The 288358-nt window shown below is 40.8% G+C and overlaps 2 long non-coding RNA genes across 9 annotated transcripts; one reads left to right on the forward strand and one right to left on the reverse strand.

The window, feature by feature from the left end:
- Positions 1-54879: 54879 nt before the first annotated feature.
- Positions 54880-198564, forward strand: LOC121669920. Of its 8 annotated transcripts, XR_006017942.1 has the most exons (8): positions 54880-54995; positions 181878-181999; positions 183011-183071; positions 184455-184539; positions 187122-188095; positions 189502-193149; positions 194164-194379; positions 195744-198564. It is a non-coding gene; the product is annotated as an uncharacterized LOC121669920 (long non-coding RNA). The 8 variants fall into 8 exon arrangements; XR_006017939.1 differs by adding an exon at positions 188721-189352 and having other exon boundaries at positions 181878-184539; XR_006017941.1 differs by having other exon boundaries at positions 181878-184539; positions 189502-189666; positions 192992-193149.
- Positions 198565-252718: 54154 nt separating this feature from the next.
- LOC121669980 lies at positions 252719-274008 on the reverse strand. The gene is made up of 3 exons (XR_006017977.1): positions 271215-274008; positions 270370-270538; positions 252719-255862 (listed from the first exon to the last, which is right to left on the reverse strand). It is a non-coding gene; the product is annotated as an uncharacterized LOC121669980 (long non-coding RNA).
- Between the last annotated feature and the right edge of the window lie 14350 nt (positions 274009-288358).

The raw sequence follows: 288358 nt of genomic DNA on the forward strand, positions 1-288358 counted from the left end.
AGGGAACTTCTACCTCCTCTGCCTGCAGATATCTGACACTCATCAATATTGCCATTGTCTTGCTTTCATGGGAATCAGATATTAATTTTACAAAGCCTAAATGCAAGCTAAAAATGAGAGATAAACACATTTTAAGCTGTCGCATTTAGCCTTGTCATGCTCACAGCACTGCTGGAACCTCTCCAGGTGGGTGACTTGCTTCAGCATTTACACGAGGATGACGAGGGACAGAATGTGTTAAGCAGAAAGCAAAAGTACAGGGAATGTTGCCCATCCATAAGGAGCTGTTAGTGGTATGGCTTTTGGGAGAGATTCTTGTCTGTGACTACCCAGCCTCCAAACTGTGATGGTAAACAACAGAATCCGAGAGCAAGGCAGGTGACATTTCCTGATTCTGGAGATAGCAGTTCCCTGTAAAAGTCAGTTTTATTTAGGAATAGCTGATCTCAGTAGCTCCCTGAGAAAAGAATTTTCTTTATTTTCATAATTTTGGCATTTTTCTGAAGGAGACCTATATGTAGCATGATGATGAGGAGTTCCCCTTCCCTCCATCCCTCATTCCCCACCTGCCTGCTGTGCAGGCAGGAGCCCTCCTCTCTGGCAGCTGGGGCCAAGGTGGTTGTTTGCAACAGAGACTCAACCATTTGTGAGATCTGGCTGTTCCCAAACAAGCCAGGCTCCTGCAAGCCTTACCAGCTGTGACTAATAGTGAAGGGAAGGGAGGAAAAAAGAAAGCTGCTTGGGCCTGCAGGCTTCAGACAGGCAGGCTCTGGGGGAAACAAGAGAAAGCCATTAACTAACCACAGTATTATCTTGATTCTCTCAGAGAAACGAGCTAGGGACGGCTAATGAACTAGCCTTAACGTTTCAAACTGAATGCACCTCTGGGAGCTCTGCTAGAACAAACAGTGTGACAGATCAATGCCTGATGCCTATATCAAGAGAAAAGGTTATTTGCCTCTCTGAGGAATTACAGGATTAGTATATCGCTATGATACACTTTGTATCCTTTTCAAAATATGGGTTTATATGCTGTACTTATTTTCATTTCCTAAGTTGTAAACTCCATTAGTTTGAGCAATAAAAATAAATCCATTCTTCTCTTCACTTCTCTCATTCCCAGGATCCTTTATGTCTGAGCCTACACATGCACTGTTTCACTGTTGTCTGCACCTTGCCCAAGGAGATACTCACCTTTAGGAAGTTTTTAAAAAAGATCAGTTTAGAGCAGTGTCACTTGGTTGGGATCCCATGAAAAGTCTTGGTAGGAGACAAATTCTTAATAAAGAATTTATCCCCACTTTGTGTGGGAAATGTTTTGCTTAATTTCTTTTGCTGTCTCTGGTGTTTTCTATGTCCTTGCACAGTTCCATGTATCCAGTCTTTAGCTGCCCATCTCTAAAATGGGACAATAAGTCTTCCTTGTTGTTACTTCTTGTCTGTTTTTGCTGTTTAGGTTGAAAACTCCTGCACAGGATGTTCTTCCTATTTGTGCTGTATGTGACACATTGGCCATAGATCCCTGGTGAAAGTTTCTGAAATTTTGTTAATACAACAGTAACCTCAAAGCTTAACCCATTTTGTACAAGAGATGAAAAGAAATGACAGGGAGGAAGGTGGGACCTGGAAGACCATATAAATTTTACAAATAAAATTTTATAAATCTTAACTGTACCATATAAAATGATTAGAATTGGTAGAATTTTGGGGCTAGGAAGAGGTCAGGCCAGATTATTCTTCATCCTTGTGCCATGTCCTTTGATGCTTAGGGTGATACCAAGCCAAAGGGGTAAATAGTCCAAGTGCAGCAGTGTTACTGCCTCAACAGGAGACAGAGTTATTTTTAACTGTTGTGTATGATTTCACTGTATCCTTTGATATTGGCATTTTTCTTTAAAGCCAAAGCCCTTGAAAACTATTTTGATCAATTACCTCATTCAGGAAGCTGCTGTACATATTTAACCATAGATACAAGCTTTGGTCAAGCTATCAAAGTAATTTTCATTTTTACAAATTATTACTTTAATGGGAATTAGATGAGGAGTGAATTATTGTTTCTTAAAAAAAGTAGATCTCCAGGTGATTTGTCAAGAGATAATTGTCTGAGTATCAGCATTTAAGGACAGCTGCATTTCCTTTTAGGAAGGAAACATGTTAAATGCTGAAATTAAGATAATATTGTAACTTAGAAAATGGAATAAAATTAGCTTTATCTCCCCCAGTAGTACCTAGGAATTGAGTCAGAAAGTGATACAAGTATCCCAACTTAATTGCTTTGCGTCAAATTCTGATATCTGTATTCTTATTCAGTAGCCCTTACTTCATCCCTGCTTTTACTGATGTCAGTGGAATACACATGAAATAAAGATTCAGTGTGAGTAAAGCTGTCAGAATTTGGCCTTTTGAAGCTGATATGAGCTTTCCTAGTGACGCCATTGGAGATGAGAAATTGTTCTTTGATCATCTGGAAACCACAGTTGAGCTTAGTAGGCTTCATACCAAGCATAGCACACTATTGCTCGGTTCAGGACAGGTCCTGCAGAATTCCTCATAATTCTTCATCATTTCTCCTGGATCTTCCACTCTGTCACAAACCCCAGTGTTAAATTAATAGGGCTTTTGTAAGCTAGTGTTTACTTTTAGAGTTCATTTTCTAATGCAGATTTCCTACAATAAGTTGAAAAAAAAATCATTAATACAAAAGAAGAAAAAAGAAAATTACCAATTTCTGAACATCTCTTTTATTTATGTATTTTAAGTCATGCTGATCCTTCTATAGCCATTATGAATCAAGGGGATGAAAACATTATTAGGGATGTCACAAGGTCCAAATTTCTTCTACATGTAAGAGAAGGAGGGTTGATTATTTCAGGGGATATGAAATATAATACTTTGTTTTCAGTCTCTTTCTGTATGCAGTCAGGCAAAGCTCTCATTCACAACTGAGCTGGGAATTGGCTATAAATTGCTATAAAATGTTGATGTCCTGGAAAGGGGGATGGATGAAGTAATTCTTGTTTGTCAAAGTGTTTTGAAAGCCTTGTGAAGCACAAGTATTTTAGTGCAAGACACTAACAGAGCTTATTTTGTTATTCACATCAGAAGTGGTCTGAATCATGTTGATTTTACTCAGGTAAACTATCCTAAGGAAGCAATTCATGGTTATCCTTCTCTTGTCTTACTGACACAGTTTAGAACCAGAAACAAATTTCTCAACAGTCCCCCCATGCTTTTCACTGACAGGTGGCCATGGCTTCTCCAGACTCAGGGGCTCATTGTAACTTACTGGTAAAGTTACCATGGTAGTGCCTGGCTGAAGATATGATCAGGGCACGGTTTGCAAGGAGAGAGATCAAAGACTTTGTTGCTTCCCACAAACTTTGCCATAGTAACTTAAGTAGAGGAAACTAAAATGGCTCCTTTTGTCGCTATACACACACTGCCTTCTTAAAGATTATCCTTTTTTTTTCAATTCCAAGTAACAAGAAGTATTTGATAGCAAACTGTTTTGGGAACCACACTGGGCTATTGCATCAGCCCAGCTCCTCCACTGAGGAATCATAGAATAGAATCATAGAAGGTTAGGTTGGAAAAGACCTTTAAGATCATTGAGTCCAGCACTGCCACCTTCACCACTAAACCATGTCCCCAGGTGCCACATCTACATGTTTGATTAGTGCCTCTGTTGTCACATTCTGGAGCTTTCTGGTGAAACACAAAGGAGCATGTGAAATCTCCCTCAGTACAGTGGTCAGGGTGAGTTTTCCAAATGGACTAACTGAATAAAAATTTGGTGCAAATTTCTATTAAAGTTAAAACTGACTTAGGTGCTTACATGGACTCTTAGTTTCATTTTACTTCTTTATTTTTTTGTCTGATGGCCCTGCATGCAGCCAGGAAGCTAATTTTTCAACAAAAAAACCCACTCTCTCTTTCTAGATATGTTTGAACGCATCTGCTAATGCAATTTTCAATAAATCTACAATTTTGCCAAGTAAAACGTTGGCAATTTATAAAATAAGAAAACATTTTCATTAAACTTTGCCTTATTCCAAACATATAAAGCATCCATTTTAACATACAGCAAAGATTTTGTAGTGCTTCTGGGTATTAAAAGGTGTGTTTATACAATCTTTTCCTGTCTCTTGGACAAAGTCAGTTCAAAAGTCCTTGTTTATACATTTTTCAATGGTCTCATCTTTCTTTGGTGTGGGTGACGCAACTGGGGAAAGGTTACCCAGTGAGACCATTTGCTGTATGGATGAACTTGTAGACGATGGCATATCAGGGAGCTTCTAAAGGAAATATTATATGGTCCATCAAGGCAATCTCAAATTTCCTGATTGCATATATTTAAATAGGATAAGCTCCAGTTACCTAAGCACTTGTTTTGGCTGTAATGGAAAACAGGAGACTAATGTGTGCCATAATGCCTATCTTGTCCCAGCCCATCAAGGTATATGAAAATAAATCTAAATATCTATTAGAAGAATGGGAATAGTGGATGAAGAATTGAAGCTATGTGGCCATAGACAGAAAAAAAAAATTAACTGGATCTGGTTTAAGATTATACCTGTCCACTGAATACAGTCATCAGTGTCTGGTTTTGTATTTCTCCTTCCTCATGATACCCCAGATAAGAAGTGGTAACTAAGTCTTAATGGTTTTAAAACTTTCTGTCTGTAACCATAAAGTGACCATTTACAAATTGGAATGCATTGTTGAGTGGGGATCCAGTTCCTTTCTCTGCCCATGCAGGTAGATCTCTGAGTTAAGACAGCAGCAGACTGTTGAAAAGGTAGATTTTGTGTGTGTGTGTGGTTTGTTCTTTTTTTTGGTTTTTTTAGCAGTATCCACGTTAGGAGTTTTATCAGAAGACAGCTGCTTAGAACAGCTGTCTGCTTATGTGCCCATCTTAGGAGAGAATGATTAATGAATTCACTTGGGCAGTGAGAAACTCAGTTCACTGATCCATAGTTTCAGCACAGGTATTGATGTGAAACTAATGAGAAATTTGATGCTCAAATTTGAATGTTTATTCCAATTACCAAACAACAGATCTAAATTAAAAAATAGCTTGAAACCTTAACCTTTTATTAGTAACATTGAAAGCTGAACTGTGGCTCTGTATCCCGTGGTGCAATCTGAAGACTTGATGCACTACCACCTACATTGTTTTGGGGAAGGGAGGGAGAATGGCTCCTCCTGATTGACTCTGCTCCCACTACCTGATAATTGGAATCTCTTTCCTTCCACTCCTCCCACTCCTGTTTAATGTGTATATTTTTCCCAGGAATGAAAACATGTGCTCAGAACTGAGCTGTAGGCATCCCCTACAGCTCTATTAAAATACTGCATTCAGTAAGTTCTCTGAGCTATGTGTTTTGTCTGATTATGGTGTGGTACATGGGAGTCCCAGCTCTGACCTAAAATGCTTTTAGTCTCTGTAAGCAAAGGATAGAGGGAAAAGGTAGATACAACCTTTAGTTCATTAGTAAGTCAAGGTATGGGGAAATTAAATGACTTGTTGAAGATTATATACAAAGTTTGTGGCAAAACTGGCAATTGACCATTGATTGCTGCTCTTTCAACCCTGTAAAGAATTGCTGTTCCCCTTCCAAAATGACTTTTTACAGTGTTTCTATCAGAAGGGACTAACAAGAACTCTTGAAAGTTACTAGAAGCACTCAAGTTGTTCTGTCAGCTAAAAGCTGGCGGATTTGCAAAGGATAAATACTCTGATTTTCGTACAAATCAGTGGCAGTTTGCAACTCTGCATCTTGCACAATCAAGTCACTTATAAACAAAGTTCAAAGGAGAAAATTTAGCATTTTAATCCAGGAGCGTTTCATGAAAGTACTTGTGGCTGGGCAAGAATTTTTTTTTTAAAGAATTTATTAACTGCACATTCAAGACTGAGCTTGGACGATCTCAGTACCCTTTGCATTAGATGCCTGCTGTGCTGACTTTTTCCTCTTTCATGTAGGTATTCAGAAATGTGATGGCAATTCAGTTTTAATAGAAATAAGCCAAGGTGCTGAAAATGTGCAGCAAACATTGCTAATTCTGCAAAACTGGTCTATCAAATGTGTATAAAGGAAATGGAAGATGCTACACTGATTACTGTTCAAGGCAATCTGTGAACAATTCAAATACTTTTCCAGCACTTGGGTTCTCATGAATTTGGTAGCAAAGCAGGGCTGAGGCAGATGCTGCTTAATACACGTGGTGGGCTCAGCCTGTAACTATCCAGACAGTGTCAAGTCACCTTTGTACACAGCCGCAACCACCAAGGAATGGTGGCATCTGTGGCAGCTGCTGTCGTCACTTCCTGAGGCATTCCCAAAGCTGCCTCTGGCTCTGGGAGTCATGGCATATGTCTTGTGGCACTTGGCCACGTGAAAATTGCAACCTGTAGGTCAGGAAAATTATGTCTTATTGCAGATTTTGGGTCAAGCCATGTGTAAAGATAAAGCAGTTGTTTGCAGGGCAAACACACAATAAAAGTTCCATGAGTTTTTGAGAAAGCCATGTGGATTTGGCTGAAATTAAAATTAAAAGTGAATTTGTAAGCATTATTTATAGGTTTGTATGACTATGAAGGAGCTGTAACACTTTTCAGTTTCAGCCATCATGGAACAGTGTTCCATTGGCTGGATTATTCTCCCTTTCCTATGGAATTTTAGGAAGACACTTTGTGCAATTGCTAATGTGTTAACAGCTTACCTTGTCAGCATGCTAACTTTTGGTGATACACACTCATTTGGGATTGGGATCAGCAAAAATCCTTGCTTCCTTAGTAACTCCTGGCCCTGGCAGTCACTGGTTGTGAACAAATGCACAGAGGATCGTGGACAGCAGACATTGAGGGGTCCTGTGCTGGGACAGACATGGTCACCAGGTCTGCCTTCATGCATATTGGTAACCCATGCATTTCAAAAAGAAATTTTCATGGTTTTCTCAAGTTAGTGAAGAAAGTTCAAGCATTTTTGTACATTTGTTTTATTGGATGTGGGGCTGGACCTACACTGGCAGTACCCAGCCACTGAATCTGCAGCTGTGTGTTCACAGGGTACGATTCTGTTCCTTTTCTCCCAAGGTCCCCATTCATTTCATTATACAATAGCCACTGGGAGGATTAGAGCACAATTTCCATCTTGTTCCATTACTTATTTGTATTTCAACATCAGCTGGAGACCTTTGTCAATAGCTAGACCTTGTTGTACTTGGTGCTATGTATATCCAAAGCAGAAGGCATTTCTTTCCCCACAGACAGATATTACAGTTTAGAAACCTTGAGGTTTAGAGAGATCTGCTCTATGACATACATAGTGACAAACTTCATTATTGTTTTAAGTCTAGCTAATGCCCAGAAAAATGCTGCTGGATCAGTCCAAAAAAGAGCTTTAATTCCCCTGCTGGGTTTCTCCCCGTTGTGTCATTTATTTGTAAAAAGAAAGTGCTTCAATTTTTAATTTTTTTTTTTCCTCCTTTGAAACTGAAGGTTTGGAGCTTCTTGGAATTAAAAAAAAATTTCTTTAAGCCTTTGTAAAGCAAAGAAAACTTTGAAAAGAAATGACCCAGTCCCCTCTTTGGTTCACACCTATCTGGTCAAAGGGTTCAGCTCTCCGTGGAGGCTCCCAGACCTAACAGCAGTCATGCGGAACCTGTTTGCTGCCTTTCAGGCTCGGCACTTTCCAGGGTGCCCCATCTCAACATGCCTGACATTTCTGGCCTGGCAGCCAAGAGGAATAAAACCTTTGGGGAGTACCTAAAATTAGATGACTCTTTTTGGTCAGATCAAGGTTGTTCACTTCAGTAACTCTGCTGCAACTCTGCCCCTCCTCTCATTTAGTGGCCGTGGAAAAGCCTATTCTTCCCTTTGCCTCTTTTTCCTTTAGGGCCTTTAAATACATTCATTGCATGCCAAGACTAGGAAAATAAGTTTCATTTTATGAAGAAATTAATAAGAAAGTAATCAACCCCTTGGCAGTGTTCTTTTATAAGGCATTGTTTGTACATACATTCCTGTATAGATGGCAGAGAGAGTAGAGCATCCTCTTGGTTCATGTAAAGCAGTCTCTTGATCTACCACCTTTTTAACACAAAATAAGTTAAGGTCAGAAGAATCTTCTGGTCCTTTTCCTACAGCTTTCACAAACCTCTCCGAGTTTGATTTTGTAGGGGAGTATAGGAGATGGCAGAACATGCTTTTCCCCATGAGTCTTCCATTTCAGTAGCACTTACATCTCCCAGTCTAACACCTACCAATTTATCTGCATGCTTTGGTCAAGGGCATTTTCAGACTGATCTCTTAACTGGAGGAAAGGCCCTGCTCTGCAGCTTTGGTTCTGTAGGGTGTTCAAGTGTGAGCCTATCTAATTGACTCCAGAAGGACTGATAGCTGAAAACAAGGCATGTGCTGAAATAAGCTGTTCAGGTGGTTTGGGTGACAAGAAACACGAGATGTGTGAGTGGCTGTGCTGACCACTTCTGGGCACTAGGACACATTTCTTAACCTGAGCATTTTCCTCTGTCCACAGCCACCATCTCTTTGTTGTTCCTTTGCCATCTGGCTTCATTTTTCACCTTTTCTTCTTTCCCCCATCTCTTGATTAATTCATCCTTTCTGTTTTTATCCTTTGTGGGTTCTCCAGACTGGAACAGAACCCAGTAATATTTACAAATTAACTCAATTTTTCAAGCCATGATTTTGTTTTCTTTGTCTTTTTTTGGTTGTTTTGTTTTTGTTTTGTTTTTAAAGAGGAGGAATTATCTTGCCCAAGCCTAGTTTTAAGCATTTGAATAAAATTTAGGATTAAATCAAAATGAACTGAAAAATAGAATGATAAACAAAATTAAAATACTCATCAATGCCTCTCTTTAGCTGGATCTTCTGCAGCTTTCTACCTTGATGCTATTCAGTGTTGTAAGCCAGCAATGTGAACTCTTGTAAAGATCATGGCCCAAACTGCACTTTCATTTCAAACTAGTGTTTAAACTCACCGAGAGAAGGTCCCTGGATGTGGGTTGCATTCTTGTATGAGGCAGCATCGCCTGGCTCTTCCTGAATTGAAAAGCAGGGGTGAGTTGGGAATCTGCTGCAAATGAATCCCTCAAAATGCTGCAGGTGCCAGCCAGAGCTGCCTCCACCTGATGTCACTTTATGTCCCTGCCAGGCTTCAGGGCACTGACTCTTGCTCTGGGAGTCCCAGCTGATTGCAACCCAATTACCATTTTGGGATATCAGTTTGCAATTCTTGGTCTGACAGAGTGACTCACATTTGGATGAGGAGCTTTTGCTGTGCCCTGTTAATCCTTTAACAGTCTTTAGGTTGCGTTGCATTCTGAGGTGAGTGACATCTCCACTTATGGGACAAGTGAGTTGTTCTCACCTGCATTCTGCCCCAGTATCCCAAAGTCTTTTTTGCCAGATACTGAGCTGATGCTGCTCCCTGGATTGAAGAACTAAAGAAAGTGAGTGTTTTCCCCTTGGGGAAGGTCTGAAGAGCTGATCCACCATTACTGAAGTAGTGTCTGCTTGCCCTGATGATGCTTGATTGTCATTCCCAGTCTTGTTCTTCAAGACATGGAGTTCTGACTAGTAGGGACTCCATTCCTCTATCTAGGTGAAGTTATCTTGATGATACCATCCCTACTCCTGCAGGAAAAAAAGGGGTGCCAGGACTTCTTCAGCTGTTACTGTTATTAACCCATTCACTGAATAAACCATTTCCAGCTTACACATAGGTTAATAAATTAGACATGACAATAGTGTTGCCGTGCTTTACAGATATTTTCAGATTGGAAGAAATTGCGGGGTTATTTTGAGGATGACAAAATTTTTGTTAACACACACATACCCTCCTCCCCCGTTGATAAAGAAATGGTCCAAAAATAAAATTAAAAAAAAGGAAAATTTCACATTGCATACAAAGGAAGACAAAATGAAGCTAAGAGCAATTAGGCTAGACAGATGAATAAGCTGCCTAGTGAGGTAGCTGAGTCACCATCATTAGAGGTGTTCAAAAAACAGGCCAGATAAAATCCTTGAGGGGGTCAGAGTGTATGGGAAAATCCTGCTCGATAGAGGAGGCTGACCCGGCTGACCCAGGAGGTCTCCTGCTTCTTCTGCGTCTCTTTATTTAAAAACAGAGTTGAATTCAGAGACTAACAGAGGAAAACAAAACCCAAACCAGGTGCCTGTGTCTGGTAAACAGTTTTCTTTTGTTCTCAGTGCTGAGCTGTGAAGAAAAAAAAAGGAAAAAAAAAGAAAAAGAGAAAAAAACAAACCCTAAAATAAAAAATGTATGTGCACTCTTTGCAGAACTGATGTGATAAAAGATCTATGTCTGCTTAGCAGAAAGATGGAGCATCTTTCAGCAGACCTGACAGAGCGTGGAGGGGAAATTCTTTCAGTGTGAAGAGCTGGGGAGCACAGGTGAGGTTATGCACCTGTGCAGCACAGAGAGAAAACAAGCAATTGCTCTCCCAGGGGCCTTCTGGGAGTGGGCATGTGCAGCCCACAGCAATCCTGTTGGAAATTCAGTGCCTTCACGATTTGTGAAAATTTGACCCAGTGACTGTGGTTCTCAGCTGTGCATAAAAACACAGAGATGGAAGCCTGGGCTCCCAGGGGCGAGGTCTGGCATCTACACGCAGGGAAATCCTCAGGCTCTTGTTGTTCCTGAGGTCAAGCTGATGATCAGCACTGGCCATGAAAAGATTTGGGCTTAAGGCAATAAAAGTTCAAGGAATTCCCAGAAGTCTTCAGCACTAACACAGAAATACCCCATAAGTCAGAGCAAGCCAACAGCATCTCACAGAAGGTAGTTCAGTTCATCTTTGCTGATGGACTTCTCCAGGTGGGCCTGAGAGAGGACAGAAGTCAACTGCTGAGGATTCCATGGGACAGGTTTCTTTTCGCCCCTACACTTAGGCTTTGTAACACTTCCTAGAGCTGCCCTGAACCACACCCATCGTGTCTGTAGTTTTAACTGCCTCAAGTTTGTGGTCTCATTCATCAGGGCTTAAAATCTTTTCCTTCTCTCCCTGCTTGTGTCTGCTGCTTTCTAGTGCCAATGAGGATTGATGCCACCAGAAAGGGGATGTAACTGCAGCCCAAGAGCTTTGAAGTGCAGGCTGCAATTACTAACATGAGTTTTACCTCTGCATTTTACCTCTCTGTAGGACAGCATTGTTGCTGTTAAGAGTAGAAGTGCTTTCTCTGGAGTGCCCAGTTGTTACAGAATGACAAGATTTCACTGATAGGCAAGAAAATAAATGAGGAGAGTGTTCTTCTGTCTTCCCACAGCATTACAGTGAAAGGCAAGAAACAGAGGAAAAACTATTTTGTTAAATGCAGAACTTCAGCTTTATTTTCTACTAGGCTCCAGCTAAGGTGAAGCCTCCTTATATATTCTGAATGTGGAATAAATAATAAAATACCCTGCATTCCTCAGAAACCTTGTCATACTTGAGTGAAAAGAATGGGAAAAGTAACGGAGTCTTCAGATGTTACGTTCTTGCTGCTGGACAGCACTACTTTCCCACTGGAAATGCAGTGGGCAGTGATGTTGCTCAGGTATTATCTGCAAAACAGGAGCTGTGAGCACAGCAGAGCTCTGCTGTTTTGGAACAGTTTGCTGTCAGAGCCGTGGACTGGAGTCGGTGTTTATCACTAAGTTACTTCTCAGGAACTGGGCCAGATCAATACTGTATTCTTTCAGCCCTCTCTAAACCCAGCAGGGAAGGCAATCACAGTGGTGCAGAACTCTGCACATTCTGGAACAGATCAATACCCTGACAGTGCTAAGCTTTGTTCCCTCACCAGCTTTAAGATGTTCTACATGATTGCTTAACGGTTTGTTTTCTCTTCTCCCTATATGACAACACTGCTCCCTTCCTGATCTTTCCTAATAACATCACTGTAATTGCCTTGACATGAAATAGCAGCACAAACACAGATGCTTTGCTTTGAGATGTTTTATCTCTTTATGAATGTCTGCATTGGTTGAGGGTGTTGATTTCACTTTAATATGAAGTCAGAGGGGTTTTTTTGGTATGTCTTCTCTTATTTACATTGTTTTACTAAACCTGATTTTACTAAGCTGATTTTGGCTGTGGGGATTGCGTACAGGGGTTGCATTGCACAGTGTGGTAGATATAATAAGATGTACTGAGGAAAAAATATTATGTTAAACTTTCTTTTGCTGAAGTCTGTTTTAGTCTAACTCCATTCAACCATGTTATCTTGTTCGTCTCAGAAATACTGTGGTGCTGTTACCTGTCAACTAATGCTAGGTAGAATAAAACAGCTTCCATCTTGTCTAGGCTGGATCTAGAAACCCTGCCCCTCATTTCTCTCTCCTGATTTCATCTGAAGATGCAGAATTTGCAATTTTTCTTCAAAACCACATCTGCTTTTCTCTTTTTGAGAAATGACTGCATGTTATATAGTGTTAGCTAATGTTAAAATCAGTATTACCCATTGCAAATGACCAGGTTTTTCTTCTAGAGCTGGGAAGTGGCTTTAGTTATAGAAAATTCCCATTCTTGAAAGTGTTCAAGGCCTGGTTAGATGGGGTTTGGAGCAACCTGGTCTAATGGAAGGTGTCCCTGCCCATGGTACAGGTGGTTGAAACTGGATGATCTCTAAGGTCCTTTCCAGCTCAAACCATTCTCTGATTCTATAATATAACATTAAGAAACTTTCCCTGCTTCAGCAGGGAAAAGGAAGAGTTGTCCTGAAGTTTGTTCCATGTTGCACATGCCTCGAAGGCTCTTTAGTGGTGCTCTGCTACCAAAGATGGAGCTGTTCCATATGCTGAAAATATCAGAGAAAGGGTGATTCAGAGAATTCCTTGCTGTTGAATTTGGACAGCTGTCGGTCCAGTGGGAATTATTTATCAAGGATCTGTGTCTTCAGAGCTGCTCCGCTGAAGCACAGGGAATTATCCCTAGATGTCAGTGGAAGTGGAAGAGGGATTTTGAACCACGAGACAGTCTGTTTCTCAAGCCAGAGCAAGCTCAGAGAACTGTGCTTTGGAGAGTCTCAGACAAGATGATCACACTGGTCCCTCCTCTACTTATTATCTGTAAATTTGTAGTTCTTGTTCTACAGACATACAAAGGGAGTTCTCCCTGAGACTTTGAACTGAATTACCACTTCATCACATGAAAACCTTCTGTCCTTAAGACCAGGCCCGCGGGAATGTTGCTGTTTTGCTTTGATAGTTGACTTCCGCTCCATTTCCCAGGTAAAGCATTAATCCCTCACAGCCCTCTCCTCATTTTGAAAGTCTTTAGCCACAGTTCTCTGTTAAGCTTTGAAAAGCGTGTTGTAAGGAGTACAAATGAGAGATATGCTGCCTTCAAAACAGCCGCTGCCCACTTCTGCATATGTGTAAAGTAGGATAAGATATGCAATTTGTAGGTACTGTGATTACTGGCTTAAGGAGAAGATACAGCATTTCTCAACATTTTAGAGACATTAATACAATTCAGCCAGGCCATTTTCTGTAATGTGTGGTTTGCTGTATCTGATGTATAATTTTTTCATCTCAGACATAAAGGTAAATCCTTTTCATTTACATAAGCGGGCTCTATAAACCAGATTACCCGAATTAATCATAGATATTTAAGCATATTACATTGCTCTGTACCACAAGCTAGCATTCCTAGAAGGTGGATCAGAGATAAGGGTCCCATAAATTACTGACCAAATCCTTTAGTCCATCAGGCTTTATTTCCACTAAAATCAGTTTTGCTTGAGTAAGACCTTCTGGATTTGGCCCTGATATGCTTTTATATTTATAGACCCTTCAGATACAAAGAAAGCTCCATGAAGCAGTTGTATAATTTTTTTCTAGTCTTAAATTTACTGTTGCAAATAGAAGTAGAAAAATAAGCTGGGTTTTAGTAATGGTGTTTTTAATAATAAACAGACATATCTCTGTCCTGCTTGGCTTTTATTAGCCTATTAGTTTTTATTTAACGTTTCCATTATGCTATTTCCAGTAGATAGATTAAATCATGAAATGTGAAAAGCTGGCTATTTTACCCTCGGTAAAATAAAGATCTGTGTACAGTTATTCTTGAATATTTTGCCTCTCAGCTTCCTAGAAGGCTCAAAGTTTCATCTGTCACTTGCAGACCAGTTGGGCTACTGGCAGCCAGCATGCTGTTACATATAAAAGTATAGGGAATATTCCCCACACACGGTTCTTTTACCCTAATCAGACACTGCAGATGCATCTTGTCAAGAGAACGCACCTCATGCTCAGAAATCAAAGGAAAGTGACTTCAAGGAGGACAGAGCAGCACAGCGGCGGCTGACCCCACACCAGACCCCACAGGCAGGTCTGTCAGCAGCGCCGAGGAGCAGGGCAGGGAAGATGAGCTGACACCCCGTGACACTGCTGCAGAGATTCCTCCTGGAGCTGGGCATCTGGGTCCTTCAGCTGCCAAGGTCAGCAGGGCAGCAGCTCCCAGGCCGGGGCGGTGGGAGCACCACACACCCCCAGCCTCACCCAGCCGGGGCTGAGGGGCTCACAGGGACCGTGCTGAGGGCTGGGGACACACACGAGGGAGACACATTCAGAGCAGGAGAGCAGTGCAGTGTTTTCCTCACCAACTTCCCGTAAATAACATTTTCCCCCTTTCTCCTTATTATTTGTTTGCTTTCTAACTTAGTCTCATCCAGTTAAAAATGTTTCCAGCAGAGAATATTTCTCTCCTTCTAGTGCACAGACATATGGACATATTTAAAAAAAAAAAAAGTTGTTTTCATTTCAAGCTCCCTTTTAAAAAGGATTTGTCACTACCTGACACAGTCCTTACCCTGGGAGACTGCTAATGATTTCAGCGGGGCTTTTTATGAGAACTACTGGCTTTTATCATATATTGCAATAGCAGTGGGGTACAGCAGCATCTTTATTTCAACAAATCAGAAGTCTGCAGTTCAGAAGAAGTTAATAGAACAGCAGCATTAAGTATGTTTAAAAGGTAGAAGAATATGGAAAAGAAGTCATTTTTCATAATGTATTTTTTATATTCTGACTTCCTTTCCTTTGTCAGAAAAGCTTCGAAAGCCTAACTCAGTCCATCCTCTGGTCTCTTTTGAAGCCCTGCAACCCTTACTTCCCCTTTGGGCTAGATTCAGGTTTTGTCAAACTGTGCCTGTTTAACCAGAGTCCTCTACAGAGAAGGGAAACCCCTTTTTTTTTTTTTTTTTTTTTTTTTTTTTTTTTTTTTTTTTTTTTTTTGTTGTTGAGGTGATTGACAGCTTGCAAGGACAAATAAATCTCACTTCTGCTTTTTCTTCATATCTTATTAAACATGCTGCCCTCCACAGCTTGCTTAAGAGTGAGATAGGACTGGGGAAAGAGGTCTTTTGCTGCCCTATTTTGATTTTGCAGTCCAAGATTCACCCATTTATCTGTTCTCTTCCATGTTGTCCACATCTTCCTTTGTCTTCATTGCCTAATAGGAGTTGTGATTCTTAGGTGGCTCTGTCCAGTGCTGTGGGATGCAGTGCAAGGACAATGTGCCCAGAGGAGTGTCACAAAACCACATTTCATCTTCTTTATCTCTTAATTATTCTCGTCCATTTCATTTCTTAATTATACTCTGCCCAGTGATGAACCAGGACTGGCAGGTTGTTTGTAGCTGGCCAAACTTTCTTCTTGTTTCCTTTTTAATGGGGTCCACTTCAGTGCTGTGGTTGACCAGGAAATTGAGAGGAACACCGACCTTCTACCACACAAGCACACAACAATTCCTATAAACTCTGATCATTCTGGAGAAGGCTGTGCTGGAAACCAGGATGGGGATGGGACAATTAGTTCAGCTTGTTTGCATTTGTCACCATTTCTGGTGGCTGTCCTGGACCAAACAGGGAACAGGCTGGATGCCCCACTTCAGGATGATGGTAACCACAGATTTTAGGACCCTGTGTCTCTGTGTTGCAGCATGTCCAACAAAAATTAGGACACGAATGTGCCAACCACTGGGATTTCTGTGCTTTTGTAGTCCATATGCCCTTTTCAGACTCCTCTAACAGTAGATGCCCTTCAAAATTTAAGATTTTTTTGTTGTTCTGTCTACAGGGTCTGCTCACTTTTGTCTTTGACATTAGAAGGTAATAATGAACATTGAGAATAATAGTGAAGAGACACATGTTAATCTGCCAGAGAAGCTCAGCAGTTTCTGTGTTGATCTGGCAACAGAATTGTTTTGTACCAAAGGTGTCCACAAATGCTGAGGCATTTACTTTTGTCATCATTTAAACTTGGGATCTTGGGCTTTGATTCTAATCCAGTTTTCCGGAGAGGCTCAGAAATGTGCCTGACCATTGTCATGCTGAGCAAGGCGTCCCGAAACAGAGGGACCTGAACAAGCGCGCTCTGTTTCGGGAAGGTCTTGGAAGTCAGGATGTCTTAATTAGTGTCTCTTTTCTCATGGCTGTTTCAGCTCTTTAAGGGTAAAAAACACAAGGCATGGGAAATGAGTTTCAGGAAATAAATATGGAAATTGAGAGGGAGGAGGGAGTGCTTATGTCTGTCCTGCACAGGTAAATGGAGTAAAAAGCAAAACCCAAAAATGAAGGTCTTGTTTTCTCTTGTAACAGCAAAGCCCAAAACTGCTATTCTCTGCCTCTCCAGCTGACAGAAGGGAGGCTGGAATAGTTCAGATGCTGATAAATTAGTTTGGATAGCACAATGTTGTAGTTCGTGTCAGTTAGAGACTTTGAACCTAAAAAAAATGTGATCAAACATTGCCTCCCTCTGCTCTGTCACCCCATTATTCTCAGTCCCACCACTGAGAGACACAGGCACTTTTTCTGACTGTTATTTTAAATTCTTTTCTCCCTGTCCAGTGTTATATTCTAGCATCACTGCAGACTTTAGGATAGTTCTGATGGACTAAGCTAACTTGCAGTGTATAGGTAGGAAACAGCAGAACCACTCTCAGTGATGAGAATAATTTTTATGAAAAGCACCAATATAAAGAAAATAGTAGAGAGGAAATTGGCAGAATGTGGCCTTGACCGTGTATGTTTCTCCTAATATCCATTGGCAAAAGTAGAACACTGACCTGTAGGTTGTTTCTAATGAAAAGAGACAGAAGGACAGAGTAGCACAGCCTTAAATTTTGTTGCGATGTGCAGACTTCCCACCAACAGGAAAGTTCAGTAATTCATAGTTCACAAAGGTTTCTGACCTTCTGTATTTTGAATTTTATCATCTGTGTTCTTAATTTATTAGTAGTATCAAGAAATTTTTGGTGGGTCAGATTTTCTATTAATTTAATCAGTACCAGGATTTTACTGTAAGGGATCCAGAGTGCTGTCTAAAACCAGGATGGTTACCTGATGAGTGATCTTCTGCTGGGACTCTGCAGTCAGGTGGGAACATAAAGCTACCTTGACAGTAGCAATGGTCACTGCAAAATGAAATCTGTAGCAGTAGCTAAACTGCAGCCATTAGATGCTATCACTGGGATTTGAAATTAAATTAAGCAGCTGGAATGCCTCCTATCCTGCTAACATCATCAACCATATCAAAGATAATCACTGCTTTTATTACTGCGAGCACAGGATGCGGCTGGAAGTAAAACTGCCGATTATCAGATCTCAGTTTAGCCAATTTTGACTTCCAGTTCAGAGATTTGAGTTGTCAAAAGGGACATTTAAAAAGAGATCAGTGCCTTTGAAGTAATAACACACAGGAGCCTGGGGGGCAGAGTCACAAAACTTCTGTACACTGGCTGGACTAAAACCACAGAAAATGCTTCCTGTTTTATAGGGGTGCAGAGAGAATATTAAAACTGCAAAAGCTGTTCAGACTAGGATGTAGACAGTCTGATGGTGTCAAGAAAAAGCCTTATTATCGCCTCTGCTTTAGTGCTGTGGTAATGTTTGTTCCAGGAACACGAGGATTCGGGGAAAGGAGAAGTTCTGATTACTAATTATCTTCATATTCACATTGCTGGACTTTACATTTAGGGCTCTTCTGTGATCTAAGATGTGTGGTTGTGAATTACCACAAGCTTTGAAATAAAAAGACCCAAAACACAACCCTGCTGCTTTTGCGGTTGAGACACTCTGTGAAATATGCACTTCAATACCTGGAGCTGGAGTAGCAGTGGGGGAAAGTCACTTAGCCCCCAGTTCAGTGAGGCTCTGTAGTACAACATCCACAGGACTTGGAGCATTTCCAGCCTTAGGACTTACAGGGCACAAAAGTCATCACATTTTTACACCAAGGAATAGTCCTGGAAGTGGAGATCTCATGGAGAAAGACTGAAGAAAACTGAACAGAGCAAGGCATAAAGTCTAACACTTCTTATGTATAGTATTGCTACTCCACTGACTCTCATCGTTGGAGCAGAAGGATTCCACAACTTCCAACAGCTTCTTCAGGTTTGAGGGGTACATCAGATTTAGGAGAAAGATAACCCAAAGTGCAACAAAATGTTTAGTATTTATTATAAACTTGGTTTAACATCAGAAAAGTTTATGTTCCCTTGGTGTTAATTTGTAGTTGCAAGGGTTTGCTTGGATCTCAATGAGAATTTCTCTTTCAGAAGGAAAAAGTGATGTACCTCTAGAAAAACTGGTCAGGTTCAACCCTTTAAGGGAACAGTTGGTAGAGACTGCAAGAGAAAACAGTCTAGTCCCTTGATCTGTAGCTGACTGTCAGTTCTTACCAGGAAAAGCCTCTTAGCTTTATCAATTTTTAATCCCACAAAAGGAATTTTTGTTTGACAGAAAACCCAATTGGTTCTTTGTTTTCAGTTCATGGGCACTCTGGGGTTGGCCCAGTGTAGGATGTGGTGTGAAACCTCTCAAGGTTTCCTCGCTGTGTCTGGCTGGTCAGTGAGAGACCCACTGGGCAGGAAGGCTCAGACTGTAACAAAGCCAGGAGAGACCTTGGAAAAGAAAGGTTAGTCCATCAGTGGCCTTCTCAGTAGCTTAGAAGGTCAGCTCTTCTCTAAACTGTGTCAGCATCCTTGGAGAGCTGGTTAAAGAAAATAGTATCATGTGCCTTTTACAGACAGAAGAGAACAGATCCAGTGCCCTCTGCAGCTAATTCAAAGTTTCCAGTTGATATGAGCTGACACTGCCTCACGTCACTCCTGTACTGAAGCTGTGCATGTATTCTGTGCTAAAACCCACATGGAAGGAATGATTGAGTTGTCTTAAAGTGCAATGCCCTTAAATGCAAAGCCCAACTGAGCAGGCTTTGTGTTTGGTAACTTAAAGGGGTCAGAGAGAACAGAGCCCTTGCCCACTTACAGCTAATAGTTTTTCATTTTTAGTAATGACCTCAAATGTTGCTGTTTTCACCACCCCAAATAGCTTTACACTTCTCAGCAGCCAGTCTCAGGGTCCATGCCATGAGTGCTGTGAGGAATAAATGCAAAAGAGCTGTAAGCAAGAAGAAAAATTTCTTTTCCCAGGTGCCCCATAAAAGTTTTTCCCAGTGTTCACCCCATTCAAAGTGGGTATTTTGTCTGCCTGAGGGCACCAGGGTTGTATCCCAGGCAACACTGGTCTGATATTTTTCCACTATCTCTTTTTGTGGGCAGCTGAATCCCAGTAGAGATGCTCTGGCTACATCACAGTCACCCACTTGCATGGTGGCAATCTAAAGAAAGAAGCCAAATTTCCAGTTTAATTGTCTAATTTGTTTTTTAATAATTGAGACAGATTGCTTTTTGCCTTTGAGAATGGGTCCTTGTGTGCAGTCAGGTGAGCTGTTTGCTATCAGTGTCTGCTCTAGTATCAGATAAGTAGAAAACCCCCTCAACCTGACAATTCACTTGAGAATAATCTGATCTGGTTTGCTTTGCTGTTTCCTCTTGAAGTGGACAATGGCTTTTCCCCTGTTAAAAAGTTGACACAATGAGACAAGTGTGTGATTATTGTATCCCTTTATGTCATTTGAGTAACTTGAGATAGCCTGGTGTAATGTGAGTAATCTGTGTTCACCACCCCTTGAATCTATCTGGAGGTGATTGGCATATCTGTGCATTTTAACTTGTCTGGAAGGCTCTTATCTCCTTGCTGCACAGCATCAGTTGCAAATTTTAAACCTTTCCGTTCAACTTTATGTTTAAGTATGTTACTCTTCCCCTTTCCTCTTAGGGTCTTAGCAGGGAGCTGGTTTTGCTTTGTTTGGTTGCTGGGTTTGTTTGAAGTAAACCCAGTGACTCCTTTAAAACAAATGAATCAGGGGAAGCCAGGTAATGCAGCTGACAGACAGGTGATCCTGATAACACTGTCTGGTGCCTGATAGACTGCCCTTGAACATCTGAGCCATTCAGACCATTTTAGGCAGTTAACACTGGTTCTCCACTACTGAGCAAATCATTACTTTCCATCCTGACCCATTAAAGTTAAGACCTCCCTGTGCCTTTCAGGTACAGCCTGTGGTTACAGGGTGATGCTGAGCAGAGCCACCCCCTGAGAAGTGCTGCAGGCGCTGTCCCCCAGTGCCTCCAAGCGTGCATGGGAGCAGAACTGCAGTGCCAGCCCCAGGCAGTTGCCAAAGCAACCTATTTTTTTTTTCTTCATTATTTTTATTTTTAACCTGTGCTTCCCTTTGAAAAGACACAGATTAAAAATGAATCTTGAGAATCACCTTTCCTTTAGTGGTGTTGCACTGTAAATGTCACTTCCTTTATTTTGAGTGAAGGTGACAGAGAAGTGTGGTCTTAAGGAACAAATGTCATGCTCCAGGGGAAGAAGAGAGGCAGTGAGATATGTTCTAAAGGAAGGTAAGATGCCACTTTGATACTAAATTTGTCCCATTTATGTAAGCTCAGTTTGAAACTTCACCAGCTGCCTTGGTTTCCCCTGACAGATGCAGAATCCTGTTCAGGAATGTGCAGTGATTTTGAGGGCTTAAATCTTACAGAGATCCCCAGCTAAATCACAGAATCATAGAAAGGTCTGGATTGGAAGGAACCTTAAAGATCATCTTGTTCCAATGCCTCTGCCATGGGCAGGGGTATCTTCCACTACCTGACCTTGAACACTTCCAAGGATGGGGCATTTTCTGACTCTCCTCAGTGACAGAAGTATCTGCTATCTCATCTAGGTGGCTGCTCTGGCCCTTTTCTCACTGTTCTGCTATTTAATGGAAGTTTTCTCCCTTTGTGGAGCAGTGCAGGCAGATTCTTTGTCCTTTTGCTCTCTCAGCTGAGTGAGCACCGGACCATCCAGGTGGTGCCCACCGGGACTGCCTTCCAGTCTCCTGCTCCTCTGCCTCATGACCCTTGAAGGATGTGCGTTACACCTGGGATTGGTGGGGCATTTAGGGTCAGCTCCCCTAAAACAAGTGCCTTCCACATGTCTCCAGTAGGCATCTCTCTCTTAAAAATGTTTTATATGTAAGAAACTATGGTGGGTGAGTGACTGCAGCTCTTGCTACTGTCAGGCAATGTGGCTGCGTAACAATTTCATGTCATACTGCTCAGGTTAGGATGAGAAGTTAATAAACCCTCCCCTATAGAGGAGGAAAGCACTCCTCCTCTATATATTTGAACTCCTGAGGCTTGCTCTGACTCTCTGTTCTCTTTGCATTATACACAATGGGATCATAAGCTTGGCAAATTAGAAATAAACTGAGAATACTGTGATTAAAAATGTACAATACATAATATAACCTTGCACAACAAAATTAGTACTTTGCTAATTTAGTCCCAAAGCATATTGATTAAATGCATTTTACCACTTCAGTGTACACTGGAAAATCCAATTAATATAAAAAAAAAGAAAATGAAAACATTCAAGTCACTGAACTCTGGATCATAAATGTTAATCCATCCTGCAGTATCTTTTGAATAGAACACACACTAATTTTCTCTCATTGTTACAGAACAGATTTCACATAAAATAATGCTGTAATTGTTTGGGGAAAAAAAGTATTTGCCATTTTGTGTTTCCATTTGCTCCTCCTTGATTGAATTCATTAAGAAAGGATTTTTTTTTTCTATCCATAACAGCTTTCAGGAAAGTCTCCTTAGTTGAGAACTTTTAGTACAAAAAATGCATATTCAGTGTACTAGAAAAAGAAGCTTTGCCCAATATTCAGCCATAGGTATAGAATTTGACCAAATTTGACTTTGGACTGTGTCCATGCTAGAGGTGATGGTGAAAGGAATGAGTCTTTCATAGCAGCTAGTTGTCAAGAGCTCAGCTTTTCTTAGGTGAATGGGAAGAACACACTTCTGGCCAAAGGCTTTGTGCCAACGTTACCTACAGACAGTGGAAATAATGGCATTTTTTGTTCGGTACCTAAATTGGGGCAATTTATGGGGCAATGTCAATAATCCACTGGTCTATACATGCTGCTAGAGCCAGCATAGAAATTCCTATGTCCTCAGACACCTGATTTATTTCCCACTGGAATTTATAAGGCTTTAGTTCGGGATATTTGCTACAGATGAAACAATTTTACAGCAAAGTCATGCATTTTCACCAAGGCTTGGTGCAAAAAGGGAAACTGCAGCTTGGTCTCAGGAATCTCTAGCGAGGGAGGAAGCTGATGGTGCTGTTGCATCCAAGATGTAACTTTTCCAGCAAAGTGATGCAGCCAAGGGAATGCAGCAGCTGAGTGAAACGAGGAATTTAACATTTCCAGCACTCTTGAACTCTTGCAATTAGTGACAGGTTTTAGCTGTGTGTTGGTATCATAGTTAGAGGAACACTTCCACAGACAGCACTTTATCCCTTTAGCAGTACAGAATTCATGAGATACCCATTAGAATACGTTGCTGTCCAAGGGAATCTGGGTGAGGAGGCCTCCCTTCTGGAGCCAGGTCTGCAGGGAAATGCCTGCAGATGTCTTCATTAGTCTTCGTGTCCCCAAAGGCTGTGCTGTGTTGGGTATTGGCCGTTTCACGGAGAATCCGTGGAAGAGCCCGTGTGCTCTTCACCCTGCTGCTTGTGGGTGGTCTCAGAAGGTATTTTCCTGACTGTCCCCGCCCCCCCTTTTTTTTGTGGGAAGAAGAGTAACTGAAATATTGTAAAAATGAAATGTTTCTCTCAAATGGGCATTAATTCTGGTGCTTTTATACTTTTCATCCTCAGACAGGTTAGCCCAGTGAAAGTCTTGTGAATATTATCCCATCATAACTTGTTTTTATGAAAGTATGTTCAGATAAATACTACTATATATGATAATACTACTATATAGATATTTCACTAGGTTGATATTTATGTTTTTAATTGGACGAGCTTTACTTCCATTGCAATAGTATTTTGTGCACCAAAAACCCCTTTTGATTTCCAGTGCTTTAAAACATAGTAAGAGTGTGAGGAACCAGGCATTTCAGACTATCCCTTTTCAGTTTTAAGCATTTTATATGCATTTTAGAATAAGACCTTTCACCCTATCACTATACACAGTTAAATGTAAAGAAACAGCCTTAATATCACAATCATTTATTCTATGGAGCGTGATCATGATAGTTTATGTTTTCTGGTTTGGGGTGTAATTGTGGCTAGGAAATACATTCTTTCCCAAAATTATTTAATTCCCTGTTCAAATCAAGTGAGCTAAGGACAGACTTCTCAGACTGTCCATTTCTTTCCAAGGCTTTATAGGTAAGACCTGGTTTTGCTGTCTTGTGCATTACAAGGAACAGCCCAGAAATTTTGATACATCTGAGGAGATAGGAACTGGAATGATGGTGCAGAAAGAAGAGAAGAATAATCTAATTCTGCTTGTTCTGGGTGGGGGAGTTGTGATGATCCTATAAACCTTAACTTTTGTATTTCTTGATTTTTTGGACAAATTGAAGAACACTTTGTTGGATAGCAAGGGTTCAGTTAATTTTTTCCCTTTCAGTTTAGTCTTGCTCTGAACTTTTAGCAAAGTCCTATGGAGCAGTGCTGCAAAGTCAGGTAAATAAACTGATATTCTCTCAGCCTCATCAATGAGTTGGAAACAGGTTGTATTATGGTCTCATGTATTGCACTTATGAATTAGAAGGATAAATCCTCAGCAGGTAAAAATTTGCCTCATTCAATGCACCCTTACACAGAGATATTTAATAAAGATCAGACTTATGGAATTTCTGGTCCCATCTGTTATAAGTGTATAATTTTTTAATACTTTGCTTTTTAAGAAAAAATAACCTCATAATATTTTTTTCTTAAGAGAAATGTGTATGTCAAATATGTGATATTAATTCCCTAGAAGATATTAATAAACACACTAACACTTTGGAAGTTAAATAGATAGCGATAAAAAAAATTGAGATGATAATTAAGCCATTCTTTATTTATAGGCTTGATTAGCTGTCATACAAAAAACTGTTGGTGAGGCCAAATCAGGTTATTCCAGCTTTCTTTCTTCCATCAGCATGTGCCCAAAGAGAGTTATTAGCTCATTTTGGTTTTTCATTGGCAGTCCCAATGCGGTTCAGGAAGTGTCTGCCAGCAAATGTCCTTAATATACGTGATTGGAAGGGGTAAAAGAACCACCAAAACCATGAATTTGCCGTATCCTGCTGAACTGAAAATGTCTTCATGTGCCACTACTGAGATTATATTTTTTTGAATTGGCTGTGATGTTTGAATGTTACCTTCTTCTCCTTTGCTACCAGCACTCACATATATCACCTACACAGGCACAAAATTCATGTTCATATATTAATTTTTGTCTTTTTAATTTTTTTTTCCTATGGTGTTTGGAGTTATTTTAATACTTCAGGCTGAAAAAAATACGATAAAATCCTTTTTTCTCTGAAATTTTAGGCATAGTGTATTGGATATTTTATATTTTGAAGTGCTTGTCTTTTGGAATATGTATGTGTACATGCTTGGCGTGCATCTGCTAGGATGTTTCAACATTATGTTTGCAAAACTAATCTATCAGAACTAAAAGGCAAAGGGGTGATAGAGATTTCAATATTCTTTTTTTTTTTTTTTAAAGAAGGAAAGAAAAAAATCTGCCAATTCTTTTTCCTTGCATGAAATTCCCTGCATGACAAAATAATGGCAATTAATGATACGCCTTTTTTAGTAATGACTTGCTTGTGGAGAGTTATTGTACTTTGTTAAATACCTGTTGTTTTGCAGCCCAGAGTTGTCCGTATTTCGCAGAAGCATGACAGGATTATTAACTGTACCGTTGTATTATGGGGTTTAACGAACAAATGTTTTTCAAGTCTAATTTATTCTTAACGAGAGTAGTGTTAATTCATTTTGAGTTTTGCCTGGGAGGTGAGACCTCCAAAATTGTCCCAAAGGTGATAGCATTTTTATTTTAGTGCAATGACTTTTTAGCACATTGCATCATTGCATATATTTATTCATCACCCTTAAACCATCCCTGAAAAGCAAGATTAGGCACAGGGATCAATCCAGCCCACCTCTGAGGAGCTCTGCTAGTGTTTAACCACAACCCTGCACATCATCTCAGGACAAGAAGTGGAGAAAACAACAAATATTTGAAACCATGTTAGAGATTAAGGACGGCAGAACTTAATTGCGTGATTAAATATTAGTCGGCTTTCCTATGGCAACAAAAAGTGGCATGGGATTTTTTTTAATTCCTAGAAATACTTAGTACTTGTTTCTTAGCTTATCAACAGCATGTTGTGGCTGTGTCAGGCAGAAACATTAGCTTGTGAATTAGCCCTGAGGCACTGTCCTATATACTGCTATGGAAGCGCCTGGTGTGGGATCCACTGACTCAGAGGAAGAGTGCCTCCTGCTGATTCTGTCTTCAATCCAAACACTGACCTTGCTCCCCTGATGGGATTTGACAGGTTTACAACCCACGGGTGTGGCTGTCATAGCATCATTTTCCCCCCCTTTTAGCTTCTTCTCTAATAAACTTGTTAAACGTTTTGCATTAATAGAGAAACTTATGCAATGGGTGTCTCGCTGTCTTTGACAACTCATTCAATGTCAACCATCAACAATTTTCCTTTAATGGACACGTAACATCCCTGGTGTGATGATTTTTTTTTTTTTTTAAACTTTTGGTGTCAGATTGATAAGCCTGTGAAATAGAATAGCTACACATAATGCCGCTTTATCCTCACAATTGACAGTGAGGCAGTGAAGCAGAACCTCAAGAAAAGCGACCCAGTTCTGCATGTGTAACCACACAAGAACCCAGACTGGTCCCCAGTCCCAACTAACGTCACAGCTTCATGACATCTGAGCAAATAATGGGCAGAGTGTGAGTTTGTGAAAGTAATTATATAAAGCTGATGGCAGGGGACAAAAAGAAGTGGGGTGGGGGGAGAAAGCGAGCGGTTTCAGCGCTTTGACAATGTCCACAGCTGTGATGTCATAGGCACAAAGATGATAATAAAATTTGGGCAATGTGGTGTCAACTACACCTTGCTCCTTTTGTCTTTTCCCTCGTATAATTTTGTATCCATGTGTGAATCGGCTCATTAGTGGAGGAGAGTGAAAATTGAGGTCAGGGTATTTAAACCTGACCTGTGCAAAGGCCATGCAATGCCTAAGCCCACCGGGGGTTTCACTTCAGAGCCCTGGACCACCCTTGAAGGTGACACCAATTCAAGCCTCATTTTATAAAGGCCTTATTAATTATTGTCTTTATAAGAAGGAGAAGCCATATAAAGAAATGTGTCATTCTTAGAGTAGGAGTAGGCAGAAAAAAAAAAAGAGAGAGAGAGAAAGAGAGAAAGAAACAGAAGATCAAAAGAGAGCTTTTTTTTCCCTTTTGCTTTTCATGCCTCAGAACCTCAAAGGAGGTCGGGGAACAATCAGGCTTAGGGGTCTCGTGTGCTTTCTGGCAATTAGACTCAGCTGATGGGCTGAAAGGGATTGAATGGCAGGGTTCAAGGCCCTTCTCCAGAGCTTCAGACAACAGGCTTTTCCAAAGCAGCAGAGCAGCAGACACCACTGAAATAATTTCAAATGGAGACTTACAGCCAGGGATTCATTAATTCACCGGCCTAAACAATTACTGGAACATATAATGTCTCTATATACACTTTGATAAAGACTGTCATCCTAGACCTTCATTTTCCCCATTTTTATTAGAGATTTTTAATGTCGGGTTTGAAAAGAACCTTTTATTTCTTCAATTATCAAATTAAACCTTTTATTTTTTTTTTCACGGGCCGGGGGGAGGGAATATAAATTCCAGAATTTTTGTTTTATGGCTACAATTGATTTGAATTACAAGAGGAGACTGAGAAAGTTTTGTGAAGCATCCTTAAACACTCAGTCATAAATAGGATGGGAGCCTCAGTAGCAAGAGATCCCATCCTCCTCCTTCCTCTCTTTAAAGAGGGTGGTCTGGGACAAATAGATTTAAATGAGCTTGATGTGAGAGAATTAGCTAATAAGGGACATGCAGCAGAGCACTCTATACAGGCTACATTTGCTGCTGGAATGGTGTGAACTGAGAAAACTGAATTAATGCACTTTTAGTACAGTTGAAATGTTTTTAAAATAAGAGAACAACATATTAGTGTAATTTTTTTTCCTAGTGTAAGATGAGATGCACTCAGAGGTGAAAGGTTGTAGTGCAGACCTGTGGTTCACTTATAAAATGTACGTGAGTATGCCTATGAAGATTAGAGGTAGGTAGGGATAGGTCCCTCTAGTGCACTTTTGGAAGGGACCAGGTGTGCTTGGTAGAGGAAACATGGACCTAGTAAAAACCTGCCCTGTGCTGAGGCAGATATAAAGACTAATCAGGCACAGTCAGAAGTGGGGTTTGAATGGAAAATTGGATTTGTGACTAAATTAAGTTTTTTGTGTCTCTGTTCCTCAGACACTTGTTTCGTGGGGTTGTTTGGTTATTTGTTCTTATTGGGGGAGAAACTGCAAAACTCAGCATGTTTTAACAGCAAAGTATTTAAACTGAAAATATTTTGATTGGAAAGTACCATTGTCATGGCACTTAGAAGTGCTGGTTCACATACCCTGCTCAGACAGCCATCACCTCCCCTGCCCTGCAGTGCAGTGTGGGACACACCACCTGACCAGCTAGCTCAGGTCAGAGAGCAACAGGAGGCTTTTTATTTATGATTTTGAAAGAATTCACTGACTTGTTCACCATGCTGAACATTGTGTTAGAAGAATCCAGCATCCTCTAACCACCAAGGTTTGCTTGATATTGATGGGGTCCTTGCCTCCTTCCTGTGCCAAAGCCCTGCTGATGTTTGCAAGTCCCAACCGTAACGTGAATATTCCCATGCAGAAAAACAGTGTGAGAGGGAAGCCTGCCTCCTATGCGATTCCAGTTGTGTCGTGGTTTAACCTCAGTCAGCAGCTCAGCCCCATGAAGCCACTTGCTCACTTCCCCTCAGTGAGATGGGGGAGAGAATTAGAAAGGTAAAAGGGAGAAATCTTGTTGGGTCGGGTTGAGATAAAGACAATTTAACAGGTGGAGCAAAAAATACATGTGCAGAGAAAGCAAAACAAGGAATTAATTGCACACTTCCCATGGGTGGTCAGCTATCTCCGGGAAAGCAGGGCTCCATCACACAGTAACAGTGACTTGGGAAGACAAACTCCATAATTCCAAACATCCCACTTCCTCCTTCTTCCCCAGCTCAGTATTCTGAGCATGACACACAAGTGCGAGGCACCGAGATCCTCAGCATAGGCTTGTAGTAACTATAACTTAATTCATCTTGGTCCTATTCTGGAATTTAAGAGACAAGCTAAAGCAGATAGAGCCAAATGATGCACTTGGGAATTGGTGTAATTCCTGAAACCGTGATACCAGTAGAGGGTATCCATCAACCAAGATGATGATGATGATGATGATGGGGATCACATGGATATTTACTACACACCTAATACACCTGGGAATGCTGGCTTAAGTGGGCTATTTTGGATTCCTTGGAAGGGGAGAAGGAGGGATACAGAAAGGTGGGGTGGGTTAAAGTGAGACACTGTGAGTTATTGTGAGTAAGAGCCCTTTCCATTACAACAAATGAGCACTGTAATGAGATTCATTGAGGGAAGTTGCAGCTCTATTGTACTCCAGGCTTACTTAATAGATGAAGCTGACAAGACTAGAGATTAGAGTTGTCTGTTCTGTATGTCTGTATAGTATCCAGACCAAAGAATTTCTTTCCACTGCACACCTTTGTGTGTGACTTTTGGTTTTGGTTGTCTGGTTGTCAGATGAAAATCATTCTTTTTGATATTTTGGAACTGGAGTCTTGGGTATTTATTGAGCATATTTTTTGTTTCTCATGGGTATAACAATACTGTGCAGTGCTAGCTGGCATTAAATACACTTTGAGACTGTTCATTTGTAATTTGTAAAACTCTTCCACCCAGGCCAGACTATAATGATAAAGTTTCTTATGTCCTTTTGTCACTTACCTGTTGAACTTATTTTTGTGACCTCTACTTACCTTCATTGTACAGCTTTTCCCTCTGATGGATATTGTTTGAAACTCTACCATAGTCACTGTGTCCATCTTTTCTGAGGTATTAATGCTGTATGTTTGCTGCAAGGCTAGAGGCCCCCGTATAATTGCATTTTTGTACTTCCCTATTCTCCCCTGTGGTTGAATTTTTTGCATATTTCAGCCTTCTGGATTTAAATTGCATTTTTAATACAAAATTATACCAGTTCTGCCTCAAAACATGGGGAAGATCCTGAAGAAGGAGGTGCAAAATCCTGTTTAGTTACCCCTGCTTAACCACGTCAGTCCAGTGGCCGTGGGTACCACAAATGTTATCAGTAGACACCTGTCAGGACCATTCTGCTCAGTGTTTGTTTCACAGTATGGGACATGAGTGAAATTATCTCCCCTGAAGATAACCCTATGGTTTTTGAGACTATTCTTTCAATTCTACCCACCAGCCACCTTCAGCTGTAATCTGTCTCTTCCCCACCATCCTGCCCCGTTCCCAAAGCAAGCCTCTTTGTCCTTGCCCACTGCCCATTTACACCATTCTCAATCAATCTTCATTGAATGCAGCGGTACATCATTAACTTGTCTTCCGGCAAGGCACTTAACCCCCTCCACCCTGGAGCAGATTCATTACCTTGCCATCTTCCCGTGGGCGCTGCCATCCGCACTTGACTCGGGCTATTACTTAGGCACACGATTCATCATCCACATGGGTGGTTCTCTACTCCCGGCCAAATTGGCGTGACAGTATCTGGGGCATTTTACAAGGAGATATCCTGAGGAAAAGGCCCTGCTCGGGAAGTTTGTCTGCAGATAAAACTCATGCTGACCCTGCTCCTCTCCCTTGTCACCCAGCAGACACAGGAGTCATGATGCAGCCCTTTCTTCTTCGTGGTCATGGTTGCTTTTGGCGTGCTCTGAACCAGGGCGGGGCTTTATATAGGGGACATGATGCAGAATTCATCCAAATTTTGTTATTTCTCAAATTTCCATGTTTTCTACTATCTATTTTGTGTATTATTAATCCAGATAAATTTGTAAGACTTATGCCTGTAACGTACAGCATTTTTGTACTTGGATGGTATCAGACCTGAAATCCAGAAAACCCATCCTTCACTCTCATGAGTGGATAAATATTAGAACTATTCTTTTTTGGGTTCATCACTCTAGGGGCCTTATATTACTCATACTTTGCTCTTTTTATTTTTGATTTCTTCACGCTAGTTTGAAAGGAAATTGAGCAGCTGAGGCAGTTCTTTTATTGCTGAATAGCCCCTCAATAATTCTGAGTTTATAACCCACTGTACAATCGCTGGTCTGACTTTGGTAATCACACGTCACATTATGATTACCAAGAAATAACTGAAGAGTGATTATGCAAATTCTGGAGTTCTAATTGGCTAATAATGACTTTAAGACAGAGTACAATGATTCATATGTTGTGTTTTTGAGGGGAAAAATCCGAAGTAATTATGTAAATCAGTTGCCTGTAACAACTAGTCAGATGCAAAGCTTTGTTTGGATACGGAGAGCGCTCGGTAATGCATCAAAACTGGAGCATCCCTGTGATGCACAGAGGCAGTTCCACTTCAAATGTGCTGTATTGTGGATAGGGACTGATTTCATTCCTTCTAGCCAACTATTATTTCTTGCACTATCCTCGAGGAAGCTAAAACAACCCTCCAAGCTCACATATATGTTTAAGGTGATTGTTTAGCCCAGGAGATAAATGGGAAAGGAAAAACGCCATTTTCTAAAGGATTGTAAAGCAATAATATAGTTCTTCTTCTCTTTTTTTTTCCTGCTTAAGATTCTGCGTCGCAGCCAAATTTATTCACTATTAAAGATACTCTTTATTAGTAACCTTAGAATAAAAGCTTCTCTTTAGCTTTTCTCCTGCCATCCTGTTATAGGAGCTCTAGGCTCTCTCTGTAAATTTTACTTGTTATTCTTATTCATGCTGATTTTAAAAAATAATTCTCATGTGGATGTAGATTTTTTCTGAGATTCAGTGAAGAAATCCTACCCTGTCTTCCTCGCATTGAAGACCAATCATTGGCAGTTTGCTACAACTTCTGTACAAAGTATTAGGAATTGTAAATAACTTTCACAAACCATTATTCTACTTAAGCATATTTTGGGTGGTATCATGGTGAATACAAAAATTTCACGTCAGGTTTCTCTTGGGAAACATGTTTGGAGTAGGGAGCTGGAGAGAAGATAGTGATTTCATGATAGCCATGAAGAGATGGTTTAACCTTAAAGAGATTTCAGCCAAGGCTCTGGCTGAGAGCACTGCTGCCCAGTCTTCATGTGACTCACTGCTTGGATGCCCAATATATATACATATTTAATGGGAAACCTAGCTTTAATATAGGTGTATTCTCTATACTAGGTCTTGAAAGGATTTTGTTTCTACTGACTTTATTGGTCCACTGTGGGCTTGATTCAGGGTGATGTGTTGGCTTTGTTATATGTCAGTCCTCTGTCTTTCTAGAATGGGGGAAGTTCAGACCCACAGACAAGATACATAAAAGAAGAGTGAGGCAAAAAAGTCATCATGCATTCAGAATGTCTTCTGTGCAGTCACAGACTTTGCTTTTATATTTTGCTTTAATATTTCTCCTAGCTCACAGTTTGAGCCTCTTCGTAGAAGGGGAAAGACTTTACAGCTTCTGTCTATACCTTCCAACAGAGTTTCCACTTGCTATAACAAATCAGACACACAGATGTGACTCCTTAGAGGAGCAGATTAGCTTGTATATAGGAATCTGGTACCCTTTTAATGCTGCTGATAGAGGGTAATGAATGTGAGAAGGGAAGAGAGAAGGGGAACATGTTCCCCATGAAGGGCAGCTGGGGAAAAAAGTGATCTTTAAATGCCTGAAAAAAATGTTAAGAGAGAAGACAAGGGGAAAAAAAAATAGGTAGGTGAGGAAAGGTGGAAACCCAGAACATTGCAAAGCCCCTGCAGGCCAGTGAAGAAGTTTCTAGTGATTTAGTGCAGTTTTGGTCTGACACACAGTGAGCAGTTGAGCAATACCCTGAAGCTGAAGCATTTGTCTGCACAACATGCAGACCTGGCAATGCCAAAACATTTTGCAGGTAGATCTCTGCTTTGCTGGATTGATTGTGTAGGTGGGGCTCTTGGATGTCAAAATGAATTATATTTCAGTATAAAATTTCATCACTTTTTTATGTTGAAAAAAAAATCCAACTAATCCCATGTGATGGTTGTAAGAGGAATTGAGAATTTATCTACATTTTTGAGCTTCTCCATACAAAAATAATTCAGCATTTGGAAATTAAACATCCATGAAAATTTAATAGCTTTCATTTTTTACTGGAATGACACGTGTCATTTCACAGTTTAGTGGTAATGGAGAAGAGCAGGGATCTAGGAGTTTGTTGTGCAGACAGTGTACAGGCAATTTTATGCCTGTTGTATCATGAGGGGGGCAGGACAGGATGTGCATATCCCATTTTCTTCCTGTAAGGACACCTGATGCCATGAAGTCTGTCGATTCTGTGAGATTATAGCCCTGTTCTTTGTGCCTTGGCCTCAAAAAGACAGCTTTGCCCCCTTTCCTGCCTGTTTGAGACTTCTAAGGGAACATACTTTCTTTCAACAATTTGGGCCCTGACTCCTGCTGTACTCTGGCTTGGCATTTGTAGGTAAAGGTGGATGTGGATGTTCCAGTTGGGATTGGCAGGGCATTCTGTTTCCCTGGTGTTTGCTTTGCATAGGTGTGAATAAATGTACAAAATTTCAGATGTAAGTGATGTGCCTGGGGACTGTACTTCCCTCCCACAGGTGAAGATATTCAAAAATATAGAAGCCATCAGTCTTCTGGGTATTTTAAAGCAGGAAGAGGATGAAATGTCAGGACCCTGAAGCAATGCAAACAGGGCTGCCAGCATATCTCTAGACCACTCCAGTCTGTAATCAAATTGTGCTCTTTTGATTGATCCACTCAGCCATGCCCAAGCAACTGTCTGCTGAATCAAATTCAATGCTGTGTGTAGCTCAGTCATGTGAAAATAGTGCCCTAAAAGTGATAAAGTTTAAAAATATAATGTATGTCTTAAAAGCTGAGAAAACAAAGAGGAGTTTAAAAAATAGCTTTTTGAGAAAATTGATGGTGGTATTTATTTCTTTCATTACTTGTTAACCAGAATTTTGTCTGACATAAGACTACACTTGAGCTGCAAAATGCTAGTTTTTCAAAGCAACAGCAAAAGTATTTAAATAAAGAAGTAGTTTTGGGGCATTGGCCATTAATTTCAGATATAAACAAAGGAAAAAGATGGAGATGGAAATGAGAGAAGTAGAAGAGCTGCCTATTTCATTGTTGCAAAAAGGATGAAGAGAAGATGACAGGGCTTGTGTGGAACTTCTATGCATTAGTATTTTTACACTGGCATGTTCCCCAAATTGGCCAGATCCCCTTCCCACGCCCTGCTTCCCAAATCTCACCCCATTCAGGCTGTGCTGCTGTGTGCCCGTTTATTGTGTTTAACAGCGGTTACGTTTCAGTAATGCTTTATTTATGTGTCTGGCTTGGAAAAGTCTTTGGCTGAAAGTCACAATTTCAATGACATTTTTTTTTTTTTCAGCCTGCTACTTAAAATATGATCAAGCATATGGGTGAGCTACACAAAATTTTTTTCAGTGAACATTTGAAATCAGAGCAAAACCTGATTGTTCCATCTTATTAGCCACGTCTTGTTTGATGTAGCATGTTTTTCTAACCCGGTATCACTTCCATCTGAAGCTGCACCACAGAGAACACAAAGGTTTCAGTATTGAAGTTGAAGGAGCACTGAAGGGCATCTTACAAATGCTACTTTGTCACCTAGCAGGAGTTCTTGGAAATTTTTCAATGTTTTTCTTTTCTTTTGTGAACGGACATAAAGTGCCTCTTTCAAACCCAGCTAGGGTTTCATTCCTGCTTCTGTGATTCTCTGAGGTGCATTAGTTGAGGCTGGCAAACTTTTAGACTCCAGGGAATGCAAAGCAAGATAATCAGTGCAAACTCAGTCCTTGCGGCAACTCTGTTTGGGTGGCTGAGTTTCCCGACGGGCTGGGGTGGGGGAGGAAAACTCTTGCCCTAAAGATGTGGAGGAGCGACAAAATTAAAACAAGAAGAAATCCCTCATTTTTAAAAATCGGAATAATGACAGAAAAGGATCCAGGGCCATTCAGAGACTGGTAGGAGCTGAGAAAGACACTTATGCAGGTTTGCCTCCCAGATTTTTGCTTCACTCTAAACTTTTATTTATGTGCCTTTTCCTGTGCCACTTTTACCAATGTTTCTCGACAACACATTAACTTCCCTCCCGGTACAATAATCGACTCCAATCTGCTATTATCACGGAAATAGAAGAGGTAAAGTGCCTGTAATAGGATCCAAATCAAATCACTTTCACTTCAGCCGGCTTTTGCTGTGAAGCCGAAGATTCCCCAGGGAGATTCAATACAGAGAAACACCTGCAGACACAGGCTGAGGCCCGGAGATGATATAGAACACGACAGGCCGAGCTCTGCACTAGCATTTCCTTCGTTACAAGCCGGTCACATTGGCAGTAATAACCAGAGGCAGGACCTGATAAAGTTGTGACTCATTGGCAAAGCCAGGATCTGACTTTCAGCTGATTTGACCCATCCTGAAGCAACACATCACTTGACAATTTACTGTAGAAACAGCTATAGTTTTTTTTTTTTCCTGCCCCCCTGAAGCACTTGCCTTAGTCTTGAATGGTTTTGCATGAATCCCTGGTTGTGTTTAAGCGCAGTCCAGCCTGAAGAGAAAAAATATATCATCCTCTCCCAGCGGCTAGGAAAGGCCAGACTAAATTGAATTTAATAAGTTTCATGTTTAGGGGGAAAATAAACCTAGAATCTTTCCTGTGGCATAGGGAACGACTTCAACAAGGGTTGAAGATGGAAATACACATTGCAGCCATGTACTGTAGGTTAGAGTCTTGATGCCATGTTCCCTGTGAATATTAGTTTATTAATTCAAGTGCTTTCCCCCCACATTTATGTTTTTATGTAAGTACTTTTTAGAGATGCTAAGAGACTCTATGCCTGTTACATGTTATTATTTAATTTTGTGTTTCTATCAGGGAAACACTAATATGATCTTAGCAGGATGAAAGCAAATATAAATCCTCTCCATAACTGTCACCTAAGGTTTGACAGGTTTGGCCCTATCAAAGAAATAACAATAGTGGTAAAAACAGCAAGAAAAACAAAGAAAAGCAATTATTCCTGAATTTTAAAACCTGTGGGGAAATTTTAAGGGAATGGAGTTCAGCTGCCATTTTCACTTTGAAATATCTGCGAGTGACCCAAGTTGCTGCTGCAAATATTATTTGTAGCTGACAGTATACGAAGTTCCTCATGTAGTGTCTTTGGTGAGCACACACTGAGCCAATACCTGCATAAAACACAGTCTTAGCTCCCACCCCAATATAATTGGTAGTTCAAGGACAAGAAAATTTTATAAAATTAGATTTAAAGAGATAGGAATAAAACTCAAAAGCAATAACCAAGGGGAAAAAAAATTGTGGTAATTGTCAATATTTTTGCAACTGGCTTCTTCTGGAGAACGTTATTTGGTCTTTGATCGTGTCCTCTTCTCTGTGGTGTTTGAGCACCTTTGTATTAGGAAAAGAGGGTGAGAGACGTCATGTAGAGTTTGCTCTTAGACTTCTTTTTCCTCATGAAGAGAATTGATTTTTTGCTAAAAGTACGGTTGATAAGGTTTAGTTAAAGTATTTGCTGTAAGGCCAGGATTTTTCATGGAGTGGCAAATGAAAATAACCATCTTACTCCTCTCCCACAGGCTTTTATTATAATATGAAAACTATTACTTTCGTTGTTTTAGGAAAACCTTTTGAAAGAAAGGAGCTCTGTTTGGAAATGTGTTTTGACTCCATATTACAGCCACATTAATGTAATGTATAAAACCCCCATGTGTTAAACACTAACATGGGATCAAAACTCCTGCTGTGAGAGATATGGAAGTCAGATTATCTTGTCAGCTCAAATGCACATTCTTAATTGCTAAATATGAGCCAGAATCCCATGTCCAAACATTTGCTCACTGGAAACCAAACCTTAATTTTACAGTTCAATTGCTGCTGCAACTCTAAGGGAGTTTGGGAAGCTCTAATGGAAAGGAGCAAAGTATTTAAATTATGGAGCATCAGAATTTGAGGGGATAGTTTGCAAATTCAAAACTGAAAATATGGTGCTGATGTACAGTGAGAACATGGCAAACAGCATTGTCCAGCCTCTCTAATTAGATTTGGGAGCAGGTAGGACATTTAAAAGCAAAATAAAAGAAAGACTGAGAGGGCTACCTAAGTATCTCTTTGTGGATGGAGTATTAACTACTGCACGATTTCTATTCTGAATAATTGTTTTTTTAGTTCTCTGTGCAAATCAAAGGCTTATATGCAGGGGAGCAGAGGCAAGGAGAAGAAGGGGAGGAAGGGAGGAATTAGGTCACTCTGTCAAAACATCTTTAGCTTTCCCTCATGAAGAAAAAGTTATATTCATTACAAAAATGATATTTTTTTAAAATATGAATCTGTATGAATTGTATGATCTGAAATGAAACATTTTGTGTAATTTTCAGGACTTCTTTCTATAGTAAAAAAGAGGAAATAATTCAACTTTAGTCTGAAAGCATCTGCCTAATTCAGTAGGATTTTGTGAGTGTTTTGGTCAATCCAAACGTGCTTTATTTGGTATTAAAAAAAATATTCTGACTTCATCAGCTTCTTATAGTCACTTTTTTGAGAGAGGACCTTTGGCTTGCAACTCTTTAGTATCAGTTGAAGTCTAATATTTTACAGATCTGAGAGCAGGGAGCAGGGACCGAGCCATGCAGCTGAGTGCTCCCAGGAATGCTCCGGGAGCTGCGCTCTGTCCGTGGAAGCACTCTGGCACAGCCCTGTGCTCAAACACATCTTTCCCTCCCTCCCTCCCTCCCAAGTCTCGCTTTGCTGACCAAGAAAAAAACAATGGCTGGGAAAACAAGAGGAGATATTTTTAGTAGCCGCCGTCTGTTTTTTAAAAAGCAGCCAGAGCAATGATAGTATTACTTTTGGTCTTTTTTTAGGGGCTTAGAGGCTAAAGCCTGGAGGATTTGAAGGTGTGATCTCTGACATTGCCTTCAAGAAATGCAGAAGCTTCTTTCTTGTGTTTCCAGGTGTAGCTGTGTCCCAGGTGTTAGTTCATCAGCTTCATTTATAGGAAGCTTCAGGGTTGAGTGTGAGGAGAATGAAAATGCCTCTTGCAGCTTGACAAAAAGTTCCTCTGCCTTTTTCTCAGACCTTTCATTCAATATGACACTGAGCAATTTGCTTAAACATTGAGGGGAGAAAATGATTTTTCTACACTTATATGCCCAGGCAGTAGATTTCACAAAATGCTAATTCACCTGATACTGAGTAAGAAAACTGTGTTTCCTTTTGCTGTACCTCTCATCTTAAGTAAGATTTTTGAATTTCTTGTTGGAACTTTTTTTTGGACAAACAGCCAACTTTTCCTTACAGTGCATTACCCAACACAGCATTTATATTATTAGAAAATTAAACCAGTGACTGAGAGATTTTGACTAATTAGGTTTCTTGGATAATAAGAGCTTTTTAATAAGGTACATATCACTTACAATATTGCTAATGAAATGTGAAAGCGATTCAGTACTCTGTAAGATAATGGCTAACTTGTTTTAATTGTTAACATTTTTTCTTGCCTGCAATGACACAGTCATTATTTCGCAGTCACCGCTTATCGTGAAATCCAAGAGGATTAATGGTTTCACTTATACTGGCGAAAATGTTTAAGCTGTCCCGATTATCAGTGCAGTTGGAAAGAATAATGGTTATTTGTCATTGCGTTTAGCCCTAGAATGAATTGTCCTCCAGCCAAGAGAATCATTAACCCTTTGAGTGACAGTAATAGAGTTTTACAATTAAAAATAAGGAAGCAAAGATTTATGGCTGGATTTTTTTTTTTTTTTTTTGGTAGGTAGTTTATAAGCTTATGAGTCTCACTAAAACTAAATATACTTCTCCTGAAAAATAAACCACACAATAGATCTTATTCTCTGGAATAGCACTTCTAGCTGGAATTAGATTGCACTGAAACATTCTTTTGGTGAAGGAACAAATCTCCCAACTAGCTGAAAAAAGTAAAAAGATTGAACATACATTCTGGAGGGAAAAAAAGAAGATTCACATTGCTTTTTTCTTACTAGATTGCTATATATGTTTAAGCATTGCATTTAAAGGAGAATTTTGTCTGTAAATCCCCGTAATTCTAAACCATTTACTACATATAAGCAACTTAAAAACCACAAGATGTCTTCACAAAGTAATTAATATTGTAAATTTGGTTCATCTGGGAAGAGTTTTAAATTGCATTGTGAGTGAATGAGTATTCTTAAAATTCTTTACGTGGCACTGCACTAGCTGCCAAAACTATAAAAGGCATCATAAAACAAACAATTGAGTGTTTAAAGTTTTGGGTATAAAAAGGTAATATAAAAAAGAAAAGAGAATGAAATAAAACCATTACTTGGGAAGTTATTTTAAATCAGGGGGAAATACATCCCCAGCGTGACTGTTGGTGAGCTGGTTTGGAACACTGTGGTTCCTTCCTTGTGGGTTTATATTGACTTGGGGTAATGGCATGGCTGTGTGCGGTTTGGTTCAACCCTGCAGCAGCATTTTGGAGCTGCTTCTGTGCTGGAGCGATGCTGTTTTCCAGCAGCAAGAATCCAGCTCATGGCATGGATCTAGGATAAGGAATGCCTGTGAAATATTCCTCCTTGGCCCAATGCTGGAAGGAGTGAAAGCCTTTTTTTCTTCATGATCTAGTGGGAATGGAAGGGCAATTGGTATTTAAGCTGGAAATGTTCAGCTCCTTACAAGATTAGGTCCTGCTGGAGTTTGTTCACGTAAGAAATGCATTAAAGTGAGTCTCACACAATAAAAAGACGTTTAAAAATGCACAGAGCATTTCTGCCCCTCAGCAGCTCATTCGTGTCCAAGTGTTTGAGAACGCAACTGCCAGGGACAGGGAAATTTACTTGTGGAAGACACAGGTTTATTACTTTACCTTCCTTCCAAGAGAGATAAAACACTAAGAGAATAAATACTGGTATCAATGTGTAGCTCAGAGCCTGATCCTCAGCCTGTGGAAGGTGATGGGAAGGGTTCTGCCCAGGCTCACATCAGTTGGTGGTGCCAGACCCAGCACCTGGATGAGACAGAAAATGTCATTTATTTTTCTGGGATGGAATCTTCTCACAGGTTTTTATGGACTGCTTTTCTAAGGAGGAAAGGACAGCTACTCCCTTCAGCTGTAATAATAAATATAAATGGACTGGAGTATGAAAAGAAAACTTGCTCATCACTAGACAGACCACATTAATGAAGTCTGGGGAAGAGCACCTCCACATAATTAGCCAAAACATGAATGGAAATTATATCATCCCACATTTATTTTTTTAAAAAATATGTTACTTCAGGTGCTTCTTCAGTCTGTGTCACGAAGATCAGTGCATATGAGCTCAGAGCCTGATCATTATCGTTATTATGTGTGATCTGTGCACAAAAAAAACATCTTCCATGAGATGGTAAACAACAGTTTCTGCCAAAGCCCCCTGAGGTCCACTGGAACTGCACACCCCAGCAGTTTTAGATGGGAGAGGTCAGAAGAAACAGCTGCCACCAGACAAAAAGACATGGCAAACACACGCAAAAAAAAAGATAAAAACGCAAAAAACTCCCCCCATCATCTACTGTCCAAAGAAACACGTGCACACGAATCCACGCATACATGAATGCCCACTGCTCCATATTGCAACACTTACAGATGCAGGAATGTAGAGCTGTAGAAGTGGATGGTGGAATTTATCTCTGGTTTGGAATTTATGATTGACACTTTTGAGAAGCCACTATTAACCATGGCTTTAATGAAAACTGGCTTTGTTCCCTTTGGTTTTCTTTTGCAGCAGTGCCTGGGTGTATGGTATATGAAACTCCCTCCCCCAGCCCAAAAATGGTGATAATGGTGGCTATTTTGGGGAAGACAATTACTGATGAAAAGAACTGAATGGATTCTCCCTCCTGACTGGATGGGGCTTCAAATGCTTTTCAGAAAGCATGAAGAAAAAAATCCTGCTGCACCTCTGTGGCTGGTCTGCTGCGTTTGTTGTCCTTTGGCTCCAGCTGGAACTAGCTTGGAATGTCAACTCCATCTCTGCCTTTTGCATTTTAATTACAAATGAAGCAGCCTACGAAAAAATACAGTGTACAAATTGTGAATGGACCATTTCTTAAATGCTAGCTGGAGCTCAGAGGCTTAAGATGCAAGAGGAAGGAGCTGACATCCAGCAGTGAAATTGTTGGAGGAAAAAAAATCAGACGCTCAAAATTGGGAAGACTTCTTAATTAATTTTAAAATAATCTCCCCATTGGATCTGCAGGAATACAGTTACAAAGAGACAGACATGGTAATATTTTGTTCCTAGTTAAGGGAAGCTGGCATCTCTGATCCTTCAGTCCATGGGAACAAATGCTTGACAGGAAAAACTTACTGAGTTCTTGGGCCTGATTCTTGGTTCCTGAGCACTGATTATTTCTCTGCTAATAACACAAGGGGGAGAAACTGTTGTTAATATTCAAACCTCTGAGATTTATTAGCTTTTTGTGCAATGCACATTTGTAAGTGTAAATGATGCAGAAAATTCATGTACATGATAATCAATTAAGAGCAGTATTTTACACGAAAACCAAGACTCCACACACTGCGTAAATGACATGCTTTACTCTAAATTGACCTAATACATTTCCAGGAATGTGTCAATTAAAATTTTAGCCTTTTGGAAGAGGGGGAGAAAGACTATGAAATCAAAGCTATTAAATACTGGGAATAAAATCAGAATATTGGTTTCCAGCTGGCAAAGTAAGAGAAGCTAAAATTTTAAAGAAATAAAGAAGCCAACCAAAAAAAATTTAGAAAAGGAAACAAACCCTCCCCAAACCCACAGAATTAGGTATTACTTGCTGCTGCCCCACTCTCAAACATTTCACTCTCTGTTTTCTGATATTTTGATTTGTTGGATTGTTGTTGGTTATTCTAACAAAGGGAGATTATAGGAGGCAAAACAGTACTGCTATCCCTTCAGAATATATAATGTATATATAATAGGTAGCCTCTGATTTAGACCCACCTCCCTACCATCCAAATACTCTCACTGTGGAATAAGGCTGCAGTGCACAAGCAGAAGAGCAGGAGACTGTCCAAAAGGCATGGTGCTGCCCCAAAAATTGTTGCTGAATGCTCAAGGGAAGGGTAGTTTTGTTCCCATCCCTAAATCAGTTCAAGCCTACGCTGTTGGGTGATTTGAGGATGTTCCAGGCCATGGAGTTGTATCATCACTGCTTCCCAGATTCTAGCTGGAGCAGGACACTTTGTGGCTCTCTGAGACTCTTGCTGGTTTGGATTGGAAGAAACCTTAAAGATTATCTCATTCCAACCCCCAAAGGAAGGGGGAATGTCATCTTACGAGAAATGACAGATTGGGGTGTGATGTAGAGGTGATCTCCTATGGACTCCGTTATGGTCTAGCTGGCAATACCAAGAATATCTTTTAATATCAGATCTTTGTTGGTCATATTTCAGCCCTGACCAGGTCCTGGCCATGCTGTGGTGCTGTTCCTGCAGGATTTGGTCACACAGTCTCAGTGTCTGAAAACGCAGGGCTTTGCTTTAATACTTGATGTTGCTGTAATCAGTGGTTGAGCACAATTCTGTGGTGTCTGGCTCCATGGATAGCTGCATTTTATCACTGGGAATAATGATTTCCTTTGCATATACCTGCTTTTTTTCTTTTTTTTTTTTAAATTGGGCAGTGTAATTTACTACAATTTTTTCACTGAACTGAATTGCTGAAAAATAATTGCCCTTAAAAACATGTAAAACAAAGGGAAGCAAGCCGTCTCTCTTAGTTTTTCACTTAAAGGCACACAAAGGAATGGGGACATTGCTTTGCCTGTGTGTCTGACCATCAGTCAGAAAACTCTAAGTAACCCTAATGGAAGCTGAGGATTGGACATGTTTATTGAGGGCGTAGAATTATGCCCCTTAGAACGGATGCTTGCTTGGGATCACTGCAGTATGAATCACTGGGACCGTGGCCAAAGGTGGGAAAGAACACGGCTGACATTCGCAACCCTCCCAGCTATCAGTAAGTACAGCCAAAATAATTACCCCAAGGCATCTGGATAACCCAGCCTAATTAGCGGTGCCTGAAAACGAGTGGGTTGCATGTTTATACCTGAAGAAATCAAATTACCCTCATACATTTCACCAGGGGCTCTTCCAATTCATTGCTCTGTTGATGAAAGAGGCAGCTATTTACCATAAAGTCACAACCCCGCAGCCTGTGGCTATTCGCCATGTTGAAGAGTGTTACTGCCCTGCAGGGAAATTATTCCTTTTACTGGAGCTGAAGGCAATATTCTTTGCACCGATGAGCTCTAATACTTTTATGGTAGGTGGCATGGACTGTGGAATATACACAAACATAGTAATATGCACTTAATTAGATTACTTGTTAATATCGTTCATTCATTTAATTTGGTCAAAACTGCTGTAGCCAAATGTTCACCCTGAGCTGCAGATCTCCGTTCCCAGATCTGAGAGCAAGATTTAGAGAGAGTTTTAACATCCTTGTGGATAATAATATCCATAGTTAAAATGTTTGAGGCTAACCCATTTGGAAGGGAATGTAAAGCCCCACATTTTAGCCGACTAAAGAGTAAAATCAAATCTTCAACGTTGTAAAGTTACCCCAAACCATCATAATTTCTTGCACGTCCTTTTGAAATGTCTCAAACCAATGATTTGAAGAGATCACACCAGCATCTTTAGCAACTATGAACCAGATCAAGTCTGGCAAATTCTTAGTTCATTAGTATAGGCCAGCTTCCCTCTGTTGCAATCAAATGTGAAAAATCAGAGCAGCACTCTTGCACAATCCAAATATCAATGTTAGAAAGTTGCCATTTAGAAACAATGACAAAAAAAGACCCAGATCTAAATTGTACATGAAACATAGGAAAAGAAGGTTTAGGTAGAACATTCATACATTTAAGAATGGCTTTATTTATTCCTTAATGGTTATTATGAGACCATTGTGTGGGTAACAAATGTAGTGATTGCCACAGTTAAAGTACTTTGAGTTGATTTTGAGTCAAATTTAAGGAAGACACAGTGATATATTAATCTACTTTTGTCAATATTATAGAGTTTTCTCAGAACAAACGTGGCAGGTCTTGCCACCCCATTCATGGAACTCAATCCCGAGGGATATATGCCTGGCAAACTGGCTTGTAGAGAAGGATCGTTCCTTGGGCACTCTGCACTAGAGTTTAGAGTCAGAAATTCCCAGGGTCAGAGAAAGTTCTGAAGGGAGAGACACAAAACCTCATCCCTTGTTCTGAATTGACTTTAAATGCAGATTTGTTCTGCTTATTTTTGATGAGTGAGTGTAGTATAAAGGAGATGAGGCTCATAAAATGGTGCCTGGGTGTATTAAACAAGCTCTTCACCTCCAGACGGCAAGGTTGGGATTGGAGTTTAGTGGCCTCAGGCTAGTCACCAGTGGGCAGTTGCCCACACTGCTAAGCATAACACAATTTAGCAGAAATCAGAACAATTGACAGTTTCTTCTCAAGAGATGCTGCAGACTCATTACTGGAATTGAAGGGGTGTTGGAGGTCAGAGCTGAAGTGCATTGGCAGATCTGTGTGGAGGAAGTTTGTGGCGCTCTGTGTGGTAGGACAGATGGTGCTGTTGCTGTCTAACTTTCATGAGCACTAAAATTCACCAAATATCCCTCCTGCCCCAAAACAAACAAACACGCGCACTCACAGACATGTACAAGTAGTCCCACACAGTTGAGAGCAGTCAATGTCCCTGGCATCCTTACCAACTTTCCTACTCATTTAACACCAGCACAGATTAGAGGACACGGGAACGCAACACTCCGGGCTATTTGCTGAATGTAGCTCATAATGATTGACACTCCTGCCTGCGTCCCCACTTTGAACTGCGTGTTGTATATTATTATTTTTTGTTATTGTCCTTTAAAATGCTCTGAGATATAACATATGGCAAGTGCCAATGCACCACGGTGCAATGTAATTTAGTCAAATATCAGAAGCGTAGACAGTGCAAATGGAAAGCAGGAGAAATATCTGATCCAAGTGCCTACTGGTGTAATTGACTCAGCCGAGCCAGCCTGTGTCATTAGTCCTATAAAGAGTTGCATTTACAACAATAAAACTGAAAAGCATGGAAATTAAAAGCTGTTAGAATTTCCTCTTGTGTGTATTTATCTGCACGAGTGCTGTATACTCCCTGCACAATTTTGTAATCTGTTTGGTAAAGTGGCATTACAGTAACCTGTGTCAGCCCTGCACTGTATATCAAACAATATCACACTCCAAAGGAGGATTAATCAAAGTAACGGATGCGCTGGTTTAGTGCTCCATGTCTGCTGTCAATTACACACGCAGTAAGCTCACAAATTTAAGCTGCTGAACAAAATCAAGGGTCTCTTTTGCTTCCTACCCTTGCTTGCTAAAACACCCCCAGCCAACCGACCTGTAAATTTTGCCAAGGATTTCTGGGCAGGTGAAGCGACTCCAGAGCCAGGCGATGTGACAGGGACTGTTTGTGTTTGGCTGTGTTGGAGCTGAGTGGCAAAGGCAGTTGACGGACAAGTGTACCCCAACAAGATTTCACTTATTAAAGAAGCCTTGTCAAACAAGCTGAAAGCCCTGCATATAAGTGACCTTTCTGTTCACCTCCCATTACAATGAAGATTTGAGCATTCCTTGCGAGCCTTCCAGTGTCGACATTAAAGAATCAGAGTGTCTTCCCATCTCTGCTGATGTGCCACTAGACCACTTAACAGAAAATTGAGAGAGTATATTACAGGGTGAAAGAGCAGAGTTCAGAGGTCACTATCATTCTCATTAAGAGATGTTTCTATGCAGTGCCCATAGGTGGATAAATCAATACTTTCTGTCTGCAAATGATCACGCTTGGTAAAGAGTGCTTTAATTGGACTGTTACTGTTTATGGAGAGTGAGTATTTATGGGGTTTCATGACAATAAACAGCAGAGTGGATGATGGCTTCCATGTTCCTTTGTGGGATGTGATGTGACAAGTGGGACGACAGAAGATTTTGACATTTCAGACCTCCCTTGAGTGAGGGGAGCGCAAACTCGTAGCAATTGGCCAGGAGCTCCCAAGGTCCCAAGTTGTTTGATGCACAGATTGTTTGAACAGAGAGGCCTTTATTTCAGATATCTTTCTAAATGTTACACATTCAAGAATCTAAACATTAAGGGTCTGATACACAACCCTTTTTTTCTCTCTTTTCTTTCTCCCCCACTTTTAGTGGCACTGGGTGGGTCTGTTTAATGCACAGCATTTTCACCATCAGAACAGAGGCTGAGAGAGACAAAGGCTACAGGGAAAAGGGGAGACTGAGATCTCTGGATCTCAGAGAAACAATCAAACAAAAATAGGAGAGCTGAAAACCAAAAGCTTTCCTGGCTGTGGAGGACAGGAACACTAAAAAGCAAAATCAGTCTTCAAAAAAAATACTGAAATGCTACCCAGCATTGTTATCTGGTGCAACTCAAAGGAAAGAGTGTGGCCATACACATGCAAAACTGGGAGCACATGGCAGGCTGGGATCTTCAGCCACCCTCATTCCTTCAGACAGAAGAGTGTTAAACTAATCTTCAATAAATATCCCCAATGCGTATGTAGTATACACATCCTGACAAGTTATTTATTTTGAACATGCTTTAGTTGAGATTCCTGTGCCTGATGCTCCCACTGCACTGTATCTCTGCTTTCCCAGTTTGAAATGTGTACATTTTGCAACTTTTTTGAAGGAAGTCCAAGCATTTGAGGTAAGCTGTATGTGGAGAAAATACGAGAAGGTTTCAGAGAATCTAGACATGAATTAAACCAGCTGTCAGGAATTTCACTGAGACAGGCAATAGGGATTGCAATGCATTAAAATCAGCACAGTGTCTTTCCAAATTCCCCCATACTTTGAAAAGTATTCTGATGAAAGTGTGTTGTCCCCAGTATTGGCTCCAGTCTGGCAAGGTATGAAAGGGAATTGGACCCTGAGGATGTGACCACACACTGATCTGGGCTGGGCAGCTTGGGGAGCTGAGGATCTGCAGTTTAAGATGCACACGTTGAAATGCATCGTTTCTGATTATGGGTTTGCTGTTTATTTGGTATGGTGAACTTTTTATCAAGGTGACATTTGGCCTTTTGGCTTCTAGTTGATGTAACAAACAGCTGTTAGAGGAAATTCCATTTAAACACAGGAAAATGTTTCCTGTGAGTCTGGTCAACACTAGAACATGTGCTGAAAGAAGCTGTGGGGCCTCCAGCATTGGAGAGAATCAAAACTCATCTGGACACAACCTTCAGCAACCTGTTGGACTTGAGCTGGACAGGGAAGCACCAAAGGTGCCTTTCCCCAGCTTCAGGTATTTTGGCATTCTGTGATTCCATTATATTACACAGTTTTGCAGGTGAATGGGTAAAGGAGCATAGCAAAGGAAATTCAAAGACTTCTGTGGTCCTTGTTGTCACTGAAATACTGGCATTTAATGGAATTTTCATTGCAAGGAGCATCTGTGTTATATATTATATTTTATATATTATATATTATTATTATATATGTATTGTATGTGTTTTGCTGGTGGGAAACTCTGACACAGAGATTACCCTTCAGAGCCATAGAAGCACCTCGGTGACCAACTCTTCTGGTTTCAGGAGTTAAGCACTGCTATGTTTTCATGGGTTTGTGTTCTGATAATTTACTGTTACATGGGGTATTTTGACCAGGGCTCTGTGAACTGCACCATCTTCTCTCGTGTCACTGATAAGCAGCCTAAACAGGGTTCTAACTTCTTAGAATTTCTCTTTTTGTCTTTTAATTTCTTTTCATTGTATTTTAAATCCATGTTCTGCACTGTGGTCTCTTCAAAAGCCCAAGACTTCTGCAGTGTAGAAGCTGCAGTAGAAGTTGTCTACTAAACACAGATGGTTTTCTTTAGCAAACAGAAATGCTGGATTTTCCAAGTCCAAAGACTGACAATTCTGCACTTTCAACAGAAGCGAATTACAGACTTTTGCTTAAAAAAAGTCCATTATGAATTTAATTATATTTTCACGGGTTGTTTATATAGGATTGCAAATTGCATATAAATGAAGGCAAAGTCTTTCTGAAAGCATGTGGTGTTAGGAGAAAAATAACAACAACAACAAAAACCCCAGGCTCCAGTTTTGATGGGAAAATACTACTTCTGGTTATTGTTTCATCAGTAATCCATAATACCTCCAAGGGAACTGCTACAGTCTGTCATCTCATGGACAGCTTAAAAAAAATGGCATGCTATAGAACTGGTAGGCCCTGAGGGAACTTTTGAATAGCTGATACCCTATTTGTGCAATAGATATTTTCCTTGATAACTGGAAATTAAGCTTGCCTGGAAGAAATGTAAATATCGTCTCTAATTTGCGCTCTGAATTACCATTAAAAATTATGTGTGCACATAATCATATCAAACATTTCAGAGCTTAGAAACCATGATAACACTTGGCACTCTCAGCATCTTCAAAGCACTTTACAAATATTACCAGTACATCCTTTTTCCACCCCATATTGTTATCCCCACTTTACAGATGAGGCAAGGGGGTCAGCAAGGTTCCTTAGTGCCTTGGGATCAGGCTGACTATAAGTTACACTGTTGGGAAAGGGACTCAAGAATTTTCAAGAATTAATCACTCAAGTCTGTGATTAAGCCACTCTAGGTAGACTGCTGGTGGTGCTAATTTACTTACAAGTTGGCAAAAATAATATATGCAGTGACTGAAGTGCACATGATACCATTACATAGCTGTTGTGCCTCCTAACCTAGTTAAGATATAGCTGCAGGACAAAGATTTTGTTTACATCAAAAGAATGACTGGAAATAAATGGACTTTTCCTACATAGGTGCCAGTAAGGAGCTTTAATTAGAACCAGACTGATACATGATTTAAATGTAAACAGGCTAAATCAAAGCAAAGTCATTCGGATTAGACCCTGTTCCTAATATGTAGAATTATTGCAGTTGCAATTGGAGGGGAAAAAAATTTGTAAAGGTATTTGTAAATCTTAAAAAATTTGTAGAGACTCAGCCTAAATTGACCTTGACCATAGTTAATGCCATGCAAAAAGCAGTGCAAGCTGCTAATCCTTTACTGCCTTGGGTTTTGGTTCCCACTGGGTGAATTCCCAGGTGTCGCATTAAATATTTGATCACAAATTTGCAGTCTGGAGGGGATTTTATGATAGGTGATCTTCCTGCATTTTGGGTCCAGTTCTGGCCTATGGAAGCCAATAAGAGTTTTTCTGATCTTGTGGTGACAAAGCAGATTTGGCAGAGTTTCCAGCTACAGTTCCCTGTTGCCTGATCTCAGCATGCAGGTCAGCACTACAAGCTCTTGTAAGTCTTCCATGAAATTCATTCTCAAGAGAAGTCCCTTCCCACGTGTCTATGGGTCAGGAAAGCTGAAAAAGTAGTTTTTGCACTATGTCCCATTTTCTTGAACTCTCCAGTAGAGCCTCTCCCTCCTGGTCTGCTGCTGAACTGGTTTTACTGGTGTTAATGACATGTCTCTTACTCAAACACAAACCTTAACCAGGGCACAAGTTGAACCTGTCTTCAAACCAGACAGAAGGATCTCAGGGAACCTCCAAGAGGTAGTGAAGTAGCCCTATCTTCCCTCATTTGTTGGATCCAGATGTGACCAGCTGACACTGCTCTGCTGCTGGGAGAACAGCGAGATGTAGGATTCCTCAAGGGTCCTGCCTTCCTTTGTGTCCTAAAGATGTCTGTGGCTGAGCTGTGACTCCATAAACTCCATTAAGGTTGTTTTTGCATTGCTATGGAAGGGTCCCAGTGCTTCCTGCAGGTTGTCACTGCTGTTTTATGGCCGTTCCCAGCCTTTGATGGAAATCCCCCCTCCTGCCACCTCTCAGCACCACGGGGTTGTTCGGGCTGCGTTACAGGACTGTGTTCCGAGCAAAGTTTGCACAGATCGTGGTCAAACATATGGTACAGATTCTGTGCAGGTTCTAAATCTTGGAATCATAAACTGGTAGAAGGGAGCCATAATTCCCTCCTCTTCCTAAATCATAAGATAAAAGGCAGCTTTGGCTTGGCGGACGTGTCTGAATGTTTTAGGAATGACATTCCTGACAGGGGGTGTTTGGCATCTTCGCAGATAGAATTATCAGCATTAAGAGACCCTAACACCAGCATAAAATGTGAGAAGTAATAAAGCCATCCTAAAAGATCTCATGTGAGGAACTTAATGCACAAGTCTAACACTCAGCTGTGAGCTGCTCAGATGCAGTTGGTGGGGATTGATGGACTCTCAGGATTCATCCTGGCTTATCCCTCTTCCTGAGGAGATGATAGCCATAATGTCACTTCCGCAGTTCAAAATATATTGTAATTACTGTTGCAAATCCCAGATGTCCCCTCCAGATAACCCGACTTCCAAAGATTTGGCAGAAAAGCTACAGCTGCAGAGAAGTGACACTCATGGTAACTTCCAAAGTTTTAGTGACACTACAAAAAAAAATTAATTTATTTCTTCTTTGCGCCTTTCATATTCCATAATTTTGAGCCTTCTATCAAATATTTTTCCAAGATTGTCAGAGACATAATAGCATGGCTTTAGAATTCCATGTTTTCATGGCAAAATTTGCAGTGATTACGAAAGGGCACGGATTTTCTCTCTGTTAAATGGAAAAACAATGTTGATAATTATGTAAAGTGTAGAAACATTCTATTTACAGTAGACAAATAGTACAGTGATTGAATTTGAAAGGAAAAAAAATACCAGCCAAGGATACGAGCCTGGATTTGGTAGTTGCAAAATTAGTAGATTCACTAATCACAAAATAATTCAGTAGCGCTGAACAAAAAAGGCATTTTTATCACCATCTCCTCTCAGCTCGCAGGCGGCATTGTCTGTCCCACCGTTTCATGTCAGAGAAGAAGGAATTTTACCAAATGTTTGATTTATTAGAAAGTGAATGATTCTTTGCAGCCATGTGGGGCTAGCCCATGTTTCAATAAGACAAATTGCATTGTAGCATTCCACTGGCAGCCAATGATAACTCATGATCCAGACAGAGTCGGTTATACCAGAATGGATGAAAAGCAGGAGCAAAAGGACACATAGTAGAAGAAAAGAAAATGCTTCAAGAGCTGTTATTTAAAAAAAACCAACAAAACAACAACAAAACCGAAACAATGTTTTAGCTACTATTTAAAAATCTTTCAATTAAGATTCTGCACAGCGTTGCAAGCAGAGTATGGCAGAATAAAGAGGATCATGTTATCTCTTTCCCAGTAGTAAATTATCATATTTATACTCAAAAACATGCCACTGTCAACTTCAGTCATTTGTGTAATTGGAAAAAGGTAAATGATGTAGTAAATGAAACCCTACAGTCAGGTTTTGTTCCAAAAAAAAAAAAAAAAAGAAAAGAAATAAAGAAGCAGTGGCAAATGGTGCAGGTTTAAAATGAATTAATGTCAACTGTGAAAAGCAATGTCTAAGACAAACAAAATCTAACTGTTCTTGACCTTTAGTTAATATTGATAGTTTATCACTGGAGAAGTCATTGATTTATTTTTTCAGTTCATATCTGATTATCACTTCAAAATAGGACTGAATATTTTAAAACAGCCCAGTCACCCGCCTTTCAGTTCCCACTATTCTGGATTCCATCTAAATGTTTCTTTATTTCCAAATGCTGCTTTTTAAATAGGCGACCCTCGGCAGCAACCCCCAAGGTGATGGGTTGTTTCCTGCTTGCAGAGATGCGTGTCATGAAGTGCTGCCTCTGCCCGTCGGCTTTGTTCTTGGGGATCCGCGGAGCAGGAAGGGTATTGAAATATACAGGAATCTTGTTCCCAGGGAGCTGACAGGCAGACCTGAGGGACAGTGTGAAGTGCATACCTGGTATGTCTAATTTTAGGCCTGCCAGCCCTGACAGTGGTCCTGGAAAAAAAAATCTATACTAATTTCTCGGTGACATACAGAGCTGTAAACTGCAGCATTTTTCATTCCGCTACCAAAATGTTCTTGTGCATTTTTTTCCCCAGTATTATTTAAAGGTACTGTCAAACCTTCAGCATTTAACAAGTATTTTTAAAGCATGTTTTTCAGTGTAAACCTGCCATGCATTCAAGGTATTGTTGCACGAAAAAGCATAAACTAAAGTTTCATATCAGAAAAAAAATCAACATTAGACATAAAAGCAACTTCATTTTATTGCTTAACACTAATATGGTTCCCCATGGGAGAAGCACTGCAGTTTGATGGGTTCTGGGGGCCCTGTGTGGGCTGGTGTAAGTCAGGACTCCCCAGTGAATTTTGATGAGGCTCTGCAATTTTACATCAGCTCAGGATTTTCGACCTTCGCAGGTTCAGCGTGTACACTGTGTTGAAATAAAGGTGCAGTCATTTTAAATATAATTGAGTAGGCTCATAAGAGGTTCCACTTAGAAGGTAAATTATGGTAACAAGTCAAGAGTGTACTCTGTGTAGTTTTCATTTCAAGTGTATGGTCTTCTGTATTCACTTAACTAGACACACAAATCTAAGCAGGCAGATGAGATAGAGGCAATCAAAAGGAAAAGCTTTATTTGGAGCTTATGGGAGTATTGAAATTTTATTTTGTAGTGTTTCCCCATGAGGCAATTTCAGAAAAAGACTGAAGTGATGGATCACAAACAACTTAATATCTGAATTGCTGGCTGTTGATCAACAGAATTTTGGATTCCTCCCTGTATAATTCTGAAAATCTTTTCCCCAATCTGAATACTTAGCAAAAGTGCTGGGGAAGGAATCACTCTGAAGATTTTGTAGTATGCTGTCTGTCTCAGTCAGGAGGAACTGAATGGTGTTTGTGCCTTTCTTGCCTGTGGATGAACAAATAATGCCATACAATCCTTTGGGTCTTGTTCTTTCCAGACAGCAGTTTTTGCTTCAGGGAATGATGAAGGTCTAGAAAAACATTCTCTTAATATGAGAGAAGTGGCAAAGGAAACATTGCAGGGCATCAGTGTAATGGCTTGTGTTAACAACGTGGAATCGTTTAATGCGTGTGTTGTGTTACACTTTTATAGCTTTCAAGTGCTGCTACACAGTTTTGAGTCCACAACAGCTCCTTTTTTAGTACTCACCTTTGTGTCAATTAATGTTTTCACACACTTCAGGTGACTTTGAGGCCAGTTGTGTCAATATGTGCATATAAAGGTAACTTTGATCACTTCACCATGAGTTACCTGCAAGTACAAGCATTTGAAGGAGATACTCCCTTAAACAAAATCAGTAGCCCCAACCTCCTCTAGACATGTCCTTACTAGACCTTTTACACCACCCAGTATTTTTATTTACTTTAGCCCATATAAAGTAGCTCCCTCTCACAATGAATAAAAGCTATAAACAATTTTATTTTTTCTTAAATTTTCTTCTGCAGATTGGCTAATGTCCTGATTGTTTTTTATCTTTTTAAAAATTCTTCTTAATTTTTTTGCTAGCTTCAGAAACTGAAAACACATAGCCATTGAATATGGCATATCTGACTGATTTATCCCATAAAATTCTAGCACCAGTGATATGGAAATGAACTGAACTGATAATGCTGTGTAGTGACACAAGCAACAATTAGCTTGTGTTTAGAACCACTGAATTTTTAGGGTTGGAAAAGACCTCTGAGATCATAAATTCCAACCACTGACCCAGCTTCGCCATGTCCACCACTAAACCATGTCCCCAAGTGCCACATCCTGTTGTCCCAATATATACTAATTAATTTCTGGCACTTGCTACAGAGATTCAACAGTGGGTGGAGGAAATGAGGGGGGATTTCGACTGAAGGAACAAACTTCTAAAGGAACAGTGTAATCAGTAGATTCCTATACTCCCGAAAGAAGTCCAAGGAGCATCGTCCTGCTTCAGTTGCAGCTGAGTGCCTGCTAAGGTGATGTATCATCTTACTTTTGATCAAGGAAGTAACTAGAAATAAGGCAGGCAGCAGCTGAAAGTTGGGTCAGGAAGCACTAGACTTCCATGTGTGGTATCTATATATTTATGCACATATGTTGCCTCTCCCTTCCTTAGTCACCTGTTGATAGCACCTTTCTTCTACCACCTAGAGAGAAGATGTGTCAAGGACACATCAGAGTCGATGCTGCAGGCCTGCTCTGCTGTATGTGATGATGCTTTCCAGTTGGCCCTGGGTGGTTTTTTTTCTTTTTACTCTGGAACATCTGAGCTAATTTCTGGCTCCATGAGGCTGGAAGATGTTTTGCAAGGGGCACTGGAGGGGTTATTTTGCTCTGCCAATAAGGGTGTCATTTGGTTTGCAGGGATTTGCGAACAAAAACCAAACCAAATCATGACTCTTCACTTAAATTTGTAACTGGTCACATTTCCAAAGCTGGGGATTTTACAGCATTCAAAAATCTCCAGTACAAAAGACAAGTGGAAAGGTTTGTGTAGCTTGAAGTCAGAGCTATTCAAATGCAGAAAATCTCTGTGAAAACATGTACATTAGTTTACAGCTGTACAAACCGGTCCTTGCTTTGAATGCTCCATAGACTGCAATTTCTCTATTTTTTAGCTTTGAGCTCTGTTGAATTGGAAGCTTCTATCAAAGAAGACGAGTTGGGTGCAATTTCTTTGAAAATATTTCACATTGCTCTGTGTCAGATTCTAATTGTGCTTCACTAAATAAAGAGGAGACTGATCAGCATCCAGAACTTACCAGAGAAATTAGGAGGTAGACAGCTAAAGTGTGGGTTTACTCACTGAAAAGACTGGATATTCTTGATTACAGCCTGTATTCCAGGTTTTTGTGCTAGCCGAAGGGGTTATCACCGATTTCATCTATAGCTGCTGGACACTGCCCCGTAGCAGAGCCGACCATGCCTGGAAAGGCTGGGAATACCCCCACCATCAATTCAGCAGGCATTAAATCATCAGTGGAATTACTTCAGAGAAAAAACTGGTGAAAGTGGGATCAGAATGAGCAGCTATTACCTATATAAATAAATAAACCTGTACCCCTTGCAGAAATGTAACAAAGCTAAAAAAAATCCCTTCCCTCTACAGCTCCCGCACATTTCTCGGTGTGTGTGTACCTGAGTCATTCACAGAGATCCTTATGGGAGTCCTTTGCTGCACTAAATTCTACTTTCTTGGAAAATGTAGAACAAATACTCAGGCTGTGATCTCATTCCTACCAGTGCCGGAGACAGGAGTCCCAGGGGCTTCACTGCAAATTAGATCCCCTGGAAAGAGACAGAGAGCCAGAACAGATCCGACCTCTCTGCCGTTCCTGGGAGCGAACTCGTATTCTTCCGTGCCCTCCCTGCCTTGCCTCTGACAACTTCTCCAGTAAGATCTTCCCTCCCGCGTGTGCTGTCTCTTCCCTTTCCCTCCCACCCCCCAAAGAAGCTCAGGACAGGTATTGAACAGGCTGCCAGGCTGCTCCTTAGAGCCTCTTCGAGCTGCCCGGCAGTGGCTATTCCCATTCCCTGGGTCCTGTAGGTTGTTTTCCAAAGAAGTATGTTTTGGTTTAATTCTCTTTTTCTCAGCCTCTTAACTCCATCCTGTTGCTCTTTTGATCAGTTATACATCAGCTGTAACATAAGTCTGTGATTTCGTTTTGGTGCCGCTTACTTCATCCGAAAAGGAACTCAGTCTTCAAAGAAAACTTTTATTTCATTGTCTGCCACATATGCAAGTATTCCCTAAGGACTGGGGTTATTTATTATTTCGCTCCCCCTCTTTGCTTTCCCCTGTTCCTCTCCAAAAGACTAACAGACACTAATCTCCTTTCATCAGGTTCCCTTTTCCTAATTTTTTTTCTTTTTGCACAAAATGCTTGCCACTACCTTTAACACCTTATTGTGTCTGGAGTGATAATTACTTTCAGTTGCCGCAGCTGCTGCATGGGGAGGCGTGCGGGCCCTGTAAATTGGGAATGGGCCACCTGGGTGGGATTGCAGGAAAACACCGAGTTCTGCAACATCAGAGAACATGACTATAGCAGGGACAGTTTTGTTTTTCCAATGTTTTTCTATTTTTTTTTTCACCAAACTCATCTTTAAGACGTATTTCTAGTGAGTCACCTCCACGACAATTTGTGCTTCCTTTGTTAGAGGAAAGGACCAGCTGATGCACGTGACAGAAAATAAGAAAAATATGAGTTGGTACCTGACACACTTAGTTAAATCTCACATTTGGAAACAACACACACGGACATATCTGGATAGGGGGACACATGGGTCTGTCAACAGTTTTTAAGATCCTCTGAGGCATTATTAATTCTTATTTTAATGTATACAGTATTTCTCTGAACTCACAGTCTTGATTCAATCTTTTACTTCTCTCTTGTTTTAAGTGTAGGATTGAGAAGGAAATTTGGGCTTACCATGAAAGTGAACATGAAGGCTGGGTTATAACCTTTCAAAAATAAGAGGATTTCCCAACGCATATTTCCCCTTTCCTCCATTAGTTATTATATAAGTAGTAAGCAGATATTATTAACAGTATTATTAGTGTACTTTTGTATGTAGCTTGCCTGTTTCAGTCCCTCACAGTGTATTGAGATGCTTTATACTCTTACTAACCATAAGGAAATTGGCACACACTGTTCACTACATAAAATTAGGTTTTTATGAGACTAGTTTATACATGTTTTCTTAGATTTCCTAAAGTAAGCGCTACTAAATTATTTAATATACAATCTGAGATGCTTTTAATAAAAGGTTTGCCATAATCAGCCCTGCTCTGGACATGCTGGATTGAACCCCTGTTTTTTCTTCTGTCTGCTCTCCCATTCTGTGCTGGAGGCTGGCAGATGTTTCCCATGCCTACCTAAGGTTAGGAATAAGGTCCAGTTTTGGGGTCTGTAGTGCAGGAGGGGCAGTGGTCTTTTGCAACTTTCAGACAGGTGAACAAAAAGCATGACTAATCTGTGAGTCTCTCTTCAGTTCCCAAGCTTAGTTAGGTTAGAGTTAGGGTTGGGGTCAGAAGTGCTTAGTGTCACACGCTGGGGGATGTCCCAGTTTCTGGGAGGGAAACCTGGTGGTGTTGTCTGCTTTCAGCTGGAGTGAGGCCGTGCAGTAGAAAAAACAGGGAGACAGCAGCCAGTGTGGGACTTAGCAAATTCCTGGAGATAAAACAAGAGCAATGTATCAGGAGCTTTGAAGGAATTTTGATTTGCAGGCAGCGCTGGGTTCCCAGGCCTAGGTTCCCAGGGGCTGGGGCTGGGTTAAGGTTATGGTTAGGATTAGGAAGTGTTAAGGCTTTTAACTTTGACAAACTGGGATATTTTGCTACTTCCAGAAAAATAAATTGAGGGAAAGTATCAGTATCTTCAAATTTCTTATTCATTATTTGTGGGCATTGTGGGTACCTGGGCATATTTTGACTAAGAGTTACTATCCCAGCTGGGTTAAGTAAACATGGAATGGTGCTGTCAGAATAATGGGGTACCCACGTTCCAGAGGATAAACTGAACCAGTGTCTTCAAATCGTTCCTTATTTATGGGCCATTTGCATCAGGAGCTGAAAATTGAGTTGCTTTGGTATCATGGCATGCTAAACTCCTCAGGGGTATTGGGATAAGGCTGTAGGAAATTATACTAATTCCAGAGCTGTGACTGCTCCAAGATCATGAATGGAGGCAATTCCTATTTCATGTCAGGAATTTTAAAAAATATTAATAGGGTTTCTTCTCAGTGTAGTCAGAGAGCCTGTCTCTTCCAACATTGGCACCTCCATGAGCTGTAGGGTGACTGCTGGCTTTTTCTACCTCTATTGGAGTAAAAAACCTGCCTTTTCTAGGTGATAACTTTACACAGAGTGCCATCTTTACTGATTTGGCCCCTTGTGAAGGGTTCTCTAGCTGATATATTCTTACAGTGTTTCAAGATTTCGTCACTACATTTACACAAATCCCAAGTTCAAATGTCATTTTCAGGGTAGCGATGACATAGACCTTTTCTTTCTTTTGGGAGTAAAAGCATCCACCTTTTTACTTGTAGCAAGTTGCTCTATTATAATTCCCAAAGAGGCATTGCAATTCTGAGTTGTAGTCAAAATCTTTGCTGGAGTTGAACAAGAATCCCAGGCATTTGACCAAAGCAGTATTTCAAGAATATATTGTATTTATTTGAAAGACGATAATGCAATGCGGTCATCATTTGCTTCACTACAGGTATAAATCCTCTAAAACCATTGCAGATGTGGCAGGGATATTGCAACCCATTAACCTAACAAAATGTAACTGTTTTTCTCTTGCAAGGCTTCTCTGACTCAGTCTTTTTCTTTTTTTGCTGCGAGCGTGGTTGTATCTGTTGGCTCTGTGTGTACATTGTGGCGTTGAGTTCCGCTGTCTAGACCACCTCCCTGTGAATTAATACTGAAATGGAGTGGCTTAAATCCCCATACCTTCCCTCGTTGTCCCTCTGTGTGCACGTTAAACTCAGCCAGCTGAGATCTTACTCAGAGTCTGGCACTTTCGTGCTGCCACCCGCTTGAATGGGTATTTTTCAAGTGTTTGTGTATAACTCAGTGTGAGTATGAATGGTAGGGTCTGGCCCTAAAAAAGAAAAAAAAAAATTAAAAATCACTATTTATTATGGCATTTTAGTATGTATTTAAGATTCCTCCTTGTTGCCGGGTTTGTGTCCAAAATGGAATTACTAGTCTGCATCTTTGCTGATTGTGAATATGTCCACGAGGCTGAATTTCAGATGTACCCATTTATGAATCTGGCGTATATGCTGAATGCAGCATTTTGTGCAGGTCACGTGTTGTATACAAAACATCTGATAAAATGCTGCTCACAGTCTTACAGATCTTAGAAATCCTTTCCATATGTCTAATCTTAAATCTTTTCCATATGTCTCCATCTATACATGAGCACCAATTAGTCAATTAATCTGCCACCTTTATTTAATTAGATAATAAAGAAGAACTTTTTGAAGTTAAATCTTATTTCATTTTTCCAGGAATCAAAAATGACAACTAGTAGCAGCAACAAATTACAAGATAAATTTCCTAATCCACTCAGTGAATACATTAATATTACAGTATTTGCTGAGTTAAAACAAGTCCAACATTCAGTATTCCCCTTTGCAAACAAAATACATTTGCATGAATCCAAATAATTTTTTTTTTTTTTTGTATAAAAAATGGCTCTGTGTAGCAGTCCTGGAACAATTGCAAGACATTTTGACTCTTCAGTGTCCTTAGAAATTAACCCTGTGTTAATGAAAGTTCATAAGCAAGAATCCCTGTGCAATGGAAATCCTCCCATGCCCCCCTTAGGGCACCTCTCCAGCCGCTGAGCCGTGCTCCGCACGCAGGGCAGCCAGAGCAGGGGCCAAGGTGCTGCCTCAGTGTGTCCATCTCCATTGAACCTGTCTCATTAGCATGCCTCTGGGCTCCCCGAAGACATTCCATTTCATCTGAAAGCAAAATATAACAGAAACTGCATGTTTCTGGGTTTGCTGCTGGCAGCTGTTACCTTTCCGAGGGGGGGAAAAAAAAAATTAAAAATTCCTCTGCCAGGTCCAGACCTAGAATAAATGAAAATAGCTACACTGAAGCCCACAGAGCACTATCACTTTGCACCTAGGGAAGCTTTGTCCCATGTATTTCTTACTTCAACTGCAAATAAACTCAATATAGAGGCATTAGTATTTTTAAAAGGTGAAAGAGATGTTATTTGCCTTTTCCTTGTAGCAGTACAAGAAAATTACTTTTTTTTTTTTTCTTTTTTCCGCAAGAAAATAGTTTTCTAATAATAACCCAGTATTAAGTGTCAGGTAGCTGCTTCATGATTTTCTGTGCTTTATTGCAGTCAGCTATTGGGAATGGGGTCAGATTTCCAACTCGCTGCAGAAGAGCTGCTTTTATTGGGTTGAGCATTGTTGTTTTCTGTCCGTGAATTATCAGTTGCTTTGAAGACTGATCACTTCCTTATCTGGGGATACTTGAGGATCACACAACTTTCTTTTTTGGTACCTGAAGCCTTGTTAGCACAGAGCTTATTGCATATAACTCCCTTTGTTTGTAAGCGCAGAGATGACAGAATTTGGAAAGCGACTTTTTTCTCTGGATTTTTTCTCTGAATTTAGAGTGAACCAAACATAAAAAATATTAGATGCTCTTATGCTTTAACCTTGTGTCATAAAAGAAATTACAACATAATCTATTTTATTTATATTAAAAAAACCCTAAAAATTTCCAAATTAACTGTCCTTGGATAGGTTTTATTATAGGGACCTGAATAAGGAGAAAATCCCCCTAACTCTCAAACAACTAATATGGAAAGAAAGCTATTCCTCTGGCAAGTTTTTCAAAGTGAAAAGGAGAATTTAATTGGTTCATATCCAAATGTTTAGATCATGCTTTGATGCAGTAGTGGAAGTAGTTTATCTGAATCCCTCTATTTAGACAGATGAAATCATAACAGAATATGTATTTTATAAGTGAGAGAAAAGAAGGAACAGAAAGGGAAAAATGCAACCAATATTCCCAACTAGAATATGGACTTAGGTCTTATCACAGTGGATGTTCATGCATGTACTTTATTAAAGTTACTAACTTGAGGAGGGCTCCTTGTGATCGTAAAATAAAGCACTGAGGTTTTCTAGGATGTGGGCCTTAGAGATTTCAAAGTTGAGCAAAAGAGATTAGGATTCTATTTTTTTTATCCTGCTCGTAGTTTTTCATATTTATGTATTAAGCTGCTTGTATTAAGCTCTTTGCTAAGTAGTATTTCTGATCTATGCTGCAATTTGTCATGACATTTCTCTAGGCAGCTATTATAAAGATGTCTGCTTCCTTTTTTTCTTAAACAAGAAAGTAGACTGCAAATAAGTCACTTGATTTTTAAATTACTATCAATTAAGAAAATGGAGTGTCATGGTCCAGAAAATTGATAGCTGAATTCTGATCTTGGATCTGGAAAATACTGAGCCATAAAATATTCATACACAGACACACAGGGAAAAAAAAAAGCTGATGTTATGTTCATCAGACCAACGTATGTTGTTTGTGAGTGTCACTGGAGTTGCAGTTTTTAGGATATGGGGAAAAAGATAATTCGGGTGAAACAGGCAAGCAAGTGCATGATCTGATGATCACCTAAACAGGTTTTAATTTAGAAACTGTTGATACTGAAGCTGTTTTCCAAGTCTATTCGGTACAAGTCAGTGAAACTCACACTGACTTCGGCAGATCTCGTGTTTTTCTGCCAGTCGTTTCTAGCAGCTTGTCTGTTCTGCGTCCAGCCCGGGGAGAAACAGCACCTGCCTGCCTGGGTCCTTCGCTGCCTGTCTTGTCACGAAATCGGAGTGCTTTTCCAGAGAGCGATGCCTTTATCTTCGCTGCCCCCCAGCAAGGTGGTGAATTATCCCGGTTCTGCAGCAGGGAGCGGGGCCGGTGGCAGCGGGGCCGTGTCGTGGCCGGGCGCTGGCACAGCCGGGCACCGCGGGCAGGCGGCTCGGTCCCTCGGCTCCGCGTGTGCCGCCCCTCGCCCTCCTTTCATGGGTGCTTTTGCGAATCCCGCATACTTGACACCTACCTTTCAAGGTGTCTGCGTATGATCTGACCCGGAGCTGAACTCCTTTTGCAGCACCCTCTGGAAATGAGCATTTTCCGAACTCTCTCCCGCCAGCCAACTCTGCAAACCCGCTCGTGCCCCCAAAAGCAGCAGCCCCCAAGCAGAGGGACAGCTTGCTGGTCCCTGTTTGCAGCGCTGGGAGTGGAGAGAGGAAGAGGAGTATTTAATTCACAGGTAATTGTGAATTGTAAAAAAATCGTGCAAATCGTCAGAAGGTGACAAACATTTCTGCGGTTTAATTAAAAGTCTAATTGTACCTTTCAGATTCTTGCAAAAGGGAAAATGAAACAGTGAAATCCTGTCATAATAATGTCTGTTAGGAGTTTGATCAAGTCTACTGAATTTTTAGAACTTCGCTGTGAATTTCAACAGCCTTTGGGTCAGGACCCATCACCCTTATTTTTTTCTACCTGAGCTCTTTTATCTTTGCCTTTATTTTTATTTTGCCTTTAATTTTTTTTTTTTTTCATTTGATGTCTTGCCTTTGAATATGTTTTCTCTCTGGAACGTGTGTATATCTTCATGATTTCTTTAATGACTCAGCTTTCAAGAGTAAGATAGAAAGGTGGTCATTTCCATAAACACATTTCATTTACAATTAAACTAAAAGGAGATTTATCAGTTCATACCCCAATTTCAGCTGTAGTTTGAACATTTTCCTGTATAAGAATATGTTTCCTGTGAAGGCTGCAACCCCCCCTTTCAGTTATTTTAACTTGATGTGATGTCCAGAGAGTGAATTCTCAGAAAGAAAAAAAATTAAAAAGAGGGGGGGAGGAGTATAGGTTTTGTAAAATACACTTTTTCACCTTTAGGTGTCATAAAATTTTTTTTAAAGATTTGAACTGCGTTGTTTCACTAAGGAAAAGTCCAGTAGCTGAATTTATAATTAAGAGCTGCTGCTGTACATTGCATTTAGCAATATGCTGGGCAGACAGCAAGATTTACCCAGCCCTGCTGGATCTGGGATTGAGCCTTGGGAACGAAGCCGGTCAGGACTGGAATGACACAAAACTCTGGAGTCTGAAACATGCTATCATTTACAAACTTTCCTTGTTTTATCTCCTGTCTCAGTAGCTAGTCCACAGTTTCCTTTCTTCACAAATGAATTGTACCACAGTCCTGCACTAAAAGTGAGGTGGGGGATCTTTACTCCCTGAAATATTAATGGAGCAGAATTTTTTTCTTTGAGACAGACTGGATTTTTCAGTGGGTTTCTTTTTTCCCCCTCCATCTAACAAAGATCCCTTCTTGTCAGTCAGCTTTGTAAAAGCAGAGGAAGCACCGGACACATTGGAAACCAAGATATGAGAGAACCCAACAAAAACCCTTCTTTAAAAAAAATACTTTTGAACTTCAGAGAGGACGCAGTGCTTGCTTTGCTGTGAACACAGGGTTGGAGAGTTTTTCCTTTTTAACAGACATGTGTAGCACATTTGTTTCAGTTTTATATCCGCTGTCATAATATGATGGTTTTATTCGGGTTTTAAACATGCTTCGGCTGGAAACCCTACATCTTTAAATTAGGCAGCCCTGGTGCCTTTGCGATTTCCCTAGCTGCACTCTCTCACCTTACCCAGGTGCATGTTAAATCAGTATTAATGACAATATCATCCTTCTGCAGTCATCTCCTGCCTGCAATTTGGTTTTAATTACCCACCACGTTGTCTTTCCCCCTCACTGACAGCCATTAAATAGGGAATGACACCAGAGCTGTGCTGGTGTCGAATAGACACTTCACCAGGGTGGCTAGTTCCTTTTTTTTTTTTTCCTCCCTCTCCTCTTCTCTTTTCTTTCCTGCCTCTTTTTTTTTTTTTTTTTTTTTTAATAATTAAAAAATTCCTTCCATAAAGCAGGCTGCAGTGCCTCCTCGTGGTAGTCATCAGGAAAAAAAAAAGGGATTATTTTGCTCTGGCTTGTTTTGATGGCTGAGCGATGCTTGCTTTGGCTCAGCTAGAGCTCTTGGGGAGAGGGAAAAACCAGCATGATCCTTAAGAGAGAGAGAAAAAACAGCACTTAAAGATTAAGGCCTGATTGGGACACATTGAAGTGTCTCCTCGGTGGAATCTAACAGCAACTTTGATGTAGTATTTAAGGCTTGCCTGACAGTCTGGAAGAGCTGCTCGGAGGCAGAAGCCCGGTCAGTCCCGGGTGTCAGGGAATTCGGGGAATAAAGTGCTGCAGGCAAAGCTGCTGGCAGAGGTGACCCTGCCTGCATCCCTGCCTGCATCCCTGCCTGCATCCCTGCCTGCTCCCCGTGCTCCTGTGCTCCCGTGTGCTCAGGGATTTGACAACTCTTTCATTCTCTGGTTCTCTATCACTGTGTAGAATTGTGCATAAACACGAGCAATAGGAATTTTTTATGCCAGACACGGCCTTTTAAAATGAGTTTTAAAAGCTTCTAAATTCCTTTCACTTTGGCCAGTGGTTTGAAACAGCCTTGCCCTGCACCCCCTTCCCCAGCATTGATATTTACCCCCATGGAAGGATTTCTCTGTGTGAACTAAGTTCTTGCTGGAGAGATTTAATTCTAGACCCATTGCACTAAATTTTGTGGTACTAATCTTGATTTATAATGTGATAATTGGTGGTAGAGCCTGGTCCAAGATTTTCTCTGTCAGCCTGACCCTGTCCTGGTCTCTGTGCGAGGTGAATTCTCAGCAAGGTCAGTTGGAAGGGCACTGAGAAAGAGAACTGGGCAGTGATTAGTGAACTTGCATTAGGGAAAATACCTGTCTATTAGAAAACATGAAAAAAAGTTGAAACGTTTTTGAGGAGTGAACAGAACTTTTTCAATTGGGAAATTTCTTATTCCTGTTTTTCCCATCAGGGTGTTAGATTAAAAAAAAAAAAACAACTTTGTTGGAAGGAAAAATAAAAAAAAAATCTGGTAAAGATGGTTTGTGAAAGACAATCACTGCCCATCCACGTTTTGTTTCAGACATGACCATATTTGATCTTATTAAATGTCAGTTACATTGATTTGATTTGAGGGGCCTGGATTGTGAATCACTAAATACTTGCCCTGTAAATTTGTTGGCCCTTTCAAGAAAATTTCTGACTGAAACTTGAGGCTTATAACAGGGAGTCTACCAGGAGGGTTTATTCTCTGATACAGCTTCCACATATTGGTTTACAGCTGTACCAAGTCCCCTTAGAATGATTTTTTTTTTTCCTTCCCTTTCCTAATATGAAACTTGATGCTTGGAAAATCTGATAAGTGAGTTTCATTTCCCTGGAAATTTATTGCTTCTATTTCCAAGTGCAAGGAAATAAAACAAGTAAAAACAATAAGCAGTCTGTAAGGAGGGTATTAATGAGGGGTCACTCTTTTCTCATGTAGGCTCAAGCTCAGGAGAAAAGGAGAAAGGAGTTGCTTTGGGGGCAATCTAAATGGCTGGCGCAGTATATTTTGCTTTATTTATCAGCTCTGTTCTATTTCCCTCTTTACAACGTGCTCTCCAATTCCAAGCAAGATATTTATGACAAGAAATACAAAGTCTTTTCTTCGGGTAGTGGAAACTCCTTTGACTTCAGGGACGGGCTGATTTTTAGTTGACAAAAGACTATTTATGCTGCTCTGAGCATCTCCGAAATCAGAAGAGTCCATTTGTACATGTAAAAATATGCCATAGAATTCCAGCATCCCATCCTTATTCCAGTGGAGAACTACATTATGCTCATCTAATTCCCCATTCTTTCATTTGGAAATTATGGTGTTCTTCCCTTCTTCCTGGTAATTGCTGTACAATGCTAAGGAGCTGCCAAGTTCCACTGCAGGACTCATTATATTTAGTACCGGTGGAAAAAAATTGCCATCTATAGAGCATTTTGTATGGGAAAAGAACTGGGCTTCACAACATGGCAGATGTGCATCCCTGTAGATCCTGCTGCTGAATCAACTCCTAAGTGAGGCAGACTGGTCCATTTTGGATGCAGGGAGGACAGTTTGGAGGATAAACATGACAATAAGATACTTTAATGGAGGGAAAATTTAGTGCTAACAATGTCACTTTGATTTTTAGATTTCTTTTGCACCAATTCCCTGTACTTTCCCTAGTTTGGTTAGGAAAGTTGTATTCGTTCAAGCTGTCTTAATTTTTTTGTATTGTGCAGCAGTGACTTAGTTGTGTGTTGTAAATGTGATGCCTTTTTATAGACTCTATAGCAGGTTTATTTTTAAATTTATTTTCTCTAGGGAAGGGCACACAGTTTACTCAAAATTTACCATATGCTTTGCATCTCCAGTAAAACAGTTGTACAAAATACCATATTTTTAAATCTGGTGAGTTGTGAAGAATCAGAGAGAGCCTGGATGAAGAACACTAGTTAGAACGATAGATACTCAGAAACTCCTTCCCTTCCCAGAGTAAACTGCCATGGAGTAGCTCAAGAGGGGCTATTGAAAACATTATTGTGCTTTTCAGGTTATAGGCCTTGAACCTGCAAACACTTGTGCATGTAAATAACTTCATATAGGTAAAGCAAATGCTTTGAACTCAAAAGGGCTACTTGCATGTAGGAAGTTTTTTATGTATGTAAGTGCCTGCAAGATTAAAACTGTAGTTGGTGTTTGATTAACGTTTAATCCTCCATGGCTGTGCTGCCTTACGGACAATCCAGAGGGAGTTTCAGAGGAGGCAACTCAGGAGCTGAACATGCAGATGAGCTTTAGTTCCATTACTTAGGCTGGGTTTAGATTTTCAGTTTCAAGATTATATAAATATGTTTGGGTTTTTTTGTTCTTTTGTTTTGTTTTAAAGTTTAGAAATAAAAGCCAAAGCTACCTCCTCCTAAACTGGAAGTCTGAGTTTGTGATACATGTTCCTGTTTTGGCTTCTTTTCCTTTAAATAAAAAAGGCTTGAATTTAATTCACAACATTTTACACTTTTTATTCTGCCATTTTCATCTTCAATATCTGAAGAAAAGTGAAAGAAAGGTAGAAATACAATAGTGTCTTTTAGAAAGTAATATTGCCTTTTACAAAATTATCCTGATCCTTACTCTTCTCATTCAGCATTTTACCCAAATCAGCATCGATTTGCAGAGGCTTTTGATGAACTTAACATGGCTGTTTTTCTAAAAGGCCATAGAACACAGTCCACACCCCACAGAAGCTACTAAGAGTTTTTCATTACATCTGTTGGAAGCTGATTTAAAGTTAGAGAACGCCTAACTACAGGAAATACATGATTTCTTCATATGAAATTATTTGTTTGCTTGTAACTTTAGGACCACACAATCTACAGTTGCTGTAAGATTTTTCTGCAAATTATTAGTCAACTCTTGAACACAGTTTGTGACAGTGCTGGCAAACAATGGACTTAAAGAATGTTTTGAGGAAGTGTCTGTGTTTATATGGGAAGTTGTAAATGGGCATGGGTGAGACATTATGAAGAATGAAGATGTGGAAATGCATCCTGCAGGAATGGTGAAGCACACGGAGAATGGATGCAATTGGGCTGCTACACCCAGGGATCAGTCACTGTCCTTTTTGTCTGGAGAAGTCAGAGTTTCTGCTGGATTTTGGGAAAAAGCTTCTTTTTAGCGACTGGGGAAAGGCTGCCTGGACCTTTGTAGTTCATCCATGTAACATCATACAGGGGGAAAGACATTCCTGCTGATTTTTTTGGTTTATTTGATTCCAAACCACTTTTCCTCTTCTCTCTTTATACGCACACCTGTCTATTGACATCCTTAAAGCAGTCTTTGTTATTTAGTACATCTTTGACACTTCTGCTTTGTGCATAAAATAGAAACAGTGTTGTGTTAGCCTGCTGGTCTGAGAGCCTTATCCTGGGCTATGGCTCTGTTTTTCTCAGCTCTGTGTCTGCAGACTTGGAGGACAGACAAGTAACCAGGGGTGAAATCCACCTCTGTGCTGGGTAAACATTTAAACTTTATGATCCTTGTCCTAGCCCTGTACATAAGGGTGAATTTCATCCGCCGTAAATGTAAAGTCTTCCTGTGTTATTACAGTTGCCTTTCCCCGTTTTCCATTATCTTTGAACCCCCTCTCCATCATTAAGCTTTCTTTTAGGATCCAGGAAAATGTCATTCTCTTCTCCTCTTTCTCTGACTGGCCTCTGGTTATATTAGAAAATAAAATTAATCTCAAGGGGAAAATAGCACTTAAAATTATTACTACTGTTTAGCTTACTAAAGTGATTTGCTCTCCGTGACCTGTCTCAGGCTGATCCTTGTACAAATCAAATCAGCACACAAAACAGCACTGGGAAACGGTTTCCAGACTCAGAATTTCACAGCTCCTGAACCTTTCGAATGTCACAAGCAAACCAGAAATGAACATATTGGTTTATCTGTCTCTGTAGATCCCAGACAGTGCTTTTTTTTTTTAAAAGGCACGTATTTTCCCGTGCTCCATATGAAGTGTATGACTAAGCCAGCTGTAATGCTTCTGGGTGAGTCTATACTTAAATGTTTTGCTGAGCGGGGGCTGGAGAAAGTTTCCATCCAGTTCCAAGTCTGTCCCTGGGTTGTGGGGTATTAATGTCACTCTGACCTCCAACAGTTTCTCAGTAAGCTGTCTAAAACATGAACTCTTACCAAGCGCCTGCTCTTCATTTTAATTTGATGGGTTTATCAGTGGGCTGGAGGAGACAGCTTGTGGATAGACCAGACTTCGATGATATTTCCCTGAGGCTCAGCTGGTCCCCGCCAGGAGCGCTGGGATGGCACAGCCCATGGCCCCCAGGAGAGCTGCATGGTCTCACAGCACAGCCAGAGGCACCGGCTCAGCGTGGCTGCAGCAGCAACACGTTCATTAGTTCTGCCTCTCAGCTGCAAACGAGTGGAGGTGTTGGAGCTCTCTGCATACGTGGCTGTGCTTTTTCACTCTCAGAAGTAGCTCAAACCATTCTAACTTGGGTGTCTCTCTGGCACACTCTGTTTCACAGTGCAGGTGCGTTCTCAACGCCCCAACTCCACAAGGAGTAGAAGGCCAATCCTGTGAAACACAGATAACATCACTCACATCATTAGGCTCTGAGCCCATTTCCTTTCTGACCTTGCTGAGGTGCCGGATGCCACAAGGATGACTCGTCATCCCCTTTTCCCTTGAAGTCCTTCCTGTCCAATTCAGCAGATAGATACCAACATCTGTGAAATTTAAGGAATGACATTGCAACATCCATGACAACAATTTGTTCGTCTTGTGGTGACCTCTTGTGGAGTCATTTAGAAATCAGGCTTGATCTGTCATGTATGGTACATTCCAGGGAGAGGAAGACAGGAGTCATAATCCAAAATGTTCTCGGGCTTGAAGGGACAGTCAGGTCAATCTGAAGGACACACAGTCTCCCGCGGGCTCTCTGCATCTGGGTTCGATGGCAGGGTCATTTACTTGTCTCTTTGTACTCACTTTCTATCTTTGTGAATAAAACCCAACTTGTCCTTGACTCTCAAGCATAGGCTTAGCTTTAAAGAATTGGCGTTAAAAGCCAAAGTGTGTTATAGGAGTAGATCTGCACCTTATGAGAAAGATCCTAGCTTTTGTGTCACCCCATTTTTTAAATTGTCGTTCTGCACATATGGTAGACATCAGAGTGATTGCGGAGCCTGCAAGGTGCAACTAGGTGTGAATTGTTTAAAACAGGACTGCCACCACGTTCATATCCAACTCCATATTTGGAAAATCTAGAAGTAATTGTTCTTCACCCCCTGCCCATGTCTAATGCATAAAATCAAAATCTTTCATGCCATTCACATTATTTTTTGTGCCGATCCTGCTCAAAGCCAACCTTTATTTTTCATTAATTCTTGCAAGGCTTGAAGCTGTTCCCAAAGAAACCAATTGCCAAACTGATTGTGGAAGCCAGATCAAATCTGTAGTGTAATTTCCCCCCTGCTTTTTTGTTGTCCTTGCTCCAAGTCATTCCTGTCTCATGCAAACTACTATAACTATGGCAAGCGTTTACTTGTGGGAAAAATTATCTCAACTTCCTCTCTGTGCATATAATATCTAACAATGTACTGTACTGAATAGCATATTGAGAAATGTCATTGATTATTCAGAGTTTAACATGATGAGCCATTCCGTTGTTCTCTTCATTGAGACCAATTTATTCTTACGCTCAGATAAAATTACAATACTCTAAATAATAAAATAAATAAACCCCATGACCTGCTATGAGAAAGATCCCCTTTGCAGTGATAGTTTTAAAAACACCTGCATGGGTCAAGGTTTTTTCCTTTTTTCTCCACACGTTTGTTTTGTTTTTCACTTTTTGGCTTTATTATTTGGTCACTAAGCAAAAGGTTTGCTGGGTGCCTTTTTTTTAAGCTTGAGGGAGAATATGAATGTCATAAATATTTCATTTTCCTAGCACATCTTGCATTGTTCCTCACTTTCAGACCTTGCCAGCAGTCAACACAGTAGTAAATTTCAGCACCTGTGGACCTTTTTCAGTAATTTATGATTTCCATTAGATTTCCATTAGAGATGGACTAAAACAGTTTAGAAAAGTGCTAGCACCTTCAGCCATACGGATCTTGCCTGTCTCTGAGGAGGAGGGTTGGATTTTGCTGTCTGTGCCCATGGCTGCTGCCAAAGGTTTGGCGCTGCAGTTGGAGCTATTGGGTCTCAATGCCAGCCAAAATGCCTCCTTGGAGAGGAGGTACCATAGCTGAGAAAGGAAGGGCAGGTTGAAAATAGAAAGCCAGACTTCTCAGTAAAAATGGTGCTGTTTCTCCCTTTCTGCCCCTGCAAGCTTGAGCGCAAGTTTAGCCCACAGTGACTGGCTTTACTGGGTCACTACAAGTGTCTCTAATTCAACAGCCACACATTTTTGTTGGCAGCACTCCATCCTGAGCTTTGTGGGGTGCCTTTCCCCTCCTTCCAGCTCTCCTCCTCACACACCTGTGGTCTGGTACAGGGCTTTGACGGTAGTAATTTGTTTCGCTAGGAAATATATTGGAGAGAGGCCTTAAGGTAAGAACTTTGGGGTTAGTTTGATTAAGAAATTGTCTTGATATTCCCTCCATCTCGAATGCGAATGCAGCATGTGTTTGTTCCAGGACTAGTTGTAAACCTGGAAAATCTCCCACATGATTGCCACAAAGCGAGATATGGTGGCAAATAAATCACATCGAATAATTTAGTCATGAATTGTCCATTGGCATTGTATCATAGCTTGAATACATTTCCCATAATAGCTCACGATAGTCCCATTGACATCCACTTGACTTTTATGAAGTTTTGCAGATTTCACTCTAATATGAATGGCTCTGACTGGTGTAGGATTGCAGCAGCTGATTCAAGGATTGAATATTAGACCGGATATTAGATGAATTATTGTACCCATGGCATTTTCTGGAAGCTGTCCTCTGGGTAGGATTGGAATTTTGGTTGTTCCGTCAGTTCGGTATTTGTTAATTATTTTAACCAGCTGCGCTACATCGAGCCACCATCCCTATGTAAAACTTTCCCTTCGTTGCCATCCTCTGACCACCTTTCAGCACTGTCATTCCAGCAGTAGGGCACTCCGGGGGGCACGGCTCGTGCTGGGATAACGTCACACTCCGAGTGCTCTTCACAATGGATTTCAGCAAGCTGAGGAGTGACATTATCTCAGCAGGACACCTGCCCTTCACCTTCCCTGAGGTAGGGACCCACCTCGGAAAGGTCAACACTTGCAGTTTAAAATATTATTTTAACCATTGCTATTCAGAATTCAAAGGAAGAAGGGAGTGAATGTCAGATAGCCATGAAATTAATGAAGCCCATTACTCACCACAAATGACAACTGGCCCCAGACATACACTGAATATTGTTTTACTTGGGTTTTAAGCATGTTAAAAAAAAAAAGAACATTCTGCAGGATATTTTAACGTGAATCCCAAGTGCCAGCAGAGTAGCCATTTGCATTCTAAAAAAGTTATGTGTTTAAAAAATGCATTGGTGAATTAATACACTGAGGACTTTGACTACTTTTATCTCTTTGCTATCACTCTTCTGCTTCTTTGTGTACAGCTTATCTCGGAATAGCAATAAATCTTCTTAAAAGACAGTGGAATGATGTCCTGGCTGGAGCCGAGCACCCTGCTTGAACCAGGGGATTTGTCTCATCAGTGTAGCATGTCTTCCCTGCAGTGGACCATCCACTTCATACTTTTGGGGTAGAGGTTTTTAAAAAACTACCATATTCTCGAATCTTATTTACCTTCTAACCTGAAATATAAAACTGAGAAAGCACTTTTGTGAAGTTAGAAATGGCCAAATAACTCACACAATTCCTTTCTGTTCCTTTTTTCGTTTGTATGAAGAACGTAACTCCAGGAGCTCAGTTCATAAAACAAATGTTGTTTGTGGAAAACGGAACACATCCTCCACATATGTTTGATAGTATTACATTTGCACCTTTTTTTTTTATCATTTATGCCACTAAAGCACAGCAGCAGAGATGGCAAAGGTAAAGAAAAAAATCTGATTTATCGCTGTTTTCTTTGATTTTACTGCTGATGCAGTTCCAAAGAAATTAGTGGAGTCCCACCAGCACAAGTCAGCCAGCGCTGAGCCACGCTGAGGCATTTTGCTTTGAGAATCTGGCTGAGCTCTTCTGGGAAATGTTTTTCAATATCGGCTCAGCATGACGAGGGCATCAACTGGCTTGTGGATAGAGTTTATCTTCAGGGGTTAGACACACCTTTGATTTGCTGAATGATGCCTCCTGTATTGTTTGATGGAGCAGCAAATGGAAGGCAATAATTCTGGCAGACGGTTTTAAGGAGTGGCTGGGGGAGCAGATGAGCCTCAACATTTACAGATCCCGTTTCGACCTCTCTGCTCTGTCGTTCTGCCCATCACGGTATTTTCTGGAGGTTTTGAGATGCTGAAGGGTGACACAAGGGTTTTTGTTTCAGTATTATCATAACATTTCTAGATTTGGCCATAGAACTGAATCTGATTTTGCGATTTCTGGCTCAGTTTCTAAGCCAACTTGGCTATGTTTATATAAGTGCCCTCTCTTAAAATTCCCAAAGGAATCAAAACTGCAGAGTTCATGGAAGTCTTCCATTAGTCATCACGATAAAAGGTTATTAATCATAAATGCCTTTATGTTCAGAATTAAATTTTTACTAATTTTGTTCTGAAAGCATATACTGTGTTTAGGCCTGCTGAATAGAAATGAAATTAGAGTAACAACTATTGAAAAGGCATTTTAACAATAGTTGTCAAAAGAGCATTGTCTTAGAAATGGATTAAAAGAAGCAGCCCTGTTTTCTTCTAAAGAAGAACTATTTTCACTGAGCTTCTTTTATTGATAAATTTCCAGAGACCTTGCGTTGTGGATTATTTTCTAGCAATCGATGTTCATACTTCATGTATTGTCTTTCCTACCATGTTTTGAAACATTATAAAACATGTCAGCAGAAATCCATAAAAATTCAGTTGATAGTTGAAAGCATAGAATTAGTCAAAGAGGGGTTTTTTTGGGGGACAAAAGACCCTTGGGGAGGGGGATGTGTGTATTTCTATGAGTATGTAAGGTAAGCCACGTTCTCAGCTCCACTCCGGTGTGCCAGTGCAGCCTTGGACTGATACCCAAACACCCAATTTGGCCTGGAAAGGAGGTGGGCCACGTTGCATCACTGCAGAGTCTTACTTCAGGCAACTTTCCTTCCTCTGTTTTCCATGAAGCTGTTTAATTCATAAGCTTTGATGTTTAAACTGATCCTGACCTTCTGTGAGTACTTCAAAAAGGGAAAATTAGCTGCTTGGAAAAATAGAACGACTTAAATCTAGCAATTTGGGACACACATGTTAAGGTCCCACTGAACTTGTGTTGACTTCTTCAACTCTTTTTGGTATTATTTCCTGATTGACTTATAACTAGAGAAAGGTGTTAATTTTCAAAACTTCAGGAATCTCTGTTTATTGATCTGTCTTTGAAACGTTGTCCCTGGTACAAGAAGAATCCATCAAGACACAGGGAGCTGCTCTAAACACAGGGTATAAAAGACTTTGATTAACTTTATTTTGGCTTTTACTTACCTCTAATGAGTAAAATGATTAATTGAATAACACTCCCTGGCTTCACTATAGTTGATGGTCCATAACAACTCCCCTGGTTCTCATAGTTTATAATTTAGCTGTCAAAATATTCTCTAGGTTAGATCTTGGGAAGAAAGGTCTTGACTTTGCTTTTTTTTTTTTTTTTTTTTTTTTAAACAAAGCGAATCTACTTCAACTATTTGTAAGTTATTGAAGTCAGTTGAAAACATCCCACTTTAAAATATGTGCCTGGTCAGTGTTAGGTAGTTATTATTTTGGGAGGATAAAAATTTAATACATCATTTCAAAGTATTTAAAATGTGCAACTGATCTTTGCTGTGATTTATTGTAGACTGGGATGTACATACATGGTCAGAGTTTTTCAGATGGGGGGAATGTCTCTACTGTGTATTAAGGGTACTTTTTGAAATAGCTGAATTGATCAATTTTTTTTGACGATTGACACCTGGCTTGGTATTTTCGAACTTTTTTAAAGTATTTTGTAAAAGCCCTGTCTTTTTTAATTACTTTTGCTCTTCAAGATCTAGTTCTTTAAGATACATTTGGGCCCTGTGGGCATGGAGACAAGTTTCCTTCAAGGCAGGCTTCAGTTTTAATGCTGCTGGACTCAGCTTTGGATCCTAGGAGGATTTTATCCTTATATCCCAAAGTTTTGAGTTTTCCTGGAGTGAACACATCTTTCCCGTGTGTCCTAACTGTTTTATCCCACCAGTTTTGAGGGCTTTTTTGGTGATTAAATTCAGGTATCTGTTCCTAGGCAATCCTGTTTCCAGGTGGGTCTTTCCTATTCAGAGCCCATTGCTGCCCTTTGCTTGATTGCAGTTACTGATGGGCAGATCCAGGTGTTGGAGCACTGGCTGTGACTCACAGGTCCTTCAACAAGAGAGACCTTCTCTCACCTTTTAAAGCTTCCTGGAGGTTCAGGGTAACACCTGAGCCTACAGCAAGGGCAGCTCAGGAAAAGGTCCAGCCTCAGCTGCTTGCCCTCAGCAGATGGTTGTGTGGGGTTGGATGTGTTTCACTGCTCACAAAATCAGACCCGTGCAAAGATGCAAATCTCTCTCTTCTTCTCTTTCAGCAATTTTTGATGCTCCTTATTGCTGTTAAAATTAAAGCTAATTTTGCCCACATCCTTATTGTTCGACTTGATGTGGTTATTTTATTTTTGTAATTAAAAAGATTTGATTAGTTGTGCTATGAGTGTTTCCATCCATTACTATACCCCTCTTCCATTATGTTTTGGGGTTTTTTTTAGTTAATACTAAGTTCTCTTTCTTTATCTTTTACACCAGCTTTCAAGGAAAAAAGTCCCAAAGTTTCCTACATTTTTAACTCTGCATCTAATATCTCAATTCTATTTTGACATATTAAGTGTGTGTGTATGTTCAAGATTTCTTACTTTGTTCTTATTTCTGGTGGAATTTTGCCATAAATTCTGTGCGTCAAAGGGAATTTGCAGTTAAATTTGAAGTCTCCACTGCTTTTATTAAGCCAAATCCTGGAAGGTGCTAACTCCTCTCAAAATCTGTATTTTACTGATAACAGAAGGTGCTTATTTTAGTGTAGAACACTGTATCTTCCTGCCTTTTTATTCACTCAGTTTACTAAGATAGTAGTCAAAGACTATCCCAACAGTAAAACTGAATAGAGGAAAACATCCTCATAATTGCAGAAAAATCTCCCAAATTTCCTACCCCAAACCCTCAAATAAAATCCTACATTGTAGATAAAAATTTCTACACACTGGGCCAAATTCTTACCCAGCTAAAATTAACATCTATGCCACTAGGGTTTATTAAAATAGTGAGAAGTTTTACACAGATACAGCACACTGCAGAAATCCTGTTTAGCACTGTAATAAAACATAAAACTGTCTGTACTCCTCTGTGTCAAACCCTCCCTATTTGTGCAACACCACTTCTTTAAAAATAAAAAAAAAAGGAGTGATCTGGCTCTAGTCTCTGTAAAGCTATTATATGAGAAGATAATATAAAATTATTTTATGAGAAGATAATCTAAAACTGCTTTACAAGAAAATAATCTAAATGTCTGTCCAGAGATTTTCAGTAAAATCAGATCACTGATAGCAAGACCCCACAGTGAGACACAAAGCCTTTTTTTGACTCATGTTGGCAAATATGTGGTACAAACCTGGACATGTGAAAGTTTTATAACAAAACTGAAAGAAAAAGTGTTGTCTTGAGTTGCAATGAGCATCGCTTAAAACATCATCTGAACTACCAGTGAGTTTTAGCTGTAGACAAATTGCTTTCTGAGCATGGCTTTCAAAGAACCCTCAGGTTTGAAGTGAACTGATGAGATCAGGCTGTAATGTGAATTCAGACACATGTTCCTTAGGCTTATTCACAGGGATGGTCCATTTCACTCCTCACCAGCAGCATTTCCAAAGCAGTTTATGGTTCCTCCTGAGAACTGGTCTTTTTAAGTGTGCAAAATTATGTCCATTGAAGGAATTCTGGGATCTAAAGTGATGCAAACCGGGGAGCATGGGTTTTCCAAAATTAATTTCTTTAATGAATATGAATACATAAATGTGTCTTAAGCTATAACATTTTCAGCTCTCAATTTACAATATTTAAATATTCAAGAACTGCCAAGTGGGCTTTCTCATCTGTTTATTTGAAGCAGTCCACACAGAGTTGGTGTGATCAGTACTACTGTTGAGATGAAACATGAAGTCTACAAGTAACATCTCGTGCCAAAGTGAACTTTACGGTTAATAAATTCAGCAGTTCAGAGGTTATTTAGTCAGTAATTAAATGTAAGAGTCAATATTTAAGTCCAAGAAGAAATCTTGAGAATCTTGATCTTGTTAAACTCCTATCTCAATTACATGATCAAAGCCAGCAGAAGTATTTTTCTTTGTAAGTATCACTTTCAAAGTCACTGACTCTTCTTCCACAGGGAGTTTGATTGTTTACTTCAGCTGAAGAAAGTTTAGATCAACACTGAGCTATTTTGAAAAATCCTCCCTGATACTTTCTCTGACTAGAGACATCTGAACCTTCTGAGGTTAACAAATCTTGTTTTGGAGTCACCATCATGTTTTGTAATTCCTCTTCTCACTGTTCTCAACTGAAGTTGTTGCAAATGGGAGAGAAAAAAAATTCAAAGCAATGTAATCTTCCTTTCTTTCTTTTAACAACTAGAGTAAGCAGCAGATTATTGGCATTGCAATCAGATTTGTACAGTGATATTTATTGTCTCTCTAAGTGTTATCAATGGTATAATTTTTGTTCTTTGATTTTCAGTTTGGTTATGATAGGGAGAGATGGCGCAGGAGAGGGGCTTCCTTGAGCTTTTGTTTTGGTCGGATGGGGTTTTTCATAACCATAGGTCTGTTTTACCCATGATGGCACCTGATACTTTGAGAAAACTTCGAAGAAAACTTACTCTCTTGTTAAGAGGGACCTTGTGGCTGAATAAAAATCATCCTTCTGCCTGATTGTAGTGAATGAATTGAACAACTGACTGGATTGAATTTGAAAGCATTGACTCAGACAATTTTTTCTTATTCTGAATGGAATGTTCTTGTTATATATACAAAGTTTATAAGGACTTCCAGCAGTCTAAGTAGTGGACAGAAATGTAGAAACTTCAGCAAGTTTAGGAAAAATATGTGGGCTAGTATCACTGAGGTACCTGGTTGATATTCATTTCTTTGGAAAAAAATCTTGGTATTAGAAACACTGAGGAGAGTAAAATTTGGGCTGGATCTTTGGCTGGGATAAACCAGTATACTGCTTTTAATTCCAAATACTTGAAATTGTCAGCGCTGAGCATATTGTGAAATGACATCTGTCATATGGAATCTGAAAAAACACCACCTAAACATACAAACTGTTTCATTCTCATCTGATGTAGTAGACAAATCTGAAATGCTTGGAACAACCAAGAAATTAGATCAATAATGTGCCTTCAGTATGGCTTATCTCTGTTCATTTTAAAGTAAAGCCCAATTCACATCCTTCCCTGTGGTACATACAAATGCTGACTATTGAACTCTTCTTTTTCCCCAGTGATTTTCCTATAACTTCACTCAGCCAAACTCCTACTTGGGTTTTTTCCTCTTACTTCTTCTTTTTTTCTTCAAGGCAGTTACATAATAACATGCACCTGTCTCCTATCTGATTAATCAGACTCCTAGTAAAACAGTTGTACAAATGGTGCAAATACTAAAAATCGGCCTACTTGCATGTGTTTACCTTGGAATAAGTTCACGTTGATGTTTCCATAAGGGTTCACATTCTCTTTTTTCTTTTTTTTTAAAGGAATCCTTGTCATGAAAATAGATATTTGTACTTAGTTTATGTTTTTATGAGTGATAAATAACTGCATGCCCTACCTAGATATGCCAAGCATTTTATAAAGAGGTTTTCTAAGTGACAGATATCTGTTTTATGGCAACTGGTGTCCTTGAAAATTAAGGATATTTTTTTCAAGTTTCATAATGTATTTAGAGGAGCTGTAATCCACTGTGTATTATGCAAATTGTCAGCATCCTCTTATCTTCTCCCCCTTTTGTAGCACCCTTCACGGGTGCTTCTTGGCTGTGCGTGGGTGAAGGATAATTCGAGTGCCCTCTAGCACTTCAGTGCCTGGTGTTGCACAATCAGGGAATCTGGTGTCACATTAAGGCAATTCTTATAATATAATCAAAGTTCTGATGTTGTACTGTCCTTTAGATGAAACAAACTAATGAAATGTATTGACCCTCCTTGCGCGCTTCTGAAGCGAAATGACGAAGCGGTATTGAAACTACATGAAATACATTGACATTGATTGTGAAGTCTGCGTTCCCAGAGTCACTTTGGTGGCTGATTAAAGTGTCACATTGACAATATAGCCCCTTTTGAACAGGAAATTAATACCAGCCTGGTGGCAAGGAATGTTCTTCCAGGCTGTAGCTTGCACTATCACCAGTCCTCAGAAATGAATCAGAGGCTCAGCTATTCCAGCATGGCACACTGTTTTCCCTGATTATAACAAATAGATTGAAATTGCAACCACCATGAGGAAAAAAAAAAAAAAAAAGAGAGCTTGTGACATTTTATGTTTATTCTCATGATTCAATATGCATATTACTGATAGGAATTTCAACAAAGACTTAACATGAACTATGTGCTTTCAGTCAGTTAAAGCTCCATTGAAAGTAAGAGTCACATTAGCTATGTCTTTCTAATCCATCTATCATCTGTTTGAATACATAAAAGCCTTTGTTTTACTATGTGGCTGATGTATGCACAAGTTGGAGGAATTTCTATAGATTGGGATATACAAGCACAGAAAAAATGTGTGTTTGACAGGCAGTGAGGGAGAAAATTACGTATTCAATGCATGGTGTGATGCTAAAAAGGAAGGAATGAGGCAGGTGGAGCAGCGGTGGAAGCTTAAAGACAGGATCATCTCTGAGATCTCAGGGCCTGTTTCTCCATCCCGGGAGCATCCTTTATAAACAGCCTAATGTAGGAGAAATTGGAAGAATGGAAAGGAGCTGTGACATGGGAAACAAATATTTATTCATTTCTAAGTGACAATCTAAAAGGGAAAATTATACAGATGTAGAATTACAGATGGCAGTTCTGTCCTGGAAAGATGAAATCCTAGGCCTGTCACCATCTCACAGCACAGTTCATCCCTTTTTACATTAAAGGAAGATGCATTTTTGAGCACTGTGTTATCCAGCCATCATTTTCTTTCTTGAAATGAACTTTGCACTGGAGTTCTAGTGATCAGAGCTGCGCTGGTTTAGACCAGCTGAGACTGTGACTCCACAGGCTCTGTCCTCTTAAACCTATTCCCAGTCCTCAGCTGTGCCTCTCTTGCAGCTCCACAATCCTCCACAGCACTTTACCTTATAAAACTCTCACTCTGAGTGCCCTGGGTCACAGTCCCCTCTTCTGGGTCTTAGACTGGATACTTCTCCTGTGTTCTTACTCCTGCCACTGGGCAGAGTTTCGCAGGGGAGTATGGAACAGGAAGGAACAGCTCTCTTGTAAGAAGTTAAGTGTGATGCTGGAGAACAGACTGGCCAAAGAAAACTGATCATGGCTGGAGGAGTTAGAAGAGAAAAGGAGGTAATAAAAATTCTTGCCTGGCAGTCCAGCATGGAAGGTTTTTTGGCTCATTAACTTGTGAAATGGTTTGGGGATTTTCTAGAAGGTATCACAGGAGTGCAAAGCAACAATATGGCCATTAATAATAGTTTTATTACCAGTTAGCTGTATAGATAATTCCTGCATATTTCCACATTCAGAGAGTTCAGCATTCTCTCTCTGTGCACAGCTGCTCTGAGCTAGGGCTGGCCAGAGAGCACCCCAGGAGAAGATTTCTGTCAGAAAATGCTCAGCTAGGCAAAAAGATAGTGGTTTATGGGCATGCTCTGGCCACAGAAACTAATCAGGTCTCTGCTGAAGCCAGCCACACAACAAGGAGCCAAATCCTGGTGCCCCAATAACCCGTGTGCCAGGCTCTCAAAGCCTGTGTCCATGGTACCGACAGCCTTGGGCTCCCCAGGTCCTGGGTCCAAACTCCCCCAGAATCCTGGAGTTCTGTGCCAGCAGCCCAGATGTGGGTTCTCCAGATGCAAGAGCATCCAGCTGTTTCTCAGCCTCCCTCAAGGGTGGCTCAGCTGGGAGCCTGGCAGTGCTGCCCTTCCTCCCTTGGCCCCACAGGACCTTGCTGAACAGGATCCCACAGGGGTTTTGATCCCTGCTTGAGAGCTTTGGGTCACCTGAGGGCTGATACCTGAAGGGCCCATAATCCCTCAGCCATGCCCAGATCCACCCCAGGATGCTGCAGCATCCCCTGAAGCAGAGTGATCCATCCAGCCTGTGTTCAGTCTGGCTGATTTGCTGGAGGGATGGAGAGGGTGGGAAGCCCCTTTCTAACTCCCCTCTTCTGGAGTCTGTGGCTCCTTGTTCAGGAACATTGTTGTTACTTTCAGTGCTGCTCCTGCTGTTGATCTTGGCCTTTGCTTCTGTGATTTCTGTTCCCTGCTGCACTACTTAGGTGAACAATAAGTTCCATTTCCAGCAGTGGTCGGCCTCCTCTCTTACCCCTTGCCTGCAGGAATTTCTTTTGTTTGGTTTGATATTTTTAGTCACGCTGTGTTGTAATAATAAGAACAAGACCATGGGCACGCGAGATTCCAGCCTTCTTTCAGTTGCCATGGCTTGCCTTTGCGCGTTGTTATTGCTGTGGATGAGCTGCTGCTGCTGCTGCTGCAGCCCCGCTCCTTGATTTCTACTTCTTTAATATTGTTCCCTGCCTTACTACAAAGTTAACAGCAGTGCTTGTTCTCTCTCTCTGACGTCTTGAATCCACCCACGAACACATTATTTTCTGTAATGGCCAAAACTGGTGTGGGAGTGGGGGAAAAAGAAATGAAATGAGAATAAATAAGGATAGAATCCTGTGTGCTTTGGGGCTGTTCCCTGCACTGCAGAAAGTGCTTGTGCACCCCGCTGGACATGCAGATCAGGATGTGACCCTGAGCTCCATGTTTACACTGCACCCAGAACGTAGTGTGCTGAGAATGAGGACACTGAGGGGTCAGACAGAGCTGACGTCTTTGGTCTATGAGAAATCATGTCCTGTTGTTGTTTTTAAAAGCTGCAGAAGCTGTGGTGCTGGGACCAGATCATGGATATGCTTAGGAGAATCATGTGCGTGTGGAGACAAAGTCTGAGGGAAAAATAAACTGACATCATCCCACCCTGCTTGTCCACTGAAGTGCTGAAAGGGCACAGACTTGGCAGAGATGCCAAGGGTTCAGACAGGCTTTGCCACCAGCTTTGATGAAGTTCTGGTATCTGATGGGAGTTTCAAGCAGCTCTGAACCCTCAGTGCTTTTTGTAGCCACTCATTTTATGCCATTGATAAACTGATTTATTAACTTTTATAACATATCCTCTCATTTCTACTTCTTTCCTTTTTCTCTGCACTTTTCCATCCTTGCATCTGTCTGATAGAAAGGTTGAGTAACAAAAATCTGAACACTCAGCATCTAAGAAAGTTCCCCAAAGTACTCCCTTTCAGAATTTTCCTCTCTATGATTCTAAGAAAAATTAAAAGACCACCAGGTTCCTGGTACAAAGTAGTAAAGCTACAATATACATTGTTTTCCTAAATTTGGAGTTGAAAACAGTTCATTTTATCACATGAGTAGTTTATCCTGTTAAAAAATATTTTCTGAACTAATGAAGCACTTTGAATACTTCAGTAAAAGGAAACTGGTAAACAAAATTTGTGAGCTACTGCTGTGATCCCTTTCCTAGGACTTACTGTGTGCAATCTATATTGTGTCCTTCTGTCCTTCTCTACCAGCTGGTCTTTCATACGTTATTTTAAAAACAGGGAATTGGATATTCTCTTCTTTAAGAAACAAGCAAACCAATCCATATGTATATACGTATATAAAATATCTATATATCTATCTCTTTGTGGACATATATATATTTCTATCTAAAATAAAGAACTGATTTTTCCAGCTGTGGTTAGTTATTCAGCTTAGAGTACAAAGTGCTTCCCTCCATATGTAGGTGCAGACCGCTGCAAGTCTTTTGGCTCTGTTTTTATGATGGTTAGCACAAAAGGGTACCTATTTCATCTATGTAATTCTTCACCTTTTGCACTAAGGGAGCTTCCTTGGAAAAGACTCTAACATTTTCCTGATTGCTCTTGTAAGCAATCCAAAAATCAAGGAATCTTATGTAGTTTTCTTTAATGCAGTCTGGATGATGAATTTACATCTATATATCAGAAACACTGTCTTCTGCCCTACATTACTAATGTCAGAAAATTGCCACTATATAATTCATCAAAGTATTTTTATAGACTGCCCCTTTATTATCTCTTCTCTTGCAAACGGTATAATTTGCCTTCATTCTATGTCAATGAGAGGAACTTTAATCTTGTGTACTGCTGGATAAGGTGCTGTACACATTAAAAGAATGGCAAGGCAAAAAGGGAATGGGCCTGGATAAAAATATAGATTAGGAGCTATTTATTAACAACTGCAAACATGGCAACAAAAGACTTTTTAAAAGCAGCTTGAAAATTTTGCTTAAAATGGTCACATAATGGAAGTATTTTTGCACTGTATGTGTTTTAGTCAAAATTATTTTCTTAGAGTTTCTTTTACACTGAAGAGTGTATGCTGATTTCTAAGTTACACTTCTTTAGAAATGTGTGGAGCCGTAAAGTGGATTTAACTGTGAGAAAGGCTCAATATCTCATAGTCATATTGTACCTTTCACCCTAGAATATCCTAAAGTACTTTTCACACGTAAAAACCTGATATGTAATTGCACCTGCTTCAGATATGAAATGCAGCAGTTGTTTAATGGTGCACAGAAACACTAGACAAGGGTATGAGGCCAGAAATTGAAGAATGCAATATCCAGCTGAAAATCCAGGTGGGATTTAGGATGGGAGGATGTAATTGCTTCAATTAGAATTTTGTGAGAATAATATATTTAATAGGTGCAATTCCTGGCCCTATTGGAGTCAATGAGAACATTGCTGCTGATTACAAATGAGGTTGGAACTCCTCTCATATCTCTACCTTTATGAAAAGTTTAATGAAATACTGTAGGCAGAATTGTTTGCGGGATTTTGATTTTCTCATCTCCACCAGAAGAATTGGCTTGATCCTCAGCCCAGCATTATAGCTATGAAATCTTGTTAAGCGCCTGTTTTACACCCGTAAAAGGGAGAGGCGAATTGGATCCAGCATCTCCTGTGGCCTTTCCCACCAGTATGGGATATTGGTTCATTCCAGCTCAGATAGAAATGTCAGCTGCAGAATCAGCCTGACGCACACAGCTGTTCCGTGGAGGTTTCCAGTATAAAAGTAATTTCCCATACAAGTACCCTGGCCGATAGCTCCTGTGCTGTGCTGATCCTGTCAGCTCTCACGTGGTCAGCTTTTATGACTGTAGGCCATGTTTTAAAATATCAAATGTTTCTGTTCAGTCACTGTAGAATGTTAATAGGTAATGGGGAGGAGAGGACTGTGATGGCATAGATGCACAGGAAATATAAGCTGTGAAGATTAATATACTTTTGTGGTGAATAAGGAAAATATTTTATTCTATCCATTTATCTCCCCTTTCCCCTTCACTCCTTCCTGTTTTCCCCTCAGTTCTTTCAGGATCCAAAAGGTTTGATGCTGATCTTAATGAAAATCTTCCATTGATTTAGTTTAGGTACTGAGCTATGTAATGCAAATACCAACCTGTGAGCCATTTGCTTCCCTTTAAGCATTCATCCTAAAGTGCAAAAAAAAAAAAAAAAAAAAAAAGAACAAAGAACAGGTCTAAAAGAATATACCCAGGTCTTTCACTTCACATATCTACAGGCTCTCACTGCCTCACAGCTGGACTTTGGAGTAGCCTTACCCTATTGTAGCTGTGTGGCTTCTGAACCTGAACTCCCATCCAGCCCAGAGGGAGTCTGTGGGTATTTGTGCTGAAGACATGTCCCAAGGAGGACCTCAGCACAGCTGGGAAGGTGCAATGGATGCTTCAGCCTCCTTGAATGAGTAGCTATGGATCCCCTTGCTCTGGGGGATTTGTTTGCCCCACATCAAGTGGGAGTAGTGGCCCAGTGTCACCTCCAGACCTTGCTCTGCAGGAATATCAGTGAGTGGAGCAGTGTATGTGAAGTATATTTTTTGTACGTGCTGTCCTGGGAATGAGATTTCCGTGCAGGAAATGGACTGAAAATTTCCAGTTAGAGAAAGCCCAAATTCTTTGCATTAAGTACTGCCCCTGCGTTGCTGCAGGGGAGTGTGATGGCAACAGAGAAGTTGCTGTGACTGTCCAGGCGTGTGGGCAAGTGCCCCAAACAGTGCCCTAAAACTGCTCCAGCAGTATCCCAACCCAGTTCTCTGGGAAGGGCTCATACCCTCATGCTACATGAGCAGAGCCTGGAGGCTGTCAGCACTTCCACTCAGAGAAGAAACCAAAGCAAGCAGGAGCCAGTGGTGATGGAGAAGAGCTCAGGGCTCTCCCCAGTTCCAACTGGATGCCATGTGCTCAGGTCCTACCCCTCCAAAGCCCTGCCACCCTGCCAGGGAAAAGGCATTTCCTTTCTTTCCCTCAAAGATAAACACCAAATTTTAAAAAGTGATTTACTTGAAAGCCACTACCAATTTTTTCTCATTTCATGCCCCAGCTTGCTTCTAGGTTGTTGCTGTGATTTTTTTATTCTTTTTTTTTTTTAACTCATAACACATGGACTCTTTCAAAAACACCAAGTATTCAAGATAAAACTGCTTTCAGCCTACGGCATAAAATGTAGGGCTACATGAAAGTAAAAAGGATGAGAGCTTTTCAATCAATTTGATGAAAAATTTAAGTTAATTAAAAGAATGCTCAATTTTTCCCTAGAAGGCGACACTGATCTTTATTATTAATGCATACCAGTGTTTCATAACTGTGCATAATAATGGCCTGTAACATCAGGCACAGCTTCATCCCCAGCTTAATTTGTTACAAAATCTTTTTTGGTATTCTTAAAGCATGCCCTTTGCCACTGTATCTCTGATGCTCTTGGGCTAATTCCCAACTCCTAAAGGACGTCTTATTTTATGCTCACACCTGAGAATTAATTTATCAGATTGTTTTTTCAGTTTAAAGCTTTTTAAAAAATAATAAAAAAAATTAAAAGGCATATAGAGACCCTTCACTGCTTGGCTTTCATATAATTTTTTTAGTATTCAGATTCAATTAGTGGAAATAGAAGTAGAGGAATAATATTCATACAGGCTGGAGATGTGGAGTAGGAGAAAAGGAACAGAAATTAGTCTTTGAGTGATAGACACGAGGTTTCACTTTCTTCCATGTACATTAGTGGACAAAGTGCCTTTCCAAGATGGGGGGCATGTATTGAATCAGGATCTTGGAAAAACCACAGCTAAGTGTGCCTCCATTGCTGTTGTTTTCCACAGTTAGTGCAGTTAATTGGTAACTCAGGTTGGTAAAGATTTATATTTTAGAGTTGCCAGCTAAGGTCCAGTTCCTGCTCTCTACTTATGCCTCTGCTTACAAGGAGTAAGAGTCCTCCTACCTTTCCTGAATTCCACCCCTTTTTCCATCAAACCTCAGGAGCATCCCTGAAGGATCCAACTACAGAACCACCAGGCAGCTTTTCAGATTTGTTGAGGTAGATGGTTTTGCAGAGTGTAGCTTGGATTTTCCAAGACCTGAATAGCCCCTGTGTTTAGGAGGTTTAAGGGGATGAAACTTCCCAGTTGGAGACCTTGTTTAATTCCCTACAGTAGGAGGAATGAAATTATGGCAAACCAAACATCTGGGGTGATGCAGGCATGACATGGAAGCATCCGTTTGTACTGGGGGGAATGAGAGGAATAAGATGAGTGCTTCTGCTTCAGTACAGAAGCACTTAAAGGCCCCAGAGTCTGGTGCTCTCTGTGCTGTCCCAGGAATAGGTGCAGGGATGGACCCGGCTCCAACCTGAGCACTTCACAGGAGAGGCACAAAAGGGATGCCATCACTACTAAACAGGGATACAAAGGGAAATCCTCAGGATGAAGTAAAAGGATGAATTTTTGAAACTTTGTGTTTTAAAGAACCAATCTGAATGCTGATTTCTTTCTTTTTTTCCTGTATATTCCTTTTACTTCTGATACATAAACTATAATAAATATAGAGGAAGGTAAACAGAATATTTCTTTTGCTTTTTAATAAATATGTAGCCGACATGCAGGTCCTCAATGAGGAAGAGAACCAAAGGAGAGTGGGAATAAAAGTAAATTCTAGGTTGCATAGCATTTATCAAGGAGATGGAAAAAAGCTGGGAGTTGAAAGCAAGATTTAATGACAAGAGATGGTGATAAAAAAGTTCATAACAGCTGAGTTTTATGGTAAGACTTGTAATCAAGAGTCCCTTGGCCACCTGGTTGTCACTGGCTACATATGAACATAGCCAGGGCCTGAACAAACCTTTGTTTTCTCTTTCAGCAGAACCCAGGAGCTCTGGTATAGCCATGGCTGAGTGGGGATCAGTAGGACAGATTTACATGCAGAGCTGTTTGAAATTCTCATTTGCCTCATCTGAAACTTGGGTTGGAAACTTACCACTTTACCAAAAAAAAAAAGAGCTCTGTGTTCCTGGGGGAACTTCCTGGTTCAGCCAGGGGCTCCAGTTTAACAGCCTCCTCCATCCCTAGGGAGGGTTGTTCCAACCCCAAATGGGTAGTTTTACTGGGATAGACTTCCTCAATCTGTTCTGCCAGACCCTTCTACTTTGCATAAATAATTGAGCATTCATGAGAGCAGGGTCTTGAGCCTGGGTTTCCCACAGCTGAGGTGAGTGCCCTGACCACCACACTATTGATTTTCCTATCCCGACCGATCAATCTTTCATTGATCTCATTGGTGCTAATTGGCAAAGGGGGTGCCCACAGGATGTCTGGTGGGAGCAGGAGACACATGTAACCCCTATGAAAATAACACCATGTATTATCCAGTGGCAGTGACAAACACTGCTCTGTGAGACCTGTGTCTGGCATAGCTTCAGGTATCCCACCTCGCACAAGACCAAACAACCTCCCTCTAATGATTCCAGTGGAAATGGTGTTGCCATTCAACATCATATGCAATAATTGTGTATCCTCAGTAAAAATAACATTTCTGCCTAATCATGAAAAGCACAGTTGAGCTACAGTCTGAACTGACTCAATTTGTGTAACAAGATTCCACTGTGTTTGCCCAAATTGGCATAGTTCCTCTCCAAGAGACTGAAAAATGACGGCAAATCCAGCATGAAGCCTGTTGTTATAGGAAATGTAGGGAGTAGCACAAGTTTATTGTCAGCCTTCAAGTGTGCCTTTAGGTGGTCACCACATCCTGAGACGCTGCTGATAGAACAAGATGACATGTTTCTGAAGGCCTGCCAAGAGATTCAAACAGAAAATATTGAAGACTCTTGCTCTGCTTTTCTTAGCAGTTTACTGTTTCCCTTCAGAATGAATATGAAATTATGCTGCTGTGAAGAAACCCACAGTGTAATGAAGGACGCTGGGAAAGATTAGCCAAGGCAGATAATGTCTTGTAGAGACTATCTCTTTGGCACCTTTGATATCAATTATACCATGACATCTCAAAAGGAAGTCACCTGTCTTAGCTGAGGAAAGATATCCAAGAAAATCTAACAAGTTGGTTTTTTTTTTAGTTCATTGTGCAATGAGCATACACAATGATATAGTAATCGTTTCCCCTGGTATAGCAGGAAAAAAAAATTAAGTAAAATTAGTTCTCAACATGAAACCATTATGAGCTGTAATTTATTTCAGAAAGTGGAAAGTGTTAGGGAGAAAAGGAAAAAAAAAAACCCAAACCCATTGCTGATAATTTGTTATGTTCTGGACCCAGTAAATGACCTTATACATATGGACTTAAGTATACTCAGCGGGTACAATATATCTAAAATGACATAGAGGGTTGAGCCTAATTGATATCATTAGAGCCCTGGTCCTTTTACACTTGGCCTTTGTGATGTTGGTGTTACCAAGAAAGCTGCTTTTGATTTATTTTGCTTTTCTTCTTCATCCTTTTGCTCTCTCTCATTCTCTCTCTCATTTCCCCCCCTCCTTCTCTCAAGTTCTGCTCAAAGGCCAGACCCAGGGAGGTTAGGAACTCACGATCCCATCCAAGGGCTGCAGTGCTACAGATTGCAAATTCCCTTCTGAAGTGATAACTTCTAACAAGAGGCACTTGGTATGTTTGACCAGTGTGCTTCTTAGGGGGAAAAAAAAAAAAAAAAGGAAAAAGTGCAATTGTATGGATAAAATACCAGCAACATTTATTCTAGGTGACTCTCGTAGGGGTTAACATGTGCTTTATCTTTAACGGGGATATTCTCTGGCAGTTTGTGGCAGAAAGAAGTGTACTCAGCATAATGTAGATTGGTGTGGCTTACAAATTTTTAAATTGTTTTCATTTTTAACCAGTGAATTATATCAAAACCAAGGTCATATGATCTTTCCCTTAAAAATTCTACAGTGAATATGTTGCAATCAACTCAATATTTCATTAGTGTTTTACAGATGAACTCTGAAAGTTGTCACTGACTTTGTACAACATCTTCTTTATACACAAATATAAACTAGGTCTGTGCATCCAACATTTTCCAGGAATGTTTATGTGCAATAAACAATAGCACAGTATAGGTGGGAAGAGTGGTATGTGGTCTTGTACCTAGAAATCTGGGAAGTCTCAGAATTTTGCAAGTTAGAAGATATTCTTCATTAACTGATTCTTGTGTTTCAATAGCCTTCTACTCTGTTTATTTTTCAGAAAATCTGTTTCAATATGTTCCAGAAAAATATGCCTGTTTAGCTGTAGCATAGTTGGTTTTTTCCCATACTGATCAAATACAGGTTTGGCTGAGACTCATTTAAAACGGTTTATCAGATATTCATTGAAAAGGAATGAGATTTAATGAAGTTTTAGTAAACAAGAGAAAAAAGAAACCAACACATTGAAATTGGTTAAAAGAAACTTCCCTACTTAGAAGTCACTTTTACCTGCATTTTAACTAAGTTTGCTTGGGCCTGATTCAGTGGATCCTGAGTTAGACCATTACTCCAGCTCAAAAGGGAAGAACAGGTTCCAGACCACTCAGGGAGAGCAGTTTTCTTTCTTTGCTGATTGGGCTGGAAGTCACAATCAAAGGAAATTTGGTGTTTCGTGATCTCATTATGGTGAGTACCTGGCTCTCCTTGAGCAGCAGCTGCCACAGGCTAATGGGGATTGGTATTCCAGTGTCCTTGCATCCTTGTCCCGGTTGTTGATGACAATCAGAGGTATAAATGCCTGTAATGCAATTGTTCCACCAAGTCCAGCAGGTAGTACTGCAAACACTGGAGCAGGAAGATTCTGTAATGGTCTGAGTGTGGGTTCAGGAGAGGGGAGACTTATTAGAGGGGGAGGAGAAGGAAGAGAGAGAAAGAAAATATTTTAATTGAAAACATGCAATCAAAAACAACCCCCTGTCCTGCATGCTTTATTCATCTGCTAATTGAAAATGGGAGACTTGTGAACCCAAAGTGCACATGAGCACATCTCCTAGCTGCCCTCGGAGAGTCAGAGTGCTATGGCACACACTGTGCACAGGGAACAAAAGGGCAGAACAATTAAAAGGAAAATGCAAAGTACAGTTCTTGAAATGTCATGCATGTTAGCAGCACAAAATGCCAGTTGGGCTCCTCATCATATTCCCTGCATCCTTCTTTTCCTTTCTCCTGAATTTTTTATTTTTGTCTTTCCTTAATTTTTTTATCTATGCGTGTCAGAAGGTGACGGCGGAAGCAGGGCACACACACAGTTGTAAGCACGACATCACCACCTCCATTCTTTTGATTCATTTACCCCTCTAACATCTCACTTCCCAAATGTCCACCCCCCCCCAGCACTTCCACCCCCAGTGCCTGACTCCATAACCCCCCTTTACCATTAACACCCATCAGCAGCCAGCACATTTTTATGGTCAGGGAGCATTGTTGCCCAGGCCTCCCTCTGGGCTCAGATCACATAACTATAAATTTACTCTCATTTCTTGTTGGTTCGGTACATCCTCAGGCCTTCCTCTCTCCTGCACTTTATCCCTGCTTTTCTCTTATTGGCATATGCACCTTGACCCAGGCAGCCTTGCGCATATGCAAGATACAAAAAGTCCACCAGCTGTGATCAACAGTAAATAAATCTTGATGCCAGTATTAAGTTACTGCAATTTTATCCTCTCTCTCTTCCCTTCCCCACCCCTTCATCGATGGGAGAAGAATATGAACCTGACATTTGCTCACTGGAAGCAGATGGATGAGGTAGGTCAGCATTAGGTGTAACCCTAGCACTGTTTCTTTGGGTTTCCTGAAGGATGGAGCTAAAAGAATTCTCCTGTTGGGTCAGAGGCCACATTAGTCATTTGCTTAAAGAAGAACTGTGCAGAATTAATCAAAATGAAACACAGGTTTTCATGTCTCTCTCTTATTCAGAATCTCTCAGTCCTTTTTTCCATTCCTCTTAGAGGAAGCAATATATTTTATCCTTTTACACCTTGTCCTGCAGAGGTTTTGTTCGGAGTGGTGTCACAGGCCTTCCCCTTCTGTGTAGAAAACCATTTTAATCAGGATAAAGCCTCCATGTGATACTTGTAAAGGTCACCTGAAGCTGGTGTGTTAGTACCAGTGCAACCACAAAAAAAAGACTCAACCCTTCATGAAGAAGTTTTGAGTTGAAAAGAATGATTCTATTCACTGCATTTTTCCAACTTAAAAGGAAAGTTAAAAGAGCAGCTCTAACACTCAGAAGCAAAAAACTTTACATATTTTGTTTCACTATAACCTGAGGAGAGCAAACTATTCAGGGAGAAAGTCTTTCATTCTCGTTTCAAGAGCTATACCCCGAAACTGATTAAGAGCCTGACCTTACCATAAAACAGGTTACAGTAATATTTTTAGGGGTTTCTTTTTTTTTTCCATTTTTTTTTTCCCCGAGGTTGTTATCTTGGTCAGGGAGGTACCAGGGTATTTATGGTTTACAGTTTAAATCATCTCACAAAGGAAAAAGTTTCTTTGGACTGAAAGCTTTTGGCAGCAAACTTTCACCTGCTGTTTGAACTGTTCCCACTATTTGGCACACTTGCCTATAAAAGCTTAAAATAGTACATCAAGATTTTGGTTTCTCTTGATGTTTTTTTCCCCTCTTCTTTTCTTCTCCTGTTTTTCAAATGCTGGAACTTCCTATTTTCTTCTCCTGAAAACATGTTAATAATTTAGTTGGGATTTGTGAGATAGGCATTCAGGGTAGGAAAAAATGTCATTATTCTTCAAGAACTTTCATGTTCCTCAGCTGCTTCCCAGCCATGCCCAGCAGTCTGAAACACTCGGGTTCCTCCAGCACTGCAGCAAAGTCATCACAAGCATTCTAGAAACCGGTTTCTCCTTGTTAACTCAGCTGTAAACCAGTTGAATTTCCACTGCCCTGAAAAATAATCCAGTTTATTCAGATGCATTTATAAAGCAAACAGCAAAACCACCCACTGTCAGTTGCTCACACATTGGCATATGCACACACAGACACCTTCAGCAGCCCATATAGCACTGACAGTATGCACAGCTGTTATATTTTACGCTATTTGATGCTCAATAATTAGCGCCTGTTAAGGAAAAAAGGAGAGATGCCACACTACCTTGCAACTAATAGCAGGAATCAGCATGTCCAATTTATCAAGACCTACTGCTGAAAGGAAGATTCCTGTTATAATTTCACATGATGTTGCTGTCACTATTACACTTGTCAGCACTATGATATCAACAAAAGACTTCTGGTGTATCTCGCAGGCAATGACTCTTCTTCAGATTCGCTGAAGTGAGACAAGAAAACCACACAGATGCTTGGTATTGTCTTAATTTAATTGGAGGTTTGGGGGGGTTTTTTTGCTGTATTTGGCACTTTTACTCATGTTTTTTGGTAAGAGAAATGGGTTGAGGATTGAACTCTAATCTCTTTCTCAGCTGCAAATATTTTGTGATAAGAAAACCATTTAAAATTGAGGAACTGTATGTATTCAGTCATGTTCTTAGCAATGTCAAGGGAACAACCAACCTGGCTTCAGACTGGTTCTGCGGGTGCTGTAAAATGGCTTGTGACCCTCCTGTGATTAAGAGATTTCTGTCAACAAAACAGGGTTGTTGCATGGAAACTGTGCAGGTTCATGTGCCAGGCTACAAGACAACCCAAAGTACAGAATAATAGAATCATAGACTGCTTTGGGTTGGAAGGGACCTTAAAGATCATCCAGTTCCACTAGACCAGGTTGTCCCATGCCCCGTCCAACCTAGCCTAGAACACTTCCAGGGATGGGGAGCACAGGTATGTGTTAGAGGAATCTTCAGTCTTTCCTGATGTGTTTTAGCTCCCTGCAGCTCAGCAGGGAGGCCATGGCAGGCAGAACATGCTGGAGGTTAGCCATGGCTGTCAGGGGTCCTCAGTCGGGTTCTAAGAACTCAAGGAGACATCAGGATGTCTGCAGCAACAGCTGGTGGTTCCTCAGCTTCAGAGAGACCTGCATAGACAGGTGAACTACTCGTGAGGCAGCCTCTCACCAACAGATGCATGTGTAGCTTCTAGAGCAGAGGAAAGGATCCAGTCTGTGATATATCCAGAGACCAATAAATAAATATGCACACACAGGATTATGAAAACCAGAAATGAGATCCTGACCATGTGTCTGAGAACGTAATCTGCAGACAGGCCAGATTTCATGTCTGCACATTCCTTGCAGACAAATGAGACTCTGGTACGTGTGAGTTCTTCTGGATGAGTTTGATGGACTATAGATGTCTTAATTTGCATACACTGTATTTAAATCTCACGGATTCAGTATCAATTAGATGTGTTGAAGTTTCTCTAGCAGCAAAACCTTTCTGATTATGCACAGTAGTGTTTTCCTAGGCTTCCCTTGTTTTATTCCTCAGCCTGGCCTGTTGTACTTCCATGTGCAGAGATGTTCTAGGTTACCTCATCAGGAGTAATTTTTCAGTATCATCTAAAGGTTTAGTGCTCTGATTCTGCAACTTTTGCTTGCACTGGAGCAGTACTGTTCAGCCTGATATTTGCAAATTGCTTTAGGTCTCATTGCTAATTGTAAAATTTCAAAAAATATGAGACTGGCTTTGAAATCATGAGTCCTTTTTTAGCAAGCAATTAGTTTTGTAAGTTCTGGCACAAAAGAAACAGTTCCTTCATGATTTGTTTTTTTCATAATTTACTGCCAGTTTAAACAGATTTTCCTGTAGCTGCAGTTTCTTTGGTGGATGCTCTTGTGCCTAATCCAGTGTGTGTCCCCATGCTTGTGCTTTTCCCTCTGCCCACTGATGGAACAGACACAGCCACTTTACACAGCCACCTGTTTTCACAAGGCTTGTTAGAGTATCATTATTTTTGTCGAGTGTGTCCTTCCCTTTCCCCAGCATAAACACCTTCTGATCACATACATTTTCTCTTCAGAAAGTAGGCTATAAAAATTAACAGATGTCATAGTCATGGGGTTTTTTTTGCCCTGTGGATTCTGAATCTTACATTTAAACCTGATTGATGTTTTCAGATCTGATATTTTCAGTTACCCCCGTAGCTGTGAGGACTAGGAAAGTATGTTTTGGTCTTTCAAAATCAACCTGAAAATCCTGTGATTCTCTGCCTTGGGGGTGTGAGGAAAACTTCAATACTTCCAAGAAAATCACTAATAGAGTGGTAACACCTGTAAGCCTGCAATTCTGAGCTCGGTGTAGGCACATGATTCACCATCCAAAAACGAAGTGATTCCCTGGTGCTGCCAGTTGAATCAAGGGTGTTTTGTTGTCAGGAGGCAGCCCAATTTCCAGGTGAGTAATCTCTCTCTCAATATGCAGACCACTGCAGGTTAGTTGAATGCTATTGAGCAGCACTGTTTCTTCCCCATTACATAGAAGTAATTTTATCTTTAGGTTTAGGAGGCAGAGCAGCATACTGGTCAATCCACAGATTTCCAAGTTGGCCTATGGGGTCTCATTTTCCCTTCTGACACACCAAAGCATTAAGAGACAATGGTACTTTTAGATCCATTGTGTTTTCTACCTTCTTATAGAATTTATGTTCACAGCATATTTCTTAGTATCTTCCTCACATAGTTTGAAATCTTGATGCAAATTCATGCAGCAGAGCAGATATGTCTCTGGCTTTCCTTTCAGGATGAATTTGGCCTTGAAGCTGCTAAATGTGCTAACACTTAGGTAGTGTGTAAATCCCCTCACCCAAAGGAAACAAAAGGCCCTGGAGTTTCCATTAAGTTCTTCCTCTCTTACCCCAGAAAGCAGCTAAATTAAGGATCGTGTTATTCTGTCTTAATCCATCATATGTGTTTTTCCATCTACACATCACAACTGAAGAGATAGATATATATATATATAAAGTAACAACATTTGTCTGATAATTAGTCAAAGATGCTAGGAGTTAGTGGTTAAGAATTATATATCTAAGCAACCATCAGTCACTCCAACGATTTCAGCATTTAAAAAAATAATCAATGAATGCTAAACATCTAAGTAGTGTTGCTGAGCATATGACTGTGCAATGACCAATTTGCAAAGCCACATTAAGAGAAATATATGAGCAGTGCTCTCCTTAGGGAATGGCCATACAACAGAGTGTGGGTATTTGTATAAAAGCTAATCCTCCCACGGAGTTATATCAATTAAGTACAGTTCAGGGTAATAAAGAAAATATAGTGTTATCTGGGCTGTATATTACTATCCCCTGATTTAAAAAATTGCATCAAGGTCAGCGGTTTTGGTACTTGTTACTTACAACTAAAGTGCTGCCTGAGTTTTGCTGTCTGTCTGTGTATGTGTGCATCTCTTGTTCTTTTTCAGTGGCCTGTAGTGGCCTTGGAATGGGGGGGGGGGGAAAAAAAGTGAAAAGGATCAATAATGCCACTTCTTTAAATACAAGAGTAGATTTAGTGTGTGTGAGTAGTGGCAGATTGACAGCCTGGAGAGCTAAAGGCCCACCCTGTGCAGCCAGAGCCGTGCAAGCCCCTCCTGGATTGCCGTGGAGTGTTACCACAGCTTTGACCCGGCTGTGGACACCCTTGCCTCCTTGCAGCTGAACCTTTTGCTTTATTTCTGAGGCTACCACCAAATTAGTTCCAGTTGCAATGGTGTAGTATTTTATTGGGGAAGAAAGGCATGTTCGGTTTTCATTTTAAGGTGGACAATTTCCAATAGGAAATGGATATTTTAATTTGCTTTTCTGTGTTGTAGTAATGAGTTGCTTACTTTCAAGAGCATAGCAGAAGGCAAAACCACACAAATACGAGGAACTAGTTTCTCATGGTTCAAACTGCACATCCTTTTTCTGGTAGTTAGAAGAGGCTGAAAATGGTTTTTTGCAGTGCTGATTATCCATTTTCTTCTGATAAATAAGTAGACATATTAGTGCCAGCTTAAGTTTAACTTTTTCTTAATGGGACAGACCTCCGAAGACAAAGCTTAGATAAAAGTGAATCTTAGAGCTCTCTGTGATGTAACAGAGCAGTTAGTTCTTTTTCCCTCTACAGACCCAAGGTCCTCCTCAGAAGTGTTTCCCCTCTGGTTGTCCCAGTCCGTCTGTTCTCCAGAGTCACACCTTGGGCTTCCAGGGAAGTCACAGACTCAGAATCATTTAGATTGGATGAACACCAGCAGTTCAAACGCTGCTGTTTGAGAGGTGCCAGAAAGCACAAGTACTTTATTTAGGGTGGATTACTTGAGATGCTAAAAATTGCTCAAGGGCTTTTCATTCTGAACATTTGGAAATCCGTAAAGCACAAGAAAACCCCCAATAAGAACTTCAAAATCTTGGTTCTGCCAATGCATATCTACCTCCTTACCTCTAGTCTTACGTACTGAATAGTACCTGGAGTTTGGAAAGAACTGGATTTTGAACCTGACTGGGATGTTTTACCTACGCAGAGCCCCACATCAGGAAAAGCACAGAGGTTAATTCTGAGCACATGCTTAAAACCTATTGAAGTCAAACAGATATTTAGATACAGATGTGGGAAATATGTTTATGGGTGTTGTTGAACAAGAGCCTTACATGCATTAACAGTTTGCCACTGGATGCTGCAAGCCAATAATATGTTGCACTTTGGCTCTGCTAAAAATAACAATAAAATAGTTGTTCTGTAATTTTCCTGCCATAATTGAATGATCCTGTGTTGTGATTCTGCCCAACTTCATGAGCCAGGTAACACCATATACATCTTGGAAGTTTCCCCCTGGTCTCCTGGTGTCCTTAAATCATTTGGTCTAAAAGCATTGAGAGATGGGAAATTTTTAAAAAAGTTAATCTTTTGGGAGCTACAACTAGACCAAAAACCCCAGTCCTTTTCTCTAGATTATCCATAGAATGGTAAATCCTGATTAATATTTTGAAAGAATTAGAGGACCTTTAAAACCATGGAACTGATCTGGTGTTTGAAGTTGCTGGTTCGGGGATGGATTTCAGGCTCCCCATTGCCCTGCAAGTCCAGTGGTCCTGCATGAGGACCCTAGAATCCAGAAGAAAAAAAAAGTGGGAGTAAAAACAAGCTAAGCCAAAGATAACAAAAATTAAAATGCAGTGGTTAATCAATTTAGTAATTTCTTACACATTCTGGTCTTCTGGATCATATTTGTGTCCTAATGTGAAGACAGGCCTTTTCCATTAAAACAGGGTAGTGCTAGGGAGTCCACTGCAGGAAAGCAAACACTGGGATTCATTAAGCTGCCCTGGAGGTTCCAGCAGCCTTGGTGACTGGCTGGGGAAATGTGGATTGTTTGAGCAAATTCTCTCTCTCATCAGTTTCCAAGCAGAAAACCTGACAAAATATGTTTGAGTATTAATATAATTAATCTTATTTTAATTGCTATTTATGTCTTTGTAAAAAAAGATTGGAAAATCTGGTCTTCTGATTTTTACTGGGTTTTACCCCATTTTTACTCAGGAGCAGATGACAAAATGTTCACTGCAAGGGTCATTAGACTCCATTTGTATGATACATAGAAAATGTCTTACTAAGATCGCTTTAGAGAGACAACATTAAAAATCACTTTCTGGAGCAACCCAGATGTTTTGCTGCAAGAGTCACTCTTACAAGGTGAAGTCCATGATTTACAGCATTGTCCTAGACAGGTAACAGGGACTTCCCTTCCAGTTGCTTGTGTAGGGCAGATCCACCTGTGAGGGAGAGTTTACCCACAGCATCACCACTTCTTTGATAGGTAAATAGCTAGAAGTCAAACATCTTTCAAAATCCACCAGGGCACAAGCATCATGAAGTCACTGTATTGAGTCGTTGATGTTATTGCAAAAACCTCCAACAATTCCTGGCTTGGTGTCAACAGTAAAGGCCCACGTGTCATCAAGGAGAGAATACTGCATGAGCATTTCTTTAAACAGAAATCTTTTTCACACTCAGTGAATTCTGAACTACTGTAAGGGAATAAAACAAAACCAAGACAAGCAAAATAAAATAATTTTTAAAAAAGCAACAAAAGAGGAGGTGGCAAATATTGAAAAGAGAACAAGGGGGGAAAAAAGGTGGTTCTGTTTTGTCCTACAGGCAGAAGTGCCAGGACAAATCAGCAGGTTTTCAGGTGAATTTTCTAGTTACAGTAGATGAAGCATTTCGTTGGCCACTTTGACAGATTGTTAACGTTAGTTGGGCTGAGTGTGATTAATTCTGCTGCTCTGTCAGTGACAGGAGGAAAAGGTTCTGCTAAAACTGAGCAGAGGTGACTCTGCTAGAATTCGTTAGAGGGGCTCAGAGCAGGGGAAGCACGAGGCAGAGTCATGTCAGCTTCCCAGCTGTGGTCTTCTGGATCAAAGGAAAGATGCTGCTGATTTGAAATGAAAAGTTGGGGGTTTCCCTAATGTGATCTGGCGTAGAGAGCGATTGATATGGGGTTGTCCTTCCTCTGCTTCAGGCAAGGGAAAAAATGGATCCGGATGTGAGCAAATAGTACAAAGAGAAGGCAGAGCTGCTAAGCTACATATTTTTATGCAATTTTCAAATGTGTGAGCTGTCAGGTTTAAAAAATAATAACACAGGGTCATTCCTTAGCCTGCTAACAGATGTGTCCAACATTTGGATCCTAGCACAAGGATTTTGCCTTAACCAAAATGAATACATCTTATACATTGACAGTAAATCTCTCAGCACCCTTAAAATATAACTCAACTAATAAATGGGAAAGAGAAGACATCTGAGAAACTGCAAGTGTCTGCTTAAAATATATAGAGTTAATATCAGCAACTGGCAAGTGAAGTCAGAGCAATCGGAGCATTCCTGCTCACCATTCCCCGCTGCAGAATCTGGATCCAAAGGCAGATTCACACCTCGTGTTAACACAGCGTACAGCAGTAAAGCTCCATTGATTTCAGCCTGGTTATTACTGATTTTCAGTCATTTAAGGGAGGAAAGTGGATTTCTGTGTGATTCTGTGACCAAGGCAGCAAAGTGTGCTCCCCCTGGCTCTGGTCACTCCAGAGGCAGAGACAACATAGCCTGTGATTCTTTGGCACTGACCAGTTGTTTCTAACACCAGTGTGGAAGCTTAAAGGGATGTCACCTAATGTTTCCAGGCAAGAGCAAAGCAGGGAGAGGCACAATTAGCTGTGAGGTGCTGGGAGTAGCTGTGCAGAGGATAATGCTCTGGAGTGACAGCAGAAATGTTATTCTCATAGTACAAAGGGTGCACACCTCAAAACGCAGAAATAAAAATATATGGTAGTGGTATTGACTAACAGATTTGTGCAGAAATCTAGTGGCAGGATTTATTTGCAATCTTTTCTGGCTAGCTGATTTGTTTGAGAAGTGAAATAGTTATTCTATGTATTGTTCTCAATATACAATTCTATAATATAAACATCTGTGACTTGCTGAAATTTTTTTATTCTGAAAGTAAGAGTGGAACATAAGCAGATAGAATAATAATGTTGTGCTTAAACTTAAGAAAATTATCTGAAATTCACAAGGTTTTAAGCTGTGGGAGTTGTTTTTCCTGCTCTTCCATGATGTTTCATTTCCCTTTGAAACTGGGCAGTTGCCTCCAGGTTTTAGAAATACAGTTTTTTCCAGGACTTGAGAGGGATCCATCATGTTTACACTTTCCCATCCTTAGGATCAACCAGATGTGTTTAATTCCCATTTATTGCTGGGTTTATCTGCAGTGACTGACAAGATAACTTCCAACAGAGTAACCTTGGAGATAAGGGGAGGTAGACAGCTGGGGCAGTAACCTTTTGCAGCCCCGTGATTAATCCAATATGGTTATGAATCAGAGCTCTTGTTCATCAGAGCTTGGATGTTCAGTATCTTTCTGTAACCCAGAATTACTGCTATCCACTCACCTGGGGTATAAAAACTGCAGCCTCAACAGAGGAATTGATGGACAGTGAAATACTGCAGCTAAACCAACAGAGGATTCAAAAATTTCTAGTTTTCATTGTGGGGTAAAAAACCATAATGGTTATTGAAGCAGGCAGCTTTGGAATCTGCAAAACGGAATGAGATCATTATAGTCCTAATTGAGCAAAGCAAATAAAAACATGTTCATCTCTAAGCACTTGGATAATCCTGATCCTTCTGACCAGAATTTAACGAAGGATGTAAGACTGTGCTTAATGTTCAACATGTGAGAAGTTGACTTCTCAGGGTCTTGAGCATATGTTTAATTTTTTTACTGAGTTAGGGCCATATGAATGGAAATGACATTTGTAGTTAGTGTCTAGGCTAAATCAAGCCACGTGCCTCAGGGTACAAAATAACTATCAGATGGAGACAGGAGTGTAGTGTTCTCACTGTAAAATACTCACCAGAGGTTCACTTTTCCCAGGCAAGTTCAGAGCAGTTAATTTGGAAATCAGGCTATTAGGCTAATATATTTAAGGACTTATTCGTTAATATGAGGTTTCAAAGCCTTGCATAGCTTCAGTGACTGAATAATTTACCAAATAATGGATAATAAATAACTCCTTCAATTAACTTTTCTGATTTTTACTGTTCCCAAATTCTCCAAGGCATAGATCACAACTTTTATCAGCCTAATGATTACTTGGAATAATTTGTGAATTTTTGAAACAAATAGTTCTTGATCCACAAGTCTGTCAGCCAACAGCAGGAAACATTCCACTGTGCAGGTTATTGGTACAGCCAAGTCAGTCAGTCAGAACAGGAGTAGCTCCCTCTGCCTTTGGTCACATATGACTTAAATTCATTTTCTAATGAGCAATTTCCTGAGTTGCCCTGAATTTATAATGTGTGAAGCAAAGGGAGATTTTATTCCCTTTGATAACACCAAAAAAAAAAAAAAAGAAAAAAAAAAGTAGAATGTGTTTTAGTTGATTTGGCTCAAATATTTATTATAGCATGTCCTAACTTTTGATAAAGATTTTTGTTGCTCCCTATGACCTTTGACTAAGTCCTGGTAGTTATATAGACCGTAATTCTAGTTTAAAATAAAAGTAGGTTTCATCTTTCTGGGTATGGATATGTTTGCCTGGCTAAGCCAATATATTGCCATTTGCTTTATGATCAATATCGGCTAATAAAACACCACTATTCTTTTGAAGCATGCTCAGAGAAGGTGAAAGCATCTTGGCAAGACTGACATGTTACCTCTTCTATGTTGAATTAACAGGCAAAAAGGAAATAGAATAAAATAAGGAAAGTAAAACAAAACAAAATAAAATAAAAATAAAATAGGTCCTTAAGAAATAAGCTTGCTACTGGCCTAAATGCTGATTTCAGTGGAAATATTTATAACTTTCAAATATCCATTTTAGATCTGAGGAGAATGTAGATGTGAATGGAAGTCAGAAATATTTACTACATTGACCTTGTACCGATAAGACTTTCTAAAAAAAATATTATGGATTGTACTTCTAAGTACTATATGGAAGTGTATTTTTATTTCCCCACTCTTTTACCTTTCTGTGTGTGCCCAAAGGCATGCAGATGCAGCTTGCATTTATTCAGTCACAACACCAAAATTAATAATCCAACATTTCCTATTATTTGTTTTCATTCCATGCTTTACTGTGCTTTGAGCTGGTGTGTCTGTCTGTGCAGCCATGTGGTGGCTTGACTTGAGGAACTGATTTGCCTGAAAAAGCCATGAAAGAGAAGACCTTAGGTTTTGTTTCTCTTTTGATGGATCAATTCACCAATCCCATTCAACCTGTAGTTATAAAAAGTCCTGGCATAAAGAAGAGGCAGTAGACTATGGTGGTATAAAATCCTTGCATGACACCACTGCCATGTGAGAAATGGTTATAAAAAGCTAATAATTTTTTATGCTGAGTTAAAGCAGCTTTACTCTCTGGCTTGCCTGCTTGTCAGCTGGTGTAAATTCATGCTGCAAACCCACAACTGCTCGTATATTGTGCCACTGAGGCTGTGACTCAGAAACTGATATGTGCTGTAGATCTTCCATGGTTAGATGTGCATGGTGCCTTTGATTAAGACCATGGGAGTTTCACTTCCTAACAGGAGAAATACCCCATACCCTGCCATGCAGAACCACTCAAATAGCTCTGGGAGCTACAGCATTACCTGCAGAAAAGGTATCACTGGTTGTGGTGAATCTTCATTTCCTCAGCCTTGGTTATGCTTTCTTTTAGTATTTCAAAGACAAAAACTCCAAAGAAATAGAATATTAAGATTATTCATAGTTCTGTAAATATGGAGATTCTAAACCTTTATGAAATCCAGTGCAACTTCTGGTTTCCTCACCTGTTGTACGACTGTAGGTCTAAATCTTACCTAATGCAAGTTAGAATGAATCTTCTCCAGACGCAAAGAAATCACATCTAATTATCAGTTTACACCCAGGGTCTGTTACTGGAGTGACTGGAATAGCAGAACTGTAGCAACAGAGTATTTTACCCCACAGTTACCTCTGCCTGGATACCCCTTTATCTCTTGGGGAATGAAGACTCAGTTGATTAAATGGCATCGACTTGGGGAAAAAAGATGCCAATGGCTATTCTCTTGGTCAGGCATTTTTGGTGTTCCTGCTGCCTCCAGGGGAGGAAGCAAGACAGACAGGTAGATGTCAGGAGCAGAATCCCAGTTATATTCCACTCTGGTTTGAAATATCTAAAACAGAATTAACTCTGTTACTACCAGTGGGATAACTCTAGATTTACATCTTTCTGTCTAGGAACTGATTCTTGACCATAATCCCCATCCAACATCCATTTCACAGACAGATGTGACTAGTTCACTGATAAACACATTGGTTAAAGCACCTGAGAGTTTTATGCAGAGATTTTGGTGGTGTAATTAGGAAAATAATACAAATATTTCTTCAACATCAGCTGTCTCTGAAACATAAAACAATAGTTGCCTACAATGCCCTTTTTCCATATCGTCAGACTTCCCTGTTTGTCTGTAATATAATGACCAGTAGTGTGTGTTTCATTTGGGCGGTGGCTCTAAATACTCACTTTGGTTTGATAACACCACATTTCATTAACATATCAGGATCGAATTGTTGTCTGTGTTTGTGGAAATGTATCCGGCTCACCCCAGAGGTTTTGAGAATTTGGCCACTCCCCCTTAGTCATTATAGAAAGAGACCTGCCAAGATGAGAAATTACACCAGGAGGGTTGAATATTAGGATTAATTGTCTTGAACCAGTGCAGTGGAGCAGGTAGGCAAGTCAAATCGAGATGGGGATAATGAGGGCCAATAGGCAGCCTGTATTGTCTTCTTTCATAAAGAAAAGTATTTAAAAGAAACTATTTCCCATCTTTCAGCACAACTAAAATTGGAATTTAAAGCTTCTGCATTTTCAGCAATGGGAAAATTACAGTGTTCAATAAAGGGAGGATTTCTTTTTAAACGGGAGAAACCAGGTTGAACAAAGATCATCTGTGGGCCATTAGCTCTTTCTTCAAGGGTAGCTTAGCACCAGCTTTCCCCTGAAGCTGATAGGATTGGTCTAACCTTTTAGACCTTTGATATTGATCTTTAGCCTTTTCAATTGGACATTTTTACTGTGCTTAAACTGTATCTCCTGGTTGCTTCAAACACTTAATTGTGCTGAAAAGTAGTAATTCATTTAAAGGGAGAGGCAAAGTGGGCTAAAGAGGGGAGGGTAATATTAACTGGAACATGACAATGACAATCAGTTAATAAAGAAAAACACTTTGGATCCTTCCAAAGACTGAAGATTTTTGTTTAAAAGTGAATTGGAATTATGAAGGCATAATGTTCATCTACTTATTATCCTTTACTGCCTTCTGTCATTGCCAGAGACTCACCAGACAGTGCTGCAGAGTTTCAGTATCTCTGAAATGGGAAAGGTCCCAAACCTTTCTCTTTCTGTAGCAGCTCTACTGTGCCCCCATTTCAAAAGATTCCCATTGCTATCTAAAACTTAGAGAGACCTTCAAAGAGTCCTTTGTTTTGGCTTTAATCCTTTAACCAGCTGTTTGTTCAGTTGTCTCTGCAACGCGGTTCCAGCAGACTGCTTTGTGTTTCCTTGTTGAGTTTATGTTTCATCACAGAAATATCACAGGCCTTTGAAAACAGAAGACAACCATTCTTGTGAGATACTGGTTCAAAGTAGTGAACAATCAGTTCAGATTAACTTTTCAGGAAATTTCCACCTTTCAGAGCCAAATTCTTGTGGGAAGTATTTCCAAGACTGGTGAAATCAAAGTATTAAAATGAAATTCTGTGGCCTTGGCGCACTGTCTCTTCTCTCTTCAAGGAAATCACTTGTGACAATAATAGGATTTTAGCATAAGGAGCAATGTTGAGTCCAGATTTGGCCCACAGTCTGGATAAATAATCTTCCACTCTACAGAGTTGCTAATAAGGATCAGGATATCTATTTTTCATGCAAAAATTTAGTAAGTAAATTCTTAAAAAGATTCTTCACAATGCCTTGGATAGTTTCCAGGATGATTCGGAAGGTATTTTAGCTCCTTTTTTCCATGTTCACAAACATACTTACAAAAGAAGTCTAATGAACTTCAGCAAATTCTGTATTTCCTGACCCTATCAACCAAAATACTTGTGAGGTAAGGTGAATGCATTTGGCTTACTATTGTGGGTAACTTTCATGATCTAAATCTGCTATCCATGATGACAGAAAGCATTATTTTTTCCTTCTTTTTTCAAGATTTATAGATTGTATCCACAAAGCACCATTGTATCACTGTACTCGAATTCTGCCATCCAAAATGAAATTTTTACATACCATCTATCAATGTGAGCTGAGTGCAATGAATAGAAAAGACAGCTCTCTATCTTATCAATAATGAAAGAGTACTTCACTTCCCAGAAGAAATAAAGTGGGAGACTTCGTACCTATTTCTCCTGGAAACCACTCCAGGATTTCACAAAGGATGTATATCAACATATTCACCTTGGATCCACCAAATACCCTTCATCTCTGTAACTGCTAATTTTCCTGATCAAGCTCCATTTAATGTACCTGCATTTTGATGTCCCAGCTCTTAGTGATTTTCAGAACAGATCTGTACACACTTGAGTGAAGGAAGAGTTGAAGCCACTTTGAAATTCTGGCAATTGTTAAGACTGTGTTTCACTTACATTTAATTTGAGGCATTTCACTTTACAAGAATAATGAAGCACTATGTTCTGAAGTCAGAAATTTTCTTACCAAGGGCCTGTAAATCTTAGTTCTTTTTCTAAATTTGACAATAGTTCTAATTTCAGTCTTGTGCCTATTTAAATATAAGTACATTTCCCATGGCAGTGTGTGGACTGTAAAAACTGAGTGATACAATAGTTGTCTTTACAAAACTAAATTAGAACTGCCCATGAAAAAAAAAGATCTGTAAACATGCAACTGTTCCTAATAGCAAGCATAATTAATAGCAACTGTAATGTAGTGTAATGGTGTAAGTCAGAAATAATGCTACCACCATTAAATACACATATGTTAACAAGATCACAAGGAATGAAAAAACATTCACATTTCAGACATCCATTAGTCTCTCAGCTTTGCTGTCTACAAAGGGCCTGTACCAATGATCTTATGTTAATACAGTGTGTACTGCTTGGGAGGCAACACCGGGGAATGCAAAATAGAACAGGAATTGCTGCAAAGATTGGATCAAATTTTTGCGCTACATAAATTCCCTGCAAAGATCCTCAGTACATTAGGATGTAATTTGTCTAAAGCTTCAGAGTTAGTGCATATAGAGAGGCAGCTTTGTATCAGAGAAAGGGTGGAATTTTTTTTCCAGGAATTACTGGAGAAAAAGGAAAAAGTAAGGGACTGGTTTACATATATTCTGTAGTGTTGGATAATGCTGTTTATCCATATTTCCCAAGGCAACTGAGCATAGCACATGCAGAACTCAATGCACATAAAGCTCTTTAATATCACTGGCAAAGCATGAAGGTGGTGTTTCTTCCTTCTGGTGTCTCACAGGTGGGACTGTGGGATATCTCCTATGTGAAAAAGGGTACTTTTATCATACTCAGTGAAGTGTGGGTTATTTACTACACAGTATGTCCTTCCTACAGCTGCCCAAGGGACACTGACCACAGGGTACTGCCCAGACATGGCTCAGTGTCAGCCCTCTGCTTTAGGTTTTCCTTTCAAAGAGGCAAGGGTAAAAAAAACGGATAAAAATGGGGGGTTGTAACATGACCCATTTTTGAGAATTAGGAAGAGCAAACTCTCTTTACCAGATCAAGGTGCAGAAACTTTGAGCAGCTGTTTAGCATTCTAGGAAATACAGCTATATTTGTATGAAACCTGTGGTATGGGTAATTATCTGTCTTACTTTAAATTCTGAAAAAAAAAAGGTATTTCATCATCATTCCATCTAAACCGCAGAAGGTGGTGACTACAGCTTGGTTGAAATATTTTCAAAAACATCTCTGGGTGTAATGGTTTTTAAATATCCTGTGAAATTTCCTTTTTTTTTAACTTACCTCATAGAGTAGTACATAATGAGTGACATTTGGTGGGGATCACTGACTGTCTAAGAAAGGCGGGCAGTTCCTCTGCATATGGATTTGGTATTTAAACTTGGATTTAAGAAAGTTGGATTATTTTATTTCAAGTTCACACAACTTCTTTTCTCCTCAACACTTACATGCTGTGACAGAAACACCGCCTGCCTTTGAGTGGGTATGGTCCCCTGTGGTTTATCTTTATTCAACAGTTTATAGAAAGTAACTTTTTAGCTTTAGGAGACCTTCAAAGTTTCTTCTACAGGCGTTAGGGTCTCTGAAGCATCTAAGTCTGCAAAAGGAGATATTTCAGCCATCTAAGATATGCCCTAGGTTTATATGTAGCTTAAAAAAAAGAAGAAAAACTATAAAAGATTAGTCATAAAATGGTCTAATTGGCCAGAAGTCTCTGTGGTGGCAGTGTGTTTTATTAACTGGAAGAGACATCACAGACAGTACTCAGAGATAAATCTGACCTGACTTCTGCTAATGTTTTCTAAGAATGGAATAGCAGGCTGTGAGGGAATAATTTTGTTGGATTTTTCTTCACAGAAGGTGAAGGTTGATTTTTTTTTTTTTTCCCTTTGCTTCTCCCCTCACCTCCCTTCCTCAAATCTTTTGTGAATTAATTTTCTATTTCCTGTGATCAGGGTTTTTCTCATACCTCATTCATTCCAAACATTGCATTGAAAAATGTCAAAGATTAGGACAAAGGACGAAAGAACTATGCACCTCCCATCTGGGCAGCATAAGTAATGACAGGGTCAAGATTGAAGTCCATGAATCCCTCCATTACCTCACTCTCCCACTTTCTATTTCATTTTTAAGGATGCCCTGAAATGTGAATACTTCTTTTAATGCCTTATGAGAGTTACTGTGAGAAAGGTGATCAAAAGGACTCTGCTGGCTTGGGTGCCCTTTATCTCCGAGGAAGGTGATGCACAGCATCTGGAGATGATGGAACGCATGATTAACATTACCACAGAGAATGATTAATATCTTCTTAAAGCACCTACTTCCAGATTATCCATCATTTCATTAGAGTGAAAAAAAAAGTTCTTTTGAAAGGGGGCTGTGCCCCTGAACCATGAATAACTAACCCACCTCTTGACATGTTTACTAATTGAGTAGCAGAGTATGCTTAATATTATGTTGAACAAATAGTGGTGCCCCCTCTTTATGCAGAAACAAAAAGGTAGAAAAAGAACAAAGTGAATTTGAGACAGTGGTTTAATAAAGCAGTTAAATGACTTTAATTTCATTGAAAGTGTCTTTAAATACATTAACCAGCTTTATTTTACTTTGCTTTCTTCTTTCTTAAAACACTCTGTGCATGTCAGGCTAGACTTTTTTTTTAATGAGCATTACAGTTCTTTGGATTATGTAATGTTTCAAAAAATACACTCTTCTCTAAATTCTCTTGGAAAGCAGTGCTGTTCCTGTAGGATTGGAAGTGGGTCCTTGGGGGTATGTCACCTCTTACATCAACTTTCTGTGTTACAGTCAGGGACCTGCCCTGGAAACAGTGAGGAAAAGGCTTTGTGCCTGTGCTGGTTGATGTGGGGCAGGTTACACTGAGTTTACCAAGGGTCTGTAGCTGGTGATTCTTGAATCTCATTGCAGAGATGAGCAGGCTGCTGGCAATTTGCAAAACAAAAAACAACTACTTTCCTTCTGTCTGCCATCCTCCTTTTTGCAAGTGCTTGCATTCTTTTTGTTTTTGTTAATGGCACTGAACAGCTCTAAAGTTCAGATCAATACAGTGCTACCTTAGTGCCTTGCTCACATATATAATATCTTCTTATATTAATCCTGTTTCCAGGGAAGTGTGACAGGCAGTGGTGATGCAGAATACTAAACTGGTGATTATTAATCACTGTCTTTCAGATCAATAATCCACTGGAACTTTTCCTTCCCCCCATCCTATTTTTTTGTCATTTGAAGCTAAACAGAAGTACTTATGTGTATCCTGCTCGTGAGGTGTTTGTGTGTTTAATAACACGTGTGTCCTTCCGTTCAGCAGCAGCCTGGTGCCTGCAGCTTTTGCAGCACCTCCTTGCTGATGGGAGCCTGATTGCCCGAGGCATTCATCCCCACCCAAGGCTTTCAGGGGTGACCCTGAGACATTCATTGTGGATGCAAGACGGTAGATAATATGGCGTTGCTGGTAATCTAGTGCTTGCTTGGTATTGTTGCCTGCAAACCAACAAAGGCAGGGATCACTGCCCTAAGAAAGAAAGCCATCCGTAGCCCTCTGCCTTTGTTTGATTTCGGGAGCATTAGTTACATTATAGTGTGTTCAGATTCTAATGCTGGGAATTTGAGCTCTGGACAGTCTCCCCTGAGTGCTGTGACAACAGAAGCATGAAAGGATGTTTTCTGAGAATTTTAGAGGATTCCTTGAAAACGATACAGTGTGAAAACCCCGCTTGACACACTCCTGGCTTTCTCAGGAAATTACAGTTGGCTGCATGGGAAAAAAAAAATGCTTTCTTAGTTTATTTTTTTATTCATTTATTATTTTTCAGTTTTCCACCTGCTTTTTCTGTGATGTACAGGCTTTGCAGGGGGGCAGGTTAGGAGAGAAGAACGGCTCCTTGAAAGCCACCTCTGGCATGACTATTAGAAGAGACAATGAACTCGAACATGCTTCTCTCCCTTTTTTCCTCCAAAGATCATGAACTCGAAACTCAGTTGTGCATGCATGAAAGTTCTATAAACATTACTTAAACAGCAGCCAAAAGACCTTTGCCAGCTCTGGCCTACTTCTCCCCTTGTAGGGGCTCAGCACTCCCACTCAGTTGACTACTTGTCCTACTCTTTGCCCTCTCTGCTCTGCTGCAATCGTCCTGGAATTTTCCTCTATGCAACTGCTGTCCAAACCAGCTGCACCCACTACATCTTCAGCAGTGGACCGAGGAGGGTATTAATCATATTTTTGAGGAGGACACTCTGCTATTTATCTCCCTGACACCTCTAGCGTTTGGGAGCCCACTGCAGCACACAGCCCATTGACTAGTAATATTACACATTACCGTGCTCCATTGCCTCTCCCTGCCCTCTTCATTGAGTGGCTGTTCAACAGTGGAGTTGTGTTTGTTCAATCAGACATAATTTATACCTTTTTTGTTCCTTCTGGAGAGCACTTGCTAATTTTTAGTCTAAGCACTGCGTTTTCCATATAATTCTAGCTCCGACGTCACCGATGGTCAAAGAGATCTGATTTCAGACTTGTTCAAACTTGTTGGTTTTAAATCACCGAAGAGATGATTTAAAAAGCAAAGTGTCAAGGGAGATCATCTCATACTTCCCTTAAAGATCCAGGTTTTATTGCATGTCTAGGAATATGTATGTGTCCTATCTCTGAGGGGAATACCTGCAACAGCACATGGTACTGCCATCCCCTGGCTATTGTCCAACATGCAAAGTCTGTGAAGGAGAAGAGATTAATAATTCAGTTAATTTATAGCAAGTGGGGTTTTTTTGTTTTCATTTTTTAAAAGAAATTGATAGGAAGAGGAGTGTGTAAGGAAAGAAAGCTATTGTAAGACTGGATGCCTAATCATTCATCCTGGAGTTTGTTCCCCTTTCAGATTCATCACACTGTGTAAAGAGAGCAGCTAGCTTAAGATCTGCCTAATTTTGCAATGTTGAGACAATGTAAAGAAACAAAACATGTTGGGCTCTGAGATGTTTGGGGATATGGATTACTTATTACAGAATGTGGGGATTATTTCATATAGGAAGGTTAAAATAAACTTAAAATTCAAAATAAATTAAAAACCCACCATGTTTTTAGCTTTTCTTCTCTGGATGGAACTTCTGAGGGATGTAAACTGATGAAATTTCTGGAGGAGTTAAGCCAATTTAGCTGAGTTAAGGGTTTAGCCCATGAGGTCCCAGTAAATGGCCCATGGGATGAACAGATCCCTCTGGTGCCAATCACTGTGGTGTATAATAATACTCTGTATTTCATTCTAGCTTCTGTTCTCTCCACTCCAGTGGAACTGCTCTTGCCAAGGTCCCCAGTAAGCTCTTCAGGGCCAGATCTCAAGGCCATTATTTCGTTCATATGTTTTTTGACATTTTGGCTACATCTGACAGACCTCATTATAATCTCTGTCTTGAAATCTTGGTTAAAAATATTCTGTCCTGGAACCTGTTTCTTCTATTCACTTTCTGTTTGCTCCTACAGTGACCTTCATGGGCCGCCATTTTTAATTTATTTTTTTTTAACTCTTCAAGCAGTGTTCTCTGAACTCATATTCATCCACATCCAAATAATTTCCATTGTAATAATAATTTTGGCTGTTATCACCCCCACTTCTTTCCTAATGGAGATACTGCTGCACTGACTTGCCTTAGAGCAGCCAAGCCTAGACATCTGCTCATCTCTTTGACATCTCATCCCAGATGCTTTGTCACCAGGAAAAATTAATGTGGGTAAATATTTTATTACCATCTTAATCTCTTATTCAAATGTGCAGCCTGAACACCATGTTAACTTCCTTCTGCTTTCTTGCTACGTCTAGAACTTACCTCTTCTTCTGTCATAGCAACTCTCAAGTTCTGGAAATACCCACTTTTTTCCTTGTGCGTGAATTGAAGCCGAGCTGCAGCCCCTCCTGAGGTGCAGTTTGTGGAAGAATCCAGGTCAGTGGATGAGGTGGGCATGGAGCAGGCCCATGTGGTTGGCATGCAGCCCTGTGGGAGATATGGCATATATGCAATTAAGACAGAATGCTCTGGGAATTGTGCTGCTACCCTCTAACAAACCTCCACCGAGCATATGCAGATGGTGATTTGCAGAGGATTATAATTTGGCCACGTTTTGTTGAATATTCATGAGGACAGTGAACGATACCTCTCTGTCCCTGTGTTGGCCTCTACCACATTTTGAGACAGTCCCTCAATGCACATTAGTGGAACTTCACTAAAAAAATTCTAAACCTTTCAAAACCAACTGGTGTGATTGTTCTCAGAAATGGCCAAACTGCCTGGTAGAAGCTTCTCGGGTTTTTTCAGCATGAAACAATAATAAACCCAACAGCTCAAACAGACACTGAAAAGTTGTAGTCCACTGCAAACAACCTGCACTGGGACATGCTGTCATTCTTGCATCTCTTTTCAATATTTCCGCTCTGAATTAATTTGTAAATTTGAAAGTGAGGCAGAAGTGATGATGGGTGTCTTCTTCCTCACATGAAATCTCATCTTTTATTTCATCTCAGGTGTAAAGCAGAGCATCGTTAGCCAGAAAATTAAGGTTCAAGGAAACATGTTTGTTGTAAGAAAGACAAAGAAATGAGCTTTGCATTGTAGCTGAAGCTGTGCGTTATGTTCCCTGGTCAGCTGTAGGCTTGGAGTTGAATTCCTCTCCTGCTCACTGGAAGCTTTTTTATTAACTTTGAGGGCAGAAAATTTCAACTTTCTGCACCTCTGTACCCTTGATGAGGTTCATACTGACTTCACAGGCCTGGTATCAGCCTCTCTTGATTAGTGTTCACAAAGCCTAGAGAGATGATTTCATAAGACTGCAAATGTTTTTAATACCCAGCTTCAAAGTTGGCCCTGCTTTGAGACAGAGGTTGGACCAGATGACCCTCCAGCATCCCTTGCAACCTAAATTAGTCTATAATTCTGTGATCAGTGTTTTAAGTGGAAGAAACTGATGGAAACGCACATAAGCTCTTAAAGGTTAAGGACAGGTATGATCCTAGTCTATCACATAGCAAAATAAACCAAGTTCATCTAAACTGTTTGGGGTCACTCAGTTACCCTTCTCAGTGAGGGGCAGTAATGATTTATAGTCTAAACTCAGTCACTGAGGATCCTCTGATCCTACCTCAGACCTTGCCAGCAGGCCAGCCCAAATAATACATTGTTATTTGGACTACAGTCACCACAATCTTCCCCTAAAGAAGAAAATGAGCAGAGTTATCGTTATTCCCAGGTGTGCCGTGTATGAGATCTTACTGGTTTTGTACAGAAACAATGAGAAGAAGCAACTATTGCAGTTACTTTAGAACAGAGAGTTTCATAACACTTGATGACATAAAAGGGCAGTCCACAGTTGGAAACTTTCTACTATATTTGGCCTCTGATTAAAAAAGAAAAGAAGGAAAAAAAATCAGCCCCCAGACTGAAACCTGAAAACAAATCTGAAGGCAAGGAAAGCTTTATCATAGCTAAACATATCACAGCTGGATAATGTGAAAGGTTTGGAGCTGGGCTGGGTTGAGTTAGCTATGCAAAACAGAAGATCTTGTTTCAGAAGCAAAGGACAAGACAAGGAGCCTCTCTGGATTCAGATGAAGAGTAAATCTCTTGACCTCTAGGCCTGTGCTAGCCTGTGTGAAATTCAGATCTCAGGACTAAGTAAGAGCTGATTGAGCAGAAGATGAGGCTTGTCTATTACATCCTCACTTTTTAATTAGATCTTCTGGCTGCATGTCCTTTGATCCTGAGCTGTACGTGACAATAAACATATTGACAATGGGGATTACATCAAGCCACTGTCTTTTCCAGCTGAGTGAGAGTGGGGGGGTTTTTTCTGTGTCAGAATTTCTCTATGCAAAAAAAGTTATTCTGGCATGATCTGAAGAGGTTTTAAATGCAGATAGTTAAGCTGACTAAAAGCCTGTATGGATAATTTTGCTTTGGCATAATGGCAACTTACTCAAAGTTCATTAAATACGTTTCTAATTAACATTAACAAATTCAAATTAAGCTATTACACTGCAGTAAACATGTCCACATAGCTATGTGAACCAGCGTAACTCTTCTTTTAAATTCTCACTTCAAGTTGTGTGGATACAGCTTCCTAGCCAGCTGAGCTGAGTACCAGACTAGAGAGCATGACAGATGACAGCATCCATGAGCAATATCAGTGTGCTGCCATCTTTAATTTTCTCCTTTCTCTTTGTGTCTAAATAAGACAGCAACAGGAAAACCTGTTTATATAGTTGTTTGCTGACATGTTGGTTTGTCAGATTCAGCAGTTTTTAAGCATTCTTGTCTTTGTGGAGCATTTTGGTATGTATCTCCTAAGTTGAAACCATTCACTGCCTTCCCTTGGCTCTTCCTGTCCTTGTAAAACAGCAGTATCATGTGTCCTGGTGAGCTCTGAGAATGGTCCTGTACATGTGTTTTCTTGTGCTGCCTGCCACCCTCCAAAATCATTCTGGGGGCATGTAGGAGTGAAACAATGCATGGTCCATCCCTATTCCAGCTCTCCACGGAGGGTGGGAAAGATCAGGAATGCTTCTGTTTTATCATCCTCTACTTCCTGTCACCCTGTGAAAGGATGCCCTGATGAAGCTCAGACAGAATATGGGCTAAATCAGCTTGCAGTCAAAGGATTTATAGCTGCATAATTAAGCCCAGACTAACTTCAGGGCACTTCCCTGCATGTGAACAAAAGCTTGTGGCTAGAACTATAAATTGAACCCACCCACCTGAAATGCTGCCAGCAAATCTGCCAAAGCCCCTTCCTGGGGAGAGAAACCTTCTCCTGCAGGTCTAGTAAAAGAATTAATTATATGTCTGCTGAAACAGAGTAAAGGTTCGTCAGTAGTGCTAATATTTGAAATAACAAAGTTGTTAAGTTTGCTGCAATCCAATGTTACCTAGTGCTGTTGGAGCTCACAGCTGTCTCCTAACACTCTTGATTGCTGAGTTCCACACACAGAAGGACCTGGGTGTGTCTTGGGGATATGGTGAGGTGTGGTTTTTAATAGTTGTTATGTTAATAAACATTTGAACTAAAGGAATCCATCAGTAGTTTTGGAAAATAACAGCCTTGCTACCAGCGGGTAACCAGAAATTCAGAGACGAGCTGTTTGGGTTGCTGTTTTTTCCTTAAAAAGAAAAATCCCACAAGACTGTTGAACAATTACAGCTTAATTTACAGAAAAACACTTAAATGTATATTGTCTTGCGAGCCATTTAGTCCTATTGTCTTCAAATGAAAGCTTATTCATGTGCTTAACTCTATACAGCAGCTTAAAGTCTTCATTGAATCAATCCTGAGACACTGAGGAGACCTTTGTGGAAGTAACTATTGATAAACACAGGTGAAACTTGGGAAAAATAGCAAAGAGCAACAAATCTGCCAGTAGCAGAAATTACTTTAGAGCCTGGGCTATCTAGGACTGCCATTAAGGTGACCACTTGGGAAGATATCAGGATGAGAGGTTCCTTAATAGTACTTAGGGTAGGCACAGCAAATAGGGTCTGATCCAGCAGATATTGGAATGCTTCTTTTCTGGGCACTTCAGTGACAATGATGCCAACAAAAGGAAGATAGTTCAGAAAAGAGAGAAATAAATAGATGAGGAAGCTTGAGAGAATGACTTGTGAAGAATGAACAAAATGTGCACAGAGTAATAAAGACCTGTGAAGTGATGCCTGCCCCAGATCATGGGTACACCTTGCTGGTGCTGAGAGGGTGTAAACATCAAAGTCAAAGGATTACTGAGGCCACCAAAGCTCACACTGACATGAAAAAAATAAAAAATGGAAAATTGAGGTTCAAAGTCAGTGAGGTTGAGCTGGAAGACACGTAGTGTCCAAATGGATGAAGGAGCACAAACACAGAGGTATCTGTGTGGGCTCTGGAGCAGTCACAAAGGGGCAAGGACAGGGAAGGAGAGCAAAAGGAGAGGGAGCAGCAGAAAGAGAAACCTGCTGTGGTGGTTTTTCATAGCCAGAGCCCCCAGCCTGAATCCATCCCAGCCCTAATGACTGGACAAAGTCTCTGGCATGATCTGTGATACCATCAAGTGTGTTACTATTGTGTGAGACTCTGACCTAGCCTGAGTGACACCTTATTTACCTGACTCAAGAATGCAATAGGAGAGATGAAGGTAGTTGGCTTTTCCATACCTAACACCTCTGCACTGGGACTCTAATAACCCACATGAACCTTGATATAAAAAATAAAATAAACCTCATTTTCACTAGCTTTTTCTTTTAAATGTTGGTAGCACCTTTCAAGCAGTGACAGATCCCAAAGCCCCCTCCTGTAGCTGCAGGTAATATCCTGATGTTCCCTATGGGGTGTTGGCAGATACTGTATATTTTAGCACATTTTGACAGGCCTCTACAGCATCTTTGAATCAATCAAGTTCTGCTAAATCTAATAAAAAATTTACCATTAACTTCTAAATCATAGTAAGAAAATCGTAAAAGAAGAATGGTTGCAGTTCTGCTGTCTTGGTTTGAGGAAGATACATGCTTTTCTGTCAATCTCTGTATCTTCACAAGAGTTATTTTCTTAGTCAATCCCCTCTGTGTCTGGGAAGCTGTATTATCACTTTGCAATTAAGAAATGAGTGACAGTTATGTTTTGAGGACATAAGAAGGGGGTCTGATGACTCTGGGTGCATGAATATTTTAGCCCTATTTGAGGCCCACCTTGGGTCAGATTTGCAGAGATCTCAAGTACAGTCCCTCAGCTGTGTTGTTAGCAATGAGTATTTCTGAAAGGAGCAGTATTTGAGATTGGACTAATAGGAAAATTATGTTCTCCAAATCATATGAACAAGTGACTTGTCCTGGATCTCTTGGGGACCAGAATAAACTCTTCTAGATCACAAATACCTATCAGTACTAATGAAATTCAGTAGCCCTCTCCCTTCCAGACACTCATTACCCCAAAGTTCCTGACACGTTAATTTTATTACTAGTATTCAACCTCCTTGGGCTGCTCTAACTCTGCTGCAAACCTCCTTCCAGCTGTAGTGTAGATTTATTCAATGTTTCTGTGTCAGGGATAGTGAGAATGATTGAAATGCACTTCATGAGCTCTTCACCCCTTTCTCCGGGTTCCATGTGGTCCTGCATGGACATGGGAGCGGTTGGGTGACGGTGCATGCCCTGGGCAAGCAGGATGCTCTCCTCTCTTTCATGCTGAGGCATTTAATGTATAAAAACAGGAGCAATGAGATCTTAGGATGTGAAATGTCCATATGCAAAAGCTGGGAGAAGGTGGGATTACAGGTTCTGATGCTAACAGAGGTATTTCTTCCATCTTAGTGCCCATGTAGCAGGAGTAGCATCTGACAGTGACCCAAAGAATGGGTGTCCTGTGCTGATGAAAGAATCTAATTGCAAATGTTGTAATTTCCTTATGTTTGTGCATGGCAGCCTATAAACTCAAGTTTTCTGGTCAAAGGACACTCTTTTCCCTTCTTTTGTTTGCACTGGAGGCCTGATGTGGAGTCTGCTAAAAGAGAAAGGGAGATTTCCAGTGTGTGAGGAACTGTTGAGTCCAGGCTGTAGTTGGATATATAAGAACGTGCACAGAAATTGCAATATGTTGTATATACACACATTATACAATCACACATATGCATTTGGATATACTGTTTACATGCATCGATGTTATGCTGTATGTGTTTTTATTATCATGGTTTGTAATCCCACCATCATTCAAAGTCTTACCAAATAGCTCTGTGGGCAGCATGCCAACTTCTTTCACATTCCTGCTAAAGTCACTTGGAATATATCTGAACGTGGCAAAACGCATTTGCCAAGTTATGTGCATAAAAACATCCTTTGATCTTTCAGACTCATAAATATGTAATAAAGTACATGATTGCCCTACTGATCTGTCCTCCATCAATCTTACGTCCCTCTTTTATTGATTCATCAAAATAAGATACGATCAAGGTACAAAAGAGTTAAAGAAGCTATTTATTTTAATGTTTCCTTGGAGAGCTTGCATGTTATTTTGAGTACAAATTATATATATAATATTTCATGAATGATGTTTGAAGCATTAAAAATCACCTCTGCACTTCAAGTTAACGCAAAACTCTGGCAGTCAGCCATCTTTTATTTGCTTTTTTTTCTTTTCTTCCTTTTTTTTTAAAGGAACATTGCAAGATGTGGTGTCATTTTTCTATGGCCATATTTAAGGGTTTTTGACTTCTATTTTTAAATCATGCACTCAACTGGTACTGTAATCCAACTTTGAAATGTTCAGGAAATCATACTTTGCAGTAGGTTTAGGATATGGGCTGTCTGGATTGGATAGTGAGTCTTGTCCAAAAGCAGGGATTATCCCAATTTGTACTGAGGGTAAAATGAGAACTGTGAAGGCTCAGGGAGGTATTTTAGGAGTAATAACAGAGGTAAAAACTTGGCCTAAAAATACACATAATAGCAAGCCTTGCCTCTGCCTTGGAGTTTCTGAGATGTCTTTAAATGCCCCAGTTCAGGCTTTGGCTCTATCAGTTTAAAGCCACTGAAGCCGATAAAAATGAAATGTATTTGAACACAGGAAAAATTATGCAAACCATAAATAGAGCAAGTTACATAGCAGGTAATAAAATCTACATTTTGTTTCACAAGGGAGAAATCATGTGGAGTCCTTAAGTTGGTCTTGCTTGCTGGGAGGAGAAGCACTTTTCCCCATGATGCCACAGCTACCGAGTTAAAGGACCATCTGAGTTTGCTTTGACATATTTAGTGCATCCAACAGAGGCTGGTTTATGGCAGCCAATGCATTTTTCTCAACCACTTTATGGCGCTTACTCTTTGGAAGTGTAAAAGCATCCAGTTCTGAAGATGTACCGATAATGAACGAAATAATTTCTGAGCAGGACCTGCCAACCAGGTAACAGGGAGTGAGCTTCAGCACACTTCTTTGAAGCTGTAAAATATAGGGGAAAAAGTGACATGGGTGCAGATGAGTTCACTTCTTTGTCAGGTTCTCTCTTGGCCTGCCATATGAGTTGTGGAGTCTGGGAAAGTGGAATCATTTTTATGCAGTTCTTGTCATGAATCCACTAGCAGTAACAGGCAGAAAAGACACAGATTATTGTGTGATTTTATGATAATCAAAACGCTTAGCTGACTTGGAGACTGAGAGAGAGAAAAGTGGTGCCAAGTGCTTTGTGATGTTTGGCATCTCCCCTTTGAGGGTCATCACACTTAGAAAACATTAATTAAGTTTCAAGTCACCCAACAATAGGAAATGTTGTTACCCTTTCCTTTCACCACTGAGAAGCGAGTCCAAGTGCTGTAATCGACAGTATGGAGTGAACCACTGGCTGAGCTGGAAAAATTATTCAGACTCCTGACTCTCAGCTCTGTGGTTAGGCAGCAGAAAGCATTGGCTTTTCCTCACTTCCAGTCAGCAGCAGATTATGGCTTCACGTTACGCTAGGAAATGCTGTCAGTGTAACAACCTTTGGAGCTAGCAAGCCATATGCTGGTTTCTGTGACGTGGGTATAACAAGAGAAGTAGTTTTGCACTAAGGAGGAAGAGCACAGCCTCTTCCCTCCAGTCACGTGCTGTGCAGGCTACATGAGGATTTGATCCATCTGGATGCATTCTCTTGTCTCCCACCCCGCTTCCTTCAAGACTGGTTGTCCTCCTTTGACCTCCTTCAGGTTCCTCAGTGTTTGTGTTGTGATCCCTTCTGCTTTCCTATAGATCTTGCCAGCATTCCTCTTTCGTGCTGAGTCTTCAGGCCTCACACCTTCCCTAGATGAGAAGGAAATCCCTTTGATCCTCCCCAGTCACATGTTTTCCCTGCAGACACCTGCAGGTCAATAGTTGATGAAGCCCAGCACTGAAAAGGAAAGAGATGAAGCTTTCCTGTATTTTTGTGCCAACCTCTAACCTCAGTCTGATCCCAGGTTTGTTCTGCTGCTCCTGGCCAGGGGGCATCCTTCCCTCTGATTGCTTTAATTTGAGTAATTTCCCTGGCACCATTCACTGGGGCTGTTCCCTCTGAATTGGGGGTAGCCACAGGAAGGAACCATCATGGATGGACTATTGTTTGTGCCAGTGGGAAGAGAAGGCTTGAAACAGTTGTCAAAGTACAGGCAGTAAATCAAAGTGGGGATGGACATGCCACTACTGCCCATGCCCAGGGCAATGACCCAGCAAGGTGAAACAGCTGTTGATGTGGTGACACTCCCTGCAGCCACCAGAGACCCCATGCTGGGCTTTGGTCAGTGATCATTCTTTTGTCTGTGTTACTGATGCTGAATCATCATTGTTTGGCTTCCAAAAAAATAGATTTGCTCATTGTTCTTTCTTGTCCACTTCTCAGAGCTCATCTCCAAAGAATGTTTTGGGTCAGAGCATCTCTGTTACCAGTAATATGGAGGTAAATCACTGCAGCCTCTGCTTGACATCCTTTCTGTGGAAGAAGCTGGGCTTCTGGGCCTTTATTTATTATTAATCAAACTATTGCAGAATTTTAATGTTACAAAAAAACCAGCTGGAGGATTAAAAATCTATCGTTACATGTTTTTTATTCAGTCAAGAAGGCAGGGAACAATTAAAGGAGATTTCTCTAAAATCTTTCTGGAGTTCACAGACAATAACCCAAACCACAGCAGTGAACAGGCATGGCAGTTAGGTGTTAGGATGATTTCTGTTCCTCATTCTTGTAGATGTTGCAATTGTTATTTGAATAACTGCCTTCTATTGCTTTTTATTTTTATTTATTATTTATCCCATTTATTGCATGTTCAGAAAGCATTTTTACCGAAGATAAAACCAGCTTCCTGAAACCTTCTACTTTTCCCACTGTAACCATTCAGGAAGAGTAATTAAAGCCAACAACTTTCATTTCTTCAAACAACCTTAAAGAACCCCCCAGGTGAGACAGCAGTGACACACAGAGAGTCTGGTTTAAGTACCTCAGATATGAGCCTCTGATCCTACTTTAATATTAGTCACATCTTAAAATTAAAGAGGAAATTGAAACAGGTTTTGTTTCCATAATTGTTTTTTAAAGGTAGCATATTAAATCTTGGGGAATTATTTAGTAGGAAGGATGACTCTGCACCTTTGATTTGTAAGTTGCATTTTTATTCTTAGCTGCTTTTTCCTGGTAGGATTAAATGCCAGGTTCTCAGCTCTCTGTGGAATTAGTAAAATCCTGTGATAGATTCTATAGGAAATTAAAACACAGTGGAGAGAAGACAATTGCTGGAAATGCCACAGGTTTCTTTTCACAGGATTCCTTGGTAGATGTTTTCATGATGCATTTTTCCATTTTTTATCAAAATTTTCTCTTTCTTCACTAACCTCAGAAAAAGCTTGTAGCACTGAAAAGGCTTATGCTGGTCTGTGAAACTATTGTGATTTATACCTGCTGCAACTGTGCTGCACGATTTTGTGTGTGTGTGCTACTAAGGCAGGTTGCTGGGCAAAGGAAAATGCCATTTTCTGATAAAGGATTTGCCACCTTGTGGTTGAATGAATTCACTGGAGGAGCCCCAGAGCTGGGGTTGGATGGAAGAACAGGAAGGTACCTCTGCAAAATCTGGAGCAGTAATTTAGGTAGTAGCCACCATGGAGGCAGCGGAGCCTCTAAAAGGGATATATCCAGGAGAGGTTCAGCTTGGATATTAGGAAAAATTTCTTTGCTGAGAGAGTGGTCAAGCATTGGAACAGGCTGCCCAGGGTAGTGGTGGAGTCACCATCCCTGAAAATGTTCAAAAAATTAGTAGACGTGGCACTTTGTGACATGGTTTAGTGGGCACAGGGGTATTTGGTCAAAGGTTGGACTTGGTGACGCTGGAGGCCTTTTCCAATCTCAGTGATTCTGTGATCTTGTTTAAATATCAGAACTAAAATGGCAAGAAAAACCTTTATCATGTCTCCTTTTACTGGCTATAGACAGAGCCTAGGTGACTAATTATGACTTACAGATTTATAAACTTACAGAGATGGCTGAAACGTGGGTGATGGATACTCTCCTTTGTGTCTGTGTTTTCCTCTAGAAAGACAAAAGTGAGGTGGAGAACAGTCTGTCCCTTCTTACATGATTCACCCCTTATTCTTATGCATCAAAAATCCTGATTTTCAGAGCATTTGTGCTTGGCAAACCTGTTACATCTGACCCATCTTTATGCCTTAAGTTTCACTTTCCAGTCTGTGGCCTGAGGCATTGTGTCAGGCAATATCTAAAGGTGGTCTTTCTTCTCTCCCCCTTCCCTGAATGCATCCTGAATGCATTCTCATCATGGGGTAGTTTTATTAAGGAACCAAGGGCTAAGAGTAAGTTTGGAAAGGTAAAAAAAAAGGATATGTTAAACTTAAGAAGTACAAATGCTGAGGAGGAGGAGAACAGTTTGCCTATTTGCCCTTCACTATGGGGGTGGGGGGGGAATAAGAACAAAATTAACAGGTCAGCCCCATTCAGTTAAACTTGAATTTATTTGGGCACTTTCTGCTCTCAGAAAGAGCAAAGAGCAGTAGAGGAAATAATTATTATATTTTTCTTCTTACTGTGACTGGGCATGAGTTAATGCAGACTTCTAAGCTGACTTACTAATAACATGCATTCCAAAGGGTCTGTGCATGTTTCCAATTTAGAGCTGTAAATTAGATTTGATCCTCAACTTGGCATCCATAAAAGACATTCATGGAATACACCTACATAAAGGTCCTTATTCATCTCTCTCATCCCTATTTAGGGTTGCTTTTAGGCACCGTAATAGAGTGCAGAACCAAACTTTACCTGTGAAATCCAGCGCCTTGAAGAGGGTAGAGAATAATAATACTTTTTATTTATGAATATCTTCCAGCTTCAGAGTCCTTTGCCAGTTTAACTGGAATTCCAAGAAATGGGGATGCTTTGATTATTTAATGTAGCTCATAGGAGTATCTTTGTTTAATCTTCTTAGGCTTTGAAAGGGAGCATAAGATGGCTTTGAGACAGAGGATTGCATCCATGATACCAGAATGCCTTAAAATACATTGTTTCTCTGTAGCTTCTCTACCGTGTCTGCTTTCTCCAGAGTTGTCATTATGAAAATTCTTACAGCTGTGGCCTTTGATGAGACTAACACCATCTTGCTCTACCTGCAGGAAACCCCACATATTCAAATGTCAGTCTGCAGCATCACACTCTGTTTTCCCTGGCAGAGGAGCATCACTGTCATTCAGGCTCTAGCAGGGTGGCCCCTGTGTGGCCATAGCGATCTGACTGAAATCATTCTTCCAGGCAAGCTTGTAGTCTCTCCCTCTTCAAAGCAGCTATCCCAGTCCATCGGTGGGGTTGTTATCACACTGTGCCTGTTTCGGGTGTAGCTGTCTGCTCCTGGATGCTGTTGCAGGCTTGCTGCATCCCTGGGGCAGCACGGCATCATCAGCTCATTACTCTGAGCTGTGCCCATCAGATACAATCCATCTTCAGAGAAAGGGTTTTTGGCTCAGGGGGTGAATTTTCTGAGATCTGTGTGTGGGTTTCAGCCACATGGCCCCTATTGACTTTAATGGGAGTCACGCTGCTCGGAGTCCCTGCGCTCCCCTTGGGGTTACGCTCTCCCTTGATGTGCGCACGCTGCTCCGTGCATTAGCTTTGAGGGGGAGAGTGCACCTCTGCCCTGCCTTGTCAAGGAGAAACCAGCCCCCCTCTCCACCCTTTCCCCCACCCCTTTGGCCTTGTGTATTTATGGGTAAGCAACAATGGAGACTCATTTCTATGGTAAGTTAGTGAGATTTATACTATAAATATTACATTACAAGGTTCCGACACGGTGCTATTTTTGAACATATCCACACTTTGCTGCAGATCAGTGTATCACTGCAGTATTTCCTTTGAAGAACACGTTTTTGAAACACATCATAAAAAATTCTAGCATTGAGATTCCTCCATTTGTACCATCACAGTGTAGGTCAAAATGTCTTTATTAAAATAGGATATCAGAAAGTTATAAATTTGACTATTTCTTTCTTTTTTTTGGAAGGGGGGAGGATTCTATAAGGGATTCAGCAAACAGGCAGCATAGCTTTAATTGAAGGAGACAATGTTGTCAGTATATGTGTTCCTACAGTTATAAAGCCCAGCAGTATAGTATTCATCAAGTCTGATTCCACCTGACACTTGACTGAAAGCATTTTGCACTAATTTGCTTTGTGCTTGTCTAGTAAATCTAAAAAGAATGAGTGAAGGGGTGATAGGTGGCCATTAAACAGAATAAACAGCCTCTGGCAAGTGAATGAGTTTTACAGACTTGTTGCTTTTGGGAGGGGGAGGGTGAAGGGGAGAAGATTATAGGTCTTTGAATCAGCATGTGGCTGCCTCTATCACTCTGTAATCACAACTGTTTTCTTTGGCCCGGAGACCCATGTGCACCTCCAGAGAGGCTACTATGGTGAAGAAGGAAGCTCTGCCCCCAAACCTCTGCAGGAGAGCCCTCCAGACATATGATTCATATTCCAAGTGTGATAGAGGCCTAAATGGCAAATATTTTGTCATATAAACACCAGTAAGATAGATTTCAGTCTGGAGCTGATTGCTTTGCTCAGATAATCCTTTTCAAATTTTCCCCTACATAAAATATAACAGCTTTAGGGTGTTTTCAGGTCCCCGCTTATGGTTCAACTTATGGTAAAAACCTTGGGTTTGTTGTCATCTTTGTCTGACTTTGCTGATAGCAGGCAGGAAATAGCTGTGTAAAGGCAGGAGGGGGTAAATAGCTGACTCTGTGGTCTGTAATTGGTTCATAGTTTTGGCCTGTGAAGAATAGAAAAGAAGGCAGAGGAGGGCTGGAAGACAGCCTAACAAGGAACACATGGGCATCTGAAAACTAAACACAGCTGGACTAAGAAGTACATTTGACCGCCCGTTCCCTGCTCTCAGACTTCTGAGCATTGTTGTTGTTACTGGGGAATATATAGCACCAGATTTCGAGGGGGTGGATGGGAACTTCGCTGCGATAAAAGGCGAAATATCATGACTAACAAGAAATCAAAACAAAAACTTCCTTTCTCCATGTACTTATTTATTTAGTTGCTCGCTTGCTTGGCGTTCTCTTATCTCAGCAACCTTGTTTGCTGCAGTTTTTCTGGAAGATGGCACCACCACAGAATGCCAGGTTTTCATTACCCAAAAAACTATGTTCAGCTTCAGGGGGGTTCTTTTTGCTCCCCTTCTCCCTTTTCATCCCCTCCCTTGTTGCCTTCAAAACACAAGTGTGGGTGGAAACTCCTGGACTGAGAGAGGACTTAATGAGCCTGAAAAAGAGGATGGCATGATGAAAAACTCTACCTGTCGATACAATGTCAAAGAGAGGAAGTTTTAATCCTCCCCTGCCGACCTCCCCTGGGAAGGTCGCAAGAGGGATCACACCAACCCCAGGTCGTGCACCAAAGCCAGGCAGAGGCTCTCTGTGGGATTCACAGACCATTTCTGTATCTAGGATAAGTCAGCTTTGTTTTGGCTGCTTCCAGGACAGGGTAAAAGCTTTTCCTCTCAGTGTCCCTGAATTAAGGGTTCTCATTACTTGAACCTCATTAAAATAATCTCTCATCTGTACATGTGCCATGAGGAAATGGCTGATTCCTCCCCATTCCTCTCCCCCTGCTATCTGCACAAACGTATTTTTCTTTTCTAAATTAAAAAAGATCTTGCTGCCGCTACACTTGGCTGTTTACATTCTTTAAAGAAAAAAAAAAAAGAATCAGCCCTGAACCCCTTGACTGCAGAACTGCCATTAGCCTTGATTGTGTCCAGCAATGCACAGTCCACTTCAAGAAAGGCAACGTCCTCTATTTTTTAAGCCAAATGTTGTGCACCGCAGCAAGAACAAACAAGAGTGACTTTCATCCTTCAAACACTGAAGCAGCTTTGCAAAGCCTGACATGAAAGGGCCTCCCTTGCTCTCTTGTCCATGTAGGCCTGGAAATGGAGCTGAAATGGCTAACAACATTGGTAATAATAGGGGCCTGCCTGGCATCAAGAGGTGAGCCGAAAGACTTCAAAAGCTGGCTCGAGCATGGCTGCAGGAGCATTTGCTCTGGGATTCAGGCTCCAACTTTTATTCTCTCCCTTTGAAGAGCTTACAATTGGGTGGAGGGTGGAAACCAAGCATTTTTGACATGAACTCTGCCATGGAAAATTATGAGAAAGACAGAGATGAAAAGGAATGTGTCCTGATTGTGCTGGCTATTTTTTTTTATTTTATTTTATTTTTTAAAAGTCTGCAAAACAAGGGGCTAGCAGTACTATAATCATTGATCCTGAAAAGGTTCTTCAGAGATTAGTGCTATCAGTGCAATGTGAACCTCAAGGCTGAGAGGCAGAGTGGAGGAGAGAGACCCTTTTGCACTAAAATAACACAGGCTTTTAAAGGAATAGTGTATTACTCTGCTGGGAAAAAGAAAAAAAAGAACATAATAGAAAAAAAACCCCACAACACCTGTGCTTGAAAACAAACAAACAAACCAGAAAATAAATGACAGGCTTGGCTTAACTCCAAATTTTGCAATCACCTGAGGGTCCCAATTGTTTGAGTGTAGATCCCTCAGCACACTCAGATTCCTGTTTGTTTTGTAAGCTCAGATCACTCTTCAGGACTCTGGTGTTGGTTTTACTGCCTGTAAATATGGAATAATTTCACTGAACCTGGAGAAGCTATTGGGGATTATTTTAGTATGGCAGCTATGTGGATATCTATGGGATTAGTTAATATTTAAACAAATTAATGTTGTTGTTTCATCCTTTTTATTTTTGGCAAAGCTTCATTAGTATCAAATATGCAACAGGCATGTGGGCAGCCCTGAAAAAGGTCACCTGTCATTTCCTATTGTACCACTCTTTTCTGTTGTGTCAACTCTGTTAATCTCTAATCATTGGGGCAGCAGATAAAGAAAGGAGGTAAACAAGCTGGAAGTCAGCACAAAAATGGGAGCAAAAGCAGACGACAGGGGGAACCACTCTCAGAGCCTGACCCTGGAGACCAGACCTGCAGTGAGACTTGGAAAGCAGAGTGGGAAACTAAGAAATAAAGAGCAGGCTGGAATGCGAGAAAGATGTGTTGGAAGGAAGGAAAGCCAATGGATGGGAGCATCCATGATTTGTAAGCCACCTGCACCTGGTGGGCAAGAGGAAAGTGTCCTGCACTGATACATAGATGGAGAATAATGATATGAATAGAGGAACACTGAAGAGCCTACCCAGAGGCTGTTGAAATGAATGGAAAGAGTTTGTTGGACATTTGAGTCCTCAAAAGCTGAACAAACACTTCCCACCCACTAAGCCACCCCCAGATGTTGTCACTCTAAGTGTGTATCAATTTGACATTTTAAGATGAATGTTCTGTATTCAGTGGCTCTCACTCTGTGCTTTTGGCACTTTCTAGTGGTCCTGAGCGCTCCTTGTGAGCACAACTTGTTTTCCTTCTCTCATTTGTAACCACGCCATAAGGGAGCTGTGTATACACAGTGCACTTACCTATTTTTCTCTGAGTGGGGAGTCATGGAGTGGCTGCTGTACATGATTGCCTGTCAGGCACCAATTAGCAATCCATTCAGAGTCTCTGAAGCTGTGATCCACAGCCAGGAGAAAGTTTGAGAACACTTGTTTTGAATTATCCTGCACAAATCTCATGCCACAGATCTACAGCAAAATGAGATCATATCCCCATGTCTTTTAAATATCACAACATCGAGGTATGCTTGTTTTTGAACAAACAGAAACAAACTTAGAGTGAAGCTTTTCTTGTGTAAAGCAGTTTCTTTGACAGTATGTCTTATAAATTAATTTAACTCCATCTGAAATATGATTTGCTTTTATGTCTCAATCCACAATGACATGAGTATTTCAGTTGTTAAAATATAGAAGTTAAACTGTTGGTAGCTGAGCTCTTAAATGCGTTACTGACGTGAGTCCTTCAGTTATTTTTTCCAACCTCTTTTCTCAAAAGCAAAGAGAAGTCTCTTAGCATTTCTAAAGCCCAACTTGTCAGTCTGTTGCTGTTGCTGTCGCTGAAGTTTATATGTTAAATCTTCTAATCAATACTGATAGTTCTTAGCTAACCAGTTCTCTAACTTTAGGGAGGGAGCAGAAGAAGAAAACAAAGTCTCTGAACTACAGGGACTACAGGGACTACAGGTAGAAAGTGAGGCTGTGGGGGGCTTCTAATGTGCTCTGAAAGCTGAGTGCTCAAAGCAATCAAAGGTAGGGAAAATCTAAAATAGTATCTTCAATAACAATCTGTTAATTTGCAAGGACAAGGAAAAGAGCAGCTCTTGGTTGTATTGCTAAGTTTAAGAAATCTGCAAAGCACCAAAGCAAGAGGGAATCCAGCAGCAATTCCCAGGGCTCCCAGCTCACTCACTAGCTGACTTGATGAGCCTCTTTGATCTGGTATTGACATCATATCAGACCTCCTGCACTGTTTTGCCCACTTGCCAAAGCCAGCTTCCCAGAAGCGAAAATGTGCGTTCCTTTCCTTGGGGTAATTTGAAACATTGACATGAAACAGACCTCTCACTCTTCCTCTGCTGTGGCCTGCCTTTTGAGTAGTTCCTTCGCTAGTGTCTCCTTAAAAACATTTGGAGGTCAGTGCCAGGCTGGAATTGCAGTGTTCTTGTCTATTGTGAGTGATGTGATGATTGGGTATTAAGTGTATGAATACCAAGAAGAGAAAAGAGAGAATTTGTAAGTTGGTTTGGGAGCCTGGGATACAGACATCCAGGGTTTTTCAGGTATCTTGTATAATGAACATAGACTTCATTAACCGTTTTTGGCTACTCACAGATTGCTCTACTGCACAGAATACTCACTGTTGTTTCAGTGATACATTAATTTTCATGGTGCGAAAGGAATGATAAGTTTCCAGTACAACGTAACACATGGAAAGAAGCCAAGGAAAAAAATGTTCCTCTTCTCTCTACAAAGGGATTTTTGACACTGGAAATAAAAGTATAATCTAAGTTAATGGCGAGCTCAAGTACCATGTCTACACAAATGCCAAATCAGCATGGGAAATACGCTGCTCTCTTCCCAGCTAGCATTCCAGATCTACTTGTTAAAGGGCATCTCAGGCCCTCTTATGTTCCCTAGACTAAAATGTTGACCCTGTTTTCACTTGATTCAGCAGTGTTAGGCATATTTAGATCCCATATTTTCTCCCCTTTCCCGCCATTATTAGATGCCATAGCTTGTGGGGATACTAGACAATAAACTCACATGAATTATTAGTGTCCAAAACTGAGCTACCCCATGTAACTGTGCATGAAGAGACATCTGTTTTGGGGAGGAGGTGCAGCAAATATGGGTACCTCAGGAGTTTGGGGGCAGTGGCTGGATTTCTTTTACTACCCTCCTTTTTGGACATCAGTTGACCAAGATTTTTCTCCTCAGTTGGTGTATGTTTCTCTCTCATTTAGTCAGCACTATTGGGGAGATAATATGTCTGGAAAAGTAGTGCTTTAAAAAGTTACAGTGGCAAAACTTCCCTTAACCAAATAGCTAGTTATTAATCTTAAATACCAGTATCAGGAGGAAAACACATCTTTGTTGGGGATCAGAAGTAAAGGCATCCAGGTTGTTTGTGAAATACTAAAAGCTAGAGTTCACTGAGCATCTGTCTTGTGCATTTTAATTGTACCTCCATGAACCTGAACTGTGGGGCCCTCAGTGAGCCCTGCTCAGCTGTGCTGGCTCACAAAGTTCAGGGCTGGGTTGTAAGTCGTTTTTATTTAGCACCTAGTGACAGCAAGTACTGTAGGTGGAGAAACATTAAGTGCCACTTAAATCTGTTCCTGTACATCTTATTAGGAAGATACTGGAGTGATCCTCTGGCTCTGAATTCACTGAGAGTCATTAAAGAGTAGCCCTTGGCCTTTTCTAACACTCTGCTACGGGAGAACCCTCAATTTCCATGCAGCACTCCACAGTGACTGCTCAGATCCAAAATCGACACACTGCAAAGTCAGTGCTACCAACTACTGATGGGGAAAACCTTGGTGTTCTTGACTGTGCCAAGACAGAAATCAAGGGTGACACTGGTTTGGAACCAGAAATGTGTCTAAAAAGGGCTGCTGAAGTCACATGTTTTCTGAGGGCACATCTTGACTAAATCTAAGGTGCTGGGGCTGGGATGTGTGGACAAGTGCCTCCATCAGGACTCACTTTCTTTTCAAAGGTCGAATGAGTTTTTTCTTTGGCTGCCCTGGGAAATTTGTCCAAAATATTGGGAAACAAAATAAAATACCAAAGGTGGGCTTTTCTTGGGTGAGCCTGTCCCTAGAGAGAAAGCAATCACTTTGATCTGAGCACTTGCCCAAGCTGCTGAAGTCCATTTGAGCTCACTGAGAGAGGCTTGGTGCACTGTTAATGCAGTGAAATGTAGCACAAGTATTTGTTATTGCAGCAAGTATCAAAGGAGGCAGGACGACTTTGCCACTTACTATAAAGTGTTTCCATGAAAATGGAAATGAATGCTACAGGGGAGCGAGGCGCTGAAGGGTTGCTTTCATTATACCATTAACAGGGCAAGTTACTCACTTTCTTTTTTCCTCCATCCCTCTTCAAAAGCGCAGGGGCTTGAGGCTCATTCTTTGGGTCAGCCAGGCAGTGCTGTGTGTTCCCTGCCAGCCAGGGTACTAAATCCCACTGTTGTTCCCAGATGCCGTCCCTGGGCCCAGCAGAAATCCATCCCTTGTCGTCATTCCAGCTGCACTTTCTCTGCGGGGAGACGGCAGTCACCCATTTGGCAAGGAGGGGCAAGCTGTAATGTCTAGCCAGAAACATCCACCATAAACCATCGCTTCCTGTTATGACACTCATGTGTCTAAACTTATTGATTTATTTGGGTGGAGCTGTCTAACCTGCTCGAGGAAGAGTGGACTCAGCAGGTACTATGTCATGTAACAATAGGAAGCACCAAAATACAACCCACAGTGTTAGATCTGTGTTAGGGAATGAATTTCAGTTTAGATTTATTCTTTAAAAGCTATCCCACATATTTCCCAGAAATATCTTTCCCACTTCCATTTTATTCTTCCATTTTAAAAATTGTTAGTATTCATATAATCTGGCCATAGCTTTTTCATTTGTGTATTTCCCTTATTAGCAGTATAGAAATTTTAGAAATTGCAAATCTGGAACTTGGGCCACCAAGGATAAAAGGGAGAGTATTCTGTTTTGATTTATACATCTGTCTTGATTAGGGAATTCTTTCTTTGTCTGGAAGCAATGTGATCTGGTTGTTAGAAAGGTGAAGATAGACCTTGGGGACACTTGAGTTCTTTCCTGGCCCTGTCACTCAGTCAGATTCTTTACACCTAAATCTACCCTTTGGGTTTATTAGTGGGCATAAGAACACCTATCCAGCTTTCCCGTGTGCTGTGAAACTTAATTTATATTTCTGAAGCTCTTTCAATTTATCACACTGGAGAGCTTGTATAAAGCATGTAACTGCTGATTTTTAAAGGTGTAAGGTAGTTTTCCCTCCTATGAACATTAATTTAAGTTGATCACATTTAGTGTACAATCACACACTTTTTTTCTAGAAAAGATTGCATTTAGAAATTCACTGAGAGTTACATCTTTGCACCTGTAAATAATAATATCTTGTATATGTGAGCATATATGTGTGTGGCCATATATGTCTGTATATATTTATATATGCATGGTTATACACACGCAAGCAAGAATAGAGATAGTCTTTCCAAATAGTCTGGAAAATCTCGGGGACTCCACAGCTGGCAGTGTATTTCTTTTATTTAAGGAAAACTTACACAAAAAGCTTATGTGCAGTCAAAAACTTCCCAGCTCTAATTAATTAATATGAAGTGTAAACAGATCATGAAATATTTTTTAGTGCTTAATACATAGAAATGTCCTGTGTTGATGCTAATGAAAAAGTAATGCCTGGAATATTTCACATTGCAGGGCCTGGGGATACAGATCCATGGAAAAGCAATTCATACCAAACTGCTTTACAAGTGCAAAAATCCTGTTAGCCTAAAGCTACAGCACCACATAATTGTACAGGGGGGAAAAAAAAAAGCAGAAAAAACCCCCCGAGCCCTCCTCTGCCCTGTGTTTGCATTTATTTCAAGCTCTGCTAATGGGTCATTCTCTCAAAAACTGATGACACCAATATTTCAGCAGAAAGGATTTTTAATCTACCATATTCTCAGTGTAATCTAGACAGCTCCTCATTACCTCACTGCATAGTCTGCCATTCCAGCTGATTCTTGGGATCTGATCAGTACAAGAGAAGTTAAGGAAATGTCTGAAGACCATGAAAATCCAACCCTCTCCCCTGGAGAATAGTCTCTTAATTGTAATAGCCCATTTTAATCATTGTGATTGTTTAAAATATTACGAACAGAGGGAAATAAGGAAGATAATTGTACTTCAGCGGCCACAATCTTTTGTTATCACCTAAGCTTATTGGAGGTTTAGCTGTGTATAGTCCCAATCCTTCCTCCACGTACCAAGGGGCCTTAATTATGTGGGCAGCTAGAATTCCTCTTGAGAGAGAGGCTTGGATAGCAAAACAGCAGGTAAGAATGCCTCTTCCTTACTTCTTTGTTTCTTCCCAGTCCCCTGTAGCCAAGGCTGCATATGTGGCTGTCTCTGTCTTTGTGACACTTTAAATGTGAAACAAGTAATTTAGTTGAAAATTTTCTGTTATTTTTTTTACATGCTTCATATGCTGGGTTAAAATCCATTAGCATATAACAAAAATCGGAGCAGATGTAGTGCAACAGATTCCTTAAGGGAGTCCATATTTTTACATATTTTGTAATAAGGAAACTGTCACTCCCAGATGGTATCTAGCTAATACTGGTGGTTTGCTTGCTGATAACATACTAAAAAATAAAATTAATTGTATTCTATTTGATGACAATGAAGCCATTATCATATATAATTCACTCTTAAAGCAAACGTCCAAATGATGGTCCCTTGCAATAACTAAGCTTTCCCGGTCTCTGTGCCTGTCCCTTCTCTTCTACCTCAAAAATTCTTTCAGAAATTGTTGCAGCAGAAACCTCCAGCTGCGAAGTGTAACAGCCGTTCATTAGCAAAGCTGGAAACCAGTGTTAATTTGTGCAGGGAATCTGGGCCAGCAGTACCTCGATGCGCTTACCATGGGCTTAATCCTTCACCAGTGGTTCTCAAACTGCTCTGGTTTGGATGTCACTGTTATATATCACAGCAAAAGGAAACAATTAACCTTTGCAATAATGCCACTGACTGGTGCCTGTCTGGTAATGGGCTTGAGAAGTGCGGGAAGTATCCAGAGCTGATACTTGCTGTGAAAATGAAAATCAGTAATCCAGGGTTTTACACAAACACACAACACTGATCTGTAGAATATGTGCAGTATAAAGCTAAGATGCTCAATATATATATTAAAAAAAAAAAAAAAAAAATTTCTGATAAAACTGCTTAACTCCTTTCTTAGATGAAAACTTCAAGACCTCTTATAGACTGGTCAGTCACAACCTGGTAAGAGAGTGGTTGAGTTCACAGGAATTAAGGTTTTTGGTGAGGTTTGTTGATGTGAAACACCAGAATGAGCAGTTCAGAAGAACTTTCCTTGTCTCTTTCTGTCCTACCACAAAAAATACCCGAATTTTCAGGAAATTGCCCTTGAAGTTGAGGTAGTGTGGGAAAGAACAATACAGGAAGAGAGATTTTTCATTCTCAAAGTTGACATTGGGCAGGGAGTATTGGCTTTCCCAATATCTCCTGGGGACAACAGCACTGGTTCCCCAGGCCACAGATAGTTTGTAGCTGTTGATACCAGCTTGCAAACGGGAAAACCGGGACAAAGGAGCGAAGTGACTGTCACACAGAGCTGGAGTGCATGTCTGAATTCCCAGTTCGCTGGCCTGTTTCTTCCCATGGTGTTGGAAACTAAAAACAATCTATCTGTGCAAAAGAGAGAGCTTGGCAGGACTGACTAGTTTAAATAACCGTTCAAGGAAGCATCTAACTTGATAACAATGATTTCTCATCTCTGGATGACTGTAGAGCAATATGGTGAGGCACGCTGTCTGAGGGGTCTAAAATGTAACTGGCTGTGTTCATTCTAGTTTATTTATGCTTTTAGTTTCACTTCCTCTCTGGTATAAGCACAAAGTGCTCAGAAGAGGAGCAGATGACTGCATTTCCATTTGGAGAGTTGGTAGAGGAGGACAATGTTGCAGCCATCTCTGTCACATGGGAAGTGATTTTACATGGTCTGAGGCTATTGTCTCAAGATGGGAACTCCATAAAGCTACCTGAAGCTATTGTCAGACATTGCAGAGGAAACAGGTCTATTAATATACATGTAATTTTGAGTAAAACATTCTTTAAGTATATTACAGACCAATGCTTGGAAAAAAACTATGTAAATCTTAGCTGCCTCTTGTCCTCCATCTTCTGTTAGAAGGTTCTTAGTAATCAGCAAGCATTATTTTACTTCATTTTTCCTATTTTATTTTGATATTTTTTATTCTGTTTTAGAAATGAAACAGCCTTGTGGATATAACAAGAAAGAAGTGAAGTTTCAATCACTGGGTGGAATGTGTCCCAGGCTTTAATCTTTCACTTCAATTCCAAAAATGAAGTTTTCTTCCCTGGTTTTCCTTTCCTGGTATCTCACAAAACCTATTCTTGTAAGTTTGCAGCCTCAAATGGCAGAATCTCATGAAATAACTGCTCCTGTCACATTTGAATTATCTCATGACTCAAATGGCCTAGAGATTGTCCATAGTCATCTGGAATTCTGGGATTTGGGTAACAGATTTTCTCAAACAGAATTTACCCAGCTTCACATGCCCTGAACTCACTTTGTAATCCTTGTCTTCCATAGTACCAGGTTGCTCTTTTTGTAATGTGTTAAGTACCAGACAACTATAATATTTTATTTAGCATGATTTGTATTCCAACTTCAAATATCCCTTGAATAATACAATATTGACATCTTTGAACTTGACTTCTGTATGTTAGCTGACATTATAAGATGTACCTACAGAGGACACATGCCAGAGAAAGCATCATTGCTTCTATGTTTGTGGACCTCAAGTCATACCTTTTCTCTCTCAGCCTTCCTCATTAAGATATCACAGCTGATGTGTTTTCTCCTCTGTGTTTTAATGCCTGAGCAGAAGATGTATTTTATTCATGATTTGGTAGGAAATGTGTCTGGTGGGAAGGAATTTGGACACCATTAAAGCAACCTGAAATTCCACCGTGGATGCTGGGAGGGAGCTCTTTTTCTTAGCCACATAAAGCATCTGCTTAAATTCTCAAGTGTGGAACGTGCAGACTTGTTAGGCAAGATTTTAACAGACTGTTTGGCACTGAGTGTAATTTTCCCAAAGACCTGGCAGTGGAAATAGTTGAAATAATGGTTTGTCAAATACTCATCAAGAAAAATGCTAATTGATACTTCATCTGAATCGAGCGCCACACCATACCGGAAAGGGAATGGGCATTTCCTGTTTCTTTCCTGCTCAAAAAGAGACTCTTCCCAAGAGACTGCTAGATGAGATTTGTCCAACCTATAGGACTATTCTGTAATGTAGATTAGTTCGTGTCATACTGTATTTAGTGAGTATTTCATGGAGTGATATGTGGCTCCACAAGCCTGTAGTATATTCTTAGTGCCAGCATTGCTAGATGTCCTTTTACCAAATGCCATTTTGAACCCCATATTGACATTTGTGTTCTGGTGTCTTTCTTTCCTTTGTTCCTTGAAGTTGCTGGGTTCAGTTGAGCTCTTCAAGCCAGCATGGGGACATGAGTATAAAGCACAGCTGCGGCTGTGGGACTGGAGCGCCAGCTGGCCACGGTGCTACAACAGCATTGCGGGGCCACTGGGTGAAGCCAATCTGAACTTTTGCAATAAATATTAAAGAGACCACAACTTTGAATGGATTTGGAATCTGAAACCAGAAACCCAATCTAAATGTCAGAGCGGGTCCCTATCTGCAGACTAAACTGAACTGAATGTTCAGACCCCAGCTTTGGCAAAGTAATGAAAGCCGTAAATCCAAATCTGCTTTTTGTATTTCAGCCCCTCTTGTGATGCTAATAATACTTTGCCCTTTCAAAATCTCCAATATTTTAGAAACTTTGAAATGATTTATCAAATGAGTCATACTTCCCAATCAGACTCACAAGAGCCAGTTTGCTGGAAATATCACCCGAAAGCAAGGGCAGGACTGGGCTGTGGCTGAATTTCTGCTTTCCTTGTAGCTGTGTGGATAGCAGGACTGTAAGGTTTTGTCTGTATCTCTGTAACTCTTCCAGTGCAATCCCTGTGTCAGAAGACCCAGTACCATGTGTCTTGGATTCCCATAACTTCCAAAGTGCAGGTGTCTTCCCATTGACTCACTCCTCTGCTTCTGTCAAAAGGCTGTGAGAGAGAACAGGAAAGAGTGGTGGAAGCTCTTGGTGCAACAAAGTCACTGAAAGCCTCCTTCAATATTTGCAGTATTAAAAGAGTAGCCTGAGGCACTGAGGGGAGTGAGTGGCAGAGCTGTGGCTAAAACACAGAACTGCTGAATCCATGCGTTCCTCTGAGCCTTTATGTTCAGAGAAAAAAAGGATTATTTAGCATCAAAGATACCAGTAGCAGGTACAGGGCATCTTCATTCGTCATGAATAATACTGTTAGTGAGAAATAATAGTATTCCTTAGTATTGATGACAATATATTGAGCATTAGCGAAGGCTTCTGCTAGGAGAGTTATCTAGTGAAGTGAATTATGGAATTTTACTACCTGAGTACAAGGACTGATATAAATGATCATCTCTGTGGCAATGAATTGGTTTAAAAAGGTGTCATAAGAACTTACCTAATGCTCATAAATTAACATTAAATATGAGATGGGTTATCTAATCACATGCTTTCAGGCAAATTCCTTTTTAATATGTATGTACACTGCTGCTGGAAGTACAGAAGATATATCAGAGGAGATATTTCATGCCATAAATGGTTACGTTTGATAACTCTGCATTATTTTCATAGTTTTTGTCAGTTACAGATTTTCTTTCTTTACCATCAAAATTTCTACACAGAATCCATGTTAAAATAACATTTGGAGATAACTTTAACCCTCTTTATGCCTGTGGGTTCAGATTAAGGCTGGCATCTCACTGATCCTTTGATATGAAATACTGGAATAGTGGGTTCATTTGTTTTAAGTAAAAGTGGGGTTGAGACATTGAGCCGCTTCCCGTCTTCCGCAAACCGCTGAGGCCCAGAAGCACCCCAGGGCATATCCAGTGCAGCTCTTGGTATATTTGGTAGACAATGCCCCTCATTGCCACCCCCAAAAATCTTTGGTGGGAAGACTTGGTGAATACACCAAAAGCTGTCCTGAACTATTTTAACGCAGGGCAGATTAAGCTCATGAATTTAATGAAAGAAGAGTAGGATGTCCAAAAAGCAAATACCTAATTTTCTGTCCTCTGGATTAGCTGGGTAAGGGAACATTGCTGCACCAGGTTAAAGCTGATTTTTTTTTTTCCTGTAGCACATACCACTGCCTTCTGGGCAGTGCCATGATGAAAAACAGCAGCTCAAGTCAGTGTTTTGAACTCTCAACAGGGGCATTTACTGTTCTTTGTGGTGCTTCTGATTCAAACAATTCCCTTCTCAACCTGATGGAGGAGATCTGCAGTAGAAAACTGCTTCCACCTGTTGGAGTGACTTGAATTTTATGGACCCCCATTTGGAAATAGTTTGTAAAATGCTTGAATCCTCTGGGGGTGGTTGTACTATACACCTTGTAGTTGCTGAACATTTCAAGACTTAAACTTTATCTCTAAGTTAATCACCTGGGGATCAAGCTAGAGGACTGGATAACAGTTTTACTAATCAAAACAATTTTCTGAATATTGTTGAGTTCCAAGGACTTTTCCCTGCCATCTGAAAACACAGTGAGAGGATGCCAAGAGTAGAATTATAAAACAAACTTTTTAAACCATGTTGTACTTGGAATTTGATTTCCTAGTCTGTACAGTGAGCAATAATAAACTAATTAAGATTAAACTGATACGGAGGACTCTAAGAGTCAGCCAGGAAAGTCTTTCATAAATAACCAAGAAGGAATGCTTGGTCTCACAGTTGACATAGATCAAAAAAGCTTCTTTTTGCCTTTTCAGAGAGAGCTCTTAAAAAAAAAATCAAAAACATCCAAAAAGCCCCAAACAAAAACAAGTTCAAACCAGTGGAATAAAATATGTATTGTTAGTATTAAATAAATCCCATTTTATCTGAAATCGTGTGACATCTTTCTGACCCCACAGAACTGGCTCTCAGGCACGTTGAAGCACTATTAATGTTATATAGCAAAATTCTAGACAGACTTCCTAAGAGAGCAAATAGTTTGACTCTGGGTTTCTGTCTTTGGCCTATTTTGAATAGTATTTGGGTTTCACAGTTATAACTGGGCAGAATTTATTCAGCTTAATACATGAACATTTCTTTCCGATAGGTTAGGTCAGCTGTGAGGTTTAATCAGTGTTCAGATTTCTGACATGCTGCTCAGGGGCATATCATCTGAGCAAATAAACAACCCAGGAAAGGTCTGTATACCACAGGGATGATGTGGGATTGCAGGGGATCAGTTCCACTCAGGTGTTTATGGTGGTAGTGCCTTTTCATGGCAGATAAGAGCTGACATTCAGCATTACACCCTGCATGGCACCAATGTGTATAAAACAAACAGTTATTGTTGTCTCCCCTTTGGAGTACTGTTGTCTAAAAGACTGAACTGAATATGTTTGCTTCTCTTTGAAGCATGCAGATCCTTCCCACTAATGTTGCAAAGGTTTGGTCTCTTTTATAAAAGGAGCATATTTTCAGTTCTTCTTCACTTTAAAAAGATTTTTCATACTGAACCTGCCTCTGGGTAGTCCTAATCCTATTCTAGTTCTTTTTCCTACATAGCTCCAAATTAAGGCCTCTGATTTCCACTAGCCAGTGTGACAAGAACAGTAATGGGGACCAGAATCTTCTTTTTCCTTGCTGTCCTATCCATACTTGACAGTACTTTGGAGAAGAAGGGGCATTCAGCCAAGGAATGAAACCTCGAGGCAACCATATCAGCCTCAAGGATTTATTTATTTAATTAAGTCATCAGCAGGATGGAAAAATACTCTCAGTTGCCAGAGAGAACTGTTCCAAGCTCAGGGAGGGTCAAAGTGCATGCTTGCAAGTTATATGTTACCAGGACTTGAACGAGAAGCTTCAAAGAATTCTGCCCTTTGGTCTGGAGTAATGATGATGTGGGTGCATCATTGAGCAAGGAGGGGGACAATGGCTGGGAAATGCTCTGGTTTGCTCTCCCACTGGAGTGATCCTGCCTTAGAACTCACTCAGCAGCTGCTTTAATGTCGAAGGGCATCCCTGGACATTCTCACACAGCCAGCCTGGAAAATATTGGAGTACAGGAGAGAGTGGGACCTCTTCAGACAGGGAGAGCAGCCTCCTGATACAGGAGACAGCTACATGATCCACATAATGTCCTTCAGAAATGGCTCAGTTCCCTCAGTTCCCAAGCTCTGCACAACTTGCCTTTATTGCCAAGGCAGTGACAGGAACTCAGAATTCTCCATCTCATACAGCTGGAGAAATTGCTGCCACTGAGACACCACTGGTCCAAAAAAAATCCCCAATCCCTTTATCAGGAAAGCTCTCAGAGGGCTGGTGTGAGCTTTCCAGTCAGTGCAGCCAGAGACACAGCCCAGCACCAGCAGGCACCTCTGTGCATTGGCTCTTCATCTGGTACAAATTGGCCTCGTTCTTCTGATCTGGCTCTGCATTAAATATTACTGCTGGACAATGTTTGCTGTCATTTCAGATAGGACTGAACATTTTTAAGATTTGGGAAGTACATATTGCCTCAGACAACTTCTAGTAAATAGCTCATATTTGTTGCTCTTCCCCAGTGGGAATGCTTCTGAACTTTAGAGACAAAAACTCCTCTGGCAGGAGCAATTTAGTAAAGCCAGGGTGTATTTTAGTGGAGCTTCTCAACTTTCCAGTCAGTTCCGTTGTGGATTTTTAAATAAGTCTTGTGAGCATCACTTTCAGCTCTTTAATGCTCCTCTTATTGGCTTCATTTGTCTCTCTGAGGGGTGTGTTGCTGCAATATTTTCCTGTTCCAGGACTGCACCAATCTCTCATGCAAATTAATCTTGTTAATCATCACAGCCATACAGTCCTTTAGCTAAGTTCTTGTTGCTCAGTGAAACACATCAAATGCACTCAAAACATAGAAGAGTTTTTCAATAATCGATTCAGACACATTTGCCCCAATAGTAATAGAGGCTGTGCCTTAATTCTTCTTTTTTCTTCATTTTGCTTCTTCAACTTTCTTCAAAAGCTGGTCCTCCTGCTATGGGCTCCTCTCTGTTTGGAAGACTCAGCAAGATCCACACTGAGGGCAGCAAGTATGGGTTTGCTTTTGGATGATATCACAAATAAATGTCAGTCAGCTCTGGAATGTGAAAATCTAGCTGAAAAGATACTTTTGGCTTCTTCCAACATGCACAAATAGTTAACTGAAATTTCTTATGAATTATCAGCAACATAGGTTGCTGTCTTGCTTGAAAACCAGAAGAATTGACTTCAAAATTTGCTTTTTTCACCGAGCTTCAGTTCTGGTGATCTTTCAGACACTGCTTTTTTTTTTCCAAAAAAATACTGCTTTCTATTCTCTCTGGCCATCACCAGTGTCATTACTTTTCTCTTTTTCATACAGAGACTCAATAGCATTGTAATTATTTCTGACATATGGTATCATCTATCCACCTCTCCTTCCAATATGTCCAAATAAAAGAGGAATGCCATTGCAGCCACTAGACCGTGGTTTCTATCAATTAATACCACCCCATGGCTGTCCATTCCTGGGGGAGCGTGGCCCAAACTTCATGTGCAGGATGATGTGCCGTACATGGAGGCCTGGAGTTTTGCTATCTTACTTCAGCTCTCTCAGAACTGGAAATTACAGCCCCAGTTTACTTCTCTAGTTTTGTGGCAGAAGGCCAATGATTCTATCCGAGAGCTTTTTCTTTACCTTCATTAACCCCCAAAATGTTGCTGTATTCAAAATATCCACAGTGAGTGTATTTATCATTCATTTTCTGTTCATGTTGATGTGGGAAAACACATGCAATCAATATTGAACCTCTTTCAAAACAACTTAAAATGGAAATACATATTGCTCTAATCTAAAACTAATCATGATGATAAATGAAAAATATGCCAAAAAGTTAAAATCCTGGGTTTAGAAGTGCTTTAGTTGTGGGTGTGGGTATGTGTATGGACCGGCATATATATTTATTGCTTACCAAGAAATTAGAACTCAAATCAAAATTCAATTAGAAAGGGAAAAATTGCTTTTAATATTTAATTTTTTGCTCATCAGTAAACCTCACATGCCTAGTTTTATGCATCTGCCATCTATTTAAATGTAACCTGATCATATATTTTATTTACCTCTATGAAAAATGGCCACAAGTGCATGTTAAAAAAAGACAAAGGTAGGTTCAGCCATGTTAACCTGTGTTCCACAGTTATTTTCTAATGGAAAATAGAACTGTAAAGCAATACAAGCTGTGAAATATTACTGTCCTTCTGTGTAGTTACGGTTCTCCAACTTGTTTGCTGTCCCCTTCCAGGATGAAGGTAAATGCCATTGCATTATTAGAGAAGTTAAAGACAAAATTAAAGACAATTTAGACTGTGGTTTGGTGAATATCTTAATTCAATATAACAAAGTCTGTAGGAAAACAAGTCTTGCTCCCACTCTGTACCCTCTCTTCGTGGGTACCAGCCCTGGTTTGTGCCTGGGTGAGCACCTCTGCAGACACCCAGAGGAGCAGATCAAGGGGCAGATAAATCTCTGAAAACCAACCTGTCAGACAGAGACATTTCTTTTCTCATGAGTTTTCTGCCAGAGCACAAACAAGTGGCCCAGGGTGAAGGAGGGAGCTGCAATGCCATTTAAAACCAGTCTGACAAGTAAGCAAGAGTTAATAGTTCTGGGATCTCCAGGACAGTAGTTCCTAATGTGCCTGCACAGTCAAAAATATTTTCAGGTGCTGCAGCAAACTGAATGGTTTGGACCATGCATAGTTTTCATTAAAAAGTGGCTTTGGAGGCTGAATTAAATTTTCAGAGTAACTGATTATTTTGATTCTCACACAGAAAGGGACCTCTTCACTTCTACATTTTAAAATGTATCCAAACCCATAATCCCTATAAAAAGTGAATTTGCTAATAACAGTTTATGAAGCTTGTAATACTATTTTTTGTCCTGAGTTATGAAGAAAAATCATGAGAGCTGCTGAGACATGAGGTGGCTCTGCTCTTCCATGTGTTTTGAAAGAGTAACTTCAACATTTGACTTAAGCCTGGCTTCTCACGGCGCAGAGTTAAGCAGCGAGACGTGGTTTTGCCTCATTAGGTCAGCAACGCCAGCCTGCAAGGCAGTGCAGCTGGTTCTGTGAGACTATTAAAGAAATTATAACTACATGCACACATCCTTGTAGCATCACCCCCCAGTGAAGACACAAGATCACAGACTTGTTCAGGGGGGTGGAATCACCAACATGGATTACAGTTAAGAACATAGTGAGTCAATTTAAGGCTATAAATACCCTGGTTTTCTGTTATGCTTTTAATCTTTACTAAATTGAATGATTCTTATTTGTTTTCACTCACATATGCATGTGTATAATATATAGTTTGTTTCTGCATATATAGGCCTGTAAGACTGTAACATATCTTGTGGAAGTCTTCTAGGATGTAAATAGTATGAGTCCAAATCCTTATCTGAGAAACCACACAGACACCAACACACGCTCAGCCTTTAGAATTTCCCTCTGCATTTTTGCAAACAATGACAAACCGTTTGTGGTTTGGTTTTTGTTTATTTTTTTTAAAAGGCATGCAATATTTTTTGCATTTCTTAAGAAGAATTTAAAACATCTTTTTGCTTTCTATCCTTCTTTTAATGGCTTTGCAAATTACTTTTCATCTAAACTCAGTATTTGAACATACACTTATCAGGCACCCGTTTTCTTTGTTGCTTGTAATTACTGAATAAGTCAGAATCATGGCCAAGGAAGTCTGTGCGGGATTACATCTGGAGTAGTGTACTATAGCAACGCTGTGCTTTGCAGAGCTTCTCCTCTCATAGATTTGATCTTAATGATGGGATACACTTTCATCTTTAAAAAAATCATTTTCCGCAACTCACTGCTTTTTATACCTCAGCAAGAAAATGCTGTTTATTGTTCAGTTTCTCTTGCCTACAATGTTTGTATCTATAATTGAAACTTAAAAGCTACGAACTTGAATAATTCAATCAGAAAGCATATTGTTTTTACTGTTCTCGGTATGAATCCAAACGATCGCATTATTGTGATGTTATAATATCAGAATGTATTTATTTCTACTTCCACAGTCATAGTAAGGCAGTGTCTCTCTCTCCAGAAAAAAACAGCAAGGAGGAGGGGAAAAAAATTTTAAAAGCCGAGCTTTATCCGTGCTGGGTTCCTCTGGTCTAACTTAAGCAAATGAGATCTCTTGTCCCCTGCAGCAAGCGGCGGCTCTGTGGCTAAGGCTGCTTCTATCAGCGCTGCTGCACGCACTGGCAGTGCCCCCGAGGCTGAGTGTGATCTGTCGGGGGGACACGCGTGACCTCCCTGTGTGAAGGCACCTCGGCTGCCGAGCGTGTCACTGATACCGTGCTCGTGGCTGTTCCGTGTCAGCTCCGTGTGGCACAGGCAGGGAACCAGCCCTGCTTCCTCTTCCACAAAATGCCTCGTGGGAACTGCGCAGGGCGAGCAGCTCCACACCAGCTCCACTGATGTCTCAGGACACCTTTTCACCCCAGAATTAGCTGGTTTTGCTGTAGAGCAAATTGAGGTTCGTATTTGTGTGCTTAGTGCAAATTATTTCTTTTTTACGGAAAAAAATCCCAATGTTTTAATTAAAATATTGGCTCTCATATTCTCTGTGTCAAGGCAAGCATAAAATAAGGGCTTTGAAAATAGAATGGATGGAACTGTGGTATCTAATGCAAGCACCATGTATTTTATCTCAACTACACAGCAATTTTTTGAACTGAGAAAACATCAAATGTGACTTTTGGCTTAATATGGTTGAAGCAGTTGGTAAGAATTAACAATACTATGGAAAGTATCAATTTTTTCCCTTTATTGCTATGTTTGGACAAATCATTACATATAATAATCTACTCTTATGTAGTGCTGTAGCTGTACCTGTGGAATTAGGCCCGGGAAGAAAAACTGCCCTTACTCCCAGAACCATGAATCTGAAATTTTTTGATTTGTATAGATTTTCATTATGTCCTTAGCATAATTTCAGCACAAATGGAGGGCTTAGCCAGGCTCCCATGGTGCGTCCTGCGGGTATGGAACAGCTTAGCATCTTTTTCTCTGCTTACCAAGCTTAGCACCTGTAAATCAACCACTCCATTATGCAGTAATTCCCCTTATTCTTAATTCAAAATAGCAAAGTTAAAGCAGAATTTGGGTAATGAGGAACTATAGAGTTTTGGCCTGTATATGATCCTCATTCATTATCTTCTTTCCATTTAGGGGAAGTGAAAAACCCTTTTATTTGCAAATCCATCCGTACCACTTTATAAGACACAATATTAGGAAATAGCATGATTTATTGGAGTGAGGCATTTCAGTAAGGCCTAAATGATAGAGTCTGCTAAAAAAATCATTTTTTCATGATGGGATATGATGATGGGGGTAAGACCAGGAGCCCCCTACCAGGAGAACACACAGTAATAAACTTGCAGAAAGCTTTCAGTACCACCTATCAGTGGTCATGGTTCCCCCTTCTCTTACCTCAAACATTGCCCAAGTGGGGAGGCACGAGAATCTCCCCACTGACTCTCTTGTGAGGTGAAATGAAGAAAGCCTTAAACTTCACAATTGCCAATAATGAGCAATCATTACTCAAATTACACCAAGCACTGATTAGGTTTAAAGTAATGAAGAAAACAACACGATCAATCATCATCAACCCAAAAGAAGTCAATCTGTGCTAGAGATACAGCAAGATCTTAGTGGAGGGCTCCATCTACAGGGTTTGGGAGACGAGAGAGAAAAAACCTTCACATCACAACATCTGAAAAAGATTCCCCCTGCTCCCCACTCTGTTCACATTTTTCTTACCAATCTCCAAAAGCCACACATGCAAAAGGAATTTTTTTTTCCCTTTCTTTAGCTGCAGAAAAATTATAAAAGGGACTTAGCAAAATATTGAAGCAGAAAACCTTTCTGGAAGTACATTTCACTGCTGTTGAACTGGAATGTCTGTTTAAAAAAAAAAATGACAGGAGTTAACTACCTGGCATCTATCAAGTAGTAAAATTATACTGAAAGCTCTGACTGTGCGAACAGCATCAATGGAAGCTGAGGTTTTTAATGCAATTTGTATTAATAGCTTCTAGCCACAGAAATAACACTGGAAAAGAACAAATTGCGTGGGAAATTCCCATTTGTCAATTTTCATTGGCTGCTAAGTAGAAAATTAGAAATTAACCCAAAGCTGATTTTGAAAATCCAGAGGAAATTCAGACTACACCACATTTCTTCAGCATGGAATAAGATTTTGATACCAGCTACAGACTCAGTCTAGTAAAAAAGAACCCAGTGTATTTTGAAAACAGGAAAATAAAAAGGAAAAGAGTAGGTATGTTGCTATTCCATGCACATATACATGTGGACTTTAAACTCTGGTAATGAGTAACATTAATATATGCATTTTGTAAAAGATGTATTATTCTTTAGTAATAATTTCAATTGAAATATGTTCCCTTTCCATGTGCTGAAGGCATTACATAACAATTACTTTAAAAGAAAATTATTTACAATTTAAACATAGGAAAATACAAAATTAGGATTTCAATTCAAAGTCTACTGAATGTAACAGAAGTTTCCCCACTGACTTAATTCACTTTTGAATTGAGGGTAATCATTAGAAATAATGAGATACAAATGAAAACCTAGTAAAAAATGCATGACCAAAGGGAAATAAAAAACAATACACAGCCATGCTAGTGTAGATTTCCATTCTAAAGCCCCTTGTGGAGGGGCTAAATTTAAGGGAAAATTTCCAACTTTTCATACTTTGAGCCATTCAGGACCATGGGGCAGAGGATGGTTTGTCTCCTACTTAGAGTTCTCTAAGTGGCCTGAGATAGTCTGTCGGAATAATGTCATCAGCACTAAAACTTTGCACTTGTTTGGAGTAATTTTTATTAAAACATTATTTCAACATCCCATATCAACAGTAAATTTAATGCAGTTTATATAACATTCTTAATATTTGCTGATAATCAGGAAATTGTGAGCCAATTAAGGAATTTTCATACTGAAACCTGTTTTTTATTGAAGAAAAACTTACAGATGAGCATGTGTCTATGTGTCTGGCTGAGCTACAGATTAATTTGAGTACTTGCTTAAATAAAGCACTGTGAGGAGTATTGTGAGGATAAAAAGCGGTTTGGAAGTTCATGTATTTGTAGAAATCATTTGGAAATAGTTGATTATTTTGACATTCTTTTGTCTTTACTCCTGGTAATATATAGTTTTCATGCAAGTAATTGGGCTGTGCCCTTACAGAACTGTCACATGGCCCTATAAATATTAAATGGCAATACAGTCTTTTTAAAGAAAAATTAATAGATTGTTTATTAAAATTCTGGTTTACTTAAATGAGCTTGAATAATGCTGATTACCTTTTCCCCCTTCTGCCTTTCAGTAGAGAAAAAAGTCAGTATTTTCTAAGTATGTTCAAATATTATTTTTTCCATTGCTGGAGAGGGTCCTTTTACAAGGGCATGCAGTGATAGGGCAAGGGGGAATGGTCTTGATCTGAAGAAGAGAAGGTTTAGATTAGATATTAGGAAGAAATCTTTCCCTGTGAGGGTGGTGAGGCCCTGGTACAGGTTGCCCAGAGAAGCTGTGGCTGCCTCATCCCTAGAAGTGTCCAAGGCCAGGCTGGATGAGGCTTGGAGCAACCTGGGATAGTGGTAGGTATCCCTGCCCATGGCAGGGGGTGGAACAAGATGGGCTTTAATGCCCCTTCCAACCCAAACCATTTGGAATTCTATGATTTAATGCAAACATTGAATCTGCTCATTAAAAAAACAAAAACAGCCAACAAACAAACAAGAAAAAAATAGTCTTGATGGAGGAAGTTGACAGCTGAGAGTTTGTTTTGCAAAGTTCTTACATTCTACTTCTTTAAAACGTATTTGGATTGCCCATCCTTGAAAACAATAATAAAGTAATTCCATGGAAACTCAGGGGAGAGAGCCATGGAAATTGCATCAGCAGGAAGAGCAGGTTGTAGCGCTGACTGCAGAAGGAATGACTTGTCAGTGCAAGGTAAAGCAAGCCAGTTGTTAAGATATTAAACCAAAAAGAAATCCTTTGGCTCTCATCGCTTGTTTTCAGAACTTTTGGAAAAATCTGTAGAGGGCAAAGGCAAAAATTATGTCTGTAATGAAAGCGGAAGGTAGAGTCAGTCCTTGCAGCAGCGAGAACTCTCACAGAGTTTGTGGACTTGGTGATCCCTGTGGGTCCCTTCCAACGCAGGGTATTCCCTGACTCTGCTATACAAGAAGGTGAATCCTGGGGAGCTCCTCTTGCTGAGCTGCAGCCTTTGTGTTCAGTGAAGAATGTATCGAGCAAGGGAATACTGAGCTAAACTTACGGGCAGTGGATTGGGAATTGCAGTAAAAGCAGCTGGGAATTTCTGAGAAAACACTTGTCATAGAACACAGCCCAGACCATGCTTGTTAGTGAAACCAAGATCAGGTTTTGCAAAACTGTTTTCATGGAGATTTCTCAGGTTTCAGATAAGAGTCCCTGGCCAAAGCTAGAGTGGGGTAGGTGGGAGCAGCAGAAGAAAGAGAGTGTGCTCTCTTTTCACATATAATTATTCAAAAAAAAGTACAACAGTAGAGGAGCTTGATGTATTTCCAGTTTTGTGCCTAAAGTCATTTATATCAGGCATAAAAAACAGTTCCTTTCCCAGCCTTACAACATAAACAGCCCATGCTGGTACCTTCACCATACAGAGGAGAAATTGCTTTTGTACCTGTGTTTGTTTTCAGAGCAAGTGCTGAAGAAGATAGGTCATGAGATTGTGAACAAGGCTTGAAGAGATCACCTCGAAGAAAACTGCAACCACCAAAACACCCTTTATAGGAAAGACTAATAATGTTGTGAATAACTTAGAATAATTACATTAGAAACAGGAAAACACGAGCACATGTGGGTTGAGCCAACGCTGGAATTCTGCTGATGCTCAGCTTGGTGGTCCTGTGGGTAGGCAACATACACAAGCAATTGCCCAAGGCAACAACATTCTTTATTAGATTGATTAAGCACCAGGTTTACTTATTGTCGTTAGTAATGGATGCCAGATTTCTGCTTTGCCTCTGGTAATAGGAACCAGCAGAGAGGAAGGAGTGTTACTGTGAGTGTTGGTTCTACTACTTGTGTGGAATTTTCACACCTACCTCGATTTAATGTGGAAACAACCAGAAATGGTCCTCACCCAACACTTGCTGCATGATTCATTGTTTTTTCAACCTAAAACTGAGATTTGTGGGAGGTGATTTAGGTGAGATAAGAAATAAGGGCCCTTTGTTGAACCATCCAAGTAACTCCCAGGTTTCCTCTGCACTTTTATCTGGGATTTCATCAAGGGGAATCATTCTTGGGTGGAGAAAAAGGGCAGCAAAGAAAATAATTCCATACACAGAGCTACTTTTAATATTCATTTTAGCCAAAGGTACAATGCATGTAATGAATTCCTTGACCAGACCTGTGCCTACCCCAAAGAGTCACAAGTTCCTGACTGTAGTCTGTAATGTGGGAATGCATCAAATCTCTGGGAAGGAGGTGTAGATCTAAGCCAGCTGATGGAAGTGTGAATGTTTCCATGGGCTTCCCATTGTTGTGTGGGCTCTGGAGCAGATCCCTGCTACATAAACTGCTTTAGAGGTGTTCTTTGAAAGTTAGACTCAAATTCCTAAATCCTGTGAGTGCTCTTGAGAACAGTACCTATATACTCCATGTCCATCTCAAGTCTCTGTCATTCAACTATCAACATCTTCTAACAAAATTTTTGCTATTACATTAATTTAAAAATTATGTAGATATGTCAAATTGATTAATTCTTAATTAATAAATGTCCTTTTTCACTATTGGTTTTAACATAAATATTATCACACAATTTAGATTTTTATTCATTGCATACTACTTAATATAGAAGATGCAATGTATTTCATCAACAAAAACAGTACTTTATGTGTTGCATATTCCACCAAGGCCTCATGTTTCTGTTTTAGTTAGCTGGTAAGCTTCTATTTCCAGTAGTTTGAATACAAATGTGACTTGATTAATTTTTAAGGGGTTTACATATTAAACATCACTCACATGTATATTTTTCACTATAGAACAAATAATATTAAACAAGAATTATTAGCAGTGCACTATGTTAACACTTAAGTTTGAAGTTGATAGGTAGAAGATGCCAGTAGATGAGCTTTTTAAATACTGGGATTTTTGCAGAGGAGAGCGCATACAAATATAAATGTGTGTGTGTATATATAAATATATATATATACACTATAATAATTTCAGTCTATTGCTTCAATATTGATAAAATGTTTTTTAATATACTGCAAAGACTGTGATAAAATTTAAGGATTTTCATTCAATTCCCAAATTGACAGTAAAGAAAATAATCATAATTTAGAGAAAGAAATGTTAAAACAAGGAAGTAATGAGTATCTTAAGAACAAAAATTCTGTCTCCTATAAACTTAGGTTATTAATTCTGTATATTTATGATAGATTCATTTCCTAGCATTTAAGATACTTCTGACCTTTTGAAAAATATGCTGATATGTTGAATTATAAGATGTTTCCTGTGTTTATGTTTCTGATCTCTGTCTGCCTTATTTTACCTAAATTCAATTTTCAAAAATGATACAAAAAAATAAAGAAGTACCTGTACTGTTCTGGTCCTGTGAACTGATGCTGTGCAAGACAATGATGAGGAATGGGTTTCACAGCCTAGACAGGCAGTAAACTCACTGTGGAAAATTTTATCACTGTCACCTCAAATCAAAAATGCTTCTCTGCATGATCTTCCCGAAAATCCAGCTATTTTCTAGAATCAAGTGCAGCCAGCTTTTCTCCTGGACTGCACAGAACTGGCCTCTGGTTCTATTTAAGAACTAATGGTCTCTGCCTATGGAAAAGGAGGACCTAATCTTTGGCTGCATCAAAGTGACCAGGACAAAGCTTAGGTGCAGGGAGTCTGTGCCAAGACCTTTTGTAGAATTCGTCTGATGCTGATAAAAGTTTTGGATAGGACTGTCCCCAAAGAGCAGCAAAAAAAAGAAAAAACAAACCAAAAACAAACCAACAAACAAACAAACAAAAAACCAAACAAAAACCAGATGTATTTCAAACAAAATTACACGTGGCATCATAAGGAGGAAAATTGGAATTTTTTAAGGATTGAGGGCTGGTGGTCATCTTTTGATAATGGGCTGGTAGAAAGTGGTTGGTTGGTGTATCTTCATTTTTTTGTTTTATCAAGTTCATGATTTTCAGGGGATAAGTCCAAAGCAGTGCGGTTGAAGAAACTGGAAGTTTCCTTCAATGAAATCTGGACTTGACTGTAACAACCCATTGTGGTACATAAGAAACATTAAATAAATCCTTTGCCCAAAGAAGTCAGCAACAGCTTTGCCACTGATTTCAGTTATGCCAGAATTTTACCCATTGTCTTTTGTTTCAACCAAAACTATTTTCATTTTAAGTAACATTTTAAAACATTTTGTGTTTTCTTGATGTTGAGAGATATTGTTGAGCAATAGTAGGGTGTTTCTTTGGGGGTTTTTTGCCTCAAGTTGCACCAGAGGAGGTTTAACTTGGATACTATAGAAAATTTCTTCACCCAAAGCTTTGTCCAACCCTGCCCAGGGCAGTGGTGGAGTCACCATCCTTGGAGGGATTTAAAAGATGTGTAGATGTGCACTTGGGGACATGGTTAATGGTGGATTTGGCAGTGCTGAAAGAACAGTTGGACCTGATGATCTGAAAGTTCCTTTCCAATCTAAATTATTCTGGGATTCTCTTATGATTTTCTATAGAATTCTACTTCTTTAATTATCATTATAATCAAACTAACTTTACTATATGTGATACAATGCCAAACAAATATGAAAGGAAAGTATATGAACTCCTGAAAACGTTCAAGTTGCAGAAAAAAAAATTACAAAATAATCAAACAGAAATGCACATACGTGTGTGAGATAATGTTGGCTTGATTCTGACAAGAGCTGCCAGTTTTGTCTATGTCATCAGATGAAAAGCACTGATGGCCACATGGACACCAAATCAGAGTTATCTGGAAACTGCAAGTGTTTTTGGCACAAAAAATCAAAAGGAATAAAGGAAGTGCAGGGACACAGTGCTAAAGAGGGAAGACAGACAGAATCTGTCTTTCCACAGATGAGCTAGGATACAAAACCCAGAATTTGGGATGGGCATTTTTATTTTTTAATTTGGTCAAATAATTTTGAGCAGGTATATTACATTAATATTTCCTTTGAGCATACATGTATGTGCTTTTGGTGTGTACATCTCCATACCTGTCTGCATATATGGAACATTTTATGCTCTCTGGCTGGCTGTGATGAGTGACACAATCATTCTTTGTTACCAGTATTTTCTCTTATTTCATCTTGTATTATTTTCCCTTGTGGATAGTTTTATAGCTGTTTAATATAAAATTAAAAGAAGACAAGTGTAGAGGTTTATGGTACAGCAAATCTGCTTGTTCCCTTTCTATTTGTGGAATAGTTTTTTATCCTTTGGGGTACATCTTGAGGGCACAGAGGTGAGTTGTGCTTTAAATAAATTTGCGTGGAAGCACATAGAAATGACTGGAAATGGGAGGAGCAGAGCTGACTCATGTAGAGATGAGGCTGCAGCATTTTCTGTCATCCCTACAGAAAAAAAAACTGGTGGAGGTTGTGTGGCCTAACCCTTAAAACCATCCTTAGACGAATACCCTGTGCTCATCTGAGAGCATTTAATTCTTAGTCTTACTAAAGCCAGGGTTAGATGGACACCCAAGAATCTGTATTGACAGCTAGAGCCTATTCCTTGAACATTTAGTGAGTACTTAGAAACGGAAGAGATTTCGTGGCTTTGTATTATCATAATCCAGATTGATGTGGGCTATATAGACTCCTAAACCATGCAGAAGATTTTATGAGAGCACAAGAGTGAGCATATGCTCCTGTAACAACCCAAATACAATAAATCTATGTAATACACATACATACATATGCGTTTATAAGCAACACAGATCACTTATATATAAAAAGTGCGATATATTTGGAGAACATTGCACCTGTGCTCCTGTGTACATCTGTAAGAAAAAAATTCATGAAATTACAATGCACACGTATTCACCCCTATTTAATGCTAACTTTTACAAGTTTGCACTCATTACAGAGACTTGAATTTTCTACTCATTTTTGTAGAGCAATGAAGAAGGGGACTTCTATGTTCACTTACCTGTTGTCAATTACTGATGCCTCATTACACAGATCACTTGGAAAGCTGATGAGGTTTTATCTAACATAGAGGCCAGGTCAATCAATCGTCATCAGACCTGTGGATCTTCAATGGACATTGAAAGGTTAACCCAGTTCTTCAGGGCCTCCATCATGTCAGCAAAAATTAGCAAGAAGGTGGCCAAGTTGTCAATAGAGCACAGAGACAATTAGTTAATGATTAGAATGTTAGCACTTGGGGAGTTGATAACAAAATGAGCCATCTTGGATACATTTGCATGCATTTAGAAAATCTATATAGCTTGGTGGGATGGAAGGGAAGTCTGTGCATATGGTGCAGTAAGGAGTGCCATAAAGGAGAATTATGTGTGTCTGAGTGTACTGTAGACTTGGCTGTGCTAAATGAAGCCACTGTATCAGAAAACCTGCACATTTCAGTTTATCAGAGTCAGGTACTTGGCTTTACTGATCTACTTAGTAGCCAGCATTAGCAATGAGGCTGCTGCCCTGTCATCATAACCCCATTTTCAGCTAAATGATTATGGATTTGATATGTCCTACAGTAAGCACTGGCCTTACCAGTTGTGATTAAACTTGAAGCTTGTTAAATTAGGGACAAGGTAAAATTAAAAGACTTCCTCCTCTTTAGGATTTCATCACTTAATTTTATTCTTGACTTCTCTTCTTTCATAAGAATATTTTGTAAGACTTATGCCTGCAATTATAATTTCATTTTATATCCCTTGTTGAAAGATGAAATCCTCTGTCCATATCACCAGGCCAGGGTACCTCCTTGTGCTGGCTGAGGCTTCTTAACTAGTTTAGGCATGAAAAATAAATGTTAGAAATTGTCTGTGTAATTACTTGGACAAGTGGCTTTTGATCGTTTCAAGGTCTCCTTTACCTTTGTGCTCTCCATCAGGTTCAGACGCAGTTCTGATGCTCACAACTGCATTTAAAAATTGCTGAAACATTCTGCCATTGAAGCATTACAGAGATTTATTTCAGGCTGTTAGGTTTCTCTCTACCTTTGATGGAAGACTAGTGTAGGCTCTATATCTGAATCGCATTGTCCACCATTATAAACACCCCCTTAATAAGAGACATCCACTCAGTGTCTAACAAAAGAATTCCTTGGATTCTGAGAACAGCTTTAAGAAGATATATCATATATACTATAGGTTACCTTGTGACCCAATTGCCTTCCTGTTGATGTGCTGATAACTGGACTTATGTCTCTGAGTGCTTTGACATACAAGTATCCAATTACATTCAATTTAGATTCAGGTGGCAAAGACCTTAACTTTTATTTAGCAAGGATAGATTTTGTAAGTTTTAAAGGAAATGTCATGAAGGGAAAGGGAAGATTTTCAGATGACTGACTCCAGCTTTATGTTTTCTACCCCTACAGCCCTCTGCAAGCCATAACAATTGAAGTCATAATCATATTTATATGAGATTTAGTGAGAAAGGGGCATGAGATGACCAAGTGGTGGTTTCTGCAACAGTGAAAGTGAGACATTACAGTCTCCAGCATCTGTTCAAACAGTTTTCAGCCCTACATTTTATAAACAAAAAAGGCATCTCTTTTCCTCCTGTGAGCAATAAAGGGGATGAAAATGTGCTTTAAAGACATCCGCATTTGAATTGTCGCATCTGAAGCAGAAAGTCTAATTGTCTGGAATATTAGTCCTCCATGCCATTGTGATGAGCCTTTATGAGTATCTTCCTCCAAGTGTATTGAAAAACTCAAGTGTGCTTGACACTGAGCACTAATGTTTCTCTCTACACGTTGATGTTGCCGTCACAAAAATGTGTCATGCCTTAGAGCTGTAGCTTCCAAAGCAATTACGCACAGGAAATATTTTTGATTAAGTGAAAATAAAAATATCATGGCCAGTAAACACTGTTTCATTACCAGGCTCATGATCAGAGTTGGTGTGTTTAAGCCATAGTCATACTGTGCTGTCTTTATTCTTTCATTATTCTCTTTATTTTTTCATTATTTGAAGGATTTTCTTTTTATCCACTAAGTTCAGGTTTAAATATATATAACAGGACAGATTCCACATTATTACATCTGGAGTTATTCAGCTATGATGTGCCAGATTAACCAAGAGCAAGTTTTTGCCCGCAATGTCATAGGAACAGTCACAAAGAGAGACACATTTTCTATAAAGCATTGCAAACCCACACCGTTGGATTGTACTGGTGGTACCCAGACTTCTGGAACCAGATGCATCCCTCCTTTTCACCTGCTCTTCCCCTCCTACAGAGAAAGCCCTTTTCCCCCTGGGATGTATTGTCATTCTGCCTCTTTGACCTCCAAACTGACAGAAATGGTTAAACTTCCTTGATGAAAGTTTTCTTGTTGGTATTTTGTTGAAATGCTGCTCATATTTAATGCCACAATATAGATTCTTTAAGGATGGTTTCTGGTTCCCTAAAAAAATTCCGCAATAGCTGTTGAGCTATTGCAACTATTGCCTTTCTTGTTTCTCATTTCTCTCTTGCACTTTGATCAGAAGATTTGTTGAAATGTGTTGGTGTTAGGCCAAGGGAAGTTTGCTTTTTTGTCTCATGCCAGCTACGCTGAAGTATATTTCTGAGTAGAAGAATGGGCTAAGCAGGGAGTCCTGCTTGGGGAATGTAAACACTATTGTGGGCAGTATATTAAGAAATATCCTGAAGTCAAAGTCAAAATTTCTATCTAGATGGGAAGAGATGCCCATAGTAAAACAAAAAGCACTCCAAGGATTTCAGCTGAAATATTTATTGACATCTATTTAACCACCAATCTCGGAGTGTTTTTATAGGAAAATAATAAAGCCCTGAACCACTTCTGCCTAGTTTTTTCTAGAAACAACAACAACAAAAAAACTGGAAAAGGACTTTTTAATGTTATTTTCCCTGTAGGTAAAAAAAAAAAACAAACTAGCACGAAAGCTGTTCCCTTGAGATCTCTTGGCAAGGAAGACCCATGAGCGTCGTCATGTACATTTGGATAACAACAGCACCTCAGAGCTCTTTGAAGTTATACCCTTCAGTGCTAATCTGATTTCATTCAAAAGAGAAATCTAGGATGATGTTTATGAGGGTTTGCAGTTTCACCATGGTTTTGATCAGAAACAGATGGTGTATCTGAAACAATTAGAAAAACTTTTGTTTAGAAGCAGCCCACATGTAATTGACTGTTTGATGTAGACATCATAGCATTTGGTATTGGGGAGTGAAACTTGTACAGCATTTAAAATTTGGTCGGCCAGGTCCTCAGCAGGTGTCAGCTGGCTTTGCTGCTGGAGGCTGTGTCAGTTCCCATGAGCTGAAGATCCCAGCCCACAGTCCCTCCAAATGAACAATCATCTTTTTACAAAATGGCCAGAACCACACCCTTTCCTAAGAATAATGTCATAGAAGATGCACCAGCCCCAGGCAGCTAAAAAATTGAGTTTGTGGCTAGAAGATGATCCTGCAAAATTACTTTTGTTGAGGATTCCTTCAGCTGTAAGTCCAGCTGGGCATTGCTGTGCCTGGAGTGTGTGTGAAGACTTCAAATCGCACCAGGCACTGAGATCAGGGCTCTGGGTTTGTTTTGCCTTCACGCACTATTTGCATCTTCCCTAAGAATTAGTTCTCTGTTAGGATCTTGCAACTAAATCAACATTTTCCTACCAGAAGGTGGGAAACTCTGAGTTATTGTAAAGGAAAAACACAGTGTACACAATATTAAGAATGTGAGTCCACTTTTCATGCCTGAAGACTTTCAGGGGTGGCCAAAGTTTAGACATGCAGCTGTGGGAATGGTGGGATCAGGAAAACACCAGCTGTGTGTGACCCATGCCTGCTCAGAAAACTGTTGGTGATCCCTCTTCTGTAAACTCTAGTGAGATATAACATTTTCTCCTTGGGGATAGTATTTTCAAGAGATCTCCATGAGGGATACTTAAAAGATTCAGTTGTTTCCTTTGAGTTTTCATTGCTAGAAGAATTTACCTTGTGCCTAAAATTCGGTGTCAGCCAATAATTCTTATGCATGGTTTCACACATCTGTATGTGTGGACATATGTTCAGTATAGATTTTTATAGATTTTGAAGGAAGAGCAAACAGAACCAGCTGACCACTTAGTAAGGTCACCTGCTTAATAGACAGCATGGAGTTGTACTTACTGAGAATTTAACACTGCATTGTGGGAGACCAAGTCTCTCTCTCACAAAGGAGATACAGCATTCTTTCAGTAGAAACAGGAATAGACATGAACACTCTACAGAACCCCACTATATATACACAAAGCCAATTGTCTCAAATGCTGTTGAACAAACTGCTATTTCCATTAAAACCCCTTTCAGCACTCCACTTGTAACAGGATGAAACTATATGTAATAATGGGCCCAGGTACACAAAAATGCACATTTAACCACTTCAGATGCATGTGTAGCATGGGAAAAAGACATAAACATGAATCAGCCCATGTATAAAATGACTTTCACCCACAGGGCTCAGATTTATTCCACCTAACTTTAGGCACTTAACCAGGGTGCTTAAGGATATTCTCTCCTGTGGCTCTCCATGTAGTCAATGGAGTGAGAGAGGCACTGTAAGGAGGCAATTTAGTCTGTCTAGGATCTGAATTGTCCTTATGAGATTCCCGTTTTCCTCCAGCGCCTATTTAGTTATTTGTAGGGTAACTGTTTTTATGGTCGATACTTCAGTTGGCGGCCTCGTGTGGGGGAGATAAATCTTGGCCAAGCAGATTGAGTTGGAAGTAGCTGTTTACGTTGCACTGTTGCTGTGATTTCTTTGAAGTTATAAACATTCCCTCAGGACTCTTAGTGATAAAAAAATAATAATTTAGAGATAAGCTTAGAAATCTTTAGGGTTTCTTTAAACCTTTATACCATACTCTCAGCTTCCGTACACAGCATTAGTATTCCAAAATACACTGCAATGAACTAGTTCCTCAGAATGCCAAATTTTCCTTCAATACCTCGGTTCTCCAAATACGAAGATCTGATTACTTGACTCAAAGGCAACAAACAGTGATTTTAAAAAACATTTGGCTATTTGTATTTCTATTAATAATTTTCATGAGTTGCTGCAACAGCATGTAATGAGTGTAAAAGTCAACAAAAAATGTTTTAACTAGCATTAAATTTGTTCCCTGCCAAAGTAAACACCATCATGATTCTGCTTAAAGAGAAAATCTATCCTAGCATGAACAATCATTGTTTCCTTCTTGCGTGGACTGGGAAGGTACAAACAAGGATGGTTCAAGTAGACAGACATCCATTTTCCAACTGCCTAAAATGACTTTACATCATGCAAAGTTGTCTAGACAGCATTATTCTTCTTCCAAACATGTAGGTTTTAATTCTTTACTTCTAAGTCCAGTTTGACTAGCTCTACCTTTGCTGCCATATCCTCCCAATAGCAGGGGAAGGTGTGTTTAATTTGTCCTTGTGTGATGTTGCTCCTCATTACTAAAGGTGTAGCTAGGTCTCACCCCAGATATGGCTCTGTTTGGGTAGTAGTGAACGTGCCTGTGAGGACCAGACCAATTCCACCTACTTCCCTAGACTGATTCAGCAGTGATCAGAACCAGATGCTTCACAAGAGAGTGCGAGAAACTCCCTAATAAATAACATGATATAATCTGTTCATTGAGAAAAGCTGTTTCCTTTTTCTGTGGAGATTAAATACTATTTAAAGTATTTAATTTTCTGTAATTCAATCAAGAGTCTTAGAGTACTGCTTCAGTAATTTTTTTGTCTCTTGCTAAATTTTTATCCTCAATAAATATCTTGTGGCCTAGAGCACCACAGATTCATTTGTGTGTTCTGCAAGAAGTAAATTCAAATATCAGTTGTCTTTCATTTTCACAGAATATCCCTTCTCCCTGTGTGATAAAGTAAAAATTCAAGTTTTATCTGGTTCAGGTTCTGTTTTTCTTATTTTCTTGAAGTCATTCTACATTTCCTGTGGCATCCCCAGAAACTGAAAATGTATACCTAAAGGCCTTACAGAGGATTTGGAATAAAAAGCAAATAATGAAATAAGTCATTAGCACTAGATCACTTTGCAGTTAGCCTCAAGAACACCTTCAGCATTAAAAAGGACTGGTGCTTTTTTGAAGTGAAGTCTACTGCAATATTGCCACTCATTTCCAAAAATCTGTGTACAAATCTGTTTCTTTGCTTTCAGTTGGTCACATTTTTTGAAACACTTGTGGTTTTGGGGGGGGAAAAGTCTTCTGTATTCAATCTTTTCATGAAAATTAAAGCTTTGAGAACCGTCAATTTTGTAAAAAAAAAAGAAGAAAGTTTCAGACAGATTAGAGAGATAAAGATGACTTCTATATGGTTCTAGCCTAGAAATTGGTTCAGTTTGCATAATTGGACCCCAGCCTGTGAGATTGTAGAATTGCAAGTAGCAGATGACAGATATTAAACTAGTTATTCCTTTGACTGAGAATTAAGGAATGGAATAGGGTGTGCTACAAGTGAAATTAGTAATTGGATTCAGCTCTGTGGGAATAGAATTGACTTGCTTTGGAGCTAGTGAGAGATGAATGCAAAACTTCTGCCAAAAAATTGAAATAAAATAGTTTTTTAAGGTTTGAAAAAGGTCCGTAAGATGCTGTAGTTAACTTTATCATTGTTTATTTATTTGCATTAAGGCAGTGCCCAGAGAGCCAGTGAGACCTAATCAAAAAAACATGAAAGGGCCTAAAACCTAATGTCTAATTTTATAGATTTAAGTAGTCCCCACTGGCTTGTTTACATGACAAGTGACAACAACTAAATAAATGCCAGATTTAGGGGGGTAGCACATATGAATCGTTGAATGACTAAGACTGACAAAATTTGTCTCCTTTTCTGCTTTGCCATGTAAGAATGATTATGGTTCTTTAATATTTTTCTTTTTTTTCTATATTTGCATGTCTGCTACCTAAAAAACCTGTCCCTGAACAATTTCAACAGGGTTGAAATATGTGATTTGGATCAAAAAAACAAAAGAGCTGTCACTCCTGATTGTGAAAGCTCTTAATTTTTGGGGGGAAGGAGCTGGTGGAGTATTGAAAGGGTAAAGGTGGATATTTCTCTGAGGAAGGTTACAGAACTGCATCCTGTTTCACACATTAAGGGGTGCCAGTAGGTACTCACATTTATTCCACCAAAAATTACCACAAAGAAATAACATCAAATAAATATTAAGAAAGGTCTGCATGATCTTGGAATTCTGTTAGGATCTTCCAGATTATGGAGCTCTCCAGCCCAAATGAGCAACGAATTTGGTGCAATACTTCTCAAAAAACCAATTTGAACGTGTCATTACACGTGAGTATTTTGGAGCTCTCCAGGAGTAGATATTATACACCATTTTCACTTGTGGATTGTAGAAACCAGGAATAGCTTTATGAAAATTTGGGCACTGGTATGGAGTCAAAATCAATCAACACCGTGGTATGAGAGGAGCTTCTTTAGATACTAAAAACAATGAGGTTCAAAGAAGTCAACACACTTACATTTAAGGGAGCACATCACAAAGAGAATTGGGTCATCTCAGGGAAATATAAAAGCATTATTCTTCTGAGATTTGAAAAAAATACATAATTACTTCTTCCACCAAGCATGATTCTTTTAAATAACCTTCATTTTTGTCCCTTGGAAATGAAAAGAGGTTTACATTAAAAAGGCATTTCCTCTGACTCTCTGTCCTTGAGCAGCACAAAATGTAAACTATACCTTTCCCTTCTTCCTTTGAAGAAAAAGGAGTTTCAATCTTCTTCTGTGAACACGGTCCATTTAAATAAGGAGATGGAGTCCCATCTTTTCGATCAGCTTTCTTTGTTTGACTTGTCAGTAATAACACTTTAGCTGAAATTGTACAGGCGTCCTGCTAATTTAGTAATTATTGACACGGTGCTGGGCAAGAAATGATAGCAAACACAGGGAACTGTTAAGAAGAAATGAAATAAAAGATCTTCATATCATTGTTGAATAATGGTTGAGATCATTTTGTGCTCTAAGTAGGCCCAAGACACCTTTTTCCATTTTCTCGACACATTTATAATTTATGCTTTGTAATAGTTCCAAATATTTTTAGGACTCCGCACTTTGTTTGAGAATCCAGAAGAACTGAATGAGAATCACGGAGTGCACACACAGATGAGTGAGGGGTGTGACCTGACATAGCTTTTGATTTAAGAATGATCCCTCATTTTTATATATCCCCCTTCCTCATTTCTCAATTTATCATTGTATTTAGGACTGCCTTTGCTCTGGCTGAGCTGCCTGGGCAGTCGACCTCATTGTATGTAGCTGGAGCCAGAGATTGCTTTTGGATTTTGCCCTGTTGGCAACACCATGGCAGCTTTACTTAGCATGAGCAACTTTCCAGTGACCTGGTGTGCAGAGGTTTTAGTGTCATTTCAAGGAAATCTGAGAACTTCCACCCCAGGGATGCGTCACTCTGCCCATTGTGTTGGATCCTGCAATCCTGAAACACATCTGTGAGAGAGCATCCAGTACTGTGCTTGCTTTGTGCTTAGTAGATGAACAGGCTTGTCAGTATTAAAGTTCCCTATTGAGAAAATATGGACTGGATGGTCTTTGTGAGTCCTGTCCAGCTCAGGATGTTCTATGATAAAATCACACTGAACTTGTACATTCTTTAACTCCTTTAAATTCTCTTTTCCATCTCCTCTAACTGGACCTCATCAGAGTAATTTTTTAGACCTTCAATTCCTGAAGCCTTTACAAAACTTACTAAAAATGCCAAGGTTTCTCAGAAATGAAGACTCTTAGTTAAGAGTTCTTTATTGATGTCAATCTGTATCTCAGCTGTGGACAACAGATCTTTATTCCCACCATGGAGCTCATGTACATAAACACACAGACCTGTTACTTCTCATTTGAATTTTAACTTGGGTCCTGGCTGTTAATGGCAAATGTGTGGTGCAGCTTAGCAGTGCCATTGCACTGTGCAATCAGCTGGTGGTGGCACTGAAATTGTGTTACTAGGATTTCTTGCAGATGGCAACTATCTCTGGCTTCTCAGGGGTTGTCATTACATAGACTCACCTCTTCTTTGTGGACTGGAATAACAACCACAAAAACATTGTGAAGATATTATATTGGGGTACCCAGGGCTGATTATTCCTTGCTGAACTGAGTGTTTTGAAACCAGAGGCAGGGCAGGGTGTGCAGAGCAGTTGATCTTTAAATCGAAGGCCTTAATAAAAGGAAATAGGAAGTGATGTTTTAATGGCAAGATTATATCAGTGTCTGTGCAATGTATTGGATTACGATGCAGTCGTATATTGATTTATACACAAACTCATATGAAAGCTGTGCCTTCTCATGTTGGTCATGGCTGATAATACTCATGAACCGTGGATTCTGCAGCATCCAGGGACATGAAACCCATACTTAGTGGCTGGTTAGAGAGGACAGAAAAGGTTTATTAATGTTGAAAATAATGAGGGTTTCTCTTCCATAATCACTGCTGTGATTGTAGCACAGGTCTGTCCTACTTGCCTCAACACCCTCCCACCTCACACCAGTGTCACACAGAGAGTTTCAATCCAGGGTCACTTTATTATTTATTTATATTAAAGGATTCTAGATCTTGTTTCTGTAAAGTCTCTGCAGCAAGAGGTTGCAGTGATAGAAACAAAGCAGTGAAGCTGTATTAAACTTTGCATGTTTCTAACTCATCTACATCTATCTGCCTGTATGCACAAATTATTTGTGTATGAAAAGAAGAAACGCAGTGACAGATTTCGTCATAGACTTGTCTGTCTGCTGCCCTAAGGCTACACCCTGCACACACAGAATTCCATGAGCCACCCCTGTTCCCATTACTGGGAGCTGGGGGTGTGTCTAGCTCAAAATTTACCCTCTTGCCAATGAACACTTACAGGTGAGTTGTCATAAAATAGATGTTACATGTAATTTTTAATGTAAATGTAGGTAGGATTTTTTTAATTAAAATTGCCCAATACATTTGGAGAGCCGTCTTTTTCCCTCCCTACCTGTACATAACCTCTCAAACAAACAGAGTGAACCTTCATGCTTTTGTGTCATTAGATTATGATTTTTGGCACTTTAGGCATTCGCTTTTTTCTGCCTTTTTCCCAAGTTTTTTTCTCTGTAATCCTACCTCAGTTCGGAGGCTTTTGAGGTAATTTAGGAAAGGACAGGGAAACAAAATGAAAATGATTACTTAAAGGAATTTCCTGAAGGAAAATTCAGAAAATATGAATTAAAAATACATCTCTTCTAAAGCAAAACAATAAAAATATGTGTTAAGTTTTATTGCTGTGTGACACTCTGTACATACGAGGCCATTAGCATACCCTCAATTTATGCCCACCCTATTCCAAATTCCATTAGGACCTACATTTTTTAATCATTCCAAGACAGTGCAAACTTCACTCAAAGTGTTTCAAAATGATTTCTGTTTGTTTCATTTATGTGTGTTAAGTCAAATAAAATATTTAACGGAGCTTGGATACAAATTGGAAAGGACCTCATCATTGGATGGAAACAGAAGATGTAGCGAAAAATCGTATTAAAGAAAAATTTGTATCATTTTCAGACAAAAACTGAAATGAAATCTGTTTACTAACCCACCAGCTGTCACTGCTACTTCTAGTTGCAATGCGTTGCATACACTGAGCTATAGACTTGCAGTCACAGGCATTACTGTAAGGTTTCTGCTGGGAAAATGAGCCTAATGCCTTTTCAACTTCTATTTTTTTCTACCAGAATGGAAAATTTAATTTTAGTGCCTGCATGCTTTTTGATTTGCTGCAACGGTTTCTTTTTTTTTTTTTTACATTTTAAGGCAGATTTTATTTAGAGCAAACAAACCAAAGCTGGGGTCCAAGTGATAACAAAGGTAAAAACGTTCAATGGCACTAAAATTTACAAAATACTGTTGCAATATGGCCATGGCTATTCTGAATTCTTTCAAGATGTAGGTCTTTGCTTTTAAAGCAAGAAGAAATCTTGGGTATGTACTTAATATTTATGGCCTCTCTAATTCACTGGCTGACAAATTCATTGCCCTGTGATGGACAGTTAGTGTTTGCTTTCTAAAGGTAAAAGCCAAGGAGATTTTCACTTGTGTGAGGAAAAGAATAAGTACCAAGCATTCCAAGTGCTAGAAATGTTTAAGGCACACACTTACAGATGCGCCAAGCTAAAGCACATAAGCAGAGTTGGTGCCCGAGGCGCTGCGATGAGGACTTGGTCTCAAAAATGAAGAACTAAATGCAGATCTTCTGCCTGCCTGTGCTTGAGCTGCTGCAGAGAAAAAAAAAAAAAGTACTCAAAAAGAGAAACATTTTTATTTGAGCTTGAAGGAAACCTTTTCCTGGGATTTTGAATATTTTTATTGAAAAAGAAGGAAAAAATAGCAAAATTTTGAAATACAAAACCTTTTAAATCACAAAATTGAAATAATTTTGTTTTGACACTGTCAAAATGAAACACACTGACTTCATTTCGGCATTTTTTCAAGTGGTTTTGTTCTACAAAACATTCCACTAGAACTAGGGAGAATGTGCAGGATCTTCAGTTTTTGCCAAACAGTTTTGCTTGCCTGTGTTTCTATTCTGCTACATTTATTCCACCGTCAAGTTTCTGATTCAGAGACCACCTAAGCCAAAGCAGGGCTTAGCGTTGCCTCCAGCACATTCAAAACAAGTTCCTAGTTAAAAATGAAATTTTCTGGGCTGTTTCAGTGGTCTGTTTTCCCGAGACTGCATTCATACTAAAGGGAAAACTTCATAAAGTCCTTCATTTATGTGCATGCAGTTTTATGTGCTGAGACAAATGTAGTGTTTAGGCAGGGTGCGTGGTGTAATGTAATACTCTTGCTGGGAGCTCTGCTTGGGCCGTCTGTGCTGGCATTTTGTTCCCACTGTGGAAAACTGACCACGTCCCCTGTCCATAGGGGCAGCTGACAACACACCGGCAGTGCAGCGTGACAGGGTTTGCACCCACACACACAGGCTGCTTCCAAAAAAACATTAATTTCTGGATTTCCCCTGTATCTCTAAAATAACACTGTCTGGGTGCCAGTGTGGGGAGTTGCTGTGCTTAATGTGCAACAGAGCACTTATGGACATGCCCAAACTTTCTGACCCAGAGGAAGGAGCATGAGTGTAAGCAGAGAGAGGCAGAGGAAATCAGCAAACTTAATTGTTTCTATCCCAAATGTAAATATCCATATGTAAAACCACCCCTTAAACCTGAAACCCTGTATCGACTGGTCCTTTTTAATCTTAATTTTGAACAGTTGCTACTCCAATTAAATTCTACCACCTAGCATTTTCAAACAGCTCTTAGTTGTTTCAGCAAACTCTTTTAATGGACAGCTGTTTTTGACAGCTCCTCCTGATTTGCCAGCGCTGTGTCATCTGCCAGAGCAGGAGGACCCATTTTGTATTCTGCTGCTGGCACTGAGGGGATATGTAAATGTACACATGAATCAGTTGTCACCAGCACAGACACACTGTGGCGAGATGATCAGAATGTGTTGGGAGTTTAGTTGGCTTAAAGTGGGAGGAAAAGAAAAAAAAAAAACCAACACAAAAACCCCACCACGCTTAGATTTCTTGAAGTGATTTTTATTTCAAGTCTCTCCAGTTTATTTTCACTTTGTGGCGCTTGTTAGATTTAGTTCAGGAGAGTGCAATCTGCTACTCGCAAATCACCAACCTGAAACTCAAAAGTTGAGGAATTATAGAAACATTTCAGGTAAACAATGTCAGAACTTCAGCTACACAAACAGAATTTTATATAGAGCTCCACTTTTCAAACATTTTAACCCCAGTGAGAGAAAACTTCATGTTGCCAGGAGCACAGCACGGAGAGAAAGTTTGTTCAGCTTCCCAAGGCATTCTGGTAAATGGTCAGAGCTGTTTCAGCTCACAGGGTAATGCCTGAATTTCACACTACATAGAGAGTCAGTTTATAAAGTATAAGGGAAACCACAGGTGAGGTTAATATCAGATTTACATCTGTCTTCTGAGATGTCCTGATGGTACAGCCCCCATCTCTCTGTGTTAGCAAGTGGGAGGACAACAATTTGATCACCCTCCTGTTCACCTTTGTTCCTCTCACCATTGCAGTCCACTGACAAAATCACATAAACAGAATGCATGTGGGATTTACATTTAGCAAATGCTTTGACGTTGTTTGCTGGGGTTTGGGATTGTTTTGGCCAATATCTGGAAATCTGAATAACTGGTATGAGTCTGAACCACCAAAGTTGTTGGCAGGATAGTTTAAAGTCCTGGAGACCTCCAAATCCCATTTAAGCTTGAAAAAAAGCAACCTTTAGTGCCTAAGTATTCGCTTCACTCTAACTTTATTATCTTAGAACATCTGAGTGTTTCAAAGATGCTACTGATGCAAGAATACATTGAGCAGTTTGAGATCCCCAGTGCCAAAGATACAACTGCTCCAGTGTGTGACATACCTTTTTCCACAAATTCTTCTCAGAGATGTCCATGTCTGACTTGAACAGTGTTGTATCTCATTTCTGAATTTAGAGATCAATCAGTGGAAGTCCTCTTGATCATCACATTCCCATAAGAATGAAGAGTGGGAATGGTGCATCAGCCCCATCACAGATAGTATCAAGATTTCTGCTTCTGTCTCAGAAGCCACAGTTCTGTGTTCAATGAAAAAAAAGGTGACACTGTTCAACTTCCCAGCTTGGAAGGAAAATGAGTCTTTATTAACTCTGTTATATAACAAATGGAGAAAGGCAAATTGGTAATACCACATGGCCTAGATGTTAGAAAGAATAGAAAAATGATGAGGACCAAAGTACACATAGAAAACTTTCAGCCAAGGCACTAAAATGTCAAAAAATGTGTGTGTCTGCATGTGCACATGCATGGATTGCAGGGTAGGGGTTAATACCAGGACACTGTGCTTGGGTATTCCTGGGTGGATATGATAGAATATTTAAAAACAATGCAGAAAAATCAGAAGTGCTCAAAACCATTTCTGTTCTGTGTTTGATAAAAAGCCAAGGTACACAGTCACACAGGACCATGACACTGCTGAAATAGTTTCTTTTCCAAAAATGCCAGAGCTGATCATTTTAATAGCATTGAATATGAACAACCTGCATCCAGTAATTTTCACAGAGGTGGCCAAGGAACTGTCCGAGCATTTTGTGTTGATTTTTAATGCCTTGGAACACTGGTGGTTTTCCAGAGGACTCGAAGAAATCTAATGTTGTGCCAATAGTTAGAGAGTGAATGGAGTGACCCAGGTAACAGAAAGGCAAGGTGACAAATACCAGTCAATGTAGGATCGTGAGAAACCTACTCCATTGGGCTAACAAGGAGAGTTTTGATGAGATGAAAAGGGTTTTTTTGTAAAAGCCACAATGTTCAAATCATATGAGGACTTGCATAATCACTCGGTGATAATCACAAGGGTATTTTCTGGCTGTCATTTCAGGGAATTTGCACACACCTTTGAAAACAGTTCGATATTTTTAACTATAAATCTAGAAGATAATATTTTAGTCCTTTAAAACACATCCAGGCCTGTGACACCTGCCAGCTATAGATTGCTATTAATGGGGCTGTCTGGATGTAAATAAATGATACTTGATTTTCTTATAAAAATGCAATAAGACTGAAGTTTTACATTTCAGGTAAAACGGCATTTTTACCTTAAAGAATATAATTGAACTTGACAAAGCTCTGCTGAGCTTTACAGTGGCTTAATCAAACACAGCACTGCTTTAAAAATAGGGATTGCTTCAAACAGTGGGTTAAGTTATTGGTCTTTCACATCTCAAGTGCTGAAGCTCGTTAGGTCTTGGGGTGAGAGTGAAAAGTGATGTCTTTTTAGCTCAGACTGAGTGTAATAGGAGTTAACTCACAGGCCTCTTTCAACCTGACAGTTGGGTGGGTTTTTTCCACTTAAAAGAAAGCCCTTTCAGGGTTATCTAAGTTTGAAGAACCTGCTCATAACAAAGTCAATGCTACTGGCTAAACAAAAAGGTTTGCTATCCAACACAGATGAGGGATCTCCAGCATCTCAGGTTCTTTCTCGGCTGTCCTGCTTCCCCTACTCATTCTCCAAAATCAATCATGTTCTTGTAGTGATGTGATAGCATGGTTTTAGCCAGTCTTGAGAAATATTTAATTAAATAAGCAAAGGACATAGGTAAGGTCCTGTTTGACATGAAGCTATTGATTGACTAATGCATCATCTGAAAAGTGTTTTCATATCCTCCTGTCTGCACAAGGAGGGACCTCCACAATCTGCAAGACAAAGCTCCTTACATGACTCTTGGGTTTGTGCTAATGAAGTTTGTGCCTCCCAACCAAAGAGCTCCTTCACAGGACACAGACCTTTTGAAGGAGATTAAATCAGGTTTTGTTACACACAATAACCATACTGTACCTCTTTGCTTGCTCATACACTGATCAATTGCTGATCGATGCTAATGGCTGCAGTGTCTGGTTTTCATCAGTGTGCCTTTCTTCTGCTTTGGCACTTCAGCATGTCACTGTGTTCTTCACAAGAGGCTTGTTGAAAGCAAAAAGTGTAAATCAATTGGTCTCTGTGTCATAAACAAAAGCTCTTGGATCAGTCAGAGCAAGCTCTGGAGCACTGAATATCACAGGGCTTTAGTTTTATTTAATTAACAGAATGTTTTAATCAGAAGACTGTTAAAAACCCAAAGCTCCTTGTCCAAGCAAAAACTTTTGCAGTCGTGATGGACCACAGAATAAGATATTGCATTCCTGTTCACTCCTCCACTGCAGACTTCTAATGTTTGAGAGGTTTCTCATCAAACACAAATGGCCTTATCCCAGTCCTGTGTCGCATGTGCTGCACTGCATGAGGTCTACCAGGCAAAGGGACGTGACTGGAAACTGTCATCCTGCCAACCATGCTGCAGGTTTATAAAGCTTTGTGTTATTTAATTTTTCTTTATTTTAAAAAGGTATGAAGGTTTAAGGCAGGTGGTGTTAAACAGCAGCAGCTCCGTGAATGAGCACCTCTGGTGCTCCCATACCAGATCAGGAGCAGGGTTGTAGCCAGTCTAAGACCAGTCTTCAGTATGTTAAAAACATATTGCCGGTGTAAAGGGTGGTAATGCTGGGTGCTCAGAGCTAATTTCAGACAAGAAATCCATTTATGCAACTGGGACTTAGGTTTTGATGGTGTTTTCATTAGTAGGCAAATCCTGTGTGGTTACGCCTGCTTTTAAATGAATTCAGCTAAGGAAAAATCAGTAGTGTGAATGGGACTGAGGAAATCAAATACCAAGTTATTATTAAGAAAAGCTGAAAATCTTTGTTCTAACATGTAATGTTCAGTTTGGCTTTCTAAAACAGTGCTTTCATTTAATGCTGATTTATGACCTTGTTATGGTTATTTATTACAGAAGTATTAGTCTGTTATAAGTAGATATGAAGTATTGTAGGTGGTGAGTAAATATGATTTCTGTTCATTCACTGCTTATGACAACCATCATATATTATTTACTGTTAATCACATTTTACCTAAACAGCAATTTGTCATTTATCAATCAGTTATAAGATATCCTAGTATGAGTCAAGATCTAAAAATGTCCTTGATTGTTGCAGAAAGCTTTTGTTTTGTTTGTGCTTTACTAGAATTGAGATTTTCTCTTTAAAAACTCAGTCAAGTTAAAAACTTAGAGAACAATAATTTGATAGATTGAGGAGACATGTTAAAAGCTGGAAAACTATGAAAAATAATGTGTTGTTATTTCATCACAGTGTCATCTTATTAACATTGTTGTTACTAATCTTTTCTGATGTGCTAAGGTGTTGCTTCAAGCCTTTGTTAATGTTATAAAACCCAAGATATAATTTTAAAAAAAGGAAAAGGGAAAAATAAAACACAAGTCAAATTTTTCCCCCCCACCTTCTACATACCACCCCAGAATGACAGCTGGAATTGCAAGTTAATGTAGATCTGCAGTCTGATATGCCAGGGGAAGCTGACCCAGGAAAGGCAGGAATGGGTTTCCATCATGACCAGACCTGCAGTGAAAGTGGCTCCCCCTTGCTCACTGTTCCCCATGTTAAAGCCAATAAATCTTCCTTGAAATAGTAAGACATTTCAAACTGCAGGACACTCCAGGCACAAATGTTGAATAGAGATTTTATGGTGGCCTTTCCATGAGCACAGCAGAAACCCCAGCCATGGTTATGGAGAGCAGCAAATAAAATACAGAACATCACAGAATGAAAGAGCCTCTCCCTTCTCCCAGAAAATCCAAGCAATGTCATCTGCTACCTGCCATCAACACCAAGACAACTGTCCCATCATTCTGCAGTCTTAGAGCTTTTGCCTCATTCTGGTGTGTCTTGAGATATTCAAATTGTTACATATTAAATGACTGAGCAGAGGAGGCCTTTGTCTAAGGCTTGTAAAATGCCTTTCCCTTACTGTGTGTCTGGAGAATCAAAGTTTTGGCAAGTTAAGGTAGTTTGGCTTTCCAAGTAGGTGGGGGAAAAAAAAGAAAAGAAAAGAAAAGAAAAGAAAAGAAAAGAAAAGAAAAGAAAAGACAGCATAATTAATTATATTTAAATCATCCAACTCCTTTTGAGATGGTTTGCTTTTAAATACATGCCATTTTTGGATTTTCCAAAAAGTCTCTGAGCAATATCTCACATTTTAATGGCTTTTGGCTTTGCCATGTAGAGTAATGAAAAAATTCCAGGAAAGTTTGTGCTGCCAAAGAAATATTGACTGGCTCCGAGGACAGAGAATGGTTAAGGTGGTGCAGACAGGGCAGCTTTCAGCTAATGGGGTAGGAATCTACAGGTCTTTTCCAGCTTGATGGAATGGGAGTAGAAGGAACTCAGCAAGCTGAGGACAGATCTTTAAAAAATCCAGAATAAGATCTGTAAAAAGAACTTCTTAAAAAGTGCTATTATTTTTAACAACTGGTACAAGAGTAGTGAATTTTACAGCTGGCACTACCAAACCAGGTTATGTCATCTCCTGTCCAACCATGTCCATCCCAGGCCATGTTCCCAGGACTAAGGGGCATGGATTGGAATGAATGGTATGATATGAGGTTGTGGAGCATCCTTGCAAAACAGGTGGCACAGGTACAGAGCAGCAAAATCATATCAGCATCCCAGGCACATGGACTTGAGCAGGCTCTGGAGTTGTACCAACTGAGACCCTTCAGTGAATCTGGCCAGGGTGGTGGAAGATGGAAAACTTGTGTTTTTTCAGGAAGCACAATGGTTTGGGAGCAGCAGGGTGAGAAAGGAGATGTTCTGATTGACCCTGACACAATGTACCACCCTCCTGAACTCCAGCCAGGGGATGCAAGTAGCCACAAGCAATCTGAGTGAGAGAGCTCTGTGGTTATTTTACATTAACTTGCATTACAGGACAGTATGGCCCTTGTATTTATCAACTTTCAGCTGAGGATTGAGGCCGGTGTGGCTAAAGACAATATAAAAGTTTTCCCTGTAAAAATCCTGTAATTGAAGATCTCAAAGCATTTTACAGGCATTAATAAATAAAGCCTCAAATACAACTACCAGTATTTCAGTCCCTAACGTTCAACAGTGCTTGTAAGTGCTGTTAAAATAATAACAGTTGTATCAATGCTCTTGCAATCCCAGAAATATTAATGGCATCTTCCCTGTCAACAACCTCCCCTCCTCCAGGCTCTACTTTCTTCTCATGGGCAAGAAGCAAAATTTTGCAAGGCAAGAGCTTGCTGGGGAGCTTGGGTCATCTGGGATTTTGCTTTTGTGGGTTTTTGTGTGTGTCCAAGGCAGGGCACCAACCAACTGGAGTGCTTTCTTGTACTAATAGGTGTTTTGCCTGATGTCTAAAACATTTGGATGGATGGTTTTATATTTTGCCTTTCTTACTGGAATGTGTTTGTGGTCACAGACAACTAATGAAGAGAATAAAGGAGAGGCAATGTTGTAAAATCATTAGAAAAGGGAAGCACTGTTCAAACAAATGCATTTTGCTATTAAAGTGCCATTTTCAGGTCTTATTTGCAGCCCCTACTGTTCCTTACACTGGCTCTTCACTGGGGACAAAAAATTCATTAAATGGCTCTTCATTTTACAATATCAATATGTTTTAAGTCAAATTGTGCATTCTTTGCTGTTAATTCTCTTTTAAACACAAAGGCCCATCAGAAAGTTTAGCTGCAGGGGGGCTACAGGCAAGAAGAAAGATACAAACATCCCTCTTATGAGAAATAATAATAATAATGAATTCTTTTAAAGTTTAAAGAAAAATAGTGGCTTTTTTGCGCCAAGACTGTAAGACCTGTTCATTGATCTTTTCAAAGAAGCAACAACAATAAGGAGAAACGAGAATGAAAGGAAATGAAAGCAAGGGAATAAAAGCCATAAGGAATTGGGGTACATGGAAGCAACAATCCAGAATCTGACAGAATATGTGGATACTGATGAAGCCTGGGATGCAACACATACGTGATCCCAGGAAAAGGCCTGGCGGTATTACCTGACTTGACTATTAACTTTGCTTAACCACCAAGTATTTTTATTGACAAACCTTTTGGGGTTTTTTTTGGTTTTTTGTTAAATTCAAAACACTACTTATCTCATTTATCAGACTACTTACAGCTCATACACTTTTCTGGGTGGACTCATTCTGTAAGTGAGAAGTCTTAGCTGAAGTGGGACGTTGAATATTTTGCAGAAAGCCAGCCTTTCACCAGAATCATGGTGGGAGGGAGACAGATGTGCTGCCCCTGTGGAACACAGAAGTTTTGTGATAGAAGTTTGTGGTTGGAATCAAATTGAGCAACTAATGATTTGTGCTATGAATGTGCCTGCTGGAATGTTTTAATCCACAAGTGACAAGTGGTTCTCCTGACAATCGGTGTAAGGGGCAGAGCGCCCATAGCACAGAGTCTAAATGAAAGTGTCAGCAATACCTGTGGCAAGAAAGCCAGAGAGAACCTAGTGAGGAGAATTTTACACATTGTGGAGTTATGCAATTTAAATAAAAATGGTATCTGTTTTTGTTTAAGCAGAAGGAAAATGGGAAGGCTCATTGAAAATTCAGGTTGCTGTCTTTCCAGTGAAAATAGACCCAGTATGGAATATTTAGGCTAAAAATCACACCTGAACAGATTTTACATGTTTGATGCACACTTGGTAAATTCCAGGTGTCTGATTATACCTGGTCCTCTAGTAGGGTGCAGAGCAGGGCATCTCATACTGGACAAAATGTTTGTCCAAGTTCAGAAACCAAAGCTCTTGTGTGTGGCTTTGGTGCAGGACAGGCATCAATTAATGCCTGTCACGATGAGGAGAAACTCTGCTCTGACTGCTGGTTGAAGGAGAGGAGCAGTGGTGCCAGTGCTGAGGTGAATCCACATTCCCAGTCATCTCCTTGTGAGGCTTCATAAACTCATTTGTAGGGGAGATTTCCCTGACCTGTTCCATCAGTGACACAAATCTGAACAATACAGGAAGTTCAGCGTGGGGAAACATGCAGCACCATGGTTTCACTGTCATAGGATTACCAGCAGAGAGAAAAAGCAAAGGCTGATGCCCCTCACGCCCCTCAGCCACGGCTGTTCATGGGGAGGGGATGCCAGCACAGTCCATGATTGCTTCCAAGAGGAGTGGAAGCCATCGAGATGTCCAACAAATGTGTGGAGGAGCCAGTCTTGTTATCACATGATTGGGATTTTAGGCTCCTATTGGGCACAGACCAAAGTAAGTCCTGGAACAAGACAGATAATGAACTTGGGCTGTAAAATCCTATGTGCTCCACTGCCATTTTGGCCAGTGATCCTGTACCATATGTCAAGTGGGCTGCAAATTCCCATAAAGCAGCAGTTTACTACACTAGACCTATAACAAGGGAGGTTGTAAAAGGAATAAATGGCAAGTGGAAGGTGGAAATCATGCCAAATGTACAGCACAGGCTTATTAACAGCAGCACAGCAGCCAAAGGGAGGCAGGAGTTGCATATGGGAGTAGGATTGTGCATGGGGAAAATGGAGAGTAGCAGTACTGCCAAAGGGTTTTTCTTTTCTTTTCACCACTTCTGAAATACTTTAGGCATTCTGGGATTTTGGAATGAGCGCTTGTCTTTGTTTTTGAAACCATGTTTTTGTATTTCTACATGGAAGGCAAATCTGTTATTTTTGCTCCTTTTCTTTACTGAATCTGTGCTCTGCTAAACCACCTTAGGTGTTGAATATAAGCTGTAGTCATAGAATGGTTTGGGTTGGAAGGGACCTGAAAAATCATCCAGTTCCAGCTCCAGTCTGCAGATGTGAGCCTGGAAGGGCCAAAAGAATGAGCCCTCTTAACATGACCAATTTCCACTGCAGGAGAAACAGTCCCAGGCATCTTCAGCAAGGCCCAAAAATGTTGATTTTTGTGAGGGGAGATACTGTAACTTCCAGTGTCCTATAGGCTAAGTACTGTTTATTGAAAGCTTTTTAGCTCAATGAATGCCATTCTGCCTAAATCAAAAAGTCTTTGGAGAGCAGATCAATTTCCAAAAAAATGGCATTTGGAAATTTAGAAATGTTTTTACTATGACTTTAGTAATACATTTCAAATGATCATTTCAAACTCACTTTCTCTTTTTATTTTTAAGTAAAAACCAGGATGAAATATTTCACCTTGTCTGAAATAAAACAGTAATTTGTAACAATTTCATGTTAACAGCTTCATTTCCCAGGAATAATTTAAGCATTTGTAGGGTAGGGAGGTTGCTTTTACAAATACTAACTAAACCCACAGTTTTCAGTGTCGGAACTTCCACCAGAATAAAAATTCATTTTGGTAGATTTGGAAGGTTATTGGAGTTGGCTTCCATGTTTAGACTATGCTTTTTTTCATTTGTCAACATTTCTTGAAAAAGACTGTATTTGTAGCAAAGTTATGTTTAAGGATATTACTGAATTTCTCTGCAGAATTTAAGATTTGAATGTATAAGGAATGTAATAACTGACAGTACATTGGTGTTTAAGTGGTGTGTGTTGTATGTGCATAAACAAAGAGCAGATTCCAGGCAAGCTGCATTTAAAGACCAGTTATGTTTGCTGGAGGATGAAAATGTAGGGTTAAAACCAGTTACAGTCTGTCAAAACTAGGGAAAAAAAAAAAAGAAAAGAAAAGAAAAAAACCCCCACATAAAACACCACCACCACCACACAAAACAAACTAACAGGGGGAAAAAAAAAAAAGAAGAGAAACCAAAGAGCACCTGCTGGTTTAATTTAATCCTGTCTGGCCATAACTTGTTAGCCTTTCTCCTGTAAGTAATATTTGATTGATTTTACTGAGACTGTTTAGAAGTACAGTTCAGTTCACTGATACTGCTGGTTAAATTTCCTCAAACAACACGCTCTCATTTTAGTCTCACTTTAGTGATGTTTCTTCTGGCTCTCACCAGCATTAAAGAAGGAGTTGTGTGTAATCTTAAGTGTTTGTACATTACTGGACCTAAAGACAACTTCCTACCTACCTGTACTCCACAGAACAGCAAACCTGGGTAGTTTAGACAAAATCCACGAAAAAGAAAGAATAGATCAGAGAAATCACAACAAGGGTGGAAAGAAAAAGGAGACAGAAAAATCCATTACAAATGAAATAATAAAGTCCCTTAAACTTTGAGGAAAAAATAGTGGCTCATTTTGTACAAAGATAGTGAGATGTGTTCATTGATCTTTTTAAGAGTCAAGAAGAAATTGGCCAGGAGCTGAATAAAAGAAAATGAAGTTCCATTAATACAATCCATGGAAAGACAACTCGGGTAAATTGATCAGTGCAGCACAGATAATTTCTGACCTTTCCCTTCTTTGGAGAAGATGTCTGGGGTTTTGTTCTGATTTTTTTCTTCCCTCCCAAAGAGTATAAACAGCACGCAGCACCAATTTCAAGCGCTTTTTGGATGGCTTTTCTAGTAATAACTGGAGAATTTCTGGAAGTAAGCATGGTAATGGCTTTTCTTCCACCTCCCTCCTTCATCAAGGGACCCTTTCAAGGCACCCTCGTTGCCTTGAAAAGTATCAATACATTGAGAAAGTTTGAGGGCTTTTTTTCTCCTCTTTTTTAAACTCTCAACTACTTCCTTCTCTCCTTCTTCAAAGAGTTTTTGGAACATTTGGCAATTAAAAAACTGAGGTGTCTGTGTATGCCAGGGAAACCTCATATTGACTGAAGTGCAGGAAGAGCCCAAAGGCTGAAAGATTTTTAGTCTTTGCCAGCCCCTGCTGCAAGCCTGGCCCTTTACCTTGAACAGTAAAGCTCCTGCCTGTAGTAGTGGCAGTGCTTTCATTTGCATTCTTTGTTTTAGCAAAATGTTAGCTGTCATTGCAGGAGAGTGTTTGAGGCCTGAAAATACTGCTACTCAGCTGCAGCATTCTTTATCCAGAGGAATTATGCACACTGAAGGCCCCAACTTCCCTCTTTTTTAAAACTAAGTATCCCCAGCTCCCAGAAATGTGATTAAGAAACAAACTCATTCATGGTAAAATAAACCTACAAACTCCAGCTATTTGGAGATATTTATTTTCCAGCTCTGAAAAGATCTCTGACAATCAAATACATGAAAACCAAACTCAACACTTGGGATTTGGCATCTTCCCACAGCATCAAGTGCAAATCTAAAGCTATTCTAATTTTGCTTACTGGGATAAAATGCTGTTATTTGCATGTTAGCCACAAATTAACAATTAGAGTGTGGCAGTTAATGAAAGAAAGGAAGCAATGCAGCACCTTTGTGAATAGGCTGTAACCCATGTTTATAGAGAAAGCTTTCTAGAGTACCCCTGGGTTCTGTAAATGAAATGGGCCTTTGCATATGCTGCATAACTGTCAAAACATGAGGCTTTGTAGTCACATACCCAAAATACACTCCATCTTATAAAGCTGCATCACATAACTCAGCAGCATAATCATTTTCTTCTCCGTGAGCAAGTTGTTCCTTACCCTTGAGACAGTGCTTCATTCAGGTCAGGTATGAAGTTATGTGAAGGTCAGTGTGGGAAAGATCAAACTACACCTGTCTGGATCACACCAGCTCTGCTAATAAAAAGGTATATTCCCTGCCTGGCTTGCACACAGAAATACTCACTAAGATCTTACACAGAATGGTAAAATGTTCCACAAAATGATTGGGCACTAAACTCTGCAGAAAAGTCCTCAAAATAAATCATTATCACAAATATTTTAATACAGAAGTCTCTCTGGCACAGCTTTCACTGCATGCAAATATTTAAGCTCATGCTTAAGCTTGTTCTGATATCCCATCGTTGAACCTTGCAGAGGCCATTAGTGATTCAGAACAGGATATTATCCACTGACAGATAATCGTTGTCTGTTCAGAAACTTCTCATTTTACAGTACAGCTGGTGTCTATCAGCTGTGCTAGAGTGGTGCAGGGAGATTTGTACAGTTTAGAGGGTTTTTTTAAGAGGCAGTGTAGAGTAAATATCAGCAATCACTATTTGATTAAAATTAGCAACAAGACTTTCTTCACTCCTGCATAGGAAAGGACGAATTAATTTCCCTATCCTTTATTACTTAAGTTACCCCTGCACAGAACTGTTCATGAATCTTTCCATTTAAACCCTAGAATATGTTCTAAAATCTTACCTAGATATTTTCATTTTTTCATATCACTAAACAAAAATATACATATTTTAGAAAAGCAAATGGATTTATTAAAGGAAGTGTTAAATGAGATGTTTGTAGTTTTCATACAGAGGAGATCAGACTGACTTTATGAGGATGCTGCATCACACAGACTTCTTGATGTATCTGTAAGGGACACACAAATAAAGAGATTAATTTCTTTACAAACCCAGTGAACTTCAAATTTTACAAGGTTGTGTGTCCAGCAGTGAAGTCAAAGTCACGAGGGATTCTGGGAGCTAAGATCACACGGAAGATGTTTTATTACATGATGGGAAAACTGGGAAAAACTGAACTTTCAACCTTTTTTGTGAAAGCATATGAATACAAAAATCAAGCTGATATACAATAGCAACTAATCATCAAGAAAGACAATTGTTAGTGACTTGTGAAAGAAATCACCAACAGATAAGAAACAATTGGAAAATATTAATGGTTTTCTGCATCTACTGTATTTAAGTTTGTAAAGCAGTTTTACTCAATGAGCTTTATGAGACAATCAGGGATGTTAAACAAGAAGAAAATCAGGTCCTCACCTCTCTTGGTTTTTAGGAAGAAAGGAAAGAGTATGTTGGTTAACACTGGGGGGCTTTTACTGCATAGCACAAGAAATAAAGATTTAGGTAATGATGCCATCAGTGACAAGCACCAGGAGAAGCCAGAACCGGGGGATAAAAATGACTTTGTGGACTCTTGGAACTTTTTTCCCTCTGAGATACCTCTGCCAGAATAGTTTCATTTACATCTGAGACCTTGCCAAAGCCAAGAAAGTATCAACGCCTTTCGGAAGGTAAATTTTATGCATACTGTGGGTAAATCCACAGATAAAGATGATGCTGTGGGATGGGCATTAGTGATGGGAAAGATCTGAGCCCTGCAAAAGTGGAAGAGTTTTTTCTTTCCTCATCACTTGCTTGAGCCATGCCATCAGGCAGATCTCCAGCCAGACGTTTTTCTCCTGATTTTGACCAGAGTGTAAAATACACTGTACCAATCTACTTGCTAATACTACAGCATTGTTTTTTACTTCCCCTGTTTCCCCACAGTGCCTGACAGCCTTTCCCCTGCACTCTCCCCTAGTTAAGGAGATGGGAGTTCTGGATTGCTTATCAGATAAATTGCTGTGGATTCATCGTTCTCCATCTCTGTCCTGAAGAAGCAGTCACACTTCTGATGTTAATCTTAAAACCATATTCTATATAATAAAATTTCTTGTGAAAGCTCTCCCTACATCATTATATGTTAGAGAGACTATATTAATCACCTAATGGCATTTGCACACCTACAGCACCATTTCCAAAATCCTTGGAAGTTTTTTTTTTTTTTTTAATGTGGAATGTGCAGGGTTTAATGAAGCTTTTAATAGACTGCATTAAATACCACCCCCAATTCATAAAATGGATATATAGTCATTGCTAGAAGAAGCACCCTTTTATCTGGCAACAGGTGGACTTCCTAAGAGGGGTTTCCAACTATCTCTGATTTCTGACACTTTGAAATAGAAGTACTGCACCCAGAAGTATAGATCTTTTTCTAATAAACATAAAATAAGCTAAACCCATCCAAAATCTTAATCCATTTTGGTACCCAGGCACAGTTACTGCAGAGCCCAGCACTCTGGCAGACATTTAAAGATGGAGAAGTGTAGGTAGACTTGTGTTAGTCACATAGAACGAGGAGTCAAATTACAGTAAAAAGACTATAAACTCAATTTCTTTTCCTTCTCTTTCATTTTCTCAGTTTATGCCTCAAATGCACCACTTTTAACAGAATGTTGGCTATTATTTTGCCTTTTTTTCTCCTTGTCTGTTAAATTTAATAGAAAAATCCAATTATTATGTAAAGAGAGCCTTGCTATAATTGTCACAAACAAGTTAGCATAACAATGAAGAGCAACAACTTTCTGAAGTCAAAGAAAGCACTGATTTATGACTGTCTCTGAGGTGTGATTGATATAGAATGTTTTGAAGGAATATTTTCAACATTTCTTCTTCATTTTATAGCTGCTCCCTCAGATCATCCTAGCTGAAGCATGTTTGCAAAGGAAAGTTGCTTTGGAAGAGGGAACTTTCCACAAATTCATTTTCTTTTCTTTAAAGGAGGAAAAAAACCCCAACCGAGCCTACAAAAGCCATTATTTAAACAGCCTCCTTTTTAAAATGTTTCCGGCAGATGTTTATGTAGAGAATGTGCTGGAGCTCCTTCAGTAAGACACAGAAGTGACATTTCTTGAGGGTTTTAGCTGGAGAATTTGTCTTTCACATCATGTCTTTAAACATCTGCAAAAGGCAACAGAATCTTTATTATCCTGCTAAGTTGAAGAAAGGCGCAATGCACAGTCCTGAGTCCTTAAAAGATGGTATTTAATGGGACTGACAGATGAGAAATATCCAGCTCTAATGTTTTCCTTCAGTAGAAATTCACCTCTTGACCTTATGACTCCAGAGTATGGCTGCTGCCTTCTGAAAAAGAACATTTCCTCCCATTCAGATGTACTTTCTATGGTTTTGTTGTTTTGTTTTTCCATATTGCTCAGTTTATCTGCTTTAGGGGAAGGTATCGTCATCAGGATTCAAGCAAAAATAAGATTATAAATACTGCAAGCGCACTTGTGCTAGGTCTGCTTTATGGCACTTGTGCTTCCAACCCTCTTTTAATTTCCTTAGTTGGATATTTTTCTTCTTCCTCATGCAAATCAAAGCTGCCTTTTCTTTTAAATGGATTTTGAAGGAGTGGTATAATTCAGGCTTTCCTATCCTTTGGCTTGAGTTTTGTTTATTTGCTGCACTGCAGCAAATACAGACCAGGGCCATTGCTCAGGGCTGCCCAGGTTGGCCCTTCTACCTTACAAAATAACCTTTTTAAGAAGAGTCCAATCTATCTTTTGGTTTCCTGGTTGGTTTCAGATTCAGGTTGGAGGGAGGCAAGGTTTGGTTGTGGGGTTTTGTATTTGGCTTCTATTGTATTTCAGTTGTCAAAGCTTTTTTCCCTCCTCCTTCTTCTTCTCTTTCTTTTTTTTTTTTCCTTTTTTTTTTCCTCCCTGAAGGGTTTTCTCTGGGAAAAGTTTTCTGGGCTTCCATCCAGCTAGTGTCACAATTCACAGCTGTACTGTTTGATTCAAGTACTTCAAGCTGCCAGTGAGGTAGAGCCAAATGAGATTAAGGGGTTTTTTATTAAAGCAAGCACCCGCATGTGCTGGTATGGCCGAGGCTATGTCAGGCGTTCCAATACGAACCCCAATTTCTGCAGACCGTTAGTTCTCAAGCATACAATATTTATGCCAGGCTGAAACCTGACCTAGATGTACTCATCTGGGAGGAGCTGTAACTCTTTGGAAAGGAATGGTTGGCTTTTATTAAGTTACAGCTTCGAGAAGGGAAAATATACTGATTTCTGGATAAGCAGAAAAAAAAAAAATAGAGGTTTAGCTATGTATGTTAAAAACAGCAACAGGCATAAACAAAACAGATCTTTTAAATGATGGATTTTGAGGGAAGGCAGCAAGAGATGTACTGTTAGCTCTGTTCTCTGGCACATGATGGATTTGAACCCTCCATGCTGGTCAAACTTGGACCCTCCCAGCACTGCCTGCCCCATTCTGCCCAGTCCACCCCAAATGCCACCTCTGGGGCACAGCCGCAATGCCCAGACATTTATTTTACTTTTTCTGTTGAGATAAACCATGCAGAATTAGTGATGTGAAACTAAATGCCAGTGTTACTCTTATTTTGGGTGTGAGGCAAGATCTGAACCCACATTTTCAGAGAGAAATGCATTTTTAAGCTCCCTTTCCTTTTGAAAAGCACCAAAATTAAAACAGTTCTTTTTATACTGGTTCTTATCTTTTGTGTCAACATTTCTGAAGATAAATGAATTGATATCTCAAACATAGGCATACATGTGTCAATGATAAACAAAAATGTTTAAAAATAAAATAAGGAAGAAAATTAGAAGCTTTACAGAAAAAAAGAAACAACACCACTCTCATCTTTTTTTTTCCCATAACTTTGAGCCAGCTATAATGTGGATCAGAAGGTTTTGAAGGTTATTGATACTGCAAATTTTGGAATTCTCAGACAGAAGTAGCTTTTTACAATACCAGATCACCCTTTTTCTGTCCATTTTGCCCAGCTGGGTTACTGAGCCTCTCATAGAATCATATGAAGCTATTCCCCCTTGTCCTGTCCCTCCATCCCTTGTCCAAAGTCCCTCTCCAGCTCTCCTGGAGCCCCTTTAGGCACTGGGAGGGGCTCTAAGGCTTCCCCAGAGCCTTCTCTTCTCCAGGTGAACACCCCCCGTTCTCCCAGCCTGGCTCCAGAGCAGAGGGGCTCCAACCCTCAGAGCATCTCCATGGCCTCCTCTGGACTTGCTGCAGCAGATTCAAGTTCTTTTCCTCAGAGCTGCTCCCAGTCTATCCTCTGCCCAGCCTCTATTTGTGCTTGGGATTGCCCTGACCCATGTGCAGGGATATCCACATCCCCATCTCTGCTGCTCACATAATCTTAGCAGTGTTAGAGACTAAAATGCTGAGAGGCTGCTGAAGTCTACAAGATTCTGAAATCAAAGGCAGCAACATTAATATTCTGTGCAAACGTGAAGAAGCCATGAAAGCTTTGTTTGTTGCTAAAGAAACCAACTAAATCAAACAAGTTGAAGAAAACAAAGACTTGTATAATTGTTTTAATTAAAACTGCCACTTATTCCAGAAAAAAAAAAATGCAGCACAGCCATGCTCTCCAAACATTTCTTGCTTAGACTTGCATGCTCAAAATCTATGTATAATAAGTGAAATAAAACATTGCCAGCCATTTTCCAGTCCCGTTTGACACAAAAGCTCCAAAACAAATTGCAAGAAATCCATGCAAAACTTTGCGATGTTTACTTCAGATTTTATCCAAGAGGAATTTATGGAACTTGCCATTCAACTCCGAAAGCATGTTATCTCAAATGAAATGCAACACTTCTTAAATCTTCAAAGAGCATCATGGCATGTAGCCATAAAACTCACTGTGACTTTAGACATTCAAAAACAGCATTAATGCCAGGATCTGGCTGCCCTGTGTGGTTATTTTAAGTCTCCATGGGCACAAACACTTTCTTGGGTCTGGGCCCTCCATACTTTCAGTCTCTGGTAAAAGCCGTGGGACTGCTTTGCCTTTCACAAGCTGCTTATCCCCTTCACCTTCCCACTCCACAAGGTTATTTTGGCATCTCTAATAAGTCAGATACAGAAGGGATCTGGTAGTTTCTCAGCTTCTGGAACCGAGCCCCTGTTTTTTAATGCAAAGTATGGAAGATATAAATACAGCTTAATTTTAATTGAAGGAGAATGTCTGACCTTTCTACAAAATAGTGTCACATGAGGTTCCTGTATTTCTTGTGACCTTTCCAATGCTCATTAGGCTTTTAAGCATGCAAGTTCAGCGTAAATTTAAAATATTTTGCCTTCCTCAATTACAGACTGGCTTCCACTGCAGAATTTGGTCCCACATTTCACTGTTAGTACGTGAACCCCGTACATTGTCATTGTGAGGCAAAGAGGCAGTTATAAAATCTGAACCACACCTGCTTTCCACTCTCAAATAATCTGTTCAGATACTGCAGTGTGGCTTGAGCCTGTCTTTTATCTCCTTTTCTCAGCACTCTGGGAGCTCTTTGCCTTCACCAATACTTGGATTTGTGTACAGGAAAGTTGGGAACCATTTTTTGTATATATCAATTCGTTATGTCATTTCAAAGATCTTATTTTTTCCACGCTTCCTAAGCATTAGCATGTCTAAACTTTAGAGAAGAGGGGGTGACTATTGGAAACATCCTACAGGAAGCCATAATTTATCAATTAAATGCTTGCAAATTGCTTCTAAACATGTTATGTTGAGCTCTCTGGAGACTGTAAAGAAGCTTATAGTAACAGCTTTTTTTGTCTTTTCTTTCTTTTTTTTTTTTCCAGTGGCTGGATGACTGAAATAATTTCAAGTCTGTTTTTACTAGAACCTGATCACCACCTGTTTGAGTGAAGAAATTGAGGACTGTTTGAAAGTAATGCCTTTGGCGACACATACACCTTGCTCGGTCTGTCTCACATCTTCATTTTATCATATAAAAGGCTTTTCCAAGTGTTGCCTGAGAACAGTGAAAACCTCATTATGAGCTGAAAACTGTTGGGGATTTCAGTGTTGATAATGAAAATCTTATTTATGGAATTGCTGAATACGCATATAAAGTCTGAAAAGCAGCAGCCTACTAGATGAAATAATAGTCCAAGGGAAAAGGAGTAATGTAATTACATCATTCCTGTTTTATAATGGTGATTTTCTTGCATGGTCATATTGAAAGAGAGTCAGAGACCTGTAAGGTGCAGTTGTTTCTGGCATCTCGCAGGCTGGTTTCAGGACTCGCGTAAGTTTGCTGTCCAGTTAATATTTTGGTAGTATGCAAAAGGTGTGATCTGTCAGAGATTGCTGAAAATGTGGAAGCATTCTTCTGCCTTTAGGGTCATGTAAGAAAAGGTGTAAACCCCCACTAGGGAAGGAAGAAGAAAATAAATATGGATCAGGAAACTCATATCATTTTCTAAAACTGAGCTAGGTCCTCTCGTGGGTTGTGCTGTAAATACATGGTAATGAAATATATGGTAAATACAGCTTTTCTGCGACTAAACCCATCAGATACATGAAAAGCCAGGACATGTTTACCAGGGAAATATGCCCTGTAAGGGAATAAAAGCTATACAGTTTCCTAACTCTGTTTCATTACATGCTTTTATTCCACTGAAATCAGTAATCATGTCAGAATAGAGCTAGTAAAATATGATGGGACATAAGGGCCTTTAATACCAGCCTCTCTGCCTGTCTGTCCTTTTATATGGCACCTCCCAACACAGTGTCTGAGTGCAGAGTTCTTCACCCTCATCTGATTTAAAACTTAAAATGGATGCGGCAGAGACCTCTCGTCCAGAGTAAACTGCTCAAGATGAATCAGCTGCTCAGATTGGCCTCACAGAAATGATAATGGGGTTCTGTGTTCACAGCTGAGTTATTTAAACTGTCTGATTTGGTCCACGGCTTCCTTGGACATTAATAGGTTGACTGCTATGTCGCTGAACTTGGTGCATGAGAGGTCAGCCTTTGAAAAGCTAAATAAGGTAAGTGCAAGCTGCAGCGTGTTCCCAGCGATGCCGCGCACTCCCCACGCTCCCAAAGCCCCCCAGAACCACTACTGCTCCTCAGCATCTTCCCATATCTGATTGCAAAGTGGTGGATCCTTGGATCGATGCTTTGATTTTGATCTCCCCTCCACCAGGAGATTCGGGGTTGCTCACATGTTATAAACACATGCTCCTGCTGGTGCATCTTGAGGGAGGAGGATTGAAAACTTCTTAGGAGGCAGCTTTTCATCAAATGCAGACTTAGATGAATTGGAAAGATTTCTCTGGACTACAGCAATTTTGCTGAAATTGCTGAGGAGCAGCATTATCAGGCAAGGACACTTTCTTTCAATAAAGATAGGATGCTTCAGCTGACTTTTGTTTGATTATATTGTAAATTCTAACATGCTATTGTGGACACCTTGAAGACATTAAGGCAAAATGAAGAATTCAAACAGTATCGAGATTAAATGTTTTCTACTGTCCCAAACAAAGCATAATTCAATTAAAGTACTTTTGATGATCTCTACGCTGCGGCAATTTCATTTTTGAGATATATTTCATCATTTAGATTAATACTCCTGCATGAAAGAAAAGCAAATTTTGGCATGCTGATATTTCCTGCAGACCCAGCAGCCCATGAGAGGGATTGGAAAATTCAGACTAAGAGCATCTCTCTCCTCTTTCCCCAAGCCTTCTCTTTGATGCAGGACCATGGCAGGGGGGAGAGGAGGGAGAAAGATAAGAATTGGGTTTATCATCTATAAATAGAGACAGCCCTTCACACTCACTTTCTTGAGAAGTTTTAGAGCACTAGGGGAAAGAAGAACAAAATAAATCTAAGAGACGCTGGGAAAGTTCTGTACATTTCAGGAATGTTCAGAAGCAATGTTAACTCTGGCAGTCCAAGTTCAGAGGCTTATTCTTTAAAAAGACACCATCAATTAGTTTCTCAAGTTTAATTCTGTCCTGTGTCAACCAGCTGGGAAGTTTGTTGAGCAATAAGCATAAATGGTTTGGGGAATATAAATCATTGCCCCTGACATCCAGGGAAAGTATTACTCCTTGTTCTACTGACATGGTTGTAGGTACTACATATTCCTTGTGCAGAATCTTGGGCAGAATCAGCAGCTTGGTTCAGGCCTAGATTTTTAGATTATGGGAGTTACATGCTGAAAGAAATTGTTAGGAAATTTAGCAAAGAAAGTTGTCATCACACTTTGACCTAAAATGGAATAAAACTGTCCACTGCTAAGGGACCTAATAGCAAACCTGTCAACATTACATTATAAATATTTTTAAAATAATTGTTTTATATGGACTTTGCTATACTGGATTTATTCCTGCTTGGTTTTTTGTTTGCTTTTTTTTTTCGCATAGATGAAGAGGATGTGGAAAATAGACCATACATGGAAATCTGTGAATCCCATGCTGGCATCTGTATTAAAGGATCATTTTGTGGGAGGTAGGCAAATAGGCGATAGCTGGTGTTGATTAAAAACAGTCTTATGTTTAAAAAAAGATAACAAAAAGCCTGTCCTCTAAACCAACAAGCAAGTGACACCCAAGCCAGGAAGCTCAAAATCCACAAAATAAACCTTATTCCAAAAGCTGGATTTGGTTATTAATTGACTGCTTTCCTACCAATAAGAGCACACTTTCAGGCTGGTGGGCCTGATGAGAGGTCCTTGAAAGCCCAAACTGAACAAGCATGTGAAATATTTAAGGCCACATTTTTATATTTATTAAAAACAGCCTAAATAATTAAACTAGTTGATTCACTAGTGGCTTTCAGGCTCATGCCCAGAGTGAAAGGTCATGACCTGACATACCAGGGCCCCACTTGGTACCGATGATTGACAGGAAAAGGAAATAAGTTGATATCTTTCACGTGGGAATCACAGCTTGTAGCAACTATGAGCAAGTGGGCTATTTGGACTTTGTGGGAAAACTTAATTGTGTTATTATTCAAAATCTTCGTTCCCAAAGTTGGTTCAATGGTGATTTATTTACTTATGTGATAAAACAGCTGTGTACTGTAATAAAATACAGGTCACTTGCTGATGTTTAATGCACAAAAGTGAGGATATGTTTGGTTTCTTTTACTTTGAACTTACAATCAAACTAGGCAGCAGGGATGACTTTGAATTATTAGGAATTTTCTGTTAGTGTGTTGGAAATATTTAATGTTCTCATCATAGTATATATTCTTCAGTGCTTGGTTATGGAGAAGGAGGAAGGCACCATACACTGAAATATGAGTGCCTCTCCACCATATGCTTTCATTATTTCTTTATAATGATAAAAAGGGGCTGCATTCAGTCCCAGACAATGTCATGGCCCCAGAGATTTCAGTGGCCTGCAGAAAAAAGGAGAAAAAAGCATTTATGATATGAATGAGGATTTGAAATGGCTTTTTTAAAAAAGGCCTAAGATCCACTTTCACCCTAAATTCTGAAATCACTTGAAAGATGTCTAGATGCGGGTTTGAAGAATAGCAACTTTCCACCAGGCTCTGTTTTATATGCAGGATCGCTGCCATCTTCACCAGGCTTTGTTTGGAGGTCAGATAATTGTACCAAGCAATAGGTCACAGTCTAACTTCACATATTGTGTGATTTGTTCTAGCAGTGAACCCTGTCATCTTGATCCAGAGGATGTATTCTTTGCCCCAGTCATTTACAAGTTAGCCAAGTGATGCACTTTTGTTTATCACACCGAGCTGAGAAGTTCAGTGGGTTTTGTATCAGCTGCCCTGTCACTGTGCCTTTCTGCTCATTCCTCAAAATGTGGGCACGACGTGAACTGGGCCAGGGTGCAGCTCCATACCAGGGATGGTATCCTACAAAATCCTCCAGGGATTTTGTATCCTTTTCCAGAAATGCCATGCACTGCCAGTTCCTGCAGCCCTGTGTCTGGGCTGTTGGATGATAGCAGTCCATTAAAAGTCCCATAAAGCCAAAAGTAGTTTTTACCCCGGAGCAGGCTGTGGTGGGGAAGGTTTGCACGTTTCAGCTCAGTGTGACATCACATTTTGGGTGATAAGGCAGGCCATGCTGGCATTTCCCTCAGATTATCTTCACTTCTTTTCCTACTCTTTCCTCATATCTTATTCTTAGTTCAGAGCAAAGCAGCTCTGCTTGGGAAGCTTTGGAAACTCTGCCACTTGTTCCACAACCACCAGGAGAATTTTAAGCCTTAAAATAATCTGATTCGAACACCAGTAAATAAGCTCAGTTGCACAGTAAATCAAGATAAAAGTTGCTTCACAGACTAAGAGCTGGTGGTATTTCTTTTGCATTGTTTTGACGTTATTTCTTCATATTTAACATCTGGCAATAGTGCATGGTATTTTACCAATAGCACAGACATCAGATCCTGCCACAGGAGTGCAGGTCTGTGATAAGTAAATCATAATCACTGACTGAGAAAGGAAATCAAGAAAAATGGGTCCAGGGGCAAAAACATTCTCAAAATTGAAAACCTTTCTGCAGCAATACCAACCTGCTTCCTCTGAACATTTGAGCAGAAGGGGGAGGTACTCAGCTCTCTCAGTACTTTATGTGCATTCCTTGTCCTGAATGGAAAAGGCCATGATTAACCCAAATCCAGCCAATTTCTAGAATTTATTCACTTGCAAAATGGAGATACTACAAACTGGAGACCAGCTATCACCAGAGCTGTCGATGAAGTACCAGCTGCAGATATGTGGAAACTTGTCCCCTGTGTTAGAGGCTACAGTGTGACCTTGCATGGCCCATGAAAGTGTTTAAAAATCATGATGACACTGGGTTCTGACTGACTTTGTCTAGATTCAGCCTGAACATCAAGAGGAAAAAGGCTCTGTGTCCCGTGCCAATTCTCTGATCTTTCCATTCCTCTCCTCCTCCCCACCTCCAGGCTCTGTGTCTCAGCAGCTCCCTGAAGTGAGCACCATGACATGAATCTGGAAGTGAAGAAGCCCACAACTCTTCAGAAAAGAGCAGTTATTCTTAGCTTTGTTTTGCTGATGTTTTTCTTTCTTTTTCCCCCCTTCTTTTTTTAAAGAAAACAGAAAGCCTGCCAAACTTTGGGATCTTTGATGTGCTTTGGAAAGAAAAACAATGCTATCTATCCAAGTCGTCTGAAGGGAACAAAAATATGTCATTACTTGAGAAGAACAATCAATACATTTCACAATTAAAGATGGTCAAAAGTTTTTAATGTTTTTCTGGAAATTGTTTATTAAGAAAATTTCCGAGATATTTGACCATTTAACTTTCCTTGAGAAAAGGTCCTGATTTATAAGGTAGGTGGAAAGGCAGGAGGGGGAAGAAGGACGAAGATGCTGATATTTGCTGTAGAATATTCAATAATCCAATGTCTCAGGGGGGATATCCTAGACCCCATCCAAGCTTTTCTTCTGTCAGTTTGGATTGAGTACGTGAACCTGCCTCATCCGTTTTATTCATCCTACTTCAGGCTGAGCAAAACAGTTGGGTCATAAAGGCAGTATCTGTTCTGTACTGTTTGTTTGTTGATTCATCTTTCAGTGGACATGTTGCTTTGTAAAACTCTTCAGCTGTAAATGAGACACTGACTTCATTGTCTCATACTTAGGAGATTTGCTTTAGATGGAAGCGTCCCAGGTTGGAGTCTTTGGCCAGTAAATACAGGGAAGCTTTTGAAGCTGCAGCCTTGGAAGTCATAACCTAATAACTAAACTTCTGTTTGCCTTCTGTTTTTAAGTTTTCTCCTCCATCACCCCAACAAATCTTGAAAAAGCTGATTTATGCAATGAGAGTTTTTGACATTTTTATTAAGTCCAGGCACTTAATAAAGATATTCTTTCTGCAATGTGATCAAATTGAGGTAAAGAAGCACTTGTGCTATTTCTCTCTTCTTACTGAAGTTTTTAACAGATTTTCTTTTTTGCCTTCCTGTGACAGGGCCTGTTACATCATTTCCATGATCTGCTCTCACCTTCCACTGCAGTGGCCGTATGGGAAATGCATCTGCTTCTACAACCGAGCTTTAAAGAGGTTTCTATCTATATCTACTATATCTGCTCCAGTTAAAAAAAAAAAAAAAAAAAAAAAAAAAAGGGTAGAAATTAGACATAGACTGCAAATAACAGGGAATGTTGCTTGAGGTTGGTATGAAGATGCTTGTTCTCTCATGCTAGACTTACTCCATGGATTGGGCTGGTTTACTTGGAAAGATCAGGGAAACCTAGAATGGTTTGGGTTGGAAGTGAGCTTAAAGATCATTTTGTTCCAAGCCCCCTGCCATGGGCAGGGAAGATCACTCCCTACCTCAAGTTCAGACCACTTAACTGTGAGAAAGATAAAGAGGCCTGACTTTTAGAAGAAAAGCGTTGTTTATTTCTTGAAAGTTTCTTAGTTTGACTTTGGATAGCCAAAAATTTGAGATTCTGCAATATCTAATCACCCTGTGAAAGTCCAGGCCAGGATTTCAGACTTTGAGGATAGCAAGCAAATGCCTTAAATTAGAGGTTTCAATTAGAGAATATTAAATTCTCTTCTGTAACAGGAGATGTTTTAGTAGAAATGGGAATAGCCAGGTGGGAGTAATTGGTTTTGGAAGAGTCGAACATGGGGGCTCTGCCCAGCACTTTCTTTTATTATGGCTGTTTTCCTTCCACAGCTCAAGAAAACTCATATTCATGCACAGCCTTACACTTCACTGGGATTCCCTGACTTGGAGACTGTCAGCATTGGCTTATTATACAAGCTCTTTGTTTTATCCTATACAATATATCTCACCATACACAATTTGGCCTCTTAACCTGCCGTGAAATATTTCAAGGGCTTGTTGCTGGAAAACGTCGTCTCTCCTCGCTGTGATTTGTGCGGCCGCGGCTGCATTTTCCTGACAGCTTATAATGATTCGTGGTGGGTTGCAATACAATGAACTCATGCTGCAGAACAGCACACTGAAAAAGATCTTTCAAATTATTGTTCCGGTGCAAAAGGTGCCCAATCACCTTCCACCTGCGGATTAGTCGGTTGCTATAGGAACACACTGTAGCTTTTCAGTGCTGCGCCACTGTAGTGCCCAGATTACTGACTCTGACAAACACAATAGGGGGAAAGAATCACGGGTTATTAGTGCTGCTGCTGATGTGATGTTACAAACCTGGGGTGGCACAGAGCAGATGAATAGAGCAGGAGCCTTGAAATGCGAAGGACGGGAGGAGGAGAGGGAGAAGAGTGAAGTGGAGCTAAAGTCATCGCTACGGAAATGTTGTCTTTGATCTCATCTTCCACTCTGAATAGGTATTTTCATAATATAATGCCAAATGCAAGCAATGCTGTAACTGATGGCAGAGCCACTGGTCATGTCTTTATGTTAGTAGGGGGCTGCTCCTCCTCTCTTCCCTTTTGTTCCAGTGAGTACTGAAATCTGAACCTTTTCATTCCTGCAGGATTAACTCTGACCAAGGTCAGAGCAACTAGTCACCAATATTCTTCATGGGTGAGTCAGGCCTCCTGCATCCCTGGGAAATATCACCTGGAACATCCACCTACGCACAGGACTTTAAGAGGGAATTTTGCAGCATCAGAAACACGGAGTGAACAGCTGAGATCAGGTCTCTGTCTACTTTGGTGGCCATAACTGAGACTCAGGAGTTTATGCTGCTGAGCACCCTCCTGCAGAGCGAGCTGCCTGTGTGTTTCAGAGGGGAGAAATAACTGCTTGCAGCTCTGATTTGTAGATGGTCTAAAATTCCCAGAAACAGTTTTGCTACCACTTGTGCTTGGGCAGGGTGAAGCGGAGGAATAAAATATATACTTGTCCACTGCTTGTGTGCCTTGAGCAAAACAAGCTGTGTTTAGTCACAAGTTCACCAGATGGTACTCTGGGGGTTATTGCTGTTATATTACATTACTGCAATATATTAGACAAGGCACAGTGATTCATTCCCTCTCCTCAGTGCTTTTGGAGGCTGTTCTCCTCCCAACGGAAGCACAGCTGACCCTGCTGCTCATGACCCTTGGGACCCCTGTGGGCTCCTGTTGGTGCATGGGCAGGAAGCACCAAATGTCCCAGCACCAGTGGTGACACCAAACCTTACAGGAGACCTGTCTTACACGCATCTCTGTGCCCAGAGAAGAGACTCCACTTTCTGATTTGAGCCAGCTGATTTGGGACATCATTTTCAACCCTGGGTGCCTCCTCCCTCCTCCCGTGCTCCAACCCCACTTGTTTTGCCTTCACATTGGACCCTCCCTGACCTTGCAATTGGACCCACATGACCCTCTAAGCAGGGAAGTGGCCTCTCTCAACCCCTTGTTTGCAAAATGGACTGGAGTACAGAGTTTGCACTGTACTTGTAGAGCCCAAGAACTATCAAAACACCACAGAGAGGTATTGTTTTCCTCCACTTCTGTTACTCTGTAGGCTGAAACCCTCCATCCAGTGAATTATGTGCTGGCTGACACCTAAGAACCCGTCCTGGACTGGTGCCACATGTGCATGCAGGGCATAGGTGCTGCTGTTGGTCAGCTGGACGGCCCCTGGGACCATCTGCCACCCCTCTTTGGCCTCCCTGTCTCCACCATTATGTTCACTGACCAGCTGCTTTTCCTCACTGCCCTTGACAAAGCTCCCAAGCCACAGTCAACCCTTGCTATGAGAGGAGACAAAGAAATGCCACAGCCACTCACTCTCCCAATGGCCTTGAGCTTCTGGTGCTCTGAGGCCGTGCCCTGATCCCAGGTTTCCTTCTGCTCTCCAGCGCTGTCCTCATGGTGCCACGACACTGACTAGCATCCCCAGTGCTCTCCCCTAGTCACAAGCTCAGGATCAAAATATACTTCAGTTTTGCCTGAGCCATCTAAAAGAGTGATGGAACAGGTTGGTCTGAATGTGCTTGGATGAGAATTTCACCACAGGCATTACTGTAATTTCAGGCAACTTGAAAACTGCAAATTGGGCCCTCTGTCCCTTAGATTATGCTTTTCATTTTATGATCCTCTGGAGGAAAATTAATTTCCTGGGCTGAACTCCTGTCTGCAGATTTAGAGGGACAGAACACACTCTGCCTGTTTAGTTTTAAGTGGCTTCAAATGGGGACGTAGAAGGGAAATTGAGAGAGACACCTGACCAGGGAAGTATGGAAACCTAGCTCCAATAAAATAATGGGAAAATCCTCCATCACCATCGTCATAGGTGTGCATGACCTTAGCAGAGCCCAGGAGTGCTATGGGAACAGCAGTACTACACTCCTGTTTTGCCTTATTTTTTTATCAACAATGTTCTCCTCCACTCTGACGTCAGCTTCAAGATTGCTCGCTGTGATGTGCTGCACCTTTCATATTTTCTTTCCAGTCATAATATTGCTTCAGTCGTAACCTCAGCACTTTGAGGAATAATTGTCCCTGACAAGGGGGTGAATCACTGGCAGAGAGTTGATAAGCATTACATACAGATGACAGAAGTCAGGACATATCGGATTACCTCTGTGAATATAATAAAAGAGAGCCTAAACACTTTGGCAGCTCAAAGACAAGCCATTTCATAACTCTCTAGTGGGGCTATTATCTTCCATTTACTGCCACTGATAACCAGGTTGCAACTGTCTCCCTAGGATCTAGTTACAATTCACTTAACACTTAGAGGACCAGACATATTGGAGGACACTCAGATGAGGATAATTTCTTAAAGATCATTTATTTTTAAATTTTTATCTTCCTTGCTTCCCCTCTTTATAGTGCGATAAGAACCTAAATCAGAAAGCTTTGAACTTCTTTGGGGAAAGGAGAGTTCATGGTCATCTTCCCTTTAATCTTTCACTCCTGAGTTTCTTTTGAAGCCAGTTGTTCATATCCAGCTGAATAAGTGACAAGCAGGTTTCCACCTCTGTTACTCTTGTAATACATGCACCCAGACCTAAAAGCTTGTTCTGATACTGACTCCATTAGGTTTACACGTAGGTGTTAGGGTTTTATTTTTGCAGCCAGGAAGGGGCACCTGAGCTTACAAATCAGGGGGTGTTGGTGTGTATCAGTAACACATAATTCACAGCAGTGCCAATTACAATCCACACTGGTGGAATCTGGATACAGATGATATTTATATGCACTACATGAGATTTTGTTTCTAAACCTCACTGCCTAAGAGGAGGTTAACACTTCATACTCCAAGATACCAAAGTTCTCTCTTTTAGGCTAAAGAAAAAAAGAATTACTTGGCTATGGCAGAAATGTGGCCAATCACCTATGACTCTCCTTACCAGCAAGCACACCACTGAGAAATATTTATTCATCTTAGGGATTAAACCCTCTATGTGTGAAGGGAAACTCTGTATTCTGCAAAACTTTCCTCCTGCATCCACACCATGATGAACAAACGTAAGCTGTGCTCAGCTTTCAGCATCTGAGGTGTTCTCAGATGCAGGACAAAAGTTGATTCACCCTTTCTCAGGCTGAAGACTGGAGCCTTTTTTTGTAAGTTTGGCTGCACAAATCCATTCTAGTCTACCAGAACCCCCTTCACAGCCACTGGGGGAGGAATATCTTTGCCAAAGATGGATCAGGATGATGGAAGGACAAAAGCTCAGTGCTGTTGGCAACTCAGAGGTTGTGCATTTATAAATGTACCCCTTATCCCATGAAAAAGTGTTCTTCTTACATTCCCATCACTGGAAGCTCTGCAAAGAAGCCTCTTTATATGTGTTTGAAGGGCCAGATTTGGTGATCTAAAGACTAAAACATCCTTCTGTTACTTACTTCTTTAACTCACAGTGCAAACTTTACATCTTAGCTGGCCAAAAATAGGTCCTTACTGCTTTATATATACCACCCCAAATCTATTTTGGAGAGAAATTGTACCAGGCTTTCTTAAACTACAAATAATAAACAATGCTTAATTGCCTTTCAGTATGATTTGCATCCCCTCTTGATTTTTCACAGCACAAGTCCTCTTCTGCTACAAGGAACCTGTAAAGAACAACAGCAATTAAGGAGGGAGGAAAAAAGTTCATTCGTTGTTGAAACAGTAATTCAAAGTTGTTTTCTCCTCAGGACTTCTGGATCTTACCACTGACTTTCTAGCAGCCAGGAAAAGCCAGGTGAACCCCTCTCTGCCCTGCTTTATCCATCTGTAAAATAAGCATGGTCAATCTTACCTGCTCCACCACTTCATCACGTGGTGCACCCAAGTAATATCTGTAAATTGCTGTAAGATGTTGAGATCAAGGGAATTCTGTGAGTGCCAAGTGTTGTTGTTGTTATTGTACTAACAATGTTGGCTGTTTTCACTGTTCATATGGTAGCCTGGCTGGAATTGGGCAGGAAGCCCAATAATACCAACAACCAACAAGAAACTAAAATAAAATGTTTTACTTAATGAGAGCCTCTGTTTAATCAGAAGCCTGTGTAATTATGTCACAGAGGGCTAAGGATCTAATGTTTTCCTGATACATTTGCTTTTAAAGGGACTATTAACCTGGCATATTTCAAGATGATAAGCTGCTTCTCTGTTCAGTTCCAGTTATTTTTTTCTGCATTCCCTGGTGAGTCCAGAGAGAACCTGAGAGTCAGAGGATTTTTCTTAATTGCACAATAACTATCTTGTATGTCTGATGCTGAAGTATTTTCTAAAGGCGCAGGTTATTAGTCCTGAGTTGGATGGGTTTGCAAGAGAATTCAGATGCTGAATTTATTCTGGTTTGGCTCCTCTAAGGCATGCCATACATTACAGAAAGCCCTTAGTATTCCTGCCTGAAACAGTCAATATTCTCAGCAAGCAATTTGATCAGGAAGAAGGACTAAAACTATGCCTTACCTTGAAACAAATAAATCTTGGTTTAAGTATTAAAGATTGGTTTTGGCTTACTTCTAAATGTTATGTTTCCACGCACATTTTGCAAGATCTGTGTACATGTCTGTCTGGTTAGTTCTTTTCATATGTTTTGAAGAGAATAATAAGCAAAAAGCTCTTTATCTCCTAAAGATCACGGTTTTAAGAGATGTTAAACATCAGTCCATATTGAGATTCCAGGAAACATATTTATGCTGCATGAGATGGAGGAAATTACTTTGTCATATGCATGAGATTCTCTGATCTACCTCTCTGTTAATAGATTGGATAAAACACATTATGTCCACATCTTGGAGATGTTTGATCAGTTCTGTTCTTGAAGATTTGAGTGTGAAAGATCCCATGGGCCCTCCAGGGAATTTATCCCAACATTTTGCTGGTAAGGGCATTTGCTAATATCCAAGCAGGCCCTTCCAGGACAAGTTTTGGTTTGCCACAGTGAGGAGGGAAGACACCCCATTGGCTTCCCCTTTCTCTTGTAAGTAGCCACAAACACAAACCTTGTGTTTATGGTGTGGTGACATTTACTGGGTCTTTGTTCAAACTCTTTTACAGTGTGGTTTGGGTTTGTGTTTAGATGTGAGAATGGTGAGGATTGGATACCTTTTTCATGCAGTATGGTAGTCCTACCTATTCCTTGATTGCTGCAAATTGCTTTTGAAAGGAAAAAAAAATGGAAGCAAAAAAGATATACCTCCTTTTATATCAGTTATTGGCCACATGGGAATTTGGTAGGAAGGAAAGAGTTAATAATATTATTATCAGGTCAGCAACTTTGAAAAGCTCTTCCACTTTGAAAACCATTTTCTTAATTATTTTAAGTTAACACTTAAATGCATAGAAAAAAATCACATGTAATCTGAAACCCCAGACCTGGGGACAGGACTGGATTGAGATAACATTAAAGATTTTATTGCTGTTACATTATAAATTATTTCTATTATGACGGCCCTATGGGTATTACATTCTGTCAGTTCGCTTTCACTGTTACATCACTTAATGTTATTAACACACTTTAGGGTATAACATTACAGTTTTATTGTGGAAACCTTAAACACTTACATCCAAAGTACTGAATCGAGTTATTATCCTAGCTGACCAGATCTGGTCTATTATCATTTTATCACTCATAAAAACCTGTGATTCAATTTGATTTAACACTTGAGGAAAAACCATGGCTCATATATGCTTAAACCTAGTTGCAATATTAATACAAAACAACACATGGATGACTTCATTTTATTAAAGTTGAGGTAGCCCTGGGAATTGCATTTATGATTTTTATGCCACATGAGAAATTTGATCTGACCTGTTGCCATTTGTGATTCTCCAGTAAACTGATAAGGTTTTCTTACCAGTATATTAAAGAATTGTGAACGTTTTACCTTCCTTACTGCATTCATTATACCCTCAGAAACCATAAATTGCTCATAATGCCCTAACCATGGAAAAAGGTGCTCTCCCTGTCTTGGAGTCCTACCTTGTAGACTGGAAAAATGTTGCACTTTGAAAGGCAAACTGAGTTTAATATTGGAACAAAATTAGCCCCTAGTTTCTGTGTAGACACTTTTCTGTGCAAAACGACTCTGTTGTCCTCTGTGTAGTTCAAAAAAGTTCTTTAACCTTTGCACAATATTTAGGGGAGAAGTTGTTCTACTGAAGCCACTGGTCAGCATTGTGCAGACAATTACTGGTTTTGGTTTGTTGGCTGTGTTTGCTGCCACTGCCTGAAATATGTAAGATCTTATTTAGGTTATCTGTTGTGTCCTTTGAGGAGAAGACCAAGAACTGTATGTGAAATTTAAAATGTCAAAATGAAATGTTTCATATGTTCCTCTTCAGGGGAAGGGAGAAGACAAGACTCTGCCAGTGTAGAAGAGCAGTGCTGAATGACCTTAGCAAGGAGTTCTGCTCCTGCAGCCTGATTCCCACCAGAGTCAGAGGAAGGGGTTTGCTCATCCAGGAGTTCACTGATGCAGTGACATTGCCAGGCAGGAGGGTGGATGCGCTGAGCCCACCAGCCCCGCTCTGTGCCATGCGCACAAAATCACCGTGGCAACAGAGCTGACAGCTTGGAAACAGCAGCTGCTGCTTAATGGAAAACATTAGAAAAATAACTCATTCTAGATCTCTGTCCCCTCTCTGCATTTTCCTATTTATCACCAAAAAAAAGTGTTCTACAACCGCCACCCAGAACTTTTAAAAGCTTCAAGGCGTAAGGGTTGGACACACAGGTGTGCAGGCAAAAAGATGAGTTTCAAAAGCCAAAAAAAAAGTCCGTGTAATTCCAGCACAGACATTTTTCTTCTTCAGCCACTGCTAAATTGTTTGCCACTGAACAAGTGGGCCTATGTGCATCTTGTTGGAGTGGTGTGGATGTGCAATTATTTATTCTTGCATCAAACATGGGGACGGCCAAATGTGTGTTAAATTCCAAGTCAGCATTTTTGGTTATTGCTGCTTGAAGTATCTCTGGTTCTGCTCAGAGCTGGGCTCACTGGAAAGGAGTAAGTATCCTAAGAAAAACAAACAACTGTCTCTGGTAAAATCTCCTCCTTTTTATTTTTTAATAAAAACAAATACCAACTTCTTTTTTTCTTCTGTTGCAAGTGTTCTGGAAAAGTCCAGTATAGACAACTCTAAGGCAGCTTCCCTGGGTAAAAACCAAATCAAAGTAATGCTACATCACCATGTGAAATAACAAATTAGGTAGAGAGACATTAACTGGTGTCATTCATCAGTCTGAAGTGATACGATTTATAACAGGATAATAATGGCCATAGTTGTATAAGTAGTAAAGGTAAAATTACATCATGACTTGCATTAGCAGTATGAGATTATATCCTGATTAATGCTCAATTAACTTGTCATGGGTACAACACATGTGTTTGTAGGTGGCCAGATGGGTTATGCCACATCTCATGCTCACATGTGTAGCATTTATCACTTTCTCCTTATCTCCCAAAATTAGATGGCTACATCCACTACAATCTTTAGACACCTCACTGCCTTGATGCAGAACCATCTGACATCAGGGTACAGCTAAGAAACCCTTGGAGATGACCCCTGGGAAATCTTAAACAGATGCATGAGTCCTGCTCCTCTCTACAGATCTGGGGCCTCATCCGTAGTTCCAAGGAGGCATCTCCGAGGTGAGAGCAGCAGCCTCAGCTGCTCTTCTGCTGGCAGGCACCACTCACCTGAGCTGCATATCACAGCTCCCACCCCCGAGAGAAAGCCCCCAACACCCTAAAGCACTCTGGGTGAGGGATCCCTTCTCTCTTTTATTCTAATTTTGCAGGGGAAAATAATTAAGCTGCAGGGACAACTGAGAAGGATTTTTACTTTTAATTGCAATTACTGAGGGAGGTGCTTCAACTTCACCTGAACTCCTCTGTAGGTGCAGAACTGGGTTATTTGTCCATGTGCTGACATGCAGGTTTGCTTATTCACACTCTCCCTCCCTCTGTTGTTCCTTTCTGCTGTTTGTCTGTGTGGCTGCAGATCTGGGTGCATGCAAACATGTATAAAGCAGTGAGGTGGTTGAAGGCAGACAAAGGGCCCCCTAGTTTTAATCTCTGTTCCATTGCAAACTCAATGTTTATCCTTGAGAAACTCATTTTAATTTCCCTTACCAGGTTTCTCAGTCTGAAGGGGGAGGGATATTACGTTGTTAGGCCGGCCTACCTCACACTGTATGAGATACCCAGTTAGACCTTTGAAGCTGTAAATTGCTAATTGATGACAGAACAGAACTTCTCAAAATAAATCAGATTTTTTTTTTTTTTGCACACTTTTTACTAGTGAAGCCTACCAGAAAAGGTTGGCTCATTTTGATCCTTCCTGTGTTTCATTTTCATGTTAGATGGTACTCCCCAGTTCCAACACCAAATGATGGTCATTTTCCAACATTTCCAATTTAGAAGCAAAAGCTCATATAATAAGGAAAAAAATCTAATAATTTTCTTGTAGTGAAATGTCTTTTCCAGCTGACAATACTGAGCACTGGGATATAGGGCATCCAGCAGTTGGAAACATGCAGATTCTGAGTCCCATTTGTGCACGTCTTGAGTGTTCAAGAGAAAAAGGGAACCATGTTATGTTTGGATTCAGTTGTTAGAAAATTTTTATGTTCTTCAGAATGACTTCTACTGAATAGAATTTAGCAAATAAATGCCTAATGAACATGCTTGTATCAAACATTTCCAGCACAGACAGTGCAGTTCATCATTTCCACCCCTGATAGTTTTGATTCTGGGATGATTAGCTAAGGATCAATTTTGGTGATACTTCTCCTGTCCAGAGTAGACACTTCACTCTGTAATGTATAAGGCATCTATTTTTGTTATTAGAAACACACTTTATTATGGCCTGATCTCAATTTTCAGTGTATCCTGAGAGATACCATCTAGCGATGATGCTACAGAAAGCCAGCCAAGACTTCATTTACACAAGTAAAAATGAAAAGTGACATCAGCATCTATTTGAGCTGTAGGTTCTGATACAACAAAATTCAAGTAAGTTTTTACAACAGCTTTAATTCTGTGTTTGAGTGCACCCTAGGCCTTAGACTAGCCTAGGAGAGACCACAATCTGATGTTCTCCCTTTAACATGTAACGAAAAACTCATGTATTATTAAAAACAAAATCATTCTCTCTCATTCTTCAGGAGTGGTTTGTGTATCTCTTGAAGTACTTCAGGATGACAGAAGAGAGAGACTTTCAATTGCACCAGCTAAAATAACTGACTTGCTCTTCAGTTGGAAAAGTGAATTTAAGATTCAATGATCACTGCTTGCAATGTCCATTGGCAAAGACAGGAGGAAAACATAATTTCCTTTGTTAGCAATCTCACTGTTAAAAGGAAATGTCAAGTCTGAAAATGTAAATAGAGTAGACTTTGGGCATGTTGAGAATTCAGGCAAAATACTTTGGGTTGAAGTAGTTAATTGGCAAGTCTGAAACATTTCAATGTTAAACCATTAAATGTAAGATAAAAAAAATAGTAATTACATTTGAGACAGGCATCCACTTCAAACCCAGAAACAGAAAAAAAATCCCCTAAATTAAAAAGCCCAAATCGAGCCATTCCTTAGATAATGTTTTGAGGAGAAAAAAAAGAAAAAAAAATTCAATGGATTTCTCATTCCAAATTGGTACTCTTCTCAAAAAAAGAAGTTTTGTGCAGAACTTTGTCCAAGCAAACAATTAGTTTTTGCTGTTGCTCAGAAGACATCTCAGCTCATGGAGAACCAACATTATCAGTGGCTCACACCTGTGTTCATTCCCAAATTACCCTCTCAAAGGCTGGAAACTTCCCAAAACAGATCCAGGGAACTCTCAACCGCAAATGCCTGGTTTGCCCTCTGAGCAGTTCCCCACCAGATAAATTAGGGGGAGGCTGTGCAGGTGGCACCAGCTCCACTGTCTGGGAGGCCCAGACACTTCTTACTTCATTGTGCTGTTTGAAATTCCCTCTCAGCCCCAATTGTTGACGTCTAGGCAGGAAGCCTGTGGGAGCTGAAGGGATCTGACATCCATGACTACGACACTTTTAATGCGCCTCATCACAAGGCTGGAGCCAGGTAGCAGCTCGCCTGGGAGCATTACAGAGCAGAAATTGCAGGGGTTTGGGGTGCATCCTTCAAGCTCCAGGAGCTGCTTTGCAATTTTTTTGAGCACAGAACACGCAAGGCAAAGGCAGGAGATTATCTCCCCCCCGCTCCAGTCTCCATCAGTCCCCAGCCCAGCCTGTAATTTGGCAAGATGAATGAAGTGTTTTCGGAGTGTCATCACTTCTGCCTCTGGCAGATTTGCTTCCCCAGTCTGCCTTTCGCCTTTTGGACCTGTCACTCAGCCCTTTGGCAGAGGGGAGGAGGGGGAGGGAGGAGGAAATCATCTCTTTGCTAATCACCTATCACAAGCAATGAAATCCCGCAGGCTCCGTGCCAGCTAGGTACATTTCAAAGGGAAATGGAGGGGGGCAAAGTGTCACTCAAGGCAGATATTTATGAAAGATGACAGTTTGCAAATATCTCAATCTTGGACAAGGCTGCTCCAGTGACACAGAGGAGTGTTGCAAAATTGGAAGAGTCAGCAGCCAACATTTATTTCATCAGGACCTGTCCAATCTTCAGTGATCGCTTGACAGTCTGGGGATTGCTGGCACAAGCCAGCCCCTTTCCATTGGTCGCTTTGCTTTAGTTTGCATGGATCAGTCTAAAGAGTTGTAATAAATATGTAAAGAAGGATAAGAGGACTGTTTTGCAGAGCTGCATCCTCAATGGGAGAACGGGCACAAAGCTGCACTCCCCTGTTTAGGTGCACCAAATAGCAGCAGTGGTAATTACAGCCCTATTGATTGCTCCTGCATGGGAACAATGAGATATGGGCCCCTCTTGCTCGTGGGGACCCCCCATGACTCCCAGGCTCCCCCCATTCTCACAGCAGCTGCTGTGTCCCTTCTCTGAGGGACTTGTCTCCTGTCTCCCCCAGCTATGGGTGTAGTACAGGAGAGATGACCCCTCTCCCCTTGGGGTCCCCATCGAAAATTTGCTCCTTGTGCAGGGATGAGGTGAATGATCTAGAAACTCATTTCCACAGCTGTGAGTGGGCTGAGGAGTTCACCTGGCCCTGGGCTGCCTCTCTGCCCTCCATACCCTGAGGTAACTGCTGCCAGCTGCTGGTCCCAAGTGCTTGGCCAGCCTGGGCTCCAGTGGTTTCATGGTGCCATTGCTGACCAGTGCAAGGGGATATTTTTCCCCTGCTTTACTCAGCCTCCTCCTGGAGGCTGTGGGTGCTGTTTAGGGCCATGGAGACTGACTTGGACCAAGAAGAGGGATTTTTTGCATGGAGTGCCTCAGGTAGGACTGTGGGAATACATCACCACAGGGAGAGAAGGGGGGTAGAGGGTTAGAGGACCAAGCAGGCAGGAGGAGAAGGAACTGTAGAGAGGGAGAGAGGAGCTGTGTTGATACTCAGGGGAATGTGGGCAGAGCAGGGCAATGAGGTGAGCATTGCTGGGGGACCATCCACTCTAGGCTGTGAGAGCAAGGAAAGGCACATCCCAGTGCTCATCCATCAGCCATCCAGCAGGGGAATGCTCCTATGTGTCACATTCCAACACTGCCTCTCTGCCTTGTTCTGTACGATCTGTAAATTAAAGCTTTAAGGACCTGAATCTCTGAACAAAGGGTACGTGCTTCTGCTTCTTAATTGCCCCTGTCATTTCACTTGTCCGTGTTACAAAATAATTTAGAGGACAGTAATACAAAAATGCTGTCTCCTCCAGGAGACATAGCCCTACAGATGGAATTACTCTGCTGCGGGCTGAGAAGCAGCAAACAGTTTCTGAAATGCTGTGTTAGAAAGGTCTAAAGTGAACACAGTTACTGACAGCAGCAGAGGAACCAATGCAGCTGTTGGCACAAAAAACAGAATTTCCAAGTGAAGAAATTTCCTTTCTTATCACTAACAAAGAGCTGTAGATGACAGTTGGAATAGTCCTGTCTCAATATTCACTATTTTCATGGGCAAATATAAGGCCTAAAAGGAGAGGCTGATTCAGCTGCTTGCTATGTGGTGTTTTCTTGCATCTTGTGCACTGAGAGTTTATGTGTGTGTGACTCATGGGGAGTAACATGGATGGAGGTGGATTATGTTAGCGGAATGCAAAACTGCTCTTCTGTTTTAGGGTTTTAGCAATTCAGTTGAAATGGATCTTGAATTCAATTAAAGGCCTTGTTCTTCCTTTCTTTATGCCTCGCATATCTTGGAGTTTTGCATAATTTAAGCTAAACTGTGGCAAAAACCAGCACCCTTATTTTAGTCATCAAAAAGTAAGTGTTTTCTCTGAGATCTCTGGAGTTCAGTAAAGATGCACATGGGTGACAAGTGTAAGATGCAGTAGAGTTCTTGATGAGAGAAGCTACCATTGCTTTTAGTCTAGTGTATTGCTGGAATATCCTAAGACAACACATAACTCATGTATGTCAGTAGACTCTCCAGAATTATTAGTGAAAGAATAAAGAAATGCACCAAAGAGGTCTGCTTATTCAGAGTCCAACAATGTAAAGTGGGAGTATTCACCAGAGGCTCTTGGAAGTGCAGCTTTCTTTTCATAAACACTCAGTTCAGTGGTGTTTACAGGTGTGCTGAGGCCGGTACGTTGTGATGTAGCCCTAAGGTTAATTTTGTGGTAGCCAGGATGGTCAAAGTTGCTGCCTGCTCAAACTGGCATGGAGAATCCTCCTCCTCCAGTTCCTCCCTCGGCCTGCCCTGGCAGCCCAGAGGGGCTGATCAGCTGAGTGGGCTGAGATGGAGGTTAGCAACCTCCCGCCGCTCTACTGCAAATACCTTTGCCAAAGCAAATTATTCTTACCCAAGGATTCTTGGGTAAATCTTCCCTCACCAGGGAAAATAACCCAAAGTGCTATAAAAGGCTAGTTAATCACTGCACACACTGCAAGGAGCAGAAGGCCATTCCAGAGTAATTGGAGTTATCTTCATTATTCTTATTTTCAATTACATTTCAAAATCAAATAACAACTTGCCTTTTAGACAGTTTCATGATCTAAATCCCAGTTCTATAATTTTTACTTAGTGCTTACTTACACAGAAGTTCTCCTTGATTGTAATGGCCTCTTAGCTTCTCAAAGAAACTTCCTGAAGGAAAGAAATTAAAGAAGTTTTTGTCTTTGAAACAGCGGAATCCCAAGCTGTCCACACAAATGCACATGTAGTTATTGCAAGTCACCTGTCCTGTTATTTAAATCTATATTCAAATAACTACTTTTCAGGTGCCATCTTGACACCAATTAAATGCACAGCTGTGCATCTGTTTGTGTACAGGGCTCGATTGCTGGTGTGCTGTAGCTCAGACCATGGCTGTTACTGCGGAGTAAGCAGAATGATTCTTAATAATTATTAAACAGTTGATTAAAAAAAATTAATGGCTGCATCTAAACTTTGCAAAGCAGGTGCACAGTCTGGTTGTTTAGTGGCCTTCATGGAAGTAGCTGGTATCTGGTTCACGAGCTGGCGTCATGCTGGAGTGTGCAGGGAAGGTGTCCTCAGAGGTGTTTTGGTTCCTGGGTGCAGTATAAGACTTGTGGATATCCTCTGGATGTGGACATCAGGCTGATGACAGTTTTGTGTGAGGTTTACAGTTGTTGTTGTCAGCTGTCCCTGTACACAGGAGTCTGCACATACACGAGTGTCTGTATGTGCATATAACCTTGTGTCGACACCAACCATACTGGCAAGATGGGCACCAGCAAAGAAAGAGCTGCTTCTACTTCTCAAATCAACACAATTCCTTCTCTTCAGAAGGCATAAAAGTGATACAACCTATACAAAGTTCCATGCCTGTGTTTTCATACCACGTACTCGGTCCCAGAGTCCTCTGGAATATCTCTCTTGCCTTGCAGGAAGGAAGGGTACTTAAAAAAAAAAAAAAAAAAAAAAAGGCAAAACCCACAACCAAAACTCTCAATGTTATTCAATGGAATTCATCCCTTAGGACAGGAATTCCCATACAGGTCAGGGAAAAAAAACCCACCACTTCTTTTTCTGAATATCACTTTTCATATGGTAAATCCCTCAGAGTCTTTATTGTGGAATGAATAATAGATTAATCATTCCTCTGTGTGCAATGCTGGGGCTCTCTAATGTCACTGATTATTCTATATTGAATAAATAGTGTTGCTAGGTTGATATGTTTAAGGCAAATGAGATGCTTATTGGTATCCAAGAAGCCAGTTAACAAGATCCATTTTCCTCCATTGACTTCTACTCATGTATTAATGAGGTTCAAAAATGTCTTTTCTGTGTGTATCAGATAAACGTGCCTTTGTTATTCCCAAGAAGCACACAAATATTTGCTCCATTTATGTTTGTATTAATGTGTCACTGAAGCTAAATCTTCAGAAAGGGAATAAATACCATATCCATTAAGCCACTTAAGGGGTGAGTTCTGCAAAACTGTGCTGCAGTTGTTGCCATGGCAAATACCCATATTTAGGGAATTGTGTGGCATCAACTCTAGCATAAAGGACCAGAAGAAGGAAATGTACTTCTCCCTAGACAACTGTCACCTACATATATGTATTTAAAAAGTTCCAGTGGCTGAAGGGGCCCTGTATTGAAAGGTAATTTAAGTGTGCAAAGTGAGGAAATGCAGAACAACCCAGAGACCATGCAGAGGGAGGAAGAGAAAAGAGAACAAACAGTAGCTGTTGGGTAAAAGTGACAAGCTTTCCTGGGCAAAGGGCTGCGCTGTTCTTCCCCACTAAACAGGAACAAAGATATCCACAAACTTGTACAGTTTTTGTTGTGCTGGTCCCTTTTCCTGGTCCCAAAATAGTCTTCAGTAGGAAAATATATTTTCTTTTCATTGACACATGAGCTTTTGCATTTTTTTCCTGGACTTTTCCTGCAGTGTTTGTGAGTGTCTGGAAAACTATTAGACTTAGGAGCTGAATGTGGGGAAGTCTACTTAACTTATCTCAAAATCGCAGGGAGCATTAGCTGAGTTTTTCCATGTCTTGGAGTGATTCTTTTTGTTTCACCTACTTAAAACTATTTGTCCTGTAGCAACAAAAATGTCAGCAGACTTTTGAGTAGAAGTCTGAAGAATTACATTTCTGAAGTTTCTAAGTTTTAAAATTAGGAAAAAAGGAATGAGAAAGTGCAGAGTTTTGTTCTGTGGTTTTACATGACACAATCCATTTTGATTTGTAACTGAAAAATGTCTCTGAATCAATTTAAATTTTACTGTGTTTTTCTTCTATCAAGATAAATGAATAACTAAGAAAGGTGTTAAGGTTGTTTCTGTGCTGCAACATTTTACAACGTCATAAATAAAAGGAAAATATTGGAAGTGACTTCTAAGATGGTACCTCTAAGATTTGGTTGTACTCAAACACTTTGTGTGGTTAGATTAACTGAACAAAAGAAAACTCATAAACATGCTTTAAAAAATAACCTAACAAGGTCTAAAATAAAATCCTGACTGACTTCGTGCCTGTTTAGGTGAACATCTCGAATGGAGAATGAATCACACATGGATGTTGGGACAAGGGAGGAAATATTAATATAGAGGAAAACCAAAAAGTTTACTTCTTTCTTCACCTGCCTGGAGCAAATTTCCTGGAAACATCTGTAAATGCTGTATAGGGGGAAAGCAGACCTGGGCCCATACTGTGCAGGAAGCTCCAAGCTTTGTCTGCAGTGCTGGATACAATAATATCAGGGTGGTGGCAGAGTGAAGGGTATCTCTATGTATAAATCCAGATCCCTTTTTTCTTTTTCTGGTGAGGGGGAAAGGGGAAACTGGGGACCAGGCTGAGGAACACCTGGGAGCCATATGGAATTTACTGATTTTTTTTTTTTTAATCAAAACTTTGTAGCTCAGTTTCAAACACTGCAATAACTTAATACAGAGTAAAACTTTACTGGATTCAGTGTAATAAAGTCCTCTGAATATTCACACATTGCCTACAAATGGCAATTGTCTTCTAATGCAAGCTGAAAGAATTGCTGTTTCTCTGTGGCCCTGGTCCAAATCCACAAAGTCAGCAGGGGGGCCCCTGGCCTCCAGATCATGTCTGAAGCCTGGTTGATATCTCAGACCTTTCTCAGTGTTTTGAAAATGTATTGGACCAAAAATGATTCCTTCTCCAGACATCGGAATGTTAGCTAAGAGTAGAGGTCAGACTCCTCCAGCTGATGCTTTTGTTTACAATTCTTATTCAAGAAGGGGGTCTATTTTCACTTATAACTTGTTCATACCCAGACTCTTGTGTAGACATACCTGGGGACCTTCCAGATGATGAAAGTACCATGAGAAGAGTTTTACCACCAACATCCCCAAATGTCTGGTAAAAAATCCACATACACAGAGAGTCATTCCCAGTCCTGGTTAAGACTCCTGCCTGACTGTAATCAGCTTCAGCTGATTCCTGTTCCAGGCTAAGCTGACTGGTTTGAGCCAGAGGTTTTCCAGCAACGGGCAAAATACCCTGGTTTTGTTTCCTTACATCTTTCATTTCTTGGGTTGCCAGAAAGGCTCCTGTGCCATGCTGAATATCACTGATCACAGTGGCAGTTGAAAAGGTAGTTTGTAAAGACAGAACAGTTAGATATACTAAAATAGGGTTTTACTCTTCATTCTAAACTGATGTTTTTGTGGCATAGAAGTTTTAGAAATAGTAGTTTTTATTCCTTTTCATCTGATGTCTTATTAGAAATACAGGAGAAAAAAAAGCAAGACATTCTCACTTCTTTGTTTTCTAGATCAGGCAAGTGGAAATAACTGGTTTCTTGTAATTAAAGTTGGGGTTTAAGAGATAATTTTAGCTCAGTTTCACATCCAGATCTGAAAACTGAGAACATGAACTACATTTGCATCTGGTTTTGTGTGATAGAGTATTTCTTGTTCCACAGTCTGGGGTGTTCATATCCTGGGAGGTTTCTGAGTTGAGATGTGTAAAAATCAAATTCTTACAGGAGGCTGGTTTGGTTAATTCTCAGAGTTGTTTGAAACTGGCGTACTGAACACAAACCTGCTTAAAGATTTCTGATCATCTGAGGTTTCCAAGTCAGTGCTCAGCCTGTCAGACCATTTAGCTTGCTACCTGCAGTGTCTGCGTTTTGCAAATAAACTGTAACTGGGTTGAATCTTCTGTAACTCCAAGAGAGTCTGAAATCAAGTTTTACATGAGTTGGTTTCAAGTGACCATGTGGTATCTGGTTCATAAGCATAGTACTGCAGCCCTAGAAAATCACGTGGTGTATTTTCTGAGATGACTGACAGCCTTGCAGATACTTGTGAGCACTTAGTACCTAATGAAAACCAAGCCTATGGAGTGCTCCATCTCACACAGGTACAGGATATAAAAGAGTATAAAAGAGTAATTACACAAAAAAGGCAAATGTGATTGTGGTTTTCATGGTAGGGCACAGAGAGGGGAGGCAAAACTCCTGGGTCTTTGATTTATTTTTTTTTCTGTATACAATTACATAAGTCTACTTCAAAGAGAAGCAGGGTATGAAGCAGTAGTTTGAGATTTTGTGATGGAGATCAGAAAATCAATAGGTAGAAGGACACTCACAGAAAGGTTACTCTGCAGATGAAGTGGTTACTGCTTATTTTGTTAGGAATATCTTGTACACCTAGGGCAGGAAAGTAAAGGGAAGTTATATCCCTGATTTTGATTCCCCAGAAGTGTACAGAATAAATTACATCTAATGACCAGCTTTAAAAAGAAAATAATAAAAATGCAAGACTGCCACCAGTGTCTTTGAAACACATGCCTTGAGAGTTTTTGTCTGAGAGACTGAACTTCTGGGTAGTCCTCTGGATTGAGCCGGAATGGCACAGATGAGTGTGAGGGGAAGGCAAGGCTGGCTAATTGAAAACTGGGAGCACTTTGCAAACACTATTACATGAAATGTGAGAAGTGTAACGTGGCAGAAACAAGGCAACGCCTGGTGTAAGCAGTTAATTGTGTTGTACAGAGGCGTGTTACAGCAGCACACTTTGTCAGAACCTGATCTACTGCCATTCCCAGCCGCCAGTCCCCTTGCTGACTTGGGTTACAGCGATGACCATTTAGGTGAGAGTGTCCCGGGGGGGCCAGCTCACATTAACCCAACATTTCCTCTTTCTGATGTGCCTTTATCACACTGCAGCAGCTCAGTGGCTCCAGTTATTTTTTTACTAATGCACAGAAGTGATTTGTTAAAAGAGAATTTATTTAATTCAGGATGAAGATGGGCTTTTACGTTAAAAGCCCCAGCTCGTCTTTACCTGTAAATGAGGAACGCTTATTTGTCTGCTACCATCAGTGTCAGCTGGGGGCCAGAAGTGCTGTTTTCTGTAAATACCTTTTAGAGTTCTTGAAGGATTATTCAGGGGGAAAGGGGAACAGGGAAGAGTAGGTTTCATCTTCCCAAAATTACTGAAACAATCAGGTAATAATGCCCCAACACCACCTTAACACCGCTGTGACTGCAGTCACATACAAACCCCAATCTTGATGCTGTCAGCTGAAGACAGTTGCTTCTCTCTGCTCTGGTGTGAAAAGACACTGAATTCAGGACATGCCATCTTTTACTGAAGTGTAGTCCTAAACTTCCTTCAGTTCTATGTCCATGTTCCCTCTTTGAAAATAGTTGGTATTGTTTGGGGATGGGCTGCCTCCTGAATTTAGGGACTGCAAAATCTTGGCTACAAGAACCAGTTTTTAAAACTGCAGTACTTGAAGAGTACATGGAACTCCTAAGTTCCTATACTTAGGGTAGAAACATTGAAAACAGAAAAGCTTCTACTCACCAGAAACCTCATCATTCTCTTCTCAACTTCTGTCCCCTCACAGATAAGCCCTACAAGAAGTACTTTTCAGCTGTAGGAAATCTAAGATCTGAGATCATTCATGTGTTCAAAATAACCCTGGGGAACTTGAGGGAGAACCAGCAGGAAATATTTCATAATTCTTCTGTTCATTTTTTTCAGCTGCAAAATAAAAACAAGACAAAAACTCATAGGAATGAAGATGGTGTGTGTTTTTTGGCAGGTAGAAAGGGCAAAGTTGTGCTACTCAGTGTGTATTATCTTACTGGATTGCCCAGACATCAGCAACTCCTGCCTGCCTGTTGGCTTCTTTGAGCAGAGCAGAACACCTCAGCCTGCAAAGAGCTGAGGCCTTGCCTAGCAAGAAGGTGCAGAAACAAAATGCTGAAAGCGAGTCGTACGAAATGCTTATCAGAGAGATGTTCACTGAGGTGTAAAGCCAGCAGGTTCCTCCTCTAATTCTTGCCTATGGATCAAACTCATATTTTGGAGCAAGATGACACTTCCTGCCACGCGGATGGCTTGACTGGGCATTGGTGTAAATTATACATAATGCAACAATGAGTACTAAAACTAGCCCCAGTAAGGCTGCCGACGAAGAATAAAGTATATGCTCTCCCTATGTGGTTTTTCAAAAATGAATTATGCTATTAAGTGCCAAGAAGAAAATTAGCTATGAGCTTTTAAATTTAAAATGATCCCCTCTTTAATTGTAAAACAGTGGCACTTAACTGCTATTGATCCAACAGAGACACATTAGGGAACAGGGTCACCATAACTGTTAATATTCACTGCTTAGTGAAAGAGCATCAAAGGACATTTTAATGTCACAGACTTTCTTGGGGAGTTTTTAAAGAAAGCTTAAATCGTCCAGCCTATGAATGAAAAGGACATGAGGTAGACAAATGTAGAAACAAATGTGATGGCAATTTTCTGCTAATCAAACTGTAACACAGAATTGATTTTTAGGCAAAAGTTTATGTCATATAGATTTCCAAGGCATAACGACATTTAAAAATCCAGAGTATGTACTTTTTGTGGACCAGGACTTTATGAAAATGATCATCAGGGAAGGAAGGTTTATTTACTGCTGAAGCATTAGCTGGTTGCAAGTTCTCTGTGGCTGCTGCCTGGACCATTCCTGTTCCATGGTTTGGAATATATGAGTAAACAGGGAACCTCATTCAAGGGCTTACAAGTTTATTAGCTGATGCTACAATGGAGCAGCCTACTCTGAAAATCAAGGTGACCACCCAAAAAATGAAGCTTCATTTCATCCTCCCTGCCTAGCAGTGCCTATGAGTTTGGCATGCCAGCAGCATTATTAACTGTACCAGTGGCCACACAATCTGTTTCCAGCTGGTAATGGAACATTTTAAATAGTCATAATTTTTCTAAGTACAAAGTTTCAAGCTGTAAAATTTTCATTATTTTCCTGGTGGGATAATATCCTTGAGAACTTTTTTTAGACTGTGAACTTGAGTTTTACGAGCAGTGCTAACTCAAATAATGTTATTACATATCTAGCTATCCTGTAGCCAGATTTTAGTTAATATTCTATAAATAAGTGGTTTTGGTAGCCTTTTATTCCAAGAACTCCAAGGAAGTACTTTGAGGAATTCCCTGTAGTCAGTTATTCATGATAGCTTGATTACTTTCATGTTTAAGTTATTGATCTTTTTACTTTCTTCATCCAATTTTCATAAGAAAAGATTAAGAGTACAGGGGGGCCTTTGAAAATGAAAATAGGATTGAATTTACCTATTGGAGAGGGTGTACTGAGAATATCATCCATTCTGAAAGGGGAAGGTGATGACTGGGCTCAGTTTTGGATGCTGTGCATTGTCTCTTTATACTGAAAATTCCTCAGACCAGGGGGTGGTGTCACCATATGTGATTGTGCAGCCCCCTGCCCAAAGTAATGGCCTTCCTAACACGGAGTTATGTGGGTATCAATAATATTCTTTAAAGAAGAGAGGGAAAGAGGCAACAATTTGAAAGTCACTGCTTCAAGTATTAAAATGAACAGAACAGAAGACTGTTTCTTAAATGCACCAACAACTCACCCAGCACTGGAAAAAGATTCAGTATGATAAGGGAGGTTCTTCAATTTAAAATCAAGTAAAACAAGGGCAATTGCCATGCACAAGGAACAGCTTCCTGCCATTCAGGTGCAGCTCAGAGAAACCTTTGATCCACAAAGACCTTATATGAGAAGTTTGAATGTGGGATGCTTTTATCCTGCAGGATGGAATTTGATAACTAGGCTTCGTACCTCTTTCTCTTGTGGGTTTTTAGGTCTCTTTCACTCTTGGGATCACTATAGTATATGGTTTGTGTAGGAACAGATAGTTCTTGTCTCTGTTGTGAAGACAGTGTGGTTGTAGGAGCCCTCCTGGGACTTTTATAATGATCAGTACAGAAAACTCAAGTCTATCCTGGAGCGGGAAAGTGCATCGTTTAATGAAAACGTTGTCTGTTATTAATAGAGTGATGGTAGAACTGAGGAAGAAGCAGGCCTGGGGGGCCTTTGGGTCTTCAGCTAAGTGTTTCTACTCTGCTTCTCTCTTTTTTTTCTTCCCAACCCCTAGAAAAGAGCAGTTACAGTAACCTGAAGGAGGAGATACAATCAAGAGACAGCCTAGAGCAAGAAAAGGTCTCTGTTGTTTTTCAGTGAGGTCATTTGTAGTTCACAAAGCAAGGTCAGATGGATGAGACTGCTGCAGGCTCTACATGCAGTCACTATCACTAAAAGTTAAATTTCCAATTTTTTTCTTACATGTCTTGCTGTATTTTGTTGGGGGATGCACGGGTCTGTTATTACAGAGCATCTTATCAACCGTATTCTCTGTTACAAGCAAATGTGTTTGCCTGACTTCCAGAGTCTTGTTTTCCAAATCATGCGCCGGGAAATCAAGGGGTAATCGCACAGGAAAGGGCACGAGTGGGACATTAACCTATAAACTAACAGATGGACTGAGATCCAGTGAGCTCGCTGACACAAGTGTTGGTCTCCTTTCTCCTGTCTTTGTATTTAATTTTCTGTTAATGTCCAGCAGGAAAGTGGGAGGTTTCCATAAATCCATAGGCAGAAGAGCAGTTGCTTGCATGGTTGATTGTAGAAGAAATATTTAAATTAATCACGTGGCATATCTGTCCCTGCATACGGGGCCTGGTAGAATATATCCGGTTTCTGAAATCAAGTTAAGGTCAGAAGTAAACAAGTTTTCGTTTGCTGAGATGCAGAAATATGAGTATGTGCATATGCACCTATCCACTGTATATACACATAGCTCACACACATATACATGTATTTTAGTTTTCTTAAGAAAAATTCCTCTACATAGTTTGATAAAGGCACTTCCTAGCTACAGCATTTTAGCCCCATGCCAGCCCTCCACATATGATAGATTTAAAAGCAATAAGTGACAGTCACTGGATGATTAATATGTTTTGAAATTGTTTCTTCTGGGCATGGTCAATCCTGCAAGGTGCTGGTGACTGAGGCAGAATACCAAAAGAACTTATGCACGCACTTAACTATAATTAGATGTTAGCAACTCTTTCAAAATCAGTACCCTGCAGAAAAATTTTAAAAATGCATTTACATTTTTGATTTTTTGAGTGCTTTCTTTGCTGAGGACAGAGATGTAGGGCATATATGAATGTGCTCAAAGTTAAGTGTGTGTTTAAATATTTTGGAGGACTAGGCCAAAGTATTCAGCAGACTTGAGCTTTCAAGGGCTGAATCCTGATATGTTCCAGTGTGTGATTCCTTCTGCTTTAAAAGGGACTCCTTGAGGAGTTAGGTACCACTCTGAGTAAGGATGTTAGAAACTGGCCCATAATGTTGATAAATCACTTCTAACAGCTGTTTAACATTAAACTGTATCTAACACATTGCAAATACTGGAAATACACTGGCCCACAAAATATGTGAGTGATATTCCTGTAATGCCAGATTGTGCACACATGTTGGTGAGCATTTACCCACTGGGAAGTCTCCCTGAACTTACTCAGATGAGTAAGGGCTTGCAAGACAGAAGGGTTGCACAATTAAGCCCTCAATAATTTGATTTATAAGCAAACCACCCTGAGAATGCTCCAAGGGGGTCTCCAAAAATATCATTTATTTTCTTCCTCAGATTATAATTAAAAACATGCTCTCAGAACTATTTAAAAAATGAAAAAAGAGATCTGTGGAAGCCCAACACAAAAAGTGATGCTGCTTAAGGGACAGAGGAAGGCAGAGTGTGAAATAAAGGAAACACAATTTGGGGTAAAAGGGCTTGGCAACAAAGGTGAACAGTGTTATTTACAAACCTGTTGTCTTTCTCAGGTAGGGTTGTAACTTTACAGATAAAGTGATTTGAGCTGGTGGGACCACAGACATTCTAGAGGATATGATAATGTCCTCAGCAGAGTCACCTCCCTTACCTACCCACACTGCCCATCCTGCTGCAGCCCAGGATAGTTCACTTTCTGGGCTAACAACTTTTTAATAGAATATTGAAGGACAATCCTGTTCATAAAATATATGAAAGAATAATTTAGACCCTGTTTAATCCTATATACTCATTGCAAATGCAGTTTAATCTGACAATGCCATAGATTTGAGCCTACACATTTCTAGCAGAGGTAGGTAGCAGACCTTGCAGGTGACTTAAAATATCTGAGTGAAGAAGTATTTAAAGACTGGTAACATAAACACCTCTTCAAGCATGCACACGTGAAATGTAGATTAATAATTAATTCATAACCTGGTATGGTCAGACAGGAAGCTTGAGACGCAGGTACAACATGCCCTCAGGACAGGTTTCATATAAAGAACTGCAGATGTTTCAAATTGAATTTTTATTTCTTTTTCGTAAATACCTGGAAACAAACCTTTATGGAAACTGAACATTTCAGGCCACTGTCTGCTGTAGTGCAGCACAGAAATTTTCGTTTGTGCAACAGCTACTCATATATAAAAAAATAAAGCACACAGGCTTTCAAAGGGCTGCATTTATGTGAGAGAATATATGCATGGCTGAGGTTTGACGTGGAATAATAAACCATATGGCCCCCAATCGAGTGCAGAGTTGTAATCCAGGTGTTGTGCTAACTGTTTTAATTGTGCAGCGTGGTTCCTGTGCCCGGGGCTCAAATTGGGAAGGGAATTGGAACGAAAACAGTGATCCTCTTGTTGAAAAATGTAATTAGTTTCATAAATATAGTAGTGGACAAAGGGGGGGGGGGGGCGAAGAGGTCCCTTTTTTTAGATGTTTACCAATGCAGCTTTGCAGGTGCTCACGTATGCTGAGTATTTATTGCTACTGCTAAAAGTCAACCATTCAAACCCACACTTCTCAAAATTCCATCCTTTGAAAGGAGAAATACACATTTCCTTTCTCGCATCCTTGGCCAGGAAAAGCTGCTCTTCCACTTTTTTCCACAGATAAGTAATGTGCAAGGTGACAAGCAGAGTGTCCAACTCCCATAGAAAAAGCGAAGGGCATTGCCTTTTCCAAAGCAACCTGTGGTCCTGATCAATGGCAGAACTGAAGAGGCAAAATCAATGCAGATGTGCCAAGTTTCCCTCTCTCCAATTTCAGGGTTGTTCCATGCCTAGAACCCTATTTCCCACCAAGGTTTACGATATATTTTAAGTCAGACTTCAAATGTTTCAAAGAGCTGAACTCAGTTTTCAGACTGACAGGCTAAAAGATCCTCCCATCAGCAAAGTTTTCCTGCTGCTTAAAGCATTCCCTGAATTTTGCCATTCTTCTTTCCAGAGTACTCTTTGTGCCTTAGTCATCACTTAGCCGAGCCAGACAGAGTTTCTCTTCTTTCTCACAGCACTACCTGATCTCCTCCTGCTCTTGTCGTTTCACCTGTTTGCATTTTACACAGACTTCAGGATTATAGCAAAAAAATCTTGCTTTGCTCTGTTCCTGCATCCATCTCTTTTCATTTAATCTAAATTCCTTTGTCAAAAGGAATTTCAGCAAAGCTTCCTCACAAAAGATCACAGACTCAGATTGATGCTAATGTGTAGTTAATTTGTTTCAGTGTTGTCAACTTGTTTGAACTGCAGAATGTCTTCCAAGAAAAAAGTTGAATATCTAGATTCTACTTCCAGAACTTGAAACTATTTCAGCTGTTCAGTTGAAAATGCTTTGTTAATTTACCTCTGAGGGGGGTTGTTCTGGTTGTATTTGTGCTGATTCACCAAATTACAGAAATCTCATTTACTTGAAGTTCTTAGGCAGGACAGCTAAACATGTCAGACTATGAGGCCTGATGATCAGTAAGTCATTTTCTCACTTGCTTCAGGATGTATCCCAGAGGAAGTGCTGCATCAGGATAATTGTTAGGGAATTAGGGAAGTGGGCACCACTTCACGTGTTTCAGTAGTGGATCAACTAGTGCATAATGAATGCTAATCTATCAGATTATAAATTGCCTTTACATAAAAGAAAATGTGCATCTGGAAAAACTTGTGAGATAGACCTGGAAAAAAAAATTAAAGAAGATATTCCAGATGGCTCTTGGAAAACACCCACAATTTTATATTGCTGAAGCAAAATTATTGCAGAATATTTGCAGTGCCCAGCTATAGAAATAAAACTGCGTAGAATAAAGAAAAAACTTGGAGAGAAAATAGCCAGCAGCATTTGAAAGAAAAATTTCGGCCTGTGACTCTTCTTACGGCCTTCTTGATAATAAAGAGTGCCTTAGCCTGCCAGCCAAGCAATCAAAAAAAAGGGATTTGTACCCAAAGAAGAGACCACGTTGCAGATGCCTTTATAGAAGACAAAACTTACATCTGCCTTCAGGATCCAGAAGCTGTGGAATGTCTAAAAGGGAGGGGGGGGATATTATTTTGGCAACGTTACCTGATCCATGTATCAAGGGAAGCATTAACACCACACTTCCATCCCTCACAGACATAGATTGATGGAAGCAACATTCCCATAAACAAATCACAAGGGGCCACCTCACTCTCCTCTCATTGCTTCCAACCCGGCACATCCCACAAAGCTGTGTCTGAGCAGTGCCTCAGGAGCCAGGCAGGACACAACCAGTGCATTGACACTTCCAGCAGCCAAGACTGTCACATTGCTTGTACTATTTTTTCCAGTGTGCTGGAGTTTATGGGCCTCCTTTGTCATCAGGCATGTGCTGTCAGCAGAGCTTTCCAGACAGAAACTTTTCTTATGTAACATAGGTTTGTTTAAAACAATAAACCAGGACTAGGATGTCAAGGGAACCACAGCGTGTTGCTAGACGGAATCACATTTGAGAAAACCCTTCTAAAGAAATCATGTTTGCCTTTCATGTGCCTTCCATAAGGTCTTTTACTCAGTTAATTACCAGTGCAATTGCTGTCTTGTAGCTCATCTTCCTTGAGATGAGCTGGCAGTGAAGCTGTAAAGTGGTATGATGTAATACAGACTTTTACACCGTATCTTTCATCCCAGGAACCATAAAGCAGCGTATCAATTAGAACTGACTTCCAAATGGAGAAAGACATTGCAGGTTTATTTAGGGAAGCATCCCAATTTTACAAATCTCTGTAAGAAATTGTACTCCACAAAGCAGATTTTGCAGAACAGTCAAGCTTGGAGGGACATGACAAGATGTGAGCAGAGGAGAGAGATCACCAACACCAAATAACCTCAAAACTGCTACTTAGTCCTATCTGAACATCCAGGAAGAGTCTCTACTTCTAGTGTAAGACAAGTGGTTTAAACTCTTCATCTCACATGGGCAAAGTGAGATGTGCATGATTAAGATCATAATGAAGCACTGGTGGGGCCAGAGAGAGTCTGCTTTGCAAACCTGCGAGGTGTGCAGGCACAATGCAGTTCACTGATTATAATCTCCTCTCCACTTTGCTTATGGGATTTTCCCCTTGCAAAATAACCTGTCATATATCTGGATCTGAAAGCTGAGGAATTGGGGGCTGGGACTAGATCCATGGTTGTTTTAAACCACAATTTGGAATGTGGTGCTGCTTGGGACACCGTGGGACCCTGTGCTAGTGATCCCACTCGTACTACCAGAGCAGTGCAGAGAACAGCTAAAATGAATAGGAAAGCAGCAGTGCCAAGAGCTTTTTTGGAGAACATTAGCAGTTTGTGAATAAATTGCAGCATAGTTTGGTTGCTCAGAGTAAATATGGTAAGAGCAGAGTGATGCACATGGTTGTTGTATCACACCCCTACACCACCAGTGTTGTGCTGTTGGAGACGATGTGTTAGCAAGCAGTCTGCAAGGGGAGGGTCTGTCAAACACCACAGAGTTTGCATCCACGCTATCCTGGTTTTGAGGGGCTGCTTTTGGCTTGGCTCTTTCTCCTCCTGTTAGCACCTGGAGTGCAGTAGGTGCACTCACGGCACGTGTCTTCTGCTTTGGATTCATCCAAGTGGAATGGATGAAGCTAAAGCAGCCCAGGCCATTTCACAGCTCCAGCCAAGGCGCAGTAAGGAGGATTAATCAGAAGCACACTCCTGAAACCAACTAAAATGCTAATGTACAGGCACTTGGCATCACTCAAAGGTCTTTTAGCGCTGTGACCGAAGCAGCGCGGCATGTGCAGTCGCTGGGACGCCTGTTCCCACAGTGACTCTCAAATTGGCTGGTAAATTCAACCATTCAACATGTGATATTGGGGCAGAATCTTGGGTGCTCTGTTCCTGTAAGTTTAGGAAACATGAGTGGGTGGGTAAGGAAAAACCCTCCAAAAGGATGACCTTTCTGAAAGTGAAGGCTGAGCTGTGTAAGTTCAGCCATTAAAAAGAGACTGCAGGGAATCCAGAGGGAGACCATAAATACCCCAGCAACAGCAAAAACTCAGATTAGGGCTCACATCTTATTAGACACAAAATAATCCAAACATGAGGCAGAATACCATAGGCATCATATGATCCATTTCTGCCCTAACAAACTGCTTCCTCCATTGCACAGCAGTCTGTGTGTCTGTGGTTTTGAAGTGTAAGTTTTCCCTGTCCTCCCACTTGCACGCTGGATTTTGCAATGGCAAGAAGAGCCACGCTGTTTTGCACAACTTCACTGCAGGTGACAAAGTTCAGAGCCAAGAATGGTATTAGAGAGATGAAAGAAAACAGCCCACGTGTGCCTGCTTGCCCCACGCTTGGTCCTGCAGAACAGGAGGGTGCACCTCAGCTAACTACATACAAGGGCAGGTCCAGTTTTCACCCACAGACTTGACTTCACTGCTGCATTCCCCACAGTGTAAAAATACCCCAGGTTCTTAGATTACACAGCGCTATTTATAATCTTTGTGTGATGCCAGACATGTGCATATATCAGTGTGACACTTTCAGAAAGCAGTGCTGCTATTTTAGCAGCTCTCTAATGAACAGCGTGGGCAAAGCCACCTAGACAAGCTGATTGAGAAAAGTGTTGGTGAGGGAGGGCTGTGGTGGTCTGCTGGGTGTTGTTTGTTGCTTTTTTTTCCTTAAGTATTAGGTTTCTTGGGTTTTGTTTTTTTTTCTTTTTTCACACTTTGTTGCCATTAAGAATAATCTTAAATGGCCTCTTTCTTCCCTGGTAGTCCTCCCCCTCCCAGCCAGCACCCCTCCCCCAGATGTCTTGATTAGTGGCTGTGTGTATGCTGGTCAGATTCTGGGATTAATGATGGCTAATTTGTCTGAGGTTGGTACAGCCTAGCCAGCAGGCTCTCTACCACCAGCTTTTGCTGCCATATGGGTAGAAGCAGCTGTTTCAATTACTTTCTGTGCCCAGATGTGTCAGACGAGACACCAGTGCTCTGCGGGGTACGTTCAGCCGCTCGGCAGCTAATTACTTCAATCGCGTGTCGGAGCATGATGCTGTACACTGCAAAAGGGGGGCTGAGCACAGCCGAGTGCCAGCTGTCAGTGCAGCTCACACCAAGCCCAGCCTGAGAGTCTCGGACTGCACTGGAGCTTCAACTTTCTGGGAATCTTAATACACGCAGAGGATGTGTCTAATGACGGAACCCGTGTCTGCTTGTGTCCCTCTGTGTGTGTGTGTGCGCTTTTGTCGCAGCGAAATGTGTGCTGAATGATGAAAATTATGGAATATGTGCTTTGTAACATCCCTATGTGTGCACACAAAATAACCTCCTAGTTCTGTTCCCTTCAGAGTTTCAGATACTTGCACCAGCTGACCATTTCCCTAGGTTGTGCCTATAAAACCTGTTCTGTTGCGGGGCTTTTTCCCTTTGTTCTCACTGGCACCAGTGTAAATTTTGAGTCATTGCATGTTAGTTGATGCAGTTCCACTGATACAAGGTGAATGTGACAAGGAGCTCAGGTCCATGGAATATCTGTCAGTCAGTGTGACAATCTCATTCTAGATCCTAGTTGCCAGACTCAACAGCTTTGCCTCCATCCTCTAGTTTAACTTTCAGCATCCTTTCAGTGTCACTCCCTGCTCAATCTGGTGTTCATTGTCCCAGGTGGCAGAACCATGTGTGAGTTTGGGCTGGATTCTTTTCTACTGAAGACTTCTTTGCACTTGACAAAGTGATGGCCCCATACTTAAAAGGAAAGTCATTAACTATTACACCAGATCTAGTATACTGATAAACCAGTGGACCTGTGTTACTAGAATTTCTTGGTGGTCCCTGCAATACCCAAGAATATTTTTCTTATCTTGAAGTTTAAATTATTTCCAAATGTGTTCAATCTGGGGAGATAAACTGGGCCAGAAAGAGCAGTGCTTAGGACTTTTGGCCATGTCAACTTCCCAGACACGCTTGCCAGGAACCAGCAAATATTAGCAGAGGCACAGTGGAAGTGAGAGAGTTCATCAGAGAACTCAGATGACATCCTAGAATCATTTGCAGAGTGAATTAAGCCAAGAAGTGGGATTAGACACAGAGGGGCTCAGGAAAAGTAAACAGAAAGTAAACAGTCCCATTGCACTACCAATATTTCTACTTCCTTTAACATGGCACCACGGTACCTCAATGAACTTAACCCTGCACATACTCTATTGGTTTAAATTAATATTTTCATTTTTCATGGTACAATTCCCTGAATACAAAATCCTTGAGTGTAAATTAAAATCAAACCTGTGTTGTCTACTAGGTGAGAGCATTCTAAAAAGGTTAATGGTGCAATGACTAATGTCAGAAAAGTGTTGTGGTCAGCTGTGAAGTGATCAATGAATCCAATGGATATCCAAATTAATGAAGTTGGTGGAGAGTCAGGGAGGGGGGACAGGGTGGAAGAAAGAGTGAGGAAAGAATCAGTTATAAATACACTTCTTACACCAATTAATACAAGCAAGTCTGAAAACAAGTGCAGAGCAAAGCATTTAATGCAATGCCATTGGCATTTTGGGCAAATACTCTGTAATTTGGGGTAGTTACTAACACTATCATCATCATCATAATACACGTATTTAGGAAAAATAAACATTTGTTTTGTGCTAATTCTATGGTAATCAGGGTGATTGTACTGTACTTAGCTACTGTTTGTTACCATGGTTATTTCTAGTGGTTCTTGGTTATTAATGTCCTGGAAGATTCAACAGAGTCTTCAGCGCTGTTTCAGCCTGCTCTCCTCCAGTAGGCACAAGTGAGATAGCTGGGGGTTGGGGTTTGGGTTTGGGGTTGTTTGGGTTTTTTTTATATTCTGATGATCTGCCACAGAGTTCTATAAGCAAAAATAGATTTGCTTCTTGCCAGACAAACACCAGACACTGGCTCTTTGCTTTGCACCAGTCTAGCAGTGTAAAGGGCCTGGAACTGAGTGTCATCTATCCTCGCTAGTAAGCTTTATTTATATTGCCAGATGGGTGCAGAGAAGCCTTCATGTGAAGAGAATCAGCCTTCCCCATGTGTTTTCTGTGGTCTATAATCTCATAAAGATGGACGGTGTAGCAACATTCTCACAAGTGAAGTAACGGGTGTCGCAAAGAACAGCACAGAAACACATTTTTTTAATGTATTCTAGGAGCTATTTTTAGTCCTTCCAGTGAATTTTTTAAATCGCAGTAGTGTATTGGCACATACCTACTTCCATTTAGCGTGATGGACATATTTGTTTGGGAATTAAGACTCAGATTTAACAAGTTACTGCTGCTGATCTGTGATAGCAGATCTGTACAGCCATGTACATGTGTGCTTTTTACGAGGGTGACCAGGGCTAAGTCAGCACATGACCGTGACAGCCTGTCACTTAATGGGCTGTAACCTTTTCCTGAGTCCATGCTTTACCTTCTAATCCTATTTTCCTGCTCACTTTCTTATAACTTCCTATTTTGTTCCATAGGGAATGTGTTGAGAGAGTGTGAATAACAATTGAACACCACTTTACCAGGCACTGCAAGCAATAGCTTGTGTACAAATTGTTTGTTTGAACTGCTCATCATAGCTCTGAAGACAAGCCCAGATGAGAAATATATAGTTGCATGTTAAAATGTGTGGATCCAACAACCTCATTTTCCTGGTTTTTTTTTCACTTAGGTGTCTATAAAACAGTAAAGTTTATAGTTAAGGTACTTTGGGTACTATTTTTACAGGGTGACACATTGGTATATTTTGGGAACGTAATATGCTATATGAAAGACTGATAGGGCTCCAGACACCTCCAGACATGAAGGAAAAAAAAAAGGAAAAATTTGGTGGCAAAACACCTTCGTACATATTTATTCCTGATGCAATGCATGCGATGTCCTTGGAACCTGCATAGTTGCTCTTCAGCTAAATGCATCCCTTCTTCAGTGATTTCACTTAATGTTGTCCACTGGAAAAATCAGGTTAAGTTGTGTTCAGCAGGACTGCTAATTGTATCTGGGCATATTTGATAGGTAGGCTGAGACCTGAATTGGATCCAGTTTGGATTTGAATCGGGGGCTGGCTGAATCCAAGTTTATCATTCTATTTCCAGAACAGAAAAATGATGATAACGGGCAAGAGGGGGATGATGGTCAACCCTTTCTGCATCTTTCTCACTGTGTTCAGCTACACAAACAGTAAAAGAAGAGCAATTTCACCTTTTTTATCTTTTCAGCTATGGAGGTCTGACTCCAACATCTGTATTCATGCGCACCTGATGTTTTAATGTGGTTTTCCAAGTGTTAAGTTGTGGCCAAGACTGTAGAGATTGTCTCCAGGTCCAGGCAGTTATGAAGGTCCCAGCTCTTCCTTCATCACTTGACTGTCAATCTATTGAAAGCGGTAAGTTACACTAATGGAGATAAAATCAAGTGTAAGTCATAAGGAAGTCTAGCCTGTTGTTGGGAAGGCAGAATCTTCAGCTACAGGAAAGAACTGACAAAGTCTCTTTACAGATGGAGCCTCAGTGGTGCAGCAGAGCTTTCAAATCCCATGGACTTTGTCTTAACTGAGTCAGACCTCCACAAATGAATTGTCATTTCCTGAAAGAAATGAAAGTCAGAAGTACAAATAAATTGCATAAATGTGACAACATTGAAGCCTAATAAGCAGACAAAAGAATGGAAAGCTTCCCAGAAATGTTCCCTGGGGAGAAGTCAAGAATTATCTAATGTGGATAAATAGGTTAAAAGGATATCCACATCTTGAGTTTTGATAAATTTAGGATTGACAGGTTGAATGAGGAAGAGGTAGCCCTAAGCAGAAGCTTGTATTTAGGGCGAGATGTCAACTGAGGGAAAAACAGGCTCAAAGCTGAGGCGTATGATTTAATCAAGGAATCTGACAGACTCACTGAAAATTCCTTAGATAAGACACTGGAAATAAAAGAGACAGTGTCAATACATGCATTTGATTCTCATACTCGTTCCAGGAAGCAAAGTTTTACAGTGGAAAATGGAAGTTGAAACCACATTCAAAAGTTCCTTATATCCGCCTTATGGAGCAGCGTAGAGGATCAAAATACAGAGATTTACTTTGATATTGAGAGAAAAATTATGACCAGGAAGAGCTTCACAGAGTTATCATAAAACCTAAATAGAGAGATGGGTCTTCTCTCCGTGGACTTTGTTGCACAGATGAGGTTGCATGGGTTTGGATATGGATTTCTAATGCAAGTTGAGCTATAAAATGGAGCAGGTGATGTCAAACCATGACAGAAACCAGATAGGCCCAGTTGGATTTGGGCATAATTTGTTCTGTGGTCATTGAAGCCTCAGAGCTAGATTTATGGAGGCGAAATGGCATGGGAAAGCTTGCACAATGAGTCAATAGTAAATTCAGGATTTGAATATTTCACGGCTTCATTCCGTGTCCCAATGGCTCATAACGTATTTACTTGTATTCTACTGCAAGAAATAGCTTTTGATACAGGCCTCTGAATATAAGCATCATATTCAGGGATGAAAGAGTTCATTTGGAGGTTTCTTTTGGTTTATAGTTCTACAGAAAGTATGGGGAGTAAAAAATTACTGTCCCATACAACATTAAATCATGAATTAATGACCTTTAGAGTTTGTAACATCATAATATAATGTGCTTTTGGAAGAAAAGTCAGTTACTTTGTGCAGAGGAGAAGAATTGCCAAGTCCTCAGAAACTGACTGTATAACACATAAAAGTTGAAGAAGAACACAGGTAAAAATGCAGCCATGGAATCCTGTTAAAAGAACAGAAAGAATAGGCTCAGTGAGTGGTTTACTGCAGCCTCTCCGAGCAGGGAGGAAGGGCAATGCCAGCATTCTTAAGTTACTCATAAAAATAACATTAGTTTTTCTTCTCTGTTTTTATGATTGAGGAGGGAGATTCTCTGGTATCTAAGAACTTCCAGAGCTGGCAGATAAGTCACAGAGCTCCTTGAATATGCTGCTACTCCAAGAACAAGACAGGAACCATCAAGATAATTGTCTGATACAAATCTTTTGTTAGAGTAATAGATTTTGTACTGTCACGATTCCTGAATTATAGCCATATGTACTAGTGAATGATGGAACATGTAAATGGTAATTCCTCATTAGCTCTGTGTATGAGAAATGAAATTATTCTTTTCAGTGCTCTTCTTGTATCTGAGACATGATACATTATGCTATGCTGTAATTTATAGACACAGTGGAATCAGCCAAAAAGTTGTATTCTCTTCCAACACTTATAGTTTAATATTTAGGCTTCTCCTCCCTCATTCATTCAATTTTTATTTAATTGTAATTTATTTCCTCAGGGAAAATTAGGCATAGTGGCTGTGTTCCAGAAAAATGGGGTGCAGCTTAATTTGGTAATTTTTGGATTTGTCTAAAAGTTTTGGTGCCAATAGCCTGTGTAATTTTGAGGAAATCACTGAGTCTTTCCATGTACGCTTTGAGAGGGAACAATGATGTACCACTGTGTCACAGGGGCACCACTTAAGAGGTGTGTTTAAGGATAACTTAAGGAGCTTTCTACCTCCTTCAGTCCCTAATCAGCTTTATCAAAGTTAAAAAGACTTGGAGAAAAAAGGGGAGAGAAGTGTGCTTTTTAACCCTATTTGGGTTAAAAAAAAATCAGCATTTTGTATTTTAAAAAGAACATCAAAATTTCTAACTTTAAAAACATTAATTTGGCTCTCATTGTTTCATTACATTAATTCATTCATTAATTGAATTCCTTTAAGTGGAATGTGGCCTTTCAATCTGTTGAAATGCAATGCTGGTGGGCTGCCACTGCTGAGGTAACTGAGATACAGATCAGGAATAGCTGCTGTTTTGGGTGCCCCAATTTCTGCAGTCAGAAGAAGAAGAAAGGCCTGGGAAAGGTATCCAGATTAATAGAATACCACTTCAAAAGTGGCTGTGTGGTTTGACTCTGTTTATTGGCATTATTCTTGCTGGCCTGTTCCGTGCAAGCCACAGTACACACCATGGTGAGCAAAAAGATGGCAAAGATTTTCTGCATTTCTGTCCAAGTGATAAGAAGAGATGAAGTTAAAATCAGATACAGACTCTGTGTTACAGTTTAAAGGCCAAAGGAGGGGCAGGGTTAGCATTAATGCTCAAGAAACAAGTCTTTTTATTTGGCTTTTTCTGGAAAAAGTTTTCTGGTTTCAGAAGAGTTTTCCCCAGCTCGATGTCCATTTCCAATGTTTTTTTTTTTCCTCTTGCTACATCTGTAAAACATAGAAGTGCTGTATTGTTTTATCTCCCAGGGAAGATATCCTTTCTTCTAGATGTAACCCTACCTCTAAATGACTTCAGAGTTCAGATTCCTAGAGGTGTAGTGGATATATGGCAATCCAGGCCATAATTTACAATAAACCATCTTCTGACACCACTTCCATGACCTAATGCTGGAAGTATGTTGTTGGGGAGCCTGCCCTACACTGCCATGGTGAGAGAGCCTCACCGTGTCATGGTAAATATTTTATTATTTATCCTGTTGTGGTTATTTCAGATGCTGCCACAGACGTTTTCTCAATTTTTATTTCTGCCTGGACACGTTTTCTGATATCCCTCCTGGAATAGGCAGATGTTCCTAATGGATGAAAAATTCAGTGTTTTCAGCATACACCAGCTTGTTCTATTATCCTTATGTACTGAAGAAGCTTTTCATCTCTCGAGAACGCAGTTCAAATCCCGAGCCCAAAGTATTAAGGAAAGTGAGCAGAACTAGAGAAAAAAATGCATTCATATTTTTCTGTATAAAAGAATGATTGGTCAAGAATGTTTTCTGCATTTCACTTGGGGGGTTTTTATTGTTGTTGTTATTGGGTTGGGGTTTTTTTTGTATTTTGAGGTGAATCAGTAGCTTATTTTCACCCTAAAATCAGTAATTTTGAAAACATGGCTATTTCATCATTAAATTGGTCAGTGAAGTATGTTGCAGTGGCCTGTAAAATCAGCAAATACTTTCAGATCAAGAGAAGTAAAGCTGTGCAAAATGGCAATATTTGGAATACATGACCCTGCAAACCTTCCCATTGAAGAGCATTTTTGGGACATTTATGGCCCTTAGTCTTTTTGCTCAGTGTTCTCCTGTAATTCTTGGGCAGGTTACATAACTGTCCTATGATTCACCTTCTGCATTTATTACGAGTTTAAGGAGACAGGAGTAAGTGGTTTGCTTCACTGGTACAAATTGTAAGATTTAATCTAGGTCTGTCTTGGAAGTCTTCAGAAGGCTGGGAGTGCTTTCCATTGCTATAAAACATTGCAATGTAATGATCTTTAAATCATCTGCTTTGAAAATCAATTAACCAAAAAATATACCAATAAGAATTATCCTCCCTGGGTTACTCACAGGCATCTTTTGCTAGAGACTTGGAATTGCAAGAACAATGTCAAGGAAGGACTCTGTAGAGCGGAAACTTTTGAATTTCCTCTGTGCATTGTGCTAATACGTATCTACTGTGCAGCAGATATTTTTGTGTGGGAGAATATACCTTAAAAAATGTATTTTACACATGGCATTTTAATACAAATGCTTAAAAAGTGTGTAACTTAAACAGACCTCCCTCAGGAGATCTCTTTTGGAAAAGTGAAAAAGCTCTGTTCTAGCATTACAAAATCCCCACAGATGAAGTTGAAATATATGTCCCTTTCAGTGTTTTGACAGACAACAAGTGAATTACTGGGAATGAAAGAAATCCTGGGGGTAGAAACTGGAGGGGAGGGGACTGCTTTCACTTCAGGGATGTTTTCTATACAGCCCTGGGCCTGGTGGTACCCGGCTTCATTTCGGTGCTCATCATCACTAATCCTTAGCACAAATGAATAACTGCACTTCTAAACAATCAAAGGTTAAAGACAACTCAGCCATTCACATGATCTCATTATAGTATGCTGATTGCAGCGCATCAGAGTTATTTATAACCTCAGTTCATAAAGTTGGATTTCCAGTAAATGAGTTCCTTTTCAAAGGTTAAATATTTATGTCCTTCTTTTCTGTGTGAAACAGTCTATACTTAGGAACGTGCACTAATGAACCGTCACAGCCATCTTTAAGAAGATAAATAAAAAATTTCGAGTTGGTATTCTGGCTCCCAAGGCTACTCCTTGCTTAAACTGCTTCCTACTGCTCCTGTGTGGATTTTCAAAACAGATCAATGCCATGGCAAATACTTTAAACCATTAGATTTATAAAGTCAGGCTTAGCTTTGATTGAGTGTGCAAAAAAATGGTAATAATAAAAATAGTAATATCCTCTGACTGCTTCTCTTCTACTGAGCTCAAAGGGCCAAAACAGTTACCCCTAAAGGACAGTAATATAAATAATTCTTTCAGCCCTTTTTAGCTCATAGCCTAGGGACAAGTGTTTGGCACTCTCAGAAAGGGTAGGTGGGAGATCAGGTGTCGTCAATCTTATCCACCAATTAACACCAATTTTGACCAAGCACTCTTTCTTCATTGATTACTGGACTTGCAGTTCTTGCCCAACATGGTTGGAACACAGCTCTCTGAGGTTACTAAGAGTGCTTTCTGTTTAAAATAAATCTGTATATAGTGAGCTCTGTTGCACATTCATCATCTTACACAAAGGCCACTAGTTTGTATTTTTTTAAGACAAGTACCCTGTTACTCCCATCCTGTGAGAAGATACAGAGGGGAAAAAATAGATGGATTTGTCTTATGCTTATTATGCTGATTTCTGATTCAAAAGTGTATTAAGTAATACTTACAAAACTCAACATGAAAAATTCCTGTACTAGAGTAGAAAAGCATTAGTATTCAAAAGGCATTCGAGGCATCAAGACTTCCTGCAGTTACATGGCACAGATGTATTTATGCTGTAGTTTACTTGTTCTGTTTTTTTCTGGTCTCATAGTGAATTTTTTGAGCAGCAGATACTTGCATGGTTAAGCTCTCTGTCATATTTATGCTTGAAAGGCAAGTCTTGGTATTCATTACATGTCACACTTGGAGGGCCTGTCTCTGAAAACATAGAGCATTCAAATCCCCCAGCAAACAAGCTCCCCTAAACCAATCCAGCTGTTTTCCAAAATACTTTCTTCAGGCTAGTCTCCAAGATCAGGGTTTATTCAGTACCTATCACTTCTGTACTTTTCCAGCCATTCTGTAATCTCTACATCCTGAATCTAAGGAGGAAAAAACATGGTGAAACTTTCAGAGTCACTAAGATTTTTGTATCCCGGTAGTTTCCCCTGATGTAAATCTGTGCAGAGTAAAGACTGTTTTAGCTGGGATGATGCATTTATAGGTTGAATGGGTAGACATACAGCCCAGTTATGGATGTAAAATTTGTTTGCTAGGGCATGGATATGAACAAATTTTTGCTGTCAGAAATCCCTGATCTAGAGAGGGTTTGGTTCTCGAGGTGTGACACTGCATGGATCTGCTGATGGTGGAAGTGAGAACTTCTTCCCAGTATTTCTTTCAAGCTGCCTTTCTCTCCCACAAAGGCTCCATAGGTCTTCACTTGACCACTTCAAGTAGATCACATTCAATCTTTTGGGAATAGCATAACCTGTGGAGATGTGAAATAAGTGTAACCATTATGCATCTTTTTTGCTGAGGGTCCTTATTACATGAGTTAAATACTGTAACCTTGGTTTGTCACTAAAAAAGTGCCAGAGTGATCCAAGACGGTTTTTTGATTATATTTGTTAAGTAATGTACCTGGGCAGTGCTAGAAGGATGGGATGTCCCAGACTCCAGAGAAAGGTGAAAAAACAAAAGATACCTGTTGTCAGTCCTGGAAACAATATTCCTGCCTAATCCTGCTGCTAGAGTCTCTGTGTAACAACTTTGCAGTCATACCAGCCCTGAATTCCCTTTCCCCTCTGCAGAATCAGAGCTGGGTGAGGCAGGAGAGGTGATTGCAATTACCCACCTAGCATGAGGTGGCAATTCCATCAAATTGTGAAATCCACTCTACCGAGGCCATAATTGTGAAATCCACTCTACCATATTTATAGGAAGACATCCAATCTCAGTGTCAACTGCATGGGACAGAAATAATTCCTGGGTTTCTGTGTGGGCAGGAGGTAAGAGTGGCATCAGTCATACAGCTGGTGGGGGGCTGACCCACAGTCTTTCCAACACCTTCTTTGGAAAAATAGTAATCCACATTGAAATATCTTTTGGGGGACTGTTTTACTACTTCTTTTCCTCAAGTCTGAAAATTATGGATGAATAATGATCCCCCAATTGCCCTTCACAATTATGATACAGCCAAAGAAGTTAATAAGTCACCTCTGTAGCCCCCCTCCCTTCTCTGTACAGACATTTTTTTACCACATGGGTGAACACAAAGAAATAATCAGATAAGAGATTTTTCTTCTAAATTAGGCCTCTTGTTTGTAAACTGAAAGAGTGCTAATGCAGTTCAAACTCAGCTGTGTACCACATACGCACACTCAGCCCAGGAGTATTATAAAGAGTGGGAGAATAGGAGGTTTTGTTCTATTCTTCGGTCTCTTTCTATATGAGAGGGCCATTCATTCAATCCCTATGCTTCTCTCTCTCTCTCTATTTCTCTCCATAATGCCAGCATTAGCTGCAAGCTGCTAGCTGTAAAAGTGCTTTGATGTTGACCTCTCACTGCCATTGACAGACCCTCATTGGTGGGTGAGTAGCAGAGCAATAAGGGCATGTGTGGGAGAAAAGAGGATGAAAGCCTGGACAGCTAGGAAGGGATAATATGAACAGATTCCTGCCTGTTCACTTAGTTTCTTTTTTTTTAACTGGATCTTCTGATTACAGAGGTTATGAACCAGTAAAACTTCAGAAATGACCACTGAAAGCCTGCTGTACATGAAGAATCAGATAATTGTTCCAGCTCTTGCCTTGTAAAATTAAATCAAGCCATGAACTAGGCAGGAGCGCATAGGGGAGTTGAAAACATTTTCCTGTTTAAGGCAATGAAATAGTGGGGTTTTGTCTGATACATACAGTAATATTACAAGGGCGAGGAGCATCTAAGTGGCATGGGGGCAAGGGGCACAGAGGAGAGCTGCCTTCTAATGATGTTGATTATTTTGTTTCTTGTCTCATGCCAAAACCTAAAGCATAAGTCTTGGGTTTTAAAAGAATCAAAACAGAAAGGTGCACTAAGAGGTCAGGAGGACTTGGAGGGGTTTGTGCCCTGGGGAGCACGTGTGCACACACAGAGGGCTGTGTGCACAGAAAAACCTGCCTGCTGCTCCCCATGGGGCGCTGGCGGGCACAGCAAGTGCTCCCATATTCAGATCACAGCAGGGTCCCAAAAGCAGCTTTGTACCCTCCAGAGAGAGTGGAGAGACTGAAGGTAGGGACAGGACCATGGGCCACCTGGGCCCCCAGCCAGCTGTTTGTGAAAGCTCAGCCAGCAACGCTGGGAAAGGCAGCGAAGCCTCGTCACTGCCTGTGCCCTATTGAGGCGGGATGTCTCCAGCCACTTCACCTCTGCTCTCCCCCTTCACCTCTCTGAAAGCTCAGCTTGTCATACTAATAATTAAGCCCTAAGGCTCTAAGTTGAAATGGCCAAAAGGCTCTGCAAGGCCAGTGGAGGGAACAGGAGGGAGGGAAAGTTCACACAAATTTGTATTAGGAACCTTGTTTTCAGTTGCGATCTGAAGGACCAGCTATCGCAACAAAGCTGCTCGCCTGAAGGTTCCCATTGCCTCTGCTCTGAGGAGCAGCATCTGATCTTCTGCTTCTTTGGGACAGGCAGAAATCTGTTCTGCCCCCTCTTGTCTCGCTGTTGGCAGCATTAGGCCATCAGTGTGATGAGTCAGGTGAGCTGTAGATCATTGGTTAAACCCAGCCTATGCCACCTGCAGCACAAGTGCTGTCATGTCGGGTAACCCCTGCCTGGAACAAAATGCACCAGTTGGAAAATTGGGGATTTGGGTAAAACAGGTGCCCGTGTTACAAACTGTGATGCAACAGCACGTCGGCAGTGTCAGCATTCAAATCACACCCTGCTCCAAGCACTTGAATAAGAAAGAAGCCATGAGTGTTATGATCTGGATTTGATTTCTTCTTTAAAAATTAAAAGGTATTCAGCACACACTTTTGGTGCAGAGACCCTTCACACATTAATCCGTTAGAAAGAAAGAAATCTTTCACTGAATGATTAAAAATATTCACATTTTGGAGGGAACAAACTTCTACAGCACTTTTTGCCTTGCCGTCTGCATTTGCTATCAGGGAACTAATTCTCCAGTCAATTTCACAGATGGTTTCCTGTCATTATTATACAATTCTATTTATTTGATAATAATTTTATAGGACTTTTCCAGAGGGATTTGGAATTATATGTTCAGCTTGTAGCACTTTTTAAAAGGTGTGTGAATACTGCACTCAGTCAAAACTTCCTTGCCTAAACTTTTTAAATAGAAAATGGTTTTTCAATTCAAGCAAGAAATCTTGCCAGGAATATCTTGGTTAAACTTTTTTCAGTGCATTTTTCTGCATATAAAGGAAAGTGTATATAATCCTTTCTGTTCTGTCACTTTGGCTTTTGCTCTTTTCAACCCATCTGAAATAAAAGCTATTTTCCCCTTTCCAACTAGAAATGAAACAGGACTTCACTGTTTTTTCAAGAAGGTACCATTTTTTTAACTTGAAAGCAGAATGTAGCAAATATTTTAAGTTTCATGTTTGCTTTTTCTTTTTGAGGATAGCCATGATGAACTCAGAGACTGTGTCAAACACTGCAGAAAACTGGTTTTTGTGCAAGCTGAAGTTTCACCCAAAAGAGAGTCTATGTATTCTGTTTCTGTTATTTTTGCAGGAAATATCTCTTCGTACATCACCTGTTTCTTGATGAGTATTTTACTTGGAACTGTTTTATTTTAATACAGTCCAGTCTCTGATAGGACACTGTGTTGTTGCTAAGCTACCTGAGATTTCAAGCCCCTGCTATTTGGTGGGACTCCACTGAGCCCAGCACCACTGGGGCACGCAAGGAGTTTCTGTTTGGTCATTAAAGAAAAAAGAGTCTTCATGGGGAACAAGCTCTGTCCCACAAGTCCAAAGAGAGGACATTTGAAACTGGATTAATCTCCTTGAGAGCTACAGTACAGAAGCCTCTGGAGCTTCTGCACTGCGAGCTTGGCCCACAATTGTAAAAAAAAAAAATAAAAGGTGCTTTCTCTAGCATTTTCAATTAACAAAGCCTTAGGGGACCTGGATAGGCAGTTGGACTCTCCATTCCAAAGGATTAAAAATATATCTTTGCCAGAGGTACAGCAGCTGTTTTGGTAGGTACTTTGTATTCTGCCTGTCTGTGGACTGCTGGAATCCTTACTGTTCCCTGATGTGTCATTTCACTCCAGTGAAAATCACAAGCGATAACTCAGGAGGTAGTAAAATTACAGGGGTCACAGAGTACCCCCAGTATGCTTGAAATCAGGTCATCAACCTCACTCAGCTGGCCCTCTTGCTGATAACTCCCCTTTTCCCATTTTTCCTCTCCCCTGTTCACTCTGCATCTCAATTACTTAAAAAAAAAAAAAATAGAGAGAGAAAAGAGCCAACTCCCCAGGGCCTATGAGAACAAGTGCACTTGGGCAGCTCCAGCAGCGGGCAGTGCTGGAGTGAGGGAGGGTACATGTGCTACCCTTTGGACTGATCTGGCCAAGGGTTTGGCACAGCTGGCAATATCCTGCACTCCAGTCATGCTTTGCAGTGTCCCAGCACTGTGAATGGAGCCCTGCCTGAGAACAAGGCCCGTTTCAGAAGGAAACTCAAGTAACAAACATGATAGGCAGCAGGAGTGAGTGTGTTATGGACTCCGAAATGGTCTGATGAAGCATGGCAACGTTGATAGTTTGCAATTTTATAGTATAAGCTGAGCGTGAAAAACAATGGAGTGAGGGAGATAAGAGAAAAGGGACTTGGGTGCAGAAGGATGGAAGCTTTCAAGTCCCATTCTTCTCATGGTGTTCACAGACAACACGTAAGTGGTGCAAAGAACTGGATCAGTCTCTGAAACTCAAGTTTTATTCCAAGGTCAGAACTGTCAAGAATCAATTAAATTTACAGGAACTCAGAATATTGCAGAGGTTTTTCCTTGATAATAGCGTTTGTTCCTTGAATTTTCTCCTACTCTCTATGGGAAAGTAAGGGCTCCAAACTGAAGGGTACTGGGAGAACACTCAAAGCATTTATTGGATATCTCCAACACACCTGTTACTCCACTGATTTCTTCTTTAGTAAATGCACTCTTTATGTGGCCTTTCTGATACCCAGTCTTTGGTTTGGGCTTGTACAGCTTTAATTTTTGATGATTCCTTTTTTGTAACAATTCTCTAGAAAATGCTGAGCTGGACTAATTTAGTTTTGATATATGGAAGTACAGGTACGAGATACTGACTGTAACAGGTGTATCTGCTCTGGGAGCCTCTTCTTCCTTCCTCAGAAGTCAGTACTCACTGTTCCTCACTGAGACGAGCTTTGTGGCTTTGCAAGAGTCCAGTTCCACTGAAGGGTTTTTTGTGTGGTTTGATTATTTCAAAGCAAGAAAAAAAATACAGCAATGGCTTCTTTTTCTGAAAGCCTCCAAGAAAATTTGGAGAGTTGTGAGCCTTTCTGTTCCTTCTCACTCCAAGCATCCTTCTTCCTGCTAGTTCTTTGCAGAAGGAGCCCAGAGATCACCGTGCTTTGCTCGTAAGCCAGAGGCAGCTTTCCTTCCTTGCAGTGGAGGGAAGAACTGCTATAAAACAGTCAGGCAGTGAATGCATTTCAGTTGCCTGCTCGGTTGGATGGGGGCAAGGAACTGAGGAAACCACCTACAGATGAGGCAGTTTTGTGAGTCATGAGAAGAGAGAAGTGTTCAGCACTTCTCAGGAGGTTTTTACGAGTCGTAGAGAGGGAGCTGAGCACTTAGGAGCACTTTTAGAAGCTTGTAAGTAAAACTCCCAGAAAATACTAAGCTGCGTTACTGCATGGGCAGCCATGAGGAGGCCAAGACCCAGTGTTTCCTTCTGAGGGATACTTATCTTACCCAGGGAGCAGGAAGGTTTTCTTGCAATGGATGTTATTCTGCAGAGCTCCTCAGGGCAGGTTTGTTCCCTTGACTTTTAATATTCCAGTTTTCTTCTGTTTGTGCCAGAAAATAAGACTTGGGTTTCATTTTATAAAAATAATAAAGCCAGAAAAGGTTGAACTGAGACTTGGCCTCTTTGCTTTCTAAAAGACAGCAATAGGCCTTTTCAAAGGACTGATTCCAGGCTTTATTACACCGCTACAAGGCCCACAGGAGGGAGGAGTGTTACGCCCAACTCACAGTGCCGACAGAGAAAGATGGATTTTTAAATTATCTACCTTTGCTTTGCAATGTGAACGTTTCAGGGCAATTATCCTGAGATAATGCCTACAAATTGCTGAAGACTTTGGGTTTATAATTGCTCGTGTTCATTTAAGGTTCCCAGCAGACTAGACCGGGGAAATCACTGCCAGTCAAGCCAAGGTTGATGGTATACGGTAACTGAGTTTCTCTTAGAAGACAGACAAGCAAATCAGTTTTCTTTAAGAGCAATAATTCTAACTAATTGTTTGGTTTCATTGTGCTTCCATAGTGGGAGCTGCAGTGCTTGGCAAGGCAGAGCAATGACACTTCCCATCCAAGACGCATCCCTGTAAACGGGCAAATTGAATTCCAGCACATGAGGTTATTCCACACAGCAGGAAAGAGCAGCACTCTCCAGCACATCCCCACATTCCCTTATTTACACACCCGTGGCCATTCCAGTTACCTCAGAAAGCGAATCATGAATTTACAGTGAGATAATGTTATCATGTCAATGCAGGGAGAAATGGCTGTAGCTGCCTGTCACGTTTGTAATTAAAAATCATTTCTTAATGCAATATTTAGGTGAGGCTTCAAATCAGCAAGAGCATTCATAATGAATAACACAATTTCAAAGTAGGCATGTGCTCGTATTTGACTACATTTTTACATACACCTATTACCTATTTATATACTTATATTCCTATTTGTACGTGCCTATGTATTTTGTGTGGAGCCTGACTCCCTGCTAGTTTTGCTGTGAAGTTCTGATATCATTCCTATCACAGACATCCTCCAGGCATTAGTTAGACAAATTCATTTCATCATTATTACTTGCTAGGCACAAGCAGCATTGGCCAGTTTAGGTGTTTACACTCCAGCAGTGTAAAATCTCCCCTTCTGTCCCTCCAACTGTTGCTATTAGAGCAGCTGAATAACTGATTTTTCTCATCCAATAACTAAGATTAAAGGAAAAAAATTATAAAATAGGCTTAGCTGACATTTCTGACATTTGGGGGAAAAAAAAAATATATATTTTGCACAAGAAAAAAATCCTCCCTCCCAAAGTGCATTGGGTTATCAAAAATATTTTGCTTGACCTGTATAAAAAATATCTGGGTTGTTTTCATGTTATTTTTTAATGTGTTCCAACAATATTTGGACTGAAAATATTGTCTGGAGAGAGATAGCAATGTATATGGTTAAAAAAATCTTGAAAGTGTGTGTGTGTGTAGACTTTTCTGAATATTTTTGCATTTTTTTTGCCTTATTTATTAGAATTTACAGATAACAGTGGTCAGTTTGAAGTTGGGTTTTTCAGTGAAGAAACTAATTTTCTGAAAAATTCCATTTAGGATCAGGCAGTGAGGACGATGCCCTGCCACAGCATTTAAAATGTCATTAATATCTCGCTTATTAAAATTTTAGGTGTTTTATTGTAATATTCAGTGGGGGAGGTATTTGGAACTTGTGCCTTTATGAAGTTGAAGGATCATATGCTGTAGTTGGGTACAATATTGAAAGCTATTGGGTCAATATTCATCCTCCCAGCCACCAAAAATAAATATCTGCTTTCTGCTGAGGTGCTCCTTCACAGCCCTTCAGCCTTTCTTGCAAACTGTGGCAAATATATATATATATATATACAAAAACCCCAGAGATTTGAACCCCAGATACTGCCAGATTGTTTTACCACTTATTAATATTCCCTTTCACATGAAAGTGAGTCTCTGAAAACCAGAATTGTTTACAGTGGGCTGCGTGAGCACCAATAGCACCTGATATATGTCATAGACAACCAAAACTAGGACTTTGCATAAATTATTGATATCAAGACATATTTCCAGGGAAAACCAAGGAACATGGGTTACTGCTGGCAAGTGGGCTCTTAGAATGAGGAAAAATCAATTTTTTATCCACAGTTCTTCTCAAAACTTAAAAAAAAAAAAAAAAGTAGTATCTTTCCCCCAAATTAATTTAGGATATGATACACACATGAACTAAATTTTTCATTATCTTTCTAAGATACTAGCATGACTAACTGTTATCTCCAAAAGATTCTTGTGTTGTAAACCCTCTCATTTACTGGTGTCATCCACTTGAATGGCAAAGAGGTGCCACTTCCCATCTTGCTGGGCATTAAAGGAATAATACAAAAGACATCTTGTAAACCTAAGAATGTGTGTCTGGAATATCAAATCCACTTTACAGTACCAAATCCATGGGTGCCTCATGGCCACCATGTTACGTTATGTTGTAGAATTCATAATCTGCTTAGATTATATTCTAAAACTATTTTAATGCTCTGGGCAGGGATTTTGTCCTTCTACTACACCCACTGGAAAGTCGTTTCAGAAACTTTTACTCCAGTGGTTGGAAACATCTTGTAATTCCCAAATTAGCTGAATTTAAAACCAATTTATAATCATGTCTTCCTGGGTCACCTTTACACACGTATATCCTTATCCAGATCATATGGGCACCACCATTCCTGAATTGGATCAGTGTCCCTTTAAGCCACCATTTAGGTAGGCTGAGCAAGCTGTCTTTTAGTTTCCTCTCAGAAACTCTCTAGTTCCTTGTTCATTGTAATAGTCCTCTTTGCACCCTCTGCTCCAATTTGCATGCAGCCTTCTTGGGCATGGGTAACTAGAATTGACATTGTATTTCAGATAATGTCTCACCAGTGCTTTGTGTAGTAGCACTAATATTTTCCTCTCATTATTAGCACTATTACAGGTGATGAATCCCAGGATTGCATCTCTCTTTTCAGTTGCATTATATTATGGCACATATTTATCCTGTAATCAACTAGGAAACCCAGGTCTTTCTCTTCCTTTGTCATTCCCAACAGCTTCTAGCAGAAATTCTCATTATTAGTCCTTTAGTGCATGACCTTGCATTTTGTACTGTTCAATTTCATCCCATTTCTATTACTTCTGTCCCCAAGGTCATCCAATTCTTCCTGCATGATATTGCAATTTTCGTTTGTGTTGATGGTGCCGCCCAACTTTGTACAATCTGCAAATTTCATTTGAACACTCTTACTTTTTGTGCCAAGTTTATTAATGAAGCGTTAAATGAGATCAGTCCAAAGGCTGATCTTTGAAGAACTCCCCTAATATTTCCCCTCCAGCCCCCTATTTCCCCTTGCAGTACATCACATCCTCCCTTCCCCGGTCACCAACCCAGACCTCAGAGTTCTGACTGAGTCTCTATTTTCCCCCAGTGAACTGGGTACTTCCCAAGTGGCGCCTGCTGAAACACGTTAATGAAGACTGGATACATTTTTAGAATTTTAATTTAAGAAATATTTTTTTATCAGGGTATCTGGGCACAGTCTAGCTCCAGGAAACTCATACGGTAAATGTCTGCCCTTTACCCCTTTTGATTCTTTCCTCAAATTTGTTCTGAAATCTAGTAAGCTATTAGGGTCTGACTGACAGATCTTCCCTAAATCCCCTTTATCTACTCTAAGAAGAAGAAAATTATACTACAAGGTGCAAGAAGTGGGTACAAAGGGCGTGGGTGCTGCTGTTCCCTCTCCGTGTTACAGTGCAGCACTTCGCTGCTCTATTAACAACTTACAGTGGCTACTGGATGTGCAATTTCATGTGTTCATCCTCAGTTAGGGATCATGTTGCCACTCTTCAGAGATAATAAAAGGAAGGTGTTCATTTAGGCTTGTGAAACTTTCTGCACTCTCAACCTATCCTTTCCCCCACAGCAATTTTCTTTCCTTCTTCCCTTTTTCTCTTTCCATTCGCTGAAATCACGTTCTGATCAGTTCATTTCCTTTCCAAAATCCAACACATTTCTCTGAAGTTCCCATTTCTCTCATCTCTCTTCCACAACGTCCTTATAAACTACAAATTCCTGCTTGAATCCCAAAGTTTTGTGTCGCAATCAAAAATCTGGCTGCTCCAGGCCTGTCTCAGTGTAGAAGGAAACATCACACACACACATTGCATTAGGCTTTGCAGCAAGAAACGAGTGACCAGAGTTCCATAAGGCTCACCATGACATTTAATGAACCTTGGTGTGTTCTCAAGGTTCTCTGAACTCTTCTTTTTTTCCCCTTTCTGGCTCGTAGCTGCTTGGAGAGATTTTAAGAGCTCTCTTGTCACATCCATGCAGATTTGTCTCTCTCTGGAGGAAGGTCATGCCATGGGAGTCAACCCCCCATTTTTTCACAAAAGCAGTGGTTACAAAAGGTGCCCTCTTAGTGTTCAGGAAGAGCACTGAAATAGTATTTGCTCATTTCCAAAAGTGGAGGCTGACAGCACACCAAAAAAGTAGAGATCCTCCCTCATGAGAGAACATGGCAGGATCTTCTGAACCCAGAAACAACCCCCCTTCCTTCTATCCTGGTATCTAACAGCACCTTTCACCTGGATAGATTTCAAGGTGTGTCAAATTTCCCTCTGTATTTTACCTGGGTCATTCTGGGGTGTGTGGAAGGAGTGTGTGGAGTTCAGCAAGCCATGGTGCAGGTGAAGCAGCACAGTGAGCAGCATTCCCAGAACCCGCACTTGGTAAGCAGCAGATGAGCACCTTGCTGGCCTGACAGGATAGTTTAACAGGGTAGGTTGCATTAAAGTTTAATTTCACCTCTGGGAAGATGCATTTTTTTGATGGCAGCAGGCTCTGGTCTTCTGTGGTGTTGTGCACCAAACATCTGAGGTGCACCTCGGAAATTAGTTTCTCATCATTCTCATCTCAAGACCTCTGGAACTACTGTGTAGGTAGAGAGCCCAGTGTTTTCTTTTATGAGCTGGAGTCTCCTGCTCCTTATAGCATATGCTGTTTGTTAATTATTCTCTTTCTCCTGCACCGTCTCTTTCCTGCCCTTGTTCATCCTCCCCTGCGTTTTACTTCTCTGATGGTTTGATCCCTTGTACTGCATGTCCTCAGCCCCAGTGTGCTTTTTTGCATGTTGATTTTGATTTTCTTTTGCTGTGTGGGATTATACATTTATAACAGCCCTTTACAGAGCCTGAAAAAGAATCTGGTTTGATAGTCGGGATGAGGAAAGCATCATCTCTAAATCATGATTGCCTTATGTTGATAATTGAGTTGGGGGGAAGAAGAGTTTTAAAGCCTTGCCCTCAAACTCTTTTTTTTTTTTTGTGGCCTGAGTTGGTTTTTTCAGTATTAGAAACTCTTCACTTGTCTCCTTTGCTGATGCCACTGCTGCTGGCACCACACGTGACATAGCAGCCCTGGAACTTGGCACCATGGCTGTTTTCTATTCCCCCATTAAGGTATGTTTTGAAATGAGACCTTGACCAGCAGAGCCCACACACCAGAGCAGTCTTGCTGAAATCCCTAGTGCAGTTGTAGGGATGGGCTCCAGAGAGCTTGCTCCAAAGAGGCCCCAGGTCCCATTCCAAGGCAAAAATCAAATCTGGTTTGCTTTAGTGGTGTAGTATTATGCTGCAATGAATTCTGGGCTTCTCCTTTTTAAATTACCAGCACACTAGAAAGGATAGATAGGGGCAAACTAATGAAAAGAAGAAGACAGAAAAATGTCTAAGGTACCAGTCAGTGGAGAAAAGAAGGGCTCTGCCATCAAAACCTTCTCCAGTGAAAAGACCCAGCAGGATACAGTGACTAAATGTATTTGCCACAGCACTGAGAGTTAAAAAGAAGTTACTTTCATTCACCAGAAGTGGAAAAGGATATCTGAAAAACTCTTCTTTTTGTTCCCTTAGTTCTTGTCAACAAAGTGAAGTTCTGAATGGCATGGGGGAAAATCATCTTCCTGCATTTCCAGGCAGTACAGCCAGCCTGCCACGTTCCTGGACATGGGGAAATGATCACCCCCCCGAAGAGTGATTACAACCCGAGCAATAAAATGGTGACACTGTCAGTCCAAGGCTGTATTTTGATACTGTGTTTCCTGCATTTCATTTCCTGTGTGAAGCCCAAGGGGAATTTTTTTTTCTTTTTGAGCATCTGGGGGTTCAAAGATTGAAATACTCATCAAGGTGTTTGAGGAAAGTAGGGAAGGAGAGCAATCTCCCGTTGCCATCAGAAGTCTGTGCTTCCTTTCTTTGTGCAGACCCAAGGTGATTTCTGGGCCTGATTCCTGTTTTCTTTCCATGGCAGGCACTAGGAATCATGCTCCTTTTCTCTGAAATAATCAGGCAGGGGTCTCTAGCTTGCTCCAACTCTGGAAAGATCCTTATAGTCACATAGTTAATGGTTATTTGGAATTATGTAGCAAAATACAGTCTCAAGGAAAGAACTGTTCAGAGAACTGGAATGGTCCAGCAGCATCCCATCCTCTTCCGAAGACCCTAATAAATGTTCCAGGGGCTCCCAGACCACAAACAACTGAATCCTGGTCTTCGGTCATGCTGACATCTCTATTTCTTGCATTACTGTGGAATATGGGGAGCATCTCACAGGCTGGGGAATTTTGCTGTAGTCCCTGGGGTGTTTTACCACTGCCAGAACCACCAGACTGTTTGGGTGATTTGTATTTGAAGCCCTCTGCTCCCCGAAACATCTCTTTTCATATGCTTTGCATTGTCATGCTGCATGTGACACTGCATTGCACTTATCTGTGTCTTATACCAGAGAGCTCCTTCTCATCTTCTTTCATGGATGGGAGCAGAGTGGTTTAAATCAAAGCATTTGACTTTGAACCTCTCTTGAGCTGGCCTTCAGGCAAGTTCTTTCTGATCAAAGACGAAAGCATACCAGGTCCAGGTATTAAGGCTGAATAATTGGTTCAGAATAAAATAAGAACTGTCCCAAGCCTCCACAGAAAAAGTTTTTTACCAAGTTTAAAAAAAGTACAGGTAACTTTTTGGCCCTTGATATACTTGTGCATTTTCTAAAGGGGGTGCCACTGCAGAGGCTGCTAATGCAACATGAGACCATGAAATACCAGTCAAATTTGGAAGTCAAAGATGATCAGATTACTTGAGAAACAGGTAGAATTAGGGGTACTGAAGCAGAATGACTTTTCATATGGAAAAAGATGGGATACTATCAGTGTAGCACAATATAAGTGAGGTGATTTTGAAAGATCCTGATTTCTTCTGCCACGTAGGATCCCCCATCTCTCTGAAGAAATGTGTATTTCCTCATACAGCACAGCACATATAGCTGTGGCTTTTCTGAAGATATCACAGACCCTTCAGACTGGGGGAGAAAAACAAACCAACAACCAGGCAATCACAAGCAATTTACCAGACAGAGCAGGATGCCTGTAGCATCCCAAGCAGCCTGAGCCTGTCTGCCTCTGTTTAGGATAAATACTGAAACCGCACCTCTGTGAACTCTTCTGCCTCTGCCCATCAGTAATGTGTATATAAAAAGTCCATGCCTGGGGATCAGCTAACGGGATTATTCACAGACACAAAATGAAGCTGGCCCGATCCTGACATCCTTTGCAGCCTCCCTGCAGCCTGCTGAGAGGGGCAAAAGCAGGCTCAGGCTCCAGGTCCTCATAATTTCGGCAGCCTTTTGGGAATCTAGAAGGGGGGTGGCAGTGGAAATAGGCTCCCATTTTTGTTTTTCTTGCTTTTCATTTTTTAATAGAGCAACTTTCAGTCCAAAAGGAAACCCTGGTGAAGTGGTGAGGCTTTTGTCTCTCACTATAATGCCACTGGGCTTTGGATTGACCTGTGTGATACAGTGACACTGTGTGGTTTGAATTTTTACATACAGCTGCATAAAGCAATTCTCATGTAAATTTTGGAGGTAAATAAGCCTGCTGTTGGTCTGCTGCATGGACACATATGCTCAAACCATTAGGCTTGAAAGGAGATTAGAATTAACCCACCCATCTCTCACTGGCTTGCTCTTTCCCTCCCTACCACGCAGCTCTTACAAGAGCCTAAACACCTTGCTATTTTAACGAATGGCAGCACAGTTAAGGCTGACAGAAGAAGAAAATTGTTGTGTCCCCTCCCTCCCCCTTCCCCGCAGCCGCAGAGCCTCTGCTGGAAGCCGTGAGGATTTAGAGGCCAGGAGCTGATTCCCATGGCAGAGGCGGGCACGGCAGAGTCGATGCCCTTCCCTCGCTCCCCCAACCTCTGAATTACGTAGGGCTGAGCTGAACACTTCTGTGTCCACTGTGGCAGTGGGAAGGCTCAGAGCCTGCCGGATCAGGCCTTGTGAGTGTTTCTTTCTCCCTGGATAACTCCATTACTTCCTACTGGGTAGGGAAAGCTTTCAGAGCAGCTAAAAAGTCCTTTCCAGGCACCTGGCACTGGGACATTCCCAGGTGCTTCTGTAGGGCTTGAACAAGCAGGGTTTCACCCAACAGCAGGCAGTGGCCACTGGCCACCATCCTGTCTGGAGCTGGCATCTAAATGGCTTCACCTTCCAGCTGAGGAAGGGTTTTATTGCGAGTTCTTTGAAGGCAAGAGCGGGACCAAGCATGCACACACACACTCGTGCACAAAACTGCTGAGGGCGCGGGCGGGCTAAGGGGAACCTGGCCCGGGTTGTTTGTTTATGCGAACTTTAAATAATTCATTTTTGTCCCTATTGAGCTCATCACAGCGTGACCAAAATAAACGTGTCTCCTTGGCCTATTGTTTGGAGCTGAGGATTGTTGAGCTGGAGGAAAATATTACAGTGACTGAGGGAGATACACGTAAGAGTGTGACCTTTAACTGCAGTACCTATAACCAGTCTCATCAAATTAAAGCACTGTATATTTTCCTTAATAATCTCTGATTAGGCTCGGGGTATGAGCGGACACGAACGCCCGCCATTGCTATGCAGCGGGAGGCCTGCTAAGCACCCGCCGAGCGCTTGGGAATAAGTGAGCAAAATGCTTTAATTTGATAGGGTTAGAATCCTGCAGGCTCCGGGGTGAGAAGTCACCAACAGCTCCGCTCGCACTGAATATGCAGAAATAAAAAAGTAAATTGCTTACATCTGCTGCAGGCAGGAGGGAAAATGATCTGATTGGACAGGCCGAGGGCTCTCCATCTCTTTTGGGTTAGAAAGAGGGGTTTGGAGCATCAAAAGCTTGTAATTGGAGTAATTCTGAATTAATGGACATACACAGACAGGCGCAGCATGCACCATTTTGAAGCAGCTGGTCACAGGATGCACATGCTCAGGAATGTTTGGAGATTGCAAAACTGCTGTTAAAAACATTGTCCCTTATTCCTAAGGTTATTGACATTTGGATTTCATGACCTGTAAGAAGTGCAGTAAGTACAAAAAGCCCTGCCCATCTGCCCGATAGAGCTGCCTGCCTCAGCCTGCACCTGTTTATTCACAATACAATTATTCTATCTCTCCGTCTGTCTCTCTGTTGTCTGTCTGCTCTTTCATGTTTGAGGGTCTTCGCTGTACGCAGAATCCCAGGCTTTAGCCTTGTCATCTGATACTGTATTTAATCTATGTATTTGATCAATAAGAATCAAAGACAAGGCTCAAGGTCTTTTTGGCACCAGGCATCCAGCTTTGTGCTGGATGTCAGAGGTTGTCTACAGTGTCACCTTGATGGTGTCACACTAATTTGTACCCTACTTTGCTTGCCTCTGTGATCACAGTCTGCACTGGTTTGTGGGGTTTTTTTCTCTCTGTATCTCTTTTTTTAATGCTTGTTTTTATTACTTTGGGAGGAAAGAGGTGTGGGAGCTGAGAGGTGGGAGGCTGAAGACATTAGCTTAGAGATTTAAGGAGCGCACTTCCTGACCCTCCTCCTCCACCTCTCTGCCTTCCCACTGCGAGTCACTTATGCTCCAGAGTGAGGGTGTTACCTCTACCTGACAGGCACCGTGTCCCAAGGGGGGAAATGTTACTAAATCCAAAATGACCAAGGGAAGAAATCCTGCAAGGCAAACTTTCAGGAGCAATTTCTCAGCTTGCTGCTGACAGGGAGAGGCAGGCACACCAAGGCAAGAGTCCAGGCTTCAGCCCACTTCTGGGTAAATCCACACAGTAGGTACATCTCTAAATTTCACTGGTATTTTTCTTGGAGCCAGGGTTCTTTGGATCTCGCACTGATGCACAAACTTGAACAATTTGTTCTTTTATGGCTGCCTAAGGCTGTACTGCATCATTTCAATGGCCTTTTGTCTTGTGACAAGTATTGCAATGCCTATAATGTACTAAACATTCTAAAAATCCATGTAATTAATGCCCCAACATATCTAATATAGAACTATTATCTTGAGGACAGATAAATGCAGTTTATTATCTTTTTTTTTCCCTTTGCCTACACCTCTTCTTTCTCTTTTCTGTGCTGTTATTTAACACAGAAAATAATAGCACAGTAAATGTATTATTTAAGTCTCTCATTTAGAATTGTGTGCGTGTGTGAAGGCACTGCACAAAATGAGGCTGTGTTTAGACCCAGATCCTTAGCTGTAGACTGCAGGCTCCATCATGATTTCCTGGGGTGCCTTGGAAAGTCAGCCAAGATTTTCATAAATGGGTGACCGACACTAAGCATCCATTTCTGAATTCTGTTTTCGGAGGCACCAACCACCCACAGCAGCTGCAGGAATTAATGGAGACTGGAATGTTTCAGTACTGTGCACCTCCAGCCACTGCCCTTGGCTTTTCTGCTCTTAAGAATTCATATTTCAATATTGTTTAATGAATTAGTGGAAACATTAGGGCTTAAGAACAGCAGAAGGGCCACCTACCCTGGGATCCTGTCCCTAAGTAACAGCTGCAGTGGATGTCTGAGGACAAAGTATCTGAGAGAGAGCAAACAATAACAGGAAAAATTCTTGTTGTGCTCTTTAAAAACCATAGGCTGTGGGAAGAGGATGGGGCTCAGTGCAGAGTTTGCTGTTATGATTAAGCTGCATGTCGTGATTAAGATGTATTTTGAAGTTTGAAGTTGTCTAGAAGAAGGGACACCCTGGCTGGATCCCACACAGCCTTTGGACAATGCTGCTTTTTATGTCTGAGCTGGCTGTCAGCCACCAGAGGACAAGAACAGGGTCAGTTTTGCAGGTTTTTCTCCAGAAGCTTCTGCGGGGAAGCCGGTTATTCCCTGGGTAAGGTGCCACATCCCTCAAACAGCTCGGCTCTGCTCCCGGTCGTAGGGAAGCCTCTTTTGTCTGCCAGCCATGCCTGCCACAGTCTATTGGAAGGTATTTGTCAACAATTATATGTCTATTAAGGACAAGTCAATCAGGCCATGTGCAAATAGCCAGACCTCTGGGGTCTGCCTATTGATAGGGACCTGTCAATAGCCAATCCAGTCTTTTTTCAACCAAACAAGAAATTAAGCACTCACCAGAATCATTGCTCCTCTGAGTCCTTATGGCCCATTTTTATTCTCAGAGTGTTGGTTCCTCTTTTTTTTTTTTTTTTTTTTCTGGGCTAATATTTATTTGGAATAAACAAAAGAGACTAGGAGGCACTTGTTAAAGCACTGTTTTATCTGTAAGAGGAACAGCTTCTCATTGTAATTAAGAATATTACCAAATGGTTGTGCTTGTATGTGGCTGCAGTTAATCCCAATGACAGAAAAACTATAAGGGAATTAATAACAGAAACTTTAAATTAGCCCAACTGTAATTAATATCTACAGTATATAAATATCCAACTCTTTCACCAACAAATATTTCAGACATATTTACCTTTATTAGGCTGAGGAAGACAGTAATATTATGCAATATTTTCATGCATATTCAATTTGTATACTCAACAGTTGATTTTGTAATTTATATTGCAAATTACTCTGCTGTTTCCCACACGTGAGCAGGAGAGAGAGCGGGGGAGAGAGCAGACAGTGTGTGGGAAGCTTTAAACAAAAGCCTCTAGCAAAAGCCATGACATCAAAAAGATGCTCCACAGGGCCATCTCCTTTGAACCAGCAGCACTCCGGTATCACAGAACACACTGGTGTTACACAACAAACGGCAGCGTTAAATAACTTTGCACAGAGATCTGAAATGACCAAAAATATTGAAAGCAGATGTAGTATGCAAAGCAGAAATGATACCTGATATGTGCTCTTTAGGTACATCACAGCTGTCTTTGTTAGTAATTACCCAAACAAACATTCTGTCCATCAGGGCTTTACTTCTTTTCATTTCTACCCTTCAGACAGGACAAATTTTGAGAGCCAAGCATTTTTTCCCTGGTGTTCAAGCACCAAATTAATAATTAGTAACTTAATTTATTAAAATTCAACATTTACCCAACAACACCCTTAAAACACCTATTTTTGAACTAAGGTGATGTATTTCTGCCCTGAAAGATTGGTAGAATGCAAAGATACATTCTTTGCAGAATACTCCCCAACTACTGGAGGATTGCTAGGTATGGAGATAGTTTTTATTTGGTCACAAACTTTCTTATACTTTGAATTAGATCTTTACCAGAGGAGAGCTTTTAATCTGACTTTTATTGCTGGTTTTATCACAGTCTTATTTTAGGTACTTGTTTCATGTTAAAAGAAAAAAAAAAAAAGGAATTGCCTTTTCAGTTTCCTATTTCAATACCAAAAAATACTTTTTTTTTAAATAATGCTGATTGCAGCTCCTTTTTTAATTCTCCACCCTCCCCCCAGACACGGACTCTTTAGAAAACAGCTTTGCTTCTTCTTTAATCTGATTTTAGCAGGTGCAGCACGTGGATGAAAGCTTTTCAGCAGATGCTTTGGGAAAGTGACCATTAAAGGCAGGCGGTTTATTTCACTGTAAATATGAGCTATTTCTGCTAAGGAGCCCTAAAAAAAAATTCAAACATGTCAGTACACAGGCTTAGCACCCATGCTTCAAGCTTCTCTTTTCAGTTTTCACATGTAAAATCAGCTTTCAAGACATCATTTATGTAATAATGAAACTTCATAGGAGAGGAATCTGTAACATTAAAAAGCCTCATGTAAACAATCTTTCATATATATACATGGGCACAGCACTGTAAGACCTCTCAAATAAGTACCAATCTAAGGTATTTTTTCTAAAAGCTTTTAATTCTACTTCATTTTTACCTCCCTGAACTCAGAGGGACAATGACTTCACAGATAACTGCAGCAGTTCCTAAATTCGTAAGAGCACAAGAGACCAAGTCATCTGACATTGTCCACAACAGACACCAAAATTCCTACCAGCCCTTGCTGCCAGCTCCTACTGGAAGCAAAGCACATCAGTTTTGAAATTACGTATTTTTTAAAATATGCCCATTCAATCAGCATTTGGTGTTTGTCTGGTTGATGAACTTCCTTAAAACATCCAGAGGGAAGCTGTTGAAGGGCTTTTCCTTTTCAGATTTTATTGAGGAGGGAAAGGGCAAATTTTTATATTCAAAGGGCTTATAGTGCCTGCTAAAGGTCTGCCTTTAAATTCCCTAAAATTTAGGGAATTTAGCGAGAAGGGAGATGGCTCTTCTGCTCTGCTTCATATTTACACAGTGCAAAGAGCATAACTCTCCAAACAGTGTGAGATGGGCTGTAATACCTCACTCAAAGGGGTGAGCTAAGGACAGAATATTTGCCTTTGAGTTTCAGGGGTTCCGTGTTTTTGCTTTTGGTCAGCTTTAGCCAATTAACTCCCTCTGAAATAATTTTCTGGCTATACCTTCTAAAATTGCAGGTTTTGCTCTTTTTTTTTCCCCCCTTCATGAACAAGTTATGCTCTTAATCAATATTCAATAAGAAAAAATAATGCAGGAAAAAGCTCTGTAATTTGGTGGGCAGGGATCTAAGGTTGGAGGGAGCTCATTACTGGCACGGGGACCCCACTGTCCCTGTGCTGCTCCAAGCACTTGCAAAATTTAAGGTTACCTGAGGAAAGAGTTTAAATATATGATGGGGAATAGCATAGCACGTAATAACAAAGATTCAACCACTGTGTGCGTATTTTCCACCTCTTTGATGTGAAAAAGAATGAAATTTTAATAGGCAGGAAGAGATTATTTGGGGATGATTTCGTAAAAGAAAATGGCAAAGAAAAATAAATGGTGTATGCAAAATATACATAATATGGGCGCCCCAGATTGGGTAGTTTAACAGTGGGGTTTTTTCTGTGAAGCTGGTATTTGTTTTAGGTGGTTTTTATTTAAAATACTGGCTTGAAATAGAACAGGGGGAACAAATCAACAAACAAAGAACAACCCTGCTGTAAAGCACAGAATTCCCTCTGTTCCTCAGGGATGCGAGGCAGTTAAAAGGGAAGGGGCTGCGCGTGCACCTCCAGCGGTTCCCTCTGCACCGCCTGGAGACACAGGCTCGGGCCAGAGAGAGGTTCCAAAGGGGTAACAAGTTCTTGCTGTGATTTTAAACTCTCTACAGGCAGCATCTATCTCTGTTTTGATGAGTTGGAGAGATTCTTCTCCATGGAAAGAATTGCTCCCCTCTGCCCTTACGTTGCACTGCGCTCGGTTCTGTGTCCCGCGTGTCACGGCTCTGCCTGGCAAGGACACCCTCCGCAGAAATCACCAGCCATGAAGTTTGTCCTGTTCCAAAACCCTGTTCAGGGAGCTCAGGTTTGCTACAGATGCAAAACGTTAACGTGTGTGAGAAAGTGGACTTGAAGTCACCATTTAAAAAAAAATACAAAACCGGAGAAATGCAACTGCAGCGTTATACAACAGATGACATCCAGATAACAACCACAGTTAGAGCTTTCTCTATGAGACAGGGATGGTGCTTTAGTGTGCCCTTACTCAAAACATGCACAGACAAACACAGAAAAGGCCAGATATTTGCATACAGTGCAGTGCCAGTACACAGCGAGCTCCGTGTGCTGGAATACAGCTAGGAGCCTGCTAAGGAATTTTTCTCATTTTACAAATTGTTAGGACTCAGGAGTTTGCTAAAAATATTCTTTTGAAGCTTGTCTAGTCCTTGGCGAGTGTTCCAATTTATCCTCCCTTTAATGGTGTGAAACTGGGTTTTGTTAGGGCTGGGTACATGATCTCTGCTGCCTAGTGCTCAAAGGCAGCAGGGAAAAGCCTCTGATGAAGATACGTAAGAAGGGAAGAAAGAAGCAGCTTCTGATCTGGTTATTTCATCATCAAAATTGCTTGAAATGAACTTTGATCCAGCCGCTATTCTGAGGAATTATAGCTAACAAATAAACAAACCCAATGGAAAAAAAAAAATTCCTTAGAGCTTTTATTCCCTCCTCAGTTTCAGCGGGCATCTTGTCGCCAGCCAGAGCCTGATTTCAGGGAAAATTTCCCCAGATCTGGCCCAGGCCTGTCGGTTGTAGGTTCCTGGCAGGAGAGACCAAGCCCTCCCGTGCATGGCTGGTACCGTGCAGAGCACCTGGAGCGTAACAAGGGATAAGTAATAATAATAACAGTCCACTAACCACATCAATGTTTTAAGTATCTCACATAAGTGGATAACTTGATTTGTAAATAAACTACATTTCAGGAATATTTCATAAACATCCTGTGCTAAGTTGGCGCCTGGGGTAATATAGATTTTCATCCATATTCATCTCTGCACAGGAATTCCCGGGAGTTGCTGGGGGTTGCAGCAGCTCAAGCTTTCATGGTAATTTCTTCTTCTTTTTTTTCTTATTCTTTTTATTTTTTTTATGTTGCTAAATCGTGCTCCAAACGCTGTAAGAACCCCGGGACGGCAGCTGCGACCCGCGCTGCGCGGCCGGGCGGGAGCGGGCCCCGAACCCGCGGCCCCAGGAGCGCGGGGGCAGCGGGGCCGCACGCGCTGCGCGGTGCGCCAGCGCCATCTACCGGCCGCGAGGGGACGGCGCGCGGCTGTCGCGACTGTCGCGGATGTCGCCCGCCCGCGCGGGTTCCCGTTTGTTGGCTCGCTGCAGGAGCGCGTTTGTCCGCGCCCGGCTCCTGGAGGGCCTTAGGCCTGATCTCAGCCGCTTAACGCGCGGGTCAGGCCGGTTACAAACGCGGCTTTATTCACCCCGCGGATCGTGGGAATCGGCTCGGGAGCAAGGGGATCCCCGATCCCGCAGGCTGGGTGCTGGCACCGGACCTGCCCAGGTGCCCGGGGGACAGCGCTCGCTGCCAAGAGGGGGATGAGGTGTAGTTCTGAACAGTGGATTTTGTACTCGTGACTGGGAACGTTTTTTATGTCAATTGATTTGCTGCTGGACCATCCCATCAGTGTAACTGGTTTGATTTCAGGTCTGCTGTGGACTGGGGTGATGGAGCAATTACAAATTTAAGTGATTTTTTTCATGTAGTTTGTCATTATGGCAAGAAATGCTTTGGCTGTTGGGCTTGTTTTAGAGCATCCAGTTGTCCAGGGTCACCAATGTGGCAGCCAGCAATCACCGAGGCACGAAGCTGTGCTGAGTCGGTGCCCTGTTGTCCCCAGCTGTTCACTCTGGCAACAGCTGGAAATCTCCAGGTAGTCCCTCAGACATGGAGGGATCCTGAAATCAATTCATCACCCAAAGCAGGCAAGCCCCTGGCCCGGTGAGCACAAACCACCTGGCTGGCTCTCTGTGTGCTTTTGCTTTGTTAGCTGCAGGGAGCCAGATCTAAAGTGTCTCTGCCTGGAAACTCCTGGCTAAAGCAGCAATCCACAGCCTTGCTTCTGATTTAATGTGACACCGAGGCTGGGAAACAGTATTATCCCAGTGTTTTCCTGCAGCAGCGAAACCACAATCGGCTGTGGTTGGTGTTTAAGAGACCCCTGCTGAAAGCGTGGTATGGCTCACTCAAAGAGGTCCTCCTGCAAGGAATGATGTTAAGGTATTTTTCTCCTGGGTATAATCGGTCTGTATCTCTGTTTTCAGATATAACAAAGGCTGCTCTGCATTTCTGGAGCTTTGAATGTTGTGATTTGCACTTTAGGAGTTCACGTTAGGGGAGAAAGTGTTCCAGAGATTTGGTTATTATTTGGTTACCCTGCCTCTCTGGACTTTCGTATTTCTTTCATAGATTTTTTCCATGTTTCTGCTATCCTTAATATAGAGAGAATTATTTTAAATATTTTCAGTTTCTAAAGGGAATCTCTGGTACCAAGTGCTCATAAAATAAGGGCAAATTATCTTCAGGGGATAGAAAATACAACCCAATGGACATATTTTGCTTTTTTCATGGAAAAGTACTTTTTTAATATATTAATTACATTTGGGATGGATAGGACAACAGCATAGGCTTTTGGGAGGAAAGAACTGAAGTCTTTGGGGTTTTAAACTGAAGGGGTGAGGGACTGGGACTGGCAGATTTCCACCACAGTTCTGCAATTCCCTGGCTAAAAATTGGTAACGAAATCTCTGCCCTATTTCTGTTGGCAATAAAGCAGTTCTGGGGCTGGCAGTCCAGGGGCCTTGTGGGCATTGAAGACTGGCAGGGAATTCTGGGGAGAAAATGGAACTCCATGTAAGCTTGTTGGTCTTCCCTGCACTGAGACCTGCAGACCTTGGGCTCTGGCTTTCTCTTCCTCTGGGAGCAGGAATCATCTGGAATTATTCCTGTTGGAGTAACTTGAGCTGACCAGAGGTGAGGCTTTCCTAAGCCCCGGAGTCTCTCCAGAGAGGAGATAAAAGCCAAGTGTTGTTTGGAGGTGGCTGGTGGCTCTCAGAGGGCTCTGACTGGGCTCCACATCTGCCTGGTTGTGAACCTGCCTCACCCCAGAGAGGCAGAATTTTTTTTGATTAACACTTTGGTTTTGGTTTTATCCTAAAGGTGAGGTAAATATAAGACCTCCTCTTGTAGAGTCTCTTTCAGTCTTGGCTGCAGGACTAAATTTTGCCCAGAGCTCAGTACTATCTAAGCCTCAGGTGAGATGCACAGACCCCTACAAGAGAAAACAGAGAGCTGAGTGAGGGTTGAAATCCCCCCAGTTCCATCAGAGTTTTGCCTGGCTAAGGGCGCAGGCATTTGGCTACAAATTAATTCAGTTTAGTTTTCACCCAGAGAATGCTGCAAACTCCCCGGAAAGATTTAATTTTTTTTCCTTGCTAACACAATCACAAAATAATACAAACTTCTCCCCACAAAGTGTTGATTGTTCTATAATGGAATCGTAAGTAATTTTGCAGTCGCTTTGGGGAAAAAGCAAAAACTGTTCTTAGCACCTGCTGTATGATATCACAAAGCTACGGCTCATAATGATTCTAATACGTGAAGGCAGTTGCATAATACCATCATATTACAGTTTGTATAAGGAAAAAAAATCACGGACAAGAGATTGCCAGTAGAAACTCTTCTTGAATGCTATTTTTTTCCTCATTGCTCTTCCTCTGTCTCAAAATATCTTTGCATTTTCCTTGTCAGAGTCTGTAGGTTTCATTGGTGGAAATAACAGCCAGCAAATAATGAAGAGGGAAGGGAAAAAAAAATCACCATGTTTTTAAAAAAAAATGCATTTTTCTATAGATGCTAATGTTTCATAAAGAGATGCAAAAGGAAGAGAAAAAGATACTAGATAGCACAGCTGCATTGAATTGCAAGACAGCTGGAATTTTTCAATGTAACCAGATTTTAGATGAGTTTTCTTTTCATTTCTCTATAATAAGATCTTTGTAAACCACAGTCCTAAACAAAATCTTGGTGGTGATGATGAAAATAGGGAAGAGCAGTGCTGCTTGTGCGGTGTGTGTGACAGTCAAAATACAAGGCCACATCCTTCAGAGCTATAAACTTGTGTCAGCAGAGCCACGCAGTTTCCACTGGCTGCAGAGCTGCCTTGCTGCAGGCCCTGAATGTAAGGATTGCAGCATCCAAAGGGATATTGCCTAGCGGTCAGGATGCCCTCAATGCCCTCAGCTGAACGGATGAGAATGAAAGAAATTTCAGGCAGAGCCTGAATCAGAATTTGCCCTGCAAAATCCTGGGCAGCACATACCAAAGCAGCTACTCCAGCCTTGGAAGAAATCCAAGATGCCTCTGCCTCACGTCCAGACTCTCAGTCTGACCTCTCCGAACGATAAATAGTGAGTTCACATTTCACCCTGATCCTTCCTGAACCTGCCCCCTTGCAGAGGGCTCGGCGTAGGAGAGGTCAGGGCCCTCGTGGGCATGCAAAGGTGTGATAAAAGGAGAGAAGTTCTTGTGCTCTCTCTCTCCCTCGCTCCCTCCCTCATTACATTCACTCGGGTCAGCGTAGTCTGACTCCTCAGCAGACAGAAGAGCAAGAGGCATTTCCAAGCAATAGTTCCTGTTCTGCCACCTGCCTGCCATGTGCTCTTTAGCAACTTACCTCATCTCTGCTGGTCTGTAAAACACAGGGCAAACGCAGCCTTACAGAAGAATAATACAGTTTCTCAACCTGCAAAACACCTCATTGAGAAGCCAGAGTGTTCAAATGTTTTGGATACCTTGATACACACAACTTGCCAGAAATAAAACCCCAGAAGGAATTTTAATGCACCTTAGCAGGGCAGAAAGCACTGCTTGGCTGTCTGCTGTTGGAAAGCAGTCTCTCGACATTCTGTGCTACATCCTAACATCTTCCTTTGAGCTAGGAATCAGTGCTGTATTCAGTTTTCTGTTGTGGTTGCTTTAAATTCCTAAACTGGATCAGAACGAATGCTTTTTTCTTGTGGCAGCAGGGGGGTGATTTAGTTAATGCTGGGCTCGGGTGCCAAATCATGAGTTCCAACTTATTCCTATCAGTAGTCATCCATCACCAAACTTGGGGGAGTGAGGCAGAAATATAAGCACACTGACAATTTGCCAGAATGATTTAAGACCTGGCATTTAAGAGTTCCTGTTGTAGTTGTTCTTTTGACATGTCTCCTAATTTGCTGCCATCTTGAAGATACTCACTACTTTAAGACTTAAGCAATCTTCATCTGGGAATGGAACTCAGCAGCAGGAACAGGGGGGCTTTATCCAAGGGTAAGGTTGCACAAGGGCAGACAAACCTCCTGACTTCTGCGTCATCAGCAAACATAGATGTGCCTGTAGGAATGCTGCTCTATTGGCTTTGCCTCTCACAGGGGAGGAGAAGGCAAAAAGCAATATGCATTATTGATCAGAATGTGCAGGTGAATGAAGATGGACAAGGATAGGTCACAACTTTATTAACTCCATGTAGCCAGCACTTGCACAGATCCAGAGCTGAGTTAGGCTGTCTGGATAGCCTGGATCACAGTGATCCACAAATCCACCCCCTCCTTCCTCCGAATCCTTCACCATCGGTTGCAGACGTGGTACCAAGACTTCCTTGGTGCCATAGGCACAGATTCCAGTAGCAGTATCCAAGGCTGCCTGTGTTGTGGGAGTTGGTCTCTCCATCCTGAGCCATAAAACACGAGCCATGACTGAGCTGAAGTGCTGGGACGAGAGATGCAGGCTTGTCCCTCATGAACACAGGGATGGATCAGCTGCCAGCTCTCACTTACCCTTCCCACACACAGATAAATGCAGCAGAACCTGCTGTAACTCGCACTGTCCCATTACCATCTTTGCCTGCTGGCTTTACTCATGTCCTAAACACCCTGTCTGTGCTCTCCTGTGACAGTCATTCACCATAGTAACAAGAAAGTCAAGAAACACAAAAGCTGCGGAAAAGCTGAACGCAACCAAGGTGGAGCGAGTGCTGCTTAGGCAGAGTGCACTGTGCTGCAGTGAAGTCATGAAAACCCTCTCAGCACAGCTCTAGATTGGCAGAATAGCTGAGCCTCTGAATCCTCTCGATGGGATTTAATTGCCTCTGAATAGATTGCAGCTTTCTGGGATTCATTTGCTCCTCACTATGAATCACTGGAACATTTTCATGGTCACAAATGTTCACAGCAAAACTGTTCAGGGAAGTATGTGATGGGCAGGAATCCAAGTGGGTTGTTTTGGTTTTCATTCCAGTTAGATCCACTGATCACGGGTTGCAAAAGGTTTTCTCGTCTGTTGCAAGATGTTTCCCTCTCTCACATTAGTCTGACATTATGACATTATCTGTCAGAAATGACATTAATCTGTGCTGTTCTCAGAGGTTTTATATTAAGATTGGTACCACCAGCAACAACCTTGAAGAGTTGCACAGAAAACCAATCATGGATACATGGTTAGAGTACAATAGTACTTAAAATAGGTAAGTTTACATCTTGGACTAAAATTTAAACATATTTACATGTATGTGTACACGTCTGTGTGCATGACCAGCACCTTTTGGACATGAAGTACACGAAGACTGGCCTGTTTTCCCAGTATATAATTTTTCATGGAATATTTCATTATTAGGTGGACAACAGGAGTAAATTTTTGAGTGAGAATGCATATGAGATGACATCTGCTTTACCATGAATTTACTCCTGCATTTGCTCAGGATTTTGTAGATCTGGTTTTCTGAGTGTTCCCACTGTTAACTATGTTCACCATAGTAGTCGAAAGCAAATAAATGGGAGTGCTCTCATGGAAACTGTTAGGCTGTGTCTGCTCAGCTCAGCACTCAGGATCTGAAAATTGCTGCTAAATTTTGAGTAGATTTGATATGGCATCATTGCTACAAAATAAATTTGGAGCACAGCATCCCAAAAATATATAAATTGAAGTACTAGATTTAGAGCCTGTGTTTGCTCTTTCCAAGTAACACAACTTGCATGGATGTAAAAAAAAAATGCACTTTCTCCTTGCCTGCAAGGTAAAGGAGAATATATGGAGAAAGACCACAGCCTGGCCATGCCTGATGTGGCCCAGTGCCCTGCCTCCAAAGAGCTTTGATAATGACTTATTAAAAAAGAGTGATCTGTGCTTTGGTGAAGCTTTTTCTTCCCAAGCCAGCCAGCAGTAACCTTGTCCTAGAAAACGTGGGGATGTGCCACTCTTGTAAAGATCCACTCTTCCTTTTTGATGCATTTTTAAATTAGGGAAGTGCTACTCAAATGCCCTTGAAAATCTTTAAGAAGGGCTCTTGGAACATTTTTTTCTTACTTCATTCTTTCTTTCATTCTGTATCCATCCATATGATTCCATCTGTTGGTCCAAAAGGCTCAATATGACAGTTACAACAGACCAAGTTTCTTTCAAAATTTCTCCTTTAATTTAAGCCATTTTTTCCTAGGAAAGTATCAAACCCAAGAAATCTATATTCCAAGCCCATTTGAAAGGGTAATAGAACTAATAGGGAAATGGTTTGTATTTATTTTTAAAACAACCCCCTGAGTATCACGTTGTCAAAGCTAAGTGAAACATCGCAAGTGTTCAGTTTATGTCTGTACCCAGCCACGATGCCTGAGCAGGTTTCAAGGTCTCAGCCTGCCAAACACTGACACACACACACTTAACTTTCTGCACTGGAATCTTTCCCTGACTTTAATGCAGGCATCTCTGTGGGATCAAGGCCGGTATTCGTGCAGATCCATCAGCTGTCTGTCGTGCATCTCTCTTATGTCAGCCAATTCTGCTTCTGTTGTGGTGATTTTTATTAATTGGCTACTAGGGAAGCACAGTAAGACTCTATCCATAAAGAATATAGGAAGAAATGGGAGATGGAGGTGCTGGAAGAGCACTTTTCGTCTTGAGGTAGAGACTGAATCCATTTGCATTAGAGTCAGTGACAGGACAGTTCCACCAACACTCTCTTCTCTGGACAAAGCTGACCTGCTTCTCATCAAGTGCCAACAGATTCCTGCTACACATCTCTTCTCTTCCTTTACCTGGCTTTTGATAGTCACATTATGTCCTATGAAAACACAGACAAACAAATACAAAACACATCACAAAGCAAAAGCTCTTTCCGTGCAATAGGTTTATCCCAGGATATATCAGTGACAGCTCCAGAGCAGAAATTTACAGGCAGTTTGAGGTACTATCAGCATGCCAGGACTAAAAAGGGACCAAATGAGTCACGGTGTGAGGGAGATGATGTCAGCCCAGACACAGCACATCATATTCCTGGGATAAAGAAACAATGCAGAAACCAGCAGTGGGTAACAGATGAGGTATTAGGCCTAGCGGGGAGAAGACAAGGGCTTAAATCAAAAAGACATCCTGATGAGACTGAATGTAAGCTGAGCACACAAGCCTTCAACGAGGGATATGAGAGGTGGTTAGACAAAACACTACAGGAATTCATCCACAGTGAGCAGTGCAGGAGTTGGAGCAACAGGACAGGAGAGGTGGATGCAAAGGGACTTTTCAGCGCTGTCAAGGAAATTGGCCACATGCTCCCTCCCAGAGGCAGTGTCATCAGGGCAGCATATGGCAAAAGGGGGGAAAAAAAAGAAGGAAAGTAATGGGAAAAAAAGACAGGAATATTTTAAGAATCTTAGCTTTTGCGAAGTTGCAGAAGGAGTCTGTGGACAATCTGGGATTTCAAGTCTAATCTTTAGAGTTGGAGCAGGCCACAAGCTCATCTCCCACATTCACATTTTTGCAATTTCTTCTGATGGTGTAACATGAAAAGATTTTTATATTTAAAATATTTAATATATTTATCCTATTAACATGATGCAAAATAGTCAATAATTTACATATATTTACATCTAATGTTCATTTATAGGCAGACAAATATAAATTTACCAGTGTGTGTGCATATGGCTGTAACATATGATTAATACACTGTCAGCATAATCTAACAGCTCAGAACCATCAGTTGTGCAAATAGTCCTTTCTAGCCATGTTTCCTACTGCTATTTAACCTTTCTCCTTCCATTCCTCCCCCCTTTCACAGTCTGTCTCACCCATCGTCGCTTCAGTAGCCTTCCTTAAAATAGCAGGCAAGGTCTGTGCAGTGGCGACTTTTTATACATATTTCACAATGCCTAAAACATTAGGGGATCTCTTCTCAGAGGCTTTTGGATATGAGAGGAGTAGAAATTAACAAAAATATTCCTTTCTCCCAGAAATCTTAGTACACAACTAAAACCTCCAGAGTAATGCTTTTGATTCACTCTCCAACCTTAGGTAATAAATAGCTTAATGTCCCATTCCTGGCACACCAAAGAGTCATTTTTGGTCTAGGACTCTGTCACATCTTCCTCCTGTCTGCCATGCCCTGATCACACAGCCCCTGCAAAGGCCAGAGCAGATTGTGCCATCACACGTGGATTGAGCGGCGATGCCACACGGGAGCCTGGCTGCAGAGAAACAGCAGCTATCCCAAATAACTTCCCAGATCTCTTAGGTGGAAAGAAGATAAGCTGTTGAAGTCCAGCCCCAGCTATCCTTCACAGGGGTTCTGTTTTCAATAATCTCTCCCAAGCATGGAAGATTAGTTTGTTCCTAGAGCAGCGATGTCCAGCACACACATGAGTAATGGCTGTATCATCGCAGAGCTGACTTGCATTTCATGATACAATATATTTTGCATGCTTTATGGTCCAATCCTGAATTTTTTATTTGATGTTGGTGATTCTTCATCCTCAAAACAATCCTGTTGACTTCACAGGACTCTTTGGACTCCCCATGAAAGTGAAGTTTATGGTCTCACTCATGTTTCTCCTTTACGGCCCAAAGCACCACGCTGACCTTCCAGGAGATTCTGTGCTGTTGGGAGCAGAGCTGTTTTCCCTCTGCTTTTCTCTCAGGATACCTGCTTCTCTCCCAGCAGCTCTCTCAAGCACACGAGGCAACGCTTATGGAATGCACTAAACACTTCCAGACTGCCTCAGTCAGGGACAGACACCTGTCTTATTTCACACGTTCTGCTTCCTGAAACCCCTGCTTGGATTTACACCCTGGGATATTGCTGAATTTATGGAGGCTTAGTTTCCCTCCCTTTTGGAGCCCTATTCCCTGTGTTTTGTCCAGTGCATGAGAACTGAAGTACTACTGTAGTGTGTTTCTGTCAGCCACTGTGTTGTTGGTGGCCAGGTAACAAACCCACCAGCAAATGCCCAGATCATGATTTGGTTCATTCCTGTTTAGGAATTCCTTGCACATCACCATGCTGAGAGACTACACCTCTCTAGACCTGGCCCCTCTGTCTAAGGAATTAAAATATTAAACTGAGAATTTGCAAGAAACTTTCAAAGGGATGCCATCTTTCCATCCTCTCACTTCACTTCCTATCTCCATTTCTTGGCACTCTCAGTATGGCTTTGTCTTTTCAATCCATAGCTGGTTTTGCTGCAGTTACATATCAAATGATTGGATTTCTTTCCTTCTTTCCTCAAAAAACAATCCTGACCTGTCATTAAAAAAAAAAATCCTACATATTTCAAGTTTTCAGCAGAAAAATATTTGATGAAAATATGGGGGGGTTTCTTTCTGTGAAACACATTGTTCACTAAACTTTCCTTTATTTGAAAAATCAAGTTTCCATCAAAAATGTTTCCATCAGAGAGTTTTTCTCCCAGGCTTTTATTCAGTGTACAGTCCTGCTAACAGTTACTGAGGTGCAACATCTGTTGACTTCAGTCAAAGTTGCACCCCAGTAATTGAAAGCAGAATTGGGTCTGTTCTTTGTAAGGTGTGTTAAATGGACAAAATCTTGCATTGACTGAAGTGTTAGTCTTAGCAGTAAGTGATCCTCTAATTTTAATCCTCTGCTCTATTCACGTCTCAGATACAAAATGTTTAAATAACTGCAGCTCAGTGGTAAGAGTGAGTTACCCATCAGAGCATTTCTCAGCCAAAATTGTAGAGTAAACTACTCTCAATAGCAGGTTTATGTTACCATTTACATTACTGGGTAAAACCTAATTTGGAGTTTTAATGTATTATGTGTTACTTATATAATGCACTATATAAGGAGGTTTATTTTCTCAGCTTTCTCAAATTTCATGTTGGATGTTGCTTGATTGTACATATTAGTGGTAAATTACGAGTGCAATTCTTGTCTTTTATATACTTCATGTATCTATGCAAACAGATTTTGCATCCAGTCTGTAGCTTCCTATGATACGAAAGAGAATCCCCCCAAACCTATAATTTTGAGGGGGCTCTGGCACAGCTTCATTTAGATCCCAGGCATATTTCATCATTCCCTGATTCAAACTTGCTTTTCCTGTGTCTCATACCACACAGAACAAGCCACACTTTTACATTTGTGTGTTGTTTCTTCCACATCAGAGTGGGGAAAGTTTATATATTCAACATACAGCTTTTAAAAATATGGGTATGTCTATATACCGTTTAATTATATAATATTATTTATTAAATTACTCTTCTATTTGTGTGCTAATGACTTCATCTTTTCTTGTGGTTGTCTTAGTATTAAATAGTTTTGTGCTTGGTACAGCAATTTGCTGATCCAGAGAGTTGCAGCTCCTACTCTTAACTTTTTGGTACTAAGAAACATCATATTTTAAATGTTCATCTTACTTAAGTTTTATAAACGTATTTCCTCTGAGAAATACACAGAAACAAAGTTGATAAGTCACCTGCACCATATCTGCAGCTAGCACCTGATATACCAACTGTCTGCAAGTCAAGAAAACACACTGAAATACTGTTGCAGAATAATTCATTGAAGTTTGAATAAAATGGAAAAATACATTTATATACTCATTTTTTAGAAATTAAATATTATTTTTCTTGGGTTTTGAAAATTTTGGCATGAATAGAAAAGTTCTCAAAGATTTTCAAATTTATTGAATGTTTCAATAACTTCTGTTTAAATGTAACTACTTTATTCGGAAGTTACAAAGATCTCATGCCTGTTAGAAACACTTAAATAAAAGCAAAGTTGTGGTCTCACTGCACGCCAAAAATATTTATGTATAATCTTTAAGCCAAATTAGTGGTGTTATTTGGGAGAATTAAGTTTTACAAGCATCTGAAACATGAAGCCTTTGTGTTTTGTACTTAGATTTTTGCCAACTGCTAGTCCAATGAGAGACCTCACTCAGCATTAATGACATTTGAAATGAAGCAAACAAAATATTTATTATCTAATTCATTATAAATTTTAATCACCATCTGTAATAGCATAGATATTCACAGGTATTTTTAAGTCTTGACTTGTTTTAAATCAGTGATGAAAAATATTCCTGTCATTTGAAGGATTTTTGTTTTAAATTCTTCCATCTAGATAATGAGCTATTTCTATGAGCAGTTGATTTCCAAAATCTCTATAACACAGCTCTTCTGGACTCCAGTGTCTTAGCCCAAGAATTAGTTGGTCTTTTAAAATCTTGCATCACTAGGCAAACACACAAGTCCAATAAGCAGAATTCATGTCGTGGTGTTAAATGCAGGTAGAAAACAATGTAGGTGATACAATGATATGGAACTATTCCCTGAATCATTTAAAGCTGATAAAATTGTGTTGATCAATCATTCTAAATAACTGAGAAGGAACAGAACTGAGTATTGTGAGGACTGAGGATGGGGCATGATTTTTCAGCAAGAAAAGCTTTCCTGGCTTAGCATGAAAATATAATGTGTTAACAGAGTCTTAAAATCAATATACCATGAATTAGCAGTCAGCAGAGAACAGCCAGATGACAGGGGGAATATGATTCATTTCTGAGAATGACTAAGATCTCAGGCAGCTCGTTGAGCAGAATATTTGGAGATTGTGAATAGACTTAAAAGAAATTCCTTTAATTTGATCTGGAAGTGTGTTTATGACAGACATAAAGCACTTGAATTCTACTGAGGATTTCCTCTTGTGCTGCAGTCGTCCTGACTCTGCTCTTTACAGCTGTGCTTTAAGTACTGACTGCTGAGCCAGACAAGCCAGTCCTCTCACACCTTAATGCATGGAAATGAAGTTTCCAGTTCTAGATGAGTAATTAGATAAACCAGCACTGACGGTGTAACGATAATGAAGTGAAGAGGAAAGGACCCCTCAATAATCAGATCCTTTTCAGGCATTCAAAAGAAAATGCATTTTGATGTTTTTCAAAAGACACTCAGCTGCCTTATTCCACCTCTTTCCTTTCCTTCATTTCAGCTTAAAAATTACAGTTTTTTCATTAGACAAACAACATCCATAGGTGCTCTGGATGCAAACGAATGTGGATTGCCTTAATATGGGAAGTGACAGCCCCTGGCATTTGTCTGAATATTAATGCTGAATCAGATGGAGAAATCATTATGGCTGATGGTTTTGGTTATTAAGTTTAAAACGTCAGAAGCCTGAGTTTAAGTTTTCGTGACAGCAACAAATGTTTTCTAATTTTTTTAATGCTTAAGTTTCAATTTAAATTCAAATTTCCACTTCTTTTATTGCCTTATTTTTCAGGTTTCAGTGTCCAGGAACTTTTATTTTTGGTGGATTGGGAGAAGTCTGAAATCCAGTTTGAACTGGGAGAAAACTCCTGCTATCTGTAGTTGCAGATAACACCTTTGCTTTTTGTGCTATTGGCCTCTCCTTTTCTCCTAGAATCATATAGGACAACATTTTCAGTGGGGCTTATGGCCAGTTTATCAAGTACTCCCAGCCTGGGCCAGATTTCCAGAGCTGCATCCTGCAGTCCCCACTGTTGTGTTTACAGACAGACGTTCAACAAAGCCCTCAAGCTGTTGAGTTCTTTTAAAAACCTGGCCACATATTTCTGTGTTGGCTTTGGATATAGAAACTGGGCACTGATGCTCTGTGGTTGAGCTCTGCTGTTATTTCTGACCTCAGAGGACGTGTCTGGATGTTATGGTGGTGGTTCTTGAGGACTGTAAGCTGGCAGAGAGGTCTGAAAGTCTCATCTGGCATGGAAGTGGATCTTGGAAGACACTAAAAGACTTTGGAATGTGACTTGGTCCTCGTCAGTGAAAGGTGCATTTGTGTCTCCCATGAAGTTCTGGCCACACAGCCAGGCTAAATGTGGGCTCCGTTAAACTCTGGATCCAAAGTGCCTCTCCCTTTTTCCAAGGCACATATTTCCCTTCTTTATCAAAATGCCACCTGTTAGTGACCTCCTGGGTCTGCAAGTTCTGTAGAAAACCTCACTGGGCCCTTCAACAAAACAGGTGTGAATGTCAGATTTAAAGAGAGGAATGAACTCAGGCTCAGAAGGAAACACTCCTGATGGAGCAGGAGAGAATGAACAACTCCTTTTGCTGAGTCTTGGGAGACGCCCATGCTTGGCAAGAGAGGGGAGTTTGGGGAGAATCAATCTGCTGAAAATGGGAGGGCAATTCTGCTTTCTGTCAGAGATTAATAACTCAGTAACCTCAGTGGGAAGCCTGACAGGTACAACCACAACAGCAGGAAACTCCAGCACAGGCACTGTGCTTTTGAGCATTAGTCTCTCATCCCTCAGCCTTCCCATGCCGAGCCTCCTGCCTTACAAACTGGAGTTGCTGTGCTCAGAATGAGATCCAGCACTGGATCCAGCCACGGACATTCCTACACCAACAGTTCTCCAGCCTCACAGCTTTTTCTGGAAGTAGTAGCAGGTCCTCAGACTGTAAATCCTCCAAGGCAGAATGCCGGCTATGCTTTTGGGTAACAGACTCAGAAACACCAAAGTGACTTAGAAGCTGAAGTCCCCAGCAATTCTGTCTGCTGTGCAGTCTCTAAATTGCTTTGACTTTCAGAAAGAGTGGGGCTATGCAGATGTTTATTCCCTTCTTAAAACATTCCTGCTGGTGTTTAACAAGTATAGTATATTCCCTCTTTGGGATGTTGGAGTGAATTAACTCCAGCCCAGTTCCCCCAAATAAGGCAGAGGAGAACTGAAGACCCATCCCTTGCCCATATCTTTTATTTTGGCACAAAATGTGAAACTTCCTTGTTCAGGTGCCTGTTCCCTATTTTAATTCTGTTTTACTCCTCCCCCTTCTAACACTTTTAATTTGGTTGGGGAGGAGAGGAGAATGGCTTTTTCTTTCCCACTTACTGTGGTAGAAAATGGGAGATGGAGACCAGCTTTCTTGGACTCTTATATTCAAAATAGCTATAAATAATTAGTTACGGGGACCTAGCTTCCCCCTCCTTTTAGGGCCTAATTTAGGTTCTTTATCAAAATGATTTAAAATGCCTTTCTCAGTGGGAAACTGTATTTCAGAGCTTTTATTTATTAGACTTCTCAAAAAGTGTGTTTTTAATGCACATCCTGACTTTCTGCCAAAACTCTTCACTGTAACATTGGGATTGGCACAACCCTTTGTATAGGGAGTTATATTTATTGGATTTTTACATATTGATACAGAGCAATTCATCTAAATAAATCATACACAGAATTGGCAATAAATCTCCCAGTCTTCACTACTCACTGTACTATATTACTATCCTGACAACCTTCCCCCAAATACAGAGAAACTTTCCTCTTGGTGTACTTTTTTCTAGTCCTCTTAAAGTGTCAATGATTTTCTGGGGCTGTGTAGCTTCATTGTTGTTGCTGTGAGCTGTAGCATTTAGGCTGTGGATTTTGTTTTATAATGTAGGGACAGGACAACATCACTGCATTTTAAAGGAGGGCAAAGAGCCTCGAACTGTCCAAAACATGTGGATCATAACGTAGTACGCAAAGGCAGATTTCATGGTAGATGGCTGAACATCTGAGTATTTTAGCATTATGAGCCCACTATGACACTGAGATTTCTTTCTTGTGGTTTAGAAAGCACAATGGCTCTTGTGCTGGATGGCTGTTTTGAGGAGTGCAGTTTGCTTCAGCAGTTTCAGGACTCCCAGACTAAGTGTGTGTGTGTGTAGGTTGGACCCCTCCATTCTGGGACACCCTCTCTCCCCCTCCCAAATTGTTTCCTGTTTTCTGAGCAGAAGTTGCTTATGAGACAGTCTGGGCCTAATTATTTTAAGCAAATACAAAGCCATAAGCCAGATCACGGATGGGTACAGTTCAGTGCAACCCTTTGGCAGTACACACCAGTGGATGCTCTGCCCAGTTGTGTTTTGAATCCCTGTCATTACAAATCCCAGAGATGTGACAGCCTTCTCTAAAAACTCAAGTTCAGTCTTTCCCAGTGAAGGGTTAAGAGCTGTGACTTTCCAAAAGGAATTTGTAGTACTGGGCCCATCACTCCAGAAGGCTCTGGTCTTTCTGACAAAAGGGCTCTGACATCCAGGCAGTACTCTTGAAAGTTCAGAGTTTGGAAAGTCAGAGCTCTGCAAGAAATCATTACAATAAAAGGTAGAACAGATTCTAGCAAGTGTTCAATCACCCAGCGGGATGCCACTTAGAGGCAGAAGACCTTAAAACAACCAGCAAGATGCCTGCAGAAGAAGCCTCTGTGCCAGCTCTGGCACTCTGTGCCTGTCATTCCACTCTGTGCCTGTCATTACACGCCTTTCATCCAAGGTAAGTTTGGCAGAGGGGCTGGGGACAGGCTGGGTCAGGGTACTGCTCATCTGTGAGGACCACAGCCATCATTTTATTCACTAGAAGAAAATAGAAGGAATCCAATTACAAGCTAAGATAATTTTCCTGATTGCAAAACAAATACCTTATATGAGGATGCTTCATGCAGAAATAGGGAAACAGGCACAAGGGCACCTGCAGAAGGCCATCAGCGACACTGCTGTCAGCATTCACCTCTGGCTGGTATCCAGCTCCTGCCATCTCCAGGCTCTGTCATTGTAAGCATGTCTGGAGAAGAAAACAAATAAGAAGACCATCCTTTTTCAAAAATCCTTTTTAAAATGCCCTGGATAGTACAGACTATTCCTGTGGTAAAAGGGGATACTCCAGCCCTGACCACTGTCACAGTGTCTCATGTCGTATCAGCTGTCCATGGATTTATGGGTAACTCTGTCAGACCTTCCTCTGGCTCATTCTATTTGTAAAAGGGGGATAGATTAGAGACTTTAGCCAGAGACAGGGTTAGATTGGCTATTAGGACAAAATTATTCCCTGGGAGGGTGGTGAGGCCCTGGCACAGGTTGCCCAGAGAAGCCGTGGCTGCTCCATCCCTGGAAATGTTCATGGCAGGTTGGATGGGACTTGGAGCACCCTGGGATAGCAACCTGGAAGGTGTTCCTGCCCAGGGCAGGGGGTTGGAAATACATGATCTTTGGGTTCCTTCCAATCCAAAACATTCTATGATTCTTTGACCACTGGTAATTTACTTTCCGTATTATATCCAAACATACTGTTTACAACCTACCTTAAAAAAATCATAAAATGGCAGAATTTTTTAAAATGCATGCAGACTTGCCTCAGAAGAACAAATTTGTTTAGATGGTAAACAAAAATTCTGGGTTTATTTTCTTTTTTTTTTTTTTGCTTGAAATCTGTGTGCATGTCGTAAAATATTCCTGTGTACTTTCAAGAATAATTGAAGCATATGTACCCAAAATGTAATACTTTTCATAATGGTTTCAGACTAAATTATCCATTATATGGGACTAACACATAAAAGCCTTCCTCTACATCAAGTGATAGATCAAAGGGAGGCACGATGGCTTGTCCACATGCACAAACCACACCTCTCAGATTCTGAGAACAAGGATATGCCGTCTGCATTTTAACTACATCTCCATGACATGAAACAGTATTCCTGCGTCTCCTACTGTGGGAGAGTCAGGTAGTCCTGGCTACAAAGATTTCCTTTTACATTTCTCCTCTCTTTTTTTTAGTTCCATAATACAGATGAGATTTCAGTGACTAGTCCTGGGTGAGTCTAATTTGAAAACTAAACTTCTCTCAGTTCCTCTCAGGGTGATGTGGGAACCTGTCAGGAGGAAGTGTGGTTCTCAGTCCTTGGGTGGTAAATCCATGAACCCAAACCTCAGTCCTGCATCCTGGGGGGTGGGTGCTGGTGGAGACGTGCTCCTGCACAAATCCCAGCAGCTTCAGTGGGCACAGCATCAGGACTGATGTGCTCCTGTCTTCCTGCTTTCTGCTGGTAGTTGTAGTACAGCGTTGTGCGTCAGACCCTTCTCCTATTGACTGGCTTGCTTGTTGAACTCAGATGTATTTAAAACTTTCTGTGCCTCATTTTTCTATCTGCACAATTAATCTAGTAATATTTCCACCCTTGTAAGGATTCTTAATTACACTGTCTACCTAAAACCCTTTCCTTCAAGTGGATGATGTGAGTGAGACAAATTCTGAGTGTTACTGCCAGTGAGCATTAATGGATCACTCTCAAATAGGGATCCAACTGTCCCAGCCTTTGGAGTGTTTTGCTGTGAGTTTTTCTCACTATCTCTTCATGAGTAATAAGAAATGCAAACTTACTGGCTTAGTGGCATGATTAAAGATGTTTGTGCTTGGAATCCAACTGCAGTAAGAGACTGAAGATGTATAGTTTCATTTAAGTGCATGTCTAGATCTAGTCTCCCAGCCAGTAGATTGGATGTTAGCCCAATTATTCCCATTAGCATCTGGTTGCTGAGCACTGATGTACTACCATGATCAGGGAATAAAATTCCCTAAAATAAGCTCCCTTAGCTGAAATGTAGAGGTACCTTTTATTGTTGTCGTGGCTGCAAAAAATGTGAAGTGCACTGGGAAAGTGCTGAGTTGAGGCACCAGAAGAAGAGGCTGTGATCACGGAAAGGCTGAAACTTCTCCTCTGATCATTTCTGACAGCTCAGAGTGGTTCTTTCACAATTGGAACCACTTGTGCTGCTTATTAATATAATGAAACTTATCCTCCAGCAAAAACAGAACCAACGGCTGACACAGGAGTGGAGGGAGAGGCTGAAACCTGATCTGCTTAGGGGTCTCTTAAAGATGATGGAAGACTAATAAAATCCAGTCTGCTTCCTACCTCCATTACAACTCCTACTCCCAGCCTGTCCTCACAAGCTCAAACGGAATAATGGCTCCTTCCAGAGCCAAGCCATCCATCCCCCAGTACAGCTGAATGGCCTCTAATGGTATTTGGCACCAGGGCCTGTTTTGGTACATTCCCTGATCTATGAAATTCTTTACTTTGATTCCATTGGGTGCTAGATGAAGCCTCTAAAATGTTTCTTATTTCTTCAGGAGTAGACTTTTTTGGTCATGTGTTTTGGGGTTTTTTTATAATTATTTTTCAGGTTAAAAAATGTTTCCACAGTACTTCACGAAAGCTCAGTGTTTGGTACATCTTCATCATGGGGATAACCAGAAGAACAGAAAAACATCAATTTTTTCATTGGCAGTGGATTAGAGAAACAGTCATAATTCTGTGTTTAATAGGATTGCTCAACACCAGGAGGGTGACCATGAGATGCTGAGTGAGAAAAAAATACTATAATGATTAAGAAAAAAAATCTAAAAAACACCAAACCTGAGGTCTTCAGGTTTTTCAAGAAATAGGTAGGAAAGCAGCTAAACAGAACTGTAAGGGTAAGCAGGGCAAAATGTCAGAGTTGATTTAACTCATTACATTTAAGTGGAAAATAAGGGATGAAAGTTTAGTTTAAGAAAAATTAAGGAAATACCCAAGAATGAGTTTACAAAGTACAATATTTTCTCTCAGAGCCATAGGGTTAGCAGGTTGGTATCCAGCATCTGTGACTGATTAGGGGCATTTGAGATGGCAGGTGGCTTTTGGAAATAGAAACCTTACAGGGCTTTGCAAATACTTTCTGTAGTTAGGCAAAGTTATTTGATTTATTCTTGCTGGTTCTCATTGAATTGCCTGGTTTAAAATCTATCAACTTGTCTTAATCCATGTTAATATTTTCTTATAGACACAGTGTTGTGAAAATTCTCCAATCAGATTCTGTAGAGTTGCACTGGAGAATAATAGAGTTACTCAGTTTACACCACCGAGGGCTGTGTTAAGGTGAAGAACATAAATCATGGCATTTAAAAATGCCAGCCAAATCTTTTAGACAGTAATGAGATCAAGAACCAGATCTGATCATATTTGCTCCTGACAATTTTAAAGAGGCCTATAATTCCACGTGCTTCCCTCTGTGTGGTCATGTTGAAATCACCTGTCTAGATCAAGAAGCCAAAGCCCCAAAAAACTCCTCAGCAGGGTGAAGGGTGGAGCGGGGTTGATCTGCTCATCAGTTCGCACTGTTGGAAAAGGAGCAGGAAAAGGCAACCCTGCATCTCTTCTTTGCTCTGGTCCACAGGTCACGAGCTCCAGTGAGGCCATGCAAGAGGCAGAGCCACAGGAGAGCCTATGGTTCTCCTCTTTGGGCTTGGATGGGAACCAAAACTCATCTCTGGGAAGAAATATTCGGAAGAGACACTGAAGACAAGAAAGTAAACCCCATGGCTGGAGCTACTCCAAAAGTCAAGCCAACATACAACTGGCTCCTTAAAAAAGGGTAACAATAGGTAAAACAGAATTTACAGCTGCAGGAAGTGCAGTCATAACATGATTCAGGGCAAGTGGAGTTAAAACTCTCAATTAGCTTTTCCAAAGAGAATTCTTGAGGAATAACTCAAGGAGCAAATACTGCAGAAGCCCCAGAACAGGTTTGTTATTACTAGAGAAGAAAAATCCACATTTGGCCAAATTTTTCCATTATCTGATATTGTTAAACCAGTCCTGCACTGCTGTCTGGGATGTTCTAACCTCGGCACTGGTCCAGATCCATTTCCAGCTATGGATTGTGTGTCTGTCTCTGTTTGTGTGTTCTTCTGCAGATTTGTTTTAAATCACCCTTCTTGAAGCTTTCCAGCATCCTGATTTATAAGATTTTACTAAGCTTCACATAGCCTTTTCTTTTCTTTACTAAGTATGTTTTACTACTTCGTATTTTTTTCCAAAAAAAAATGGATTTTATTGGACAAGGGTTCAAACGTAGCTGCATAACGTTTGTTTTACGGATTTTGTATTAAACCACTTTAACACATTTGTAGACCTGAGGAACTCTGCAAATACTGTGAAGGAAATGCCCTGAGCTTCATCTTGCTGCTTTGAACTGAGCACAGTGAACTTTGCCTGGTTACTGAGCTGACACGTGAACAACCCATTTGCAATTCAGAGAGAGAGAGAGAAAGAGAGAGAGCGAGAGAGCAGAGGGGGCTGATCCTGCTTTTACCAAAGCCAAAGGAAATCCTACTGCTGACTGCAGCAAAATCAGAAGCAAAATCATAATGACTATTTAAGATGATATTTCACAAGTACAGTAATGTGACAATCATGATAAAGTCGTGGTTTTTCCAGAGGCACCATCTGAATTAATAGGGTCTTTCCAACTAGCTCTCCTTGAAATGGGTTGCAAGAGGTAAAATAAATTTTTAAAAAGTCTTTTCCCGTTGTGAGGATTTTTATTCATTTAATAAACAGCTGCTCTATTTTGAAGTCCTTTTTTATTTTTTTTCATCATTGTCATCTTCTCTTTCTTTATTGTAGCATGAGTAATCTAATTTTTCTGCATAGCATGTTGCAGTTTGATAGACAGGTCTCTGAGGGAAGCCTTATGTGTCAGCATCAGTGAAAATGACTTCTGAGGTTGGCTCACACCCCCACGCAAGCGTGGAATCCAAATCACCCCAGAGTTACGCATCCGCCTGCCCCACGCCTCGCTGCTGGATAATGTATTCATTTGCCTCTGGCGAAAAAAAGTGAGCTCGTCCACTGCATACTGATGTCATGTGGAAGGAGCCATAATTGGGACTGGTCACATGTCGCAGGCACTGCGAGCTGCTGCTTTTTGCCGTCTGTGTCGCTAAAGTTCAGGTCTCTGGATCTGTACCTACAGACATCGTGTGCTCCGAGGACACGCAGGGCTTGGAGACCCAGCAATTCAGGCACGTCTTTCACCAAAAAAAGTAAATGCCAATAGGCTGCAGGCACCCAGGTCTGTCTTTTTTTCCAGAATCCCATCGTAGTGGCAGGAGATTTTTATTTGGCTCCATCACTACTTAGGTTTATCAGTAATAATTAACGACTTGTGCAATTGCATTTCCCACTTTAATCAAGGAGAGGTATTTCCAATTCAGAGTTGCAGCAAGAAAACACCCACAAATAGGCTGCCCTTTCTTCTTCCTTTTCAGAGGCAAATGCAGACAGGGAGAAAAAAGACTTTTTGCTTAAGGTGTATATAAAGCTTTACAGCTTCACTTCCAAAAGGACTCTTCAGAACTGAGCTTCCCAAGTTACCTACCTCATTTCCTCCTCCCAGCAATGCAGCCTAAATAATTTGGGTCCCAACTATTAGAAATCATCATGTGAAGCCCACTGAATGGACAGGAAGATTTCCAGTGATTCATCTGTTTTCAATTATGCCCGTAAGAGCACTCCTGCCCTTACTTCCTGCTTGTAATAGCTGGAGAAGTTATTAGATGTGCTGGGGCTCTGGATGGTCTGCCACTGATTTCTGGGGACTTGGATCAATGCTCTTTGACTCAGTTTCCCTGTCTGTAAACAAGACCTTTAGTAAGGGCAAGGAGTCTCCAGGGTATGGAAGAGAAGCTGAGCACCTGAGATGAAAGCTGCTGCTACCTGGTAATCCTGGTAAAACTGCTGGCAGCGTCGGTAGAGCTGAACCTGCAGATATGAAATACAGCTGTCATTTCTGATTTCGGTGTCATCCCACCTCCAGGTAAGGAAATAGAGCTCGCTTTGGGACAAACCCACCACATTCAGTCTTCTTAACCTTCAGTCTGGATAGCTGCAAAGATGAACAGAAGAATTTTATGCATAACATTTTAACTTGGCTTGATGTGCTTCCCAGTAGCATGTAAATAAACTGCCTGATTCAGAGCACTCTGTTCCTGACATATAACCCATTGCTCATTTAGCAGATTTAATTTTGCAGGCTTTGTGCATTTTTTATGTGACAATGATGATGTGAGGAGGCATGTCATTATCACAGAAAGCCAACAGCACAGACTCTTTTTTACAGAAGTCCCTTCTTGCTGCTCCTTCAGAGCAGGAGCCCAAGATAATTCTAGCATGGGGTGAGCCATCTGTGACATGGGGCAGTTTTACTTGCAAACTTTATAACTCTTAATCGCTGCTGTATTTCCTGGCACTGTCAAGTAATAATGTCAGTGGATATCAAATTTTAAGTACATAGGACTCAATTATGATCTTGCAGAACACAGAGGCTGCTCAAATCCAGTCCAGACTGTGAACTCACAATCTGCTGTTTACTTAAAGTATATAGAAAGCACTTGACCTCTTCTCAGTGGCATCCATGTGGAAACACTCGACAATAGAGGCCTTCCTTGGTTTTCTTAGGAATCATGTTTCAACATTTTTATCTCCTCTAATTAAGGTCAATGGTCATACACTCCGACTTCTCTCCTCACCCCACTCTTCCAAAATTGTGGGCACTTACTTACCCAGATCCAGTTACCCTGGATGAAACAAACTGGGCCCAATTTGTGCATACACAATTCCGGGGGGAATGAAGAGAGTCACGGAGATTTGAGGCTTTGCTGAACCAAGTGCTGTGTCTGAGCTCTTGTGTTCACATGCTTGTTCACCACGATGAGAAGCAGAGTCTGATAGTCAGAAGCAAACAGTAGGCGGGGGGTAGGATTGCTGCAAATGTAATTTCACTACGAGAATATTTCCTAACCCACAGCACATGTTCCCACCCAGTGGGGAAGGTGTGAGCGAGTTCTGAAGGAGGACAGCGAGAGCGAATCTCATCTCCCTTTGCAACACTGTAAGTGCTAATTGCAGGCGGGGAGGAAGGGTGTAGCTGGTAGACGTCTCGGAGAAAGCCTGGGGAATACAGCACAAGGACTCGTGTTGTCGTTGTCAAAGAAACCCAGGAGTGCTTCACATCCCAGCATCCCTGGGAAGATTCACTTCGACACTGCTGTGCTTTGTCTCCAGCCCTGGCTGCCTCTTCTTGAAAACCCTCATCGTACTCAGCAGGGCACTTCCCAGGAATGCTAATGCTCCAGCCAAGGCCATTGTGTCAGGATGCAAAGGATACCTCCTAGCCCACTGTCAAGGCTGAAAGAGCACATCCCACTGAATCAGGGGCATGTGGGGACTGGATTTATCATTAGAAAACCCCAGTAGTTTTTCGGAGCAGTATACATTCTGCTTAGTAATTACCTTTTCTCTACTAAAAGGATTATTTCTTTTCATTATTATTGTTGAGTAGGTGTCAGCTATGAATGGTTAACACTGCAAAGCAGAAGTTGGTGAAATAAAACTCTGTGCTTTTAGAAGTCATTTTACATATGTAAAAACAAAATTGGGCCAGGCAGCTGCAGACCTTGGTATTATTTAGGCTTGTGCCTGATGCATTGCATCCTTTAAAGGGATTTTGCATTGCATCTTTTCCCTCATTTCTCACACAGAGCAGAATATCACTTCCAGAAAAGAGCTAATGCTGTCCTTTTCCTTTATATATATATATATAAAGAAAACCAGAACAAAACTAACAGAGTTGTGCCCTAAGTGAGATTGTCTTGACCCTTTGCAGAGGCAGGTCTGCAAGCCAGATCCTCAGAGCCTCTGTCAGCACACACTTCCAGCACAACTCCTTTGCTCATGCTGAGCTCAGCCATGGGTGCAGGACCAGGGCACCTGTTCCCTGTAGAGAATAACTACCAAAAAACATGACTTTTGTTTTAAGTAGCTGAAAAATGTGTTTGGTTCTAAGGGCAGAGCAGGGCAGGCTGTGGTGTTGAGCAGCACCATGGGTTCCTCACCCCAGTGGTGTGGGGATTGCATCCATAGTTTCCAGGCACCAGGGAGACATGTCAGAGCAATCTGACATCCCAGAGAGACGGATTTTTCATGTAAAAGTAGAAAGTTATTAGCTCCCAAAATGTTCTCTTGGCAGCAGCTGGGCAGCAAGTACTGCCCTGGGGAAGGCAGGTGCTGGGCCAGCACGGCCCTGCAAAAGGTTTTGTGTTGTCACATATTGGAGAATAGTGTAATAAAAACCAAGGATTTTTATTCCTGAAAGAGCTCAGTCACTCATGCCACAAGGAAGATTATGTTTAATTAAATATTGAACCCCTTTATATATCTGTACTAGGCTGTGAATCACGCTCTCTTTCCTTACATCCAGAGGACATTCCCACATCTTCAAAGATTTTACAAATGAGGCTGGTTGAGAGTTTTGTTTCCCCTGGAACTGAAGGTGAGCTACTTTGGAGATGGAAACCAGCAACTCTTGAAAACCCCTCTTTCAGCAGAACAGGCCAGGAAAAGGAAAAAATATACAATATCCCAGAAGTGAGGATGACTTTTTAATAGCAGAAAAACTATATTATTATTTAGTGCCTGTGCTTTGTTGCTATGTTGGAGGGCAGGTTACACCTCTTCCACTGAGTTCTGTAATGCGCCCTTGCACTTCAGTTACTCCTTGTTTGATTCCTGCAATACTTTCCTGACTCCTTTTTGGGGAAACTTTCATATTCCTGCTAAAATTTAGTCACTGGGGACTGCTTAGACATCCTCAGGCCCCCCCTTGGATTTAAACTCCATCTTTTTTGTGAGTGTGCTGTGAGTTTTCTTCATTGCTGGGATATGTGTTATCTTGCTCAACTGCATTTAATTTGGTCTCAATTTGCATACTCTCATCCTGGGCTGAATCTGTCAAGATTTTCCCATGACACATTTTGCCTCTGCTGTTCCCATGACACATGTTCCTTCTGCTGCAGCAAGATCTACTCTGTGGATTCATCTTTTCTTTGGAGAAAAGTGAGGCTGTTTTTCCGAAGTTCAGGTTCTCGCCGATAGGATTTTCTGTGCCTTCCCAGATCTGCAGTGATGTCAGTTCACACACAATCTTTCTCAGGTCAGCAGGGATGAAACTCAAAATCCTTTCTCACTTCAGTCTCTCACAGCTGGCTTGAGCAAAAGGTTGTGGTTTGTGCTGTGTCATCTGGTTTGCTGTTGGGTGTTTGGGGCTTGCTTGAAGCCATTTCTACAATCAAAAGACTAAATTCTAAATACCATCCAAAGACTGGGCACGTGTGTACAGAATTAAGGCCCCTTTTCAAAGAGCACCTTGGGGTGAGTCACTTGACCTGGCTGTGCCTCAGTTCTCCATTTATAACAGAGGAAAATAATATTAATGCAAGTTAACTTTCTTCATATACTGTGAGGCTCAGTGCACAACCAGAGGTGATGTTCTCGGGTATTGCAGTAATAGGGGTCACAGGAGCTAGATGGAAAAGTAAAGCAGAAGCTAGTTAAGACTTTCTCAGCTGCAAAGGATTAGTGTTCGTTTTAAAATCTCTGGCTCTTGGCAAATTGGGAGAGTTACTAACCTGTAGCTTAAAAAAAAAAAAAAACCAAAGCAGCTGAAACAAGGGTGTTAGCAAGTCTGGCAGCACAGCAGCACAGTGCACCTTATCTCTATCCTGGTGGAAAATCAAAGGCACATTTCCAGCTGTGCCCGTGAGCACTGTTTGGTCACTGAACAAAGCAACTGGCACCTCGTATCCAACCTACAGAATGATCACAGCCTGCTTCAGGTGCACAAACAAGTGCAGAAATGAGCTCCATGCACAGAACTCATTGTTATTCAATCAAGCCTTTAATTGTAAATGTTTTAAGCAAGGAATTCTCTGTTTTATGAAAGTGTGCTCAGCATTACTCCGCCACAGACATCTGTCATTCAGCAGGCGCCACCCAATAAAAGTGCTTAAAATGTTCTGTTCCTCAATTAAAATATAAACCAGAGCCGTTTAAGGGCTTTTACGAGGTGATTTCTATTTACCTGACAGATTTCCACACTGGAGAAGCACAAAGCAGGATTTCAGTTTCTGATCAGAACTGATGGCTCTGCAAAATAGCAAAGCTTCAATTGTTTTAATTTATTTCTTTTTGGTTTGGTTTTTTATTTAATTCCAGGAATAGTAAAAATCCATGAAGAAGAAAGGAATTCCTATGCCAGATAAAAACTAGGAAGGACAAGGAAGAACATCACACATGCTGTGCTCCCCAAAAGGTGCCAGAGAGCTTTGGCCCTGGGCTTGTATACTGGAGGAACTGGGATCCAGGATGAACTCCTGGAGTCTGTGCCAGCACCTGCTAACCTTTTCTTCCAAATTTCATCTGACAAAAGCCAGGGAAAGTGCTCTGCTCTGGTCTGAAACAGCCTCTTATTAAGAGAAACAAGACTATGGCTAGACAAAATCTCTCATTCTCCCCAAAGAAACACTGCATGAACGCTCTCATGGTTGTTCCACTGCAGATGGATATTTCATCTCTCATTTGCCTTACTATGGCTCTCAACAAAGATCTTTCTTTTTATCCTCCCTTCTACTCAAGCAGGAGTGGACGTTACATGGAAAACAAGCATTTTCCCAAAAAACCCTCTACTTCTTGTTCCAGATCCTCAGAAACTCACTTTCAGTGGCACAAGAGATGCAGAAAAGGCTTTGCTGTGTGTTATGCTTTGTACAATGTGCAGATCCATGGTCTCCTGTGCTCCATCCTCTGGCAGGGAATCACTTCAGTGCACCTGGTCAGCATCAGGATAGAAGAGGATGGCAGTGTCAGGAGGAGAAGATTGTACTCTTGCAAGACAAAGCTTTCAGCATCAAACCTTAAACTTCCTGGTTTTGCCAGGTAGCAATATTTTTTGGACCAGTTTGCCCTGTCCTGCATGGCCATTAAGCCATTGTGACACTTCATCACACCAGTCACAGCTGATTTCTGACAGCATGGGCAAGCCAAGGATGGAGCCTGTGGGGAGGGAAGGTGGGTGGGTTTGCCCCATCTCCTCCATAGCTGGGTGCCACCCTGCTCCTCCCTGCAGCTGCTTTTTGGTGCCTGCAGCTCCACAGAGCCTCACAGCAAGACAAAGTGACATTCCACATCACAGCAGCCTAGCCCAGGAAACATAGGCTTCTCCCAGGAGTTTCAGGTATCCAGTGTTCATCCTGCCACACTGCACTGAAGGGACAAAGCTGCCTGTGCCAGAGGTAACAATAATTGCTGATGCTAAACCTCGAGTTGGTAAGTCTCTGCTGAGCTGCCTCATTAGATTCTTCTAGGGGAGATGTTAATTCCCTTTTAAAATTAAGGAGAGGCAAAGCAAACAGCAGCTAAACCCAACAACAGGTACACAAGAAGCTCCTGGATTTTGCATAGCAGGTATTCTTAGGAGGCTTTCTGCCTTGAACCACACTGCTTGGAAAGTGCTGAGAAATCTGATGTTAGTCCTTAACTCAGTCTGATGTGTGTGTTTTTTCCTTTCCAGCAGTAGCATGAGTTAAGGACAAGGCATTAGCCCTCACTGCGATCCCCCCACTGTCAGTTCAAGTCAGATTCTTCCCGTTATTTATATGTTCCCTTTTGTAAGTGTATCGATTATACAAGTGAGCTCTCAAGTGCTTGGGCACTCAATACAGCCACACAATGGAGGAAAGCATCCAGGTTAGCACAGAATTGCACATGTGCTGAGCATGCCAGGGGACAGGAGTAAATAGGGACATGTACAGTTCAAAGCCACCTCTTCAGAGCTTTCTGTTTTGCTGTATGGCAATTAAAAATAAAACCTGCATTTCAAATTCCAAGGTGGAGCAACCAAAGTTTGTCAGAGTTATTCTTAGCCATGGCAGAATTGCCACCTTCAGGCCATTTCTGAACACACCAGATTATTCCATGATAATCCAAAATCCAGCACAAGCTCCTCCCTCCCCTCTGTTCGTTCTACCCTCTGCATTATGAATGCTGTGGGTAAGGGCTGCCTGTTTCACAGGGGGCTTGGTATCACAGAAAGCTGGTTGTTGATCTCTGGATGCCTGCAGGCCAGCAATCTGTGCTACAAGTTACCCCTCTTAAAAAAAAAAAAAAAAAAAAAGAACCAAAAAAAAAGACAAGTGGATAAAACTGATACAAGCATCTGTAACAAGCTAATTGGACCCTTGTGGGCAACACAGCAGATACAAAATTAAAACAAACAAAACATCTCATTGTACAACTGTACTTCCAGGACCGTTATCACAAAGGGATCCGTCTGGATTCTTATTTTAGTTTTGTTTTGTTTAAAAGGACCTAATTATGGCCAGAGCTGGAGTATCACAAGTCTGCTTTCATCTATAAAGAAAGGATATTTTGCCTCTGAACCTGAGAAATTGTTAGAAGTTGGTAATTAGTATGACTTGTTAATAGAGTTTGGCTGTGATTAAGCTGTGATTGAGTGTGGGTTTGGTTCTTGTCAATGCGAATGCCTGTAAGGTTGAGAGATGTTTAATGAGACACCTGTTGTCAGCAGCACCCGGTGGGCTTTGTTGCGCCTGATTGGAATTTGTACCACAGAGCAGGAGCAGCAGCACCGAAACACAGCAGCAGCAACAGCAGCAGCAGCACCAAAACAGCAGCAGCAGCAACAGCAGCAGCAGCAACAGCAGCAGCAGCAGCAGGCACAGCCCCAGCTGGAGGATTGCTGGCAACAGCAAAGGATCCAAGAGAAACGGAGGGTCAGACCCACAAGGAACATCCATCCAGCTGCAGGGGCTGCCTCATGCTGGGACCAGGTTTACACCCTTCAGCACACCCAGAGACTGCACTGGAAAGGTCCAGGGATGCTCCATGTCCCACAGGTCATGGTGCTTGGGGTGATCCATCATCTAAGCCATGCAATTACAGCTGACTTGGGCAGTGCAACAGGCAAAAACATTGACATCTTTATCTAGTCACGAAGGGATGTTGGCTTGTGCTGCTGTGTGATGGTGGGTCTTTGGGAGATGGCAAGAGGGGGGAATGCAGCCAAGCAGGTTTAAGCCTCTCTACCCCCAAAATGTCCAGCCCTTGGGCAGCTGGCAATAGTGGGGCTCTTTAAAGTGTGACATTGATGGAAAAAGGGTCTGCCCAGCCCAGCCCTTGCTCATCCTTCCCCTCTGGCATTCTCCTCAAGGGAAAATGTCCCACTGAGTGACTCAAGTGACCCAAGTACCTCTTGGCCTTTAAACAGAGAAAGTTTCATTCATAGATGACATTTTTGTCTCAAAAATCAGCATAATTTTCCACGTGACTCCATATAACCACACCTCACACCAAAACCTGAGCCTGATGACAAATTTGTGTACTTGGGACTACACATGTAAAATATTATTTCCCCCTGTATGTCTATTAAACATTTTCAAGTGGCTGCTACTTAAAACATAGGTTTTACATTCAAAAAGCCAGAGAAGCTGGAAACAATCACGCTGGCCACTGTCGCAGCCTTTTAATGTGAAATGCCCAAGCTGGGAAAAGGAGCAGAAACATTTCTGCTCATGGAATGTGCCTCGGGAAGGAGCCATCGGGTTTGTGATGGATCGGAGCAGCCACTGGATGGCATTGCTCTACACGAATGGACCTGCGAGCACAAGCACTCAACACGGGCTGCTGTGCCAAGGAGATTAATTCAGCCCCGAGAGGCTCAGGCCACCGTGACCTTACCAATTCTTTAAATAACATTCAGAGTTCTCTTGGCTGCCTGGGTGAGAGCTCTGGGCACAGAGTTTGGTCAGAGTGAACAAAGCCGATATCCTGAAGCAAACCTATTTCTAGGCTGAGTGCATTTGTCTTTCACTTTACATGAGATCAAATATTCACCCAGTTTTTGATAGGTTTCCTTCTCATGAGATGGGAAAAAGAATCGTTTGTAATTTCTGGCCGTATCAAACCATCACAGGGCAGGCGCAGCCAGCCAGGAAGCGATGGCTTGAATGAAGCCCCGACGCTGCAGACGTGCTGGCCAGCCAGCTCAGCTCCCCACGGCGCACGGGGTGGCAGACAGCTAAGGCTGTTGAGCTGAGCAGGTTATTCGTGTGTAGTGAAAAGACAAACCAAAGAAAAATGGAAAATAACTGGGTGTCTGGCATGTTCTGCTTTGCGGTGTGCTCCAGAGCATCAAGCCCTGGTTATTTCCCACGTGCAGTGCCACTCCATGCAACAGCAGCCTCTCAGGATATGTTAATACAACTTTGCTTTCTGCTACATCACTTATTGATAAGGAATCAGCTGGTGGCCAAATAACCTGATGTTCATATTTTCCCTGGAGTTCTGTGTTTCTTTCATTACTGACACTCTGTTGGCCTCGTTCTTTCAGCGACTACATGTGGCCAAGCCACATGAGAATATCACTGGCCCAGTTCGTGCCCAAAAGAAATCTGCTGATGGCTTTGGAGGTGCAGCAGGATATTTGGAACTGTAGCCCCACAGAAGGTGTATCTGAAGGGGGATACACTGTTTGTGAGGGTCAGTTGACAGTCATAGCCAGCAGATGTACCTTCAGTTAGGACACATCATCAGGTGAATGCTTGTACACGGGCTGGTAGGTACAGCTGTTCTGGGCACAGACTTCCTATTAGTATTGCCCCGTTTTGACCAGTCTAATAAATTTAATGATCATAGTCAATTAGATAACGGCAGTTACACTGGGATTAAAGTCCTGCAAAAGCTCCTTCACTCCCAGTTCTCAGTTCTTTACTCAAACCCCTGTGCCCAGCTGCCTTTTTAAGTACTGGAGAGGTAGAATGAAAAAATTGCTGAATAAAATAAATGCTACATTTGTTTTATGAGCCCATTTGTCCCCTTTTTCTGGATTTACCTCCCAATCCAAACAACAAGAGAACTGTATCCATCTTGATGTGCTCAGCAGTCCACTGATAAATGCCCTCTGCTGTCAGAAATGCTCAGGCGTGGTGGGAAATTGAGGTTATATCAGCAGGGGGCCGCTCAGGTCCTTCTTCTGATGGCCACAGCTCTGCTACAGTGGCTGTTAGAGGAGACCAGAACAACTGGTGGTGATTGCCTGTTTCACATCTCCTATTAGGAACCACTGCTTGAGGTCTCTTGTGCCACCCAAGGGAAGATCTCTATGAGGTGACACCAGCGAGCTCAGTGGTTTTGATCTCTTTCTATTGACTTTAGAGGAAATGGCAATTTCTTCCCAACTTCAGCACCTCAGAGTTGTGTTTGAACACAAGCAGGATAAATCTGATTATCTTCATTTATTTCATAGTCAGGAGCGTAAAGACTAAAAGAAGGGTGTTTCCTATTGCTGGTACACTGCATGGCAGGCTGTGTTTGGAAAAGATCCCCTCGGACCCAGCATTCATGGGATGGCAGAAATCCCAACTAGGGTACTCACTGCTGTGCTGGCTCTTTTAAGGGAGATCTGTTTTAAGGCAATGACCTCAGCACACAAAGGTGACCCTGGAAAATGCAGGGCAGCCCAGAACACTGGCGGGCAAAGGGAATTCAGAAAAAATAAAATTCTAGACTAATTCCAACCCATTACAAAACTATCAGAAAAATTGAACTGTATCTGCTGACGTGTCTTGTTCTGTTTGGTGGCACAATGTAACAGGGGATCTGTCACTGTCAGTGCTGCTCTTGTCTTGCTGAAAGCTGTGGTGCCTTTCACGACCACAAAATAAAAATTCAAGCCAGCTGTCCCACCTGCCAGAGCAGCTTCTATTCTGGGCTCCCATGTGCCATAGGTATCGTGCTTATTGATTAGCTGGGGCTTATTGTCCCTTGCCAATGTTAGGGAATATTCTCCTGGTTATAATCACCAGGACTAATACAGGCAGAACGTTCCAAGCCAGGAGGGGCTGTGCCAGGCTGTGGCTATGTCTCCAGATTAGACTGTGGTGGGATTGGTATGAAATGAAAAGAAGCTAAAAGAAAGATTGTTTTGAGAAGTCACCCAAGTCAGAAAAGACTGGAGGCCTCTGTGACTCTGGCTGTCAATAAGGTGTTAGGTAGGGGAAGATTAACACCCTTTAGCAATGACACAGCTGTTCCATTGAAGGTGATAACATGCAATCAGGGGAGGGAAGAGTCTAGCAAGGAATAATGAACAGGGCAAGGAAAGATCAGCAAAAGGGAAGGTTTTAGCCCAAAAAGCTGAAAAAGCCTCTTAAAACCGATTATTTTAGTGGGTACAAATAAGTATAAAAAGACCCAGAGCCTCACTTTAGGTCTGCACAAGCAGCTCAATTATTTACCCCTCTTTCTGAAGTCAGTCTGGCTCCTAGGAAGAAGAAAAATAGTGATAATGTAGAGAATAAAGTCTCTTATCTGCCTTGGCAGTGAGTGTGCAGATAAACACAAAAATCCTTACCCTAAAGACAGCATGTAGCACTGAATCTTTTCCTCTGAAAGCACAGCAAATTGTGGTAAGAGTAAGGTTGGGAAGACAATAGATTTAATGGTGGAAAGAACCTAGTATTTTGTCCACTCTTGCCTTCCTTGGAAAGGAACCAGAACAAAGAATTTGTCCCTCAACTGCTAATGGCTAAAGGTAGAAATTGGTGTTTTGATACACCTTCAGCTTTGCTGCTGACCTGACTGAGCTTGTCCACTGCATCAGGAACCCCCAGGTCAGTAGATTTCCACAGGGGACTATAAAACATCAGGATGCTTAATGCAGAGTTAGTGGTGATAATGCCAGTCAAGGGTGCAGTTCCAGCAGATGTGAGGCCACCATCATAACGTTTCTGCTCCCCCTGCGCAGGAACAGCATTTCTTTAGCCATGTGGCCTGTTCCACGATTAGATTTTGGCTTGAGGAAGGAGGGGGGGGGGCGGGTCTAGCTCAGAGATGGAAAAGAAAAAGGGATCACCCCTTTAAAATACAGCAGGGGTTTAGGCTGATCATGAACCATACTGTGAAGAAAGCACAGCCTTCAGAGGCAGTGCTGGGGGGTCTCAGCGAACACCCATATGCAAAGAAAATCTAAATCCCATGGCTCTCACTGAGAGAGGGAACATTTTAGTTGACCTCTACCACATCCTTCAAAGCCCTGAATTCCTGCTGGGTAGGAAGTAAGAACTGCCTATCTATTCCCTACAGGAGCCAGGGACCCACTGGTCCTTTCCCACACCTCAGTGTTCCCTCCCCATCTTATCGACTGCACACAATCCACCTGAAAAGTGACTGCTCTCAGCCCCCCAGCCCCAAAGATGGAAGGTCCTGTTCCTCCCTGCTGGACACAGGCAAGTCACCAACCTTTGGTCAGACCTGCCCCGTGGGAAGCATCCATGTCCCTTTTCACTCCAAACTTCCCCACAGCCATCCCACACAAGCTATTTCAAGGAATAAAGTGAGACAGGCCGTGCCACCGGCTCACAGGGATGTGACAAGAGCTACATCTGTTCGCTCTCCTCGGTGCTCAGGAGCTGTGACATTGCTGTCAGTACAGCCTGAAACGGAACAGGCAGGAGCTCCAAGGAAGAGGAGAGGGTCTGGATGGAAACAATAACAACTGCGGGGACACCACCAGCACCACCGGGAGCAAAAATGTTGCTTTACCACTTGTGAGAGCAGCAGAGCATATGGCCAGTCTGGGACTGTTGTCAGCAGCCCAGAATGGGGCAGCTCTGTTCTGGCAAACTCCATTTTTTGTCTTTATGACCAGAGAATAGTTGCATGTTGGAAGCTCTGTAGTTGCTAGGGGAAGAGCCATTAATATGCTGGTGACTGAGAAGTCAGCCAAAGCAAGTGCTGAGATAAAATTACTTTTTCCCACTTCTGTTTCACCCTGAGCATGTCATCCACTGTGTTTTCTCTGCTAAGGGTACCTCACGCACACTGTGCTGTGCTAACTTCTTTGTCCTTTCTGATTCTATTTTTCACCTTTCCTAACTGTGACTCCAAAGAATAATACTAATCTGACAGACTAGAAAGACTTCTTACATCATAAATCCCTATTTACTGGCGGAGTAAGACTGCAGACTGTGTCTCTCTCCCGTAAAAACACCTTTTCTCTAATAGCCTGAAAAGCAAGCATAGCAAATAAAATAATAGTGATGGTGATGGTGAGATAATGTTGCTAAATCAATGATGAGACTGGGAAAACATCCATAGGAGGGTGATCCTACAGAATAATGAATAATTTGGTGATGGGTACTACCTGGTTCCCAGCACACAAGAAGTTAATGTGCTTCTCCCTGCCCAGCTTCTGTGCATAATCTTGTTCCAGAACAGTAATGGCTTTTTCCCCCTGTAGTTTTACTCTGCTGGGGCAAGCAGTGCCTTCCCAGGTAAGGCCCTCCCCTCCCACACTTGCAGCCTGTTTCTCCATACAGATCAGTGGAGCCCTCAAATCTTGTCTGCACAAGGTGACAAGTCCAATTCTGGAAAGGTTTACTCCAAATCAGAAAAAATTATTCTTATTCCAAAATAAATACATCCGTAAATCTCCTGATTTCAGAATATTGTTCACAAAGTGATGAAGAGAATACAAGGTGAGCACCCCCTGAGCAGCCTCCCTCCTTTCCAGCTCAGTCTCCATCATAAATAACAATGAAACTGAACTATACACAGAAGATGCCGGTTTTTTTTTCCAAAGCCCTCAGGTTTAAAGCAACTGTTCCCAACTCCCTCCATTAATCCCCCAGACACATCCCCTTTCCACTGCTACACAGGAGTATGGCTCCAAACCACTCTTGAATGAAGTCAGCTCTGCTTTGCCTATGGTTTGCTCTAATCCACACCACTTATAGATATTTTCAAAACTGGGAAACAATGCAAAGCCACACTTTGTGTGATCATGCAATACCCTGCAAACACAACTATTCATTAAAAAAAATAGACTAGGCACTATGACTGCCAGCTCCTGATTCTGCTGTGACACAGACACATTTTTTTTCCACCAGAGGATTTTTTTTGCCATGAGACACCGAACAAAAGTCACGAGCAGTTCATCTGATCAAAGAAATCTCTGCAAGAGTCTGTGGCAGCTTCACCCCATCCCTTCATGCCAGCCACTGCTCATTTCACTGAACACTCGCTCTGCTCTGCACTCGGCCCTTGAGAAAGTCAGAGCAGATTCAGCACTGTATAGTAATACATTGAGAACAACTGTGTTGTTTCTATCAGTGGAAAAGGAATTTAACTGTTCCTGGGCCACAGAAAGCTTGTATGCAATGCCAGGATCTGTTAATACTTTGCCTATACCATCAGTATGGATGTACCTGGCCTTGCTCCAGTGCTGATCAGTGGTATAAATAAAAACGTTATTAATTTATAAAATGCCTTGCTTTTATTTAACAGGTCAATTAAAGTCTTAAAAAATTGTAATAATTACAATAACCAGTATGCCATAAGCTGTTTGGAAACCTTCTCAATCTTAAGTTCATTTTCTCTACAGATCTTGTGACTGTTCATTTAATCACAGGGTCACGGTCAGATTTCAGATGCAGAGCTGGGTCCCCTCTATCTGCTCCCTGGCACTATCAGCACCTCCAAATACACCAAGTGACTTCAGTCTGCTCCACATGCAGATACTGTGCAATAAATAATGAGCCATGTAATTATAGTTTGAATATTGAATCAGTCTCTGAAAGACAGAAGTGTAGTAGGTGAGTTTTGTGAGGACAGGAACAGCATTTGCTGAACGTACTTGGGATAATTTCAGTCAAACCATGAACAAGAGCACTTTGGGTTGAAAGATCTACAGAAAAATGCATCTCTGTTCTGCATGAGACTTGGCTGTTTTTTCCATTGGCTTCCACGCTAATTTGGAGCAAAACCACAAACGCTGACCTTTTCCATTAAAAAAACAAAAATGCGTCTCCAAGGCAGTGGGAACCATGAAATCAGGAGCTGGAATACAACATTGTGGCCTCTTTTGAGAAAGCCAAAGAGCAGCTGCAAACCTCAAAGCCCCAGAAGAGCCATGAATTCTGGACCACCATCCTTAAAGCTTGCTGACATGGATGTGGAAGGAAAAAGCCCTGATGTGGCAATCCCTGATGAGTGTGCCCTATGTTGTAAGCCCCCAGCTGACCTGCACCAAAGCCGTAAGTCTTGTAGCACCAAACGTCCACTTCAGCCTTTCCTCTGCAGGAAATAAAGAGACTGTTTGGGATCCAATCCTCCCAACTCCTGACTTCTTCCTGGCTTGGCAGATGAACAGCAAAGGAAGCAGGAGCCAAGGAGTCCAGCAGCTTCCAGAACCTCCCCAGGCAGCTGTAATAAAATCAGCTAATTGGTAGGGAAAAAGCAGATTCTCTTGTAACTTGGTCAGCATCTGATCCATCAGTTTTCTTTAACAGAAAACTGCTCCTTGAGGGAATTGCATTGCCTCCAGTCCCCAGTGTCATGAAAACCACAGGGGTAACCACGAGCTTTATATCATGTTTGGGCAAATAGTCCATGTCTTTCACAAGAGAAGAAATAAATCATTATTCAAATTTCACACGTGGTGAAACTGAGGCACCAGAAGGTGCACTTCCCTGACCAGTAGTTACAAATTCACTGCTCCAGCTGGGCCTGGTTGTCAACTCTGCTGACCTCTGCTCTTTTAGCAGAGGCTTCCATGTCATCACTGCACACAGGCAGTCATGGTGGCAAAAGACCACGGATTCATCTTTCTCACCTCTTGAATTTGCAGCGTCACCGCTCCAATATGGCTTCATATTGAAATATTCTGAAGTTTTTATTGAAGTGAAAGGGTGCTTCAAGGTGAAGGAAGAGGGAGACTGATTCTTTGTCTGGAAAAGACTATAATTGTCTGAAGAAAATAGCCCTCATTGATTCAAATGGAATAATTGGGATGCCATTAATAGCTATTAGTTTGGTGATGAGAAGGACCTATTTAGTGAGGCTAAAGGATTTAAGAGGAAACAATTTGAATTCTGTCTCTCACAGCACACCCCCTCCAAAACCTCCTCCACAACTCGACCGCTGCCCGGCTGACGTTAAACTGCCAACGCTGACAAAAAGGGGATGTTGCATCTTTTATAAACAGCCTTTTGTTTGCTGCTCTGACACCTGCGAAAAGCAAAATTGTTATTTTCTTGCTGCTTGTTGCTAGTTTGATGCCCGCTCTGGGGCTCTACATCAGAGACACTGTTCAGAACAGGTTGCAGGGGTCCGTTTCCGTGCTGTCTGCCGATGGTGCTGCCTGAAGGAAAACCATGGAAACGGAGTTTGACAGGCTCACAGGGACCCACGGCTGCCAGAGCCGCTGTCTTTGAGCGCCTGATGAAGACATCACAGAGCAAACACAACATTAAAACACTGCCGGCTGCTTTGCATCACTTAGAATGCAAATCTCTTTGTTCTGCTCGGCCTTTGCATTTGGTAGCCAAGGAATCTGTGACATCATCGAACACGGATTTGACGACCTTTTTTCCTTCCCTGCACACCACCCCAAAAAATAATAAATCATTTGTTGCAGTAGGGAGGTTTGTGTGGGGATGTACATGTGAAACAGCCCTGGCTTTCTGCAGTTCCTAGGATTTCTATGCACAAACTAAATGCCCACATTGCAGAAAAGAGTGGGCTGGGCTGCTTTGTGGCTCCCTGTGCATTATTTAATTTGGATTCATTTACATGGCAACTCACAGGGGTGAATTTTATGTCATCTTTATGTCATGGATTAAAAGGCAAAAGTGATCTTTTATTTGAGCAGCATGTCCCTTCCAACCCTTCAAGCCTCATGAAAGCCACAGGATGAAAGCAGAGAAGGAAAACCCCAAACCCTCCCACCTCCAGAATTCCAGTTTTATGACTTTTTATGCTAAATTTGAGGAGCTGTGTGGTTATTAATTCCCCCTTCTCTTTGCAAGCAGCCTCTATTTGAGCTGCAATTTCTGACTGCCTTGGTCAAGGTCAAAATTTCTACACAACCTTTGCCTTGGTGCTTGGATGTGCCATTTCAGCAACTCCTGACAAGCTGTGCTGAACATGGGGCAGCCAGGAAGCTTTTTGTGCTGATTGGAGAAACCCTGGTGATCGTCTGCAGAAGGACAGAGCTGGTGGGGGCCAACAAACAAACTGATCATCCTCTCAGAAGTAGTAATTTCTCATTGTGTTCTCCCTGAGCTACCCAACTCGCCCATTACTCACGCTGAGAGAGGCTGATCCTTGCTCAACTGGCAGGAATACCCAACTGGAGGCTACAGCTCATGAGTGGGAAATTATTTAAGCACAATATATAGATCCACCTCAACCAAGATCCAGTAAGACTGAAATGGGTATTTAGGTTAAGATCTTTCTCAAAGGCTTTCATGAAAATACAGCTGGAGGCCTTATCTGGGTAGCTTCTCAGTAAGTTTTGGGAAGCTGCTGCTCAAGGGCCCCAGAAAGGAGCTCATGACCGGCAGGAGGACTTGACATCTTCATGGCCACACCTTGGGGTTACTCCAAAATGAAGCTACTGCTTCCTGCCCAGACCTCTTCCTAATAAAGCTGGTGGCCATTGGGAATAATCCATAGAAATGCCACAGTTTTGGCACCCTCCTTTTTAGTGGGAGCAGTTCTACAACTGGAAACAGAGGATGGACACAAGGATAAAGACACTTCCAAGTCATTGCAAAGTCCTTTTCCTTTCCTTGCCACTGCCCCAGTGGATGTTGGTCTATGTCATCTCTTGGCCCATCAAAGTTAGGCTTCTTTATACAAAGCTGGAGAAGAACAATCTGCCTAGACAAGGTTTTCCTGCTTCCAGTACTGGTCCCAAGCTGCTTTGAGTCTCTTTTCCAGCTACAGCCTGGGAAGGACCCACTTTACAGCATGGGTTAGCTGTGTCTGCAGAAACTATTATTTGTGGGTGAAATTAGTGTACAGTTATTGGAAAAATACGGCTTTAAATCACCATAAGAGTATGGAGGAGATGTCACACTGTATTTTGGCAGTCACCAAGGAGATCCAGGTGCTCTCATTTCTCTCTGCTTCCTATGCACCTTTGGGTTATGCAAAGTCTTTCTCCTTTTACACTCTTTTCCACCCTTTTTGCTTCTTTTCAGGCTGACTCCTTGAAAGACCTTTCATTTTCTTGTGGACTCATTGACTGAGTTTTCCTGACTCAAATCCCTCTGCAGGACCTTGCAGAAATTACATCAAAATATCACCATTTTGAGGCCACATGCTTTTCCTGCCCACTGATGTCCTTTGAGTTTGAATTGCAGTGCTCAGTTTTGACTGTGGGGCAAAGTTGGCGGTTTCCTGACTAACCCAAAGTCAGGTCAGAAAAGAAGAATGAAAACCAGAAAGGCACCCCAGAATTTCTGAGCAGAATACAATCAGATTTCTGTGTCAAAAAGATGGCAAAACTAAGGATGTGGGACTTGCATGAAAAATCTTGTAGGCGGTTTTTTTTTTATCTCTTCATTTCCTTTCTCTCACAGTGGGACAAATTCCATTACTATTTCAGTTCATCTGTAAAACATGAGGAACCAGCTGGGCGTAGCGTTGGTTCAGAATGAGGGCAGCTGACAAGAGGAAGGTAAAAGGAACTTGTAATTGCTGCAGTTCTCTCCAAGAAATTATTGCAACATGAAAAAGAACCCCTCAAACGAACTTCCAAAAGATAAAGGAAGGCATTAGGACACCATCTAACACTCCCTGACATGGAAGACTCCAAGGTATAATTATTAATGCATTAGTTGTTTAAATATAGGCCATCACCTCCTGTTGTCTCAGGTTTTCTAGAGCTCATTGTCCTCTGGTGCTTGCTTAGGATGGGCTGCCAACAGGGAGGAGGCAGCTCTAAGAGGCTGGGAGCTGAGTTAATGGTCAGAACTTGCGTAAGGGTGGAAAACAGGACGTGAAA

This window comes from Corvus kubaryi, unplaced genomic scaffold (genome assembly GCF_017639235.1).
Source record: "Corvus kubaryi isolate FWS band 111438036 unplaced genomic scaffold, C.kubaryi_AGA036_p1.0 37394, whole genome shotgun sequence".
NCBI classification, from domain to species: domain Eukaryota; kingdom Metazoa; phylum Chordata; class Aves; order Passeriformes; family Corvidae; genus Corvus; species Corvus kubaryi.